Genomic DNA, 282,118 nt, shown 5'->3' with positions numbered 1-282,118 from the left:
AGTCCAGGTCCCTCAGGTGGGACCTTCCTGAGGCCACACAGTGGGTGCTCAGTAGGGTTAGACCCCAGGCTGCGTGTCCCGTTTTCTCTAAAATTGTTCCCGTCTCTGAGTTTATATAAAGCCCTTAGCTCCATTTTATTTTACCTTATTTCCAAATGGTCTTAACAGAGATCAACACAAGAATTGGTCTTATTACACCAACAAGACCCCAAACTTCTTAAGGGCGGGTTGCTGGCAGGGAAGGTACTGGTGCTGGGAAAGGTGGGTCACTTCCCCTGGGCATGTTCCCTCCCCCTCTCCTTCCCCCTCTCCCCCCTCCCCCTGTGCCTCCTGATAACCCAGACTGTTCTCCAACGAGGGGGGTCCATTAAATGAAGATCGCTTTGCTCTGTGAGCACCTGGCTGACTTGGATGTGCAGAGAAGGGTCTAGAACAGTGGTCGGCAAACTGTGGCTCACGAGCCACATGCGGCTCTTTGGCCCCTTGAGTGTGGCTCTTCCACAAAATACCGACTTCGGCGCATGGGCCACGAAGTTTCAATTGCACTGTACGTGCGCACCCGGACGTGGTATTTCGTGCGCACCCGGACGTGGTATTTTGTGGAAGAGCCACACTCAAGGGGCCAAAGAGCCGCATGTGGCTCGTGAGCCGCAGTTTGCCGACAACTGGGCTAGAAGAAGTCAGGCAGGCCCTAGCTCAGTGGAGAGAGAGTCGGCCTGCAGACTGAAGGGTTCCCTGTTTGATTCCGGTCAAAGGCACGTACCTCAGTTGCAGCCTCAATCCCTGCCCCAGTAGGGGTGCGTGCAGGAGGCAACCAATTGATGTGTCTCTCACATCGATGTTTCTCTCTCTGTCTCTCCCCCACCTACCACTCTGTCTAAAAATCAATGGAGAAAATATCCTTGGGTGAGGATTAACAACAAAAACAGGCAGGAGGATGTGGGAAGTTGAGTGGCCTCCTAACAGAAAGAGGGGCCTCTGGAGAAGTCCCTGGGGGTGGAGGGGAGAGAGCAGAGAGGGCAGGGTGTGGGGCCTGTGAGAGAGAGAGGCCTGGGACTTTGGGACCATCTCTGACAGTGGAGTGCCCCAAGGGCACTGGAGAGGGCTTCTGATGGAAACAAAAGGGACGAACTCCATGCCCAGGCCACCGGGGGTGGCGGGGAGAGGGACACAGAGGCTGAGGGGCCCCAGGACCTCAGCCCAACCCCAAGCAATGGTGGAAATCATGGGGGGGTGGCCTGGGTCCCTGGAGCCTGGGGCTGGCTTCACACCGATCTTGCTTAGACCTCGGGGCAGAGAGACCTGCTCACTCAGGTTGCACCTACAGTGGCTGGCTTGCCTTTTCCACATTTCTCTGTGAGAACGGGTCTGGTTTCCTCGCCTGTAGAATGAGGGTTCCCATTCAGGCACTTGCTCGGTGCTGAATGAGCATTAATAGTGTCATCATTATATGTATCTTAGCCAGAGCCCCAGCGTGGTCCTTCCTCCGGGAAGGGCCCGTCCCACTGAGGGAGCCACACCCCTCCCGCCCTTTCCTCTTCCTCCTGCCTCTGTGATAATGTGCTTTCAGGTTCACCTGGCTTTTCCTACACACCCTGTCCTTTGAGGAGTTAGGGTCCTACCCATGGGAGGGGCAGCCCTGGCAGGGACCCTGGGAAGGACCTGTGACCCCACAAGGATCCAGGAGGAGCCTTTGGGGTGAGGACCAGGCCAGAAATGGGCGGCTGGAGGCACGTGCTGGCGGCCGGCTGCTTGGTTTCCATGCTGAAATGGGGAACTGCAGAGACAGGCTGAGGACCTGGGCCTTGCTGTGCTCTGTTCCCGAGTTCCCAGCATCTGGATCGAGTTCTTGGATCTGAGGGTTGATGGATTCTGCCTGCGTGGACTGAGAAACCCACTCTGAGTCCCTTGTCCTTCCTGCCCTCTGTCTAGGCTGTGGGAATCCAGGCCCTGGCTCTTCCTTCTTCTACCCAGGGATCTGCTCTGAGCAGCCACCAGCCCTGCAGTGCCAGGTGGTCCTGGGCTCAGGGCTCCGGCAGGATTCTGGGGGCCTGTGGTTCCAACACAGATACCCTCTCCCCACTCCAGGAGGCATTGCTACCCATTTTACAAATGAGACTCAGGGTTGCCCAAACCCATGCGGCTTGTCGGTGGGGCTGCTGGGGTTGGAGCCAGGGACTGGCTGGTGCCAATGGCTGCCTGAAGGACCTGGGAATGAGAAAGCACCAAGGAGGAAGGGGGACGGAATATCCGGTTCTGCCCCAAGCAGACCGTGCCGACCACATTTCTTGGGCCGTGACCGTAAAGGCCTTTCAGCATCACTTGAAGAATATTAGTACAGCTGATAATAACAGTGCTCCTCCCGGGCTCACTCTGCACCAGGCACAGCTATTAACTCATGCAAGTTAGACACACTGCCCTCCCTCACGGCAGTTCTGCCCTCCCCTTCCCAGCATGCCCCAGTTCCCGTGTTGTCTCTACCCTCATCCTCAGCCCTTGTCTCTGCACGCTGCCCTGTGGCTCCCCTAACCCGTGGCAGCATGAGGATTCATGGAGGGCGAATTTTTTGGGGGGGGTTTGCATATCTGAAGATTTTGCATGTTGAGGTTCTATACATACTTTTTACCCTGATAGTGATCAGCTTGACTATCTGTAGGCTGATCATCTTCCTTTATAGTCAGAAAACATGGCCCCACTGTCCTCTTGCTTTTGACGTCGCCGTGGAGAAACCTGGCTTCATGCTAATTCCTGACCCCGTGCAGGTGACCAGCCTGCTTCCCACGCTGGGAGCTCTCAGGTTCCGTTACCTCCATCCCGAACTTCACGAAGGTGGCCTTGGAGTAGGTCTCTCCGAGTCATTGTGTCAGGCGCTTGGCGGGTTCTCTCACACTGTCACCGTGTCGTTAGCCCTGGGAAATCTTTCTTGTATTATTATTATTTTTTTTATGTCTCCATTGCCTTTTTTCTGGGATTATGTATAGGCAGATGTTAGAACTCTTGGATCCGTTCTCTAGTTTTCTTATCCTTTTATCTTCCTCTTTTTCAATTTTTGCCTTTTTATTTGATTTTCTGGGCAAGTTTCTCAACGTTGTCTTCCAACTTTTCTATTGGATTTTTAAAAAATTTTAGTCACATTAATGTCAAAGAGGTCTTTGTCTTTCAATGGCACCTTTTTTTTTATTATTATTATATCATCTTGTTCTATGTCATGGATGCAGTAGCATCTCTCATTTCTCTGAATATGATGGATCTCTTTAAAAAGTCTTCCTGGGCTCCCTGAATATTCTTTTTCTCTCTCTCTTGTTAGCAGGAGGCAGGGGCAGGCTCCCGGCCTGAGCCTCTCTCTTTGACAGTGACTGTGCCCCTTTATTCCCATCCCCTCATCAAAACCTACCCATCTTATGCCAAGTTCCTTAGCAACCTGCTGCCGCTTCTCCAGGAAACATCCAGGGAACACCCCCCGGGAGCAGGCCCTCGGCCCTTCGTCTCTGCATCCACGGCCGGGCTCTGTCGGAAACCAGGGTCTCACAGGACCCTCTGGTGACTGAGAAAGAGCAATAAAGACCTACCTGGGGTGAGAGGGACCTCCCAGTCCCCCCACCCTCCATGTGGTCCCAGGTAAGTCCTGCTTTCCTGGGGAGACAGGTCCCTGGAGAACGGTGTACAAGCAGGAGCTGGCTCGAACCAGCTTAAGAGAGCCACCTGTCCGAGCCTCAAGAAGTTGGGGAGCTGGTTGATGTCACATCGGTCGCCAGAAGTCAGCCATGTAAGAGTCTGTCCACCAGGAGAATGGGCAAAGGCTACACATTAGAGATGTTTTGTTTCGTTCTCAGAACCGCTTATTAGACACTTGCCAGCGCACACCGATGGCCACTGTCCCTCCTCCAGTGCCAAGGCCCCTGGAGAGTGAGGTGAGGCGGGGGCACATGCCGGGGTGGGGCATGATGGGATTCGTGCTGTGAGGCCGGGCCTGCTCCTGACCTCCTCTGCCCCTTGCTGCACCAATGAATCGATTCTATTTGTGTATTTGGGACCATGGCTTGTTCTGCAAATGAGTGCAGCCTATCTTCAAATGACTAGCTTTGGGACACTTTTAAAAAGTATATAAATATACTAGAGGCCCGGCACACGAAATTTGTGCATGGGTATGGCCCCTAGGCCTGGCCTGCGATCATAGCCATCTTCCCCAGTGCCTGCAGCCAGCCCTGCCCCCCGCTGCCAGTCACCCCGGTTCCCCGTTCGCCATCGGGCGATCAGAGACTGATGGCCAGGGGAAGGGACCGAGAGGTCAGCTGTTCCTGCATGCCCGCTGGTCCCACCCCCGCCACAGGTTGCCCTCTGTGTGTGGAGCGACTGGCAGGGCAGGGGCCTTGGCCTGGTGCCACCTGCATCTCCCGCCACCCACCCTCGGTTCTCCGTTTGCCACCGGGTGATCGGAGCCTGCCAGCCGGGGAAAGAGACCAAGAGGTGGTCAGTGAGCCTCATAGTGACTGGTCGAGCAGTCGTTCTGGTTGTTCTGCTGTTAGGGTCAATTTGCATATTACCCTTTTATTATATAGGATAGCAGCCCAGTGCATGGGTAGGGGCTGGCTGGCCTGCCCTGATGGGGGCCCTGGATCGGGGTGGGGGTCCCCGCTGGGGGGTGGGGCTGGCTGGGGCAAGGGGCTGTGGGCAGTTTGCAGACCGGCCATGCCCCCGATCAGCGTGGGGGTCTCTGCTGGGGGGGGAGGGAGCGGCCGGGCCAAGGGCCATGGTCGGTCTGGTCTCTGGTTGTTCCGCCGTTTCGGTTGCTAGGCTTTTATTACACAGGATACTCACTGTATCCACATAGCAGGATGCCAGGGGGCCAACCACAGGCACCAGGCTCCGGATTGTTTGCAGGAAGCAAATGGGACTCTTCCAGGAAAGGCCGACTGGGGACTCTAGTCCACTGAGCCCTGAAGGGGGCAGGCAGCCTGGCACCCTGCACCCTGGTCAGTCTTAGAGCCTTGTGCTTCTCTGTCCCTCTCTTGGATGCCCTGTAGAGAGCAGGGAAGGTTGGGCTGGTCTCGGTTCACCTGAGCCTGAACGGGTCTCCCCCGCCAAGGTGAAGGAGGAGTCTGCGGGCTGAGAGAAAAAGGGGGAGTCGTGCCACCTCCCCCTGCCCCTTCATGCCCTACGCTTCCATCTTCTGCTGCTGCCCTCCCTCCGGTCCCCTCAGTGCCAGCTTCTGCTGCCAGCCAGACTGGAGGGGGGGACAGTGCTAAGGGGAAGGAAGAATCAGGGAAGCAGGAGAAGGGTCTTGGCCTCTGAGTCCCTCACCAGCCTCTCGTGGACCCTGGCGGGTGGTCCAAAGGGAAATGCCCGCGTGTACCCTGGGTGCTGCGGTGACGAGGGCCAGGGTGGCGGTAGCTTCGAGGAATCATGGGCCCATCTGCCCTGTGCTGACCCAACCTCCCTCTGTGCTCGGTTTTCCCATATGTGACATGGAACTAATCACCCTCAAAACGCCCCTGCAAGGTACTAATTACTGTCTAGGAGACGTGGAGATCTTTGGGTGGAATATAACAGTACTAATAATGGATAATAACACTCTGTCCCTTTCCAGGGCCTTTCATCCGTGGATCTCAAAGCCTTTTACAAACCTTAATTAATTCTCACAACACCCAGTGCAGGAGGCTGGTGGTCATTAGCCCCACTTTACTGGTGGGGAAACTAAGAGAAGCTGGGAGGTTGGCTGGAGGCCACACAATAAGTTGGCAGCCCCTCGAGGGTGAGAACTCACAGCCCCCGGCCGCTGGGAGAGGCAGTGGGCAGGAAGCTGATGGGAGCCTGAGCCTCCCTGCCCCCGGGGGCCCCAGAGCTGCTGCAGGGGTGGGGGTGGGTGGGGGGGAGCCTGGGTTACTGAGCTCTGGGGAGACGGGAAAACAGGAGGAGACCCGCAGGCATGGGCTTTGCTGTCTTGGCCTAGCGATTGAGGAAGAAAAGTAACATTTGCAGGGCAGCCAGGGTGCCCCAGGTACTGGACAAGGCACCTTTGTGTTATCTGGTCTCATCCCACCTGTGGAGCAGGGCTCTCTGTTGCCAGGTGAGGAAACGGGCTTGTTGAAGAAGCCACCGTTTTTTCCTACCCCCTGCGGACCAAGCAACTCGCTTTTGCCTTCATCACTCTTCCATTGCACAAGTCACCCAGGTAGCACTAGGTGTTATTAAGCATCATTCCAGAGATGGGGAAACTGAGGCCACACAGGGAACAGCGACTTGCTCACGGGCGTGATCTTGGACGCGCTATACTCTTCAACAGCCTCTCTGTCCCCCACCCCTCAGGTCTTCAGAGCACCCCCACCTCTCCAGCCCTGCCTTCCTCCCAACCCCAGGGGGCAAGTGAGGCTGAATGAGGTCATGGCAGGAAGGACTCTGAAGTGCCGGAGGCAACAGCCCAGGTCGTCCCAGGGGAAGACGAAACGCCTCCGTCCTGGGCTCTGTGTCATCCCACAGGAAGTTCTCAGAAGAAGGGAGACAGCAGGGTCACGTGGGGGCCGTGGCCTGGCGAGCTTCCCTTCAGGCCTCAGGGGTGGCCTCCCATATCCTGCCTGGGGGTCTCTCTGGGGAGCACCGTGCTTCCACTTCCGGGGCCTAAGGGCAGAGCAGGGTGCCTTACCCTGGTCCAGGGCAGGGAGGGTTTGAGGCCCGGGCATGTGACTGGGCAGCTACGGCCTCGGTCCAGGCCCAGTTCTCCAAGAGGGTCACCTGGGACACCTCTGATGTCCCCTCCAGCTCTGACAGTGCCCAGTGCCCGCTACCCTGACCCAGAGTCACACTCCCCAGAATCCTGTGTGCCTTTAAGGATTGCCCCCCATGAGCGCAGGGGATCCGTTAGAAAGCAGGTCATCCCAACGACCGACCGCGGGAGGACCATGGGCTGAGCAAGGTGGCATGGCGAGAGACCTGGCTCCTGCCCCTGCCCCTCGCAAACATGCCCTGTGCCTCGGTTCCTCTTGATAAAAATGGCAGTCAAAGCCCGAGGAAAGAAATGCAGGGATGGACGACAAGACCAGCTCTCTCTCGGTGAGGAGGACAGTGTGCGGAGAACTCGGCGGGGGTGGATGCAGGGGTGACTTTGGGGGGAAATGCTAAAAGCTCTACTCGTGGTTTTGCTCACAGCCTCAATCCTGATAGAAATGGTGTCTAACATGTCATAGCCGTTTGCCTCAGTTAGCCAAGTGTCTCTCTCCTATGCTGTCTCTTGGGTGCCCTTCCACGCCGGTGGCAGAGGTGGATTAGCACCCCCAGTTTACAGATGAGAAAACTGAGGCTCAGAAAGATGAACTAATCGGCTCAAGGATACACAGGTAGTGAAGGGCATCCCAAGCCTCCAGCAGGTCCCAGTCCCCGGAGCCAGGGCAGGGCAGGCTGTGCCAGGGGCTGGGCTGTTCCCAGAGTCCTCTCACGGCAGCCTTTCCTCCTTTCCTCGGGTGGTGAGTCCAGGGTGTGGCCAGCAGTGGGCGGAGGTGCTGGAGGCTGCTGCCGGCTGGGCGGGCGGGGCAGGGCGGGCACCGGGAACAGTGTGACCTGGACCGCCTGACCTGCGATGATTGGGGAGGCACGCAGTGGCGGCGGCAGGGAGGCCCCTGGGTGCCTGGGGCTCCACGCAGAGTCTGGGGCCCCGCGCCGCCTGCCCTGCCCGCTGCCCTTCGGCCACCGCTGGGCAGCTTCCAGGAGGGCTGGGCTCCCGCCCTCCCAGCCGCTCTCCACCGGGGAGCCTGCTCAGACCTGTCTCCTCAAAAGCACAGTAGCAACTCCCTGGGGCAGAAAATGTCTCTTCTGAGAGCAAGACAAGATTTAATTAAGCCCTCAACGCGCACAGTTGAGCCTGAAATTAGGGTGGTGAAGGGAGGGGAGACGGCAATCGAGGACAGGGGGCCAGCAGCCCTGCAAGCAAACGGACAGGTCCCGGCTCGGTTACCAACCAGTTCTGACCTGGAAAGGGGACGATGCCGCGTTCCTGCCCCCTGAGCTCCTGGTTGGGTGGGTTTTGGGGTCCATGGAGAATTTGGGAAGCGGAGACGGGCCGCCTCTGAGACTATGCATGGTCTCTGGGGGTTGGGAGGGTGCTGGGGGTCTTGCTGTGAGTGGCGCTGGGCAGGTGGGAACCCTCCCGTCCCTGAGGGCCGCTGGGCTCCGGGGAAGCCAGTCAGACCTCAGCACAGGTGTGCCAGGGTCGGGGCTCCTGCCCAGTGCCCAGCTTGGCTTGCCCAGGTGGGCAAAGCTCACTCTGCACCCCAAGGAGGAAGGCAGCAGCCAGCTCTGATGTGCCCGCCGGTCGGGGCACCTGGCTTTAGGGACACGACAGCTGACACTTGCTGTGCGAATGGCCGCAGGCACCGGCAGGGGCAGCGTGAGGGGCACTGACTTCACCGCCTCCACCTGCCCCAGGTCTCCCCAGGTTGCTCTGAGTCAAACCACAGCCCCCGCCTCACAGCCTCCTTTGCCTTGCGCCTTAGGTTTGCCCGACTTTGCCAGGGACTGAGGCGAGGAGAGGCGGGCAGGCGGGCTTGTCATCGCTTGTCTCAGGGCAGAGAGGCTGTTGCGACAGAGCCCCTGAGTGCGTGTACAAGTGCACGCGTGTAGCTCCGAGGGAACAGGCGGGCCTGGCCCTGGGGCCAGAAGCTGCTGCAGGTTCTTGGACGGTAAGGGACAGCCCGCTAAAGAGGTCCAAGGAGGTGCCTGTGCTGGTGGCCATGGGAAGCTCACCCCGGGCCCGGGCGCTAAACTGACTTCCTTTGGGTCTGGCACCTCAATGGCTCCCTCCTGGGGCAGATGGGAAATCCTGGCACAGCTCTCCAATACTGAACCGGGGGCACCAGGGTGATGACTGGGAGTGGAGCTTAGGGGGGCCCCACCCAGTGGCGCTTGCCTCCTCCACAGCATCCCCACCTCTGTCAGTGTCCTGTGGCCGAGACAGATGGCCACAGACCTGGGGCTCTAACCCAGCAGAAATGGAGTATTGCACAGCCCTGGAGGCCTGGAGGCCACGGTCAGGTGTGTGTCGGCAGGGCCTCCTCCAATTTCTGGCAGCCACGGCGTTCCTTAGCCGCATGGCTCCAACCCCTGCCTGGGCCTTCGCCTCGCCCTCTCTGTGGGTCTGAGCTTCTTGGCCTCACTCTTATAAGGACCCTGGTCAGTGAACGTAGCATCCCCCCAGATAGCCGAGGAGGACCTCATGTCGAGATCCTGAACTTCACTGCATCTGCAAAGACCCTTTTTCCAAAAAAAGATCACATCCATCCACGGGGCCTGGGGGATTGGACGTGGACACATCTCTTCCAGGCCCACCTCTCAGCGGCCCAGGCCACCCAGTGGTCAGCCAGCCGTGGCTCAGACACCTCCGGGGTGGGGAGCTACTACGTCATGCGTTGGCCCAGTTCACGTCCAGACAGGTCTCATTATTTTAAAAGTCCGTACTGGGGTGGAGCTGAAATTCCACCTGGAAGGAACCTCTGCCCACTGGCCCTGGATCTGGCCGGCCTGAGGAGCACATGCAATACGTGCAAATAAATAAACAATCCCCACTACCCTCTGCCCTCGACTATAAAACCAGAAAAATGTTCGTCCCGACATCAGGATGGTGAACTGACCTTGGGGCCAGGAGACCTTAACTCTCTGGTGGCTCCATCCCCAGGACCTTGTGCCTCGGTTTCCCTACCTGAATGCCAGAGGGCCGGCTGAGTCACTGTTTCCATGGGATGCTTTTGGGACGCGCATCCTGAATATTCACAATTTGCGCTGGCTTATGGAACGCTCTGGGAGGTCCTGAGTAAAGGGACCTCCTTAAGGCAGTATTTTCCAAACAATGAACACACCATCCTTTCACTGACTACCACCTTCTTTCCTCAGCCCCCAGAACGTCGGTGCTGCCTTGGAGAGCGTGGTCTCTGTGGTGCTAGGGGTCTTTGCAGCTTTCACAATCTGCTGAGGTGGAGTGCAGAGTTGTGGGTGCTCAGCCCTGCTTGTTGCTAAGCATTGTGTTGGAGGTAACAAATGATCCATTACAGGATGGGAGTAAAAAATCTGGAACATGAGAAGGCCCTCCCGAAGCCGCAGACAGCCAGGGCGTGGCTGTGGGCCATGGCCTCCTCCCAGGAGCCTGGGGAGGAAGGAGCGTTTCCGCTGCTCTGCCCCGCCGTACCCACTGGGATCCAGACCTCACCTTGACCTCAGACTCTATCTGCTGAGCCCTCCTGCATCAGGCAACACTACCTCTGAGTCTGGCTCTTCCAGAAGTTTCTGCTGAAGGTTCCAACTAAATCTCCTATCTTTGCTGGGGGGAGGGCGTGTTGGATCTCATAGAGGTTGGATCTTAAGAAATGGGAGCAAGAAGAATACCTACCTGGACCTGCCAAGGGAAAGACCGTGCTGGTGGGAGAAGAAGAGATGAAGGGTGTGTCCCCCGGGCAAAGCCTGAGGGTGAGTCCAGGTGGGGATGGGGGTGGGAGCTCCATCCCTGGGATCAAGAGAAAGACTGGAACCTTGAAATGAACATTAAATAAAAAGAATAGAGTGAACTGAAGAGGCCACCAAGTTTATTGCCCCGTCCCCACGGGAGACGATGCCTGGGCTACTATCTTCCGTCTGTAAGAGCCCCCGAAGGGCAGCCCAGCTCAGGTCCACGCTCACAACACTCGTTACCTGGGCTTCGTGGGCAATGCAGGCTCACCGAGCTCTCAGATACGCGTCCAGGCTGTTTAGCACAGGGTGCCTGTTCACACTGGCATTATTTAACCCTCACAGCCTCGAACATCTTGCAGGCGCACGCACTGAGCGCAGGGAGGTGAAATGTCTTGCCAAACGTCAAGAAGCAAAGCGAGTTGCAGGACCAGCCCTGTCTGGCTCCCAATCCCACCCACAGCTTTCGTGGTCATTTAGTAACGCACGCGGCTCCTGATGGTGTGGGCAGTTCTCCCTGCATCTGACCCGAGTCTCTCCTCTCCTCGCCTGAGTTGGATCTGAAGGAAGGGCCATGTAAGTAGGTAGGATCAGCTCCCCTCCCAGCCTCAAGAGCCATCACCATCCTCTAGCACAGGCAGTGGCCTTCCAGGTATTGGGGTGGGGGAATGTTTGCTTTCTGTTAATGAAAAGAAATAGATGTGATAATAAGTCAATGCCCAACCCAGCGCAATAATCGGTGTCCCTAACAATAGAGTTCTGTGTTTGCTCTTGGCTGTGGGTTACAGTCATTGGCTGCAGTCACCGCTCAGGAGCCCCTGGGCACGTCACCCAGGGTGGGGCCCCAGGCACACTTACCTGGGGAAGGTCAAACCTTCCTGCCTGGAGCTCCCAGAACGCACCGTGGGAAGTGAGGTTCTTACAGCCCTGCTGCAGGGTGATCCAGCCCAGAGTGAGGGGACTGTGCCCGGCTCGGGGGTTCAGGGGGCCATGGCAATGGTGCCCTGCACTTGGCATCAGGAATCTGGCGTCTGGTCCAGCTCTGCCTCTGCACTGTGGTTGACCCGAGGCAAGCCGGTCTCCCTCTCTGAGCCTCAGTTTCCACATCTGCATAATGGGGGTTGAAACAAATGATCTCTCGTGTTCCTTCCAGCTCTGACAAGACAGGACGCTGTAGCCCCAGCTCTTCGTGGAGCTGCTTTATGCTTTAAGCATACGGGCCCTTGGCCAGTGGTGGCAGATCTCAGAGCTCCAGGAACCCCAGCTCTTCTTCTGGAAGGTGGCTGGCCGTCTGCTCCTGCCTCAGCTCCCCGAACCCGCCCTTTCTTCCCCACTTTCTCTAGCTCTCGTGTGCATGGAATTTCCTAGTTTGTGAGACATCTGCAGAAACATGATTCCACTGAGCCTCACCACAGCCTGGGAGGCAGCAAGGAGGGCGTGCAGGGCACCAGCAGGAGCCCAGGCCAGACCTTCCCACCTGTTTCACTGCACGCTGCCCACAACTACAGAGTGCTTTTGGGAACGGGGCAGACGATAGACAAATGGATGCTGCACAGACCTTTAGATAAGTGAGTGCCTACGTGCATAAGCCTCCCCGCGGCCTCACAGGGAACAGAGTGAGGCTCAGAGGGATCCAGTAACTGCTCAGGTCCCTGGGCGCTCAGCAGCAGAACCAGGATTGGACCTGGGCCTCTTTGAACTAAGCCCGTGGCCCTTTCTGGGCATCGCACTGTGCCCAGATCAGCATGCTCCACTCCTCTTTGCAAATGAATGAATCAAGTGTATAGAGATGAAGTAACTTAGTCAAGATTTTGCAGCTCTGAGTGGCAGACCCAGGAATCAAACCCTCCATCTTTTACCTACAAACTTAGGGCTATTTCTGGAAACATAGCTGCCTCAAAAGACAAGTGGAGTCCTTCCCTCCTCCTTTCCTTCCATCCTCCCTCCCTCCCTCCCTTCCTCCCTCCTTCCCTTCCCTTCCCTTCCCTTCCCTTCCCTTCCCTTCCCTTCCTTCTAAGAGCTTCTGTGTCCCAGGCAGCCACCACGCCCAGGCTCTCTGTGTCTCTAAAAGCATGGGGGTAGGGGGTACAAGTCCCATGTGGCAGCCCATGTGCCTAGTGACCCACAGCAGCTGATCCATGGGGTGCCAGGGTGGGGTGTGCTGACACCCAGAGGGTGCTCAGTTGGGATGCTGGTGGCACCTGGCCCCACTTGAGATGTCTCATACTTGGGGTGTCTGGCTGAGTCTGTGAGGTCTGTCCTTCCCATCTGAGCACACCCCAGACAGCTGGAGTGAGAGGAACTGCCTGAGTGTGAGCATTAAACTTGGGCTCTTCCCATCCCAACACCTGAGGTTTCCCCCCACCCCCAACCCCCAACTTCTCCTCTCAGTCTCCCATCCTCTACCTGCCATCAGGGTGATCAGCTTAAAGCTAGATTTTTCAGATTTAGGCTGCAGCCCATTATATGGGTGCGGGGCGGGGGGGTGGGGGGGGGGGCAGAGAGTCTTGCCCCAAGGACAGCATTCCAAGTCATTGGGAAAACTCAGGCTTATATGCATAGTTCAGATCATGTCCTCTCTTCTTAAGAAATTATCAATGGAGGAGTCATATTTGCTTTAGATTGCTCTCCCTCTCACCACTGCCTCTGTTTGGACTTTCCATGGTATTTTCAGGCAGCATTTCTTGCCTTCCTGGAGCTGAGGTCACTTCAGCCCCCTCGACACCAGCATCCAGACCACCTAAGCCTCTCTCTTCTTCCGAAGGGGATGCCTTCAGAGATTTGGAGGCAGCTCAGGGCCACCCCCCCTCCCCCTCCCGCCCCCACCCCCACTATAAATCTGAGACCATTCCCCTGCCCTCAGTCAATCCCATCAGTTTCTTCTGGCCCCGAATTTGTATATTTTCCTGAACTTGGACTCTTCCTTAATGCTGTCTGCTCTGCAACCTCCCCCACCTTCCCCTGTCAACATCCCATGGGACTCCCAAGGCCGATGTCACTGCCACCACATTTACGAGGCCTTTTCTGATGTGTCCCGTCTGGTATGTTCTTACCCTCTGCATCAACCGGGGAACCCTGGCAGCTGCCTTGTGGCGTTTATTGTGTTCTGACTTGTTTTAAAGTTACTGGAGAATTTTTTTTCCTCCTTCACCAGGTTCCAAATTTAAAGACAGACACTTCCGTACTGGTCTTTGTTGTTGCTGTTGAAAACTCTAGCAAATAGTCAGAGCCAAGAGTAGGTGCTCTTTATGTGCTCAGGGCGCATCAGTTAAGACTCTTTTAGGTGGAGGTGACTGATACTCAACTCCAACTGCCTTGAAAAGAAAAAGGAAGTTCTTGCCATATAGTGGAGCGTTCAGGAACAGAACCACTGTAGGCACCATGGGGTCCCAGGGATCAGGCAATGCCCTTAGAGACTTCTTGTTCTCCATCACTGGGCCCTGATTCCTTCTGGGATGGCTTTCCTCCTCGTAGCCTCTCCTCAAATAGTAGCTAAGAGGTGGTCTCTCATTTGAAAAGGAGAGTGTTCTTTCCCAAGGGTTTCAGCCAAAGCCTTAGGTCTGCCTCTCAGAGGCCAGGCTTGGGTCACCTGTACAATCCTGAACCAATCAGTAACAGCCGCCAGGGAAGTGGGTGTCCTGTCTGGCCAGCACCGGATCATGTGTTCCTGTGTCTATCCCTAGGGCTTAAGGGTAGGGTCAGCCCATGGCACATGGAATGGGAAAGCGGAGGTTCCCCAAAATAAAATCAGGGCGCTCTTACCGGAAGGGGAATGGCTGATGGGCCAGCCAAAAGACAGAGAATCCGCAGAGAAGAAAAGGGAAAGGACTGGCGAGTGGGAGTCAAGAGACCTGGGTACACCGTGCTCTGGATGCAAGGTTGGTTTGACCTTGAGCCCAGGACTTAACCCAACGTGAATCTCAGTTTCTTTATCTGGAAAATAGGGCCACTCATGGGAGCTCTGGCTACTGCATAGGCTGTTGGGAAGGTCAGATGAGCCCCTGTGCAGGTGATGGTCTGTGTGTGTAGACATGGTTTGTAATGGTTTGATGTCATGCTAATAGGAAGATTTGTTAACACCGTCTATACCAAGAGTCTGGGGCCTGAGTGCACGTTTGAATCCCAGCTCTATTTTTTTTTTTTTTTTTTTGCTGTGCTACCTTGGGTGAGTTTACCTCTCCTGACTCCAGTGTTCTTCATCTATTGAGTGGGGGTAATAATCGTAACAACCTCATAAAGTTGTTGTGAATATTAACTGAGTTAATGTGTATGACTCAATTAAAACACTGTCTGGTGCAAGGGAAGCCCTATAAAAGGTTTTTTTATGGGTGTCCTCATTGTTAATTGCTTCATGCCCCCACTATTTTGTGTGCTACCCTTTATTCTTCCCAGCAGGATTGTAAGCTGCCTGAGGGCAGGGCACGTTCAGACTTCAGGCTTCTCTTATGCTCTCCCTCCCCCCGTAAGTGCTCGGACAAATCCTGGGGCGAGGCTGATGGGTGGCTGTGACAGCCGGGCATGGTCCTGGTTGGCCAGATTAGAAGTGGGCAGAATCTACCTGGCGCCTCTGGCCTGGGCATGGAACAGGGGGGAGCTCACTCCAGGCCTGAATAGCCTTTCTGCCTGGACTGTCAGGTCCTCAGATCCTCAGGATAGGAGGGTGAGAGAGATGTGTTTCTGAGTGGGGCTTGAAGATGGCTGGCAGGAGACCCATCCTGAGTGGAGGACTAGTGGGAAAGAGTTTCCCCCTCTAGGACGTCTGTGCCTCCCTGGCCCCATGACAAGCCCTAGGTTCAGCCCATCCTCTTGGTGGCAGATGAGGAGGCCGAGTTCTGGAGATGTGAACAGACATCGCCTCACTCACGCAGACAGCCATAGCAGGGCCGCCCTGGGACCTGTTTCCAACTTGAAGCTCAACCCAGAGCTGAGCTGCCTCTTCTATGCAGATCTTAAACCCAGAGGGGAAGCAAGAAAGTTGTCTTCCTCCTCTATGGACCCAAAAAGCATTCCTGCCAGGGGTAACTTCTGTTCTGACTCATAAAGATATTTCTGAATAATAGCACTAGTCTCTTTATCTCTGAAATGTATCCGGCTTGACACACACACACACACACACACACACACACACAGGAACTACCCTGTTCCTGCCTGAGTCTTTCTAGGGCAGTGACTACTCAGAGTCTGCAGAGCTGTAAGCTGGTGGCCAGAAAGGCCTCATTTGCATATATGCTTTCTGAGAAGTGTTGCACAAACTCCAATATAATTCTGAATGTCATCTAAGGGAACTAAATGGCTTTCGTTGTTGTTTTCTAATGGAAGGTAACACACAGTAAAAGTAAATAAAGGGCCCTCATCTGAGGGGCGAGCTTGCTGGATTTTTAGAATTCATACCCGTGGAACCACCAGCGAGATGCGGATCACTCGGTTTAATATTGCCGTGACGACTGCCTCTAGAGCAATAGTGTCTTGACGGCCCGTTTTCATTTCTTCTCACTGGTGTATATCCCATACGAGAAATGGGAATCATGGTGGGCAGAGGGACATGCCACGTCTCAGAACACTTCAGCTGGGAGGGCCCCCCTTGGGATTTAGATGAGGCTGAGGAAGGCCACAGGGGAGGGAGGGAGCACTGCTTATTCCCCCAGCTGTGTTCCCCAGATGTGCATCTCTCTTGATCAGCATCTCTCTTTTTTCTGCTCCCCACACCGGAGGGATACAACCCATTGCCCCGGGATTAGTGGCTGGGTGTATCCGTGCCGTTTAAAGGGAGGGGAGGTGCAGTCTGAGAAAGCCGTGCAGGTTGTTTTGATGCCGCCCCCACTGCGATGAGGTGTGAGACTCACTGATTGACTGTATTTCCCCATCCCGAAATGCCTCCATGAGAAGATACATGAGGGTTTAATAGCATCTACGCTGGTTATCTCCCATTTGCTGAAGGTGTGCCTTCCCCACCCCCACCAGATCCACTGTCCACACCCTTCCTTGCCCTTCTCTGTGCCCTGAGAGGCTGACCTCCCTGAACTGCCTTTGACCAGAGATGGGAGAGGAGGTGGGAGGGATGGGCCTGGCATCCCTTCGCCAGCCCCTTCAGCTCTCTCTCTGCCAGTGGTTGCCTTTCCCTCCTGCTGCCTGGTCCTCGTTCATGGCCCCAGTGCACACAGGGCGCTAACATCACTGTGTTCTCCCCTGGGTTACAGTTTCCAGCTGCTGCTAGGCTCTGGGTGTCACAAGATCCTTGTGCTGTCTTAGTCCCGTCCGCGCCTCTGTCTGGAGTTTCTCCATCAAAGCCTCCCCCTTTGAACCACAGGGTTGAAGCCTGTTTCCTGATGGACTCCTGACGGATTCAGAGGTTTTCGGACAAAGAGAACCACTTCCATATTAAATAGTCATTGATTATCAGGGGCGCCCGGCTTTCAGAAATGTTAAAACATCATCAAAGTGTACGGCTTACTATAGAAAAAGGAGGGCAGGTTCGCTCAGTGTGGTGGGTAGAGGAGGGCTGTGGACCATTAAGAGTTTGCTTCTGACCCGTCCAGGCTGGGAACACGGGTAACCTGCACGTAAAGTCAGGGGCGTTGGGTCTGGGTTCAGGCTCTGACACCCACAGGCTGGGAAAGCTGGAGTAGGCTGCCTTGCCACTCTGCTCCTCGGCCTCCTCTTTGGCAATCCCGAGTCACCTCAACTGGTCAGGGTGTTGTGAGGACAAGTGAGGCCACATCCGTGAAAGGGCTTCATGAATTACCCAGCCCTCAGATGTGTGGGCCAGTCCAGTCCATGGGAGGCAGCCATCCTGGGATTCTAGTCGGGAGCCACACGTTGGGCTGGTGGGACAAAGGAGAAAGCTGGCAAATGCAGGCAGGGAGGCCCCAGAGATCCAGAGACAAAAATGAGAGGGCACTGTTCTCCCCACCCAGCTTGGGCTGAGTGAGGTGCGAGGCTATTCAGCAGAGAATTAGGTGTAGGACAAAGCCATGGACCAACCAGATGAGGTCCATGCATGCTGGGGACCAGTAAGAGAAACAAAGGCTGCAGTAGGAGGCGGGTCCTGCAGTGTCATAGAGGCCCAGCTGCTCTTCCAACCCGATCACTAGCCCACTAATCAATTCTCCTGGACAAATTCCTTCACCTCACTTTCTTGACCTTTGACCAGGAATAATACTCACCTCAAAGGTTTGTTGGGAGGACTGCGTGAGCCACTCCCGGTACAGTGTTCAGCCTGGTGCCTCTTGGTAAGCTCTCAGTAAGGCTGGCCTCTGCTCCCCTTAGTTATGTTACTCCCGGAAGCCAGAGCACCCTTTCGCACTGGGTGATCCTGCACTGATCCCCACGGAGGGAGCAGTGGGCTTGGAAGCTGAACTGGAGGTCTGGCCAGACCAGCGCCGGTCAGTGCCCTCCGCACCGGGGCTCGGCTCTGTGTGTCTGGCCCGCGGAGGCCTGAAAGGTGAGGGCAGGCTGCAGAAGGCAGCAGGAGCTCTGGATCAGGGGAAGGCCGGGATCAAAGCGCTCGGAGGCACGCCGGGGCGCAGCCAAGGGAGGCTAGCGACTTGCATCAGCACAGATTCCGTGATGCTCTGCAGACTTCTCGGGGCTGCTGGGCTTTACGGGAACCCACAAGAAAGGAAAGGGCCGGGGACCGGCAGGGCGGGGGCGGCGAGGGCGCGACGGTGCGCTCTCCCGCCCGCGCGCTCCCGGCGGCGCCTGCCCGGCTTGGGCGCGCCCGAGACGGCCGGGGCCGCTCCCGCTCCCCTCCTTCTTTCCCCCCGCGTTACTGGAAGGACTGAGTGGGAGAGACCCAGAAGCACCCGGATTTTCGAGTGCGGGGCCGGGGAGGGCCGGGCAGCCTCTGCAGGACAAAAGAAAACGAAAAGTGCATCTTGTTCGCGCCTCTTGGACAGGCTGCTGCTCTCTGGAGAGCCCTGGACGCCGGGATTGCGCCTCCCTTGGCCGCCCCGCCTGCCTTCCCCGCCACCCCCCACCCCCCCTACTTCTCTGAGGCGCGGGAAAGGGGAGAGAGAGAGAGGAATGAGAAAGTGTCACGATTTCTTCTGCAGCTCCCTCCCACACGGTCCCCACCCCCAGTTTTCTGGGTTTTGCCGCTGCCGCTGGGGAAAGGGCTGATTGGTTTTGCGTCAAAGGACTGCATTTACTCAGTCCTGCTGGGAGAGGCACGTAAACAGCTTGGCAGGCGGCGCTCGGAGATTTTAAGACACACACACACACCTAAGCCCCCGCGGCCGACGCGTGCACCGCCTGCCCCACGCCCCTCGCCCGGCCACAGAGGTGGGGACTCCGCCCCGGCCCTCTCGGCGGAGGTCGAGGAGTCTGCCTCGCCTCGCCTCGCCGCCCCGCGCGCGTCCTTGGGGATGGAGCTCGGGACAGAATGTGTTTTATAACTGTAAACAATGACCCCGAGTATTGTTTGGGATTACCGTATCTCGGGGCCATTGGGGCGGCCAGATGCCGCCAGCCGTCCCGGAAACGCCAGCGCTTTATATAGAGCCCCGGGAAGGCTTTGAGTTCCCGGCTCTATTTTCTTTCCTTGCAACACCCCCACTTTACAGATAAGGAAACTGAGGGGCCGGAACTGTGATGTGTTACAGTGCACAGCGCACCACAGTCTTCACGCATCTTCCCCTTGGGTCCTCACAAGGATCTAGGGGTGTAAAAATGGCGCCACTTAAGAGTTGGGTAAACTGAGGCTAAAGCAGAGCCGGGACCAGACCCGAGCTCCTTGACTCCTCGCACAGTGCTCCTCCGGACCGCCTCTGCAGAAAGGTTTCAGCTCCAGAGCTAACAAGGGCCTTGGAAGGTCACCTGCCTCCAGCCCTTCGTTTTATAGGGAGAAACTGAGGCCCAGAGACCTTGAGGGACTTGCCTGAAGTCCCACAGCTCGTGAACAGCACAGCCTGGCTCCGGGACCCAAGGCCTGTGCGCTTTACCCCAACCTCGCCCCGCCCGGCTCCACGAGGCGGGAAGACCTAGGGGTCCCACTACTTTGCTCCTTGAACTTCGCTCCAAAACAGCTGAAGACAATGTTCGCCCACACCTTCTCCCAGGCTTCCCTCCTTCCCTGGTTGTTGTTGTTGTGTGTGTGCGCGCGCGCGCGTGTTTCAATTTCTAACAGACTGGAGTTTGCTTTTAATGCCTGATTGCTCCTATTAGGTGCGTTCCAACTGCCCGGCATAGGGGGCGGTCGTGATGTCTTGACTTGATTAATTTCGTCTTCCAGGCTACTCCTATGAAATTAATGGGGGCGGGGGGGGGGGCAGAGGGAGCAGTGTACAGCCAGTCAGAGGGGAAAATTAGGCAGCCGGCCCCGCCCGGCGGCGCCGCGCCTCGCCCAGCCCGGCCGCAGGGCGGCGTGGTACCCTGCGTGCCCGGGGCGCCCGCTGCACCCCGCGGCGCCGCAGAGGGCGCCGACGACCACGCGCGGGCGCGCCCTCCCTGCGAGCGGCTCTCCGCGCCCGGCGCTCGGCCTGGCGTTGGCGCCGCACTGCACCGCCTGTCTCGCTCTTCAGAACTGTGATTATTCTCTAAAACCCGGCGCCGAGGCCCGCGCGGCCGCTCTCGGGGCCGCCCCCCGCCCCTCCCCAAGGCCGGGGAGGGGGGCGGGGGGGGGGCTTGCGGCGCGTTCAGGAGCCCGAGAGGGAATCCCTGTCCCTACACGTCACCCGAAAGCAAGGGAACCCGCACTCGCGTCCTCTAACGCAAATGACCATCTTTGGCAACCTGCGCCAATGGAACAGACCAAGGGCGCGGGGCCGGGGAGGGGTGTCCGGGGGCGGCCGAGAGCCCCTCGGCTCCCCCAAACCGCGGGGGCCAGCCGCTCCCACCCCCGCCACCACCTTCCTTCCTAGCACTGGGTGTGCTGCTGGCGTCAGCGCAGCCAGGAGAACAAGCAGGGAGGGGAGCGCTGCGCCCGCCCCCTCTCGCGCCTCTTCCTCCTCCTCCTCCTGGGCCTCCTTCCCCCGCCTCCCTGCGCGCTCCTCCCAGCAAGGTTGACGTGAGTGAATCCACATGGTACAGGGGCTGGAGAATAAAGAGTGTGGAGTTGAACTCGTGCCATTGTAGTGACTCATCTCGGGCAGAGCACAGGGGCTCCGAGCGAACCAGCGAGCGAGCGAGCGGTGCTCAGCGGGGACAGAGGGAGAGAGAGACGCGGACGGGCGAAGCGGGCCTGTCCAGGAGCGGGCGCCCGGGAAGGGGTGCAGGTCCAGTCGCCCGAGCCGCGGCACCGGCACCGGGAGCGGGGCCGCGTCCCTCTCAGCTTGAACCCCACGGGCTACGGGACGGTCGCGGGCTGCCTTCTCTTAATCAAGTGTCCGAGCCGCTCCGAAACTCCGGCGGCGCGTTGGCCACAGGAAGTTTATTTTCAGTGGCTTTTCTAAAAGGAGGAAATAGAAGTTTCTCCGAGCGGGCAGCCTTTCTTTTCGCCTTCTTTTGCCCTGCCCGAAATCGGGGGTCCGCAGACCCGGCTGGCGTGACTCGCCGGGCTCCCCTTCTTTTCTGATTTCCAGTTTTTGATAGAACCGGCGGTCCCGGCTGGGCTCCGACTGCGCGCGGGGGCGGGAGGGCGCGCGCAGGGGAGGGACCGAGGGACGCGCCGACTTGTTAGAGGGAGGGACCGGGTCCCGCGGCGCTGGTCGAGCAGGAAAGAAGTGCAGCGCTCGGCGCGCGGGGGCCACTGTTCCCGGGTGTCGCCGCCTCCCGGTTCGCGCGGCCGCCGTGGGGGAGAAGCCGGGGAGCGGAGACTGCAGACCAGGCGCAGCCCGCAGGGAGCGAGCGCGCAGCAGCCGGTGCGCGGCCGCGGCCAGGGCGGGGAGAGAAAAACACCCTGTTTCCTCTCGGGCCCCCACCGCGGATCATGTACCAGGATTATCCCGGGAACTTTGACACCTCGTCCCGGGGCAGCAGCGGCTCTCCTGCGCACGCCGAGTCCTACTCCAGCGGCGGCGGCAGCCAGCAGGTAGGTGCGGGGCCCGGGTGCACCTGGCGGCGCGGGCGGACCCCATGCCCTCAGCCGCCGCCACTGCCTCTTTTGCTTCCTTTTCCCTGTCTGGGCATGGCGAGAAATGTTCTATGGGCCACCGCTGTAAGTTCTGGGTTTTCGTCCTGTCCTGCCCATCCCCATCACTTTTCTCTGTTTAAAACTGGAGCGAGGAGTGGGTTGAAAGCCGGCAAACCATTTCCTTCACATTACATCTTACCCGGACTAGCTCCGTGAGCACCAAGCCGGTCACCTCGTTACCTCCTCTCCCAGGAATCCTGCGCCCCCTTTCCCTCTTTCTCCTTGGTAGACAAAAAACAAAACAAAACAAAAAACACCTTTGTACGCTCCCCTGTTCCTACGGGAACGCCGCCCCCTCTCTACTCCGCCAGCCTTAGTTAATTTCTCAAAGACGTTGGGCTCCTTCAAGTAATCCGGAGTGAGGGTGAGGCTGGCTGTTCTGGGAATCAGGTGCGAAGGTCTGGAAGGAGGTGGTCAGCCTGGATGGGCTCGGGGTGGCCCCTGTGTGCCCCGCGCCCATCCATAGGGTCACAGCAGGAGCCTGCACTGCTGTCAGAAGGGGTGCCTTGAAGGTCCGGAGGTACCTGGGACAAGGACGCCTACAGAGAGAAGTGGGGGAAAAGGCTCCTGGGTGGTTCTGGAAGCAGAAAAACAACTTGTTTCTAAAGCAGCCGGACTGGTTTGCACTGGAGGGATTCTGCGTGTGATCTGTGTGCCTATAAATACCAGAAAGGTGCTGGTGGGGTGGTGGTGCTGGTGAGGTGCCTGCAGCAGCCCCCCCCCCCCCACCCCCAGACTTGTGAGGGAACTGGCTTAAACGGCCACTACAACCTGAAGCCCACTGGTCAGGATGTAGCCAAGTTGACGGCAGCAAGAGTTGCTCTGGTAAGGCGGTGGCCTTGGCTTCTAGAAGCCCAGCCCGGAGGACCCTGCTGGAGTATAAAATGGAAACAGGGTCCTCTTTGGGATCTGAATCACCTTGTTCCAAAGTGATCCCCCTACCTGGTGAGTCCCCACAATGGCATTTCTGTGTCTTCCTTTACCTCCCCTGGTGCCCCCCTAAGTCCCCACTGTAGAGAGCCTGGTCTGTGGGTGGAGGGTGCAGTCAGCGCACCCTTCATGATGAGCACCAAGGGGATGAGTTTAAAATCTTATCGCAAAAGTGTTTGATGTTGTTTGCTTTCCAGCCCCACTAGTAGTTTGTGTTGAATCCAAACATCATTAGGCGGGGGGTTGGAGTCAGTTATGCCCACTCCCTCCCTCTCTGATCCAACAAATCCCCGAACGTCCCTCTCCTCCCCGAATCAGGAAGGGATCTTTGATTTCTTGTCTGTCCTTTGGCTGCTGCTGCTGTGGCAGTCGTCATTGAAATACGACAATCTTGCCGCCTGGCTTTGCTCAGACCCTGGGGCCTGGATGGGAAGTCAGACCGGACACCAGTGCCCCGATTGAATAATCTGTGTCACTAGGGCTTTGAGCCCAGGATGTGAGCAGAGGCAATTCCCTGTTTTGGAAGAAAATCAGACAGGAAACCGGTGCTAGGAAGAAGGAAGAGAACTCAGTCCAGCAGAGTGTAATGGGGCCTCATTACCGAAGCAAAAGGCAGCTGTTGGCTAATTCCTAGCATGCTGTAACACATGAGGATTTTGCAATTAGTAATAACTAGTGCATGGGGTTCTTGAATATACGCCTGCCCTTGGCCCAGCAGCTTGAGTGAGGTGCCTTTCAAAGCAGAGGGATTGGCAAGGTAATGACACTTTTCAGACAAGTTTCTCAGCCTGTCCACTCCTGGCTGGGTGAGGGGGGTGGGGATTTTTCCATCATTTCTCCACCTTTGGGTTCTATGGTCCTAAGGACTGACTTTGAAAGGCTTTTGTTACTTAACAAGTCGGTGCTAGGACCCCACCCAATCTCAAGGTAACTATATTACACACCAGATAAAACCTATAATCACTTTATTTCTCTCAGCTTCCTTTACGGGGAGACTGCCGGCAGTTAGAGACGGGCCGTCCTCCTCTGTGGCGTCTCAATGGACCAATCCCTGTAAACCACTGTTCTCTCGTTTTCCCTTGGGCAAGTGAACATTATTTTTTCCTGATCTCTTTGTTTGTGGGGTCTAATATTCCTGATGTTTGTTGCTGTTTACTCAACCCAGAACTTTCCTCTCCTCTCCAGCTTCCTAAAGCTTGATCTTAACACGGTCATGAGTCCCAGTGACTGGGGAGGGGGGGGGGGGGTGGGATGCAGGGTGGTGGGGGAGTGGGGAGATAACTTTTTGTTGAAACCTCTGTTCTTGTACATGGCAGGAACTCGAAGCATGAGAAATATTTCCTGTCCCAGTTATAGTTTTAATCTCCGAGGTTGGTCATTGGTGATTTTGTTCTGTCGGTGATCATTGCACACATCTCCCCCTCCTGGCTTTTTCTTTGTGTTGTTGTTGTGTTCGTTCTCTCTCTCTCTCTCTCTCTCTCTCTCTCTCTCTCTCTCTCTCTCTCTCCTGACTTTCCTAGGAAAACACCTCCCAGATAAATGCCCTGCCTGGCTGCTCCACTATTACGGTTTCAGGGCCTGAGTATTACGCAATCCCGCCGGTTACACAAACACAGGTCATTTCATAACTTGTTTTCATCAGCTGGGTCCCCTTTTAATGAAAAAAATAAAACCAAAACAAAAACAGACCTAGACCTTTTCCAAGGCTGCCATTTGTCTGCCCCTTAGATAACTTGTGAAAATAAATCAAGGGGGACAGTTCTTTTTCGGAATCAAGGAATCCCAGACTACCTCTCGTCTGCAGCAACCACCCTTTCCCAGGAGACAGACACACACACAAAATTTCCCGGAGTGAACTGTTGCCAACTGTACCAGGCTGGGACATTCCTCACATCAAAGAACTTTTACCAGAAATGACTGTGATTCCCAAGTCAGCCCTAATCGTGCCTCTCTAGTGCCCCCTACGGGACATGCTTAGAAGAACCATCTGGGGAATGTATTTTTCCAGCTCCAGAGAGTTAACTTCGTGAGTTTTTGAAATTCTTAGGATTTTTTTTTCTTTTTAGTTCAGGACAAATAAATGGCATACACTTAACAGCAGTAAACTGGGAACTGCTTGACTTTGAGATGCGGTTTTTTTTTAAAAAATTTTCTTTTGTTCTAAATAAAACCTTGTTGAAAAGAAGTGCTTTTTTTCCTTTCCCCATGTCTGTCTCTTCATTAGGGAGTCAGCACAATGGCTGCACATTCCACAGGCTTGTTTCCTTGATGTGTTGTGTTAGGAGATGGCATTGTTTGGGTGGGGGATGGTCTTCAGAATTGCGGGGAAGGAGGGAGGTATATATTAAGGGTCTGCTGCCTTGTTTTTTGTGGTTTTTTTTTGGCCTTGATCTTACAGACGTCATAGATTAGGATCAAACAAAATGTTACCCCAGGAATTTGTCTGTTCCGCTGATTCTTGATGGTGGAAGTCAGCGTCACTTTTTCATCCAAGTGAGTGGGGTGAAGCAGCAGTCATGTATTATCTGAGTGGCGGTTAAATTTTTCTTTCCAGCCCCCTGCGTGCATTTCCATTCCTTTATCTCTGCCTGCCTTCTTTTTCTAGGTGAGTGTAAAGTTAGGAGCCTCCTTGTGTTTCCTCTTTTCTATCTTAAGACCAGCACACCAGAGCTTATCCATCCAAATCACTGTTGTCCCTTCGTAATTGCTCCTGGAGGAGACGACACACATATGCGAATGTGGGGGCTTAGTCAGACTCAGAAAGGTCTTATCACACCCCTCTTTTGGAATTGCCTTCAGCAAGTTCCTTCCTGCTAACAAATCTCTGTCCTTTGAGGTGAGTTTGATATTTGGAAATGATCAAGAGATTTGACATCTAAGGAATCACATCTGACGTGTAAGGTCTGGGTAGTCCGGTTGGGTCCCCAGCGGAGTGTGACCCCGAGTCCTGTTGGTCTCAGGTCTGGAGGTTGCCTGGGTGAGCAGTTGCCAGGACAGGGCACCCCAAAGCAGGCACCTTGGCCATCTATCCCTCAAGGGGTATTTTTCCTCTCTGTTAAACAGGAATAAAAATACTGGCTTTGAGAATTCAGGAAACGAACTCTCTGCCTACTTGTTGAAAGAAAGAAAAAGGCGGCATCATTACTTTGTGGATTTGTATTATTCATGTTGTATATGGTATCTTTTGGTGGCCACATCATTTCAAAATGGTGACAGCTGCCCTGATTGAGGCAAATATATCTCTTCCAGCCCCCACCTAGTAACTCTATCCCTCTTCAACCCACTGGGCCGGAGAGGGAAGCTATTGGGGTTCTCTTGCCCAGCACTGGCTCATCCTGTCACGTGGCAGTGACTTGGCCGTGCTCACGCCGCTGTGGTTGTAGGGGAGGTGGCATGGCCTTCCCATTGAGAAGATGTGTCTGAGGGTTGGTGGCGGTACAAACGGGGCCCACGGAATAGTGGAGGAAATTCCCTGTGTTTTGGAGTGGGGTTTCTGGCCGAAGTGGCCCTGGGAGGAAAGAAATGGGAGCCCGAGGGAGTAAGTCTGCATCAGCCACTTCCTCCTGTTCGTGCTTTGGCCTTTCTCCCCTGATTTTCTCCATCCTGGCAGGCAGGCAGGCAGGCAGGCAGGCAGAGAAGGGCAGCGTGCTTCTCTAACCCGGGAACAGGAGGCCGTGGAGAGGAGGCAGGCTACCCGCCGTCGTGCTTGTATGCCGTAGAGTTTGGGGAAACCACGAGTTATTAGCAGCCATTTCCACTGTGGCCTACGTGGCTGCTCAGGTGGGAGTGAAAAGTCAGGGTAACGTTCCGTGGTGACCTGTGAAGATGGGCTGACTCCCATAGAGAAGGCTCTGGAGGGCTCCCCGAGTTCAATAAAAATACAGAACATCTGAATCAAACTGGGCCTCACCGGGGGGATTCTGGGTTATGAGAGAACGTTCGCACTTACCCTCTCTTCTTTCCCTGAGCCAGACTCCCAGGATGTGGGACTTTTCCTTTTCCTGTGCTGGGAATCTAAAAGAAAGGGGGGGGGGGGGGGGCGGCGGGTATTCTTAAGAGCCATACCTACCTGGCTGTGGAGACAGGTCACAGGCGTTCATGGGGTCATGGCTTCAGCGCTTGGTGGCTCAGTCTGAATCAGTTTGATGGAGAAATGTCCGGGCAAGGGGGTGGGCCAAGAATGCCAGCCCCAACTGCCATCTCGGCGCCATTTCTGCCCCGCTCAGCAGTGGCTGGGATGAGCCCCGGCCCATCCGTGTCTGCAGGGAACAGGAGCCCACACCCTCGTTCCAAGACCTTCTGTAGAAGGCCGTGGCTGTACCCTCATTTCTGCATCCAAGGCTGTTGTGTAAAGTTCAGGAAGGTCCTTTTCCAAAAGCAGCCACTGCTGGGCTGCGGACACCTCTCTGATCTGATGACGCTGAGGCGGCCATAGGCACCCTGTGTTCGGGGCTGTCTCTCGGGCAGTGGGAGAAGGACACGCGTACTTGGCAGCCCATGGCACCCTCACGTCCAGGTGCTGCAGAGTAACGGAGGTCCTGATGCCCAGGGACCCGCCGCAAGGCTGGTGAGGGCTCGGGCTGCAGCTCGGGGTCTGGAGATGCAGGCTGCGGGGTCAGAGCCCGTCCCTGCGACCGGCTGGGTTAGAGGGAGCCCTCGGGCCTGATGTTTTGCTTTCTCCTTTCCTCTCTTTGTCCTTTTCCCCCAAACCTGAGCACAGGAGATGAAAATGTCCCTCCAGAACAGGGGGCACCAAACTATGGCCCCAGTATTTTTATAAGGAAGGTTTAATGGAACCCAGGCCCGCCTGTTTGTTTACATATTGTCTGTGGCTGCCTTTCCGCTGCAATGGCAGACTTGAGTAGTTGCGACAGAGACGGTGCGGCCCACAAAGCCTGAAGTATTTACTACCCGGCCGTTTACAGCGAACGTTAGCCAAACGCTCCTCTCAGAGGTCAGCGGGGGCCAGTCTGTCCTTTTATGGGCATTCTTGCCCACCCAGCCATCGACAGGAGGCACAATTAACTACAGCACTTGGAGGGTTTGCCAGGTTGGAGTGCCACACAGACATCTAGCATCTTTGAACCTGTCCTTAGACGTGGAGCTTCTGGGGGAGCTGGGGGACCCCAGAGGAGCCAAGTGAGGTCCCAGGTCACCTCCTCTAGCCCCCCATCCCCAGCACACACCTGGTGCTGCAGCAGGAATCCAACTACCCTAATGCCCGCAACTGGGAACCTCATCTTAGTTTCTGTTCAGTGTAACCCGGTCTTAGAGAACCACGTTTTAACCCCAGCGATTTATCTTGGGCCTGTTGGCATAGAGGAATGCCAGGCCCGGACCACAAACTCCTCGCCTCACCTCTCCTCTGAATAACACCTTCAGAGGTGAGACAAGACATCTGCCAGATCTCTCTTAAACTTGTGTGTGTCTCGCAGAGGCTCCTCTGGGAGACAAAGCCTTCTTTATCAGCCCCAGTCCCCTCTGGGGATGGGACGGTGTTTACAGCCAGGGTGTTATCCAGATGGCTTTAGCTCCCTCTCAAACAAGGTGTACCTGCATTTAGAGGCAGTCATTACCTCTGTCTTGCTTTTATTGCTGTCTTGTTTTGTCTAGACCAAGCCATCGCTGCAAGGAATCTGGCTGGGGGCCGGGAGCACATTCCCTGCCATGGAGCCAGCAGACAGCAGGGACTGCAGGGCCCTGCGAGGGGCCGAATCCTCCACCTTCTCCTAAGGGATCGTAGTGTCCAAGCTTTGCTTCCGATTTTCTGCTCCCCCTGGACTGGAATGGGGGCTCTTTGGGTGCTTGGAATGAGGAGTGAATTTCTTGGGTGCTTTCTGGAAAGGAAAGCGGACAGTTCCCCACCTCACCCCATAGATGGAGGTCAAGGTCACATTAAACCCTGGATGCCTCAGGGGTCCTTCAGACCCACCGCCCTGACTTGGGAGAGAAATGGAGTGAAATGTTGGGTGCTCCCCAGGAGTGGGGCGCTGGCAGTTCTCCCCGGAGCCACCCGTGCAGAGCGCCCGATGACGACGATGATGATAACGTGATGGTGGTGGTGACAGCAGTGACGATGCCGCCTCCCATCTGTTTGCGGCATTTCTCAACTCTGGCTGCACATTAGAATCTCCCCAGGTGGTTTTTAAAAATACCTTATCAGAACCCCACCCCAAACCAGTTATTTTCGAACGCTAATGGCGAGGCTGGCTCCAGCCTTGGTGTTTTGAAAAAGCTCCTCAGACTGTTCTAATGTGCAGCCGGGGCTGAGAACCATGCGCATGCTTTCATAGCCTGTGATTACAAGTAGCTACTAATTTAACCCTCGGCACAGGGCAGGGAGTGTGGTGTTAGCATTCCCACTTTGGCAGGGAAACTGAGTCCTCAGATTTGCCAAGGCCTCAAATCCAGGCCTCACGACGACTCCAAGTGCAGTGCTGACTCCCTGCCGGCGGCACCCCTCCCCTCGCAGCCTGAGAAACAGCCGTCTGGGCCCAGTGCTCTGCACGCTCTCAGTGCTCTGCCTCCTCAAAGCCTCGCCCTGGTTGTCTGTTTTCTTCCTAAAGATCGTTTCCCCATGGAATCCTTCCTTGTTCACTGCACCCTTCCCTCCCTCACACCATACACACACGCACACGCACACGCACATGCACACACATATACACCTTCTTTGCAGTCAGCTCCTGATAAAAAGCCAAGCCCAGTTGTCTGCCTTCTGAGGCAACACAGAATCCCTTGCACTGGGCAGCTCTCCTCACGGAATCCCAGAATCCATTGCACGGGAAGCACCACACAATCCCTGAATTTATTGCAGTGGGTGGCGTGCTTCATGGAATCCCAGAATCCCTTGTGCTGGGTCCCTCTCTTCATTGAATGCTTTTGGCCTGGGGCCGTCTGGGAGGTGAGGCAGTGCATGCTGCCACCCGGACTAGGGTCAGGCCGTTGGAGGGGGAACAAGCCAGGAATGGTTCTCAGCTCCCTCAGGTCCAGTGAGGTGCTCTAAGCTCCCCTTCCTTTACACAACAGGAACCCAGGTGTAGCACCAGCGGCAGAGACAGTGGTGGGGGCAGTGGCCATTGCTGCTGATACCGCTGGTCCTGGTTGGTGTGATTGGGCCCGAGTGCGGGGAGGTGCTGTCGTGCCCATGCCAAAGATGGCATAATGACAGCGGGATTTCATTGGAGGTCTCAGAGCTGCGGGGCCTCCTGGGTGAGAGGCGAGGTCTGCGGGGACCTTGGCAGAGATGGCCTGATGCTCTGTCTGAGGGCAGTGGGGGGGGTCCAGCACCTGGGCTGTATTTTGTGTGAGAACTCTGGCCTCCTTGTCAGGTGACCTGGCTTCATTAGCAGCGTGGCCTGGGAGGAGGCAATCTCTTTAGCCTCCCTTTCTGCCTCTGAAATGGCGATCGTGGTAGTGCTTCCCTGGGGGGGAGAATGGGCGAGTAATCGAGGTACGACACCACCATGCCTGCCACTGAGTGCGTGCTCCGTACGTGCTGCTACTGCTGTCGTCCTCTGACCCACCAGAGTCGGGGAGAAAGGATTTGCAGGCTCTTTTTGTAGAAACAGGAAACTTCTGAGGATGAGGGTTCTGTGCGGGGAGCTCTTCCCCGAAAGCTGTGTGTTTGGGGGAGGGGGGTGTCCCTTCCTTTCTCCCTCCTTCTCTCACTTTCTAGTAGCTGCTCCGAGGAAAGGTCAAACCCAGCTTCCGGGGGGCATGGCCCAGTTTAGCTTTTGTTCTCTGTCGTCACCGTAACTTTAAGGAGAACGCCTCCCCCAGCGTGTTCAGAGGGCGCTGCAGCGTGGCCTGGGCGTGAATTACGAGAGAGAGAAAAGTCTGAGCTGGCAGCTCCAGTGTCCCACAGATGCATGGCTGAACACAGGTGATAGATACGTAGACAGGAGAGACACAGCATGTCTGTCCCATGTCCCAAGCAAGAGGGGGGAAGGGCAAGGTGGAGGTCAGGGGCAGGGGGGCGGGGGGGGGGCTGGCAGCTCATGTTACCACTTTCAGTCTCATGGGCGGGAGGACACCTTTTCATGGCCCTGACCTCACCCTGATGATGGGGTCACAGCTCCATTCCGATCCTGCTTGGAAAGTGACGAAAGCAGGCACAATAGGCTTCCTGACCCTGCGAATAATTGGCAGGTGACCCGGGGCCTCAGGAGGCTCAGGTGGGAGGCCAGCCCTCCTGCAGATGTGCACATAGCTGGCCCGGAGGGACCCAGAGAGGGCCTGCTGAGTGTGAGCGGCTAGGACCACATCTGTGCTAGAAGTCACTTGGGATATGACGACATTCTCACTGAGGGATGGAGTCCCCGGGACTTCGTTCAGGGAGCCGGTCTGACACGAGGCCCTAGGAATAGTTAGGATTCCCCTGATTCTTGGATGTGCGGGATTTGTCCAGGGAAGCCCACCCGTGTCCTTGGTCCCCCAAGCATTGACCCTGCTTTCAGCTGGCTTTCGCCTCTTGTCTCTGCGTGTCCTGTTCTGCTCAGCACTTCTCGGCTCAAGCCTGTTTTTCTCATTTCAGAAATTCCGGGTCGATATGCCTGGCTCCGGCAGCGCCTTCATCCCCACCATCAACGCCATCACGACCAGCCAGGACCTGCAGTGGATGGTGCAGCCCACAGTGATCACCTCCATGTCCAACCCGTACCCCCGCTCGCACCCGTACAGCCCCCTGCCGGGCCTGGCCTCTGTCCCTGGGCACATGGCCCTCCCGAGACCTGGCGTGATCAAGACCATCGGCACCACCGTGGGCCGCAGGAGGAGAGATGAGCAGGTACAGCTCGGATCTGCACAGAATGGCCATGTCGGTGGCTTTCGGGGCCTCGCGACACGGTGTTTTTGCAGCCTGGTGGGGAGCAGGGTCAGTGTTCTGGGGTCACTGGGAAGAGAGAAAACGAGGGGCCAGGAGCACGTGATTTCCATCCTTGGAGGCAGGGGTGGAGGCCTGAGGTCAGGTCTGGTTCTGTCGCCTCCCATGTCCCTTAGAAGCCCTGTCTCAGCTTCCTCAGCTGCAGAATAGGGATCAGGGTACCTGCCAGCCAAGACTTGTTGCCTCTTGAAGGCAGTCAGGCGTGGGAAACACCTTGTAAGCGGTGAGGTGTCAGCAAATGGGAAGGACTGTTAGGACCTGCCCACAGCAGTGTCCTGCTTGGTCCGTGGCAGCGTGGCCACAGGACAAGCAGCCAGCGAGCCCTGGCCAGCTTTCTGGGATTAGCCCTTCACCGTCTCCCAGTATCTGGTGCAGACAAGCGGCCCAGCAGACCCAAAGGGTCGCACTCTAGGCCGGTTCCGCCCACAGTACTTTACTTCCTCCCACTAAGGTGTCCTTGGCCTCCAGTGAAGCAGGGTGAGCGCCTGGGATGAGTGTTCCAGGGGGCTGGACGGGGGTCCTGGGGGCTGCCCAGCTGCTTCAGCTGACCCGGGGTGAGGGTGGGAGGTCAGGCGTCAGCCTTGTTTTCCTCAAGGGGCTCAGCTGGGAAGAATCGGCTGGCTGGGAGGGACCAGAAAACGGTGGGGCCTCTGCCCTCGAGGCAGCATCCACCCAAAGGCCCCTGGGTGCATCAACACGGAGCCCGGCAGCCCAGGCCCCCTGATTCCAGAAAGAGCCCGCAGAATCATGCGTAATTCCAGGAAGGAGGGTATGAGCTGTCCAAGTGCCCCATCTGTGCCCCTTCACAGATGACTCGACCAAAGCTCAGACATCCCTGCCTGGGGCCACTCGGCAATGCGAGAGGAGCCTGGACTAGAACCAGTGCCCGGGACTCCCTGTGCAGTGATCTGCAGGGCCATGCCTCCAGGAGTCCAGGGAAGGGCACATGCTGTAGCAGGGTAATCCCTTTTTCAAATCAGGTGTTGACCTGGAGAACCCCTCTGACGACAGCATGGGCCCTCCACTCAACAGTGTTCCGGTACGAGGACCTTTAAACACGGTCCTCTGGGTAATCGTGACCCAGGGCCGGCCGGCCCCAGGATACCTGGAATTACAAGGGTCGCTCTCCAAGGAGCCGGAAGCTTCTGCAGGGGCCCTGTATCCACTGCGTGCTGGCTTGTTCTGTTCGCAGCAGGACCCATGCAGGGTGGCATGGGAGGGGTGCGTGAGAGACGCTGTAAGCGATACAGCTCACAGTTGCTATTGGGCTTCTGCTAGGGTAGATGGGGGGGGGGGGGGCAAGTGGCCAGGATTCCCCTCACCATTGCTTCCATAACTGCAGTAGTGGATATTGCAGTAGCAGTGATCCTCGTGTCTTTTATAAGCCTGCTTCCTTCAGGGAGCCCACGGTGCCACGCTCTGCAGTCCCTGGGGAGCTGGATTCTCCCTGTGTGCGACTCCTGAGAGACAGCCAGGCTTGTGTGAGGGACTCTTTGGGGCTAGGAGAACAACAAAGCGAGATGCACTGAACACTCTTCGTCCTTTTCTGGGTTGAGCTCACACCAGATTTAGAGGCTTATATCTGGAAGGGATTTTGGAGACCAGGATTTAAAAAATGTTGCCTCTGCACCCATTTTACAGATGGGGAAACTGAGGCCCAGGAAGGAAAAGGGCCTTGGCCAGGGTCACACAGAAAGTTAGTGCAGAGCCAGGACTGGAATCCACCTCCCTTGACCTCCAGCCCTGTGGTTTTCCCACTGCACCATCTAGGCGTGCCCTAAGACAATCTGTCTGGAAAATTTCCTTCCTTTTTTGAGAGGGAGGGAGAGAGCCAGGAGCATTTTATTTCATGTCATTGTCAATTAGGAGTTCAGACAATCATCCGGCAGCTTGGAGGAAGCCAGGGCGAAAAGCCGGGGCGGTAGCATCCTCCACCTTGGCTCTCTGGTTCCTAGCCCTAGGGTCTTTTCCCTGAAGCTTGCTTCTGCCTTCCTGACCTCCCCCAGGGGAGGGGCCTGCTACAGGAGCCAGCCTGGTGCCTCCCTGCCCTCCTCCAGCCTGCCCATGGCTCCCTCTGAGCCCAGGGGCGGTGACTGAGGAGACAGGGAGGGGAGGGTGTGTGTGGCTTGTGGGTGGGTACATGGTAGTGCTGACACACTCAAGCGGTAACCATGTTGATGTCACCACCCCGGAACACTTCCTATGCCCACAGCTCCCACAAGTTGCCCGCCCCAGACCGTACCAGATAGGAAAGAGACTTCTAGGCCAATGGGGAGGCCGAAAGTTGTCCTGAAGCAGCCAAGGGGAAGGGAGGCCCAAGTGGACCATCCCCGCCGTCCATCCGTGTGGGGGAGGGGCTAGCAGAGCCTCACGGGGAGCCTGAGCCCAGGACTGCAGCAGGGCCACCAGGCTCTCTTGGTAACTGTGGGCTCAGGTTGAGACACGTTGAGGAGCAGCAAGTATTCAGGCACAGTGGCCTCATGACCTCAGCCAGGCGGCTGGCCCCGCATGGAGCAGGGTGTCCGGTCCACTTGGACTCTTCTGGGACTCAGAAAAAGCACGAGAGAGGAGACCTTGGGATCGCATCTCCTTCCTAGCGCTTTCTAGTTAGAGGATTCACACGCTGCATCTCATCTGATCATCACAGACAATTTGTGGGAGGCAGGGCAGGTCCTGCTGATCCCATTTTACAGATGGGAAGCCTGAGGCTCAGAAGGTTCGGTGATTCGTCCCAGGCCACACAGAAAGGTCATTGCTGGGTTCTGCTCCCCGCCAGCCTGATACCTCTCAGAAGAGAGGATGGGGAGCCCGTGGCTCTCTGGGGCTGAGGCCAGGACTGGAGGGACCTGGAGGTGGGACTTGGCTGTGGGATCAGGTTTTGGAAGGGGCCTGACGACTCCTAGGGATGCTACCTGCCGGACTGCTCGGTGCATCGCACCTGGCGGCCGCTGTTGGGGCTGAGGGACACAGAGAGGGAGGAGCTGGAGAGAGAGGAGCTGGCCTGGGTCTTCACCCCACAGGTGGGAGCGGCAGAGGAGGTGAAGGAGTGTGGTCTGACATCCTGGGAGTGAAGGGGTCCCAGGGCAGACACAGATGGGTGGGCGCTCGGCCCAGTGGAGCCCCGGGAGGCAGGGACTGACTGCTGGGAGGCCCTGGTGGTCTCCCCGGCGCCCCAGGCGTCCACCTCCCTCTGGGCCCTGTAAGGGGCCTGCTGGGGGAAGGATTTGAAAGCTGAGCAGGTGTGATGAGCTTGTCTGTGCCTGAGCAGTAGCTGGCACATTTTCATGCCAGTGTTTGGAGAATTTGGATACAGGGCTCGGGCAGCGTGGGGCCATGGGGTCACCTCAGTGTCGTCAGGGATGGGTGTGTCCTCTGAGGCTGTGCCCTGCTTTGCTGTTCCGGACAGCACAGCACAGCAACCGAGCTGAGGCTCAGGGAGCGTCCCAGGGACTCCGCGTGGGCCCAGCCAGGGGCCTGCCCGCCCCCCCCCCCCCAGGGTGGCCTGGAGCATCCCTCAGCGGGCAGCGTCTCTCCTCCCCTCCAAGAGTGGCTTTGGCTTTCTTGCCCAAGTGCCCCTAGAGTGTGAGACCCAGGTCTTAGCCGCTCAGAGTCTTCTAAGCCCCCAGGACTGCGCTTGGCACTTGGGTGTGCCGTCCGTGTCGGATAACCGCACGGGATGGTCTTGCCTTTGGAACTGCCCTCTGCCTTGGCCCGCAGCCATGTCCTGTGTCACCTCCGTCTGCGGGGCGTTGGGCCAGAGCCCTGGATGGGCTGTGTCAGCACTGCCGAGCGGAGCAGAGGTCTTGCCCTGTGGCATGAGTCACGGCCCCTCACCAGCCTCGTTGCAAGAAGCCGGGCTGAGCTCTGCGGGGAGCTTTGCTCACTCGGTCCTCGGATTAATCCCGAACCCCTCAAACCCTGCCTGGCGCATAGAAGGTGCTTGTTTGCTGAATGAGCGGATGTGGTGGGCAGCGGGAGTTGAGGTGCCTGAGGACTTCTCCTCCTTTGGCCCATCCTGTCCTGCCTCAAGGTGTGGGCCAGGCCACCACTGGGTCTCGGGTGGAACTGAGTGTCGCTGGCAGAGGAAGTCGGGAGTGGGGTGGCATCCTTGACCCTCCCTCTGGCAACAGACCATCCCCCCACCCCCACCTGCAGGGTGGTTCTTACTCGGGGCCCAGCCACTTAGCCAAATGGGGATAATGAGGCTTGCAGAGCAGGCAGGGATGGGAGGGTAATTAGCCCGGGTTTGGGAGAAGCTGCAGTCGCGGGTGGGGCCCGGCCTGGCTGGCACGAGGGGACTCCCTGGGGGAGGCAGCCCAGCTCCCTCTCGCTGGCCTTGGCACAGCCTCGGGCTGACATGACAGATGCTGCTGCCGTCACGCCTGGGCCACGTCCCTGACCCGTGGCTGCGCTGTCCTCCTTGTGCACGTGGGCGTCACCTGTGGGGTGGGCTCAGCCCTCGGTGTCCTCTGAGCCTGGCCGAGCTCCTCTTGCCTTCCTCCCCTCCCTCCCCGGTCCCAGAGGGGCTTCCCGCCCTACTTAAAATGCAGCTAAAAAACCCAAAAAGCTGGGGCACCATCCCCGAACCTAACCAGGACCCTCCGCCTTGGCCCCTAGCTGTCCCCTGAAGAGGAGGAGAAGCGTCGAATCCGGAGGGAAAGGAACAAGCTCGCCGCCGCCAAGTGCCGGAACCGCCGTCGGGAGCTGACGGAGAAGCTGCAGGCGGTGAGGAATCTGCGGGGGAGGCGGGGGTGCCTCCGGGTGGGCTGCGGGGTCCCCAGGCTCCTGGCCTGCCGCCTCCTCCTGCCCACTAGTGGCCTGCAGATGGGTTCGTGGCGATGCACGTTCCTTCCTTGGTGCATGTCGGGTAGCACTGGCCTGGTTGAAGGGAGAGGGAAGGAGGGAGCTGGCCTTTGGCACCAGCCTGGGCCCGAGAGAGAAGAGCTGGACCGCTCAGTGGGCCTGGTGCCCTTTCTCACTCGGTGTCTGAGTGTCCCCTGCCCTCAGACCTGCTGGGCTCCCGGGTGACGGATGGCAGACTGTGTGGGCATTGCCAGGCCCCGGGAGCCAAGGCAGGCCTAGACCTGCCCTCTCCAGGGCTGCCTCCCAAGTTCCCAGCCACCCTCATGCCCACTGCCAGCAGGAGTGGCCCAGCTCGCAGAGGTGACTGGATTGGGGCTGGGGGCACCTGCTGTCTGGTCTTGTGGCGACGGTCACGTGTCGGCAGAGTGGTGCTGTCTTGGGGCTTTCTCACACCTTCGTGGGCAGGAGGTTCTCCACCTCTGCTATGAGCCTGTGGCCTGGAACCTCATTCTGCCCTCGTTGTCGCTCTCCCCTGCCGCCTCGTTGCCCACACCTGGGGGCCCACGGCTCTGCCCCAAAGCTTGACCTGACCAATGTCACACAACTCACTCAGAGCCTGCTCTGCAGGGGGGGGCGTCCGCCCCGTGAAGGAAACCCACAGCTAGGACAGGCTCTCCTGTGTAGAGTGTTTCTAAGTGAGGAGATGAGGGAGACCCTGCCATGGTCCTTACAGAGACCAGCCAGGATGGGGCTTTGGAAATCACCGGTTACCTTGCGCATCCCATCCCCTTATGTAATCCTCCCCGGTATCACTCGCCTGCTTCAGCTCCTCTCGTCCACCCTGGGGCCCTCGCTCTTGGGTGTTGCATGTGCCCTGCGTGGATGCTGTGATGCCTGTACTAATGCCCCCTGGAGGTGTTCCTGAAAGTCGGGAGGGTGAGGGGGGTTTTCTGTTGCCACGTGAGGCGGGCCTATGAGTGGTCAGCACTCCTTGGGGAGACCTCCCCTCCCCAGAGAGCCCTCTTCGCTGCCAACCATTCAAGGAGCCAGGCCCTCTGGCTCTACCCTGGGCGCTCCTTACCACCAGCCCAGAAGCCTCACACCCCGCTCCCCGCCTCCCCACCCCCAGCCCAGCCACCCAGGCCCCTGAGCCACATCCTCCACAGGAAACCTCTCAGAGCTCATGACGTTCGTCAGACCCTTGAGACAGACGGAAACTTTTTTCACTCCGGAATATGCTCTACTCCACTCGGTGACGCTCTGGCCCGTTCGCCTCGTGCTTGAACGGGAACCCGTGCGAGGGGAAAAGTGGGAGGAGGCTGGTGACACACACCTTCTCGGCTGCCATGACTACCCCTCGTGTGCATGTGTGTGTGTGTGCGTGTGCTGCTGCTTTGGCTTTGTGTGGAAGGAGGAGCTGAGGTCCCTGCCGTCCTCAGGTGCCCGCCTGGCTGCCAGGCTCCTCATCCGCTAAGCAGGGGCCTGACCTGAATACCCGGCAGGGTTCTCTGAGTCCTGAAACACAGGCTTCTGAAATCAGAGTGGAAAGGGGAGGAGGGCCTGTGACGACCCGACCACAAGCCAGGCCGTGTCCTAGGCTCCAGTGCACAGACTGTCTCCACTGTCATCCTGCTTGGAGTTTAGTGCATCCCCCCCCAACCCCCTTCCTACCCCCCCCCCCCCCCTGCAGCAGGCTGTGGGCTCTGGAGGCAGATACATTGGGGTCAAGTCTGGGCTACCTACCTGTTGGCTCTGTGACTTCGGGCAAATTACTACACCTCTCTGAACCCAGCTCCTTACCTGCAGAATGAGTCAATGATAATACCTGCTTCAAAAACCTGCTAGAGGATGAGATGAGAAAAGGCCTATGAAATGCTTCCCTTGGTGCCTGGCACCACGTAAGCGCTCAGTCGTGGCCGCGCCAGGTGTCGTTTCACCTTTCCTCCAGGGCCAGCCGTGGGCAAACTACAGCCCGCGGGCCGGATCCGGCCCATTTGAAATGAATAAAACTAAAAAAAAAAAAAAAAGACCGTACCCTTTTATGTAATGATGTTTACTTTGAATTTATATTAGTTCACACAAACACTCCATCCATGCTTTTGTTCCGGCCCTCCGGTCCAGTTTAAGAACCCATTGTGGCCCTCGAGTCAAAAAGTTTGCCCACCCCTGCTCCAGGCCCTCTGCCTCCTCCTCGATCTGGTGCTTTGGGAATAGAGGGATCCTTGAGCCTCCAGTGACTCGGCAGCAGTGGGGTCTGCGGCCGGTGGGCGCCGGCTGCTCCCACAGTCGGTCCTCTGAGGACGTGACTGGGTTCGCTTTGGCGCCTGGATCTGAACTGCCTGCTCCAAGCAGGTCCCTGGCAGGTCGCGGTCCCTCATGTGACTCTCTTTCTCCCGCAGGAGACGGAGGAGCTGGAGGAGGAGAAGTCGGGCCTGCAGAAAGAGATCGCCGAGCTGCAGAAGGAGAAGGAGAAGCTGGAGTTCATGCTGGTGGCCCACGGGCCCGTGTGCAAGATCAGCCCCGAGGAGCGCCGGTCGCCCCCGGCCTCTGGGCTGCAGCCCCTGCGCGGAGGGGGCGCCGTGGTGGTGAAGCAGGAGCCGCTGGAAGAGGACAGCCCCTCGTCCTCCTCCGCGGGGCTGGACAAGGGCCAGCGCTCTGTCATCAAGCCCATCAGCATCGCCGGGGGCTTCTATGGGGAGGAGCCCCTGCACACCCCGATCGTGGTGACCTCCACGCCTGCCATCACTCCGGGCACCTCGAACCTCGTCTTCACCTACCCCAGCGTCCTGGAGCAGGAGTCGCCCGCCTCGCCCTCCGAGTCCTGCTCCAAGGCTCACCGCAGGAGCAGTAGCAGCGGGGACCAGTCCTCAGACTCCTTGAACTCCCCCACCCTGCTGGCCCTGTAACCCGCGGCCGGGGGTCCTCATCGCTGCCTCCTCCCCTGGGACCAGCACCTTCCAGCGCTCCGGGGCTGCGAGGGCACGAGGGGGCCCTGCCAGCGAGCTTCCTGGCTCTGGGACCGAGGCGGCGCGGGCATGAGGCGCTGGAGGACCGGCCTGGGTGAGATCTCTGAGAAGTCACGAAACCTCCTCCCTCGTCCCATCTTGCAAAGCGAATCCTGTTTCTTGAAACGCCTTGGAGAACTTGGTGGGCTCGGGCAGCTCCCTGGCTTCTGAAGCGCCCGAAGCTGGTGTGGACCATTCCTGTCCCTTGGTTACGAAACGTCTCTGGAGTGATGGTGCCCTGCCCTGCCCCACCGAGCATGCCCGTGGCCTGTTGGTTTCACCTTCCCCCTATTTGCCCCTTCGACCCCCCAGTGTCAGTTTCACTTCCTCTTGGTTTTTATCAAATTTGCCATGACATTTCATCTGGGTGGTCTGACTATTAAAACTTCGTGTCTGGAGATGGGGCAGCAGGTGGCTCTTCTGCTGGGGCGGACTTGTCCAGAGGGGACAATGTGCAATACGGAACCTTCCTCCCCGACACTCCCCGTCACCGCCATCTCCAGCGGTCCCGGCAGCGCTCCGTGGGCTCTGGAGCAGATGCACCGGCACGGGAGGCTCAGAGCACCTTCCTCCCCACCATCGGGGACGGCTCTCGCGGAGCGGCTTGGCCAGAAGACAGGGTGTGAGGGAGACAGCCAGGGCACAGGTTGTGTTTGCCAAACGCCTAATTAACAGGCCAGGAATAGTGCCAACAAGCCACACGGTGTTCTCGCGGCTTCCTTCACCTGCTGTCTTGAGCAGGACGTCTCCTGTAATTACTGCCTCGCCTCTCTGCCCCTGGACCCTTCTCTGCAGACCAGGGAGGTGTCCCTCCCTCGGAACCACACGTCAGTCCTTGTCCCAGCGGCTCTGCCCTCCCCACCCTGGCTCCTAGGGTGACGCCACCCACAGAGATTTAATGAGCTTGGGCCTGGACCCTCCCCGGGTGGCTGCAGGTGGCCCCTCCCCAAGCTTCAAAGGCACCTTCGCTGTGGATGGAAGGCAGGGGAGGGAGGAGGCGGCCAGCGGAGTGGGGTTTGCCTCACACCTGCCCTGGTACCTGGCTTGCCCTGTCCTGGCTGCTCATCTCTCTGAAGTGCCCATGGCCATTGGATGGGTCAAGTGCTTTCTCTTTAGACTCCCCATCCCCTCACCCCAGTGTGCTCTTTGGGTCCGACAGCTTGTGCACCGTTCCCAGGGGCTGCTGAGATGCGAGATGAGATGAGATGCTCTCACTGCCAGATGCAGCTGCCCCCTTCCCACAGGGGGAGGGGAGGGAAGCTCCTCTGGCCCTGAAGAGCAAAGCTCAGCGTGGCCCCTGCCTGCCGCCCTCCCAGCCTCTTTCTCAGAGCCTCCTTGGCCTCTGCTGGGCTGGCGCTCTGAGGGAGCCCCCACTGTCCTGACCCAGCTCTAGAGATTATTGTATGGTCATGTAAACTATTTCCTGTTATTTAAATCAAACCCTGTGAGGGGTCAAAGGAGAGAGCAGTGGCACTTAGAGCTCACCTGTTCCTTCACACACCTGGGCCTCTGTGCTGGTCAGTGTCATGTCTGTCGTCTACTAGACACAAGAGTGGGATGGTGTGTGCTTAGAATGCACAGCCCGCGGGGACTGGAAGCCGTGTGTGGAAGGAGATGTCAAGAGAAAAGGATGTTGTCTGAACATCCTTTACAGATGCCGTTTCCCACAATCCCTGGCTGCGATGCTGCCCTCGGCTTCCAGAGGCTCAGGGAGGGGTGTGCCTAATTAGAAGGGGCAGGAGGGTTTCCGGCTTCAGGTTAATCAATGAAGCAGTCGGCCGGGGGGAGCAGGAGTCAGCAAAGAAACAGGTGCCCAGCTCAGGGGAGCTTCATCATCTCAACTGGTGTTTGTGGCCAAGTGGGAGTCTCTCTCTCTCTCTCTCTCTCTCTCTCTCTCTCTCTCTCTCTCTCTCTCTCTCTCTCCTGCTTTCTGGTGTTTCATTTCTCAAAGCCCCTTCATGCCCTCGTTTGCACAGCACTAACCCCAAGGCAGGCCACAGTCTGTGACACGGGCCAAGCTGGACATTCCTGAGATGGAATTCGGCTTCCCTGCAGATTTCAAGCTGCGTTGGCTTTGGGACCAGCAGCAGGCAAAGCCCCAGCCCCTCCCGGGCCCTCGCTGTGTTCTAGGAGGCGGCTGGGAGGTTTGGGGAAGGCAGCTGCGGCACCTGTCGGGAGCCCATCCTCAGGTGCTTCCTCCGGCTTGTCCTCCGAGTTCATGCACACGCACCCCTGTGCTCCAGAACCACCAGACGGCAGGCCCGCTGCTTCCTCCTCAGGCTCCAGCTACAACAGCTGCAGTGGGGGCTTTGCACTGGGGCCGGGAACCGCTGTGCTGCCCCTGTGTCCCCAGCAGGGAGGCAGCTGGCAGGACTCCAGCTGGGCTGCTGGCAGCCCTGGGACAGCTCAGGGCAGGCCTCTGACAAGTGAGTGTGAAACACAGCCTTGGCCACCTGGCTGGCCTCGCTGGGAGCAGTCCTCCTGGCCGGTGGAGGGGACAGCTGCTGACACAGGAAGGAGAGGAGGTCCCAGGCGAGGCTTAGGAAATCGCTGGAGCCCGCTCTAAGCAGAGAACTCACTGGGGAGGTTTTCAGAAAGACACCATTGTTCTGCCTGTGTGAACGGCCAGGTGTGTCCACTGGCCAGTCATCCAGGGTCTCAAAGCCAAGAGCCATCCGAGGCGACTGCTGCCCTTCCTCGGGCTCTGGGGAAAGGAGTTTCCTCTCTGCTCCCACTTGGCTCCACGTGTCAGGTGGGCTCGACTCCACGCGCATGGGCACTTTTCTGCCCTGTCCTTGATGGACCAGCCGCGCTCCTTGCAACCTCCCCGTTTAACTTTCAGGTTGATTTCCTCCCTGACCAGACATCTGTGAGGTCCCTTTAAGAAGGAAAAGAATAAGCACCTACTATGTGTTAGGCACTTTTAAGTATATCCTCTCTCAGATGAGACTAAGGAACGGGGCGCCTTCGGAAAGGCCCCCAAGAAATGGATAAACAAAAAGTTGGAGAGGAGAAGGTCTTTCTTCAAAAAAGCCAAGGCAAGATTGTCTTCAGTCTGAGGTTTATTCTCGAAGACCCATCCCCTACAATATGCTTCCACCTCTAAATCTCTTCTTCTCTCTGCCTTGTGATGTGCTCCTTTGTACTCCTCAGATGGTTGGAGGGGTCACCTGAGTCCTTATAGAATTTGTGGACCAATAGGGTATGTATAACTTGCTTTTAAAAAATGTAAGTAAAGGGGTCTTGCTACTTTCTGCTTGTTGAGTCTTTTTGGCATTCATCTTCAAAGCCAGCATCTCACTATTTATTAACAGGTTGGTGTGTGTGTGTGTGTGTGTGTGTGTGTGCACACATGTGTATATGAGTGTGTGTGTGTGTGTGTGTGTGTGTGCATTTCCAGGGGTGCCCGTGTCCTCCTGCAGCTTTTGAAAAGGAAACCCAGTCACCCCACCACTCATTTGACATCTCCTCAGGCTTCTAGTGCTTTGGCCGGACATCAACAAAGGGTTTTAAATTTTCCAGTGCTGACATGTTCAGGAGGGGCGGGGTCAAATTTTGAGGAGGGTGTGGGGAGGGGAGGGGGAGAAGAAAAGGACGATTATTTTATTATTTATTTTAAATGTTTACATCTTCGTGCTGTACCAAGCCTGAATAGAAACAGAGAGCATTAAAGTACTCCTTTCCTCTCTCCCTCTCTTTCTTCCTTATTTTTTAAATTAGGCTAATGATGCTTTTTTGTTCCTGAAATGATTTGTGACGTGCGCTGTATAAACTGTATAAAAAGGTTCTGTTTTTTTTAAAGATGGATTGTCACTCCTCTGGGGACAGTGGTCCCCGAGAAGTCTACATCGTGAGAGAACACAACAAAACGTCCTGCCCTGTCCCCTAAAGACTGTTTCCTCTGTATGATTAAAGGTTTATTCCAGCTATTTTAGTTTGTGGTTACTTGCTGTCGAGGGAGAAAACATCCACCTTTGTACAAAGAGTGGGTAGCGGGGCGTCTTTCCTGCGATGGGAGATGTACATATGTATTTGGGTGTACAGTGGGAAGCGGGGAGCTTTGTGCGTCCGTATTTGAGATGTCGATGACGTGGCGTAAAGTCTGCCGTCAGGTCCCGGAGGCGAACAGCCTGTGCGAGATTCCTGTAGCCCCGTGGGAACTCAGCACCGTCCGGAGCGTCTTTTTTCTCTGTTGGTGAAACGGTCCCATAGGAACGGATCCAATCAGGCAGGACGGTGAGCGCCACAACCTCTGTATAGTTTTGAACCTTGAGGATTATCTCTGCTCCGAAGCATCCCTGGCGGTGTCTTTGTTCTCATTTCGTTACTTTACTGTCATACAAGCCTACAGTATTTGCACTAAAGAAAGCTTGTTAGGAAAAGCTTGCTGCTATGGAAGAAAGAACATATTGAGACTTTTTTTTCCCCTTTGCATTTTTTTTTTTTTTTTTTGGTTAGCTTTTCCACTTCCGATTGAGTAGCATTTTGTAGAATAAAATGAATTGAGATCAAAGAGCCTCTTCTGGTCGGTTTATTCCACCTTTTCTTCTCGCCTCTCCTGTCACTTCTCTTTTCCTTCCGGTCTTCTCTGCCTTTGGCTTTGTGGCTCCAGTTGGTGTCTCCGGGGGTGAGGGAAGCAGGGATGGTCTGCCCGGAACCTCTTTCTGCAGCACCGGGAGGTGGGCTGCTGGGCGGGGCTCGCAGCTCCGGGCCTCCTTCCTCAGGCTGCTCTCTCTGGACCCTCCCAGTCCTGTTTCCGGCTTCTTGGGGCCTGATTCTCAGCTCGCTGCCAACTACCATGGAGGTGTGAGCCAATAACAGTTCAAGGTGCTGTCCCTTCCTGGGGGTGTTTTGTTTGAACAGGTTGTGTCTGGAAACCCAAGAATCTTCAAAGAAGCAATTGAAGGGATCACTTGGATGGTCCAGGGGGTCAAATGGGATCCCACACAGGACAGGGCCCTGCGGACAACCAGGTCTCCCTTTTCAGTAGACGCGCAGTGTTGGGTGTGGCCACACAGAAGCATCAGCCAGGCCCACCCCCACCCCCACCCCGTGTCCTGTCGACCGGGAGACCTGGGCAGATGGGGACTGCTGCTCTGTGCCCTTCCTTGGGGCATGAATGGCGGGGAGACACACTTGTCCTTAGTTAATGCTCGCAGTGTCGGCAGCTGCTGAGAATTAGCCCAAATCTGCCGGGACAAGCTGGGCCTGCAGGCCTCATCCTCTGGGGGACCCGAGAGCACCAACCGTGAGTCGGGGCGGGCCCTGACTGCTAGGCTGCCCCCACTACTCTCTGGCTGTTGGGGTTGGGGGAAAGCCATGGAACCTCCCTGAGCCTTAGTGTGTGCGTCTGTAAGGGGGGAGGATAAGGATGGTATTAATGAGCTCCCTCGTCAGAAGGTTCACAGCGTCTCCTCTTTTCCCTTTTGAGAGGATCTGGGGTGCGAGGGGGTGGGGTACTCGCTAGTGACCTCTTGCCCCTGAGCAGACGACACAGCGCCTGGGGCGTCTCCGTGGACCTTTGCTTTGCTGAGCAGCCCACGTGTCTCCCCGTGGTGTGCGCGTCCGGGAGGCAGGTGCTTCCGAGAGCCTTGGGGAGTGTGCTGTCGGCAGAAGCCAGCGTACGTGAGCCTGTGCTCGCCTTCACGGCCAGGCGCTTCCGCGACATTTTATCTTCCAGTAACACTTCCAAGTCAGCTCTGCCTGTAAAACTTCCGCCTCTTCACCCCACGGCCACGGGAGAGGTGGGGTCACCGGGCACTTACATGGAGGCATTAGTAGGCCTGCTCTGTGCAAAGCATCCGGACAGCTTTCTGTCTTGTCTTAAGAAAACCAAGAAGGGGCCACCTCCGCCGGGGCCCCAAACCTAGCAGGGTCCAACAGGGGCCTTTTGCAGTCACTTCTCAGTTTGGGCTATCTTGGTCCCAACCTACTCAGGGACCTGGGTTGATTGCAAACTCTATTGATTACATTCCCAACAACGTTGGGCTTTTAGGGATGAGCAGAGGCCACTCCCTCGGGAACGGTGTCTGGGTGAGGGGCCCAGGGACTCTCCCTTTCTGCTGGGCCTGGGCTGCCCGGAGTGAGCACAATTCGTGGCCAGGCCGTCCTTGCCCACGGGACTGCCCCCACGTAAGGGAAAGGGGAATTTCTCCAGGAGCCGCTGCTTTCCAAGACGTCCAGCCCCGTCTGTCTCTCGGGCAACTGAATGAGATGATGTCTGTGAAGACCTGGGTGAGGTGCTAAAAAAAATAGGGAGGAAGCTGAAGTGGTTAAACCCCACAGCCCTCGGTTATAAAGTGGACAGATGCAACTTGATTATAGGACAGCCGCTGCGCTCTGGCTGCAGGGCAACGTTTGAAATGGTAGGGTGTGAGTTCCCTTTGGGCCTCTGTGTTTAAAGGATGGATGGGCTCCTTGGACGTGGGCGGCCCAGCCCCCGCTGGCCCCGGAGAGGAGGAGGGCTGAGGGCCTCCGCTCCAGGTCGGCCACGCACCCCATCTGGACGCTGCTCGTCCTCCTGCCCTGGCTCTCGTGACAGAGGCGGCTCCTCCCCTGACAAGGCAACAAAAGGACCGTCTGGGGAGCCGGGAGCTGCTGGGACAAGTCCACTCGCCTTCCTGCCGTGCAGCCGTGCAGCCGGCCTCGGCCTCTGCAGGACGTGCCTGGCGTGGGGAGGAACTCTGCCCACGGCTCTGCCCCGGGGGCGGGTCCTCCTGCTTCCTCTCCACTGGGCCCTGGTGGACAGACGCCCCAGGGAAACCATGGGGCTCTCCCCACCATCTGCGAGTTGTCTCTGGAAAGTTCCACTTGTTTGATGGAAAAATAATAAAACCCTGCCTCAGGCTCCACCTCGGGAACTAGAAAGTCCTCCGTCGAACTAAACCCCTTCCCAAGTGCCGTGCAGCCAAGGGAGAAACAAGCCCAGCGCGCTCGGCCCGTTTCCATGGGGCTCAGCTGAGTGTCTCTGAGGCCGAGGAGAACATGCCCCTGCTTATGCGGGGGCGGGGGGGGGGGCATTCCTGCCCGAGGGCGAAGTTTAGGGGGCCATGGGGCCTTCGATCAGGGCTCTTTTGGCACCTAGCTTTGCCTTATCCCATAGGGCCTTTCGAAAGGGTTCCGTGTTATTCAGGTGATACGTAACTTTTTTTATTGAGAAGTTCACATAAAAAGCAACCATTTTAAAGTGGAAAACGTAGTGACATTGAGTGCTATATTCACCATGTCGTACAACCACCACCTCGATCTAGTTCCCACACATTTTCCTCAGCCCAAAGGGAAACGCAGACCCGCTAGGCCAGGGGTGGGCAAACTTTTTGACTCGAGGGCCACAATGGGTTCTTAAACTGGACCGGAGGGCCGGAACAAAAGCATGGATGGAGTGTTTGTGTGAACTAATATAAATTCAAAGTAAACATCATTACATAAAAGGGTACGGTCTTTTTTTTTTTTTTTTTAGTTTTATTCATTTCAAACGGGCGGATCCGGCCCCAAGGGCCGTAGTTTGCCCACGGCTGTGCTAGGCAGTCCCTCCCGTTCCCTCCTCCCCTCCCCACGTCCCTGGCAACCGCCACTCCTCTCTGTCCCTGTGCACGCATACTTAGGCAGTTTCTGAGAATCCCAGTGACTCTACTTGCTGAACTAAATACAATCATGAAACATTAGCAGGAAAAAATAAACTAATGAATAGCAATATAGTTTGCTCCTTGTTTCAGTGCTTCACGGATTTCCTAGGCCTTCACATTTGTGGTCTTGTTCAGAAGCCCAAGAGACAAGCGTTGCTGAACGTGTTGGCAATTATCAGCTCCGGGAGAAATTCCTTTTCCCTTACGCACTGGTGTGTCTGGTCCACTGGCAAATATAGCCGCTACCTTGATCCGCTGCATAAGGCCTGCATTTGTTTCTCAAAGAAAGATGGAACAATCCTGAAAAGACAGACTTTGTTCCCTGATGAAAACAGACACTCTTTTCACGTAAACATAGGAGAACCGAATTAAATTCGCTTAAAAAATGAATATGTAGGCAGAGACCATCACCATCATATCCTCCGGGTCTGAGGCGGAAAACATCTCATTCATTCAAAAACTTGTTTGTGTCCCCACTAACTACGTGCACCATGGAAGGCCCACAGGAGACAGTCGTATAGGACACTGTCCGTGTGTGTTAGTTGTTTCGGTGTCTCTGCCTCTCCATCAGATGTTTTCATTTGAAATGTCCACAGAGTACCCACCACAAGCTCCCTCGAGGAGGTCACCTCTGGTCGGAGTGGAAGGACGGGGAAGACAGACATTTAGGGTGGAAGGCGCTGTGTGGTTTGGCCTGTGGCGGGTGGGGGTTTCAGAGCAGATTCCCCTGGAAGGGCCCTGGGCTGGAAGAGGCGTGGATGCCTGCACAGGATGGAGTGGGGGGCAGTGGGCCTGGCTGAGGGAACTGTCTGTGCAAAGACCCAGTGGGAAAAGGAAGTGGGCGGCAGCTTTGGGGCCGGGGAAGGAGTTCCCATCTGTGGAGCTTTGGGCTGATTGCAGGAGATGATGGAAATGTAATCTGAGATTTGAGGGCCCAGTGTAGTGCCTGTTCGTGCCACAGTGTCCTCCCTGCTGGGGAGGTAGAGATCTCACGCGCGCGCACACACACACCTGCCCTTGGCGAATGGGGGTAGCGTCAAGTAATTCCAAGTGCACTGAGCCTCTCACGGAAGATGTATACGGTGTTGTGGATGTGGATGAAAAACAGGCTTCTATGGAAAGTAAGCTCCCAGGTGATCTGATCATAAGTTCCTAACTCGGCAGGTCATGGTGGGTAGTCATGCCCCAGGCACATAACTTTTAGGGAAAGTTTTATCTCCGCCTTAAGCAAGCCCTGACCATTGTTCTGGTGCATCTTGGTTCGCACACCTTTAAAATACCAGAAGTCATGCCCTCACAGGGGGTGTTCACCCTCAAGCGAGCACATGACCTTGCTAACTATCCTACAATCGAACCCCTGCCGTGCTTTCTCCCACCCCCACGTGCATCCCTCCTTAATTTCAAATGCATAAAAGAAGCTGCAAAACTTACTCTCAGGAGCATTTGAGGCCTTGCTCCCGGCCACTGTCATCAGTTTGGCTGAAATAAACTCTTATCAAAATTCTCCACAGGTTTGGACGTTTCTTATGTCAACAGTGTGGTTCGTGCAGGTACCACTGAGACTTTTCCTAAAATAGGAGCTCGTTGAGGTCCTGGGAGCTGCAGAGGGGCTATGAATGGAGGGGGGTGGGGCGCCGTCACACTCTAGGTCAGTGGTTCTCAACCTTGGCTGCACATCAGAATCACTTGGGAATCTTTTTAAAATCCTGATTTCGGGGCCTCATCCTCCGGAAATTCTTTGTGTTTGTTATGGGGTGGGGCCACAAAACATTAGTAACAAAGAAACAGAATTTCTGGAGGATGAGGCCCAGAAATCAGGATTTTAAAAAGATAGCCAGGTGATTCTAATGTGCAGCCAAGGTTGAGAACCACTGCTCTAGGAGGACTCATGCAGGATGAGGTGAGGGGTGGGGAGGAAGGGGTCTGGGCAGGCAGTCTGTGAGGGTCTGGGGGAGGGGGGGCGGGAGGGCAGGAGGGGGCTCCTGGAAGTCCAAGCTGTCTGGTTCTAGGAATAGAAACTTGGAGGCCGAGGAAGAGCTGGGCGGGGCAGGGCGGCCCAGGCCCATGGCGAGGAGCTGGCTGGCTTTGCAGGTGCGGGCGTCCTGCTGCAGGGCCAGGGCCAGGGCAGGGCAGAGCAAGGGCAGGACGGGAGACCCAGCTAGGAATTTCCTTCTGGAGAAAATCCCAGGCCACCTCCCACTTCATAGAACAGGGGGGCCCTCAGAAGGGGGTGTCCTCACCCAGCCATGGCTAGGTCCTCAGGCCTGCCTTCCCCCCTGCACCAACTTGAACAGAGAAGGGACCCTCTGGGCCCCCCAAGGCTCCTGCCTCCCCCGGCTCTAGGTCCCACCGCCTTCCTTCTTCTCAGGGACCCTTGTCAATCATTTTCCTCCTCTTCTTCTGCCACTGGCCTCTGCCTCCCCAAGGCCCCTTCCCATCAGTGTTAAGTGAGGTCCGGTGTCACCATCTTAAAAAAGACAAGAACCCTCCCTTGACCCCACCCCCTCAGCCTCCCAGGCAAGAGTCTCAGAGGAGGCATTTTTCTTGCTGTACCACTTCCTCACCTCCCACTCTTCCCTCAACCCACTCCAGTCTGCTTCCACGCCCACTGCCCTGGGACTACTTCCCTGTGGCCGAATCCTGCAGACACACCCCAGCCGGCGTCTCCTTGACCTTGGCCCCACAGCCCGCAGGGCTCACCGCGCCTTCTTTGCTTGCCTCTTCCTGCCCGCGACTCCCCTCTCTCCCTCGCCATCACCACACCCTGCCTCACCTCCTCAGAGTGTTTCCAATCGGAATGTTCTATCCAGCCCTACTGTCACCAGCCTCACTCAAGCCCCCAGCATCCCTCACCCGGCAGTTCAGCCGCTGCCCGTCCTCACGCTGCAGCCCCCACGCCCAACTGGTTCTGTGTGTTCCCTGTTTATTTCCTGCCGCTGCAGGGCCTGGGCCCTGGGGTTGTGTTGGGAATGAACTGTGGAGACTAGACAGGCCCCAGTCAAGGCCTTTGGTTGTTGTCCGGTACATTTTCCTCCAAGCTTAGCAGGATTCCAGTCAAGACGCCGAGTAGGAAAAGGCTGCGTTCCCTCCTCCCATAACTACGTCAAAATTACAGCGAAATTATAGAACTAGCCTTGAGGCCTGCCTGAACACTAGCCAAGCAGAAGCCGCATAACTCAGGATGCAAAGAAAAGCCACGCCAAGACGGACCCTGTAACTTGTATCAGCAATGTTCGGAAAACAATGCCGCACACACTTGGCTGATACTAGAATAAAAGCCGAAATAATGGCCCAGCCGTGTTGGCTCAGTGGTTGAGCGTCGACCTATGAGCCAGGAGGTCATGGTTTGATGTCTTTCTCTCTTCCTCTCCCTTCCTCTCTGAAGTCAATAAAGATATACATTTTTTGAGTATTATCTTTATTTTATTTTTTTTTAAAAAAATTTAAATTATTGATTAAAGTATTACAAATAGAAGTACATATGTCTCCTTTCACCCCATTTACCTCTCCCACCCCCACCCCCCGGCACATGCTCTCACCCCCCTAAGTGTCTGTTTATATTTAATTTATTTTATTTTTTAAAATATATTTTATTGACTTTTTACAGAGAGGAAGGGAGAGAGATAGAGAGTTAGAAACATCGATGAGAGAGAAACATCGATGAGCTGCCTCCTGCACACCCCCTACTGGGGATGTGCCCACAACCACAGTACATGCCCTTGGCCGGAATCGAACCTGGGCCCCTTCAGTCTGCAGGCCGACGCTCTATCCACTGAGCCAAACCGGTCAGGGCTATATTTAATTTTTTTTAAAAAAAGTCAAAATAAATGAAAAAAGAGTTTAACGGACTTTCAATCTATCTGTTTCTGGTTCATTTCTTATAGGAAACCCACAGCTAAAGATCTAGTGCCACCGTGATTGGAACATGAACACCGCATGGGGACCTGGAGTGGCTGAGAAGGAGAAATCCAAACTGTCCCTGTGGCTGGCCCACCAACCACCACGTGTCCTTCGATGGGAAGACTTCTAGGTAGATATATGAGGGACTCCCCTGCCCCCCTGCCCATCGAAGACACCTCTGCCCTCTGGGCTTCAGCTGGAAGATGAACAATCAGGATGCACCCCCACCTCCTTCCACACCTGCTTCCCCTCTCGTGCCCCCCACTGCCCTGCAGACGGAAGATCGGGCTCTCTGGGTGGTCCTCCTCTTCGGGTAAAGCCCCACAGTCTCTCCTGCCAGGCTTGCTCCTGGGTATCTTAAAGAGGAAGTTAAAGGCGTCCAGAAAATCCTTTTAACAACTATTCTCTCAAGGCTGTTGTCTGGCTGAACAATCTTATTTTGGGGGTGTCAGGAGCCACATGTTACTAGCTCCTCCCCTGCATGTGCTTCTTGGCTAATCCTCACCCCACGTCCAAGGCAGGCAGATGACCGCGCTGACCAGGACGCAGGCCACATGCGCGGAAATGCAAAGGAGAAATGCAAGTGACCTTACTTTTCAAAACAGGATCTTATATCATCGAAGACTTCCTGCTTTGCTAAGGGCAAGTCCAGAATGTGCAAGAGGGTTCTTTGGGGTCTGGCCCCTGCTTATCTCCCCAGCCTCAGCTCATCGCACTCCCAGACTCACACTTCCACAGCGGCCGCACTGGGCTTTCTCAGTTCCTTCAGCACATTTCGCCCCGGACCTTCCTCAAAGCTTCAGGGTAGTCTGGAAAGCTCTTGGCCTTTCTCTGGAACTGACAAACTCCTACTCATTTCTCAGGTTCTCGTTGTGGTTGTTCGTCCTCAGCAGAGGATATTTTCCCATTGCCTTTCAGAGAGAGTGGAAGGGAGAGAGGGCGGGACACAGAGAGAAAGGAACATTGATGTGAGAGAGACACATCTACTGGTTGCCTCCCGCACCCACTCCAACGGGAATGGGGAGTGAACCCGCACTCCAGGCATGTGCCCTTGACCAGGAATCGAACCCGAGACCCTTTGGTGCTCCAGCCGACGCTCTAACCACTGAGCACATGGGCCAGGGCTCATTTCTCAGGTGTTGATTTAAATAAAGGCCCTTGTATCGGGGAGGACTTCCCTGGCCCACGGCATCCCTCGGAGCACCCGCACCCTTGTGATTCTGTATTGTTCTCAGGATGCGCTGAGCACCCCTGTTCCCCATTGGAACAGCCGCTGCAGGAGGGCGAGAACAACGCTGTCTCCCGGCACATCCTCGGCCATCAGAATCCCTCATCTAGATTAAAGCGATAACTTTCTAAAACGCAAATCCGCTTGAAACCCTTGGGTGGTTCCTCCGCCCGCTCAGGTTAAAGGCGAGCTCCTTTTCCTTTAGCTCCCAAGGCCCTGCAGGCCCTGGCCTCTTCCCTCCCGTCGCCCCCCTCCCCCACCTCCCACCCTTCAACCTTCACCTGGCCTCTCAGGTATTACAGGGCCCAACCTTTGCCTCCAAGTCTTCAGACAAGCTATTTCCGGTACAGACAACTCTCACTCATCCTTCAGCCTCAGCTGAGAACTGCACTGATTGGTTGATTGACTGATGGACTGATTGATTGAATTGAACAGTTCATTCATCTTGTTCTGGGCGCCAGGAAATGTGGTAAATGCCGAGGAAACAAAGCGAACAAGACAGACCACCCCCAGTTTCCTCTATGTTATCTCTCCTGACCCTTCTCACCCCCAGGCTGGGTTACGGGCCTCCCCCTGGGCTCCTGGCTCTGGAAGAAGCCCTAGCCGCTTGATCACACTGTCGTGATGATTGCGTTCCTGGTCTCTGCTCTCCCATTGGCTATTGTTAAATGGCGCTCTGACCCATCCAAGTCCTCTGCTCAGGGTGGTTATGAGAAACGAGAAATGGCACAGAGCAGAGGAGCTGAGGGCAGGGGCTCAGGGCAATGAGGGAAGGGGGGTCAGAGCCAGGGGTCAGCGTCCGAGACAAAAGAAGAGGCCCCTGTGTCTCCTTCCTCAGGGACGTGCAGAAAGTGTGGTCAAAAAGTGTGCTTGGAGCCCGACATGAAGGGTCATATGTGGCGCCGTCCTGTTTATTCCATTCCCGGAGCAGTAAGCCCAGAGACAGAAAGCAGCGTGGTGACTGCCCGAGGCTGGGAAAGGGAGGCAGGGGGCGTGACAGATTAATGGGAGTGGGGGTTTCTTCTGGGTGATAAAACGGTAGAGGTGGTGGTTGCACAACCCTGAATGGACTGAATGCCACTGAACTGTACACTTTAAAACGGTTGCTTTTATGTTATGTGAGTTTCACCTCAATAAGGAAGAGAAGGAAGGAGAGAGGGAGGGAGGGAAGAAAGCGAGGGGGGCGTGGGGGTCTTCCCTTTACCTCGGTCAGTCTTGAAGTCAGACTCATCAGACTCTGGGAGGACTGGGTCTGCTTTGACAGGAGAAAGGGCCTCCCAGAGCCACCTGGTTCTTCTCTGGGGACAGGTAAGCTGGGAAGGCCAGGACACCGGGCACCGTGCAGGGACGCCACTTCTCAGACACAGGGACTGGGTGGTGGGGCTAGTCAGCCATTCGAGGCTTGAAGTCCCGCTGAGTCACTCCTTAGCTAAGTTTCCTTGGACAAGTCGCTTAACTTCCCTGAACTTCCTGGTTGTCATCTGCGAAAGGAGGCTACAAATACCTACTCCACAGGGTTGTTGCAGGGATCATGTGAGATAAAGTGCTTGAGGTGACTCGAACACCCTCAGCCCTGCATAATGACGAATGGCATCATTCTGCAGCCATCCCTCCTCCTTGCAACACGAGGGAGGTGGGGCCCAGAGAGTGGAAGCAACTCATCCAAGGCCACACGGCAGGCTCCCTCGGCTTGCTCAGGGTCGGCCGAGCTTCCTCTGCAATCATTCCCACCCTGCTTGGTCAGGCCTTTTCTGAGAATCCCTAACCCAGTGGTTCTCAACCTTCTGTCCCTTTAAATACAGTTCCTCATGTTGTGACCCAACCATAAAATTATTTCCGTTGCTACTTCATCACTGTAATGTTGCTACTGTTGTGAATCATCATGTAAATATCTGATATGCAGGATGGTCTTAGGCGACCCCTGTGAAAGGGTCATTCAACCGCCAAAGGGGTCTCGACCCACAGGTTGAGAACCACTGCTAACGATCAGTTTGCCCTTCACACCCTAATCAGCTACCCCTCCCCCATTTGGCAATGGAGTTAGAAAGCCACAGGCTGCCACTATTTCTCAGCTCTGCCCCTACTGGCTGCAAACAGGCACAGAGAGGTTAAGGTACCTGTCCAAACTGACACAGCAAGTAAGCGGCCAAGCCGGGTCAGGGACCTGCCTAGATGCACCCTTTGCACGTTTTTACGAGGTGGTTACTTATCTTTTGTTCTTGTTTTTTGATTTGCAGGGTACATGAGCGCAGTCGGCACTTTGGATGGAAGGTACGAGTGAGAGTAGCTCCCGGACTCTGAGAAGAACATGGGCCAGGCTGGGCCACGCCCGAAGTGTGGCTGTGCCCCCTCCCCAGGTTGGCAGCGAATGCCTTGGGGGGGGGGGTGGCAAGGGACCGAATCCCAAAGAGCAGGTGATGGCCAGGAGGCTGTGGTTGGAGAGGGAAGGTGCCCTCTATTCATTAATGGAGCACAATCCTGGGGGGCTGATCTTATTTCTCCAGATCCTCAGGGAACTAGCAGGCCTTTTCTAGTTTGGGGTGCCCAGTGGACAGTGCGGGCATGCAATTAGCAAAGCCCTCCACCTGAAAATCTGGATCCCAGGTACCGAGAAGTCCCAAGAAAGATCCAGGCCAATTGCCAAGAGGCACGGCCAGGACTCAGCCGGCTAGCTGCTGGATGCAGGTGGCTGGCCGTCACCCATGGCCGACACGAGGCTTACCTTGACCCGGCCTGACAACCCACTTTGGTCACTGCGGCAAAGGGGACAGCTGCCAGGGAGGCCCAGGCAGGTGCCTGGCTGCCTGCCCAGGTCAGTGGGGACGCCCCAGTGACCTCTCAGGGAGGGCAGCTATGATGGCCTCAAAGCACGCAGACCTCAGGGCAGGGAGCTTCAGAACCTTCCCATGTCAAACCCTCAGCTTGCTGTGTCTGGGAGCCACCACCCCCAACCCTTCCCCCAACTCTATCCCAGTCCAGCGGTAGGAGGCAGAGAGACTCAGCAACAACCCATCCTGATCCGATATGGCGCTCAGGGGGGAACCCAGGCCTGAACAGAATCTGAGATAGTTCCCATTTCATCACAGGCTCTCGGTGTGAGGAAGTGCGAACATCACGCGGCCCACTCTTTCCCCATTCTGAGCATTCCAGGGGTTGCGTTTCCTCTGTAACATTCCAAGGGCAGAATGGTTACCCAATCTGCTTGCATTCCTCCAGTGACGGGGAGCTTGCCATCCTCCAAAGCAGTTCCGGGCAGTTGTCATGGCGCAGAGTTCATCCTCACACTGACCCGTCCCTACCCTGTCCCATCTGCGTCCTGCTCCCCCGATCCTGGTCCCCACAGAAGGTGGCCAGGCCCTGCTCCTCCTGGCTTTCGGAGATTTGAAGATAGTTATGGGTCCCTGTCTCTAAGGGGTTAGCAGGAGGAAAGAAACCCACACAGGGCCCAGGGCAGCAGGAGGGTGGCTCCCTAGGCCGTCTGGATGGCAGACACATAGCCTTGCTAGCTGGGGGCGCTGCACCCACCGTGGAGCCTTTCGGGGTCCCCGGGGCCTGGAGAGAGGGGCACGGCGTCCTAGAGAAAACACGGTCCCTGGAATTCAGCCACTTCTAATTTTATCACTTCCTGGTTGGGATCCTTTAAACAAGTTGCTTAAACTTTCTGAGCTTTAGTTTTCTGCTCTATTAAGTGAGAAAATATCTTATTGTTTTGTTTTGCGGTTCAAATGACATCACCTATGGAAAAACGCTTTGTCCACCAAAACCAGCGCTGCGAATCATTCACCAATGCCCACCTCCTCGGTGTGGGCCTTCCCGGTGGACTTGCGACGTGCGAGTAAGTGCGTGTCTGCGGCACGTTGTTCTAAGACAGTGGTGGTGAACCTGTGACACGCGAACTCATTTTTTTTGGTTGATTTTTCTTTGTTAAATGGCATTTAAATATATAAAATAAATATCAAAAATATAAATCTTTGTTTTCCTATGGTTGCAAATATCAAAAAAATTTCTCTATGTGACACGGCACCAGAGTGAAGTTAGGGTTTTTCAAAATGCTGACACGCCGAGCTCAAAAGGTTCGCCATCACTGCCCTAAGAGGTCTCCGCCTCTTCCTCGAGGCCTGTGGCTGGGCCTTGACACTGAGTGCCTCAGCTCGCCCACCCTGCCCAAGGGCCTCAGCTGGCTTCGGAGACCTGGAGAGAGTGGATCTGGGTGTGGAGTGGGAGCCACGTGGGAGGGGCCCAGTGGGGTCCCCCGCTGCCGCCCTCAGTGGGTCCTGCCCTCTCGGGAGGCCCCAGGCTGCCCGCCCAGAGCTGCACCTGCACAGAGTGCACAGCACAGCTGCCACCACTCCCTGCCCAGCCTTTCGTTTAGACAGAAGTTCACTCGAATCCCTCAATGGGAGTGGGTTTTATTGGGAGAAGCAGTGGAGGGCCGGGAGTCGGGAAACGCGGCCTAATGACCGCGGAGGACTTGTGAAGGGAGGCTCTCGGCCAGTCCAACCCGGCACTGGACCGGGGAGGCCCCGGAGAGGGAGGCGCCAGCCGGGTAGTGGCGGGGCTGCCTGCTGCATCGGGGTTCTGGGTCCCAGCAGGACTCTTTCCTGGCAGCATGGCGCCTCTCTGAAGCCTCCGTGCCACCAGCCCCCTGGCCTGTGACTCCATCCGGGCTCACCGGCAGGCCGATCCCGTGACTGGGCAGCGAGGCTGCTGCCCTCACCCTCCGGTGTCACGGGAGCACAAAGGCCAGGAGCCTCCACAAATAGCAGCCTGTCGCCACCCGCCTAACCCCGATCCGGTTTATCCGGAGTTAGCAGCAGTTCCCGTGGGATGCACTTCCCAGGTGGGGCCAAGCCGGCACCCCGTCCTTCCTCATGCCACGGGGTGCCCCGAGGGAGACAGCGCTGCGAACAAGGGGGGACCCTGGAGGAAGGGGAGCGAGACCAGGATTATCTTGGGGGTGGGGGTGGTGACCCCAGGTCGGGCTGGGGTCAGGCAGCCTGTCTCAGTGGGTGCATCCACACCTAGTGCAGCCCCCGTCCCTGGGCAGCAGCAGGGCTGGCAGGGACGTTACCCACTGTGCTCAGACCCAGCAGGCACTGGGCAGCACAGCCTCCTCTGCCCATCCGTCCTCTGGGCTCAGGCTACCCAGCCATAAAGCAGGAACAAGTCCCATCCCTTACCTGCCTGGGGGGACATTGAGCAGGAGTGAGATAATGTCTGCACGCTCAGCCCGAGCTGGCTGCTGGCTGCTGGCTGCGGGAGGCAGCCTCAACACATGTGGATTTTTACTGCCTCGAGTTCTGCCTGGCTCCCTCTGGGGGTCCCTGCTGCTCCCAGCCCCCACAGAGACAGCCTGCAGGCCCCACAGGCCGCCCTGGGCACGAGGAAGCTCACCGCCCAGCACCCAGCTCTCTGGGCCCTGAGGCCTGAGCCTGGATTAACTCCCCGCAGCCCATTGTTCAGGGTTCAAGGAGCCGCCACCCGCTCCTGGCATTCTGGTTGAACCAGGAGCCGGGGCGGCTGGGTGTGGCGGGGCCTAATGAGCAGGGTGTGCCCCCAGGAGTTGTTAGGAGGGGGTGGCAGCTGTGGGCAGGTCCCCACCCACGGCCGATGGGCGGGCCGGCTTACACAACACTCACCTATGCGAGGGGCGCAGCATCCCCGCCTTGTGTTTATTTTTAAAAAACAAACGCTCCACGTTGGTGGTGGGGGTGGGGAATATTTCCAAATATTTAAAAAGACATCATGCTAACCCTTTTTTTAAATCCCCAAATCTATTGGATGAGGAATGCGGACGCACGTTTGTAGGATTCTCACAGCCAGGGTAGCGTGCCCAGACGTTAACTGGCTCCTTGTCTCCCTCAGCTAACCCTGCCCCGTGATTTCCAAAAGGAAGAGACTTTTGCGATCACTGGGTGAGGGTGGCAGGTGGGCCTCACAGCCTGGCATTCTCCATGCCTCTGTCGGGACCTGCCTCCTGCCTCTGGCTCTGCGGGAACCAGAGCTGCCCGCAGCCTCCGTTGTCCTTTCCCGGGCAGGAGGATGGCGTGTCCGGGCCTGCCTGGTTTTCGGGCATCGGGCTCCGATCTCTGACAGCTCATGGAGTTTTGGACCCAATCAGTTTTCCGAGTGATGCCCAAGTGGACTCAAGGCGCTGCCCACTCACCAGTGTGTGCCTGGGAACCGTTTCCCTGTCTGCAAGAAGCCGGCCTCTGCCTTTCGGCGGAGCGTCTTTGGGTCGGACGTGAGGGTGGGTCTGTGGAGAGCATCGCTGAGGCACCTGTGTGTGCACTTGGGGCCTGGCGATCGGGTCCTGCTGTGGCTGGGAGGTTCCGGTTTGGAGATTGGATTGTGGAACCAGAGGCCGCGGAGGGAAAGCCGGGGAAACACGGGCAGGTGGGCCTGAGAAGAAAATTGTGATGGGGAGATGTGCCCCTGCTCCTCAGCTGGGTGCCTCCGGGTCCAGCAACCTGGAGTGAGATATGGAAACACCAGACGTCCGGGGGTGGGGCCCGGGACAGAGGCTGCTCCTCTAGAATCTTTTTTCAGTATCATAAGCGCCTTGGCCACAGCGAGGGCGTCTGCTAACACTCAGTCACTGCCTCCATCAAACGTTCTGCGTTTCACGGTGGCAGGCTCTGGGGACCATACGACCAGGTGATCCTGAGGGAGCTCTCGTCCATACAATTCCCGATCCAGCTCTAGCTCAGATCTCTCTTTCGAGCCGCAGGCCCAGTCCAGCTGCCCCGGGCACCACTCATGCAGTCTTTGAAGGGCTGCAGGGGACGCCAGCGCCTGTGCTGAAAACCCCGTCCCCGCCCCCAGCCCAGACGCAGCGCCCCCTTCAGACTCCAGGACACGCTAAGCTCCTTCCTCCATCTACCTTTGCAACACACTTAGAATCGCCATGCTCACCTCTACATTCCCAATGCATTTCAGAAAAATCAAAACCCCACCTTCCCTCTTCCAGGGGGTGTTTCTCGGCCACGCCCTTGGAATGTGTCTCCGTGGAAGGAGTGTCCATCTCCAGCAAGGGAAGGGGTTGTCGGGAAGAAGTTAATTGTTAGGGCAGGCACAGCCATCGGGAGGGGTCAGAGTAGAAAAGCTAGAAGCATCTTCAGTTATAGGCTGTGAAGAAGGGAGTAGGGGGGCAGAGGCTATGCCTAACTTAGTGGGGGAACTTGGGCAAGTCCACACCCCATCCTGAGCCCCAATCACCCATCTTCCACGAGGGCATTGTGAGGACCAGATGACATAACCCTTTTAACACAGACCCGGCCACAGGAGATGCTTAGTGAGTGCCACTTCTCTCTCCATTTCCCATAAGGCAGCGGTCCACTGCAGAGGCCGGAGAGCCTGTCTGTGCCCCAAACCATGTACTCCTCCAGGGCACTCTTGGGCCCGCGAGGAGGAGGCGCAGGGTCTAAGCAGCAAGGGTGACGGGGACTCTGCCCACTGCTTGCAGGGCACCACCACGGTGCCGCGATGGGCGGAGAAGGTGCCCTCGGAGAACATGGGGGTCGCAAGGCCTGAGGTGGAGAGCGAGGTCACCCTCTAGACCAGTGATGGCCAACCTTTTGAGCTCGGCGTGTCAGCATTTTGATAAACCCTAACTTAACTCTGGTGCCGTGTCGCATATAGAAATTTTTTGATATTTGCAGCCATAGTAAAACAAAGACTTATATTTTTGATATTTATTTTATATATTTAAATGCCATTTAACAAAGAAAAATCAACCCAAAAAATGAGTTCGCGTGTCACCTCTGACACGCGTGTCATAGTTTCGCCATCACTGCTCTAGACTCTAGAGCAGCGGTTCTCAACCTGTGGGTCTTGACCATTGGAAAACACATATAGCATATCAGATATTTACATTACGATTCATAACAGTAGCAACATTACAGTTATGAAGTAGCAACGAAAATAATTTTATGGTTGGGTCACAACATGAGGAACTGTATTTAAAGGGCCAGAAGGTCGAGAACCACTGGTCTGGAGAATTCAAGACCCTTTCCCCCAACTCCACCTTCTCTGAATGTCTGCAAAGAGAGCAGGATGTTGGGCATTGCCGCCACACATACAGAACAGCTCTGTCCTCTGCCTGGGACAAAGGCAAGGTGACCAGCCTGCATCCGTGTCAGGGAGGCTCACAGGGCGAGCACAGTCCAAAGGGCTTCAGGGCCCAGCGTCCCCATTGGCAGTCCTTCACTGAGCCGGCTGGCAGCGCCTGGAGAATGTGGGAGGGGCCCGTCGCCTTGAACAGCTGGGACTGTATAAGGCGGTACCGGGGTCCAGCGTATCTGGTGGGAGTGGGGGCAGACACGGGAAACCAGGCTCTTCAGGGTAGGATTCACCAGGAAGTCCTGCTGGAACTTTGTGCTTCCAGTAGCGCAAGCCATGTGAGCATTTGAGACCTTGTCCCCTTCCACACCCACTGTGGTGCCGTAAACAAGGGGTGATCCTGCCTTTAGGGGACACACTGCCTGCCAGAGCCAGCCAGAGCCAGGCTGGGTGCCCGTAGGGCGGAGCGTGGCCACACTCACAGGTTTTATTTTATTTGATAGTGGATTGTGCTGTGGTGAAATAGACATAACATACTATTGACCTGGACTCTTCTACTTCAAGAAATTATATTAAGAAATTAAGCTGTTTGTGTTTGCATCCTCATAAATAAGGTTTGTTAGGTTGTATGTGGTAGCATATTTGGTTTGTTTGTTAAATTGTGGTCCAGCCCTGACCGATTTGGCTCGTTGGATTGAGCGTCGGCCTGCAGACTAAAAGGTCCCAGGTTTGATTCTGGTCAAGGGCATGCACCTTGGTTGCAGGCACATCCCCAGTAGGGGGTGTGCAGAAGGCAGCTGATCAATGTTTCTCTCTCATCAATATTTCTAACTCTCTATCCCTCTCCCTTTTTCTCTGTAAAAAATCAATAAAATATAAAAAATTTTAAAAATAGCAAACATTTTAAAAAATTGTGGTCCAATATACATAACATACAAATTACCATTTTAACCGTTTCTAAGTGTTACATATATCTGCATTGTTTTGCAACCTATTTCCAGAACTTGTTCATCTTGCAAAACTAAAACTATACCAATTAAACACAGATCCCCAGTTCCCCCTCTCTCAGCCCCTGGGAACTGCTTTTGTTCTGTATTGAGGTATACTCCACATACAGTGCATTTTGACAGACGCATACACCAATGTAACTACGTCTCCATCTTTCCCCCCACTTTCTTCCTTTAAAAAAAAGTATTATTAATTATAATGATAATCAGCATGCTGCACATTAGATTCTCAGAACTTTTCTGTCGATCCCCACCCCCTACCCGGAGGCAACCAACGTTCTGATTTCTATCATCACAGATTAGTTTTGCCTGTTCTGGGACTCAATTTAAATAACATTGTACCGTATGTTCTCTTTTGTGCTGACTCTTTCAGCATAATGTTGCTGAGGTTCACCCATGTAGCATCTATCAGCGGTTAGTTCATTTCTATTATTGAGTAATAGTCTACTGTAAGAAGGAACCTCAGTTTGGTCATTTATTCACATCTAGATGGACATTTGGGTTGTTTCCAGGTTTTGCTACCCCCCTCCTCCTTGTGGATACTACTGCTGAGAACATTTTTGGACAAGGTTTTGTGGGGGTTTTTTTGGTGAATATGTTTTCATTTCTCTTGGGTACATAGTTGGGAATGGAATCGGTGAATCATAAAGTAGGTCTGTGTTTAACGTTATAAGAAACTGCCAAATAGTTTTCCACAATGGTTGTACCATTTTACACCCCCACCAACAGCGTCTGAGTTCCAGGTACTCCAGGTCTTTGCCAACATTTGGTGTTGTTGGTCTTTTAAGTTTAGCCATTCTAGTGGGTGTGAAATGTGTTTGCATTGTGGTTTCAATTTGCATCTTCTGATTAACACGATGATGTTGAGCAATTTCCATTTGTTTATTGGCCAGTTGTAATCTTCTTTTGTGACATGTCTGGTCAAGTCTTTTGCTCTCTTTCATTTCTTGTGTGGGTTTTTTTTTCCCTTTTATTATTGATCTATTGGTAGTCTTTATATATTCAATACCATATATCAGAACTTTATCAGATATATACAGGGTATCCCCCAAAAATGTATACACACTTCAATAGCTAATAGCTCAATTTTGAAAATGAAATGTATTTTAATAAACACTGTCTTTCTAATTATTCAAAGTGTGTGTATACATTTTTTGGGACAACCTATATTTCGTGAATATTTCTTTGTGGACTGGCTTGCCTATTTTCTTAATAATGTCTTTTGATTTAAAAAAACATTTGAAGCCCAATTTCGCAATTTAAAAAAAAAAAAAAAAATGGTTCCTGCTTTTGTGACCTGTTTAAGAAACCTGTGTGAGCTGCTTAAGAAACCTCTGCCTTTTGCAATGTTACGGAAATTTTCTCCTCTGATCTCTTTTAGAAGTTTTAGGTTGTATGTCTAGGTTTATAATCCATTCCCAAAATAATTTTTGAGTATGAGGTGAGGTAGGGGTCAATGATCATCTTTGTATCCATGAATGTCCAGTTGCTCTAGCACCACGTAAAATTAAAAAGACTCCTTCCGCCACTTAATTACCTTGGGGCCTTTGTTTGACATCAGTTCAGCACACATGCATCTCTGTTTCCTTGATCCCACTCCTATCCTTATGCCAAGACCACGCTGTCTGATTACTCTAGGTTTATAGGAAGTCCTAAGTCCAGTAGTGAAAATCCTCCAGGCGGAGCTTGCTTGTGAAATGCCAACTCCCTCCCCCAGGATTTATCCTTTGCCCCTGTGGCCTTCAATCAGTTCAGTTCTGAATGCCAAGGGGAAGTGAGCACAATCCCAAGATGCAGGGCATGGAAGAAGGAGGCCTCCCTGGCGTTGGTTTTGAAAGCCAAGTCCTTAGGGGAGCAGAGACATACAGCATGGTAGCTAGTAGCACGCCCTCCACTTCCAGTCAATAACCCTGCCAAGACTGTGAGGCTCAGAGCCATCGAAACCTCAGGGGACACGGGGCAGCAGCATGAATCCTGGACTCCACCGTGGCTCGTGGCCATGGCTCGGGAGAGCTGTGCCCTGAGGGGGTGTGGGGCTGGAACGATGTCCATCCCAGCAGAGGTATGGACAGGTGGCCCTGCAGAAAGTCACCCAGTGCTTCAGCTCCCTGTAGACCTCCCAGAAAGTCAATCCTGATGCTAAGAAAAGGGCAGGGGGGTCATGAATGGACTGTGATTAATATCCTCCCACTCCGGTGGCAGGGGTCTCAGCAGAGTTAGAGGAAAGGAAGAAAGTAATCTCTCTTCAACACCTGAGTTTATTGCTTAAGGTTTATTCTGGCTTTTTATGGAGTTTCTAGCAAATGACATTTAATATATATATTCTTTATTGATTTCAGAGAGGAACGGAGAGGGAGAGAGAGATAAATAGGTAAATATTTATCTTGGTAAATAGGGCTGAAGCATCAGTTTCCCCATACCTGAAATGGGGAATTGAGAGAGAATCAGTGATTGAGAGAGAATCATTGATCAGCTGCCTCCTGCACACCCCTCACGGGGGATTGAGCCTGCAACTGGACATATACCCTGACTAGGAATCGAACCATGACTTCTTGGTTCATAGGTAGATGCTTAACCACTGAACTACGCCAGCCAGGTGGCAAATGACATTTAAACGACTAAGGCTCATGTTAATAGAAGGGATGGTGGAGAGAGGGCCCATCCTTTCTGCTGGGGAGGAAGCAGGGGGCTCCCCATTGGTTGGTTCGTTTTGCTCACTTATGTTCCAGCCCCGCTGTCCAGGATTCATCCTCGCATGTTCCTCCAGGTCCTAGTTCCTTTCTAGCTAACGCACCACTCCTGTCTTGAGCAATCAAAGGCCATCACGGTGGGTCCCAGGTGACACCTCTGATATCCTCGTGGAGCCCCATTTTCAGGTGGGAGCGGCTGTGGGAGGGGCTGAGGCTCTGAGTGAGGACACGGGCTGTGGTGGTTGCAGAGAACATGAAGGCGGGGCGCCTCGTGCTTCGCAGTCCTGGCATTGTTTTCCGTGCCGTCCATGTGCTGGCTACACCCATTTCAGGTATGGGGAAACTGATGCTTCAGCCCTATTTACCAAGAGCCAGGCCTCTAGATTGCATGTTGTTTTGCTGATATTAGCAGGGTCAGCTTGCGCCTGAACTCCAAGAATGTAAATGAGACATTTCAAAACGCATCGAATTAATACATTCCTTTGCTGTGATCCCATTCCCACTAAACGTTCAGAAATGAGGCACATGGAAAGTGGAAAACAGGCCGAAAATATTTGCTTGACTGCACTCTGGATTAGGGTGTACAGGAGAGTGTGAACACACACACCCACTGCACACACACCCTGTCGATTGGGCCCTGGATTAGGGCTCTTTCAAAGCAGCCAAGGCTGAGCTGCCAAGTTCAGGGTTGCCTGAGGCCTGGCTGTGCTGGGGTGAGGCCAGGGGTGCCAGGGTCAGAGAACCACAGTGTTCTGGAGTTCCCTGAGGGCCTCCACCCTGCGCCCACTGCTCAGGCAGCCCAGAGGGTGGTGGGCTGCCACCACCCATGGGGAAGGCCAGCATCACTCAGGGGTTGGAAGCAGGGGACCTAGGGCACAGGACCCCAAACTCATGGCTAAATAAAGCTGCGCTCCTCCCCAGGGTCCTGTGACCCCTGCCCCTCGCAAGGACCCCTGGCACATGCCTCAGGGCCCTGCTCAGGGAGCACTGAACTCATTCACCCTCCCAGCAGTCGGGCCATGACGCGCATGGGCCTCTTACTCATCCTGAGGTCATCAGTCATGTTTCCAGGAGTGTGAGTCATTCGGGGAGGCAGGGTGGGGGTGGCGGGGGGGCAACTCCAGGGTAGGGGTGGGATGAAGTTGAAGAGGCACCGAGTCCCAGAACGAGCCCTCATCCCTCTTACTCCAAAGCTGGAAATGCTAATCTTTTTATTTTTTTTTAATATATTTTTATTGATTTCAGAGAGGAAGGAAGAGGGAGAGAGAGAGAGAAACATCACTGCTGAGAGAGAATAATTGATTGGCTGCCTCCTGCACGCCCCACACCGGGGATTGAGTCTGCAACCCGGGCATGTGTCCTTGACCAGAATCGAAGCTGGGACCCTTCAGTCTGCAGGCCAACGCTCTATCCACTGAGCCAAACCAGCTAGGGCAAAGCTACTCTTTTTGAGAAGGGATGTAACCTTAATCTGCTCCAAAGTAGGTGTGTATGTAGAATAGTGGCAGTTTAAGGAAACAAAGACACTTCCCCCTTCATTCCTGGGTAGCTGAGAAAGGGTGGCAGCCTGGAGGAGGGCGGCCGGCAGGATACCGTTTGGACTGATCAATAAAATATGAACTCACATTTGTCTAACGTGTTACCCCATTTACCTGCCAGGGGAACTGCTCAGCGTGGTCAGGTGAGTGGCTAATGCCCCACCTGGGAAACAGCAGAGCTGGGACTCGCACCCAGGCCCTTGGCTAGTCCAGCATCTACACCTCTGGACTGTGAGGCGTCCTCCGACCCGAGGGCTTGCCAACCGTGGGACTTGTTTTCTCTTCAAGGTCAGCCCTCCACAGCGGGGCCCACAGCGGGGCCCACGCTTTCCTACGCCGTGCCCTCGGGGGTCTCGGCAGTGGGCGCTCTGGGAGAGGTTCAGCTCCAGATCATCCCCCTCCTCCTTCCTGCTCTGGGACTTAGCTGCCTTCGGCGTAGCATCTTTTCCGAGGCCGTCACAGGTGGGAGAGCCAGGAGACCATGTAAAATGGAGAGCCGGTGAGCCGGTCAGCCAAGACTGTGAGAGGTGGCCGGAGGGCCTCCTGGCCCAAGCCCGAGGAGGTGAGCACAGCGGTCAGGCACGTCAGCTATGAATTGGCTGGGGAACCTGGCGGCTCACCCCCGGTGCCCGAGTTTCTGCTCTTTCCCGGCACATCCTCCCCAGAGAACAGTTGAAACGTATCCTTCATTTCCTGGAAGAGGAAACCCTGCAGGAAATGCTTGGGGAAAGGGAACTCCCATTTTGTGGGCACCTGCTCTGTTCCCAGACATTGTGCTGTGTTTTACATGGCTTATCTTTTTGGATCTTCACAAAAATCCCCCGTGGGGCCGATGGTAGAATCCTCATTATGCTGATGAGGAAACTGAGGCCTCAGAGGTTATGTAACGTGGGCTACATCACCAACGAGTAAGTGAAGGAGGCAACATTAGAATGTAGACCTGACAGCTCAGTGCTCATGCGACTGAATCATCCTGCCTTAGAAAGTGGACAACAATGCAGGAAATGTAGCTCAAACCGCCTCTCCTCAGATACTAACCTCAGATCAAGATCAAAGAGAAGGGCATTGTCACGGGAGATCAGAGCCTCTCACCCCCTGAGCTGTAGCCCCCACGCCTGAAGTTCCTGCTCAGTCCTCATGTGCTTGACTTGGGAGAGAGGGCCTTTAAAGAGGCCATTGAGTCCAAATGAGGTCATTAGGGTCCTAATTTGATGTGACTGGCGTCCTTTATAAGAAGAGGTTGTGGCTCAGCGGTTGAGTGTCAACCCAGGAACCGAGAGGTCACCGGTTCAAACAATAGGTCGCTGGTTCGATTCCTGGTCAGGCCACATGCCCGGTTATGGCCTCGATCCTCAGTAAGGGGTGTGTGGAAGGCAGCCCATCAATGATGTTTCTCTCTCTCTCCCTAATTCCCTCTCTCTCTCTAAAAATCAATAAAACGTTTTTCTTTAAGAAGAGATTAGAACAAAGATTCAGGGGGAAGATCATGGGAAGACGCTGGGAGAGGTGGCCTTTCGTAAGCCAAGGAGTGAGGCTTCAAAGGAAACCACCCCTGCAGACCCCTTGACCTTGGCCTTTGTGCCTCTAGAACTGTGAGAGAGTAACTTTCTGCGTGTGAGTCACCAGTCCTGGCTGTGGCAGGCCTACCAAGTGAATGTGGAGCCCGTTCGAAAAGTCACCCCTGCGCTCCTAGCCCCCGCACGTGGCAGGCACCGCATCCGTGTTGTTGAGCGGCCGACGGAAGTGCCAGCAACAGAGAGAATTCACATTTTGATTTTTGCAACCAGCCTCTGCCCTCCTGTCGAAACTTCCTGTTTCTGAGGAACAGAGATTTTTACAGATCCCAGAGGACATCCAGTAAGCCCAGCAGCTATTACCAAATAATTCTGGTTTTGATGAGCTCAGCGGTATGAATCAGAAGCGGGCAGAGCGGTGTTTCCCTGGAAATATACCTGAGGTTATATGTTAGGATGAGAAGCAAAGGTATGTTTGGGGCTTTATCTCCAGCAAGGAAATGTTGGCGATGCCGGAACCCTCAGCCACGGGGAAATGGTCTCTCCTCCGCGTGTGTGAGCAAGAGTCACCGAGGGCCTGGACAAGGCTTGTTGCTCGAACAGAAGCAACCTCTTGGTACCCAGGGCCCATCCTCGTGACTTTTTGTTTGCTTGTTTTGTTTAAATAGATTTTTATTGATTTCAGGGAGGGAGGGAGAGGGAGAGAGAGAAGCATCCGTGATGAGAGAGAATCACTGATTGGCTGCCTTCTGCATGCCCCACACTGGGATCGAGCCCGCAACCCGGGCCTGTGCCCTGACTGTGACCTCCTATTTCATAGGTTGATGCTCAACCACTGAGCCACACCAGCTGGACTAGATCTCATGGCTGTCAGAGAGGTCTCTTATTTGAAAAAAAAGAATTCTAGGGATGAGGGTGGCTCCTGGGAACCCTGGTCATCTGGGTGGGCTGCAGCCTAGAGGGGCCCTGGCTGCAGCTCCCCCACGAGGAGCCCTGGAAGCTTCCCTAGACATCTGGTGCTCTGAGACGCACAGAGCACACAGCGGGGAGCCCCCCCACCCCCCGGCCCGCGGACTCGGGGAGCCAGGGTCTCGATGCTGCGATGGGATCGACAGGGCATGGGAGGGAGGGTCGCCGGCTGTTTCTAAGGGCACCCGGTGGAGCTGGCCACGGCTGAGGGGGAGCTGTAAAATACCGTGGACAGCGAGTTCAACAGGAGGTCCTCGCAGGCCGGGTGGTGGCCGAGTTTGGAAGTGGCTCAGAGCTCAGCCGGCCCTGGCTTCTGATTCTGGCTCGGCCACTTGTTGGCTGAGAGGCCTGAGCAAGCTCCTTTTCATCCATCCCCTGGGGAGTGGCTGGACCTCCGAGGGTCCCTGGGGGGCGGCCTGGGTGGCGGTGTGCGCTAAAACCAGCACAGGCTGGACCTGTACGAGCGCCATGACTGAAGGCAGCCCTGCTCCTGAGTGAGCCAGCCGCCCCCTCTGGCTCGCTGTCCTGGGTGCACACCCTCAGAGCCCCCGCCTGGAGGACAGCAGCTCAGCTCCTTCCCGGCCTGGCCTCCTCCTCCTCCTCTCCCACCTCATTTTCACCACCTCCTGCTTCACCTTCTTAGGAACTGCTTACAGTTCCCCAAACGGCCGGCGTTCCTGCAAGCACGATGCTCCCTCCTCTGCCTGAAACTCCCCTCCCCTCCCTTGTCTGGCTCCTGCCTACTCCTCCCACACAACTTACCCCAAACATCCCCTCCCCTGCCCTCTTTCCCTCTCGGGGCATTTTTTTTCTGGCCACTCTCTCTGAGTGGAGGCTTGCTACTGGCCTCCAGTCACATCTGCGCTGGGCCCTGCACACCTGGCCCTGCACACCTGGCCCCTGCAGTGGAGCTTCCTTGTGCATCTAGGCCAGCCGTGGGCAAACTACAGCCCGCGGGCCAGATGCGGCCCCTTTGAAATGAATAAAACTAAAAAAAAAAAAAAAAAGACCGTACCCTTTTATGTAATGATGTTTACTTTGAATTTATATTAGTTCACACAAACACTCCATCCATGCTTTTGTTCCGGCCCTCCGGTCCAGTTTAAGAACCCATTGTGGCCCTCGAGTCAAAAAGTTTGCCCACCCCTGATCTAGGCCATTCCCTCCCAGGTCCTGTCAGTCCTCTGTCCCTCCCCAGGGCCTTGTCTAGAGTCTGAAGCATAACAGCTCAAACACTGTGTGTTGAAAGAACGAGTGACTTGCTAACTGAATGACTTCTGGATCTGGGGGCCGGTCTCACCAATGAGTCACAGGCCCCGAGTCACCGTGCCTTGCCCCCACCCACCGGCCGGGAAACACTCCCCACCATGACGTCCCCAGATACCCTGAATTCTCAGAACCACCGGGCCTTCTTTCTTCTCCTTTTGCTCCTATCTGCTTCTCATCCCCCTCCCCCTCCTTCCTTTTCTTCCCCTCTGGGGGCGGCACGTCCAAATAAGGCGATGTTCTCTCCCGCCCCCTTCACTGTGTACTGTCACGATGTTCACCCAGCGATGACCCCGGGGTGATGGTGAGATAGAATCACGAGCTGATCCCAGGTGGAAGATAAGATTCCAGCGCGCTGCCTGGAGCTGGACAGATATGGGGACTCTGTTGCTCAGCTTTAACTGAGTGGCCCCCATGCTCTGCGTGAACTGAGTGGAGACCTGGGAGGGTGTGGGTGGGGGCGGGGGGCGCTGTTTCACTGGGAGAGCCTGGGCCAAGGAGAATAGGCAGGAGGTGTGGGAACCTGGCAGAAAGGTTTGGCCTCTCAAAGCCTCCACATTCCAAGACAACTCCTGCCCCCAACCTGTGGTCCCTTGGGAAGGGCAGTCATCCTCCCCCCAACCCAACGCAGAGGGTCTGGCAAAGGCCCGGAGGGGACAGCCTCAAGCCCCAACCAACCCCAGAGGACATCACAGCCCCTTCCTCTAGTTTTCTCTCTTTGCGCCCCTTTCCTTTTCCCTAAAACATCTCACCAAGTGTGTGTGTGGGATGGGGGGTGGGCAGGCGGCGGTTCTGGCATACGTTACAAGGAGCCGGCCATTCAGAGCATGCCTCCAGTTCATTGTCATTTTCCTGTGGTGTACTTGTCACTGAGAATAGAAAGACACATTAGGACCCTGCTTCTGGAACATGTATATGTTTTGGGGATCATGAAGACAACAGAAGTGATAGTTGTGACTCTTAAAAAAACAACACACAAACATCTGGATAGAAAGCAGCTGCTGGGGCTGGAGAGAAACGGCACAATGAATAAAAGGATTGCTACCTCGTGTATCTGCCTGGTAGGAAATGTATGGCCTGCATTAACCCCAAAGGTGGTTTGTAAATAAGTAAAAGTAAATAAACCAAGGAAGGCAGATACATCAAAGGATGTTTCCTGGTTGGCTCTGAAGGGGCAGAGAGGGGCTAGCTGAACACAAAGCCGCTTCTCCGCCCCCACCTCCTCACTCCGCATCCCACTTGTCTCCTGGTCTGTGTCCCCCCCAGGCGGTGAGCCCTGGAGGCCAGGGGCTGTGCATATCATCTCTGGATCCCCAGGGCCTCGTACAGGCCCTGGCACAGTGGGTAGACTGATCATATAATTTATCTTCCCAATGGGAGAGTGAAAGGAGGCTATTAATAACGATGTCAGGACAATAGTTGTAGTCTAGGACGAATGAATGAATGAATGAGTCTTAAGAAGATCGAGGCTGTTGGCACTGAGGCACCCATGACTTCCTACATCTGCTGATGCCGCTGTCAAGTAGAAAATTCGCTTGTGTACATACTGCTTTTTAAAGTCCGTCTTTGGCCCCGAACAATGCGGATCCATGGGTTGGGCATCATCCTGGGCACCAAAAGGTTGCCTGTGGTCAGGGCACACACCTGGGTTGCAGGTACGGTCCCCGGTAGGGGGCCTGTGGGAGGCAGCTGATCGATATGTTCCTCTCTCTCTTAAAAAAAAAAAAAATCAATAAAGTCCATCTTTGTTCTCTTGCAAACAAGAACTCCCGTGACAGAGGGAAAACTGGGCTGAGGCGGAAGGGCCCTGTTGGAGCTGCTCAGCGCATCCCCCACCACGTGCATTCAATTGTTCTTTACTGCATTTCATCCTCACACCTGCCTTGCAAAATACTCTTGTTACTTTTTGCAAATGAGTCAACAGAGGCTTAGAGAAGTGAAATAATGTGCCCACCGGCACACAGCCACACAGCTACCAATATCAGAGCTGCACCCCAGGCCCAGGGCTGCCGGCCACCGAAATGTGTGGTTTTGATAGTGCCTAACACCGTCTTGTGTGCCTTCTCTCCCGGAGAGAACTTAGAACCGCGGCCTGGGGTGTCCCACTTAAAACAGCAGGCCCGCTTGGCCCTGCTCTGTGCCTCGGTAACCTCACGTCCTTGGGCTGGGACCAGGGCACTCTCCAGATGGGAACAGAGTTTGCCTCCGGGAGGCCAATCCTTCATCCGATTGCAGGTGGCCTCCCGGATGGCGCAGTGGCCAGGCAGGAAGGTGAGAAGTGGGCTCCTCATGGTGCCAGGCCCTCCAACCTCCCCACGGGTAAAGCTCTGAGACTTGAAGGCTGTGTCTGGGCCCTCACGGGTAGTGCGGGTGGGTTAAGGAAGAGAAGGCAAATCCAGACTCCTAATCAAATGCTCCACTCTGCCTCCTGCCCTCCCCACTCCCGCCTCCACCCCTAGGAGGGCCGTGGAATCTCCTTGATATGGGCCATTTCTCCAGAAGGGCCATCTGTGGCCAGTTCCTGTCCATCCGGAGAGCAGGCCTGGCGGTCTGTGGTCTCCAGCGCAGGGTGGACCATGCTGCCCCAAGCACCTGGCAGGGCCTGGCCAGGCTATATGGGGAGAGGGAAGCAATGCCAGGGCGCTCATTCCCTCGCAAGAGTCCCAGGAGCCTGCTGTCGCCCTGGGTGGGTGGGGAAGTGAGAGGAGGTGGGCCTCGGCCAGGCATGGGCACTGGGCTCAGCCAGGGCCCTGCTGGGCCCTCTCCCAGCTCACCCTCCACCTGTCTGCCCTCTGCCTGCAGCTCTCTGCAAACAGGCCTTGCCCCCTTGCTGCCAACCTCGCACGGCTAACTGGCACCCTCTAGTGGCTGCCTCTGGCCCAGTTGCCCCTCTGGGTACATCACACACAACTCCTGGAGGCAGGCCTGCAGACAGTCCCCCAAACCTACCGCTTCTCTTCCCACCAGGACACTTGATAATGATACGGGGACAACAGACATAGAAAGGACTGTCCCAGGCAGGTTGGGCACCTGGTCACCCTGCCTGGTTAGAAGCGCCCCTCCCCACAGCTGCTCCCAGAGACATACCTGGGAGCGGCCCCATTAAGTAAACGAGAGAACACTGTGAAGTCCTTAGCACGCGGCCGGGAGAGCAGGTGGTCGATGACCATCTATTAGCTACACTGGGCAGCAACCACCCAGGGCCCCTGCCAGCCCGGGGCCAGGTGACGCTGCTTGGGAAGCAAGGGCTCCAAGTCCGGAGCTGGCCCCTCGCAGAAGGGCGGGCGTGGGGCTCCCGTGTGGTGGCTGATGGAGGAGGGAACCCAAGGCATCCCTCCTCTTGCCCTTTTGGGTCTCGCTGGGGAGGCCAGAGGAAACCTGCTTCTCCCTCGGGAGAAGGGGTCCTGACAGGGCCCCTCTCCGCACTGGCTTTGCAGATGGGCCCGCCCCCCTCCCCTGTCCCCCTTGACCAACTTTAGAGATGACCTCTGCTCTGCTGGGCAGGTAAGTGTGTGGGTGGGCGCCTGCCCTGGCCTCCATTCCCCTCTCCCCCTCCATTTCCTCATCGCTGCCTTCTGGCTTCGGGGACAAGGCCTCGGGTGGTGTGATAGCTGCTGACTCCCGGGGCTCTCTGACCCGGGCTGAGGGTAGGAGGCAGGCACCTGTGACCCCAGCGCCAGGCACAGGTGGGGCCCAGCATGGGGGTTGGGTCTTTCCCTTGGCAGCAGGCAGGGAGGGAGCAGGCACACACACAGATAAGCTCATGGTTAAGCCCCAGGTCAGCGCCAGGTCAGGGGGACCACACAGGCTCTGGATGCAGAAGAGGGGGCCAGGGAAGACCCGTAGGATGGGAACAACAGGCTCAGTTTGGGGGCTCCCAGGGGAGGGATGGGGGGGCTGTGTGTGTGATTCAGCGAGGCCTGGAAGTGACTTTGGCAAAGTCGGGGAGATTTCGGTGCTGGGTGCTTCTTGGCTTGGGGATGATGGGGCAGGTCCGGTACCTTGTGTGGGAAAGGAAAGAGATTTGAGTTGGTTTTTGTGTTCCTCAAACCAGTTTGCCCACATCCTTGGCATCTGTGCCCCGGGCATGACCTGTTGGAGTCTGGCATGTCTGGGCCTGAGGGGCCACGGTGCCTACGTGAGGCCAGCGGTCTCTCTGGCGGCCATGGGGTCATGGGGCACTGGGAGTGGAGGGAGGCTTGGACTCTGCCTGCTTCAGTGCACTTAGAAGGCCCCTCCCTACACTTAAAAGGCAAAGGAATGTCCTCCTGCTCCTCACTCAGCCCCCGACCCCACCCCCACCCGCAGGGAGTCGCAGTCCACGGAGCTGGCTATGGGCTCAGCCCCATGTTGGCTCCGGAAATCTCTTCTCTGATCCACCTTTTCTCTCCTCAGGGCCCTTGCTCTAGCACAAGGCTCTCTTCTGCTCACACATAGCCTTGTATGACCAGCAAAACACACACACACACACACACACACACACACACACGCGCATTGAGTCTGGAGGGAAAAAAAAGACAAAACAAAACACCTGGGTTTGAGATCAGGCTCTGCCATTTACCAGCTATGTGGCCTTGGGCAGGTCAAACTCTTTGAGCCTCAGTTATCTCATCTGTAAACTGGGGTAATAACACTTAATGGTCCTTATCTCATGGGGTTGTCATGAGGCTCAAGTGAGATGATGCATGTGCAAACACTGCAAAGGCTTCACCCATGGAAGGGATTGTTATTGTGGCTGTCACACCACACAAACTCAAAGAGAACCCTCACCCAGAGTGGGAACGCAGGAGCGAGTGCTGCTTGCATGCCTGGCACTGCTTCTTTACTCATTCGGTAACTATCTATCGAGCCCACTGTCTGCCAGGCACTGTTCTAGGCACACAGGCTGTATGATTGACTAAAATGCAAGATTCACTGCCTTGGAGCTCACATTCTAGGGGAGGAACTCCCTGCACCCCGATCTACCCAGCACATACTCTGACCTCTCCCCGGCACCCACAAACCTAGCCTGAAAGGCCAGGCAACATTAGGCCACTAGGAATTCTCTTCTTAAGTACCCCATAGTCACCTGATGGTCTGGCAGAAGCCCTCAGTGGAAAAACAAGGCCATTCTGATGCTTGTTAGAACACTCAGAGCTTTGTGGCAAAAAGAGAACAGTCATTAAGTCTAATTGCCCATTTTCCAGATGAGGAAATTGGGGTCCAGAAAAGTTAACTGCCTTGCCCTAGGTTATGCAACTGGTCAGTAACCCAATTACTCATTCAGTCAACAAACATATACTGAGCTCCTATTCTGTGCCACCCAATGTTCCAGGCACTAGGGACAAGGCTCTGCCTTGGTGGGGCCTTCATTCTGTTAGCAGGTGACTGAAAGAAATAGGTAAGTGCCCTGGCTGGTTTGGCTCAGTGGGTAGAGTGTCGACCTGCTGACCAAAGGGCTCCGGGTTCGATTCCAGTCAAGGGCACGTACCTTGGTTGCAGATCCCTCCCTGGCTTGGGCCCTAGTCAGGTCTCATGCAGGAGGCCACCAATAGTGTTTCTCTCACATCAATGTTTCTCTTTTTCTTTCCCCTTCCACTCTCCCTAAAAAGCAATGGAGAAATATCCTCAGGGAAGGATTAACAACAGCAACAAATGCAATAGGGAAGCAAGTAAGCTAATTTCAGGTAGTGCTGAGTGCTGGGCAGAAAACCAGACAGGAAAGTGGGAGGGGGGGGGGCGTGCCTGAGGCTTAAGAGGAGGCCTCATGAAGAGGGGCATTTCAGTTGAGCAACCAAGGAGAGGACTGGAAGGACTGCAAAGAACCCCGCCCCTGCGCTTACAAGCAAAGCGCTGCCTCTCATCCCTGCCCGGAGGGAAAAAGAAGCATCAGAAGGGAACGGGCTGCGAGACCCTTGGGGAGAGCAAGGCTTTCTGAGCCTAGAGCTGGGCACCCGTGGAGTGGGGAGCAAGGTGGCCCTCCTTGTTGACAGAGCCGGGGTATCTGGGGCTGCTTTTTTAAATATATAGACTTTATTTTTTAGAGTAGCGGTCGCCAACCTTTTGGACCTCTCGGACCACCAGTGGTCCAACCACTGGTTGGCGACCACGGTTTTAGAGCAGTTTTAGGTTCACAGCAAAATTGAGCAGGAAGTACATAAAGTTCCCACATACCCCGTAGTCCCCCACATACACCCTGTCCCACTCATGTACAGCCCCCCGCCCCCAGCAACATCCCTCCCCAGAGTGGTTCATTTGTTTTAGTCCATGAGCCTACATTGACACGTCATGATAGGGTTCGCTCTTGGTGCTGTGTGTTCTGTGGGTTTGGACAAATGTACAATGACCTGTACCCACCATTGTAGCATCAGACAGAGTAGTTTCACTGCCTGGAAATGCCCCGTGCACACCTCTTCGATCATCCCTCTCTCCTAATCCCTGATCCTTTTACTGTAGTCATAGTTTTGCCTTTTCTAGAATATCATATCGTTAGAATCATACAGTATGTCGCCTTTTTAGATTGGCTTCTTTTGCTCAGTGCTTTGCAGTTAAGTTTCCTCCATGTCTTTTCATGGCTTGATAGCTCATCCCCCCATCCCCCGGCTCACTGATTTGAGAGAGAGAGAGAGAGAGAGAGAGAGAGAGAGAGAGAGAAACATTGGTGTGAGAGAAACATCCATCCATTGCCTCCCATACACACCCCGACCAGGGATCAAACCCACAACCTTTTGGTGAACGGGATGACGCTCCAACCAACTGACCCACCAGCCCAGGGCGATAGCTTAATTCTTTTTAGCACTGGATAAAACCCCATTGTCTGGATATGGCGGCTGCTTTTGTTTAGTTCTTGTATTTTTATTTGGACTTTTATCTAGCTTTTTGTTCAGCAATTTCAGCCTACAATTGCTTTTCATCCCCTGGTGATGGGGTGGAGCAGGGATGTGGCAGGTGCTTGCCATGGGCCTAGCTGGGAAAGATGTGGCCTTCCCTGACCCCAAAGCTGCACTACCCCCAGTGCCCAACAGGTGGCCACACCTCCCTGTTCTGGCCAACTTCGAGCTGCAATGACTGCGCAGGACCAGGAATTCTTGGGAGATCCTGGGAGGGTCCAAGGTAGAAACCCTGGCTCTTCCCCATGGACCACCACTCTCCCCCTCTCCATAGGCAGCCTAGGGAGCTGAGCTACATGGTTTGGGGAAGGGGGAGAACTTGGAGCTTTTTGCCATTTCTGTTCAAGGAAAGAGAAGTTCTAGTGCCTGGCCCTACACAGTACTGTCTTCTAGAAACTTCCAGAAAGTCTGGCCCTCACGATGGGATCTGATCCTAAGCAGGTACTTCCAGGTGCAAATAGCCCCATTTACATGCAGAAGGCTTCCCCAGGATAAGGGGAGAGGGTGCTGGGGCATTGCTCTTGGAACTAGCGGCCTAGAGGGGAAAATATTTCTGCGGAAGGAGGCAGAAACAGTGAATGGATACACAACATGTGGTATATTCATGCAGTGGAATATTATTCAGCCCTAAAAGGGAATGGAGTTCTGATACTTGCTACAAAATGGACGAACCTTGCAAACCTTTTGCCAAGTGAAATAAGCCAGGCACGAAAGGACAAATATTGTATGACTCCACATCTGTGAGGTACCTGGAATAGCTGAATTTATAAGACAAACGTAGAATGGTGATTGCCAGGGGCCAGGGGAGGGGGTTGGGGAAAGAGCTTCAGCTTGAGAAGATGAAAAAGTTTTGGATTTGGATGGTGGTAATAGTTGTACAACATGTGAAGTTGCACTTAATGCCACTGAACTGTACACTTAAAAAATTGTAAATTTTATGTTATATATATTTTACTATCATAAAAACTTTTTAAAAAATCAATTGATCCAAGACCATAAAGTCCACAGAGCCCATTTTGTTTCTTCCTGGCTGTCCACACAACCTCCCTCCACAACAATCTGACATGAGGAGACTCCCACCCAACACTTCAAGGATGGATCTTTCACTACTTTGAGAGAAAATTGAACTTCAAGTGGCAAAACCCATGTTAGTGCTTAATAGCTAAGCCCCAGCCTCCTCGTCGATCACATGGGGGAAGTAATACTCTCCCCATCCTCGTCACAGGGTGAGTGAGGTGGCATGTGAAAGTACGTTGTAAGCTCGAAAGCACTCTACACAGATAAGGAATCGTTAACGCTATCATCCTGATTGCCTCCTAGGTCATTGGCACCTCTGGGGACAGCTCTAATTGTTGGAAAGTTCAGGCAGGATTATGAATGAGCAAAGGTTGCCATTGGTTATCGCCTCACCTCTGACTACGTCTTGGAATGTCTCTCTCCTTTTAGCAACTTTATACTCCATCCCAACCCCTTATTACCGTGAGCGATGCTAACCTCCTGCCTACATCGTATGCCTTGAGAGCTGTGTTAGGGAAAACCCATTTCTCCTGTTGTCTCCCTTAACCCTCACGTGGCCATCACACGCACAACCAGGTGTATGGGGATTCCCCACCTCCGATCTACCTACCAAGCAATTCTGCGACACCAGCTGGGTATCCTACAAGTCAACTCAATTCTGACACTGTCTACCCGGAGGTGGTGTCAGATTCCAAGGTGAAGGCTCAGTCCCACAAGACTGTCCCTCTCCCCCACTTCAGATGCCAATTGCAAGTCTAGCTTGTCACCTGTGCTGCGGACCGATTGGCTATAAGCCAGAGGTTCCCATGACCCCCTCCTTGGGTTTGACTAATTTGCTAGAGCAGCTCACAGAACTCAGGAAAACAAGTTACTTGCTGTTCTTTTTGTTTGTTTTGTTTTTTAGAGAAGAAGAGAGAGGGAGAGAGAGATAGAAACATCAATGATGAGAGAGAATCATTGATCGGCTGCCTCCTGCACACCCCCTACTGGGGACTGAGCCCTCAATCCAGGCATGTGCCCTGACCAGGAATCGAACCGTGACCTCCTGGTTCATAGGTAGATGCTCAACCGCTGAGCCATGCCGGCCGGGTCAATTTACTTACTGTTTACCAGTTTATCATAAAAGGATATAACTCAGGAACAGCCAGATGAGAGAGAGGGGCAGGACAAGGATTGCGGGAAGGGGTGAGGAGTGTCCAGGTCCTCTCAAAACACCTCCACTAACCTGGAAGCCCTTCAAACCCCATATTTGGGGATTTTGTGCAGCCTAACCACATAGGTATGAGGGATCATTCATCCCATCCCCAGCCCGATTCCTCGCTGGCGGATGGGAGGTTGTTCTGAAAGTTCCAAGCTTCTGATCATGGCTTTATCTTTCTGGTGACCAGCACCCACCCAGGAACCCACCAGAGTCACCTCATCAGAACAAAAGACACTGCGGTCACCCGGGCAATCCCAGGGATTTAGGAACTCTGTGTCAGGAACGGGCGTCAAAGACCAAATATTAGACCAAAAGATGCTCCCTGGGCTCTTGTCACTTTAAAAATCGCAAGGGTTATGTTTTAGGAGCCCTGTGCCAGGAACCAGGTGCAGAGACCAATATGGTTCTTTTTTCTATTATCTCACGGGAACTACAGTGCCACCTCCTCCAGAAAGCCTCTCAGATACCTACTCCCTCTTTCTCACCTAGCCAGACAGGGTTTCTTTGCTGTGCGATGCAATGGGTACATAGGTGAAATTAGAAAAGACCTAGATTTGAATTCGCCATCATTTACAATGCAAACACTTAACCTCTTTGAGTCTCAACATCTCTGTGTAAATCAATGGCAATGAATTATTTAACAGGCTGATAATGAAGATTAAATGATATAACCAACAGTGCTAGACCACGGAGGATGCCCCATAAGTAATAGATGTCTTCCTTTGAGCTCTCACAGACCCTTATCTGAGCCTCAGCCTTGCATCATAGGTGTTTTTCTGTTCATTCATTCATCCAACAAATACTTAATTGAATATGAAGGCAATAAGTGTTATGAAGAAACTAAGCAAGATAAGGGAGGAAGAGAATGTGTGCTGCATTGCTAGTTTATTTAGGATGGTTAGGAAAGATCTCACTGATAAGGCATCACTTAGGTAGAGAACTGAGGGAGTGAGCCCTATAGATGCCAGATTTTACTGGGTCTAGAGCAGTGGTTCTCAACCTTCTGGCCCTTTAAATACAGTTCCTCATGTTGTGACCCAACCATAAAATTGTTTTCGTTGCTACTTCATAACTGTGAGATGCATCACAAAGAATCAAGATACTCACATTTGATTAATGTTGCCACTGTTATGAATTGTAATGTAAATATCTGATATGCAGGATGGTCTTAGGCGACCCCTGTGAAAGGGTCGTTCAACCGCCAAAGGGGTCGAAACCCACAGGTTGAGAACCGCTGAGCAAAGTCCCTGATGCAGGAACATGCTCATGTGTTTTAGGAACAGCAAGAAAGTCAAGATGGCCAGATTAGAGTGAGCAAAAGAGGGAGGGAGAAAGAGCGGAGACATGGGAGGGGTCCATCACATGAGCCCTTGCAAAGTGTCGTAAGGGTTCTCTTTTGTTTCTTGGTGAGGTGGGAGGCCAATGGGGAGTGCTGAGCAGAAGAGTGAAAGAACTGACATAGGTTTAAAAAGGATCCCTTTGGCTGCTGTGTCCTCTCATTGATGGTAGGGGAGCAAGGGTAGAAATACAGAGGTTGAATAGCAGGATATTGCAGTAATCCAGGCAAGAGATGATAGTGGCTTAGACCAGAAAGACAAATGGAGGTAAAAAGAACAGTCACATTCTGAATATACGATTTGAAGGAAGAGTCGAGAGCACATGCCAGGGAGTGAGAAAAGGCACTGATACCCAGATTTGTGCCTGGGGGACTGTGAAGATGGTTTCCATCACTGAGCCAACCAAAGTTATGGGAAAAGCATGCTTTGGTGAAGGATATTTTTGCTGGATATAGGATTGTAGGTTGAAAGTTTTGACTTTTGGTACTTTAGAGATGTTGGTCTACTGGTTTGGGCCTTTATTGTTTTTCTTCTTTTTTTCAGCTTTATGAAGGTAGAATGGAAAATCGTTGATATCTCAAGTGTACAGTATAGCCCGGCTGGTGTGGCTCAGTGGTTGAGTGTTGATCTAAGAACCAGGAGGTCACAGTTCAATTCCTGGTCAGGGCATGTGCCCAGGTTGTGGGCTTGATCCCCAGTGGGGGGCATGTAGGAGGCAGCAAATCAATGATTCTTTCTCATCATTGATGTTTCTCTCTCTCTCTCTCTCTCTCTCTCTCTCTCTCTCTCTCTCTCTCTCTTTCCTTCCCTCTCCCTTTCTCTCTGAAATCCATAGAAAATATATTTAAAAAAATAAAGTATACAATATGATGATTTGATATATGTATACATTATGAAAGGATTTCCCCCATCAAGTTAATTAGCACATCCATCATCTCACATATTTATCTTTTAGGGATGAGGGATGAGAACATTGAAGTTCTCCTCTCTTAGAAAATTTGAATCATACAACACTATAGTTATCAACTTTAGTCACCATGGTAAGCACTAGGTAAAGATGGCTCACTAGTGTTAGTAGTAGTGGCTATTCATAGTAGTGCTATTAACAATAGTCACTCATTCCAATCTTTTCTCACATGACTGCCCTTCATATGTGTAAAGGAAGGATCACATTGCCTGGCCCTTCTCTTTTCTCTGCTAAACATCCCCAGTTCCGTCGATCCTTCCTGGCACATAGTGTGTTTTCCTGCCCCTTCACACCCCACTCGCGCTCCTGAGGCAGGCACGTCTCTAACAGGTTAGTGCCTCTCCGAAAAGTCAAGCCTTCAGCATAGGACACTGGACCCCTCGTGCAGGCACCAGGGATGCAAACAGAGACTCTCACCGCCTGTGACCTGAGTGCTTGGTGGCTAATAATGCTGCCCGAGATCATTAATAACTAACATCAGAGCAGAGAGAGGACAGCAAGCCCACATAAAGGAGGAGTGGGAGGAATGCTGGGAAATTACCTAGCTGGCATCCTGGAAGGAGTCGGGCTGCAGGAGCGTGGGAGCCCACCCAGGAGGAGCCAAATGCCCAGTGGCTGCACCAGGCATCTCAGGTTCAGGCAGCTGCAGGGCGACAGAGGGAGTGGTGGGGCCGTGGTGAACTGGGCGGCACATGCTCCATGTGAGGGAGGAGGCAGCCACTCAGCTCAAGCCAGTTACTACCACGCAGGAACGTAGGTCCTCAAGTTGTAAGATCATCCACTTTTCAAAAGAAGCCAGAAATATGAAGTTTTACATATGGAATTCGCTCATTTGAAGATACCAACTAATTAAAAAATGTTTCAAAATATGGTGTGAAGCCACAGCACCCAGGCTGTACCAAACCCCTGTGACCCTCAGTTCTGCTTTGGGACCTCTGTCCTGGGGGCTGGAGCTGGGTGGAGCCTGGCCGTTGCCCACCAACCTTCTACTCCCGTCTCCAAACAGTTCTCAAGTCACTGCTGCCAGGGCCAAATTCAGGAACACGGCTGCTTTCTGAGCAGCCGGAGGGAGCCTGCCCGAGCCTCACACTCATGTTTCCTGGGCGGGAGAGAGCCCTGGGGGCTGCAGTACCGCTGCTGTGCATGGAATCCAGGCTCCACCCCCACCTCTTCTCAAGGGGCAGGAACATCCCCTGCTTGTTGGAGGAGGGAAAATCGGGCTTTGCTTGGCCTGTGGCTCCTTCCTGACTTCAAACTCTCCCTCCCAGGGACTGTTTGCTTATCTCTTTGCACAGCAGTGAACCTAAAAGCTTTGTGTGCTTTCGGATATAAAGCATGCAATGTTTATGCTAATAACATTTTAGACGCATTATGGATCCACAGAATCATAGACTTTTACAGCAATAGAGGGGCCTTTCAACCAGCAAGGTGGTCAAATCAGGTAAACTGAGGCAGAGAGTAATTTGCCTGAAGTCTTGCCATTGGGTTGCTGGCCCCTCCAGTCCACGTAATCCTCCCAGTACCTTGGGAAAACAAACCATAACTGTCCCTCCCCTCCCCACCCCCCACATACTTCACAGCTGCCTGAGCAACTCATCTTAGAGATAGCATCGTATTTTAAGCAAAACAGAAGATTTGCATAACATATTAGTAAAATTTTAAAGGTATTTTAAAATAGTAATAGCCCAGCCAGTGTGGCTCAGTGGCTGAGCATTGACCTGTGAACCCAGAGGTTGTGGTTTGATTCCCAGTCAGGGCATATGCCCGGGTTGTGGGCTCAGTCCTCAGTGTGGGGCATGCAGGGGGCAGCCGATCAATGATTCTCATCATTGATGTTTCTAACTCTCTCTCCCTCTCCCTTTCTCTCTCAAATCAACTAAAATTTTTAATCAAATATTTATTAAAATGTTAGTAAAGCCTCCATGAAATAATGCAAATCCCCCAAAGTTTTAAAAAAAAAATATATATATATATTTATTTATTTATTTTTTAATTAAATCTTTATTGTTCAGATTATTACATTTGTTCCTCTTTTTCCCCCCCATAACTCCCCTCCTCCCAGTTCCCGCCCCACCCTCCGCCCTCACTCCCCACCCACTGTCCTCATCCATAGGTGCACGATTTTTGTCCAGTCTCTTCCCGCATCTCCCACACCCCTTTCCCCCTCAAGAATAGTCAGTCCATTCCCTTTCTATGTCCCTGATTCTATTATAATCACCAGTTCATTCTGTTCATCAGATTATTTATTCACTTGATTCTTAGATTCACTTGTTGATAGATGCATATTTGTTGTTCATAATTTGTATCTTTACCTTTTTCTTCCTCTTCCTCTTCTTAAAGGATGCCTTTCAGCATTTCATATAATCCTGGTTTGGTGGTGATGAACTCCTTTAGCTTTTCCTTATCTATGAAGCTCTTTATCTGACCTTCAATTCTGAATGATAGCTTTGCTGGATAAAGTAATCTTGGTTGTAGTTTCTTGGCATTCATCACTTTGAATATTTCTTGCCAATCCCTTCTGGCCTGCAAAGTTTCTGTTGAGAAATCAGCTGACAGTCGTATGGGTATTCCCTTGTAGGTAACTGAGTTTCTTTCTCTTGCTGTTTTTAAGATTCTCTCTTTATCTTTTGCTCTTGGCATTTTAATTATGATGTGTCTTGGTGTGGTCCTCTTTGGATTCCTTTTGTTTGGGGTTCTCCGCGCTTCTTGGACCTGTAAGTCCATTTCTTTCACCAGGTGGGGGAAGTTTTCTGTCATTATTTCTTCAAATAGGTTTTCAATATCTTGGTCTCTCTCATCTTCTGGCACCCCTATAATTCTGATGTTGGTACGCTTGAAGCTGTCCCAGAGGCTCCTTACACTATTCTCGCATTTTTGGATTCTTTTTTCATTTTGCTTTTCCGGTTGGGTGTCTTTTGCTTCCTCGCATTTCAAATCATTGACTTGATTCTTGTGCTCCTCTGGTCTGCTGTCGGGAGTCTGTATAATATTCGTTATTTCAGTCTGTGTATGCTTAATTTCTAGTTGGTTCCCCAATATAATATCGAGGGTCTCATTAATTTTCTTGTAGATCTCATTAAGTTTATCGGCGGCTTCTAAACAGTTCTTGAGAGACCTTAAAAGTGTGGTTCTGAACTCTATATCTTCCATTGACAATTTTGTCCTGTTTCTTTGTCTCCGCATTTTGTTATGCTTCCTTGGTGCACCCCCTAGTGGTCTTTGTGCGCAGTCTTATAGTTAAACCTTGATTGTTGTAGCTAATACCAGGGAGGGTTTGACCTCCAGGCCAAGTGGCTATGAGAATCAGCTGTGTCAGCAGTGAGAGAACTTCTGTCCTCTAGGGAGGTGCTAATCTAGCCTTTGCCTGAGGCTATCTGGCAAATGCCTCTGTGCAGGGCTTGGGCAGGGCAGGTCGCACAGGATCAACAGGGTGGGCCAGAGAGAGCAGTTATGGCAGCTCTCAGTCCTGTCCCCAGGGGCTCTGCCTTTCTGAGTCCCAGCACCCGCTGCAAACCTCGGAGAGAAAGCTGCACTCGCTCTGACCGAAGCCAGACAGTCCCGCTTCTCCTGTTTGAGTCTGGGTCCCTAAAGACTCGCCTGTATCTGGAGCTCAGAGTCTGCGACTCCCTCCCGATTGAAAACGCCAACCGCGCCCTCCGCCGCCAGCCCGCTCCACGCACTCCGCACCTCAGAATTTGACTTCAGCACTGCGCCTCCTCTGAGTGTCCGTATGCGTTTCTCTTTCCTCCTAGTTGTAGGACTTCCACTCAGCCAGCGTTCCTGTGGTTCTGGGTGATGTCCGTTCCATTTTTTAGTTTCACTTTTGAAGTAGTTGTTCAAGGCAGCAAACTCAGGCGTTAACCTATGCCGCCATCTTGGTTCTCCTAAAAATATATTTTTATTGATTTTAGAGAGTCATTGATTGGCTGCCTCCTGCACGCCCCCTACTGGGGATCAAGCCCACAACCTGGGCATGTGCCCTTGACTGGAATTGAACCTGAGACCCTTCAGTCCACAAGCCAACTCTCTATCCACTGAGCAAACCAGCCAGGGCTCCCCAAAAGTTTTAAAAATTCTTCACAAATTGCACAGTTGAAACCCAGCAGGACAAGTGAATTATAAACTGTGTTTAGCTAGTAAACGGAAACTACTACCATACTTTGTTGGGACTGGTTTTCATTGATGTGAGCTTTAAAATGTGCAGGTTTTCAAAATGCACCTTTCACATAAAATGAATTGCCTGGCACTCCACTGAGCAGGGGCTATTGTTCTCCCTGTTGGATGAAGCCTGCTCTGGCCTGAGCTCTTGGTGTCGATGACTGGCTGCCTCGCCAACAGCCATTCCTCCTCTCCACCTGGAGAGTAGAATCCCAATTTCGTTTAGATATTGATCAATAATATGCTCAAGGACGGTGGTACCAGCCCTAGGAGGTGAGTCATGCTTGGTTTAGGCCACTCGTGGAAACCCCATCTCCTTTGCCAATGCTTGGTTTAGGAGTGGTGAGGAGGTGACCCAGTTCTCCTCATAGACATGAGGAGGAGTTGGCTGGAGACCTCTGGGAAAGATTTCCTCTGACAAAAAGCAGAAAGATACACACAAAAAGCTGCTCTTTCTTCCGATCTTTGGATATCATTGTGTACAAGTAGGACGCTTGGAGATGTGGCAGCTATTTTGCAAGCATGAGGGAAAGCAAAGAGGATCATAAAGAACACCTACTATAAGCCAGGCTCAAACCTGTGTTTCATGATGACAATCAAGGGAGGATGAAGAAAAAGATGTGGGCACAGAAAGGTGAAGCAGAGAGAGCCAGACCTCTCAGCAAGTCAGGACCAACACTGGGATGACATCGGCTCCCACTCCGTAGCCCTGAGGTCTTTCTACACTAGGGATGAGAAGGAAACATTAGTACTGGAGTGGGAGCAGGGGCACCCAGAGGGTGTGAGATGGGAGGGCCCAGAGTGTCCTATGCACACTGAAGGGCGTGGCTAGGACACACCCACATGTGCCACATGCCATAGCAAGTGTGCTCTGGGGAAGACATGAAAGGTTCACGGTGCCCACAGATGTGTATGGAGCTGTGTCATAATGTGGAATATCCCTTGGAAGTAAAGCCACTCAGCAGTTCACTCAGTCATTTTACTAATTTACGAAATGCTGACTTTAAGCCACACCCTATGCTGCTTCCAGGAAGAGGGAATCAAGCTCAAAAATAATTAGGAGCCAAAACAGGACAAATCACATACCAGGTGAAGGGACCCAGCAGCCAGAGCTTGGGGGTTCAGAGAGGAAAGTTGTCCCTGGCACCTGGGTCGTCAGGAAGGGTTTTGTGGGGTGAAGGGCAAGAAGAGGGAGTCAGATGGCGGAGGTTTGGAGCCTGGAAGACAGACAGAACGTGGAGACTCTCAGATAGAAAAAGGAGCCTTCGTCTTATTGCTTCCTTACTCCAATGGGAGGAGTTTAACTTCTAGGTTTTAATCCGCCTTTTAATTCATGGCTTCATTCTATTCAACACATTTTTATTGAGCAGCTACTATGTGCCAGTATGTACTGGCAATGGGGGCTATAGAGAGACAGATGCCTCAAGGAGCTCTGTGCCTGCATTGAGACAGACCTGTGGCCCGCCGAAGACTGGGGATAAGCGCTGTTACAGGAGAAGACACAGGGTGTCAACACGCCTCATTGGAGGAGGAACACCAAGGAGAGTAGGGGAAATGGCAAAGTGGTTTACCAGGGGCACAGATTAAAATTTACCTTGGGGTTCTAGAGAATTCTCCAGGCCGGGGAGGCTGCTGGCCTGGTGATGAACTCATCCCCCACTCACCTTGCTAGTCAAGTCCAGTCCCTTGGAGGAGCTCGCCCTTGTCTCTCTGCGTGGGTGACCCCCTAATTGCTGACAGATCTCTAATTCGCCCAAATGGTTTTGGTCTCCCACCCCAGAGGAAGGGGCTGAGTAAGGAGAGATGTGTCTTCACCACCCTGGACATATTCTCTTTGCTTTGAGTTGTATGGGCATCTGTAAATAGACACTTACTGTCCTGGGGTGAGGAAGGGTGTGACAGGATAGTGTAGGCTCGTCCTCCTTACATATTCCTTAGTCAGCAGAGCTTGACCTCGCAGTTTTTTGTTGGCCCTGAACTTCCTCCGGAGCTTGCCACCTGCTCACTGGGGACCATCAGTGCTAACATCTCTAATGGGTGGAGGTGCCTCCATCTGAGGTCAACCGATTGGAAAGAAAAGTGGGACTCGGGGAAGGAACTCCCTGAGTGTGGCATTCCATTTGCACAGTGCAAGGAGATGAGGCCATGCTGAGTGGCCAAGCTGGTGAGGCAGGATCCATCGGGGCCCAGCTGTTGGCCATTGTTGGGGATCATCTCTGCTCAGCCAGGCCCATTCCTGCCCAGCATCACTGTGCTGGACAGACAGGAGGAACCAGGAAGTGGCTAAAGTGGTCTGAGGCACTGAGATGAGGTGTGAGACCAGATGGTGAGCTGGTGGCGTCAGGAAGCAGCTGCTGGCTTCTGTTGGCCCTGGAGCATCTCAAGGCTCAGGGAGGTGTTTGTTCTCCCCGGGCTGGGTCATTACAGATCTGTCAACAATTTCTATTTCCATTCAACAAATACCTTTCCTGTAATACCCAAAGGGCTACAAAAGGAGCTCCTACATTAGAGGAGTCTGCTGCCCATAATAGATGGCCAGTTTGTGCCAACAGAGACCAGCAGTGTTCTAGAAACAGGCTCCCGTAGCAAGGATTCCTGAGTCGCTGCCAGGACCCAGGTGCCAGGCTGTGTACTGCGTACACCTAATTTCATTTAATCCTCACCTCCCTAAGGTATGGATCACCCCTTTCTTTTATAGATTGGGAAATAGGCTCAGAAGACGTGAAGTAACTTGCCCAGGGACACACAGCTGCCTGGTTACGGTCAGATGTCAGACTCCGAAGCGCATACTCATGCATTTGACTTGGCTGCCACATGAGACAGATGGGGTCTGAGATGAATCTGGAGGGTGGGAAGGAACTTGTCAGATGAAGACAACAGGAAGGCATTGGGGGCTGAAGGTACAGCCTGAGCAAAGATGGGAGGCAGTGTGGTGCCAGAAGCATGTGGTTAGCTCACAGGGAGTCTTAGGATGAGGCCAGAAGGAAGGCTTTGAGCCTATCATGAAAGGCCTCAAGGGCCCGGGCCAGGGCCTTGTGCCCCTTCCAGAGGCCACACCACTCACTGGTGGAGGGAAGAGGCCCAGTGATGAAAAGAAGATGTGATGACAGAAAAGGGAAGAACAAACCCAGAGGTGGGAAGGAGGACATGCTGGAGAGATGGGCTGGAGGCAGGAGGAAAAGGGGAGGAGTTGTCTCCCTTGTGTGGGCAGTGGAGTTTCTTAGAGACGAGCCACCCAGAGACACTTGTCCTGGGCTGAAGGTGCAGTGAGCAGACCTCAGGGAAGAGCCCAGCAGCACCCACGGCCCCGGGGTGGAGAGCGAGAGGAAGAAAGGAGCTTGTGGATGGACAAGGTGAGACACGACCCTCTGTTGATTTGGTTGTGGGGACGAAGGAGGGGTAGGTCTGGCGAGGGCCACCACACTGCCATACTCAGATCTTTTCCACAGACCCAGCTGGCTCTGCTGTGCTGTGAGTCTGTGTCTTGGTCAGGGGACGGGTTCCTACAGGATGACGCCTGCTTTTGCTTGTCCCATGTGGCCTTGGACCTGTGGCACTTGCTATGCGTTGGGCTAGGGTCAGACTGAAGCAGCCATGCCCCCTCCACAGCCAGACGTGCAGGCCAACCCCTCATCCGTCAGCTCATGGCTGACCTGACGCCTCTGATCAAGCTCCTCCAATCAGCATACGTCACCGTTTTTAGACCTGGCTCAAGGGTTGCCTGTTCCAAGCAGCTTTCCCCAGGGGCTTACCCTTCAGTGGCTTTCCTTTACTTACAGTCTCTCTAGATTTTATTTTTCAAAGAAATGCTAAGGCCTTTGATGGTAGGGATCGTATCTTATTTCTTTTCTGTCTCCCACACTAACACCTACAATTGGCGAACAGAAGGTTGAATGAGTGAGAATCCCCTTCCACCCACTCTAGGAGTGTGACCCCAAGACACACTCAGAGGATGTGGTGAGATATGCGCAGGAGGAAGGCCAGGGAGTTGCTAAAGCCTGCCTCCTCCATGATGGTTCTCTGGAATGATGCTCAACTGGGAGGGACCTTGGTGGTGATCCCATCCTCTTTCTCCTCTGAGGGGCAAGCAGAAGTCCCAGGTGGGCACAGGCGCCCAGGGCATGGAGCTGAGCCGAGGCTCTGAGACACACCACTAAGATCAGCGATGACCCGCCCCCCCCCCCCCCCCCTTTGCTAAAACCCAGTTTCCAGGCCTCAGATCCTTAACTTCTCAGCAGCACCCTCAGGTTGGAAATGTTCTTCTCTCCATGACACAAACCTGCAGCCACTGGCTTTTCCTCTTTCCACCCTCCACCCTCCCTCCCCAGGCAGACTCGCCCACCACCCCTGGAAAGGCCACATCGGACGCCCGCATAGCTCAGGCTCCGAATTCTCTTTTGAACTGATAGACGCCTTCTCTCTTTGGCATCTCTCGAGCACCTGTCCTAAAGGCACCTCATGATCCATATCTCCAAACCTGAATGTATGACTTCCCTCAACATTCTTCCAAGAAAAACTCAACCCTGCCCAGGGATCCCTACTCAGCACGTGAACTGCTCCCCTGCCTGTGCACAGGCCAGACATCAGGCATCTTCCTCCCTCCCCTCTCACACGTAGCCCATCTTCCTAAACATCTCTTTCCCACTTCTCTCCATCTCCACCCCGCCGGCCTGTGCTAGCCTCCTCCCCCTCCTGACGGGCTCCCAGCTTCCTTCCTTGCCTCTCCACCGGCCATTCCCCAACACACAGCCACCAGTCATCTTTTTAAAACAGTAAGCAGATCCTGTCACTTCCCCTCTTAAAACCCTTTATTGGCTTCTTGTCTTTCTTAGAATAAAGGCCCAGATGTCAGCAAGGCCTTGAGTGGCCTCTGCCTACCTCTCCCGCCGCAGCCACCCTTCACTCTGCATTGCGGGCGCCTTGGCCTCTCCCTTTACAGAATTCCCCCCAAGATGCCGCTGACTACAGAGCCTTGAAATGAGCCCCGGAGAGGCCCCCTGGCCGCATGCTTCCATACTGACATTTTACATTCATTTATGAAACTAATTAATGTTTCTCTCTCTGCCTGCCTGGGATATCAGTGCCATGAGGTCAGCGACCTCACCTGGCACATAAGAGTAGCTCAGGAAGTATGTGTCAATGCTTGGGCCTCTCTCGGGGAAGACGCTCCTGGCTTCTGGTCACCAAGCTCTGGGGCCAACGTGTGCTGTCCCTGTGCTAGGTAAGGTGTGAGCACCTGGGCCCAGCATCGGAGACAGTGGGCAGTGGGCAGGGGCCGAGAGGGCCTGGGGGTGATGGTCACAGGGAAGGAAAAAAGAGAATGACCAAGGGACTTGGCCTTGAATTGGGGGGAAAATTGCTTTGTTTCCTGGCAATATGAGAAAGGAGGAAGGAGAGTCCAGTTTGAGACTTGATCACTCAGTGGGTGGCCCTTATGTTCTCTTTAAGTCATTGTCACACATTGGAGACTCGGTCACACGCTGGGTCAAGACCCCTGCTTACTGGGGCGATTACAGGGAGCCTTCCAGCAGGTGGGGTCTTACCTGCAGAAGCTGTGAGGGGCCAGGGGAGAGAGGGCTCCCCCTTGGGGCTGTGCTCAGCATGGCTAGGGCAGGGTTTCTCGGAGCCCCCATTGGGGAAGCAGAATGTTAGCAGGTGCTGCTCTCGTAGGGGCCCTCGGGCTGGCTGGGCTCCTCCTAGCTGGGGCCCTGACGGCACACAGGGTCTGGAACCTGGAAGGTACCGGGGAAGAGCTTTCCTGACGCCTGAGTTTTGAAATCTTCAAATGGGGCAGGAAAAATGGCAGATGAGGAAGCCGGGCTGCAGCCTCAAACCAAATGAGACAGGGGAGCCCAGGCTTGACACCCAGAGGAGGCTCCGTCTGCCTGGAAGACAGCCTGGCTACCAACCCAAGTGAGGGGTCCAACACCAGGTAGCCGCTTTGCTGAATGTCCTGGACACAGGGCCCAAGCAGAAAGCACCTTTATTCTCTCTCAGCCCCTGCAAACCTTCCTTTGGATCCATTCTTCCCTGCAGACAGTGCACCCTTTCCTGGTCCCTCTCATGGAATAAAATATCTCGCTCCTTCGGATATTGAAGCTCTGTGCCATTGAACAGGTTTCCCCCACTCAGGCTGGGGAAGCGGTGGGGGCAGAGGAAAATAGCCCATCCTCTTCTCTCTCCACCTGCCTTTCCCATTCGGGAGAATAAGGCTGCCGTGGGTGGAAAGCTTGGGCAAGAAAGGGGAGGGAGAGCTTACCTTTTCACAGCCACGTGTGGCATTGTGCCCTCAGGTAGGTAGACTGCAAAGCTAGATTCTCTGATGGGGGATTGGGGTCCGGCTGGAGCCCCTCGGATCCCCGAGGTTCTTTGACCTGGGTTCTCTGACACAGGCCGGGCCTCCAGCCTCGCGGATCCCTCTGGCTCCACCCGTCCTCACTTGGTCCTTCAGCACCCTCTTCTCCAGGGGTCTGTATCTGCGCCCCCATCCCTGCTCCACCAAATCCTGAGTGATATTTGATTTCTAAAAAGAAATGTATAGTTGGTCTTTGTCCAGGTTCCAGGCACAGTGTTCTTCAAATCCTTGCAATTTCTGAGTGATCAGAAGGGTCACGTTGCCTTTTATTATGTTAATGAGGCAGGTTTTGGAAAGCCCATGAGTCTCCAAAGGCTGCACGGTAGGTTGCCAACCACATGACCAGAGGGTTGGAGCTTTCCATCCTAGACCCCATTCCTGTCTCACCCCCTCCACATCCGGGGAGGGAGAGGGGCTGGAGATTGAGTTCAATCGCCAATGGCCAATGGTTTAATCCAGTGGTCAGCAAACTCATTAGTCAACAGAGCCAAATAGCAACAGTACAACGATTGAAATTTCTTTTGAGAGCCAAATTTTTTTAACTTAAACTATATAGGTAGGTACATTGTTATTAACTTAATTAGGGTCCTCCTAGGGCTTAAGAAGAGCCACACTCAAGGGCCCAAAGAGCCGCATGTGGCTCGCGAGCCGCAGTTTGCCGACCATGGGTTTAATCAATCATGCCTGTGTAATAAAGCCTCCATAAACCCCCAAAGGATGGGTTTTGAAGCTGGGACGGGAACACGTGGTAGGAGAGCGGTGCGCCTGGAAAGAGGATGAAAGCTGTGTCCCTTCCCTCGTGCCTTGTCCTATACGTCTCTTCCATCTGGCTGTTGCGGAGCCATATACTTTTATAATGAACTGGTAAAAAGTAAGTGAGCTGTGTTCTTGAGTTCTGTGGGCCACGTTAGCAAACTAATCAAACCAGGATGGAGTCCTGAGAATCTCTGACTTAGAGCAGGTTGGTCAGAAGCACAAGTGACAGCCTGGACTTGCAATTGGTGTCTAAAGTCTATGTGTATGGGAGGGGGACAGTCTTGTGGGACTGAGCTGTTAACCTAGGGGACTGGACTCTATCTCCAGGTAGACCTCGTCAGAATTGAGTTGAATTGTAGTGTTACTGGACAGGGTGCATAGCCCTGAGTGGGTCTAACTAAGGCAGTAGTGTATAAGCTCTTGACTTCACGCAGGAAAGATTTCACAATACCAGTCCAGGTGTCTTTGAGGGCATGAGTATTACAACTGGGGATAGTGAAACAATAAGGGCTTAGCATAGAAGAGGCAACAGGAGAGACCTAGGCATGGCTGCTTTGGTTCCAATATTGTTATGGGAAAGAAATGAGCCAAGATGAGGCTGCTTTAGTTCACTGAGAAGTCAAAGGAAAGGAGGTCTTGGAGACAGGTTGGGGCGGGGGGGGGGGGGGAGGGGAGTGGGGGGGAGCCTGGGACGAGCTGCCGCTGCCCATTGCTCCCCTGGTTGCAAGTCTCATGGGGCCCCTTAGAGTTTAAGAGATGGGTGCCTGTAGGGCAAAGAAAGGAAAGGGAAGGCGCAGGAATAGTTCCAGGAGGGAGCATGCACAGGGTCCTTTGTCTTGGGGATTTTTTTCTCTCTCTTGCAGGTGGGAATCTTAGGGGAGCTCTCAGGGGAGGGTTTCAGCAAAATATTAGTTTTCCGGATGTGTCCTTTCAGGGTCATGCTCCACCGACTGCTCAGTGCCAGGGCAGAGAGTCATTGGTCATTGCAGCTGGTCCTGGCATCACCCACCTGGTTTTGCTGCTTTTCTGGGCCTGGAGCTGAAAGACGACTGAGGCCTAGATGTTATCTCTAGGGAGAGACCTTCTGTACGTGGCTGTAAATTGCTCGGACAGTTTGTTCAGCTGTCTGTCTCAGTTTTTCTATTCCCTTGTCCTGGCTTACTGGCCTGTCTCAGTAGGACACCCAGCTGGTGTTGCAGAATTGTTTGACCCCACACATCTGGTGTCAGAAGTGTTGCGTGACAGTAGTGGGAGCATAAAGGAGACACACAGGAAAAGTGAGATTTTCCAACACTGTGGAAGGTCAGGCCCTCCCAAGGTACCCTCTCACAAGGAGGCTTTTCAGGGGTCAGAGACCACCTCTTATGCTCCTCAAACTCCCGGGGACATCTGTCAAATTCTATGAGACCTCCTCCCTTCAGCAGCAGCAGCAGGGGCCCTACACAGCCCACGGATAACTTCCCTTCAGAGAGAGGCTGGCCATGTGCCTCTGCTGTTTCCTGAGGACTGATGGTGGCACAATTGATTTCTCAGACTCTTATTCAAAACAGCAGAAGTTGGCCAGCACCCCGATTTAGGGTACGGCATATTTGGCACCTACTGAATGGTTCTTGGCCTTTGGGGGCTCTGCCTAAATGCCAAGACAAAAGGAAGACTCACTTGTGTCCTCCAATTTCATGTGTTAAAAAGTTGGGTCAGGAGAGTAAGGCAAGTCCAGGGAGAGAAACCAGAGCAGGGGAGGCACAGACAGAGGTTGGGCAGGAAGAGACAAGGATGGAAGCCAAGGAGAGGACATTAACCTGATACTTACACAGCACGGGGTGGGGTGGGGGCCAAGGGTCTCATTTCATTTTGTTGATTCTTTCTTCAACCCTGGGGGGTATTATTCCCATTTTAGAGAAGAGATGGAAAAACTGAAGCTCCCAAATGCAAGGGACTCAGAGGGCAAGAAGCAGAATTTGGGTGTCAATATAAGTTAATCAAGAAAACATCTAGAAGGTCCCAGTTGTTTTCCCACTTAAGAATGATTTCAAGTTACACTGAGCAGTGTTAAAATACATTCTCCATGTGGAAAGATAAATAAAACTTTAATGATAAAACTAATGACCCCTTTGACCATCAGCCTTAAGTAATGGTAAGGTGTGTGACCCCCTACCAGGGTTGGGCAAACTTTTTGACTCGAGGGCCACAATGGGTTCTTAAACTGGACCGGAGGCCGGAACAAAAGCATGGATGGAGTGTTTGTGTGAACTAATATAAATTCAAAGTAAACATCATTACATAAAAGGGTACGGTCTTTTTTTTTTTTTTTAGTTTTATTCATTTCAAACGGGCCGGATCCGGCCTGCGGGCCATAGTTTGCCCATGGCTGCCCTACACACACACATACACACATGCAAATATATGTAGCTTTCCATAGAATACATGTGGTCTTTTATTAGTTGTGTGTGTGTGTGTGTGTGTGTGTGTGTGTGTGTGTGTGTGTTTGGGTTTTTTTGGTGTGTTTTGTTATTCTTTTTTATTTTTTTTTTAAGGGTCTCTCATCATTGGGCATCTTTGTTTCTTCACTCAACATTATACCCTGAAAAGGCATTGTTTCTGGGTGCGGATCCACCCCATTTTTCGTTACTATAGAGTATGGTATTCTACCACAGCTTACTTAGCCACTCCCCTGGTGAAGGGTAATTAAAGCGTTTCTAATATTTCAAATAACAGGTACGTTGTTTAAAAGAACTGCAACGTTGCAGGAATCTATGTTGGAAAGTCTCAGTACTCAAGAGGGACCCATGAGGCTCACTTGGTAACGAGAAGGGACATAGGTGGTGGAGGGGGAGAGGGAAAGGCCTGGGTCAGCCGTCAGGAGCCCAGGTTTGAGGCCTCTTCCCCTCTCTGGGCTTCCGTTTCCCCTTCTCTAAAACAAACAAGTCGGGAAGCCAGTGGCTCTCAAGCTTGGTTACTCATCTGAATCACCTGGGAAACGCTAACTTAAAAAACAAACAAAAAAGTAAACAAAAACAGTGCCCGCCCCCACCTCCTAGAGGTTCTGATTCTATTGGCCTATTTTTAAAGCTCCCTGGGCAGCTCTGATATGCAGCAAGGTTTGAGACCAGGGCTTCTCTAACTTTAAAGTGCCCACAAAACAGCCGGAACCTCCTTAAACTGCACTTCCTGACCCAGGAGGTCTGAGCTGAGCCTGCGATTCCACCTCTAACAAGCTCCCAGATGCCACCCATGTTGCTGTTCCCAGATGGTATTTTTGAGCAGAAGACTAGAGTCTCTAAGCCAGTGGTTCTCAACCTTGGCTGCACATTAGAATCCCCTGGGAATCTTTTTAAATCCTTATTTCTGGGCCTCATCCTCCGGAAATTCTGTTTCTTTGTTATGGGGTGGGGCCACACAACATTAGTAACAAAAAAACAGAATTTCCGGAGGATGAGGCCCAGAAATCAGGATTTTAAAAAGATTCCCAGGGGATTCTAATGTGCAGCCAAGGTTGAGAACGACTAAGCTCTCTCTAATTCTAATGTCCGTTTTGATCACCCTGTTTCCACACTGACCTTCAGCCACTAACACGGGCCGGAGGTGAGTGTGCAGAGTGTGCCTGAGAGTCCAGGTGCAAAACACAATGGCTCCCCGGGACGAGCAGGGCTGCTGGAGAGGCCCAGGGCACCGGGTTGGCAGGGCTTGCTCAGCTCCGAAGTAGGAGCTCCTGTCTCAGCCATGATTTAGGCAACAGTTGACCCAGGGACCTCCAAGAGGAGGCACAGTTTCCAATCAGGCCAGCTGAGCCACGCTGCAGGAATTCAGGGCAGATCCTGGGAGGAGGCCTGCTTCAAGGAACTGCATCAGATGTCAGGGAGGGGGTTCCCCTAACAAGACAGGGTAGCGTTAGCACAGTCTTTCGTTTTCCAGTGTCCCTTCTGTTTACCATATTGATAGGCGTGATCATCCACAGGGAACCAATTAGAATTAGGACCGCCGGTTGTTTTATCGGTGAAGTCATGTGGTTATTTTGAGTTTTATACCGTTTCTGTTTCGAGGTCCTTTCAAAGTATTCCACCAGATGTTACCTGATTTTAGGTTTAACCCACTTAGAAAGTGAGATGAGCGGACAGCTTTGAGACTGACTCCTGAATGTTCTGGGAAAGTAATCTCTAGTCTGTCCCTAAAATCTCCTTTTGATTCCTTTTTTCTCTGCTCACAAGACTGAATCAAGAGCCAATCAATTTTGCCTGGCCTGTGTGGCTCAGTGGTTGAGCATTGACCCATGTACCAAGGGGTCAATTCCCAGTCAGGGCACAGGCCTGGGTTATAGGCTTGATCCCAGTGGGGGCCATGCAGGAGGCAGCTGATCCAATCGCTGTTTCTCTCTCATCAATGTTTCTATCTCTCTCCCTTCCTCTCTTTCTAAAAAGTCAATAAAAACATATTTTTTAAAATGTCCACAGCACTTGTATGCATATATGCATAATCCATAAACAAGCAATAGGGTGGCAGAGGCCTGGGGTGGGGGGCAGGGGGAGGGCAGCAGCAAGCATAAGGGGTCATTGGGAGAAAAAAGGGACATATATAATACTTTCAACAATAAAGATTTTTTAAAAATACAGAGAAAATAATCAACAACAAAAATAAATACTAAAGATTCAATCAATTTTTTGTTATTTAGTTTTTTAATCGACTTTATTTTTAGAGCAGTTTTAGGTCCACAGTGAAATTGAGAGAATACACATATAGCTCAGGACCCCTCCCCAACGCCCCATCGTCAACATCCTGCACCGGAAGGTACATTTTTAAAATCAGTGAACCTGCCCAGTCGTCATGGCTCAGTGGTTGAGCATCAACCTATGAGCCAGGAGGTCACTGTTCAATTTCCCATCAGGGCACATGCCTGGGTTGTGGGCTCAATCCTTAGTGTGTGTGTGTGTGTCGGGGGGGGGGGGGGGGTTGCAGGAGGCAGCCGATCAATGATTCTCTCTCATCACTGATGTTTCTATCTCTCTATCTCTCTTCCTTCCTCTCTGAAATCAATAAAAAATATAAAATCAAATCAGTGAGCCTCCACTGACATGTCTTTATCACCCCATGTCCACAGTTTACATTAGGGTGTAGGTCTGGGAGTGTACATCCTGTGGGTTTTGACAAATGTCAAAATATAACACTAATGGCATGTATCCGCCACGATAGCATTATGCAGAATAGTTTCACTGCCCTAGAAATCCGCTGTGCTCTACCTGTTCATCGGTCCCTCCATCCTAACCCCTCATCTTTTTATTATATCCATAGTTTTGCCTGTTCTACAATGTCATAAAGTCAGAATAAAACAGTATATAACCTTTTCGGATTGGCTTCTTTCACTTAGCAATGTGCATTTTAGGTTCCTCCATGTCTTTTCAGGACTTGATCACTCATTTCTTTTTAGCATTGAGTATTTCATGGTCCGGATGTACCACAGTTTACCCGTCCACCGACTGAAGGACATCTTGGTTGCTTCCAAGTTTGGGTAATTATGAATGAAGCTGCTATACACATCTGTGTGCAGGTTTTTGTGTGGGCATGTTTTCAGCTCTTTTGGGTAAATACCAACAGGTGATGTGGGCTTGTATAGTACGAGCATGTTTAGTTCTATAAGGAACTGCCACCCTTTCTTCCACACTGGCTGTGCCATTTTTCATTCCTCCCGGCAAAGAACGGGAGCTCCTGTTGCCCCACAGCCTCACGAGCATTTGGTGCTGCCAGTGTCCGGGATGTTAGCCATCCTAATAGGTGTGTAGTGCGTCTTGTTTGAATGTGAAGTTCCCTAAGAGCACGTGCTGTGGAGCACCTTCTCGTATGCTTATCTGCCATGTGTACCTCTTCTTTGAGGAGGTGTCCGTTCAGGTCTTCTGCCCGTTTGTTAAAATCAGGTTGTGCATATTCTTCTTGTTGAGTTTTAAGAGTTCTTTGTTGTTTATTTTGGGTAACAGTCATATATCAGATATCACTTTTGAAAATATTTTCTCCCTCTTTGTGGCTTGTCTTCTCATTGTCTTGATTCCAATCACTTTTTACAGGGACGGTCCCAGAATTCACTGTTAGTAAATTCTGACCTGTTTTCTGGGCTCTCTTGAAGCCTGCTGGTCCGGCATGCTTATTGGGAGTCCCTGAAGTCTGACCCTGGGTTAGTCTGTTCTGCCTTTTTCATTGATAATTTAGGATTTGATCTTCCTACCAACGTGCGAATTAGTTGGCAGAGGTCTGGCAGGCCTGGATCATAGGCCCCTGGGAGAGTCTGGATTTTTCAATAAGGAGGTGTCTGTCTCGTCAGGGTTTGGGGAAATCGTGGACAACAGCTCTTAGTTGTGCTGAGAACAGGGTTTAAACCCTGTGGTACAACACACGTGTGATTCTCAAAAGAGGTGTCTTTGGAAAGGAAACTGATGATTTGGAGCAGGGGTGGGCAAACTTTTTGACTCGAGGGCCACAATGGGTTCTTAAACTGGACCGGAGGGCCGGAACAAAAGCATGGACGGAGTGTTTGTGTGAACTAATATAAATTCAAAGTAAACATCATTACATAAAAGGGTATGGTCTTTTTTTTTTTTTTTTTTTTTTTTTTAGTTTTATTCATTTCAAACAGGCCGGATCCGGCCCGCGGGGCGTAGTTTGCCCACGGCTGATTTGGAGTGTAGGGGCTTGTTAGGAAAAGGCCAGGGATCCGGGCAAGGGGAAGGAACTGGGGTCAGGTCCAAGCAGGAGTGGAAAAGAGGGTTTTGTGAAGAGGGGTGCTGGAGGGTGGGAGTTTAATGAGGGCGCCAGTTTTATCCCAGATCATTTTTACACTTTAAGCCATCGCATTCCTTGTTTAGCCTTGACCAAAAAATTCTTTGAAGAATTGGAATTCTGTTTAGAAACATCAGAGTTCCAATAAAAAAAAATTCTGCTCATGAGGCCTGAGGAATTGTATCCTGTTGTGTTCTAAGGCACCTCTCAAATGAGCAGTTCTAGGTAAGGGTCCCCAAAGTGTCCACTGAGGGCCCCAATCATCCTTGGTGCAGTTCTGCCACTTAAAGAAGGATAGGAGTTATCTTGGGTAATGGGACCCCAGAAAGGGCTGCTTTCCCAGAGGGGGACGCAAGTCAGACTGAGACGACTCCTGATTACACTCAGTGGAAAGTCGCAGTCAGTGGAAGGTGCTCTTGACCTTGTATCTTGGGTCCTTGGCATAATGGTCAGTGACCTCTGAGCACAGACCCAGATGGAACTTAGAGAGAGGGAATATGTTCTCTCTGAGCCGAAACACAGCTCTCAGGACAAACAGCCAGGATGGAAGGACACTCTCATCCAGTTTTATTGGTGACTCACAGCAAAGTTTGTCCTCAGGGTGCTGGTCTGGTGAGAACTGCCTGCTCTCTAGTCTGTGAGGTTGACTCAAACAGCCAGCTTACAGGACCCTCCTCCTCATGACAAAGCACTAAGGACACCGGACAAAACAAAGAGAATTACTGGTCCAGGTGGACAAGTTTCCTGGGCAGAGAGGCTGAAGGGGCCCTGGTGGACATCACACCTGGACAAGAAGGAAGGTCCACAGGGACAGGCAGGTCAGGCTGGATCTGAGTCATGGCACCAAAGATTACAGTCAAAAAATCAAACGAAACCTGAGACAAAATTAGCCAAGGCTGTTTATCTATAAACTTGCAGCCACAAGGGAACTGTATATCGTTGCTGTCATTTCAGCTGGGATTCAGAAGTATCTCATAAAAAGAGTACATTTTATAGAAGAAGAAAAAAAGAGGAAATATTGACAGTCTATGATTGGCAAGCATTCTATTAGGGAGGATTTTTAGAAACGGGAGACTCAGCTTGACCTTCAAGTACACTTGGCAGTCCTCGATGGGCTCACTAGCCATAATTCACAAGACTGGGAAAGTTTCAGGCTTCCCTGTTTCCTCCGGAGAACTATGTTAAGAGATGCCTTGACTCTGGGGGACGTAGGCGGATATCTGGGCCAGGCCGAGGCCCCGCAGGGCCCCCCCTTCCTTTGGGCAGTGATGTGTTGTTCTTGGTCCCAAGAGTGCAATTCTTGGGACACAGTTTCCTGCTGCTGCAAAGCCACTGTGGTAAAGAGTAACAAAGATGAATGAAGCACAGGCCATACCCTTTCCAACCAAGGAGACAGCTCCAACTGAACAGTGTTTTTGAGACCTGACAAGATGTGGTAAGTGATGTAATGGAGCTACAGTGAGGGCAGGAGACGTTAACCTTGATTCTGTTCACCAGGAGCCCCCGGGGAGTGACTGGAGTGAGGCTGGATATTTTCATCCAGGTAGTAGTTGCTGAGCACCTGCTCATGTCGGGCCCTGTGCTAAGTGCTGGGGACACAGCGGTGAGCCACTTGGTCCTTGCTCATGGTCCGACAGGCAGGACAGACTTTGAACAAGCCATTACAAGTGTGCTGAGTGTTGGAGGAGAAGCACAGAAGGCCAGGGGAGCCTGAGACAGGGCTGTGCAATGACTGGGCTAGAGCAAGCATTTCATAATTATGAAATATTTTAACTAAGTCTACCTGGAGAGTTAGTGAGGCCAAGAGATAGGAAGGGGGTTGCTGTGGCCTGAGAGTTCCAGACAGAGCGGATAGCATGTGTTAAGGCTCTGAGGCGGCAAAAAGGATGACATGTTCAAGGAAGTGAAAGGAGCTCAGTGGGCTGGGGTCAGAGAAGAAGGGGAGAAGGGGCTTGAGGCTGGAGGGGAGGACATGCAGAGCCTTATAAACCATACCTAGATGGCTGGACGTTGTCCGCAGGCAGTAGGAAGCTGTTGAAGGGTTTTATACAAAGATGTGATGTTGGGTTTTCACCCTGAAAAGATAATTTAAGCTGGCATGTAAAAAAAAAAAAAAAAAAAGGATTGGAACCAGCAGGAGTGGACAGGGGAGCAGTCATTTGGGAGCTGAGATAGCGGCCTGGGCCCAGGTGGGACGGTGAGGATGGAGAATGGAGAGTGGTTTCATGAGGTGGTTTAGAACATAGACTTGATGGGCCTCAGTAATTGAGGATATGTTTGGGCTGAGGAGAGGGAGTTTTCAAGAGTCATTCCTGGGTCTGTCTATAATCACTGTTGCCATTTCCTGTAGGGGTACAAGTGAGTGTGGGGGGAGGGGGGGATCCTACCTTCAGTTCTCAGCTCCTTGAGTGTGAGGTGCCTATGAAGCATCCAAGCAGAGATGTTGAGTTAATGATTGAGTTTATGGGGTTTGAGGGCTAGAAGGGAGGGCTGGCTGAAAATTGAAACGTAGGAACCATTGACGCACAGATTTTAAATGAAGCCATGGGGGTGTGAGAGCTCACCTTGAGAAATGGAGGGAAAGAAGGTCAGGCCAGAGTCCGGAGGAGCTCTAGCAGCAGAGGTGCAGCTGAGAAGGAACATGTGGAGAAGCCAGGGGACTGGCAGCGAGGAGGCAAGGACAGGGTGTTCCGAGAATAGGGTAGAGGTCACCTGTCAAATGCTGCTGAGATGTCAAATAAGATGAGGTCTGAGGACCTTCTTGTTCAGATGTTGCCCTGAAAGCATTCCTGGTACAGTGATGGGAGCAGAAGCCACACTGAGGGGGGTGGAGATGAGGAAGTAGGAGAATTTCACAAGATCACCCCCACCCCCAGATGGGTGTGGGATTGGGGCAGCCCACCTGTAGGGGTTGGTACAGGAAACCAGATAAGAGATAATAAAACTCATGAGCGTGGAGCCTCACTCTAGTTAAGAAAACATGATCTCAATGTCAACAGAGAGGGACGATGGCAAACTTGGCTCGAGGTAGCTCCCAGAAGCAAAGAGGAAAGTGAGTGGGAAGGGGAAGGAGCCATCAGGGATCCCGCAGAACCAGGCCCAGATGCCAGCCGCTCTCTGGAGCCTGCGATTAAGGTGCACGTCCCTGCATGTTCCTGGTCACGTGTGTCCTTGGGGGCCTCTGAGGGTCAATTAAGAAACAGACTGAAAGGAACAGAAGTAAAGGAAGTATCGTGTCTTGGGCTAAGACAGTTGTCGGCAAACTGCGGCTCGCGAGCCACATGCAGCTCTTTGGCCCCTTGAGTGTGGCTCTTCCACAAAATACCGACTTCTGCGCATGGGCCACGAAGTTTCAATCGCACTGTACGTGCACACCCGCATGTGGTATTTTGTGGAGCAGAAACCCCGGTGTTAAAAATTCGCCTTCGCCACCTGCTCTCTGTGTGATCTGGGGCAAGTTTCTAAACATTTCTGTGGATAATCAGACAGTCTGTCTCCAGGAATGTTGTAGTATGAGCTAATGTGCATGGGTCAGAATGGAGGGAGTGTGGAATCTGAGAAGTCCTTTTCCTCAGGCTTTCTCTTCTGGCAGCTAACCCTCCAGTTAGGAACAAGGCCCTTCCTGAGTCCAAGGAAGAAAGCAACAGTCGGCTGAGCCGCCTGAGCCAACAGTGCCAGGAGGCAGAGCACACAGGCTCACCTGGGCACCAGAACCCGAGTGACAAAACTCCTCAGCCCTGGCCGTTCTGGTGGCTGGAGCTCAGGTCCGATCTGCCCTCTTGACCTTGCCCGGCTCAGCAGGCCCATCTGCCTCAGGGCCTTGGGACAGAAGGCCAGCCCTCACCTCTCCCCACCCACCCCCACAGCCCTGGCCTTAGGTGGTGCCTTTAGAGATAAGTTGTCGGCCTGCCCAGGGAGCTGACAAAGCAAACACGTGTGTGCCTCATCCTCACTGCTAAAGCTAGTGACACTGTGTGTGGGGTGTGCTCAGGAATGTTACAGTATGAGTAAATGTGCATGGGTCAGCCCAGCTGGCGACACCACGTCACAACAGTCCCCTGCCCCACAGTGATGACCCAGGACCCATTCTGGAGCAGCAGCATGGATGGCGGGATGTCCCAGCTGCAGTAGGAAGCCTCTTCCTTCTCTGGACCCCTATTCCGGGAGAAGCCTTCCAGGGCAGGTGGTCTGCTCTGATGCAGCCAGGGCGCCCTGTGGGTTAGCACATGATGGTTGGGGCTGTGGGAGCCAGCAGCTTCCCAGCAAGGTCTGAAGCATGTGAGATTCCTGGGAAAGACCGGGAGGCTTTGGTTATTCCCTTTGGATTTGAAGAACAGGTCACAGCTCTCACAGACAGGACGCAAAGGGAATTGAGTTATGGGCAAGTTTAGCCACAGAGCAGAAGTTCCTCGGGATCCTCTGGAGGGCAGAATACTCTCACACCACTTGTCTGCACAGAGCACCCCGTGGGCCCTGCCACGTGGAATCTCGGGTCTGGAAGATCCAGGGAAGAGCTGCTCCCGTGTGCCAGCGCCTACTGGCCATGCCGGCTGGCCTGTCTCTCTGGGACACCCCCGCCTCCCTTCCCAGGATGGAGATGCAGGCCCTGGGCAGGCCTGGCTCCACTGGACCAGGGGCCCTCAGCCCTGGCTGCACATAAGGGTCCATCAGGGCACTTTCCAAAGGACCGGAGTCCAAGTTCCACCCAGACCTGCCCAGAATGTCTCAGGGTGCAGCCCAGGCACAGGCATTTGTCTTAAAAGCCTATCGAAATCGAGGCGATCCCAGTATGCGGTCGGGATTGAGGACCACTACATGGACGGATAATGGTGTTTTTCTGGCTACCTTTTTCTTGGGGAAGAGCCAGGAGCTGTGAACCGCAGTGCTGCTTCTCCAGTGTTCTCCCATTACTTCATGGTATTGGGCTAAATGCCTCTCCTCTTTCCTTAGTTTTCTATCATAAAACACGATTTGTATTCCTTTTGTCTTTGCTATTCTGTCTGTTGAGCTGATCTTTTCATGGTAGCTTTGGTCTCCTTCCTTTTATCCTGCCTTTCATATATTTATTAATTTACATTCCAATGTTGAATGAATTCCTGCTACGACAGGCAGTGGGCTAGCGGCTAGCAAGAACCAGAAGGCCACGTCTGGTGGAGTGTGTGCCTACAGCGATTTGCCCCGTTGTTCTTTCTTTTCTCTCTTTTTTTTCTGTGATATTTGAAATTTGTTTTTAATGTTTTTTAAATAGACATACATCACTGGTTCCTTCTTCATTTTGTCTCTTTTTCACTGGAAACAGCTTGGTTGGGCTGGAAGTTTGGGTGGGGCAGGGCCTCAGGGAATCACCAGGGTGGGGCAAATAGTGTGAGTCAGGTTGATGGAGTCTCAGATACGGTACTTGCCTGCTGGTTCTATGTGTGTGTGTGGGGGGAGGGGGGGGGCGGGAGGGGCGGTGAGAGGGGGTGAGGGAGGTCCTCAGAAAAGGAGCAATGGCTTCTGCCATCACTTCTGTCTGGGAGAAAGCTGCTCCCCCATCCTCAGATCTTACCCTGATGCTGGACAGTTCAGTTCCTCCCCATATGTCTTTGGTGCCTTTCAAACTGCTGCCCTCAAGCTGGAACCCAGAGCGAGTGAGTCCGAGTTGGTCTGTTCATGGGCCCTTTAAGAGGAATTGCTTGGGACTCCAGAAGCCTCTGTCTCCCTCAGTCTCAATCCCTGCTGGTTTTTACAGCCGGAAGTTATGGGAATTTCTCTTCCTGGCACTGGAACTCTGGGATGGGGAGCCTGGTGTGGGACTGGGACCCCTCACTCCTCAGGGGGGACCTCCTCATCCCAGATATCCCTCCCGATTTTTATCTGCCACATGAGGGGATGGAACCAGCTATCCCTGTCTCCACCCCTTCTGCAAGTCTCCATGTGGCTTCTTTAATTCCCTCGTTGTGGGGCTTTCATTGCAGCTTGACTTCAGGCAGTTCTGAATGATGGCTGTTGTGTGGTTTAGTTGTAATTTTGATGTGGTTGTGTGTACAAAGTTTGATTTGTACACTCTTCCCCAGGCCAGAACTACCTGCAAGCATTGTTTATAGCTCCTAACCCAAGGGAATTCGGTATAGCTGCATCTTTTAGCCAGAGGGAAACAAACCTGTTTTCTTTCTCTCAAAGTCTAGGGATTTCTTTGTGGATCTGATCTACTCTGAGGTAGGGGTTTTCTTTCTTACTTTTTATTTTTTATTTTTTTTTTTTACCATGATCAATATTAAGAAATACATATTGCATCACCACATACAGCTGAAACAAAATTTCCCAAAACATTATTTACCCTTACCAAAGGCAATGCCCTTGGATATTTTATATTCTATTTAATTTTTTTAAGTGGGCTGATCATTCACCAAATTAAATTCATGGGATAATAATGGGTTGTATGTAACCCCCAGTTTGAAAATACTCTTAAGGCCAGCTCCGCTTTAATCCACATGCTTGGTCTAGCACCCCCTTGTGGATTGTTGGACAACAGCACTCAGCCAAGGCATGGACTGCCATCCCTACATGATTTGAATTTATGGGCCTGTGCTTTTCCCAACAGGAACATGTGCTGATTGAGGCTAAAAACTGAAATGGAGTGTCTTCCCTTTTCTAGGAGATGTCCTTTTAGGACATTTCAGTAGCAAAAATCAGAAAACAAAAATTTACAAAAAAGTGGTGGAGCTTGTCTCTGGCTTTTGACCAGTGCTTTTCCCCCTCGTTTTCACAGCTGCTAAGAGATCACATAATAAGTAGGTGCTAACGAAGCTAACAGATGTAAAGAGCCCACTGCCGTGCCGCCTGGAGCGCCCAAGGAATGTTACTTCCCCACTGCCTCCCAGTTGAGGATTTCTCTTATTTATTTTTTATTTTAGAGAGAGGGGAAGTTAGCAATAGAAACATCAATGAGGGAGAAACATTGGTTGGCTGCCTCCTGCACGCCCCCTACTGGGGATCAAGCCTTCAATCCAGGCATGTGCCCTGACCCAGAATCGAACCGGCGACCTCTTGATTCATGGGTCGACGCTCAACCGTTGAGCCACCCTGGCTGGGCCCAGTTGAAGATTTCTTGATGTCTTGAGAAGACTCAAAGATTTCTAATATCTAAGAGGAAATTTCAAAATGCCTCAAAACGGTTAAAAATGTTCCGAAGTCATTGTTCTAAATGTAAAGGAGATTAGGTTGGCGTGTGTGCCAGCCCAGTGGGGCCTGGCGATCACACAGAAAAGTAGGAAGAGACAGAAGCAAATGCATGGCTTGTAGAGCCAAGCTATTGCTGCCTATTTCCCATCATGCCTCCCACCCCACCTCCAACTGGCCAAAGCATGAATGGAGACCTGTGAATGCTCATTCAGCCCAAGCAGATTCAGGGATGTCCTCAGAGCTGCTGGGGGCATAGAGCTGGACTCCTGACATTCTTACTAGCAGGACAGTAGCTCTGGGTCTCTTGTAGAGCTTGCGGGCAGTTTAGTGAAGATAAGTGTCAGATGTTCAGGAGCACCTATGCCCAACTGGCCCCTGCAGACCTCGAGTTGGGGATATTTTCTTCTTCCTTCTCTGTGCCCTGCTCTCTGCCAGGCTCTAGGACCAGCTGATGGCCTGTGGGCTCGTTGTATCAGGTGCCCACACACTCCTACTGTGTCCTGAGGCCTCTGTGCTGCTCTGAAGCTGAGCCTTTGTTGTGGCTCAGTCAGTGGTCACCCACAAGCCGCATGTTTCCGAGCAGATAAGAAAAGAAAACGACATCTTAATATCAGGAGTGAGGAACAAAGAGCCGCCCACTTAGTCTTCACTTTATATTCAAGATAACCAAGCCATAGCTGTGATTTTAAGCATATGAGAAACATGTCGGCAGATCAAGATCTGAGATGGGGTAATAGAAACCAGCTCTGGACTCCTAGCTAGATCTCAGGAGTCAGGCTCTGGGCCTGGCTGCTGTAAGGGTAGCCACGTGCATGGGTGATTTAAATATATTTGCTCAGGTTAACCAAAGGCATTTGCTCCTTGATATCTCACCCTCAAGGGTATTTTGTCGCCCAGGCTTTACATTTCAGCCCTGCCTGTCCAGTTGAGACCCAGGCCAGCATTCCCACTGAGTTTGCCCGCAGGAAACTGCTGATTCTGCCCGATGAGTTCCACGGCTCACCTCTGGCTTGTATCTCTCAATGGAACATGCAGGCAACAGATGTGTGGTGTGCACTTCAGACCAACACTCCCGGCCACCCCATGCTTATGGGATGAGAGACAACAGAAACCAACCTCTCTGCATGGTGGAGACCAATGCCAACAGTGGCAATTTCTGGGCACCCATCATCCTGGGAGCCCAGGCCCATCTTTGACCCATCCGCCCTGAGAAATCTTCTGCCTAAATGTTAATATTTATCATTTACAGCTGCCACTGCCCTCTTTCAAAGGTGAACACAGTAAAATTTATGACAGGCGCACTATCAGACAACAGGCGCATAAAAGGAGTGACAGCCCATCTGCGGAAACGATTCACCCCTGACCCGCGACACCTGGAGGATTCCGGCATGGCGCCGTGGCCACACGCTTTCCTGCTGGGGCTGCTCCTGCTTCTGGGGCCAGGTAAGTCTGCGATGGGTTGGCCCTGCTGGTGGCCCGCATTGCTGAGACATGGAGCTTAGGAGAGAAATGTGTCCTTTTCATTAGCACAAAATGCAGTTTGGGCCCAAGCAGGCTGGAGTGCTGCGGTGAGGTGCCCAGGGCTGGGGCCAGAGGCAGGTGAGAAGGGACATGGTGTAGGGCAGTGGTCGGCAAACTGTGGCTCATGAGCCACGTGCGGCTCTTTGGCCCCTTGAGTGTGGCTCTTCCATAAAATACTGACTTCTGCGCATGGGCCACGAAGTTTCAATCACACTGTACGTGCGCGCCCGCACATGGTATTTTGTGGAAGAGCCACACTCAAGGGGCCAAAGAGCCGCATGTGGCTCGCCAGCTGCCGTTTGCTGGCCACTGGTGTAGGGTCACAAAGACCTGGGTTCTCGTTCTCTGTGCTGCGTGGCCTAGGACAAGTGTTCCCTCTCTGAACCTTGATTTTTTTTCTTCTTCTCAGCCGTAACATGGAAATGCTACTGCTAATGATAAGCACATTTTGATGGTCCTATTTATGGCTTTCGTTTTGGCTGCAAGGACAGAGGAAGGCAGATTTCAGGTTGATGAATTCTAAAGGACTGCCCACATTCTTGAGTGCTGTTGGCCCTGATGGGAAGAGTGGGCTACCAGGCAGAGCTTCTCCCGACGCCAAGGGTTAGGAGAAGGTTGTGCCTCTGCCACAGTCCTTCTGTGCCCTTTGTCACCCGACCCCTGGCTCTCCCCTCCTCCCTTTGGTTAGAAAGGCAGAATCCTTTAAACTGAGGAGGGCTTTAAAGTGTCATGTCAGCCCTCCAGATGGGAGGCCTGGGCCCAGAGTGAAAGCACTTCCTTGGAGGCCACAGGGGAAAGGAGGAAGCTGGGTGCAAGTGCCGGTCCTGCTGCTCATCTTGGACTAGTCAGACACCCTTTGAGTCTGGAGCTGTGTGTGCAAGGTGGGGAGGATTGAGCTGGGGGGTGCAAGGTGGGGAGCATTGAAGTGGTGGTGCAAGGTGGGTGGGGTGTGAGGTAGGGGTGCAAGGTGGGTGGGGTGTGAGGTGGGAGGGCAATACCTGCCGTACTTATTGCACAGGTGATCGCATTCCCTAATTGCTAATGAGGCTGCAGTGCTTCTTTAAAAAAATGTTTGTTGACCATTTGAATTCTTCTTTCATAAAGTACCTGTTCAAGCATGTCTCCCATTTTTGTAGGGGTTTGTACTTTCTTCGTTGGTTTTTAGGAGTTTTTGTACATGCTGTGCACTTGCTCTTTGTTGTTGTAAGTATGGCAGATATCGTATACTCTGAAGTTCATCTTTCCACCCTCCTTACGGAACTGTAGACGAGCAAATTCCTTAATTCGGGGCAGGGGGGTGGGGAGTGTAAACCACCCAAATGAGAACAAATGGAGGCTATTTATTCAGAGGTGGCTATAGCAAGGGGTCCGCCACTGTCACGTGTGATGGGCAGACTCCAAGGCAGGCAGGGGCGTGGGAAAGCTTGACAGTGAGAAGGGGGAGGTGCAGGGGTGCTCTGGTTGGAGGCTGGAGGCCTCTGAGGTGATCCCTTTGGGGAACATATCTGGCTTCCTCAGGTTGGTCCTGAGTAGGAAGCAGGGACAAAAGTAGGGAAACTGTAGTCATGGGCCAAGTCCCGACCATCTGGCCAGTGATGGCGAACCTATGACACGTGTGTCAGAGGTGACACACGAACTCATTTTTTTTGGTGGATTTTTCTTTGTTAAATGGCATTGAAATATATAAAATAAATATCAAAAATATAAGTCTTTGTTTTACTATGGTTGCAAATATCAAAAAATTTCTCTATGTGACACGGCACCAGAGTTAAGTTAGGGTTTTTCAAAATGCTGACACGCCGAGCTCAAAAGGTTCGCCATCACTGGTCTAGGCTGAGGGTGGTGGTCAGGCTTCTGGGCTAGGCTGCTGCAGATGTGGGTGCTTGGAGTTCCATTGTCAGCTGTGGTCTGGCCTTTGTTTGTATATTCAGTCTCTCTATTTCCAAAGTATTTCATTTTTTCCTTTATGGTTTGTGCTCTCTGCTTCTTATTGGAGAATCCTCTTCTGCCTTGCAATCATGAGGACATCCTGTATTTCCTTCTGAAAACGTTAAGAATTGATTTTCTCTTTGGGGTCTTTAATGCATCCAAATTGACTTTTGTGACCCATGGAAGAGACAACCCCAATTATGTATCATATTTTGCATGCAGAGGCCTACTTGTCTCAGCTCCATTTACTGAGCAGTTGTTTCTGCACAGCTCTAACAAGCTGCCTCTGCCCATATCTAAAGGATTCCTATGTGCCTGCATCTGTTACAAACTCTGTTTTGCTTTATTAGGTCATTTGCTTTATTGGTCTGTCCCTGTGCCAACAGCATGTTGTCTTAATTCTATTGCTTTATAGAAGTTTTATTCGGAAAAACAAGTCTGTTTTTCCTTCTTTATTTGTTTTGTTGTTGTTGTTGTTAATCCTCACTGGAGGATATTTTCCCATTGATTTTTGGAGAGAGTGGAAGGAAGAGGGAGAGACTGAGAGAGACACACACATTGATTGGTTGCCTCCTGAATGCACCCCTACCAGGGCCAGGGAACCTGCAACCAAGCTACATGCCCTTGACCAGAATCGAACCTCAGACCCTTCAGTTCGCGGTCTGACACTCTATCCACTGAGCAAAACTGGCGAGGGCTATTTTTCCTTCTTTTTAAGGAGTGACTTGGCCCTAAACTTTCATACAAATTTTACTATCAATGTGTCAATTTCCACCAAACAAAGGAAAAACCTGTTTGGATTTTGATAGAAATTGCTTTGAAATCTATGAACCAAGTTGGGGGAAATAGAGATCTTCACAATATTGAGTCTTCCAAACCATGAGCATGTACTTATATCTTTAATGCCTCTCAAAATGTTATCGTTTTCTCTGTTCAGGCCTCGCATATGTGTCTCAGGCATATGACTTTTGTTGTATGGTAAACAAATTTTTAAATTTTTAATTTGAAAATGTTTGCTATTGGTGTCTAGAAATAAAATTGATTTTATATATTGATTTTGAACCCAATGAAACAAATTTTTAATGTTATCTGTATATTCTTTTGGATTTTCTATAGACACATCCTGCCAATAATAACAGGTTTTGTTGCTCTCTTTTTAATCTCTGTACCTTTTCTAGCTTTTGCCTTACTGTGCTGGCGGGTACCTCCATGACAATTTTTCACAAAAGTGGTGGTTGGAGGTATTCTTATCTTATTCCAAAGGTGTTTTTGTTTTTTTTGTTTTTTTTAAAAAAGTGTTTAATGTTTTGTCAGAAAGTATGGTGTTCACTTCTGACTGTTCTGTAGATAACTCTTTATGAAACCCAGACAAAAAAATAAAATAAAAATAAATAAAATAAAAATAAAACCCTATTTTATTCCTAATTTTCTAACAGTTTTTAAAAAATCACAAGAGGATGTTGAATTTTATTGAATATTTTTCTGCACTTATTAAGATGATTGTATGATTTATTTCTTTAATCTGCTACTGTGGTGAAATAAATTAGTTGACTTATCAGTCACTGATTATTAGATTCACCAAAGATCACACATTGCATTTACTTGTCCTGCCTCTTTAATCTCTTTCAATCTAGAACATTTCATTAGGCTTTTTGTTTGTTTTGTGTCATTGAAAATTTAGGCTGGCTTTTGTTGTGTGCACTTCAATTTGGATTTGCCAAATAATTTCTTTATTGATAGAATCAGATTAAACTCTAGGGCAGAAATGCAGTACAGATAATGTTGCCTCCTAGCTGTGTCACATTAGGGGATACACTTGATGTTGGTAAATACCCTAATTGGTGATGTTAAATTTCACCATTTGTTTAAGGTGGTGTCTGCCAGGTTTCTCCCTTGTACGGTCCCTTCCCCCGTGTGACTCATGTTATCTGCAGGGAGATGCTGTGATACCCTGTGACTGTTCTTATACCCAATGGTATTTAGCATCCACTGATGATTCTTGCCTGAATTGATTATTACCATGAGTGTAAATTGGTGACTTTAAAATGTCTATTACCTCTTCTAAAATTGTAAGTTGGGATTCCTCCATAAAAAAAGAGATTCTCTTCTCTTCCCCACTCGTTGTATGCTTCATCATTTTAATATAAAATGGACATGTAAATTCTTTTCTAAATCAGTGTGTTATAAGCCAGTCCTGTCATTATAAATTTTGATGCTCAAGTTATTACAGATTTGGCTGATGAGAGCTCCTGTAAATTGATTCCTGTGTCCCCAGAAGTTCTTTTTTTCTTTTGTTAATCCTCACCCGAGGATATTTTTTCCACTGATTTTTAGACAGAGTGGAAGGGAGGGGGAGAGACAGAGAGAGAGAGAAACATCGATGAAAGAGAGACATATTGATTGGGTTGGGGATGGAGCCTGCAACCTGCCCTTGACTCGAAACAAATCCGAGACCCTTCAGTCCATGGGCCAGTGCTCCAACCACTGAGCCAAACCAGCTAGGGCCCCATCAATTTTTTAAGCACTTTTTTTTTTTTTTTAACTTAATGGAACAAGCTATTTCAAGCTAATCTTGTATTTTTTCTATCTCAACCATGCAATTAGCCATTTCTTCAAGGTTCCAATTGGTAGGGGATTTTGTTTAGAAACCAAGATCTGGGTGCTAAGGGTGTTCATTGCTGCTGGAATGTCATTATGTCTCAGCCCACTCAGTGGAGAGAGCTAAGAAAAAATAGTTCATACAGTCATTTCTAATTTTAGTTAGAACTAGTCTTTTGTCTCCTTCCCCCATTCCAGATTTGTTGGTGTAGCCAGTGTTATAAATACCAATAAATTTACTCACTTGCCAAATCCTAAGATACATACATCATAATTTAGAATTATTACAGCAGTAACACCACCACCACCAAATGAAGTTCTTTGTCTTAGACTACATATATCCCACGCAGGGTGTCTAATCAAAACACTTGGTTCAAAATCACATGCATTAATTTTTTGTTTTCTTTGTGTGGTTATGTTCTCTGTTTGACATGTAGTCAAGTTTGTCTCTGTTTCTGTTCAGTTATAAGGCTTCTCCTGCTCGTGTTGATTTTTACTTTATTTTAAAAAATATATAACATATTAACATGGTTCAAAAATCAAAACTATGTGAACAGATAACCTCAGAGAAGTCCCCTCCCCTTCCCTCACCTTTCCATTCTATTCCCACCCACCCCTGTAGGTTGCCAATTTCAGTATTTTCTAATCAATGTTTCTTTTTACAAATATATTCTTTCTTTTTTCATTTTTGTACAAAGATAACCTACTATATATATTTTCTGCATCTTGATTTTTTTTTCACTTAGCAACGTATCCTGAAATGTTTGGTTGGTTTCCTAACTTTCTATGCCATGTCTTCTAGCTTCTCTTCTAACTTTAGCACCTTTTTGCCTTTCTATGCTGCATTCTGAGTAATTTATTGTTACATGTGTCCCTGTTTGTTTATTCTTTCAGTTGTGTCCAATTTGCTATTAAACCTGAAGCTCTCAAAACCATTGAAGATTTTGAAAATTGACTTTACTTTCCAAATTTAATTTACATTTAGTTACTTACTAAGTTCACGATATTATTTTTTAAAATGATTCTGTGTTCCTACAAATACCCTCAAGTATATCTTTTTCTAAACATAGTTTTAGAATACGTGTCTAATAATTTCAGTATCCAAAGTCTTTGATCTAATTCTGTTCTATTTTTCTTTTCTGCTAATTTTTGTTTTAGTCAATGTTCTTGGATACCTTGTTTCTTTCTGTGCTTGATTTTGTTTTGTTTAGTTGTGAGCTGTTCAAACTCCTTAAAAAATTATTTGTGAGATTCTTTGAGGCCTAGGATAAAAATTTCTGTGTTCAGGGACTATATATGTGTCATTCTGTCAGGCACTGAGGACATTACCATTTGAGGATCACTTCAAACTAAGCTCATGGTGTGATCTTTTGAACAGCCAAGCTCCACATTAAGCACAATGCCTATATAACAGCTTCCCTTTACGAGGGGTGTACAATTAATCTGCCCAAGGTCATCCAGCTAATAAGTACAGGAGTCAGAATTCAGTCCTGAGTCAGAGTCCAGAGCTGGGACCCTTGACCACCACCCTGCATTACAGTCCAGCCTCAGGGAAGAAAGAATCATAACTGGGCTTTATTGAAGCTTTAACATTGACAAGCAACACATAGGAAAAGCTCTGGAAGTTTGGGTTTATAAAACTGAAACATCATTATCTCAAAACTGCAATTGGCAAAAGCAAGTTAGCAAAAAATCACCGTTTCTAAGAAAAGACAACTTGCACCTGAATTTCGTTTTCCTGGAAATGGTCAGAAGCTCCCAGGAGGTTGTCATGCCTTGGCAATGCCCCTTGCCAGGCACATCACCGCAAGGCCAGAGGTGGGAGCAAAGAAGTGTCTCTTCTGTTATTAGAACAAGGAAGCTGGTCAATGTTCATTTTACAAGGGCCCAGCGTCCTTCCTCCTTCCCGGAGGTTGCTAGCCCAGCCTTCTGGAAACGTGGTCGTGCCACATAAGAGTTGGAAACAATCTTGGAGAACTTCCGGCGGCCTAAGTCCTTCCAGTTTTTGATAAGAGACAGGTGGGAACTTGTTTGGGTCATATACCTAGTTGGTGGCATCCCCACCCAGGTATGGAATTTTCTCTGGAGGCTCAGGAGTCCTGCCTGCCTGGGATGTCATCTGTACCTTGTAAATTTTTAGGACTTTATTGTCAATCATTTTCATCCACCTGCATTTTTGCTACTGTCAGTCAACTGTCTGAGCACCCTTCTAAGAACAGGAGTTAGGCTGAGCCCGGCTGGTAGATCATAAACCAAATGTAAGGAACCCTCTGGGGAGAGAGAACTGATCTGCATAAAATCACTGGAGCAGAATTAAGTACCAAAATAGGTGCAAGTAGCTGTAATGAAAACACCAGGATTCAGAGAACCGAGAGATGAATGTGGGCTGGGGAAGTCTCATGTGGGAGGTGAAACTCGACTGAGCGCTGAAGGCTGAGTGGAATTAAATAAACACAGAGGAACAAGGAGGACATGCAAGTGTAGGGAGCAGCACGGCCAAAGGCAAAGTGGGGGCCCAGCACATGGGTGTGAGGGGCAGGGAGCAGGCCTGCTCTGGAGTGCAGGGTTGGTCTGGGGAAGCAATGAGTTACATAAAGGGGAATTGTGAAATCCAAGACAAGGAGAACAATAGAGATAATCATGTCTTCCGGTTTGAAGAGACTTCTGAAACGATTTAATCCAAATCTTTTCTTTCACATTGACAAAAACGGAACCCTAAAGAGGTAAAGCGACCAGCCCACGGTCACCCAGCACTCTAGAATTTGAATTTGCTAGAGCGGAAGTCGGGAGCTAGGACAGGTTCCTCAGCAGGAAGTAGCCTAATTAGCAAGTGGTGTTCGGGCAAGATGTGTCTGTTAGCTTCAGACGTAAAAGCTCATGAGTCGGAAGACACAGCACACTGGTGAGTCAGTGTCCCAGCCCTGGAGAGGCCGGGCAGCGAGTGCGCGGGGCTCTGGGAAGGCCCAAGCATGGCAGTGAGAGACTGCTCCTTTCTTCCCACCAGAGAGGAGAGCTTCCTGAGGGGGCACACAGTTCCCCGAGAGTCCCTTCTGGTTGGAGCTCACCAATCATCATCCCTGCCCACTCCCCCCGCCCCCGGCTTTGAGGGTCTCTGGTCCTTCCCCTTTAACGTTTGGCCCTTGGTGGCTGCCTCTGGGAGGTGTCAGGGAGGATGTTACTGTAGGAGGAGTTGGGGCTCCAGGTGCTGCCCAGACACCACCTGTTCACTCTCACCCGGGACCCTCTTCTTCAGCGTGTTCCTTCCTGGTTCTGGGTCTGCCTCAATTGTCCCCAGGAGGAAGTTGGGGGAAAATACAGTCTAAAAGCAAAGCATTCCTGTCTGAGGTCATAAAACCAGTCAACAGCAAAACTCACGTCAACTTGGGGTATGTTCTTTCCTGTTAGGGTGCTCCCTAGAGCCTCCTTGCCGGTCTAGGGGCACAGGGTGTGGTTGTGGGATCTTGGGTGACATCAGTGAATGAAGACATGAGGGTGCACTGATCTCTGGTTGGAATGGGATCTCTAATGGGTGGTGGTGTCTCCCTGTGGTCATCAGCACAAGACGTGGAGTATTTAGAGAATGGTGGCTTGGCACTGTCCACATCGTCTCTAATGCTTCTTGTAATCTCATCAGACTAGAGCAGTGGTTGGCAAACTGCGGCTCACGAGCCACATGCGGCTCTTTGGCCGCTTGAGTGTGGCCACGAAGTTTCAATAGCACTGTACGTGCGTGCCCGCACGTGGTATTTTGTGGAAGAGTCACACTCAAGGGGCCACAGTTTGCCGACCACTGGACTAGAGGTTGTGTCTACCCAGGGGCTGTGACAGTGTAAGTCCTATTGGCCACAGAAGAAATTCCCATATGATGGGAACTGGGGTTATAGAACAACATCCATACTAATACGCCTTTTTATAACCTTGTAAAAAGGCCCTGGTGTCGGGGAAAGCATACCAGAGTCGGTTAAGGAGACTCGAGCTCCACACATGACCCTTTTATTAACTTGCTGAATGGTCTCTGGCAAGTTTACGAACCTCTCTGGGTTTTAGTGTCTAGAGCAGGGGTGGGCAAACTTTTTGACTCGAGGGCCACAATGGGTTCTTAAACTGGACCGGAGGGCCGGAAAAAAAAGCATGGATGGAGTGTTTGTGTGAACTAATATAAATTCAAAGTAAACATCATTACATAAAAGGGTACGATCTTTTTTTTTTTTAGTTTTATTCATTTCAAACGGGCTGGATCCGGCCCGCGGGCCGTAGTTTGCCCACGGCTTGTCTAGGGGTATTAAATGAGATGACCTCAAAGATCCGCCCACCTCAGCCATTCCAGAATTCTCAGACAAACATGCAGAGGTCAGACTAGCTGGCCCTCTGTGTCACCTTCCACTGACTATGGCATGTGACTCCCCAAGCTAACATCCCGTGTTCCTCGGAGACTGGGAATTCTCGTGTTGGAGCAGCAGCCAGGCGTGACTCATGGCTTCTGACTCGGCACTCACAGACAGTCATGTGCCTGCTCACAGGTGGCCAGCAGCAGCTTAAAGGCCCTGGGTGTGAGTGGGAATGACAGTGAAAGCCCAGCAGCACAGTCCAAAGGAGTACAGGGGACAATCACTGGCTGACTTGGACCCTCCCCTTCCCAGCTCACCAGGACAGCTCGCTGCTTAGTGGGTGCAGTGTGGGGTGCAAGGCCGGTCCTGCCTTCAGTCTGTGTGAGCTGGTGGAAGTCACCTCGCCTCTCTGAGCTCGTAAAACATGCCCACAGGATCCTATCTACCTACTCTTTGGGGCTGCTGTGAGGACATTATACACTTTCAAAGAGCCCAAGAATATAATGTACACTGAAGAGTGGACTGAAGGCCACATGTGTTGGCCTTGACTGTCCTCCCCACTGCCTGGGGCAAGCAGCTTCCTTTCATCCAGAGAGACCATTCACCCCTCCCATGTGTACGGCCCTCTCGTTCACAGCACTTTCTTCTTCTTCGATCTTCATGACAACCCCATGAGGAAGGAAGGGAAGCCAATCTCACCCCCACTTTATAGATGAGGAAGTCCAAGTTCAGTGAGAGGAACCCTTGATCAAGGTCACGAAATGGCAGGGCCAGTCCAATCTGCTTCTCTGTGTTGTGGGGCTATGCAGCAGGCGATGTGTTGAGAATCACAGCTCCAGAAGGTACTTCCCTGAGGGAGAACTGAGTGTGACTTCTGGGAGCCAGGGACCGAAGCTCTAAGTGCCCTTGGTCAGCTCCAGGCCCTCCGTGGTGGCTGTATCCACTGAGGGTGATTGATCTTCCGTGGTGGCTGTATCCACTGCGGGTGACTGATCTTCCGTGATGGCTGTATCCACTGAGGGTGATTGATCTTAGCCAAGCCCATCTCTTAGAGTGTGCGCCGATGTCTTTCTATCTCATGCCCATCAGGGTGGAAAAGTACACGTTTTTTTCCCTTACTGACCTTATGGAGGTGGGATTTTTTTGGAGAGCTCTAAGGTTTTCATAGATCCACAAGCTTGGGCTAAAACAGCCTTCCAAAAGGGAAAAATTCCCTTGGGATTCCTGGATTGGGTTCAGTCAGGTCACAGGTGCTTTGACAATTTTTCCCACAGTGCCTGAGGGTGCTGCAGGAATAGGCAAGAAACTTTCTTCCCATTTACCTGGTGGAAAGCAGAGAACTGGAGAGAGGGCCCATGCCATTCCAGGATTCAGTGGGGACAGGACCAAGGGGTCTGAAGTTTCCATGTGGGTCTTCAGGTCTGGACATTAACATTGATTCCAGGGGGAGCCTCTTTGTGACACCCCAGGGCAGTCAGTTAATCATGGATGATCGAGATCTTCAAGCTGAAAATGTGAACTATATAGTTCTATGAGGAAAACCCAGAATATGAGCTGGGAAGGGTCTGAAAAATGGTCTATGCCAGTGATGGCGAACCTATGACACGCGTGTCAAAGGTGACATGTGAACTCATTGTTTTGGTTGATTTTTCTTTGTTAAATGGCATTTAAATATATAAAATAAATATCAAAAATATAAGTCTTTGTTTACTATGGGTGCAAATATCAAAAAATTTCTATATGTGACACGGCACCAGCGTTAAGTTAGTGTTTTTCAAAATGCTAACACGCCGAGCTCAAAAGGTTCGCCACCACTGGTCTATGCTAACCATCTCTCTGACACTGAATTATAATAATCATAACTAGCAATTACTGCATCTTTACCATGTGTTAGATACTTCCCCTTAGCATCTCTTTTCTGATTTTCCCAAGTGATCTGACTAACACTTTCAGTGTATCCTACCTGTTCTATGATCTTTTCTCCTTTATTCTTTTTTTTTTTTTTTTTTTTTTGCTTCAATTCCACTACCCTACTCAACAATATTAGGTCACCGATTATAGATTTTTTTTTGTTATTTTGGCATTTAAGATTACAACATACATCCTTGAGTTATTAAAGTCTGATATCAGTGTAACTCCATTTACTCCAGCCAAATCTGCTCACACAGCAATGTTTCATATATTTTAAACTCCACACTATATTATTTTTATTATTTATATTGGTGTTGGCAAGCTTTTTCTGTAAAGGGCCAAATGGTAAATATTTTAGGTTTTGTGGATCGTATATGGTCTCTATCACATATTCTTCTTCTTTCCATCTTCTCCTCTCCTCCCCCCAAACCTTTTAAATATGTAAAAGCAACTTTTATCTAGAGAACCATACAAGAATAGGCTGTGGACAGAGTTGACCCTATGGGCCATAGTTTTCTGGCTTCTGTGGGTTTTTTTTACAGTCAATATTATTTTGGATTTCTCTTTACATTTATTCTTTCTGTACTTTATTCCATGCTTCCCTCTAGAACCATTTTCCTCTTAGCATTTTGAATGTGTCATTCCACTGTCATCTGGCCTCTATTGTTTCTGATGATGAGTCAGCCATTAATCATCATGTTGGTCTCATATATTCAAAAAGTTGCTTTTCTTCCGCTATTTTCAAGATTTTTTTTCCCCTTGACCTTAGAACTATGCCTAGACATAACATTTATTATAGTTGATGTGTCTTGGTAAAATTCTCTTTGTGATTTTCCTACCTACGGTTTTGTTTTTATACAGCTTCTTCTATGTATGGCTCAATATTTTTCATCAAATGTGAGAAGTTTTCAAGTCATTATTTCTTCAAATCTTTTTCTGCCTCTTTCTCTCTCTGATTCTTCTAGGAATCATTCCCTGTATGTTTGTATGCTTGACAGTAAGCACAGATCTCTGTTTATTTTCCCCTCTATCTTTTTCAGAAATGTGCTTTCTATTGGTCTCTCATTACATTTACAGATTCTTCTGCCATCTTAAGTTTGTTGCTGAGCCCATCTAGTAAATCCTTCAGTTATTGCACTTCTCAGCTCTGGAATTGATTATAAGTATATATTATAACTATGTAAATATATGTAAAAGAAGATATATATCTCTTCTATTTATTGAGTCTTTAGTCTACGTGTTTTTCTGTAGTTCTTTGAACATAATTTTTAAAATTCTTTTCAACCCATAGCTGCCTTGAAGACTTGGCTTGCAAAATCTAACCGTGAGCCCACTCAGAGCCAGTTTCCATTCATTGTTCTTTTTCCTGAGCACAAGCCTAACTTTTCAGGTTTGAGGCATTTCTAGAAACTTTCAGTTTATAACTAGACATATCCAATAAAATTTAGCAAGTCTGGATTCAGCTTTATTTTTCTGGGAGTCGTTGGAACTTGCCTGGACTTAAATTGTGGAATCAGTCTCCCTCACCTATCCTGCCACTGATGCCCAGTTTATTATTTCTCGTATTTATTTTTTTTAACCTGGAATCCTAGGGGCTCATGCCTGGGTCTGCATGGCTTCGTGATCAGCCAATGGTTGGATAGAGGTCATGCCCAGACGCCTAGCATTTGTAAGGTTCTGTTTATTGGTCTGTGAGTAGATTGGAAAATAAACACAAAGTTGCAGCCAATTCTCATTTCTCATTCCTTTACTTGTACGTGGGGCTCTTGCAGGTTTCTCCACCACATACATAGATTTCCAGTCAGCCTGGAATATGTGAGAACATATTTCAGTTCTCGTTGCCGGGGTTTCCCTGCTAAATATCCGATCCGTTCACCTCTATCCCAAACAGGGAACAAAACATCAGGCTCACAAGCTGCAGACATTACCCATTATTCCCACATTAGCCCGCCACTTCTCACTTTCTGTTGTTTGTTTTGTTTTTCTCTCTTGGTTTCTGTTGATTGTGTGTTGTCTCCTGGGAATTGTTTTTATTATTAAACGACAGGCATTGTATATGAAAAAGCAGAAAGATAATGTCATGTTCTGGGTGTTGCTATCTTTTTCCATCAAGGCTTTAGTTTGCTTTTGGCAGGTGTTTAGATAGAGACAGGTCACCTTAATCTAATCTGGAACCAGACGGTGACAAATATACGCAATGGAATCTTACCTGTTGCGAAAGCATGAATGGACCCAGAGGGTGTTATGCTAACGAAATAAGTCAGATAAAGGAAAATACCATATCATTTCACTTATATGTGGAATCTAAAGAACAAAACAAACAAACAAACAAAATAGAAACAGAGTCAGAGATACAGAGAACAAACAGACCGATGGTTGCCAGAGGGGTGGGGGCTTGGGGGCTGAGTAAAAAGGTGAAGGGATTAAGAAGTACAAATTGGTAGTAACAGAATTGTCACATTGAGATGTAAATGACAGAATAGGAAATATAGTCAATAATGTCATAGTAACTACGTATGGGGCCAGGTGGTACTTGAAATATTGGGGGGACCACTCCGTAAAGCACATCATTTTCTAACCACTATGCTGTACACCTGCGACTAATACAGAATAATATTGAATGTAAACTATAATTGAAAACTAAAACAACAACAACTGAAGCAAACAAGAAAGCCCGGCTTTAGTATTTTTGGAGGCTGGTCTGTTTCACGTGCATCCCTACTCCCAGGGTCTCTAGCTCTTTGAGTCCCAGCTGAAAGAAAGCCCAGGACATTTCCCGCAGCCCCTCCTCCTGACGGGCATGGAACTCCAGTATTTCCCCACCTCCGTGGAACTGCCTGAAGCTTCACAGCTCATCAGCCTCCTATCTGCTGATATCTGTGGCCTGTGATTTGGCAAATGCTTCAAGGGTAAAAACAGCATCAACTGTTGGGCTTACTCTCTTTACTTCTCTTTGGCTCTGGACCCCTCAAATTCTTGCTGCATTTATGACTCTCAACAGCTTCTCGCTCTCTACCTCTCCCTCTATCTCCCTCTACCCCCTCCCCTCCTTTCCTCCCTCACTCCCTCCCTGCTCCTCAATGTGGAAATGCAAAATAGACTGTCTGCAGAGGAAAGAAATAAGGCCCAGCATAATTCAGAATAGTTGCAGCAAAAAAATGTAAGGATCCATCAACTGTCTTCAAAAATAGCCTCTTTGAGCCCCTTTAAAACCTTTCAGAACTGGAGTCAGCAGATAGGATCTCTCAACCCAGCCCCGACTCTCTAAAATAATTTTTCCCTTTTGCTGTTATAAAAGTATACTAATAATCACAGCTGCCTCCCTGGATTGTTTTGATGGTGAAGCAATAGCACCGTTTACCAAAATTAACCTGTTTCAATATATACTTTGCGTAGGCAGTGGGCTAGATCTTCTGCTTGTATTATTTCTTTGTTTTTTCTGCTTGTATTATTTCATTTAAAATTTGTAAATTTTGAGTAAGCTCGCTATCATAAAAACCTTTTTTATAAGAAAATTACATACCTCAGGGGACCAGTGGCTTTCTTTGAGGGGCAGTCTTTTATTGCTCAGACCTGGAGCCTGGAGGATGAGAGGTGCTGAATGGGACGTGTCTCAGACCAGGGGACAGTTGGCTGCTGGCATCTGTGTTCCTCTGTCTGTGAAGGTACTGGCAAAGCCCAGGGAAGAAGTGTGGTGGCGGCAGCAGCCTGGTAATAGAGGCCAGTCCCAGGGTTCCCTGGGGCTCCCGGGGCTAAGGGCTACTGCCAATGAGATACCACCCTCCCATTCACCTGGATGACCGCTTTCTGTCGCAGCCAAGACCAGGCACTGGTTGGCAAACAAGGACCCGTGCACCCGAGTCAGCCTTCCGCCTGTTTCTGTAGGACCTGTGAGCCGAGAATGGTTTTGACATTTTTAGATTCATTTCTTTTTCCACGTGGATGTCTAGTTGTTCCAGCACCATTTGCTGAACAGACATCTTTTCTCCATTGCATTGATCTTGTTCTTTTGTCAAGGATCAGTTCACTCTATTCCTGTGGGTTTTCAGGGCTCTCCAGTCTGTTCCATGGGTCCAGTTGTCTACTCCTTTGCCAATATCACACTCTCTCGATTCCTGCGGCCGGAGACTACGTCTTGCGGTTTCGTGGTGCCAGTCCTCCGACCGTTCTTCTCCTTCCACTCTCTGTTGGCTATTAAACTTCAAAACCAGCTTGGTGACATTCACAAAGGCTTTTACTTTTCTGTAGCGGGGGACAATTTTAAAAAGAATATTTCGTGACACATGAAAATTTTATGAAATTCAAATTTTACTCTTCATAAATGAAGTTAATGTGTTTACATATTGCCTGTGGCTGCTTTTACATGGCAACAGCAGAGCTGAGTGATTGTGAAAGAGTCCGTATGATCTGCAAAACCTAAAATACTGACTATCTGGCTTTTTACGGGGAACGTTTGCTGGGCCCTGGTCTAGAGTTGGGCTGGGACTTGGCTCATTGGTTATGAGCATGGCCCATGAACCAGACTGCCCATTTCCAATCTTGCCATCATCATTTGCTAACTGTGTCACCTTTAAAATGCTGCTTAACCTTGTTGGGCCCTTATCACTAAAGTGGGATTATTGGTATTTAGCTCATAGGGTCGTTAGGTTCCATGAATTATTTCATGTAAGTGTTGGCTACCATACAGATTATTAACCTGGCTTAAAAAGAATGTTACCAAAATAGTCTCCAATCTCTGCCCAGCTAATTCATCTGCCTCACTACACCAAGTGGTGATCATGAAATACGCCTTAGCACTCATCTCTTCAAAGACCGCTCCTGGCTTGCTGTTGCATGGAGTGGCCTGGCATTTGCAGATCCACAGCCACTCTGCTGTCTGTCTGGGAAGCCTCATCCACCCGCCTCTCCTCCCCCTCCCCTCCAGTTACAAGCCCTGTGCTCAGCCTTTCCCAGGGCTCTGTGCTTGTCCACACCTCGGCGCCTTCCCATCATGTGGCTCTTTCTGCCCAGAAGCCTTCTTCTGGGAATTTCAAAAGGGTCACTGAAATCTGCGGGCAAGCAACAGCCACCACTCCTGTTATGAGCTCCAGCATAGAAATCAGTGCCCAACCTCCCAGTGGACACTCTTGCTCCTCATCAAACTCCAGATCACTTCTTTTCAGGGTCAACAAGTAAAGCTGCAGAAGAAGGCCGGGGTGGAAAGAAACTCAGCCCTGTTCCCCAAGTCAGACCATCCTCTGGCATTGCCCAATGCCCTTTGGGGTCTCACATGGTAGGGCCTTACATGGTAGGGCCTTGCATGGTGTCCAGAGCAGGGAACTGGGTGGGAGAAGTCAGAGGAAGCAAGGGACCAGATCTCTGATTCACATCAGTATCATAAATGCATCATGATTATGTAACAACATGAAAAATGCTTATTAAAGGGAGTCTGCAGGAACAAAATTACATCCACATTAACTACAACTGAATGAAAAGTGTGCCTGATCGGAGCCCGATGGTGAACTTGAGAGTGTCAGCACAGGACATCACTTTTGGTTGTAGGAGTAGTGGCACTGTGGGTGATTATTTTGTCCTATATTTAGAGTGCTGTACTATACTATTATTTGTATATTTAAAAGGTCAATGCTTTATGAGAAAACACATTAATTTGTACACTTAGAATAAGTCTATTTTTTAAAACTAAAAAAAAAAAAAAATGTTTTAAAAGACTGCCCCACAGTAAGGTGGGATGGATAGTATCTTTGCCATCTCCCTACCTGACTTTTCTGCCCCTTCACCTGCATTCAGCAAGACCCCTCAAGACAGCCCCTGCCCAGCCATTATGCATAGTCGTGGCTGCTGGGAATCCCTCGAGGAGCTCTTCTCCTAAGCTCACTTCACTGGTGGCACTGTTCCAGAATGGCCTTCACCTCCCTGCTTTGTCCTGGCTCCCCAAACAACACAGCTATTTGTCCAACATGACCTTCCTCGAGAGTTCTGCCTTTTGCTAAGGAGCCAAAAAGGAATCTGCCGTGATGTGCCTGTGCACGATATAGGGTCATTGCTGACCCCTCTCAGATAACACTTTTGCGGTTCAACCTGGGGATTCTGCTCTAATCGGCTGCCTTAACGGAAGTAGGGAGTTCCAAACAATGGAGGTGATAGTTGGAGGAATGGAATCCAGACTTTCCTAACACAAGGGATGTTACTAAGCTGGGCACACAGCTAGGGCTGGGAGGAAAGGCAGGCAATGTACAAATCTGGGTGGGAGTTAATTCCAGATAAATGACCTGAACTATTTTTGCTTTATTTTAGGGACCACCCAGGCCCATTCCTTCTCTGGAGAGAATACATTGGAAGAGCAGCTATGGCCAGAGGTAAGGGCTCTGTCCTCTTTGAGGGATGAAGGGGTCTCTTCCAGTAGGTAAATCCAAGTCTTTTTTTAAATAAATATTTTTATTGATTTCAGAGATGAAGGGAGAGGGAGAGAGATAAAGAAACATCAAAGATGAGAGAGAATCATTGATCGGCTGCCTCCTGCATGCCCGCTTCTGGGGATCGAGCCTGCAACACCGGCATGTGCCCTGATGGGAGTAGAACCATGACCTCCTGGTTCACAGGTCGATGCTCAACCACTGAGCCACACTGACCGGTCATAAATCCAAGTCTTGATGCAAGTTGGCAGGTCCCTGCCTTGAGGGAATGAGCTGCGTCAGCTGCTGCCCCCAGGGATAGCCTGGCTGCCAGGCAGGCCAAGGGCAGCATGACTGTATCTTCTGGAATTTGGGGCTCATCAGTCCTGCAGACCCAGTGGGTGGTTCCCAGAAGTGTCCAGAATGCGTTATAAATGGGCTGTTATCTCCATGAACCTTGAAGCAGATGCTGTGAGTTATCTGAAGGCATCTGGGTTAGGTCTTCCCAGAACATCCACAAGATAAGAGTTGAGAGTAAATGCTTTATCTCTTACTGCAATCAGTAATTCAAGAGGAATTAACTTGTGTCTTGTGATAGTGAGAGATGTGGCCAAGGAACTCATTTACTGCACGTTTTCCCCCTGTTGGAGTATAGTGAATCCTCACTTAACATTGTTGATAGGTTCTGCAGTGAAACGACCTGTAATGAAACCGGTCTTACCAGAGACTAATTGCTATAGACAAGAGTTAAGTTTCTATGGCATCTCATCCACGTTAGAAGTTGAGTGAAATAACTTTATTTAAGGACCTGCCGTATTTCCTCTGCCACTTTCAGTTCTGGGGAGAAAACATGTGATCTCCCTTCCCAAAGCCATTCATGTGATTCACAGAAGCAGATGCTCTGGACTCCTGGGAGCATCTGAGGAGGCCTGAGTGGCTTGAGGACCCGAGCACTGGCCACCCAGCCCCTCCTCTGCTCTCAGGAGCCCTCTGGGCTCAGGACACGCCAATCTGGAGACTTGAGTCTCCAGTTTCAAGTTTACCCAGTTTCCAGCAGCATATAAACATAGTGCTCCAACTACCTGCTTTTGTGTAAATCACCAAATTAAATGAGAGAAAATAGGTAATACAAATAAATATATCGTAAATGGATTTTCAAGTCTTTTAGTCTAGGCACAGTGGGTCTCTTCTTAATTAATTTTATTTTATTTCTTTTTTTATTGTGGTAAAAGGTACATAACATAAAATTTACCATTTTAATCATATTGAATGTATCATTCAGTGGCATTAGGTACATTCACATTGTTGCGCAACCATCATTACTGTCCACCTCCAGAACTTTGTCATCATCTCAAGAATTGATTTTTATGCTCCCTTTTTCTCCATCCCACTTTTTGGAGGCACCCTTACCTACCACCTGCTAAAATCATCAAAAAACACATGTCCCCTTGTACTAGGTCAGTGGTCGGCAAACTCATTAGTCAACAGAGCCAAATATCAACAGTACAACGATTGAAATTTCTTTTGAGAGCCAAATTTTTTAAACTTAAACTATACAGGTAGGTACATTGTTATTAATTTAATTAGGGTCCTCCTAAGGCTTAGGAAGAGCCACACTCAAGGGGCCAAAGAGCCGCATGTGGCTCGCAAGCTGCAGTTTGCCAACCACGGTTCTAGGTGAACAGTATGGGATTAGTAAGACCATGATTGTGGACAGTTGTTGCTTCTGGACTTTGACTCTAGATAGAACAAGTACATGCTCATTTCTACACCAGGCTTCAGGACCTGCAGTGTTTCCATTCAAGGCAGTTGATGTTTCTGATGTTTGATTTCAGTTGCAAAACCTGAAGAGTGTTCCATTTGTATGCAACCCAAAGAAGTCAGGACCCAACGTGCCTTCTGACTCAGGTATGTGACCCCTGAGCCATGACTCTGGTGTGGCCAACAGAGGCTCCAGCCCTACTTCTCTTGTACCTTGGTGATTCAAGTCTTTCCTCTTTCCCATCCCTAGTCCCTCAAACCTTCTCCTTTCCCCCTCATCTATTTCTACTGTGGGACACAGTCTGACACACCAGTCAGAGATAAAACCAACAGGACCCCACAGTGGCTTGGCTGATGAGGGCAGCCTCCAGGAGCGCCCACCAGACAGTGTTACGGGAACTGTTATACAAGGAGTATAGGCAGAAAAGAAATCAATGCATTTCTTAGGAAATGGCTTCTTTGGGAGCCCATTATATGAAAGGGGTTTCTAGGGAGACTGAATTCTAGAAATGCTGGTAGACCAGATGGTCAAGGAGGCTTCCTGGTATACCATTTACATACAGCCCGCATCCAATGTTTATGTCTGTTCATAGGCTTTGAGTGCTGTTCTCTGGCAGTCTTCAAGCCAGTATGATCCTTTGTGTACCCAAATGGTTTTCATTTTAATGTTTTGCCCTCTTAGTAATGGTGGTTCAGAAGTAGAGCCGTGGGATAGGTGAGAGGGAAAATGCGGCCCATAGTGACCTTCCATGGGACACCTTTTGGGGATCCTGAGTTCAGTTAACAGTGTGGCCTCCAGAGAGGAGTGAGCCTCTTTCAAGCAGGTTCCTAGGGCTCCCAGCTGCCGCCTCTCTTCAACTCTCCACTCTCGTGGCTCAGCTTTAACAGCTGTCCTCACACTGGAGGACAGGGGTCTGCCCCTTCCACTTAGCATCCTTGGCCCACCTTTTGGGGAATGTAGACCTGACCCTCCTCCCTGGGTTCTTGTCGTTGCAGTCCACTCTCTGAGACCTTCTGATATTAAATTCGTGGCAGCCATTGGCAATGTGGAAACTGTGAGTATTTTGAGGGGATGGAGGTGGGAGACAGGGATTGGGATTGTTATATAAGGAGTGTAGGTAGAAAAGAAATAAATGCATGATTTCAATGAACCCTCAGAATGAGTTCGTGGTAACCAGGTAGAGAGATTATTCTCTAAAACAGGGAAATCCTAAAACCTAGGAGGCTCTGAGTTCTTTTTCTTTAATTAAATGAGTGCCTCCCTTTATGTTCAGGTGAGGGAACTTTTGGAGTTTCTCATTGGTAAATGAAACCCATTGATAAATTAAGTTGAAGATTATACAGAATTTTTAAAAAATAATCTCTTAAGCTTTCTATTTGTGACATAAAAAAAAATCCTTATCTGTTTGGTAAATTAAAAAAAAAATACATCCATTCTTGCTAACACATTTTAATTGGTATATTTTCCGTGGTCAGAAGGAGAAAGATGGAGAGAGAGGAAGGAGCACAGACATCTGGAGAGAACCGGGTTGGAGGGCAGAGCAAATGCCAATGGGTTTCCCCACCCTGGCTTTCCACAATCCCCCTGCCCTTAGGAAAAGCCCACTGCCCTGCTGCCCACCTCCAATGCCAGTGACCCCCACATGGACAGACAGGCCACTTAGCAGGTGTTCTCTGCTCTGCCCCAGGGCCCTGCTATACTTCCCGCACCTGAACCAGGACATTCCTGTCCCTCCAGTGTCTTCTTCCCACCTCTGCCCACCATCTCTCTTCCAGCGTCCCTCCCCTGTCCCTGCTGCAGGCTGTGCTCCCTGCAGCCTCAGCCTCTCCCCCTCGCTGCAGGCCCCAGCCCACTGCTCCATGCACAGTGGCAGCTGTGTGCAAAGCGTGAGACTTCACTTAGAAACTGACCACAGACCCAGTGAAATCGGCAAACAGAGGCCCCGTCCTCATTTTCCTCTAGCTGTGCTGGTGGTGGCAAAGCTGCACGTGTGACGTGTGTGTGTGTGTGTGTGTGTGTGTGTGTGTGTGTGCGTGTGTGGACTGGGGTGAAGGTGGAGGTTTACTGCTGGGAGAGCTGGGAGAGGGAAGATGGTGAGAAAAGAGGTTTCGTGTCACGGGTAGTGCACTGACTTTGCTGAGCCGTGTGCCCTGCATGCTGATGCTTGCATTCCAGAGCCCGAATGTGTGACACTCGCTGGAGGACTCATAGTCTTCCACTTTGGGCAGGAAATTCACTGCAGGAAAATCACTCCGAGTCAGGCTTCCCAGTCAAGCCAATCAGCGACTTCAGTCTTTGGTCCCAGCTCTGAAAGGCTCCGTATTCATGAATTATTCAGACCCCCAGCTCCTGCCTGTCACTCAGCGCATCCTTTCTCCTTCTGTGAGCCCGAGGCCCAGATACAGCTTCAGTCCAGGAGGGTGTCCCAGCCCCAGAATCATTATCATCACACTGATGGGCGCCTCCACCTGCAGAATAAAACCTGTCTGCCGGAGAGCTGGCTGTTGTGAGCTGAGCCTGGTGTATAAAAAGTCAGGCCTGGGAAAATAAGGCAGGGAATTTAACGGGAAAAGTCCATCATGTGGACACTTTTGCTTTGAGTTCCCAGAGCTTTCTGTAACCAAGGCACAAACACTCACCTGTGACCGGAACCAGCACTTGTTTGTTTAATTGCTCTGGACTCCCTTTTCCTCATAGAACTTTAAATATCAGATTTGTAAATGTAAAAATTGTTTTCAAACTAACACTTGTGGTGCATGTTTCATATAAGTACAAATCAACCACAACACACGCATAGAGTGTAAAATATTGAAGACCCCATTCACAGCTCCTATTCCTCTGCCTCAGGAGAGGTGCACACACAGCACACACATGCACACACAGCATGCACACACATGCACATGCGCACACAGCACACACAAGTGCACATATGCACGCACATGCACACACATGCACACACAGTACACGCATGCACACACCTTCTATTTCTCTGGGTTCTGCCCCACGTGCTGTGGAGGGAGCCTGCCACTCCTCTCCCTGAAAAACTGGCCTGGGTGTGACCTTCCTCTGGATCATGGTTCCCTTTTAGTCAGTGGGAGAGGCTGACGGGCAGCTGGGGCCTCAGGAGGACAGGCTGGGCCGCCTTCCCGGCTGGAGTGACACCTGCTATCTTTTGCAGCTCCCAGGCCCGGGAATGGCCGGTGCGGAGAAGCAGCCATGGTAACTATGTTGGGATCACCGAGCAGTGGAGCTGGGCGAGCCTCAGAGGGCCTCGCTCCACCCCCTTTGTGGCAGGTGTCCCTTAGGAGACCCCAGTCTCCTGCCTCCCGGTCCACACTCCCCATGCCTGCGAATCCCCTGGGAGGAAAAGCAGGAAAGGCCACACGCGGGATTCTCGCTTCCCACCACCATCCAGGCTCCCTGCTCTCTCAGGGCAGCGTGCAGGGTGGGCCAGGGTCTGTCTCATTCTTCCCGGGGTCCGCAGCCCCTTCCAGCTGGGGGTGTGGGGAGAAGGGCCCAGACGGAGCTGTGGACCCCATTTGGGCAACTCCGTGGCCATCTGAGCTGTGTCTCCAACTCCAAGAAGGACAATCACAGAAGCGGAGCCAGGCTGAGCGGAAGCTTGTCAGGAGACAGACCCCAGAGGCCAAGGGGGTAGTTGGCAGGGGACCAATCCAGTCTGACACGTGCATGCTTGCTTCTGCTTGCAGGGTTAGGAGGAGGCCACAGCAGGCGTGCATGGGAGTGGTGACAGGTGAGTCCTGGGCATTCGGGGCCAGGTCCCAGCCCAGCGTGCCCTACCCCTCCCGACACAGCACATTTTGGTAAATGAAGAGAATGTGCCCTGTTGGCCACTTTGTTGTGGAGCCTGAGGAGAAAGGGGGAGGACAGTCGCAAACCCTGAAAGGAGGGCGTGAGAAGTGTGTCTGAGGGTCTCTGAGCGCAGAGACGCCAAGAGGCTTTGGTGGGTTAGAGGACATGGGAGAGGGGTCGGGTGGCTGGGCCAGAGTCCTGAGCCTCCTTCCCCCCCACTCACCGGCCCCCAGAGCTGGACCAGTAGCACTTCATCTGCAGGAACTGCCCACCCCCCACCGAAGGAGGGGGCCTGGTCTAATTTTCAGCCTATTTCATTTTGTAATAACTCCTGTAGCTATAGATATACCAATTGGATTCAGAAAAAAAAAATGAAAATCAACTATATCCCACCATCTGGAGATAATCGTTGTTAACATTTGGGCTCTTTTACATATGAATGTGCTTCTGATATGCTATCTGTAACCTGTTTTTTCATTTAACATCCGACACCCCTTGTGACTCTATTAAAAGTCATCCTGAAACCTCAAGTCCCTTAAGGCCAGCTGAGCTAGCTTGTGGGATGTTAGAATCAATGACAAGGAAACCGCCGTTCCCTCACAATTAGAGCTCGGAGCTCGGGCACAGTGCGTGCGTTCTGCTGAGCTGACCTCCTGAGAGCAGTGCAGTGAGGTGGCCGACGCCCTGCCAGGGCAGCCAGGAGATTCCCCACGGGCCTGGGTGGTACTAGGCTCCCTGCAAAGGATGGGGCTGAGAAGGGCACTGGGCCTGCCTTCAGCCTCGCCCTCCAACAGGGGAGGTGGAGACCTGGTGCTCAGCCTCCAGGATTGATTGACAGGTGAGGGGCTACTGGTGGCCAAAGTGGTGGGAGGGTCCCTTGGAAAGGGTCAGAGGTTCTGAAAGAGGAGGCCCCGGCAGACTGGGTGACTGTCACAGCTCTGCCTAGGTTTGGCCCTGTTTACCCTTAAATGGGGTGGTGGTATATTTGTGGTGTCTGGGGAAGACAGAGTGTAGTTTAGATCCTGAAACCGCAAACACCGGGGCTTTGCCTGGTTCCTCAGTTTGCCTCCGTTTTGTCCTTGCCCACCGGGTACCAAGTCCTGGTACCAGCAGAGGGGCCGGGAGTCTCCCCTGGCCGGAGGTGCCGCAGAAGGCAGGGCAGTGAGGACAGACCTGGCCTCTGAATGTCCTCAGAGGCAGGACTCCCCGGAGCTGCCAGTGAACCCAGCCCATGCGCAGGGCAGGGCGGGAGGAGTGGAGGGCAGGTCCTGGAGGCTCAACGGGTGGGGGGGGCCTGAGCCGGCACAGGGGCACCAGGTCTTCCAAGGAGGAAGTGCCGGGGATATCCAGCCCCATGCAGTGTGCAATGGCGCCGCCCAAGCTCAGCCCACCGACCTTCAACCCCCAGAGCGCAGAGCTCTTCAAGTCTAGCCGTGCCCTTGCCCACCACAGACAGTGTGCAGAGAGGGAAACTGAGTCAGGCGGGGCGGGGCTTTCTCCAGGTTACATAGTCAGTATGTGGCAGAGTCCCTGTGAACACAGGGGTCCAGTCCCGCAGCCTGTGACTTTGTTCTGCCCTCCTCCCTCCTCCCCCACCCTGAGAACCCAGAGAGAGGCAGAGGACAGAGAGGACAGACAGGGGCACAGCAGAAGTAAAGCACAATGACAGGCAGGTTTATGTGAAAAGAACCACGGAACTGTTTGACCACAAAGAAGCCACACAACACAAACACCTCTAGTTAGGAAGCAATTCTCTTTCAAAGACCCAGCGCCAGATAGGTCTCTCGCCCTCACAGCTGTCCTGACGCCCAGGAGGAAAAGTGCCCACCCTCACCCCCATCCCCGTACCACACACTCACATACACACTCTCTCACACACACATGCACACACATGTAGTCTTCCACTGGCCACAGAGCTTTCCATTTTCTCACCACATGTGAGAATGGATTCCTCCTGCAAGCTGCTCAGGGCTTGGAAAAGGATGCTCAGGCCTTGGGCTGAGGATGAAGAAGACTGAGTCACCCACGACCTTGGTGGCTGCGAGCCCACAGAGCCAGCTTCCCACCCCGTCCCCTTCCCTGTCTGTGGCCTGCACAGTGCGGCTCCTTCAGGGGGAGCCCTTCGGATTCTGCTCCCACGAAGCCCCCGGCACTTCTGGGCGGGGGCAGAAAGAGGGGAGGACTCGGGGGGAGTGTGTGGGGGCATCTCCCTCCCATGACACTCTCCCCGAAAGAGGGGAGGACTCGGGGGGAGTGTGTGGGGGCATCTCCCTCCCATGACACTCTCCCCGCTCTGCCCTCTCCTCTCTCGGGAGCAAGACAACGTAACTGCTCCTGGCAGCGCTATTTTTAGCGGTCCTCTGGCTGTCAGCTCTGGGACACGGTCTCCGATCTCCGATCTCCGTTCCCCAGAGCGTTCTCACCAGCTGTCACTCTCAGGAGAGAGGGGCTGGGAGACAGCGGCCCAGGTCTCTGTCCTGCACACTTTCCCCGCGGGTCCATGCCTCGCAGCCTCACTTAGCCTGGGGACCTTCGCTTCTCTCAGCCTGTTTCCCCGTCACTCACATAAGATGCTTAGTACGGAGCCTGGCCTAGCGCTGGACAGACATCCATCTTTAGCTCCATTTGCTTCCGCTTCTGGGGGCCTGCGATGAGGTTGACCTCACGGCCCCAGGCAGGTATGAAGGTCATGGTTTGGAAGAGGGTCAGCGACCCTGGGCACCTCACCCCAGAGGGGACAGTCCCTACAGGTGACCTGCAGCCGTCAGAGCCGCAGCCCTCAGACCAGCCCTCTCTTTCTTTAGTCCTTTCAGACATCATCAAACACTTCAATCCCTCTGTTCTGAGGCCCGTGTGCACCCCTGGGAAGAGAGTGATACCCCACATTGGTGCTGAGTAAGTTCCTTTCCTGGCTCTCTTCTGGGTAGGGGGATTGGGGAAGGGGGGGCCTGGCAAAGTCAAAGGGGCTTAAAAATAGAGGTCTGTGTTAAGTCAGAGCCAAAATGCATCTCCTGCGCCGATTTAAATCTGCCTGATGGGCCTAATTTTAAAAATCAGGACCCGGTCTGCCCTCCAGAACCAGGGCTGGTGCCATGTAGCCTTGGACTTGGAGACGGGCTCCTGGGTCGGGGCAAGGGGCCAGCTTCCAGCCCTGGACAAAGTGATATTGAACTGGTTTCCTCTCCGCTCGCCTCTCTCTGTGCAGAGACTTGTGGATTCAGGCAAAGGAACTGGTGAGGAGCATGAAAAAGAACCAGGTAAGAACCCACCTGGCTCTATGCCTGGGGCTGCCCGTGTCTGTGTGAGGCAGTCAGACCGAACATGCCAGGCAGCCAAGGCCCTGCGGCCACGGTGCCCTGAACCAGCCACCAGGGCAGCCTGGGCCCTCCGAACATGCCCTTCCTGGAGGCCGTCACAACACAGGGCCACTTGTCACCTGCACCATGGTGTTCTGTGTGGTCCTGCCATCCTGATGGGCTGCACGACTTCTCAGGGAGGTGGTTGAGAGCATGGGTTCCTGAGGGAGACCCGTTTAAGTGGGAATCCTGAATTCTCCACCTATTCGCTGTATAAAGTTGGTTAAGGCCCTCAACCTCTCTGAGCCTCCGTTTTCCCATTTATGAAATGGGCGTCATAAGAGACAGGAGCACAGGACTGAGGAAGATTCAATGAGGTGTTGGATGCGCCTGCAGCTGTCATTGTTGTGGGAGTGGCGATTGTTATTCTTGATAATTACCGTGTTTGTTTTAATTCTGAGGTGGAGGCCTCTGTAACACACCTGCCGGGGCCCTGGGACCCACCTGGCTCTACCCAAGCGCTGAGCCTGGACGGCTGGAGCCAAGGGCAGCCGCTGTCTCGGTCGGCAATGCGTTCACTAAAGAGCTCAGGCATGAGAGCCAGGCCATTGCAGGTTACAGGCTCAGGGCAGATGCCGGAGATATGCCGTAAAGAGCTGTTTCCCCTAACAAGGGAATCCCAGAATTTCTGGAGTAAACACAACATTCGGGAAAATAGCTGGGAGGTCTTGAATCCAACCCCGAAATTTTACAGATGAGGAAACTGAAGTCCGAGGAATTCACGTGACCTGTCCAAGTTCACACAGCTAACTGGGTCGAAAATCTGAAGTTGCTGAGTCACTGTCTTTCGCGCTTCAACGGCATCATGCCGCCTCTTAAAGGGCAAAGCAAATGTTTATTTTTTTTGTTATGCAAGTGACACATGTTTATTACAGAAAAAATCAGAAAACGCCGATAAACAAGAATAGTAACCAGAGATCACTGCTGTTAGCAACTCAGTGTACATCCTCTTCTGTATTTTTTCAAGGCACATTTATTCCAAGCACATGTGTATAGTTTATAAAACTAGGATGCTACTCGACGTAGATGCTTTTATAACTGCGTTTTTAAGTGTGGTACTTTCCGTGACCATAATTCCATTTCCCAACACCATTTTAGTAGCTACCCAGTGCTTCATCTTTTTTTAAATATATATTTTTATTGATTTCAGAGAGGAAGGGAGCGGGAGAGAGAGAAACATCAATGATGAGAGAGAATCATTGATAGGCTGCCTCCTGCACACCCCCTACTGGGGATTAAGCCCACAACCCAGGCATGTGCCCTTGACCAGAATTGAACCCGGGACCTCTCAGTCCTCAGGCCGACACTCTATCCACTGAGCCAAACCAGCTAGGGCAACACAGTGTTTCATCTTAGAAGTGTTTGACAATTTGTGCAGCAATCCTCTAAATTAGACATCTATGTTGTTTCCAGTTTTTTACTGTTATAAACAAGGCTTCATCGTTGCAGCTAAATCTTTCATGTATTCTTATTTCCTTAAAATATGTTTTGGGAAATGGAATTGTTGAATCAAAGGGTATATGCCCTTAAAAATCTTTCAACTATATTTTGCCAAATTGCCTTCTAAATCAGTTAGAGAGTTTGAGTTTCCCACCATATAATTATCTTTTTGAAAAAATGTATAATTATGATTTTATGGGGATGGGTGTGTGAAATTGAAAGATATGAAAAGAAAGCCCTTTTGGTATCAGGTCTTACTACTATCGCTTTTTCATGCTGTTGCCTTTTTCTTCAGGAACTTGACTTTCAAAATGACTGGAAGCTAATCAATGTGTTCTTCAGTAATGCAAACCAGTGTCACCTGTGTCCCTCCACCCACCAGGTAAACCACAGGCTGGGGGTCAGAGGGATTACAAATGCCAGGGTGGGGGCAGAGCGAATGAACTAAACCTGCCTGATCTACACCTGGGCTGGGCCTGATGGCACCTTTATCAGGGGATGGATGGATGGATGGATGGATGGATACCTGAGGATTCAAGAAACCATATATAGGGAAAGGTATTTTACCATCTTTGATATCAGGTAAAGGAAATGGAGGTATAGATAAGCTGAGTCAATATCATTCTACAATTGAGAAACATCAGCCCCCTAGTTAAAAACTGTTTTGCCTCTCTTAACTCTGATGTCATTTAAGTACTAAATTTAGGAAATAAAACAGGATGTGTACTCTTGTCATCACCTCTTGAACTGTAGTTCCCCATGAACTCTAGTGGTAATGGGAAGCCTACTGTTAATGCCTGTAGACCATCCTCCAGGCTCTTTAGCACTCCTGGATGCAGGACATGAAATATGTGACTTCATTTATTATTTCTGTAGGTGGCTATCTAGGACTTGGAGGTCATTCAGGCTAGCATCAGTGAAAGTGTAAGGGGTGACTGATGATATCAATGGCACACACTCTTCTCAGGGGCCTGAAGCCTGGTTGCCACCAAGCTGGCCTTGCTACGTATGGTAGACCAATCACCTGCCCCCGTCCTCTCAGCCACCCTCCAGAGCCCCTGCCAGGAGATGGCACAGGCCTGAGTGAAGTTTCCCGCGGTGCCCCCCTCTGTTCTGTGCCCTTCTTTCACAACTTATACTCTGGCTTTCTTCCAAACGCCATGTTCCCACTGACTCCTGGCCCACCACCAAAGCCCAGAAAATGCACCGAGCCCACCTTGCCTGGCCAGCTCTTGTTAACAGCAGTCCTTGTAGATCTCCTGGGTTTGTGGCATATAGACCTTGAAGGCTTATTGTTCTACTTCACCTTCTGCTTTCTCCCATGCCACGTGAAATTTACAACTCTGTTTCTTCCATGCCCTTCTTTTTGTTGATTATGCACAGCAAATTTCTTCACGAATTTACCTATTCGTGCATTAAAGTGCTCACACAAGCATTTAGGCATTGCTGCATTCCTCTGTATATCCACTCATTCGTTCATCCATCCATGAGTTGTCTGTTTATGCATAAATTCATTTTCTCTTTTTACATGTAGGCATAGGCTATTGTATGTATGATGAGTTACGTTCATGCTGGCTTTCGTTTGATTTTTCCAATGTTTGAATGCATTCATGGATGCTTAAACTCATTCATGATTTCTTCCAGACACTTTTCTCACACTCAATCATTCTTATGTGAATTCTTGAATTCTTTCCTGTATTTATGCTCAAAAGCATTCTTGGCTATGTGATGCATTCCTGTGTCTGCATGCATCCATTTATTTACTGTGAATAAGTTTGGTTAGATAAACAATGCACAAATGTTTTCTTCTTTTAAAAGACTAAAATGTTACAGTTAAATACCACATCTAATCCTCTCCCTTTTTATTTCCAAGCTTCTTATATATCTACAAATGCTAGTAGTATTTTGCATATGTGTGCGTGTGTGTGCATGCGATAAAAGGGAGAGAGATAGAGATTTAACACAAATAGTATTATATCATGAGCAGTTTTATTACTGACCAAGTATTTTTGACATCTAGTCATATGATGCACATAGATGAGTTTATTCCCGTCACTTGCTAGATATTATTCCACTGTGTAAATTTAATAAATTTTATTTCGCCATTTCCCTATTGATGGCCATTTAAGTTTTTCTAGTTTTTCACTATTATAAACTATCTGTCCATTTGCCTGAATAGGTGCATTTTTCTAAATAAATTCTGATTTTCAGATTGACGTATATTAGTGGGTCAACATTAAGTTTAAAGATAGCCACCAGGAGCTCCAGTGGCGCAATCGGTTAGCGTGCGGTACTTATAAAGATAGCCACCAAAATTATGAAAATAGAAATAGAATACACTATAAAATATTAGGTTGAGTGCAGGCTGTAAGGTAAGTGTTGGCTCTATTGATTTTTTACAGAGAGGAAGGGAGAGGGATAGAGAGTTAGAAACATCAATGAGAGAGAAACATCGATCAGCTGCCTCCTGCACACTCCCCACTGGGGATGTGCCCGCAACCAAGGTACATGCCCTTGACCGGAATCGAACCTGGGACCCTTGAGTCTGTAGGCTGACGCTCTATCCACTGAGCCAAACCGGTCAGGGCCTCTGGGGGATTCTTAAGACCAGAGTCATTGAGAGGAAGAGCAGGAGCCATCCATAGGCAGTGGCCATGCTGCTTCGGGGCTGCTGTGGTGGGTCAGCTGTTCAAAGGCAGGTGCTTCCCGTGTACCTGGTGGCCTGGCCCGTTGCAGTGAAACAGACGCTTACAGGGTCTGGACTCTTTACTGCTCTCTAGTTAAAGTCTAGTTTTGTTAATGAGTAAAATGGGGGGAAAATCAGTTAAAAGAAGGGAAAACATGAAGACGAAAAAACTCAAAGCCAATGACACTGCAAGAAATCTATCACTTATTTGTTGCAAATGCCTTTAGAAGCAGGAGTCAGCACTGGGAGGGTACGGTGGCAGGAGGCTTCAGGAAACCTGAAAGTGTTTGTACCTTTTGACCGGAGCATGCTTCTGACTGTGAAAGCAAAAGATACAAATAAAAATGTGTCCTTTCATTTGGAAAAATAAGCTTTTTCCTGACTTTGGGTTCAAGGAGGGGATTATTACGTGTGACCTTACAGACGAGGGACATTTCTATAAGAGTTTGCTGTGTTCCAAAAGGAACAGGAACAGTTGGTGCCCAAGGGACAAGCATCCCGTACCCGAGGGACTGGGTGGCCCCATTCACTCTGCAGCCGTGAATAAGCACCTTGGCAGAGAGCAGCCCACAGGGGCCCCCAGTTTCCCTGTGGAAGCTCGATGCCCTGAGTGTGGGCAGCGAGGGCCTTTCTACGCAGAGTCCCCAAGGCTCTTCAGAAGGCAAAGTGAGATGCTTAAGGTCATGTTCAGAGAGAGACACACGCCGCCTGAAGAAAATGAGACAGCAGGCTTCATCACTGGCTACGCCACAGAGCGGGCTCAACTGGCTTCCGGAGGCCAACCTCTCGCCTGCGCGGGGACTTGGGTGGGGAGAGAGTCCCGGTGCGGTCACAGCCGGGTGATTGGCAGCTGTCTCCAGCATCACCGCCTGTGTTCCCCCAGGAAACAGAACAGCTCCTGGGCCTTCCTTGTCTTCCTTCAGGGGACAGCTGATCTACAGGCAGCTTGGGAGTTTGTCTAGTAAAGTTTATTTTTGTTTGGTGTGTTTTATTTTTTTGTTTGTCTTGTGTTTTTTTACCCTGAAGAGGTAAACCAGGGTCTATGTTTGGCGTGCTCTCATTTGTTTATTTACTTTCATCACCTGCAGGGCATTAGTGGGAAAAGGGTGTCTTTAAATACCTGGTGACAGGAGCCCTTTTCTTATTCTTACTCCGGGCAGATGTGGCAGGGAGAGGTCTGATACAAGAATGCCTGGTGGAAGTTTTTTGGCCCATCTGGGTCCTTAAATTCAAGAGTAATTGTGTTCCCCCTTTGGGAGTAAGTCCTGTCTCCCATCTCCCATCCCACGATGTGAGCTGTAGCGTTTCCTTGGCCTTGAGCTTGCCCTTTCCTGAAGTGGAACTTCTCATTCGGGGGTGTTTGATTGTGTCCTAGAGCAGTGGTTCTCAACCTTGGCTGCACATTAGAATCACCTGGGAATCTTTTTAAAATCCTGATTTCTGGGCCTCATCCTCCAGAAATTCTGTTTCTTTGTTATGGGGTGGGGCCAGAACATTAGTAACAAAGAAACAGAATTTCCAGAGGATGAGGCCCAGAAATCAGGATTTTCAAAAGATTCCCAGGTGATTCTAATGTGCAGCCAAGGTTGAGAACCACTGTCCTAGAGGATGATGGGTTGGGGAAGTCAGAATGGACAGAAACCCTCAGGAGCTCTGGAAACTATTTGTTTGTGGGAAATGGGGGTCTAGTAGGGCCTTGGCCACTGTCATCTCAGCTGAGAGTGAAGGGTGAGCAGGGGAGGGCATCCTTGGCCCCATGCTCCCATCCCCACCCACTCTCAGCACGTTTCTCCCCTCCCAGCACAGGCACGTGACAGGCAGCATGAACAAGCTGACCAGGATGCTGGACTACCTGCTGCAGGAGGTGAGGCTCACGTGCCCCGACTCCACGGGCCACGCCCCCGAGCTGTCTGGTGTCTGCCTTCCCTAGAATAGAGGGTGCTGCCCTCCGGAGGGCTGAGGGCTGGCAGGGAAGGTTCTGGTTACTCAAACTGCCTCCAGGGTTTGAGAGAAAGCTAGTGGCAGGCCGCCCAGGAGGGAGAGCAAGACGAGGGAAAGGGTCCGGAGGAGCCTTTGAATAAAAGCCTGGGTCGGGTTTAGCGCCCTCCACTCTTGCAAAAGATATTTCCAACAGACTTCTGGGCAGGAAGCGGAGTGCACAGACCCTCCCTGGGGCTCAGAGACCCCGCTCTTCCCTGAACAGCGTGGGGCAGTGATGGCCGGGAGGGTCCCTGAGGGCCTCCAGGCTTCCCTCTGTGCAGGGAGCGTGCTGAGCGTGACTCCTGGGAGGCAGTTTCCCCATGGCGGAGGGTCCCAAGTCCTGTCACCAGCGGGGTCCTGCTTCCTCGCTGACACCTGGTGGACGGTGCCCTGCCCACCATGAGGGTGGTGAATGCCACGTCTCTGCATCACTAGCAGGGCTGGCAGCTTTGGACCTCCCCCAACCATACTTCTCCCAAAGAGGCCCACCAAGCTAGCCAGGCCCCAGAGGGGCTCACGCCAAGGGCTCCAGGGAAGACCTGGGCAGTGACCAGGGCCTGGCATCTTCCCCTGTTTCCTCCTAGGTCCCCAGAGCATTTGTGAACCTGGTGGACCTCTCTCTGCGGCACCAGGGGACCCAGCTCAGGTGAAGAGGGGAGCGGAATGGGACCAGCACCTGTGGGGGGCTGCCATGTGCCAGGAACTGGGCGGGGCACGTCACCACACACTAACCCCCTGCAGGAGATTTAAAGGCGGAGGGAGACCCAGAGAGGTTGAGCCGTGTGCGGGAACCAGTCAGTCTGGTTGAGGTAGTCAGATGGCCTGCCCCCACCAGAATGATCTGAGGGTTTAAAAAGCAGGTTTGGGAAAACATCCATAAGCCAAGAAGTGATACTTCTAGAAACTAGAAAGAAAAAAATTTACCCCAAATGTATTTTATCTTCACAGAATTTGATTGGCAGGTAGTTCTGAAATTTGTCATAGAATTTAAACTCCTTGACCCCAGATACCGATATTTCTGGCTTTGGACTCAGAAAAGAAGTTCACGTGGCAAGAGTCAGGGTAGGGACAGCTGGGGGTGGGGGCAATGGCAAGGAGAGGACGGTCCAAGCAAAAAGGGGGGTTGAAGAGAAGGGACACGGAGTCGGGGAGGGAGACATGGAGGTGGGTCTGTGGTGAGGAGGCAGGGAGGGCGGCGCATCTGGAGATGGAGTGCGAGGGGGCATGTCTCCACATCCCTTCCTCCCTTCCCCACCCCAGGAGGGACAGTGGGAGCCAGATCACAGTGCACCCTGAGGCCCCAGCTTCTCCTCCCCACTCCCCAGCCCTCTCACTCCTCCACAGGCAGCTGATGGCCCCGTATCCGAGCTCTCATTCTGGCTTATTTTCCCTGCAGCCTCGCAGCAGAGCCCTGCAGGTGCTCAGGGGACACCTCGAAGTTGTCCAGGGTTGTGACACAGTGGTCCTATCAGGTGAGCCCACTCCGGGAGGCTGGCAGCTCGCAGGGCAGGTCATGGAGGAGAACAGGGGTGGCAGGGACGATTAGGGTGTAAGTCCCCCCTTCTCCCACGGAGTCAGGAACCAGAGAGCTGCTCTCGGCTCACTCCCGGGTGATGACTTGATTTTTCTACCTGTAAAGTGGGGACAATACTGGCAGTGGCAGCTCTTTAGCTAGTGAAGGACTGGGCAGATTCATTCAGAAAGAGTTGGGGTCATGATCACCTAGTGTACCACTGCTCCTGTGGTTGCTGAGCTGAGTATGCCCAGGCTGGGCCCGTACCCCAGACCACAACCCCAGGGCGACTCAGAGACCCCGAAGATGTGCTTCTGGTTTAGAGAAAAGATCCCAAGAGGGTGAGGATGGCTCAGTGGAGGCCACCAACCCTGTCAGCAAACAGCTCAAACACAGTTCCTATTAACATGTTCACATGAGGACTTTTAAGCAGAAAGTTATGTATGAAGCCATACGGCCCTTTTCTCCAGAGGCGACATGTTTTGTACAGTTGATGGCACGTCCCTCTACGGAGCTGCCCTTGAGCAGAGCATGGCACCCTCACCGTGTGCCCGGCTGCCCCATCCTCCTGAGCTCCCAGGGAATATAGCTCGGATCTATCTCTGGGGTGAATTCAGACAGCACGCGGCGTGTGCTCATGGCGGAGGGCTGCTGAGAGCTCCTGGTGGGAGTGGAGGCGTGGCAGGCGGGGCCTCATACTCTCCCGGGCACACACTCTCTGCTCTCTCCTCCAGGAAAGTTGGGACAGTCTCCTGGCCGCCAGCAGGTACAACCAGCAGGAGTCCTTCTCGGTGGTGTTCCAGCCCTTCTTCTATGAGGCGGCCCTGTCACCACACTCGGTGAGTGACGGGAACTATGAGCAGCTGGCCCGCACTCCCTTCCTCTCCCTCTCCCTCTCCCTCTCCCGCCCAGATGGGACCCACTGAGCCCAGGGCCTGCGCTCTCAGGGGGAAGTGCTGCAATATTCCCTTATACTTGCTGACGACTTCCCCATGGGGTTGGAGAGCCCATGAGGCAGGCTCTTGGAGGCAGAGGCCCAGAGGCACAGACCATGGACTTGAGCTGATGGCTCCTGGCTCTGACACGGGCCAGCTGTGTGACCTGGGCACGTTGTCGGAACTCTGCCCGGCTCCCCCTCTGTGAAGTCGGGGCCATTCTTGGTGTTCCCGCCCTCTAGGGTGGTGCCAGGATGGCATGAGTATGCACGTGTGGGGAGCCCAGGGAGCCCTCAGTCGCTTGGCTATGTGACCCTAGGACAGAACTTTAGGGCACAGGGCACCCTCCTCCTGCAGGCTCTCTACCTCCACCCTGGAAGGAAGGGTAGTTTGAGTTGACCCTACTCCCCCAGGTCACTGGGCAAATACCCCTTGTCCCAGTGGGGCCCCAGACCATGAGCACAGGGGTGGGTCCACAGGTGTTCAGTAGGGTCTCTCTGACCTACTGTGTGTCTGGGACAGTCCCCCCTCCAGGCTTCTGGCTCCTGCCTGTTGGAGTTGTTGTGCCCCCTCCAGGACTTAAACCCAGACATGCAACCCAGGCATGTGCCCTGACTGGGAATCAAACCATGACCTCCTGGTTCATAGGTCGATGCTCAACCACTGAGCCACACCAGCCAGGCTTAACCGATGTTTAAATGATGGTTTAAAACAGTGGTTCTCAACCTTCCTAATGCCGCGACCCTTTAATACAGTTCCTCATGTTGTGGTGACCCCCAATTTCATGGTTACAAATTGAACATAATTAAAGCATAGTGATTAATCACAAAAACAATATGTAATTATATATGTGTTTTCCGATGGTCTTAGGCGACCCCTGTGAAAGGGTCATTTGACCCCCAAAGGGGTCGCGACCCACAGGTTGAGAACCACTGGTTTAAAAAAAGGAGGAGGAGAGCCTGGCTGGCATGGTGGGCTCGATCCCCAATGCGGGGCCTGCAGGAGGCAGCCGATCAGTGATTCTCTCTCATCATTGATGTTTCTATCTCTCCCTCTCCCTCTCTGCAATCAATAAAAATACATTTTTTTTAAAAAAAGAAGGAGGAGGTATGTTAGTTCCCATCCCCCCTCCCACTCAGACCACACAGGAATCCCTTCCTGTCCGCTGCTCCTGCTGTTTGGCTCAGGGGTGGGGAACCCCGTGATGGTGAGGGTTTGGCCTGCTCCTGCAGGCCCTCACCTCCATGCCTGACCCTGACAGCGGTCCCATGTGGCTGCCATTGCTGATATGGAGAAGTGAGAGGAGGAGTCTGGACAGAGCAGGGCCACCCCATCTCTGCTAGGGACAGCTTCAAGTGCGTGGCAGGCCCACCCATCCTTGGGGCACAGGGGTTCTCATCCAGTTCTCTTTCAGGGGGTGTGGCCACACCTGGACCCCACCACCCTCGCCTTGAATCTCTGGAACATCATGGTGAGTCGCAAGGGGTCCCGGGGGCTGCGGGGCCAGCCTGGGGATTGGCCTAAGGAGAGGCAGGGCCTCCACCCCCACACCCACCCTGCCCACTGCTCTGATGGAGGGGCTGCGGGATCCCAGCAAGTCCCAGGGCAATGATTCCAGGCCACCAGGGACCCTTCCCACATGTGGCCACAGCCAGCTCTGCCCACCCGGGAGTCTCACCGCCTCTTCCCAGAGCGGGGCGCAGCCCTGGCAGCCTGCAGGGCTCCCTGGGCACCTTCAGCCCTGCCCTTCCCAGAGGCCGGGGATGTCCTTGGGGTGTGTGGGAGATGCACGTGGAGTGGGGCCTAGGGAACATCTCACACAGCGATCCAGGCCAGCTCTCCATCACGTGACATGTAAGCACCATCACGTGATTTCAAGGCCCAGGGTGGTACCTGGGATGAGCATGGACTTTCGAGTGATGGAGACCTGGGTTCGCATCCTAATGCTGTCTCACAGGTCGCGTGAACTGAGGGTCTCCCTCCCTTTCTGCAAAACCCAGATCCTAACACTGGCCCAGGACCCGGCGAGTGTGTAGCTCGCTCCTGGCCCACGGTGCATATTCGACACGTGTTGGCGCTCCTCACGTAACTGCCTGGTTTCCCCACTCCAAGCCCCCCCTCTCCCCAGGGCTACCTGGGTTCGTCAGTGGGGGGGATGGAATGTCAAAACTTCGAGCCTTGGTACCAGACAGACACCTGATTTTGCCATTTATTTTTTTCCCATCCAAGCTGCCCTATTTTTAGAATTCCAGTGACAGGAACTTGGTTTTCTTCTTCTTGGGTTAGAAAATGTTTTCTCCATCTTTTCAACTAAGTGCTCTGCTGAGTACCACGAGCAGCTGTGCTTTAGCCAGCAGCGAGTGAGCTGGGCGGGACCGGCCCCTGCAGCCCTGGTCAATGGTCACGCTCGCCTTAAAGAAAGCGTTTGCTTTCTACGTCCGTGGGCCTGACCCTGGGGTGGATATCTCCGAGGGAACCACTTGCTGCCACCTCCTGTGGAGGCAGAGGAAGCGAACCTGCCCCCTCCTCCGGGCTGCCCTCCCACCGCCCTCTCTCTGGGCAGAAGGGCTGACTATTCCAGCTCAGCCCAAACGGCCTCCTTCCCCTCCCACGTCACCTGTCTCCCAGGCAACGAGAGAGAACCTACTGTGTGCCCTGTGCTGGGTCCAAGGCGAATACAAAAGACACACCAAACGGCCTTTGCCATCACCCAGCCCAGGGTGGAGTTGGGAGGGTCGGGCGACTCAGAGGAACAAGAGTAGGCTTGAACTCAGCCAGCAGTGACGCTTGGACGGGGCACCCCGCGGTGACAGGGCAGGAGAGCCCCCGGTGGTGGGACCGGAGTTGGCTTTGTGGGATGTGGCAGAGGAGGGCAGGTGGGATACTTGCATTTCTCATGTGTTTCCAGGTGACATGACCCTGCGTCCAGGGTCAACTCTGAGAAACACGACGAACGAGCCTTTCTCGGTGGCCCCTGGAATGCTGCCGCCGCCTGAGCTTCACTTTCTGTTCTAAAGATCGCCTTCTTTTCTAGATGGAGCCCACGGGACAGAAAGATGAGCCGTTCAGGGCAGATGAGAGCTGGCCCATGAAATGCCCCTCTCAGGTAGGCCAGGCCTGGGGAGAGAGGAAACCTCTCTCTGAATCAGGAGAGAGATGGGGCCACTGACCAGGCTTTGCTGTGAGATGGGGTCTCGCCTGGCTGAGGCATTGGCTGCTTTAGAGCTGTGGGCCTGTTCCGGGTCCAGTCACAGCTCTGCATACGTGGCACACATAAGGTTTACGGCATTCAGCCATTGTGGCAGAATCGAGCTGTTTTAGTAGCGTTATGGCCCCTTCCACACCTGGGGAGGGCAGGGGGACAAAGCCATATCTCACCTGGCCCCAAGCATCCCAAATGTGAAGATGGGTTTCTTAACTCTGTGCCAAATATGTAATAGGCATGTAGTTAATGTTGCTGAATGAATGGATGGGGAAATACCATAAATGAGTAGAATTCCTTTTGTCATTTACTGGTAGTGGAAGTTTTGGCTTTCTGGATGAAGTGGTAAGTTTTTGTTGCGAGGCTGTAAGAACCGTATAATTCACCCTGTTTCCCTCTTTGCTTTGGCTGCCAGGAAGCTTACAACTAAGTTCTTCTTTCATGGAAATATACGTACGTCGCTGGTAGAGAGCCAGAGATGCCAACAATGGCAAATGGGAAATTTTAAAGCATGAATGGGCTCCTTCAGGGAACTCACAGGCAGTGCAGAGAAGAAAAGCCAGAGAACGGCCTTCATTTAAGTGATGGTGTGAATGTTGCAAGTTGGCCAAAGGCATTGCTGGGTGATACAGCCTGATGATTAAAGGGTGCAGATTTCTGAATCCTGGTTACAACACATTATTTTTCTCTGCAGGAAAATCCATATCTGTTCACCTATAAAAACAGCAACTACCTCCCAAGGTCCCCTGAGAAGCTTGAGGTATGGAGATGGAGAGGTTTTCTGTGGTTGACACGCATGCAAATGAATCAGGGGCCGTATACCAGGCTGAACCTGTGGAAATGTCCACGTGGTGCTTTATGTCCTGGAACCCCAAGGGCAGGCTGGGTGGATGACGGATCAGGGGTGTGGCTGTCTCCTTGGTGCTTGAAGGAGGTCTCCCCTCACTTTATGAGTGTTTAGTATTTGAGCCAAAAACTGAGGACTAGCCTGGAAGCCCGATCTCTGAGGATTAAGAAAATGCAATTAAGAGAATAACAGTTCTGCAGTTTCATTTTTTGTTTGTTTGTTTTTTTGTTTATTGGAGTGGCATTGGTTCACAAAACCATACAGGTTTCAGCGTTCAAGTGTACAATGTAACAAAACACCATCTTCACACTGTATGGTGCGCCCATCACCCCTAGCAAAGTCTCTCTCCGGCCCCATTTCCCCCTCCCTGGCCACCTCCACCTGCCCCTACCTCCTTTCTCTCTGGCGATTCCCACACTGTTGTCTATGTCTGTGTGTTATGTGTGTATGTGTATGTTTTTTTGCTTAATCTCTTCACCTTCTTTCATCCAGTCCCCCAACCCCCTCCGTCTGACAGCTGTCAGTCTGTTCCCTGTATCCATGCCTGTTTCTATTTTGTTCATCAGTTTAAATTCATCTGAGGCCTTCGTCAGAAGAGAAAGTCAAGAGGAAAGGCCGAGAAATACAGCAAAATCTGCAACCAAACAGTGTGGCGACCAAGAGGCCTCTGACATTAGCTCCCACCTCAAGGGCCACCTCACACTTACTCACATCTTGCTTACTGCTTATCTCCTGACTCTCTGATACTCCGTCAGATTAGACAGGGCACCGGCACTGCTCTGAGGAGCCGAGGCACTTGCAGGCTGATGTCCTCCTCCTCTGGGGACTGATACAGGTTACATCAAATTCAGCCTCGCGCCATCCCTGCCTCCTTATTGTATAAAAGAGGGTGAGGGTTACTCCCGGTGGTGGAGGCAGTGCTGATGGCCGGGGCCTGCCCCACGAAGCCCGAGAAACACAGTGTGGAAGACTCTCTTGCTCATCAACTTGTCCCCGCACCTTCTAACTGTCACCGCAGCAATGAGGACAATCTGAGGGCAGAGAACTGGCTCTGGGTTCCAATCCAGGCTCTTCCACAGACAGGCTCTGTGTCACTGGACAAGGTAGTGAGCGCCTCTGTGCCTTGTTCATTGTGACATGGGAAGCGGTGAAAGTCATAGCCCTACCTCGTGGAGATGTTTTGAAATCGTAACAATAAGTGTAAAGCGTGTGCGGTAGGATAGGCAGGCTATGAGTCCTGTGTATTGCCATTGTTTTCATCTGGTGATAGGGAGTGATACGTTCCTGCAGGTTACAGCTATTGATGACCCACCTGCTCTATACCACTAGGACTCAAGGTCGGTGAGGGCAGGGACTCAGAGCAGGTACCTAGCCATTATTTGCTGAGTGACTAAATGGGTGGGGGGGGGGGGGAAGGATGGATACCAGGCATGGGAGGCAAAAACATCAATAAAATACTCGCTGGTCCTAAGGAACTCAGTCTGGTGGAGCCAAGCAGGAGGGGATACGTCTGTAATCAACGTTTCCGTGAAGCTTTCAGGGAGCAACTAACTGAGGCCGGGAGGATGGAAGGAGACTTCCGGAGACTACCCACCACCTCAGCCCTGAAGGGTGACTGAGGCTGAACCAGGTGGATGGGAATGTGGGGAAATGGAGGGCAGAAAAGGAAAAGGGAGAGTAGAGGTAAGAGCTTGGGCTAAGAGATGGAGGTATGGAGAGCCAAGAGCGTTGGGTCAATTCTTGTGATTTAGAATGACCGGGGACTGCTTAGGCCATGTGAAGAAGGATGGACTTTATGTTGATATGAATACAGAGTAGAAATGTATTTACTATTCAACCAACAAATATTTATGAGCATCTACTGTGTACTGTTCTCGGCTCTGGGGATATAGCAATACCCAAAACAGATTTTTTTAAAAAGCCCTACTTTCTCTGAGAATTTGGGCAGGGGAGTGGCCTGATTTTATTACAGAGAGAGAGAGAGAGAGAGAGAGAGAGAGAGAGAGAGAGAGAGACACACCCCCCCTCGATGCTGGGAAGGAAGCCAGAGGCCTGAGGTGGTGATGCTATGAATACTGGAATGGTCCAGGCAAGAAGAAACAGGCCTGGATGTAGGCTGAGGCAGAGGGACCAGGGAAGAGGGGACAGGTTTGGAAGCATTTGGAGAGGATGTTGTGGGCACCTGAATCTGAGTGTTGAATGAGAGGAAGAAATCTTAAAAGATGGTTGGATTGCTGTATTAAGTAATATTTTCCAATTTTAGATACCCCACTCCTCACCCAATGTCAACATGTCCCACTTCTCCTCTTTCTCTGTGTCTCATTTCAGGTGAGAGATGGAACGGAGATCAGGTGCCCTTCCATGGATCCCTCCGACAAGATTCCCACCTCAGGTACACACTTGAATCAGGTGATTTTTAAGCTCATGTGAGGCCTGGACTCCTCAGAGTAAGAGCAGCCGTAGGGTGACAAGGGCTTTGCACACAGCCTGAGGTGCACCCGAGAGGTTTTTCAAGGACAACAGAATCAGCTCTGCACGTGCAGGCACACCTTGTTTTATTGCGCTGCACAGATGTTGCATTTGTTGCAAATTGAAGGCAATACCTGCCACCAGCAAAAAAGACGATGACTCACTTTATTTCGACACTCGCTTTATTGTGGTGGTCTGGACCCAAACTCGCAATATCTCTGAAGTATGCCTATATATGTGTAAGTTCATGCCTGTGTTTGATTATCCTTTAACTGAAATAAGAGATGATATGATGTGATGTGATAAGATATGATATGTTCTGTTGTGATGTGATGTGATACGGTCAGAAAGCATTTATTAAGCATTAACCGCGTGCCGGGCCGTATTCTGCAGACAGAGAGCTCATGTCGTTGTCCCTGCCATCAAGCCTTGATGAGATGATTTGCTCTCCAAAAAGCAAATCTGTCTGGAAGCAGAAAGAGAAGTAACCAGTCTGCACCCGCTGTCGGGGCGATGTGCCGGACACACCCTCAAGCCCCGCACAGAACGGGAAAACTGTCTTAGAAATGTGCTATTTTTGCTGCTGCCATTTCCAAAATGTTGTTGGATATGAAAATGAGAGTCATGGAATGTTCTAGGCAGAGACCTTGCCACAGAGGGGCTGCCTGAGGTCTGAGCCTTCTCCTCCAGGCCGGCTAGGCTGGGAGTTATGGCTGTGCGTGTGACCATGGGAACTCACAGGTGGGGGGAGGGAGGGGGCCATATGGTGACCCAGGCAACTCCAAACACCAGCCCAGGAGCATTTCCGCAGCAGTGAGATGCGGTCCTGGAGGGTGACTCTGGTTCATTGACTTGTTCACCTGTTCATTCATCGATGAGATGCTTGTTGAGTGCCTCCTACGTGCCCTGCAGGGTAGACAATTAAGTCTGGAGAGGCCGCAGTGTCTAGCAGGAATCTTTCAGGGATGCAAATCTTTGTAGTCAGGTTGCCTCCTTTTGCTGAGTGTTAGTAGAACAAATAAATGCCCTGGCTGTTAGCCTACCTCCCACACATGTCTCAGCCCTGTGCACTCTAATTAAGCCAAATCTTCCCCAAACGTTGGTGTATAACTGGCTCTTGTTCTCTAATGCAGAATAAGGGAATGGATGGTTGAGTTCTCTCTCTCTCTCTCTCTCTCTCTCTCTCTCTCTCTCTCTCTCTCTCTCACACACACACACACACACACACACACACACACACACACTCTCTCACACTTGCTTTTAGTCTTTGACTTTTCCCCCCACACAGTTGGTGACAACCCACTCCTCTTGGTTAGCTTATTAGCAGGATTTTTAGCAGCAGAAATAAGTTACTAGCCTCATATGTAGGCCCTCCTATAGCAAAACCTCAAAGGTGCATGCATATATTCATGTGTCTATGTATAGAGAGAGAAAAGGAGAGGAAGAATGCCCATGTTTTGATAGCCACAGTGAAATGCTATCTTCCTCTCATTAATCTTATCACTCTGCAAGAATGAGCTACAAAGTGTTTTGCAATCTGCCTAGATTATGTTCCTGTCATGACAGTGATAACCAACCAATCCATGAGCGCATATCTCAGCATCTAAAAGCCACATAAAATCTGAACCTCTTCCTCATGCCCTGACCCTGGAGATTGGTGTTCATTGGCACTTGAACATGGAAGTGCCAGACATCTTATGACCTTGAGATCTGAGATACACTGGTGATAGGGGCTATTTGAATAAGCAGATGGGCAGATTTAGGCTGGCTTGCTCTAACCAAGCGGGCGTGGGACGGAAACACTCCCCAGGCGGGGCCTCATGTCTGAGTCCCACCTGGAAAGTGTTATTTAGGCAAATGACCACCACTAACTGGACCACAATGAAAACACACTTCATTGCTGTGCATGATCTATGACTGAACATTTTAAGCACACTTGTGACTTAAAATGGAGTAGGCAAATGGACTTAGCACAGGGCCACATTATTATTTTCCCTTGATAATGATCATCTTTCTGGTGAGGTTGTTCACTTTTCTAGAGATCACGTTTGCAATTTTTAATCAAGATGACGGCATCTGATACATACTTACAACAGGTTATCTTATCTTTATATCCCCAATGATTCAGCACCTGGTAAGAGCCCATACATGTTTGCTGAACTAATCTGAATTATTGAGTACTTCTAATTCAGCAAACCAACAACTTCTCAGAGTGGAAAAAGACATTCAAACCAACTAGACCAAAGTATTTCCTATTCAAACCATTTTTCTGATAAAATAACTGTTTTGCCTTCAGAGTTATTTTCAGAAACCTTTTTTAGTCCCTTTTCTGTTTTTCTTTCGACCCAACCCAGGGATAGCCTAGCTAGCCAAAAGTGATGGTTCAAACTAGGATACTGCCTTCATCAACAGGCCAGGCAGAGCTCCTGGCAGCCAGGATGCCTCACGCTCATTCCATGGGAGCCCACAGGTGATAAACCGCTTCCACTGATCTGTGGGGTTTTGGGTGAGATATATAGGGCTGATGTAATTTTTATAACCAATTGGAATTTGGTAGCCAATGGATGGATGGATGAATGAATGAATGCAAGTCTCTGATTTTTTTCCTCCAGTTTGTTCACATGTACAGTTTGCTAGGTACTATCTCCTGTGGGCTTCACAACTTCATAAACACTTGCATTATTTTACATTATTCCATGGCCCTGTCCCTAACATAGTTGGAATAACTGAGAGAAAAAATCTTGGGGCCTGGTAGATGACTTAAGGTTTTGCCAGTGAGAAAAGGAGTCGCATTTTGCAATGATAAGGAACCAGAGGGACATGGCTCATTGGCTATCTATTGAAGCTAAAGTCAAGCTGTGAATTCCATGCAGAGAGAAAACTTATAGTATTTGGCCCAGCCAGCATGGGTGAGTAGTTGAGTGACAACCTATGAACCAGGAGGTCACAGTTCGATTCCCAGTCAGGGCACATGCCCGGGTTGTGGGGCTTGATCCCCAGTGTGGGGTGTGCAGGAGGCAGCCCTTCAATGATTCTCTCTTATCTTTGAAGTTTCTGTCTCTCTCTCCCTCTCCCTTCTTCTCCGAAATCAATAGAAATAAAATCAATTTTAAAAAAACTGAGAGTATTTGCAAATGGGGATCCACAAAGCTCATTATATGCCACAGTCACCAACAGTATGATTCAGAACAGTTCATTCATTTAAGCCATTGATTCCTTTCTAAGTCCCTGATATTATGTATTTTACCCATTTGGCTAAAATGAGCTACTCAAAAGCTGATATGAAAAATGCCCCAGGGCACAGCACTGAGTGGCCCCTAAGGCTCTTACTTCATTGTGGACCAGCACTTTAATGTCCAGTAGAGACCCTGGAGTTGTCTGTTAGCCACCGCTGCTATGGGTCTTGCAACTTAACCCAGCCCGTGACCAGAAAGTCATGATGCCCCATAGGGAGTAACAGCCTGCTTGTGCCTAGGTGGGACCAGTCTGCTAAGCAAGTTCAAACTCACCCCAAGACATTGGGGTAAATAAGTGTTTCCCTTCCCTGTAGTTTCCATCCAATTAGGCTTGGAGAGCTGTCCGATCCCTGACACAGAGCCCCTTACTTAGCCTGTCTTTGCCCTTAACACTTTCCTTGAGCTCCTACTATGTGCAAGACACATGTTTTGTATAAACTCACACTAAAGCACTTCAAAGGCAGAAAACAAGGACCCCCTCTTGTTCCAGCAGTTTAGCACCATTGAAGAAGTCTTGACATACGTCCCTAAGATCAGAGAGCTTATGGGTTGGGCAGCCCTAGCTAATAATTAGGAGAAAGTGTGTTTCAGAATGGCCCCACTTGGCTAAGTTGTTGGGTTTCACAAAACAAAACTCCAAAGTTCCAAGTCTTTCTCCTGGGTGTAACTCTTCCTGTAAAGAAGGTAGTGTCCCCAATTCTCTACTCTTGCCTAGCCTTGCCTTGCTATGCATCATATTTCCTCATCATTAGGATGGCCTTCAGATAAGAGGTCCCCTGCGAAGAAATCTTGATGAGTTAATGATGTGTTTATCAATTCCTTTCAAGGTGCTGCACAATTTGTACCAGATAATGCTTAGCTAATCATCCCACACAAACATAATCTTATCTCTAAATAGTTCTTTTCCCAAGGAGAGCAATTGATAAGGTGCTTGCTGTGTTTCCAGGCTGTATCTTTGTCATACATGATGATAATAACAAAGCTCAAATCAAGGTCTACAGATATTAAACCAATGATAAGTGTTGGACTCTATCTTAATAAAATCCCAGATAAGTCAAACTCCTCTCACCTAGACTTGGCTCATCTGGTTTCTTATTTCTTACAGGAAATCCTTTATAATGACCAATAGGAGAAATCCCCTCCCCTATCACACATAAATTAATCTGTCTACGTGTGTGTGTGTGTGTGTGTGTATACACACATATATGTATACATGCATGTGTATTTTCTGTCTGCTATAAATTTTGGAGACAGGAATGGTCAGTTTCAGCTGCCTCTTTATCAAATTATAATCTGATTTGGATGCAAGTATATCCATTTCTTCCACATTTGTCACCCCAGAGGTTTCCCCTAACCTTTGCACTTCAGAGTGTTCACAAAATTCACTGCATTACACATTATGGCAACAAGAATATAGTGATTAACTCTCATCAACAGGAGTTAAAATCAACCTTCTAGACCAGCGGTTCTCAACCTGTGGGTCGCGACCCCTTTGGGGATCGAACGACCCATTTGCAGGGGTCGCCTAAGACCATCGGAAAACACATATATAATTACATATTGTTTTTGTGATTAATCACTATGCTTTAATTATGTTCAATTTATACATACATCCTCATATCAGATATTTACATTACGATTCATAACAGTAGCAAAATTACAGTTATGAAGTAGCAATGAAAATAATTTTGTGGTTGGGGGTCACCACAACATGAGGAACTGTATTAAAGGGCTGCGGCATTAGGAAGGTTGGGAACCACTGTTCTAGACTCTGTGGCCTTTTTTTTACCCACAGCCTGGTTTCTTTGAGCAGAGGTCGTTTTGAAGTTCTTAGGCTCAGCCCCTGTGGTGTGTGCTAATGTGTGCAGCTGGCTTTGTGATTTGATATTGTTCTTCTAACACATATCCTTGGGCACACCACAGACCGACTAAATCAGAGACTCAGGGTGGGGACCAACCATCTGCGCTTTAACAAGCTCTCCAGATGGTTGGTGCGTGCTCACATTTGAGGGCCACGAACATATATATTCTGCTTACGCACATTCACAACGATGTATGTGTTAGTGTGCATGCTGTTGTGGGAAGAGTCAGGGACTTGTACTTTTCCAAGGAGAGCAATTCCTCACGGGGGGTAGCAGTTCCCCATCTGCAGACAGCATGGAAGTCAGGTAGACAAGATGTCTCCATGGAAGGAAACAAGACATTGTTTCCACTGAGTGTTAATGCAGCTTCCTCCACAGGTATAATGACACAGCCACGATTTGGATGTTGATGAGTGAAGTGGGCTTTATGTAGTCCAGTTGCGTCAAAAGCCTCTCTTATCTGTGTGTCACTGTATGTTTATAAAGTGACCTGCCAAAGAAGAGCTGTCGAGAGAGCCTCCTTGCACACAAGTTTCTGTTTATCCATTTTAAGCAATGGCTGCTGTAATGATGGGCTTCTTCCCTCTGGGAGTGGGCCCCTCCCTGGTTCCAATGCTGTTAGACTTTCCCAAGGCCTGAGGCTATTTGACAATGTAGCTCAGCCTTGTACCACTAGAGACGAGGGAGGCACATCTAAGAGGAACGTGGAGCTATGGCAAAGTCAGCGTGACTGTGGCACAAGGCACTCTAGGGGAACGGGAGATATTGAGGGTAGTGGGAGGTGAGCTTGTGATTTGAGAGGACAGAGCTACATATGACATAAAGAATCTTAGGTGTGGTCCCCAAAATACACTTGGACTCAGATGCCTACGGGTATAAGGTGAAGGGGTAGATAAATATAGTGCAGGTACTCCCGTGCAAGTTATTCTGTATACAGGGTGGGGCAAAAGTAGGTCTACAGTTGTGAGTGTGCAAAACACAGAACTTATTCTTGTATTAGTATTTATTAATTATCATACTTTCCATAGGAACCCTGTATAGCAAAATTCATGTTTACCAGGCACAAAAGGCCTGTGGCCCTAATCTACTTTTCAACATTATTTTTGTTAGTCTTCTCTACCCATCACTTAACCAAACCGTACAACTATCTGTTCTTCATAGGCACCACATCCATCCTTTATGCTTTCCAGCACCTGCCTGGCTCTCTCTCAATCTCATCTCATAATGTCCCGAGGCTCAGTTCAAACACCACCTTCTCCATGAAGCCTGCTCAGAACCTCCCCTCCACCCCCATCACACCCCTAGGGCGTCAATCACCCCTCAGCTTCAGCACTTCATACCTCTCAGAGTGTTTACCAACCTATCGGTTATTATAACTATGGCTGTTCCCCGTCTCCTCCTTAGCCTGTGAGGGCCTTGAGGCCACCTAACTTTTCTGACCACTGTGTAGTCCCAGGGCACCCGGCCACGGCTTGGTGTTAAACATGTTTGTCATGTGAGTAGACAGCCGCTTAGCCAAGCACAGTACGTGCAACTCGAGAGGTAAAACATAGAGTCAGGCTGTAAAAACCAGTCTGGTGGTTCCTCCAAAAACTAAACATAGTATGATCATATGACCCAGCCATTCCACTCCTAGGTATATATCCGAAATAATGGAAAACAGGCTTTCAAATAAACACTTGTACAGGAATGTTCATAGCAGCGCTGTTCACAGTCACCAGGAGGTGAAAACAAACCCAAATGTCCTTCAAATGATGGACGGATGGACAAACAAAATATGGTATGTCCATACAATAGAACATTATTCAGCCATGAAAAGGAGTGTGGTACTGACACATGCTATAACACGGGCAAACCTGGAAAACATTACGCAAAGTGGAAGAACCAGACACAACTGGCCACATATTGTGCAATGCCATTTGTAGGAAATGCCCAGAAGAGGCAAACCCAGAGACAGGAAGCAGATTAGTGGTTGCCAGGAGCTGGGGGGAGGGAGAGATGGGGAGTGACTGCGAATGGGCACAGGTCTCCTTTGAGGGTAAAAGGTTTTGGAACTCGATAGAGGGGGCTGTTGAGCAACACTGTGAAAGTAGCACTAAATGCCACTGAATTGTTGACTCTAAAATGGTTGATTTTATGTTATATGAATTTCACCTTGATTTTAAAACATAGTGGTGTGAAAGCAGTTCCCCTCTTCACTGCAGAGAAACTGAGCTAATATTTTTAGCAGAATGATAGGAGACTTTACCCCGAATATGACCAGATCCTAGACTAGACTAAGTCAGTGGTTCTCAACCTTGGCTGCACATTAGAATCACCTGGGAATCTTTTTAAAATCCTGATTTCTGGGCCTCACTCGCCCAGAAATCAGGATTTTAAAAAGATTCTCAGCCCTAGCCGGTGTGGCTCACTGGATAGAGTGTTAGCCTGGGGACTGAAGCGTCCCAGGTTCGATTCCGGTCAATGGCATGTACCTTGGTTGCGGGTACATCCCCAGTAGGGGGTGTGCAGGAGGCAGCTGATCAATGCTTCTCTCTCATCGATGTTTCTAACTCTCTATCCCTCTCTCTTCCTCTCTGTAAAAATCAATAAAATAAATTTTTTAAAAAAGATTCCCAGATGATTCTAATGTGCAGCCAAGGTTGAGAACCATGGGATTAAGTGTTGGTCGTGAGCCCACCAGAGTTCCTTCCCTCATCCCCATGTCCGGGGCCACTACACGCCCTAAGGGTGATGCTCACCTGTGGCATCAGGTTTCCTCCAAAGCCAGCAGGCTCCCCTCCAGCAAGCTGGGCCACTCCAGCCCCGAGCCCTGAGCCCAGGTGCCCCGGGGAGGACCCGGCAGTCAGGCCCCCGCCTGCTGCTGCTGACCCTCATGGCAAGGACGGCTCTGAATACCTCTGTCCCAGCTGAACTGCTGTGAAAAACAGGCTTGCTCTCCGTGTTCCTGGGAGATCGTCATTTGTTTGCAGAGGAGACAGGAACCCCGATCTTCCATTCACTCCCACTTGGTTCTCAGTTCACAGGCTGAAGCCCGCGGACATCAAGGTGATCGCAGCCCTGGGCGACTCCATCACGGTGAGTTCCCCTGACTGGAAGGGCCTGCCCTGGGGTCATGGGGCGACCTGGAGAGAAAGCCTCACTCCTGGCTCTTAGGTGTTTCCATCTCAGGTCCTGATCGCCAGTCCCTCTGCATCCCCGCACGCCCTGGGGCCCCGCATTCCTTGCCCACCTGGTTTTCCCACCTGCACCCCACACTCATCCTTCTTCTCCCTACACTGGGACGAAGGAGAGAGCAGGAAGTGGGGGGGGGGGGGGTCCCGGAGGGAGCATCTGTGGCGGAAGTGACCCGGCCCAGGTCATGCAGTGGAGCTGGACCAGGTCCCCCACCTGCGGAGTAGCCGCCCCTCAGAGACCTGGGGCTTTGTCTGTCCATGTGGCAAAGCTAAGGGAGGGGCAGAGAGATGATGAGACTGGAGCAGTGCTGATGGGGGGCGTGGGGTCAGTGGGAGAGAGGCCCCTCTCTGCAGCCTCTCCCTGTGACACCCAGGCCCTACAAAGCGCTATCCCTGAAAAGCCAGCGCAGGTTCTCCCAGAGTCTGCGTGGGGGTCCCAGAGGTTCCCCGACAGAAGCTCCCATTCCACAGCGGCTCATTACCGCGCGGCCAGCTGCTGGTCCAGCTGAGTGTCCCCCTAAGGCCAGCGGGCACCTTCCCTGTCTGTGGCCCGTTCACAGTGCTATTATCTCACTCGTTCTCCTCCACAAAACCCCCTGAAGTCTGACTCTCCTTAAACTTAACCAATGAAGACAGCAACACTGGGAGAGGCCGTCAGTGTCCCCAGCCACTTGGCTTGTGAGTGGCAGGCCAGGACTGGACCCCATCCCGCTACTGCAGCCGCCGCCTCCTGACCCCTCAGTGGCCCTTCACCCCAGTGGCCTATGGCTAATACCCCCCAGGAAGGACGGGCAGGCTGGTTCTCAGCACTGCTTACCCCCCTCCACCGGCCAGGTGTGGCCTGATGTCACCTACCCCCCCCCCCCCCCTTGAAGATGCTCTGGGAACAAGGAGTCATCAGGAATCCCAGCGCTGTTCAGGATTCCCTGGGGAGGCCGCACTGAGTGTGACACACCTGCAGGGGCAGAGGAATTGGGCACCAGAGCAGGGACCCTGGGGGGGGGGGGGTAGGGAAGGGAAGGGGACGAGGGGAGGGGGGGCGCTCTCCAGGAGGCCCCTCCTCCCCAGGCTGCCTGGGAGGCCTTTGGCATGCCCTTGGGCATGGCCTTGCTCAGCAATGGCAGCTTTAGGCGAGGGATGGACACCTGCAGAGACGGTCCCATGAGACGTTCTCTTTTAAGAGACCTTGCTCTTTCGTCAGCCGAGGGGTAGGCACACGGCCTTGCATTTGATGGCTACCCTTTCAGCCGTCTGTGTGAGGCACAGTGATATAAAAGAGCTGTGATATGCTTCCTTTGTGCCAGACTTCACAACTTTTTTTAAATGAAGAAAACAGGCCCCGACATGTGTCCTCTTGGAAAATGGACGCTGCGGCCTCATCCTCAAGCAGCTGGCTTGGTCCGGGCAGGGCTGCTCAGGGTGCGCCGAGCAGTGGGCGACCAGGGGTCCCAGCAGGAGCCACCGCTCGGCTCTGAAACAGGAGCTGTGTGGACTCTGGGTCCGAGAGAGCGCCCCGGCGGTCCGGGCAGAGCAGGTGCGGGCCTCTGGCCGGTGGACAGGGAGACTCACCGCCCTGTTGCTCCCTTCAGGCAGGCAATGGGGCCGGATCCAAGCCTGCGGACGTCTTGGACGTCTTGACTCAGTATCGAGGCCTGTCCTGGAGGTGAGTGTGGGGGTGGCAGGCCTTGAAGACCCCTCCAGGCAGGGCCGGGAGGACCCCTGGGCATCGTAGAAAACCACCTCGTACTTTTCATGAGAAACTTCTGGGTTTGATTCGAGTAAGGTATTCATCAGCTTTCCCAAACCACTGCATTTCCCAAAGCGGGGCCTGGGACCAGGAGGAGTTTGGGGGAGACACTGCGTAAATGTTTGGGGTGGAAAAGCTTCTCTGGCTTCCATTTCTCCCTGTGGGAACTAATCCCAGAAGGAGGCAGTGGGTCTTTGGAACCAGAATGTGTCTGGAACCCTGGCTGCCCAGCTCTGTGCAACCTTGGGCAAGTTACTTGACCTCTCTGAGCTTGTCTCCTCCTCTTTAATGCGGGGATAATAACACTGCCTGAGCACTGTCGCGAGGATTAGAGAGAACTGAAGCTCCCCAGCACAGTGCCTGGCACAAAGTAGGTATAAATGGCAGCTGGCATCCTTATTAAAGGGCCTTCGGTGTACAGATGAGGAAGCAAAGCTCAGAGAAGACAAGTAACCTGTCCAAGGTCACACAGCCAGGTGGTAAAAGAGCGAGAAGTAGAGTAGATGCTCGTTGGCACCTAGCGTGGTGGCTTCCCCCATTGCTTCCCATTCAGCAGGCTTGTTCCTGCCCTGGCTGTTATCAAATCCAAGGAGCAGGGCCTGACGTCTGAGCCTTGAATGCAGGAGAGCACAGGTCTGAGGGTTCCTCAGCCTGGAATCTGGCCTCCCTGGCACCAGCAGGTGTTGAATCCCTGGCATTGTTGCTCATGATGCTGCACAGAGTTAAACCCCACCCACTTTGAGAGCCTTTTAAATGTTCCCAGGCGTACTTGGCAGAGAAAGAAGGAATATGGAGAGCAGGGAATCCAATAAACTCTGGAATGTTGCATGTTTTCATGCCTAGAAACTTTTATTTCCCCAGAATTTTAGAAGTGCTCGGAAGCTGGGTTGCTCTCTAGATTCAGACACCCTTGGAAAACGGGTTTGCCCAAGCCCAAGGGAAAGAGAACGATGAGGGCAACCCTTTTCACTGTATTTTCAGTAATAATAGCAGTGCCCCACCAGTGGCTAGTGGGGCAGGACTGGAGGAGAAGGGGGGAGAAGGGGGTCCACTTGGAACCCTGCCCCCATGCCCACATTCCAAGTTAAAATCGACAAAGTCAGCCATGACCGTTTCTTGTTTAGATGTTCAGGTTTGTGGGGAGAGGGGAGAGAGGAGAGGCATTGCTGTATTCTGGTTTGTTTTTCAAGGTTTTTTACGGAAATCATCAGTAAAAGACAGGCTCCAAGTCCCCAGGGTGTTTCTCAAAAGGTGAAAGGTCTGTCTTGGTAGCGTCTGGGGTGTTTTGGCGTCGCTGGCTTTTTCAACCTTCATTTTCTTTTTTATTCCCACAACAGCGTGGGCGGAGATGGGAACGTCAGCAGCATCACTACCCTGGCCAGTGAGTACTCGCTCCCCCTGGGGTTTCGGGCGGGTGTGCAGTCACCCTGCGCGTGTCTTTAGCGCCCCCTGGTGGCGGCCTCGGGCTTAGCAGAGGACTGGGCGGCAGGAAGCAGCCGCATTCGGCAGGGGGCGCTGCTTCCCCGATGTGGTCGCCTTGCTTTGCTTCTTGAGAGTGATAGAAGCTGGTAGTTTTTCTTTTCTTTTGAGAAATTGTACTATTTGTCCAAGGAAGAGAACACGAGAGAAAAAGAGCTCTCAGGCCAAATCTTAGTGCAAGTTATTGTTAAGAAATGATTCAAGAAAGAAGGAAAGGAAACCCATCTGTGCTATCTATCATTCTGAGCAGAGCAGCTTTCTCTCAGGCACTGATCTGGGCTTGGGCTGCATTAGGCACCACTGCATGCAGACATTGCCTTCCTGTGTGCCGCTTTAGGAAACGCGTATTGCAGCGGTAATAGAGAAGTTACCTCGCTCAGGCTATGCGAACACAGTCGCATTTGGAGCTTGAAGTTTTCTTTAAATTATTTCACCCACAACCTGCTTGTAATGATGTGTTAAAGCCTGACTAGATTCTCTGAAAACCTTGTCTTAGTCATCTTTTTATTCCCCTTTGTGTGTGCACATCACGGTGCTTGTTCTTAAAGACACATGCAATAAATGTTAAAAATGAATTTTTCCCCTTAAAACCTATAGCTAATAATTATACCTGAGGGGAATTTCATCGGTCCCGTTCTCACTTAATCTTCTTGTCATATAGCCCTTTGTAATCTATCTGTAGAAGCTAGGAAATTATTTGAGCTCTAGATCACTAAGAATCTGGTGATAGGGATTGCTTAATCTCCACATAGGCAGGGCTGATTGTGCTTCACATTTGTTATCTGTTTTTGCTATTTTTAAATCCTGTTGAATTTAAGTAGGTACAGTTCTATGGCACAGGGACTCCCTGTCTTCTTTATTTCTAGATCTATACACAAGAGCTATAAATAATCTCCCTATTGCTAGGAGATGGTTTGGGTTGCTTTTATAAGTGTGATTGACTGACTATGAGCTGACCCAGCCTATACAATAGTTTGCTGGGCTCTCTGATTACCATGGTATTATCATGGATCACATGATTGAAAATCAACAGGCTCAAGAGCTTTCACCAAAGTGACTTACAAAGGATTGAGACTATGTCACCCCTCTGGTGGACTCTCCTGACACAGTTAGCCTATGCGAAGGCCATTCAATGGGGGGGGGGGGGGGGGGAAATAGTCCTTTCAATATATGGTACCGGGACAATTGGACAGCTACATGCAAAGGATGATGTTAGACCCCTACCTCACACCATACACAAAAATCAACTCAAAATGAAATACAGACCTAAATGTAAACGCTAAAACTAACTCTTAGAAGAAGATAGAGGAGCAAATCTTCATGACTCTAGGTTAAACAAAACCTTTTTAGATATGGCACCAAAAGCACAAGTGACCAAAAAAAAGAAAAAATAAATATATTGGACAAAAATTAAACACGTTTGTGTTTCAAAGGGAAAAGACAGCCCAAAGAAAGTAAAAGACAACCCAACGAGTGGGAGAAAATATTTGCAAGTTATATATTTGATAAGAAACTGTATCTAGACAATATAAAGAACTCTTATAACTTGGCAATAAAAAGACAACCCAATTAAAGATGGGCAAAGGCAACACTATGGACGTTTTTAATACCATTGAACTGTACACTTAAAAATGGTTACAATGGTAAATTTTATGTTTATTTTACCACAATTTTAAAAAATGGGCAAAGGATTTTAATCCACATTTCTCAAAAAAAAGATATACAAGTGACTAATAAGCATCTGAAAAGATACTCGTTATCAGTGACTCTCAATACAAATCAAACCACACCATTTCACATCCACCAGAATGGCTATAATAAAAATACAGCAAATAATAATAAGTATTTGTGAGGATGTGCAGAAACTGAAACCCTCATATACTGGAACATAAGATGGTACAACATCATTGGAAAAAGATCTGTAAGTTTTTCAAAAGATTAAACAGATATCCAGCAATTCTACTCCTAAGTATATACCCAAGAAAATTCGAGGCAAAACTTGTACATAAATGTTTGTAGCTGCATTATTTGCAATAGCCAAAAAAGTGGAAATATCCAGGTGTTCTTCAGCTCATAAATGAACAAGTAAAATGTGGCCTGTCTGTACAATGGGATATTATTTGGTCATAGAAAGGAATGAAGTGTTGACACCTGCTATATCGTGGGTGAACATTGAAAACATTATACTAAATGAAAGAAGCCAGCCACAAAAGACCTATTGTATTGTATGATTCCTTTTATATGAAATGTCCAGAATAAGTACATTTGTATAGAGAGAAAATAGATTAATGGCTGCCGTAGGTTGGAGGAAATGGAGAGTGACTGGAGGGAGTGGAGGGTTTCAGTTTGGGGTGATGAAAATGGTCTAAGGTTGACTGTGGTCATGGATGCACAACTGTATGAATATACTAAAGCTATTGAACTGTATACTATAAATGGTGTGTGAATTATCTCCATAAAGTTATATATTGGCGGGGGAGGAAAATGCATAAGAGAAGCACTACTCAGACTCACATTTATTCAACAATAATTCATTAAGTAGCTGGGTGTGCTGCCCAGGCTCTGCTTGGCCCTGAATACCCACTGGCGCTTATTAGAGGAATTTGAACATTGCTTTGTGGTCTCCTGAGCATGTCTCTTCCTTGTATTTCCAGACATCCTCCGGGAATTCAACCCTTCCCTGACCGGCTTTTCTGTTGGCACTGGGAAACAAGACAGCCCTGGGGCCTTCCTAAACCAGGCTGTGGCCGGAGCCCGAGCCATGTGAGCAGGGGAGCCGGGAGTGAACGCACAGGTCCTCTGGGGACCTCGTTGGGGGCTTGGCCGAGACTGGGATATATGACAGCTGGGGAGGTTGGTCCAGGGGGAGGGCCTAAGGGTCAAAGCCTGGACGAGATGGGCTTTCTTGGGGTGTCCCTTGCTGTGGGACACAGAAAGCTGCTAGCCTACCTCCAACTCCACCCCAGGAACAAGTTACAGTTGACTCTGATGCCAGGTATATGCTTTGAGCAAATTCCTTTTCTCCTCTGTGAATCTCATGTCCACATAAGACAGTGACCAGAGGAGGGTTCTCTCTAAGGTTCCATTTTTCTTATTTTATTCATCTTTCCTGCCCTCTTCTCTGTCCCTTCCTCAGACATGTTTTTCAGACGTGCTTTCCGGGCTCTGGGCTTTGCAGGCCTATGTCAGGAAGGCGCCCTGGAAAGAAACCTTAGCCATCGGAGTAACCCAAACAGAGTATGATTTCTTCCCCACTTCCCCAGAGTTCTCGGGGCTCTTCCGTGCCAGGAATCCATTTGCCCGCGCACATCCTGAGTTGTAGGGAAGAGTTAGAGGTTGTTATTCCCGTATCACAGAAATGGGAGCACAAAGAGGCCAAGCGGCCTGGACAGATGCATCGTCTCGATGGCATGGCCTGGTGGCTTTGTGCGGTGCAGGGTTGTCCCGGGTTTGATAATCACCCCTTACACCCGTACAGCAGTGCACCAGTCACACGGTGCCTCTGTTTCTCTTATTCCTTGTGTTCCGTACGGTAACTGTGAGAGGGACAAAGCAGAGGGCCAGAAACCCATGTTTTCCTAATGATGACACTGAGACTCAGAGAGGTCAATGAATCACCCCCAAACTCTGGCCCCACATCTGATAACTTCGACGCACAAATGAGGAAATCGGGCCTCAAAGAGGTTACCTGGCTTACCCAGAATTCCTACCCAGGCTGACTGGTACCTAATCTATAGTGACTAAGACCAGGCCAGTTGGGCTAGTAGCTGGGTGAAGGAGGAAGACAGCTCATGTTTCCTGCTAGGCACTGTGCCAGGGACTTTATTGGTGATAATGGTGATGATGATGGTACAAATATTTCAGTGGATTCTGTATAATATGGATGCTCACCATGTGCTGTTCTGAGTTCTGAATGGGCACCGTATTTAGTCTGCCCAGCAATTCTGTGAAGAAGGTATGCTTACCACCCCTCTTACAAAGGAAGGAACTAAGGGTGGGCAAGGTAAGCATTAGCCAAGGTCCCAGAGCTGGCCAGTGGTGGGACCAGCACTCAAACGCATGCTGCCTGGCACTCGTGAGGGCTCTTCCTCCACGGGGCGGCTTTGACCATCTCGCTCACTGCTCCCAGTGACCCTCTAAGATTGGGGATTTGTCTCCATGTTTGCAGGTTTTTTGTTTTGTTGGTTTTTGTTTTGTTTTTAACTAGGAACATAAGTCACATCCCTACAGTTAGCAAGAGGTAACTCAATGTCAAACCCAGATGTGTCTGGCTCAGCTATGTCACCTTGAGGGTGAGGGCCCTTTGAGGCTGAGGTCACGGCAAGAGCCATGCATGACGCGAAACGCTCACATGCAGCCTCCGTTCGCCCTGAGTGAGCTTGGCTGTGGGGAGAGAGTGTGTAATCCAAGCCGCCAATCAGGAGATAAGTCCACCCGCAGACGCCACCTCATCCGTGGAGTGTTCCGCTCATCCATAGACAGGACGCCCCACCCCACCCCCAGCTCTGAGACGGGCATGACCTTCAGTCCAACTTTCCTGCTGTTTCTTTTATTCCTGTCCTCTGCCAAGTCCCCTCCCAGCCCAGCTTCACAGTCCCAGCTTCTTACATGACTTCTTCCTGGGTCTGCCCACAGAGATTTGCCTGATCAGGCCAGGAGGCTGGTGGGCCTGATGAAGAATAACACAGTAAGTCTCGGGGAGGAGCCACCTGGGGCCACCTGAGGTCAGACTTCCCAGAACAGGGCTTGGGCGGGGGAAATCCATGGAGACAGAGAGATTCGGCTTAGGGGGAGGACGTGGAAGTCCAGAAAGTCCACCTTTTGGGAAAAAAAACACACCAATGATTTAGCAGCTACGACCTGTGACCTATGACCTCAGGACCCCAAAACCAAAGAGCAGGAACCGTCAGTGTCCTCTAAACCCTGTGGTGTGTGAGGACCCATCCCTGACAGTGTTCAGCATTTGCGTTTTCCTTGATTTGACCCTGGGGTACGGCATTTACTGGTTTGTTTTCTCTTCATTTCAGAAGATAAATTTCCAGGAAGATTGGAAGGTTATAACCGTGTTTATAGGAGGCAATGACCTCTGTGATTTCTGCAATGATCCGGTAGGTCCCAGGCCCTTAACTCAATGCCTCCCTCGCCCCCCCCCCCCCCCCCCCCCAGGAACGGATTTCCATCCCAGGTGCCTGGAGCAGTGCCTTTGGGTTGGGACTTGGGGCTTGAGGTCTGGCATGGATCCAACCTGGGAATTACCCCCGACCGAGAGGGCATTTACTCCGGGACGAGATTTCAACAGGACGAGCAGCACCGCCGATGAGATAAATCCTGATCAGGTTTTCTGTCGAGGGAGGCTGATCCTGTCGTTCTAGAAATCAAGATAACATTCCAATGCTCCCAAAAAACCTGGCATCTCTTAACAGATCATTGTAAGTCAGCTCCTTTCTACAATGCTGAGCTGCCTCGCCATCTTCGCCTCAGTACTTCCACTTGTATGGGAAAGTTGATTTCCTAATGCAGGCACTTGGGCAAAGTTCAGAGCCCAGTCATTCTGGGATGATGGGAAACCCAGGGGCCAGGCGGCTACCTTGTGGGTGCGGTGCTTCTTCCTGGACTCCCAGATTCTCTGAGCTCCAAGAAACCCCACAAGCCATCCTGGCCAGTCTCCACCCACAACAAAAATGCCTTTCCCAGAATCCAGTTGTTGAACATTTCCAGTGATGGGCAGCTTTTTAACTTGTAAGGTAGCCCTAACTAGTATCCTGAGTCGGTGTAAATTGCTTTACGGTATTCCTTTGTGTTGAGCCCAAATCTACCTGGTGATGTCTGCCTATGCTGGGCAGGCCTCTTCTACACTCAATTCAGCTGACTTTATTTTAAGTAGGTTTTTTTTTGTTTGTTTGTTTTTTTGGTACAAATAATACACACAGAAAACATATCAAAGTACAGAGAAAATAATATTCTCTGTAACCTATTTACAACATCTAGAGACGCCATTGTTAACATTTTGATATGTGTCTAGCATTTTCTGTAAATATGGAGAAAATGCTTTCTTGTTTTCTAAAACTGGTATCAACCTGAAAATATTGTTTGGTAACCTGCTTTTTTTCAGCAGCAACACATTAGGAAGATATTCGCATATCAGCGTTTAATTCTTAGTTGCCATATAGTAGCCCATAATATAGATTGGCCATAATTGGGTACTTAGCTTACGTTACTTCTAATTAGGCCTATTATAAATAACACCAGGATAAACAACCATCTTTATCTCCATCCACAACTATTTCCTGGTGTATATTCTGAGTAGTAAGCTCTCTAAGCAAAAAGATATGTATATTTCCCCCCATGTTTTATTATGAAAATTTCCAAACATGCTGAGAAGCTGAAAGACTGGTGCAGCAATTGCCCATACACCCGCCACAGAGACTGTGCAGTTGTGAATATTGTGCCACGTTAACATATATCTATCCATCTCATTTTGGGGTGACTCTGCACATTTTTGAAGCTCTGTGTACATATTGCCAAATGGCTCCCAGAATGTTTATACCAATTATGCCTATTTCTCCCCATTCCAACCGGCAATGTATGTTATTTAATAACTGCTAATCTGATAAATGAAAAAATTGTATCATTTTCAAATTTTGCATTTATTTACTTTCTAGGTAGGCATATATTTTTATTTCCTTTGTTTGAATCTCTCCTTTTGATAAATTCTATATTATGCCTTTTGGCCATTTTCTGTTAAGGCGTTTATCTTTATTGATTTACAAAAACCCCTTATATCAAGTATACTAACCCTTTTTCAAATATGTTGCCTATTTGTTGTCTCCCAATTAGCTTTGTTTACAGTGTTTTCTGATAAACAGGACTTTTTTTTAATTTCTAGTATCGTTTGCCTGGCACGTATTATATGCCAGGCATGGTACTAGGAGCTAAGCAGACAAGTGAAAACACAGGCTCTGTCCTCAAGAAACTCACATCGTCAGGGGAGGGAGACACAGACAATTCACCATAACATGATGAGGAAACCCCGTGTGTGGTTCTGGTGATACACTGAAGGCAGAACTGCCCTCGGAATTTGGCATGGGGGTGGGAGGAGTGTCAGAGTTCATACAGAGTAGGAGATTTCCCAGCTGGCACTGAAGTCTAGGACATTTGTCAGGCAGAAAAGGGACCCGCTGAGCAAAATTTAGGAAGTGGTGAGTCTTGCGGGTGACCCTGCTCCCCAGGCCCCTCCTTTCCTGGCATCAAAGTCACCGGGGTTGGGGTTTTCAAGCTATGGTGTAAGGGGCCCACAGCGGAGCCCTGGGGCTCTGGGACCGGTGGGGAGGTAGAATCATGGGCCCCCCACCACTTCCCTGCAACTTTGATCTGTTTGGTAGAGCAAGGCTTTTGGTTAGACTTCATTCAGATAGGATGCCACTGCTTTAAAAAGGTTTAAGAACCACATCGAAATCAAGAGAAATAACCACTAAAGTGTGTTTATGCTTGGGAGAGGACTCCTCGGGACCCTCTTCCCCTCCATTGTCTCCTCGAGTGATTTGACTGGGCTGTGGGTTCCCCGGCACGTGAGGCCGGGTGGGGAACCTTTTCTCTGCCATGAGCCATTTGGATATTTATAACACCATTGGCAGGCCATACACAATTAGCAGCTTAAAAATTGGCCGGCTGTCTTTGGTCAAACATTTAATTAACTCACCCCTAATGCCCTGGCAGGGCCAGACCAAATGATTTCTTGGGCCTTATATGGCCCTCGGACCGGACCTTCCCCACCCCTGCCTAAGCAGAAGAGGTCAGGGCAGAGGACCAGAGGATGTGCAAGCTGCAGGGGCTCTTGGAGGTCCTCTGCTCCAACACCCCATTTTTAGGGACCCGGAGATGGGCTGGGCCTTAGCGAAGTGGACCCAGAGCTTTCCATCGCTCCACGCAGGAGAAAGGGTGCTTCCCGCGTAGAAGAACGGGGTCCCGGCCACGATCAGCCTGCGGGCTGTAGGGCTGGTATGGAGGCTGAGGGCCCCAAGGCAAACCTGTGTTCCCGTGTTGCCCATTCTGGCTGAAATATAGGAAGGAGGGGACCCGAGAGAAGGAGCCGCCCTGGTCTGCGTAGAGATTGGGTGACGAATGGTCTTAGATGTTTCCTCTTCCTGCAGGCCCACTATTCCCCCCAGAACTTCACGGACAACATTGGGAAGGCTCTGGACATCCTCCACGCTGAGGTACCGGGGCCGGGTCACGGGCCTCTGAGCAGCTCAACCACAGTTCCCCTTGGGCCTCAGACTAGCCGGGAGGCGGCTCTGGCTTCTGGCTGAGGTGCCTTTTCCAGGTGCCTTTAACCCAGTGGTTCTCAACCTTCCTAATGCCGCGACCCTTTAATACAGTTCTTCATGTTGTGGAGACCCCCAATTTCATTGTTACAAATTGAACATAATGAAAGCATAGTGATTAATCACAAAAACAATATGTAATTATATATGTGTTTTCTGATGGTTTTAGGCGACCCCTGTGAAAGGGTCGTTTGACCCCCAAAGGGGTCATGACCCACAGGTTGAGAACCACTGCTTTAATCGGAGACCAGCATGACCATGCTGTCAGTCCTGGTCCCAGCGGCCTGAACACATGGGTGTCGATGGGGAGGAGGAGGGAGAGGCGGGGATGAAGGAAGCGGATGGGGCCAGATGGAAGGCCGTGGACCTGACAGCCAACAGGGGGACTGCCCGGCCTCCAGCCTCTCAGGGACTGGTCTTGCCTTTGCTCAGGTGCCTCGGGCATTTGTGAACCTGGTGAAGGTGCTGCAGATCGTCAGCCTGAGGGACCTGTACAATGAGAAGAAAGTCTACTGCCCCAGGCTGATCCTCCGGTGAGCTCCTACTCCTGTGCCTGAAAGGGCCATAGCACCCCGAGCAGAAAGTGACTGATGAGTTAGGAAAGCCCAGGGCAGTGTGAGGAGTGCCAGGCCCGCCCCATTTTCTAACCTGACGAGGTCTAATGGAGGAGACTACTGACCCCAGTTTAGAGCTCAGCTCCCCTTGGAATATGCATTTGCAACCCAGCATGCTTCTGCTGTCATGGCAACTCAGGACACCCTCCACCCACCAAGGAGGGAAGAGTTGAGCGTGAGGCACAGAGGGGCCTGTGTGGGCCAGGCTCACTGGGCTCTGCGAGGGCCTACCTTTAAGTGTCTGCAGAGCTCCCCCCCCACCCCCCCACCCAGGGGCCCATCTCTAGGACAGAGGGAGCCTCTGTCTGGCATGGTGCTCCAGGCTGGGTGCTCACAAATGTAGGGTTGTTGTCCCTCAATGGAAGAGCGGGTGCTCCAATCAGAACCAAGAGGGTCCAGAGGACAGAGTCTTCCCCGGAGAGCAGACACCCTGGTCCTAGGAAGCCAAACAGAGGGGTTCCCTCTCTGGTGTCACACGTCTGCGTGACCCTCGGGAACAAGATGTCCTTCTAACCCAAGCACAAACATTTCACTCAGCAGTGCTTCCCACAAGGCCTCCTCCGGACCATCAGCTGAGGTCATGGTGGCTCTGCCCATCCCCCCACTGCCTCCAGCTCTGTACCCCCCTTCTCCCCCAAGCATATCACATGGTAATTATTCATGTGCCTCTCCCCCACAGCCCTGAACTCTGTGTCTGAGTCACTGCTAGCACAGCACAGGGGCTCAGCGGCTGCTGGCTGAATGAATAATTCACAAGGGCCAGGTTTGCTCGTTGAAATGAAAGGGGACTTGGCTGGTCCCCTGAAGATCCGTGCCAAACCTCACCTGGGGGCCCAGACTGCGCAGGTCCCCCAGGAGGCCTGAGGGTGCTGAGAGCAGGAGGGCGGCTGCTGGATGACACACGCCTATTAACACAGCTGGTGTCAGTCGTGCTATTTTCAGCTGCTGACGCATCCGCTGGCTCCCACTTTCTCCAGTCCCTGGGCCACGTGGGGTTCCGTGTTTTCATTCCATTTCAGAGCAGCTCACCCAAGAGTCTCTCTGCCAATCACTGCAGGGCTTTCAGACAGTCAAAGCTGAAGGTTCAGAGGAGGCATTTGCCACGTTTGTTTTCAAATCTGACGGCCAAGTCACCGTCTGTAGGTTAGACAGGCTCAAGGTCACCTTGTCCTGCCTCCTCTCCAGTGTGCTGCCTTCTCTGCTGTTCTGTCTCCGCGGTGGGGCTGAGTCTAGACCAGGGGTGGGCAAACTTTTTGACTCGAGGGCCACAATGGGTTCTTAAACTGGACCGGAGGGCTGGAACAAAAGCATGGATGGAGTGTTTGTGTGAACTAATATAAATTCAAAGTAAACATCATTACATAAAAGGGTACGGTCTTTTTTTTCAATAGTTTTATTCATTTCAAACGGGCCATAGTTTGCCCACGGCTGATCTAGACTGAGCTATCCACACTATTATCACCTTATCCCCCTGGACGAAAATCCCAGATCAGTGCTACAGACTGGACAGAAGCAGTTTAACTAGGAATTAAGGTTCAGACCAGACAGACTGGAGTTCAAGTCCTAGCTCCTACCCTTTACATCCATGTGACCTTGAGAAAATCACCACACTGAGCCTCAGTTTTTTCAACTGTAAAATGGGGACAATGATAATACAACTCCTAGAATAGCTCAAGAGAACTGAACAGGTTAATACCCAGAAGACTCTTAGCACCGGAGCTATTCAATATGCATTAGCCATTATTAGTATCGTTATCACTATTACTATTTAAAGGAGGTGTGCCTTACCTGCACGGCACTGTCCTCAGGCAGTCATGAGGCAACTCAGCTCCGTAAAAATCACTCCTGCAGATGTCAGAAGTGACTATTTCGTCTTCACGAGCAAATCCAGGTCTGGGAGATTTTCTGTTTCATCTGGTGCCGTGGGCAGGTTAGCCACCCAGGGCCCCGTGAGCGTTAGCACAGACCCCTGATACCTCCAAGTCAAACAGGTTCTGAATCTCAGGCCGCCATTTCTGCATCTCGCACTCAGACGGTGACTTGGTGGGGTGGGGCACCCCTTCTGTTTGATCCGCAGGAATTTGTGTCCCTGTGTCCTGAAGTATGAGGATAACTCAACAGAGCTTGCCTCCCTCGTCGAATTGAATAAGAAGTATCAGGTGAGGCGGGAAAGGGCTCTGAGCCGCACAGAGCTGCTGTGCGAGTGGTTGCTCAGGTTGGAAAGAGAATGTGCCAAAGTTATCGGGACCCCGACTGGGCGTGAGGTTACCTCTGACCAGTTTGCGTATTTAAGGACACCCTGCACGGCGGCGGGGACTGTGGTTCCATTTATCTTATCAGCCATAGAGCCAGGCCACCGAGCACACACCACCAAGTCTCAGTTACTTCCAGTTGTCCATGGGGAATGGGTAGGAGCCTCTGACTCCCGGTGGGAAACTCTTTCCACCCAACGGAGTCTGGAAGATTCCATGAGAGGGCATGCATTCCCTGTGTCCCGCCCCCCCTCCCCAGGGGAACAGGTGTTATTGGGGAGCACGAGGAGAAAGAGAGTCAGCAGGTGGTCTCCAGACATCCTGTGAGTTGTTCATTTTAGGCCTTTCCCCATCAAAGCTTTGACCAGAGCAGCTGACTCCCTTGACTCGATCCCGTCTTTCCCCCCAAATTAAGTGTCCAGTCACCCCCCGACCATGGAGAGTGGCTTGCAAACAGCATCCAGAGTGGGCTCGTCCTTCAAGTCCAAGGACTCCTTAGAGTAGAACCACTTCTCTGCAGACCCTTTCGGGAGAGCCACACCTGCCAGGGGTGTCAGGGCTCAGGAGAATGAATCCCTATCTGTCAGGCTCCAACGCCATCGCCCAGCCCTCTGGGTGACTGCCCACTGCACCTCCTCCTCCTCTGTGCACAGGCGCCTGCGTCTCCAAGGCCCGCAGCAGGAGAGGGAAGGCAGCGGAGATTATGGCCAGGAGGGCAAACCTGGTCCAGGTGGGGTTCTTGGGTTCAAGCAACAAAAGCTTGTGTCATTCTGGTTAATTTAATCAGATTTATTATTTCCTCCGAATATCGGAAAGATCTAGAAAGGTAGGGTCAGAGGCCAAGCCACCAGAATCGTGGAATTTTAGGGACCAAACCATAAGAATCAAAATAGGTCAAAGACACCACTGGATGCAGGTGCTACCCTCTGCAGAATGGAGCTTGTGTGCCTCCATCTTTCTGCCACTAGTTTCCAACCCCACGCCTGAGGCGGGAGCATCTATTGGGGACCCCCGGCACATGCTCTTGGCCTGGTTGTGAGGGGCATTGAGAAGCCAGCATCTGCCTTTCTCACCTTCTACAGTGAGCGGCAGGCTGCTGTCTAACAGAGGAGTTTCTCAAACATAGAAAGTGGGTTTAGCCCCACCAACGTGCTCAGTGGTTGAGCGTCACTCTATGAACCCGGAGGTCATGGTTCAATTCCTGGTCAGGGCACACGCCCAGGTTGCAGGCTCCATCCCCAGTAGGGAGCATGCGGGAGGTGGCTATCAATGATTCTCTCTCATCATTGATGTTTCTATCTCTCTCTCCCTCTCCCTTTCTCTCTGAAATCAATAAAAATATATTTTTTTTAAAAACTGGGTTCAGATGCCGGGTAGACAAAAAGAAGAACAATTCACCAAAATTGCCTGCACTGACTTTTCTAGATTGGCCAGCTGTTCCAGGCCTGATCTTGCTACCATTGAGACTCTAACTTAGTATCCTGGAGGAGCTCACAGCTGTGAGGGTCCTCTCTCAGGACCCTTTCCCTCCCTACTTCCAGCAAAAGCGATGGGTTCCCGACACTCTCCCTGGAGACGATCATTGCTATTAGTGCCACCAAGCACCAGGCACTCTAGACACGGTTTCTTTCCTTTCTCGAGATGCATGGTGCCACTGTGAGCCATCGTGGTTCATCCGTGGAGTAACCAGTAGCATTGGAAAGGACGTCAGTGATGGTCCAGGTCTTGCCAATCATCCTCCACTTACAGATGAGGAAATAGAGGTCTAGAGAAGGAAAGCATCTTGCTGAAATCCACCGGCTAGCTAGTGGCATCACACCCTCTGCCTTACTCGAGGCTCTGCTTGTAACCAGGAGACTCCCCTGGGAGGTCAGACTTGAGGCACTCCCAGTACAGGGCTCTCTTTCTGGCTGTCCCTGGGCAAAGAAAGTGCATAGTGTCTTCTGAAGTGACCACACGAATGTTCTCGGGTTTGCAAACCTGACCTCCCTCTGTAGCCAGGGTTTCGGCCCTGAATGGTGAGCACCTGGCAAGCAGTGAGACGGCAGTCTGGCAGGAGCGGGAGCCAGAACTGGGTTAATTGGTCCTCCTGGAACTAAGCCCAAGTGGAAGCTGTGAGAGGAACAGCTTCATTACCTTCCTGGACAGACCTGAGCGGCTCACAGGGGTGTGCAGGCACGGGAGCCCGCATGCTCACACACCACGCACATGTATATAAATAGGCATTAAATGGCCTTGTGGACTCACCTTGGATTTTCTGAACAAATGTAGGACAGAAATAAAGTAAATGTAAGGATTATCCCAACAAGTCATTTAATCAAATATGTACTCCTCCCCAGATTTTAAAATAAATATTTTTTATCGATTCCAGAGAGGAAGGGAAAAGGGGGCGGGAGAGAGAGAGAAAGAGAGAGAAACATCAATGATGAGAGAGAATCATTGACCAGCTGCCTCCTGCACACCCCACACTAGGAATCGAGCCCACAACCCGGGCATGTGCCCTGACCAGGAATTGAACCATGACCTCCTGTCTCATAAGTTGACACTCAACCACTGAGCCACACCAGCCGGGCCCTCTCCCCAAATTTTAATCAAGAGCTTTACAAGAGGATCAAGCTGATGGACTTAGGTTTTTCCCTACATTCCAAGGTCAAATGTATGCAATGGCAGCAGAGGCTGAGGACAGGGGTTGAGATAAAGGCTGGTCTAAAAAATACCAGCTGACTCCTGACCAGTTGAGCTTTGGCTGCAGATCGATTTTACTCAAAGTCCAGACTCCGCTTCGTTCCGTGGCAGAGAAGAGGGTGGCACAAAGACGGAGCAGATGCAGCGAGCCCTGACCCCGTCCCGTTTGCCTCCCGCAGGAGCGGACGCACCAGCTGGTCGAGGGCGGGCGATATGACACGAGGGAAGATTTTACGGTGGTTGTGCAGCCGTTCTTCGAAAAAGTGGACCTGCCCAAGACCCCGGTAAAGAAAGCACGCACCGTGGAGAAATGGGAGGCGCAGGTAGCGCCCAGCTGTGTCTGAGCATTATCTGTGTTCCCCGACGTGTCTTAACACAGCTCCTCTTCTCTGCCCTGTGCCCAGGAGGGGCTGCCAGACAGCTCTTTCTTCGCGCCGGACTGTTTCCACTTCAGCAAGAAGTCTCATGCGCACTCGGGCAGTGCTCTCTGGAACAACATGGTAAGATGACCGAGGTCGGGAAAAACGTCCTTCCTCTGCTAAGAAAAAGACTCCAGCAAGCTTTCGCGGGACCTCAGAGGCCCGTCCCTCAGGCTGTGTGAGTTCCGGCACAGCAACGATAGTAGATCCATGTCTTTGTCTCTCACTCCCTTCTCCAGCCCTCACCCACAGCCTGACTTTTCCATTCTTACCACCTCTTTTCTCACTCCCCGCCTTCCTGCTTCTTGGTTTAGCTGGAACCTGTTGGCCAGAAGGCAAGACGGCATGATTTTGAAAGCAAGATCAATATCACATGTCCGAACAAGGTACAGTATACGCACATTCTTGCAACGGCTCCATCTGAAGCATCTTTTCCAGCCTTTTCACGTCGCATTAAGGTTTCTCAGTTCATTGTATACCACAGCTCTGTTCGCCTACTCACACATCCCAGGCTCTGGGTAACCACCCACAGTGCCCTATCTGGTTGGACTGTGATGGATGACAGCCCTGTGGCCAGGAGGCCCTAGAGCAGTGATGGTGAACCTTTTGAGCTCGGCGTGTCAGCATTTTGAAAAACCCTAACTTAACTCTGGTGCCTTGTCACATATAGAAATTTTTTGATATTTGCAACCATAGTAAAACAAAGATTTATATTTTTGATATTTATTTTATATATTTAAATGCCATTTAACAAAGAAAAATCAACCAAAAAAATGAGTTCAAAATGAGTGTCATAGGTTCGCCATCACTGCCCTAGAGGGCTCCTCCATCTCTTCCTGGCACAGCGAGCCCTGGCACAGCCCTGGGCTACGAGCTGCTCTTTCCAGGCAGAAAGAGGAACACACATCACCACCCAGATCTCATTGGGAAGGCGAGGGGGCGGGGAGAAGGTCAAGGGCAGGATGGGACAGAAGGACACTCCATCGCCATGTGGCCACTGTCTCCACAGCACTATGGGAAGAGTGAGGAACTGAGACCAGAATAACATCTGCTGGGATGGGGGTGGGCTGGTCATTTGGAAGCTGGAGCTGGGAAGACAGACATTAGCCAGGAAGGCAACGCGGATCAAGCCCCCATGCTCACTCCCATATTGTTGGGAGATTCTTGGGCCTCTGCAGCTGCTCCCTCGCCTCTGTGAGCTCCTCTGTGTTCCCAGCGGGTCCCACTGAGCTGGGCTTGCGTGAGGCAGGACCTCAGAGAGCCTGGCTTGTCTTGCCTGGGCAGGAAGGAGATCAGGCTGTTGCAGGGTAGGAGTGGCAGGGGGTGGCAAGGGGGTCTAGGGCGTAGAGACAGGGCTTGTATTAGAAGAGAGTGGTGCTCTGTTGGGAGGGGCAGGGTTGAGAAAGAGGTGACACAGCCGCCCAGCCAGCTGGGTGGGAGGTGAAGAGCAGACCTGGTCTTCCCAGGAGCCAGGGTTTATTCTAATTGTTCCTGTGAGTTCGGGTTGGGTCAGGGCTGCAGAGAGGGCCCCAGTGCGTCCTGGGAAGGAGCTCCAGGGTCAGCCTGGCAGGGAGGGGCTCCCAGTGTGGAGCGGGGAGGCCACAGGTGTTTAAGTGTTTGTGCTCAGAGTGGGCGAGCAGGAAGCAAGCCGGATTCACCGTGGTTGCTCACCCCCCTCTTCTCACAGGACTCGCCGTTTCTGAGCACCTACAAGAACAGCGTGCAGGTATCTGCCTGTTGCTTTCTTTCATCTCCCCAGCCAATGCATGGGGCGGCCCCTGAGCTAGGACTGGCCCAACAGGGTGGGTGAGAACAAGGGATTCACACTCTTTATAAAGTCCGTCCACCTACACCTCAGGCGGGGTGCAGGGCGGGGTAAGCTCCATCAATAGCAACCCAGAATGGGCCCAGCCTGTCAAATCGCAGCGTCAGCAAAAACATAGGTGAAGACCCCATCCTCCCCATAAAGCTGCTTTAAAAGCGGGATGGGGGGTGGGGGTGGGGTCATTTTGCTGATGCCCCCATTCTTGCATTAGTTGGTGGAGGGGTCTGCACTAGGGGTCTGCACTAGCAGATCCCGGGAGTGGCTGATGTTCAGAATCACCTCGGGAGCCTTCTTCAATGCCTTCTAGGCTCCTCCTAGGCAGAGGGGGCAGGAGTCTGTGTTTGTTAAAGCTCTCTTCGGGTCTGGCGCTCAGGTCCTTCCACCCCTGAGATTCACTCTATGCCCTTAGGGCCATGGGAGCCAGCTGCTGTGCGGGGACACAACCCCTTCGGCCTCACCGCCCACCTCAGGTGAGCCCTCGGCGATACACCAGGACCCAGGGCTCTCCACAGATCGCAGGAGCCAATGAATGTTCTGACAGCATTTTCCATACGTAATTCAGTGCCTGCTTCCTGTCTGGGCGGTCGCCTGGGACAAGTCCCTGATTTGTCTCCCTCTGCCCTGTGAGATGTCTCACCTGGCAGGCCCCAGGTGGCCAGGCCAGGAATTGTTCGCTGCCCTTCCAAGTCAGCCCCTTAACGGGAGCACAGGGAGGAGCCCTGTGACCTCCCATCCAGTGGCCTAGCCCGGTGGCCTGACCTCACTGAGGCCCAGAGGAGGGGCGTGGGGGTGCCACGGGAGTCCCAGGAGCGACCCAACTCTATGAGTTGTCCTGGGGCTCCGGGCTCTGCGATCCCTGTCGCCTGCAGGGCTGTGAAGCTCCCTGGAGGCTCTAGAAGGCACTTGGGGGCACAGGAAGGCCTGATCTGATTATTTCTCAGTTGTTGTTGGAAATCCAGAATCAGCTCCAAATGGGCTGGTCATCAGGCCCTGAACTGCATCTCAGATGGCGCAGTGCCCATCTGGTTGTGCACTGGGGTCACAGCTGGTATTCCACATGAGAGCTGGCACCACGGTGGTGGGATCTCGCCATGCCTTCTCTCCCTCCTTCCCATCTTGCCTCCTTCCCCCGCTCCCTCCCATCCTGCTTCCCTTCCTTCCTCCCTCCCATCCTTCCTTCCATTCCCTTTTCTTCCTCTCTCCCTACACCTCTCCCTCCCATAGGTCCAGGATTCTTGATGGGGCAAGTCTGTCCTTATATAACCCCTGCCTCAGAGCGCATGGACCCTCAGTCCTGCGAGGCCCCAGTGCCCCTGCGCTGGCTTTCCTGATCTTTCTTAAAGAAGCACTAGACTCCGACTGCAGCTTCCTTCCCGCAGACTCAAGTGTGCCCACTTGTCTCTCCAGTGCACGCCCTGAGACCTGCAGATATCCGAGTTGTGGCCGCTCTGGGGGATTCTCTGACTGTAAGGACTCGGGCCCCGGGTGGTGTGGGGGTGGCTGCGTCAGCTCCCGGTGCCAGTGCCAACTCCGGGGCCTGCGCTTCTGACCCCTGCAGTGTCCCCCTCTCTGCTCTGGCCTTGTCCATCTAAGAACATGGCGAGGGCTTGTTTCGCAGCCCCTTTCTCACTCGGGTGTGCAAAGGGAGGTCTTTTTCAGGAGTGAACTGAATTCTCTCAGGTAGTGGAGGGTTTAAACACCTAACTACACTTTTTTAACCATTGCAAAAATGCCACTGTGACTCAAAAAATCTCCTGCACCTCCCCGTGTGGGTGCACTTCTCCTTTGGATGATGCTTTACAAGCAGCTCATAACCCTTTCCTCTTTGCATCGCACGGAGAGCAGCAGCGGCTCCAGAGTTCCGAGAAACAGGGCTCTACCATCCCAGAGGGCCGCGGTCAGGCAGCTCTTCTAAAGCCATGGGTTGCCTTACAGAAGGTCCCGGGCAGGAAGTGGGGTGCGGGGGCGGGGGGGGAGGAGGAGAGAAGCGTACTGTTCATGAGAAATCTGCCCACTGCAGCCCACCCGGATCTATGACCTCTTCTTCGTGCTTAGGGGGAACTCCAGAGCACGATGCCGATAGTAATACCATAACCGTGTCTCCCATTCGTAAAGCACTTCAGAGGCGTTCCAAACCGATTTTTACAACTCTGATGCCATTTGGTCATGAGCAGAGCCCTGTCAGATAAGCCAGCCAGCCCTCTGTGCGGTGAGGGGGCAGCTGTGGCTTGCAGGCCGCGAGCCCAGCTTTCCTGACTCCCGTCCAGCGTTCTGCTCACGCGCGATGCGTGGGCTGGGAACCACCTGCACACCCGCAGCCTCCGCGCTCTCTCAGTTGCTGATTTCCCTGGGTTTTTGTGTGTTTCCTAAGGCTGGCAATGGAATTGGCTCCAAACCAGATGACCTTCCTGATGTCACCACTCAGTACCGGGGGCTGTCATATAGGTAATGTTAACCCTGACCCCCTCCCATCCCATGTTCACTCCCAGAGATGGGGGGGGGGGGTGTCTGTCTCCTGTAAATGCATAAATACCAAAGAGCTGGGACCAGGTCTGGAAGGGGCTTTCAGAAGAAAAACCTCCATGTATGTCTGCCAAATGTGACCATGCGGTGAGAAGAGAGACCTTTGACTATTGGTGACCTTTCTTTTTCTTTTTCTTTTAAATTGCGCAGAAAAAGCAAACCAGGGTACTTATCCGACTCCTGGCTCAGCAAATCCAACATGAAATGCACCCGAAAAACACCAGCTCTCTGAGTCTTCACCCACCTGTTTGCGTGTATATGTGCACCACGTCTCTGTTTACTGTCTATATGTATCCATTCGTGTCGGTCTATAGTCTCACCTCTGCCTTTACGTGTATGTACACACCTATACAGAAAACTCCACAATGCACTACACTTCGGGAGGAAATGACCAAGACAAAATCACAACCAACACACGTGGAATGAGGGGGCTGTATGGGGAACACAGGCAAATGCGTACGCTCATTCGGCAAGTGCTCTGTAGGAATAGAAGGTGGCCAAGTGCTACAGGGATGCAGAAGGGGGAATACCAACCTGGCTTCCCAGAGAAGGTGGGACCCCAGTCGTGTCTTGACAGATTAGCAATTAGGTAGGCGGAAAGGGAGAGAGAGAACTTTCCAGCCACAGAAGTAGAAGAGCAGGGGAGCGGTTAGATGTGGGTATTCTTAAGCTTCTTTCCTAATAAAGTTCGCATTGAAGCATGCTGCACAGTCATTGGCCATTAGCTCAGGATTCAGAGCAACTAGAACAAAGCCAGCCACGAGGGGGCAGAGTGCTAACAAGAAGCTGGGTGGCCCCGTAATGCGTTGGCCTCCTCCTCCCTTTCCTTCACAGTGAATTCAAATGATTCACTTCTGAGAAAGGGAGAGGGAACACTGGGGTGATTAGGGTTGTGACAGTTCTCTGGTCAACCCTGAGGACAGTCTCAGAGAGACAGGTTTGCCAGGTGAGAGAGGTGTCCCCACTCAGCCTGTAGCCACCCACAGAGAGGATCCAGGGTGTGGGTAGCATGAGGACATCACCCCGAGAGCTGAGGGAATCGCCTCCCAGCCCTGATGTCCCCTAGTTCCCACATACCTCAGCCAGGTAAGTGGTCACTAGCAGCCTCCCCTCCGGACCCCTGTGCCCCGAACGTTACTGAGGCTGCGAGAAACAGAAACGCCCGAGGGAGAGGAAGGAAGCCGAGCTTATTCCAACCCGGAAAAAGTCGGAGGCTGTGGCGGCTGCATTTAGTCTTAGCCAACGGAGGCCATGGCCTCACATCCCAGCGTGGGAAACAGAAAATAGATGGGGCAGGCCCCGGGTAATGGAGACGCTGGGCCTGGCGTGCAGTCGGGAAAGGGAGGTGATCTGCCCAATTTTACAAACCGTTCGGCTGCACAGGTTCTGAGAGTCAGATACACACAGGCCATCTTCTGCTAAACGTTCCTCTCTGCAGCAAGAGGAACAAGTGGCCGTTGTGTCGATTCTTCCTACAAATGAGGTCCAGTAGGAACTCATGTTTGTCTTGGAGTTCTCATTCCAAGGCCTCATCTATTCAATGGCTGCTAGCCCTTTAAACCCTTTGCTTCTAAATGTTTCAAATACCTGCCCCAAGATCCCCATGTGTTAAAGATGAAGCTCTGGGTCAGAGTCTGAGAGACAGCTTGGCACATGGTGGAATATATAGACTGTTCCCCAAAGTGTGTTCCAGGGAACACTAGCCCCAGCCACATTCCTGAAGAGGGAAAAATTCTTTGTATTTTTGGGGAAACAATACCTACTATATCCTTCCTCTGGGGAATTCACATGCATGTTAGCATATTAAAGGCTCTGAGATTATCTACAATGAAGAAAAATTTTTAAAATTGTATCTATTTAATCCAATGCTTCCTTAACCCCCAAATGCTTTCTTTGTTTGTATACCTATTAGCATCCCCTGGAAACTGTCCACATACTAGCCCAGCGATTTTTACCTGGTTTGCCACAGAAATTTTAAAACATGCAATACCTGACTATTTCGTCAGGGGGACTGACTTCTTTTCCCTTAGATTGTCAGTCATCACTGTGAATGAATCAAATGTAAACTTATTTTTTGTCAGATCGGCCAAAATTATATTTTTTGGTATGCCGAAGAATTTTAGTAATTAGCTTATGTGCGCCATAAGGTGAATAAAAGTTAAAGATCTCTGTACTAGACTAATCTGAGAAAAGCAATTTCCTGAAGTCAATAATGCTCCCAGATTGGAAATACTGGACAGTGAATGATCCTAGGAAAATTTAAAATGCAACTCGACACTCTTCCTCCAAGGGAAGTGGACAGGGTGGGCCTCAGGGAGTTGGACAGGGGAGAAGCAGACTCAGAATTCTTGGGAGGTGGGTGGCCATGAGCAAGAAGTTTGGCTGAGAATATTTCTGAGGCCCCTTGACCTGTGAGAATCATAGCTTCACGGTGTGGCAGGCCAGAGGTCTTTAGAGCATTGCCTTTTCTTCTGTTGAATTCAGTTTGCTTGTTGGACACCATTCAAAGGACCAAAATAAAATTTACTTACCAGAAAATGCATTTCTTTGTCTTGTTAATGAGTTCAGCCTCACATTACTGAAACTCCCTCGGCCAGTGTTACTGAGCATCCACTCTGCGTTTCCCTGCACTGTGCTGGCAGCCGAGGAGCAAGCCCAGCCGCTGAGCTCATGGTGTAATATTGAGCTCATGGTGTAATACCCATTACATGAGTCTGCAGTTCTCCTGTAGACTAGCTGTTCATATGGATCCGTTTTCGTTCATGTTTCACATCGTTCTGATCAAAATGAGGGCTTAAACTTCCCGTTCCATATTTATTCGTATAATTCTCTTTCCTCCTGGAAATGTTTACTCTAAAATGGGCTCAGAGAGAGAGAGATTTCCGTAGCCTATTGGTCTTGATCAGCTACAACACTTACTTTAGAATAAAGATACCTTTTATAGTAGGAAGTACTTGACCTGTGTGTTTATGTATGTCTGTTTATGTTTCCATGTTTATTGAAGGAAAAAAAGAAGCAGAGTGAGAACACAGTGATTAGAGAAAGTGCATGATTTATCGTTTTCTTGGAAGTGTGGAGTATTCTGATTTAGCGCTTTTAGTTCAAAGAAAGAAGGACCAGAAGCAGCTAAAGCACAGCTTGGTGCAGAACTGGAAAAGAATCAGAAGCTCATACAAATGCCCAGCCACCGGCCATGTTAGGTTCAGACATTTTTTGGGAGGTGGGAGAGAAAAACCTGAGTGAGGTGGAAGGGCAGGGCTCACCTGGCTTCTCTCTCTCCACGACCAGGGACTGCTGAGCATTTGGCTTAAGTGAGCCCTTCACCACCCTGGTATGAAAGTCAACTTCATTCCAAGCGTTCCTTGAGTAAAAAACAGCCATGATTTTGACTCATGGCCTGTGCTCTGGAAGCCTCTCCTAGTGGGCTGGATGCTAAACACTGTGTTTTCATGATCTATTGGTCTAGACCCGTCGTCGGCAAACTCATTAGTCAACAGAGCCACATATCAATAGTACAGCGATTGAAATTTCTTTTGAGAGCCAAATTTTTTAAACTTAAACTATATAGGTAGGTACATTGTTATTAACTTAATTAGGGTACTCCTAAGGCTTAGGAAGAGCCACACTCAAGGGGCCAAAGAGCCGCATGTGGCTCGTGAGCTGCAGTTTGCTGACCACGGGTCGACTAAGGCTGGGATTGAGGAGGGAAGTGCAGGAAGAAACAACAACAGTAAATGCAGTACATCTGACCATTGGACTTTGTTAAAATAGGTATACTTCTCTCCATCCCACATATATTCAATTTTAATGCAGGAAAGGAAAGGAGATTTTGAGTGTGACTTAGGATTAGATTGAAGGCCAGGAAACTGTTAGATGAGATGAAATTAGACTAGTGTGAGATTGACCTCCACACTAGACAGAAAGTTTATCCATTTTCTGAAGGTTTCCAGCTCAAGCTGTTTTTTGTTACCTGTATGGGTTTTAGTAGCCGTTAGAAACGGAACCTTAGCTTTCTATTCTGTAAAATGGAAATCGTGGCATCTACCTCATAAGCTCGGGAAATGTGAGATAACTAATGCAGAGAGTCGAGTTCCTGGCTGGACACATAGTAGATATTCAGCTAAGTTCTCTCCCTCTTGATTTGTTGGAGAGAAGAAATAGCTCTCTTTTGCCTTCAAATCCTGGATTTGGGGGGAACCAACCCATTGGGGAATTCAGATTTGCTCAGAATCCCTCAAACACAAAGAGACAGGTGGGTCTGGCACATCTGATGGCATGGATGCTAAAAACAAAAAAAACATACCTATGTACTGATGTGATCTCACTGGCTTACTCCCTACAGTTCAGGAGGAGACGGCTCCCTGGAGACCGTGACCACCTTGCCGAGTAAGTAACCACCAGGGGCTTGAGTCTGTCCGCTCCTTGAATCTGACCCTCGGGTGTCTTGAGATGCTTCTCAGCTAAGAAAGGAGGAAGTGGCGTCTTCCTTTGACTGCTATTGACCTGGGAGGAGGGGCTTGCTGACAAGTAAATACACTGAGAGTCCCGTCTGGGTAAGGGTCATTCTCTGGTCAACATAAATGAATTATGATAGTTTTTAGACACATTATTTGGAACTCCACGAACCTGCCTGATCTAACAGAGCTCTCTGCGGAACAGCAATGACGCTGTTAACTTGTGCTGCCACTGCCTATATATATATAATTGATTTTTTACAGAGAGGAAGGGAGAGGGATAGAGAGTAACATCGATCAGCTGCCTCCTGCACACCTCCTACTGGGGATGTGCCCGCAACCAAGGCACATGCCCTTGACCGGAATCGAACCCGGGACCAATCAGTCCGCAGGCCGACACTCTATCCACTGAGCCACACCGGGTAGGGCGCCACTGCTCCTTTCTCAGCTCTGCCTTCTGCACTCCTAACGAATGCCTCTGTTGCTTCAAAGCACCTGGGACAGAAAAGGCTGTATAAGTGAGGCATGCATTAAATTTTAAATGGAGATAATCTATGCATAACCAAGCACTGAATTAATATTCTGTAAAAAATAAAGACATGAGAGGAGAGGCATGTGGACAGGCGGCTTGCGGGGGTGGAGTAAACACTGTCTTTGAAGCCCAGAGACGTGGGGTCAAGCCCTGTCCTTTCTATGTGTTTGCCAAGTGACCAAGGGCAAGTCACCAAACATTCTGAGCCTCCGTTTCTCCAACTGGCCCAGAGTGTGAGGAGACAAGCAAATGGGACAGTGAGGGTTCTCTGAGCAATTCTCTGGGAATTGTAAGGAAAATAAAAAGAGAGAGAGAGAGCCGGGAGGCCCTTGCTGTCTTGGCCCATCCTGTCCTCTCCCCGGGCTGTGTGAGAGTGGTAGCGCAGCCCACTTTGGCGGCCCTAGACCGGAGGAGACCCCGGCCTTCCATCCTAAGCTCCGTGCCCCATTCTCCCCCTCTTCTTGCAGATATCCTTCGGAAGTTCAACAGAGATCTCACAGGCTACGCACTGGGCACGGGCAATGCCAATGACACCAACGCATTCCTCAATCAGGCTGTTCCGGGCGCGAAGGCTGAGTACGCATTTGGGGGGGACGGGGGGGTGGGAGGCACCCCCTTTCAGTGTAATACTGCCCTGCGTGTGCAAAGGGGGCATTTACGCACATGCAGCAGAGATTTGGGAGGCTCTCAGCGCTCCCTTCCCTGGCCGCCCTGTGCCTCGTAGAGAGGCTGGCGCTGGGGCAGGTCCCATGCTCCGAGGGCTGACCCCCTGACTTCACTCCTGTGCAGCATTTTCTCGTCATTGGACTAACTGACCAGCCTTAGCCAACGTTTTAAACTCCCCGTGGCGTGATGGCACTAGAGAGGCTCACTCTCCCCAAAGCCTGACCAGTGGCAGTTCCCCCAGAGGGGGGCCTAGCAAAGGGATGGGCAAGCCGGAGCCTCCTTCCTCCGTGGCCGGAGGCTTCGGGGCAACATGTCACGGCCTGTCACTAGCCACTGCGGAGCTGACAGGAAACGCCGCCGAGAAGCCGGAGGCAGCAGAAGCAGAAGTGCTCAGCCTCCCAGGACCATCACCCAAGGAGGTCCCAGGGTCCCAGCAGCCTGGGTTCCCTTATTTCGGCCCCGGCGGCTGTGCTTTTGTCACACTGTCATCTTCTTACTGACGCCCATGCCCTCAGGTTGATGGGCACAGCCCCGGACCTGTTTCCTGAGCCTGGGTAATGGGAATAGGGGCAGACGGACCCACCGCCGGGTCCCAGATCACCGTGCTGTGGATCCATCCCATAGGGCCCTGAACTCGTGGGAGCTCGGGATGCCCGGGATCCAGTCCTTTCGTAAATTATAAACCTGCACCCGTGTGCAGTGTGATTTATTCTCCTTTTATTTCTGAAAGCATTTAGATAAGTTTATTTTTTAAAATAACGTATACTTAAGAGAAAAACCACAGCCACTGGGGGAGAGGAAACCACTCTGTCAGGAGGAGCATTTTATAGTTCCTGTGCCTGAGCATCACACTGTGAGCTTCCTGGCAGCCAGGGCAAAAAGAGGAAGCATGCCAAAGCTCCAAAGATCTAATTTCAGGAGCTCAACCAGTCCTTCAAAGGCAACACGTTGTTTCCTAGCATGGAATCCTAAAAGGTGCTTTGCATGCGTGGTTCTAGAAAGGTGATGATAACAATCAGAATTGGCAGTTCCTTTGACTACAGCTTTAGGACAAACACTCCATTGGCTTTTCAAAGGGTTATTGGTTGTGATAACTCTCCAGAACAGGCAAGGAGCTTCTGTCCCTGAGCCACGGAGCCTCTGCCAGCTCACACAGTGGGGCTTCTGCCCTGGGAACCTCCAGGACAGGCCCTTCAGGAGGGAAAACCCAGGCACTGTTCCTGAACAGGACCCATTTCCTCTCCTTTTCAGGGAACTTACAAGCCAAGTCCAGACTCTGGTGCAGCGGATGAAAGATGATCCCGTGAGTCCGATTTAGGGTTACTTTTAAACACTAATTTTCTAACCCACAAAAGTCCCCAAACGGACTAGTATGCTATGAAAACAGTGAGCCCCCTGCCACTAGACGCATTCAAGCAGCGGTAGGGAGGCCCTCATTGGACACCCTTCAGAGGAGATCGTGTCAATGCGGAGAGGTTTGTGGCTGATCACCATGACCTTGAATGTCCCTCCTAAGATTCCGTGACCTATAAATAAACCCCTAAAATCCCTTCAGCTCTGCGATTCTGGTTTTATTATTTCAAGCAGACAAGGAAGTCTTAGCGCTGTGGTGTTTTGCATTTGTTTGTTGGAAATCATCAAGCATTTTCCTCCCTCTGTGCAGAGAGTAAATTTCCATGAGGACTGGAAGGTCATCACGGTGCTGATTGGAGGCAGTGACTTATGTGACTACTGCACGGATTCGGTAACGGGGGCCGGGCCTGCTCATGTCTCCTGACTTCGACCTGTAGGCTTGGGAGCTCCTCTTGGAGGACAATCCTTACAATCAACCCTCGGATTGCACAACCACACCTATGTGTGTGTGCACGGGCACACTCCTTACCCCATGACCCTCAGGTTTCTGGCTGCACCTCCATGCCCCAGGTCGTGTGAGGGTAGCAGGTGGCAGATTGATGGTGCTTCTACCCCGCCCCCCTTTCAATTCCTAAGAATTCAGAAAGAAAAAGACTGGAACCCCCAAGAAGTTAGAAGGAGGACTCTCTATTTCTGCCCCTGAACGTAAGCTCCGACTGAAGGTTCCAGCCTTCTGCTGGCCCATCTTTGATAATAGAGATGAGCTGGTGACAGCTAGAGGCCAGAGGAAGAACAAGTCCTTCGGGCTGGAGCCGAGGGGGGCCTTCACCTCCCCCCCCCCACCCCGCCCTCTCCTCTTAACCAGCTCCTCCTCTCCCTCCTGTCTCTTCCCAGACTCTCTATTCTGCAGCCAACTTTTTTGACCGTCTCCGCAATGCCTTGGACACCCTGCATAGAGAGGTGGGTGGCACGGCTCAGGCACAAAGAGGGTGAAGGTGGATGCGGGAAAGAAGGTGCAGGCTCCTTCCCTTTCTAGAGGCTGGGGCCTGCACACAGGCAAGCCTCGTTGCATTTGGAATCAGCCCAGAAGGATCTCAGCTTGACAAGGGAAGGCAGTGTGGGTGCTAATTGTCCCCACAACCTGTACCTGGGACATTCCCTGGGGGCAGCAGCTGGGTGACTCCCAGGCTGGGCACTGAATTCTGGGCCACACAGTGTGTCCAGAACAGGCCCTTCCCTGGTCCAGTGCCCAGCAATGTGCTCTGTCCCCACCCCCGGCAGAGGCAAGCCACTCTGACCACCAGGCAGTTCTCAGGGTGGCTGAGTCCAGACCTGCTCAGCAGAGTTAGTCCAGGTTGGGCCAGAGCGGTGGTTCTCAACCTTGGCTGCACATTAGGATCACCTGGGAATCTTTTTAAAATCCTGATTTCTGGGTCTCATCCTCCAGAAATTCTGTTTCTTTGTTACTAATGTTGTGGCCCCACCCCATAACAAAGAAACAGAATTTCCGGAGGATGGGGCCCAGAAATCAGGATTTTAAAAAGGTTTCCAGGTGATTCTAATGTGCAGCCCAGAGAACCACTGGGCTAGAGAGAAATGGTCAAAGGTACCTATCCCACTAAAGCTGACAGATTTGGGTTCACTAACTGATGGCTGAGCGGAGCTGAACTCGCAGCATTTAGACTTGGGTCTGCCACCTCTTCCCATTGCAGGGGGCGCCCTTCACGCTGCAGCCATGTGGGCGCATGGCCAGCAGGATCCCAGGTGAAAGCCCAGTGTAGTGCTTCCCCAAACTCCACTCAGCAGCTGGAGGGAGGAGCCCCTGGAGCCCCTCTCTTACCCCCGGCCTTGTTCTCAGGTGCCCAGGGCCCTGGTCAACCTTGTGGACTTCATGAGCCCCAGTGTCATGCGGCAGGTGTTCCTGGGAAACCCAGACAAGTGCCCAGTGCAGCAGGCCAGGTAGGCAGGTGCTGGCTGCCCTCGGCTGCAGGCGCGCTCACCCCTGGTCTGGCTCATGCAGCGCTAACTCCTTTGGGTCTTTGTGACTTGGTCTGTTCATGTGCCCCAGTCTATAAAGGGGGCCTTGTGCCAGGGCCACCCCTTTTTGGGAGGTTGGAGCCATGACTCACCCCTTATCCAACCTCAGGGTGTCAGCAGGGTGTCTGTGATATGAGGGAACCCCAGGGGAGAGGCCAGCTGGGGCAAAGGCTAGTGCTTGAGGGACGGGGTGCCCCAGCCTGTGGGGGGACAGCATGGGATGGCGAAACTGAAGCAGAAGATGCCGTATATGTTCACTTATTTATGTAACAAGTACTTGTACAGAACTTACTGTGAACTAGGCACTGTCCTGAGTGTTTGAGAGATAGTATCTCTCTCTTTTTTAAAAATTGATTTCAGAAAGGAAGGGAGAGGGCGAGAGAGAGATAGAAACAGCAATGATGAGAGAGAATCATTGACCAGCTGCCTCCTGCATGACCCCCTCCCCCACCCACTGGGGATCGAGCCCACAGCCCAGGCATGTGCCCTGACCAGGAATCGAACCATGACGTCCTGGTTTATAGGTCAATACTCAACCACTGAGCCACGCCATCTGGGCTGATAACATGAAGTGCATTTTATGGGCATGAAATAATTCATAACAAAATAAACGACACACTGGGCACTAGCGCCAGCTAAGGAGGTGTCTGAGGGCCTGAGCATGGGAGGCCCAATATCAAAGGATGCGTATTTTATTTATAAAAATTAAACCTGGCACTGTCATTGCCTAAATTCATTTGCTTCTGGCCCAGCGCCTGCAGAGCACCACTTGTGCTCTATGCATACAAGAGGGTGCTCATCCATGTACCCTTGGGACCTTATCCAGTCTCTGGGTCAGGCCTGAAACCCGCCCCCTCAGCACGTGCGTCAGAGCCTCAGGCACAGGGGCTCCTAAGCCCGGGCTAAGTGAGCTGCTGGTGCAGCGGAACCCGCCCTGACCAGAGCCCCGGCTCCGGGCCCTCCTGCCTCCCTCTCTGTGCAGCGTTTTGTGTAACTGCGTGCTCACCCCTCGGGAGAATTCCCTGGAGCTGGCCAGGTTGGAAGCCATCACCAGAGCCTACCAGGTGAGACAAGAAGGCACCATTTGGTGTGTTGTCCCCACACTCACTGAACACACCAGCCCAGAGCCCCCGAGGGGAGGGAGGCACACAGGGGAGGGAAGAGCTGTTCAGGGTTTGAGGGGGGACTTCACCATCGAGGCCCCTTCCTCAGCCGCACCTGGCTGAGGCGTCTCAGGTACCTGGTTGGAGTGGGTCCAAAGGCGTCTAGGTGGCAAAGCCCCATGGCCCAACGCTGGGCCTGAGGAGGACAAAAGCCTTGGATGCCCCATGGGACCCCCTTCCCCTCCCCTGCACCTGGGGGCCCAGCTGCCCCCTCACCTCCTCAGCAGGTGGAGCGGCTGCAGGTCCCCAGCCTGGGGGCTCTTTGGAGACTCTCCCCAGGCTTCTATTCCTTGTGGGACTTTCTGCCTGTCCCTTCAGAGCTTGCAGTTCACTTAGAAGCAAAACAACAAGGTGGCCCAACCTGTTTCCAATTCTCTGGAAAGAGCTTTGCAATCAAATGTGTTTGCCTGCTCAGCTCAAGGGAAGGGCTGAGGCAGCACCACCACCCCCATTTCCCAGGGAGGTGGAGCTCTGCCCACCCTTGCCCCAGTGGGCTCTTGGACCACCTAGGGCCTGTGCTGAAGGCACCCATGGGTGTGTCCCCAGAGCAGCATGCTTGAGCTGGTGGAGTCAGGCCGCTACGACACGCGGGAGGACTTCTCCGTGGTGCTGCAGCCCTTCTTCCACAACACCAGGCTCCCCATCCTGGAGGTACGTCCCTGCCCTTCCCCATGGGGCTCCCGCAGGGAAGAGGAAAGTCAAGGCAGAAATGCCACGTGCTTCCGTGAGAGTGAATAAAATGGGAAAGACACAGGCAGCTCTCCAGGCGCAGGTCTGGTGAGAGCGGCCTCCCGCAACAGCTGAGCTGCATTCTCAGAACCAGCCTGATGTGGGAAAGCAGCCTCAGTTTTATTGAGCTCTACTATATGCCAGGCCCTGTGCTTGCCACAAGTACCTTTTGAGGTGAGTTTTATTATCCCCCTATAGCCGAGGCTCAGAGATATGAAGTAGCCTTCCTAAAATCATGTAGGAAATACAGGACACAGAGGCAAGTTTTGAACATGTCCGGCTCCAGAATACTCCCTTTCTGCCACATACACATGGCACTAAACTCATAAAGGAGGGCCCTGGGTATTCAGTGTCCACCCCTGGCTTGCTTTGCACCTGACACTCCCACTCTGAGCAGAAGAGCTGTGAGTGGACCCGGGTGAGGACTTGCTTCTCTCCACCTGGGTATCCAACCTAAGGGCCTCACCTAATTGGAGGGAGCTTTGAGCAACCTTGAATGCCTCAAGAAAGCAGAAGCTGGCACACTGCCCTGGTATTGGCTTTGCCCAGACCTGCCCTGAGGGTGGGCCCCATTCTCCCCACCAAGTCCACCGGGACCACCTGGTCAATGGCTGGGAAGTAGCTTTTCCCAGCTGGCTGGTCAAGACTCCCTTAAGGACTAGATCTCATTCCCCCAAGCATGGCATGGGCTAGGGCTGTGGTCGGCAAACTGCGGCTTGCGAGCCACATGCGGCTCTTTGGCTCCTTGAGTGTGGCTCTTCCTAAGCCTTAGGAGGACCCTAATTAAGTTAATAACAATGTACCTACCTATATAGTTTAAGTTTAAAAAATTTGGCTCTCCAAAGAAATTTCAATCGTTGTACTGTTGATATTTGGCTCTGTTGACTAATGAGTTTGCCGACCACTCAGCTAGGGCATCACACCAATTTGCCTAAAAACAAATATGATACTTTTTTTGTTAAATAAGGGAAATTGTGGGGCCAGAAGGATGGTGGGGTTTGGGGTCACCTAAGCCTATTGATCTGTGGGATTGCTCTGATGTCCCTCTTGAGGTGATCAGGCCCTGCCCAGTGGCTCAGAGCACCCCTAGGTGAGAAGGGTGTTGAGGGGTCAATCAGGGGTCAGACCAGTCCTCTGGGCCAGCAGGATCTTGAGGAAGTCTATTTCTCTCCTCCAGGATGGGCGCTTGGATATGTCTTTCTTCGCCCCCGACTGCATCCACCCAAGTCAGAAATTCCACTCCCAGCTCTCCAGAGCCCTTTGGGCCAATATGGTAAAGTGAGGTGTCCCCGTTTCTCTGGGGTTCTAGTCTAGATCAAAGCACGAGCCCCCCCTAGATTGGAGCTAGTTCGTGGCCTCCCTTGGCCAGCAAGGTATAGAGGAGCAGTGGCTGGCACAGCTGTACATGTCTATGGCCTTGAAAATACAGAGTCCTGAAGACCCCAGGATTAGCCACACCCTCTCCTCTGTGCCAATGAGGGACTCGTACATGATTGCAAAGCAGAACCCTCCCGTATATTCAACATCTTCTATGTGCCGGGCACTAGGCTGGGCAGTTTACGCCATGTTGCCTCATTGAGGCTTCTCAACAGCCCTGCTGTATCATGAATGTATGAGGAAGCTGAATCCTAGAGAAGCTAAGAGATGTGCCCAATATCACACCGCTGGCAAGAGGCAGAGCCAGGAGTGGAAGCCAGAGCTTTCCCACGCAGGGAGATGTTCATTTCCGTGTAAACAAATGAGTACACCTGTGTGTCTCTCTCCTTCCCCAAACAGCTCGAACCACTAGGAAGGAAAACGGATACCCTGGACTTGACAGCAGATATACCCCTCTCCTGCCCCACGCAGGTAATGAGGGGGGACCTGCCGCATTCCTCCCCAGCAGCCCAGAGCGCTGACCTCACCCTTCCCGCTTCATGCTCCTCCCCAGCTTCCTCCCTGCCCATCTGCCCATCAACTGGAAGCAGGTGGACTTTGGAGGACGGAAGGAAGGGGATGAGAATGGGAAGGGGAGAAGCACGTATTTCTTTGGGTTGAGGATGAGGGTGGGGAAGGTGGATTCTTGAGCAGGGGAGTCAGGAAGCCAGAAGGATGACAAGGTTCGTTGTAGCAGCGGCAGGTGGGGCAGAGAGGAAAGTCAGACTGCAGGGGGAGGCCAAGCGGGAAGCCAGCAGGTCAGAAGTTGTGGTTAGTGGTTGTAGAGCCTGAATTGGGGGTTCCTAGCAGAAAGGGGGTCAAGAGGACAGCCCGGGAGCTGTGTGGAGCAGGGCAAGTCGCAGTGGCCTCTGTGAGGGCTCAGGTGAGGACTTGGCTCCTTTTAAGGAGGAAATGTACGTGGTTGTTCAACTTGACCCTGGGGCTTGGGTAGAGGCAAGTTCATGTTCCCACTGCCTTCAGCTCTCCCTGCTAGGCCCTGTCTCATGACTTTTTAACCAAATAAGGCCGAGGCCCGAGAGTCCTCAGCGGCAATAGAAGCAGAGGGGCCTGACCCAATCTGGTCCCTGGGTTTCCCTCCTGGGTCGGCTGCATCACCAGCTCCCACCCTCCAGGCAGGACAGGGAATGGCCCTGCAGCTATCCCATGTGTCTGCCAGGGCTCCCGAGAGGGTGGCCCTGGGACCCCCGCTCCCTGTCTGCAGCCCAGGCTCAGCCTCTGTGCCATCAGCCTCGTCAGAACAAGAGTGGTGGGAAGAAGGAATGCGGAAGTGAGGGCAGTGGCAGCAGAGGGATCGGTTGCTGGGTCTGGTTCTTGGAGCAAAGGAGATAGTCCAATCATGTAACAACCAGTGCACCGTGGATGCCTCCACTCAAAGGCCAGCTGCTGGCCAAAAGGCTGGGAGGCCCAGAGGACCCTGCTGTGCCAGGTGTAAATGGTTTAATGCTAAGTCCTGAGCATGGCTCAGGAGTCCTAGGGGAGGAGCCAGGCCACCTGTGTAGTGGGGGTACTTGGGGACTCAGAGCAATGTTTCAATATTATTACCACCCCTATGGTCATACTGAGCATCAGCCACGGATGTTCACTCTGCCCATTCAACCTTCCATTAAATAGTAAAAGTAATAGCAGCCCATTCCAGGGGTCTGTCATGGCTCTTCCTCCCCACAAACATTTGTCAAGTACCAGGTTGGAGCCTCGGCACTGGGTCACCATGGCCTCAAGGGGACCTCTGCCACTCTCTGCCCCACCCAGGCCAGGCAAGGAGCCCCGACAGGGTGCCGCTCCACCAACACTCAAGCCACGGTGGGCTCTGCTCCTCCTCCTGGGCAGAGCCTGGCTAGGCCTGGGTGAGCAGAGGAGAGCAAATCCAACCTCCTGGAGCCCTAGAAGCCCAGCCTGGAAGAAGCGGTTGCCAGGCAACCCCAGGGCCCATTCCCAAAGGCTCCATCTGTCAGCTAGCCCCATCTCACCGCACCAGGCAATGTAGCATTCTGTGTTCCTCAGGTCCCATCTGCTCCCTCCCGTGTGCCTGGGAGCTATATAAAGTCCACCAGCATCTCGGTGTGAGCTGACGGGCCAGGCAGCACGTATTTTAGTCCTAGCTGTGTCTAAACATAGAGGCGACAGGCAGGACCCAGCCGGGAGGGATGCGAGCAATGGGGAGCTTTCTCGGACTCCTCCCTGCTCCTCCCCTGCCCCAGGCAACTGCAAGTGCATTCTGTCCGGCCAGGTCAGGCCCTTAACACTCCATGGATTTCTAATGGACTTTCGGGTTGGACAAATGATTTCACAGCCAGCTTTTCAATAGCCACTGTGTGGACTGTGACTATGGGCCCCTTCCGGCCTGCATCACCTCTCTGCCCACTCCTTCCCTAACTCAGGAAGCTGGTGGTGGCTCCTTGGACTTGGAAGAAAGCAGCTGAAGACCATCCCAGTCCTTTCTAAGCTCTTACTCATCGTGCTCTCTCTGAGCATTTGACGGTTAACTCTCTCCTCCATGAGTTTCCTGGATGCGGAAGCACCCCATTGTTCTGTTTTCTAGTTGTTGCCCTTTGCTGGGGTCCAACCCCAGCGGGTCCAGGGGTCCCCAAAGGTGTGGACGGAGTCGGCGAAGAAGAGATGACATGGAGACAGCGTTAAGTTGATCAGCAGCCTAGCCAGGATCTCTAGCCAGGATCTCCAGCCAAGTTCTGGTCTGGATCTCCAGCGAAGTTCTGGTTAGGATCTCCAGCCAGGTTCTGTGTCCATGTTCTCTTGCTAGGTTCTCCAGCCAGGTTCTGTCCAGGTTCTCCAGCCAGGTTCAGTCACCAGGTTCTAGTCAGGTTCTCTTGCCAATTTCTGTAGTCAGGTTCAGTCCAGGATCTTTTGCCATGTTCTCTCGCTAGGTTCTGTCTCTAGGTTCTGAGGCCAGTTTCTGTCCAGGAACTTTTGCCATGTTCTCTCCAGCGAAGTTCTTCTGTCTCTAGAGAATGTTCTGTGTAGGTTCTGTGCCTAGGTTCCGTCTCTCCTCGTTCTGTCTTCTTACATCTGTATTTATACCAGTTGATTCCAATCCTATCAATCTCTATTCCAAAGGTTAGGGCGTTTCTTATCTCCATTCCAGGGAGTAAAGATTATGTAGCTTAAGCATGATTGTTCGTAGTTAAAGTGATTAATTACCCACCTGGCACTTAGTTAAGAGGTTTTATTCCCTCCCTAACTTCAGGGGAAAATCCCTACCTGGGGAAACAACCTTTCTCAGAGAGGTGACCTTGGTTAAAACACATAGTGCCAAGAAGGTGAGCAAACATATTAAGAACAGTATGCCATATATGCCAGGTCCCTTGAAACAGCAAGCATGGACCGGCTCCCGGCAGCCCTTTCTTATCTCTTTTAAAATTTTTATTTATTGAATTTTTTTTAGAGAGAGAGGGGGGATATTGACTTGTTACCTTTATTTATGTATTCATTGGTTGACTCTTACATGTGCCCTGACCAGGGATCGAACCCGCAACCTTGGCTTTTGGGAACGACACACTAACCAACTGAGCCGTCCAGCCAAGGCACTTGTCTCTTTTAATGTCCCTCTTCTCTTCTTCCAGCCTTGAAAGTGTGGACATTCTCCAACTGTGTCTCAGCCCTGTTCTCTCATCTCTCTCTCCCCATCCCCTCACTCCGAGATTTGTCCATTTCCAGGGCTTCCCGTTAACTTTCTTTGCATGAGACGCCCCAGTCTGTGTCTTCATTTCTTTCTTTCCCAAACTCCCCTCTGTGTGTCTAACCCTTGAGAGCTGTTTCCCCTTGGATGCTCCATATGCTGTAAGGTTACTCAGACGGCAGCCTAAAGGGATGGTCAGGGTATCAGCTACGCAGGGAAACCAGACAGATGCACAGAGAGAGGCAGAGAAAGAGAAACCAAAATGATTTCCAGCGATATCACATCCAGTCTTTTATTTTTTAAAAAGCCGAGGTCTGTTGGATTCCATTATGCGTACTGTTTCATGGTGTTTCTATTTTGGATGACAGATGGGGGACACTGTTACCTTTTGAATGCTTTGGACTTCTAAACCTCCTGATCCTGCCCTGACCTCACCATCACCTCAAACTCAACAAGCTCTCATTCAAAAGCTAATTTTTGCGTATGAAGTGTTAAAATAGGAACTAAACATCTGTCTTCCCAAACCCTGTGCTCCCTAGGGCTTTCCTATGTCTGTCACTGTTGTGGTTTCCACCATTCTACAGGCACGGAACCTCATGCAGGAACCCTACCCTATAGCAGTCTTCCCTGCCCCTCCCACCTGCCCCTGCTTTCCATTCCCACCACCACCATCCTCCTACCCCCCTCCCGCCCCCCCCCCCCCCACACACACACACCCTGTTCAGATCCTTAGCACTTTGCATGTTAAAGGTCATCTGGTCCTACCTTCCCATCATAAAACAACAGGGAATTCTATAACCACAGGGTCTCAGCAGGAGGGCCGTGGAGTCCTGTTGATGTGATTCTCGTTGGATAAATGAATTCTTCTACCACATCCCTCCCAAGGCATCACCACAGCCTCCACTTACACATCTGTACTCTCCGGGCAGTGGCTACTCATGAACAGGTTGTGAAAGTAGCCTAGGAGGTCATGAACCAGCCCATTTGGGATGGGATGGGATGGGATGTCAGAGGTCATGGCTGCTATGTCCTCCTCCTCCTACCACCCTTCCCTGATCTTCTCCCTGAACCGTTTTTGGCAGAGCAGCCTCGCAATCCCTGCCTCACGTAGTAGGCATGCCTCATTGGAGCATGGCTCCTCTCCGGGGGGTGCCCAGACCTGCCTGTACACACTAGTTTGGTCTGAGCAGCACAGACAGAAAGCCAGAGGCACCACTCCTTCACGGTGGAACTTTAAACCTGGTGACACAGCCAAGACGAACGTGACCTTTTCCCGAAGCCTCTGACGCATGGTGCTGACTCACGTCAGGTGGCTGTCCTGGCTCTGCCCCCACCCCCAGGCAGGCCACACCATCTTTGCAAAGACTTCCTTGTGCTGGAATTTAATGGGCTTCACCTTCTGCTCACTGGTGTTCCCAACGGAGCCTAAGAGAGCCAATCAGATCAAACGAAGGCCTCTCTCTTCCGCGGCATCTGCTCAACCCCAGGCCTGTAAGCCACTCTGACTCATGCACGTACCAGCAGCCTCTGGTCAATAAAACAAGCCCTAGGCGCCCGGCCACCCGTCTGCCGCTGCCCTGGACCTGTTCTTATTGTTCCTGGTCTGGCCTCACTCCCTGCTGAATCCCAGTGTCTCCCTGACCTTTGACCCTTTGACTCAGTTGTCCCTCTCTGGCTCCTCTCCCAACCCTTGGAACGTATGACCAGACACACTCTCCAGTTTGATTTTCAGCACCTCCAGGAGAGCAGGGTGTGTCTCTGCCCTCTGGTTCTTCTGTACTTACCACTTGGACTAGCTCCAGGCCCACGATTCTTTGACGTTTCACCGCCGCCTGGCAGCTTCTCACGCGCTCTGTCCGGCTGGGTTGGACACCTCTTTCTATCCTCCCCTCATCCTAGCACTCGGCACAGTGCTCTGAATACAGGGGGGCTCAATGAAAATGGGCCAGTTATGTATAGAATGCTCCCAGGTTGCCCTCATGATGGTGAATGTTCGGGGGATGCTAAATAACATTAGCCGGAGACAAGCCTGGTTAGCCACGGTGACACGCCTGCGTAGGGCCTCTTTCCTCGCACTGTTGCAGGTGGTCCGGGGCGCACTTCCTGCCCTTGGCCCTGAGTACTCCTCCAGCCCATGTGTCAGCAGGAACGCTGACACTCAGGAGGAAGGAGAGACGTGTGTGGTGCCCAGGTAGCCAGGGCCCATGTGGGGCGCTGAGACTTTGGCACATGTAGATTCGATCCTTCAAGGTGTCTGCTGAGTCCCTGTCTTCCCCTTTCTCCATGTCTGACCACCCAGACCTGACAGTGTGAGGAATGGAACCAGGCCAGTCCCGGTCAGCGGGGCCTGCCCAGTCAGGTCAGGCCCTGTTCTCACTCACTATTTGCTCTGTGCCTGGAGCAGATCCCTTGCTCACTCTGGGCCTCAGTGGCTCCTCATCTGTAAAATGGGGGTTTCAGGGTCTGCAAACTCAGATCTGATACCCGGCAGGAACGTGATGGTGTGAATGGGGTCAGGATGCAAGAGAGGCAGTGGCAGGGCCAGAATGGAAGAGAGCATGTTTCTTCTGAAATGAAGGGGGAAGAAGACATTAAAAGCAAATTGATAATCATAACTCTTTTTATAAAAGAAAAAATTGCTACAATATGAATCTCTTGCCAGAGAAATTGCAAAGGAAAGAAAACAGATCAGTGTGATGATTAGGGAGATGTTCTTAGAACCCTGAATAAAACATTCATACATGACCCTTTTTTAGGCCTTTCCTTTATCCCTTGCCAAAGATGATATGAAAACCCCCCTAGGGAATGAACAAAGTGATGTTTACACAGTTCTTCCTATTTGAGTGCAGAAAACTCACGTTAAAAAAATCTAGAGGACAGGATTATTAGTTCTTATCTTTCCTGAGCAACCTCTGATGTTGTCAGATAACCTCTCCTTGTGGTTTCTTTCCTCTCCTAGAATGAGCCTTTCCTGAGAACGCTGCGGAACAGTAACTACACATACCCCACCAAGCCAGCCATCGAGGTAACTCCTGACGCATGCCCGCCTCTCTCAGGGACAAACCATTCTGCCTGCCAGTGACTCGGGTGGGATGCAGGTTTCCGAGTGTTAGCTTAAGCAGAAATGTGCCCTTCTTACATACTGAAACGGAAATGTAAAAAAAAAAAAAATCGCCTGAACCACAGAGTTCCAGGATTGTCCTAACACGTTCTCCGGTGCTTACCTGACAATAGCAGCCAACAGGAGGAAGTGCCCATTGACCTTTGTACAAACATCATTTCTGATTAGGCAACTCAGCTTCTCAAAGGACGAAGGGGAGGCAATAGGTATGATCTCCCATTGACTTCCTGAAAGGTGAAAGCCAAGCCGAGTAGAAAGAACTCCAATTCCAGGGGCCGGGCCCAACAGGAAGCTGATGCATATCTAGGTGGGTCCCGAGACTGGTTGGGTTCCAGGTAATCGTACTGGCTCTGAGGAACCCCAAGGACGCAGGGCCCATGGCTTTAAGGATTACTACTCCAAAGATGGCCTAGAGCCGTGGTCGGCAAACCGCGGCTCGCGAGTCACATGCGGCTCTTTGGCCCCTTGAGTGTGGCTCTTCCACAAAATACCACGTGCAGGCGCACACATACAGTGCGATTGAAACTTCATGGCCCATGCGCAGAAGTCGGTATTTTGTGGAAGAGCCACACTCAAGGGGCCAAAGAGCCGCATGTGGCTCGCAAGCCGCAGTTTGCTGACCACTGGCCTAGAGGATCCCGGACCACACCAGGCCTGTCCTCTGTCTTACGTGTCTTTGCTTCTGCTGCTAGAAGAGTTCGAAACCCAGGCCTAGCAGGTGCGGTTTTCTTCAATAGCTTGCTCTGTTAGCCACAGACAGGCAACATCAATATTACCTGGGAACTCATTGGAAATGCGAAGTCCTGGACACCACCCCAGTCCTACTGAATCAGCATGTGCATTTCACAGGACACCAGGGTACCCGGGCACATTGCAGTGTGTGGTTCTCCCCTGTGACAGACCCCAGCTGTGTCTCTGGCTCAGCAGCTGGCTGAGATAGTTCTGAAGTACTCACAGCTAAAGAACATTTTTTATAATGTCCCCCGATATTTGTCATAGGCACAACAAACACAGTCTTGACTTGAGTAGAGCATCCACACAGAAGAAGGAATCTGTGCATGTGATGAATTGAGAAGTTCCTTGGAATAAATTGAGTTATATCAAATTAAGCAAATAATTTTTAAAAGAAGCTTCAGTTTGCTCCCTGGTGAGAAGAGTGTTTTTAAGGAGGCTTGTCTTCGTCATCATCTGATTAAAACAGAAGAAATGAGCTTCCAAATCAGCCAACTAGTCAGTGCCTATTTGTGGAGTCCTACTATGCGCTCAGCACTGGGCTTGTCCCTCAGGCCATCTTGGAGATAGGCAGGTGTTTGCACCTCTGGGGAGGAGGTTCTGTTTCTCCCCCAGCTTGCTGATACTGGTCATTTCTATGCCCTCTGTTTCCCACCCATCCCTTCCTCCAGCACCTGGAAAAGGTGCTCTGTATTATTATTATTATTATTATTATTATTATTATTGATTTGAGAGGGGGCAGGGAAAGGAAGAGGGAGAGATTTGTTGTTCCACTTATTGATGCATTCATTGGTTGCTTCTGGTATGTGCCCTGACCAGAGATTGAACCCACGACTTTGGCATATCTGGACAATGCTCTAACAACTGAGCCACCCAGCCAAGGCAAGGTGCTCTGTATTTTAGAGACGAAGAAAGAAGGAATTTGACTAAAAGTACCCAGGTTATAGGCATTAATTTTTACACATACAAGGAAATGGTTGGCTATTAAGTTAAATATCCAAAAACATATACACATGTGCAAGAAAAATATATGCAGAAACCAGGGACTCTGCAATTGTAAAAATGTCATGTTCTTTTTCTAAATATATTCTAACTAATTATTGTTTCGGCTCTGGCATCCTAATTAGTGTCCATTAGCTTAATGTTAAGTAACAATACCAAAACCCAGCTGGAATCTCTTATTAGGCGTCCAGAAATGTGTTCTCTGGGAAACCCCATGTAGTGTGAATGACTGCACTGTTACTCCCCTGCTTCAGTAGGACTGCTGGCTCCACTTAAGAGCAGAGAGAGTGGAGATGGGAAAGACTGTTGTGTGTTCCCACCATTATGTGTTTTGTGCATAGGGATGGGCAGGCACCCATTTTCTCCTCCCTCATTTCTGTCGCAGACCATTTACAGCTAACAGATCCTTCCCTCACATGACCCCCTACAGTGACATAGTTCTAGCCGCCACCCAACGTTCCTTAGCTAGTTCTCGGCTGAAGCTAACTTCCCTGCACAATGAGTGCTGGGCGTTGTGTCTTTCCTCCTGTTGATTTAGAACTGGGGTAGTGACTTCCTGTGTATGGAGTGGACGCCGTCCAACAGTGTTCCCACCTCGGGTGAGTGAAACGTCATTTCCCACTTCACTCAAGGGCCTTGCTAAGTGTCCAGGTGGTGGGAGACCCTGCAAGCACATCCTGGAGCCTTGAGCTGGCCTCGCCGATTCCCACGATTCCCACGCAATGCGGTCCTAGATCTGGTGTAACCGGAGAATAGCTGGCCTGCAACCCCTGCTGGGCTCCCAGGCCTCTCCACAAATCACACTTCTCAGGTCCACTTAGTCCCAGTGGCAGGCCCTCGGGCCTCCCTGACCTGTGAGGTAGGGCCATTCAGGGATTGGGGTCCCCTCTGCCTACACTCATGACCCCCGCAGCTAGGACTTCCCTGGACCGCTCCACTGGGAATCCGGCTCCTCTCAGGATGGACAAGGCCATCAAGGTGGTTACCTTCAGTGCCTTGGTTGCTCTAACGGATGTAAGAGGCAAAGTTGCTAAGGCCCTAGGCTGGAAGTAGTGTAGTGGGGACCTGTGGGACTACAGTGGAATCTCAGACTTCTAGTCAAGTTTTAAAAGAAAGACCTCCTCCTGACCATCCATCTTTTTGCCTGTCTATCCTAGTCCATGAGCTCCGACCAGGAGACATCAAAGTGGTGGCCGCCCTGGGTGACTCGCTAACTGTGAGTACTGAGCTGTGCCAGGCACGGGCACCCGCCAAGCCCTGTGCGGAATCAACTCTTCCTCCGCACTGGCTTTGCGTTTAGCTGGCACTAGTGAGAACCTACCTGTGTCAGGCACCAAAACAGAGCCAGGCAGCCAGGAGACATCACCAGGCAATCTGTAATGCTCTGCCCTCTGCCCTTCCGCAGTCTCGCTCAAACACCGCCTCCCCAGAGAGAAGCCATATACCTACACATACCCCTTTCCCCATTGACCCCAAGCATTTTGTCTCTGCTAAGGTACTCAGCCAAACCTACCTGCCTGCCTGTATCAGGAATCTCACCTCCATCTACCTGACTCACAGAATGGTGGTCTTACCCACCCCTTCCCAGCGCCCCCTCACCCCGTTTGAAGATGTGTTCTTTGGGGCAGAGGGAGCCCAATTCCTGCACATAGCACAGTTTCACTAAGTGAATCCTATTAGCCAACTATTTAGCTACTGCAGTGTGCACTCTGCTAGCAATTCTGAGAGGAAAGAATGAGACATAGTCGTAGGCCTCATGAAATCTATTCAAATGGGAAAACAAGGAATGTACACAGAAGAAGCTACATAATCATATAGATGACATACAGGCCTTTTTTTTTTTAACCAGATATTTATTTCTGTAACAACAAACAATTTCCCCCCAGGTGTGTGAATGTGTTTTAACTCTGGTATGATTAGCTTTGGTGGCGTGTGTATGTGGGTCAGGGGTGAGGAGGGGATGGGGCAAGATTATAAGGTGGGGTAGATTATTAATTTTTAAAAACCTTTGCATCATTTCACTAGTTATGGTGACTATGCATTATTTTTATAAGTTTTGAAGAGGAATTCCTCTCTCTTTTTTGAGATAGGGCATTTTGAGAAAGTTTTATAAAGGAGACAAAAACTGGCAAAGGTCTTAGAGAATGAATTCAACACCAGTCCAAGGCCCTCCTGTTTCAGATCAGTTTTCTTAGGCCTGGAGATTTGTGTGGGCAGGAGAGGAGAAGGTGAGTGAAGGAAGGAAAGTGGAAACCAGGTTATGGTGAACTCAGGAAGCTGGTAAAGGGGTTTGGCTCTGACCCTGTGGGTAAGGGAGACCCACTGAAAGGTCAGGGTCAAGGGGAGGTGTGAAGACAAGGTGAGCTCAGAAGAGCAGCCGGACACCTGATGAGAAGGAGCAGGCGCTGGAGAGCATGGGGTCAGGTCCGAGGTTAGAGTGTTGTCCACAGCGAGAAGATGACCATCTCACCTCAGAATATGGCAAAGGGAACAGCAAGAAAGAGGTGGGAGCTAGAGAGTGTGGGAAGGAAGGATCTTGGTTCTTCTAGGACTTGGTTGCTGGTTGTATGTAGAGGATTGAGGAGTCAGGACAACTCAGAGGTTAAGTGGCCTGGAGAGGAGCTGGTACATTTTCAGAAAAGGTCAATCCAGGCCCCGGCTGCTACACAAGGGTACAGTCCCACCACCACCACCACCACCCCCCCCCCCCCCCCCAGGGCTGCAGCCTGCTTTCTCTTTGCCTTTTGCAGACCGCGGTGGGAGCCCGCCCCGGCAACTCCAGTGACCAGCTCGTGTCCTGGCGGGGACTGTCCTGGAGGTGAGGGTGTTCTCCACTTCATTTCTCTGGGTGACACTCCCCCAGAGGCCATGAGTGGTGTTTCCCTGTCAGCCCTGTGGAGACGGAGACGGGGCCAGGCTCCATGGCCCGGCGCCGAGATGCAAAGGCCCTGGTGCTCACGTTGGTCCCCAGGGTGACGGGAATCCCGTATCGGGGGCAGACTCTGGTTCTGGCTCAGAAATATGATGACATGTGGAGCAGCGGGTCGGGCGGTTTGAACAGATGTGTTTCTCTCCCCAGCGCTGGAGGGGATGGGGTCTTGGAGACCCACACCACACTGCCCAGTAAGTAGCAACACGCAGAAGCACCATCACGGTGGCCGCAACAACCCCTCGCTGGGGCCAGGGCCTCCCCTGAGCAGCAGCAGGGGAGTCATCTGCAAGGAGGGAAGTCCACCGGCCCCGAAAAGACCCCAAACCGCCCTGCCCCCACCTGTGCCCCAACACTGCACATCCACCTCCCACTCACCTGTGCTGTCTGCTTTCTTCCTCTTAAAAGACATTCTCAAGAAGTTCAATCCTCAAATCCTCGGATTCTCCACCGGCACCCAGGAGGAGACGGCAGGACTGAATGTGGCTGTGGAAGGCGCCAGCGCTCGGTGAGTGGACGTGGGTACAGGAGGGAGAGAGGAGGCCGGGACCTGGCAGCCTGGCCCCAGGTGAGCAGTAATCGCTGTGTGCCTGGCCCTGAGCTGGCCCTACGTGGGTGGTCTCCTGTGACCTCACACCCTTCAAGATGGGCACTAGCATGAGGACACTGAGGCTTAGAAAGTTTCCCAAATGCTCCAAGCTTATCAGCGAAAGTTATCAGAAGACCCAGGATCAGACCTGGCTGGCTCGGGGCCTTTCGCTCCCTGCCCGGCAGAGGTTCAGCGAACTTCTCAGGGACTCGGTGTGTGACCCCACGGACAGCCCGCATCCCCCCCGCCCCCCCCCCGCCCCCCCCCCCCCGCACCTCAGGTCCTCCCGTGTGGAATCTGAAAGGCTGTTATTTGGACATTAGGGAGTGAGGGGTGCGGCCCGGGAACAGCATGGTAGCTGTTTGTTTTCACTCAGGTTTCTGTTGTTGACAATAATTCAGATAATTAAAGCTGAAATGCCTGGCAGAGTTCATTGATTTTCTGCACGGAACGTGCTGGGTGTTTGCTTTTAGCAGGATTGCTGCGCTCAGATCACCAAGGAAACGACGCTGCCCTGACTCACGGTGTTTACAGGAGCCTTCCTTTCAGTCTAGTGAGGAGGGCCCCACGCTCGGTGCGGCCCCGAGACACAGGAAGCCATGTCAGTTCCTCAACGTCATAAGCAAGAGGAACTGATTTTTCTGGAAAAAACAAAACAAAACTGGGCTTCGTGGGGTCCTGATGTCAACATCTAACTGCTGTTATAACTATTATTATTATTACCATCATCATCGTCAACATTGTCGTTTCATTATAATTTACAGCCCAGGCTTCATTAACCTGGAGGTGATTCTTCAGTCTGTTGACATTTTAGCCCCTTTCTCGCTTCACTTCTCTCACTGCCTTTTCTATTTCACTGCTGCTCCAAGGCAGTTACCAAAAGATACAGAAAAGTCAAAAGGTGAACTCCCTCCCTGCAAAGGGCTTACTGTCCAGTGAAACAAACAAGTAACTTTTGGGGGGAAATGTTGCGTACGGCAACATTGCAGACTGAAATGATTTTGTACTTTGGAGTGCAACCAAGAGAATGGAAAAGTGTAGCATGAGGACTAGGCAGTCTCAACACAGATGGAGAAGGGACCCCAGAAATCATGCATCCAACCCCTTTGTGTAAAAGGTGAGCAAAATTCAGCCCTGGCAGGGTTGGGTAGCTTGAGTGAGCTCACGCAACAAGTTCGTAGCAGAGCTGCAAGGAGAACCCGGGTCCCGTAACCCCAAGAGATGGAAAAGGAAATGGAGGAGGAGTGGACGAATGAGCTCAGTGGAGAAAAGGCTCACAGGGAAGGTGGAACTTGCTCTGAGCCTGAAGAACATGGCTGGGGAGAGAGGAGGAAGTGGGCGTTCCTGACTTCCCCCAGTGCCCGTGTGAACTTATCGCCCATGAATTCCCCTCGTCACATCTTGAACCTATTAAAAGATTATGAGTACTTCTGTGGTCACCTTTAACCAGGTCAGGCTTTCTTTATAGCTTTCTGATGTGCCCACCAATAGCAGGACTGTATGGGTGTGGCCCTGGGTGTGTAAATGAGACACGAGGGCAGGGAAGGTGTCATGTTCGCTTGGCCACGTGCCCAGCTCATTGTGGGCATGCAGAGATTTTAAATGGCCATCCTGTACCAGCAACTGTTTCTAGGACTTCCTCCAAGGAGGCCTCTATTGGCTGTATCTCTTTGCTGACGTAATTTCTCATATACATACTTTAAAAAAAAAAAAAGGTTTAACTGACATACAATACACTGTCATTAAAAGTCTGCAATTTAATGTTTTGTACAAGCATATGCCTGTGAAACCATCACTGCAATCAAGATGATAAACACGCCCATCACCCCCAAAAGTTTCCCTGTGCCCCTTTGTAATCTCTCCCTCTTGCCCCTTCCTGTCCCCTACCACACTCCCGGCAACCACTGACCTGCTTTCTGTCGCTATAGATGAGTCTTAGTTTTTCTAGAATTGTATATAAATGAGATCATAGACTATGTATGCCTTCTTGTCTAACCTTTCAGCCAGCAAAATTATTTTGAGATGCATCCATGTTGTTGTTTGTATCGGTAGTCCATTCATCTTTATTGCTGAATAGCGTTCCATTGACACACAGGTCTCTTATCCTGAGTATTCATTGCCTTATTCGTGGCAGACATCCAGGAGGTGAAGGGAGAACGAACCCTGTTCGTTTATGTCTCCCCAGCCTGTCTTGCTGGGAGGGGAAACGTGAGGAGATGGAGAATGGTGTGGAAAGAGAAGAAAAACAAAAGGATTAAAGGGCAGAGAGCGGGGCTTAGAAGTGAAGGCTAACGGAGTCGGGAAGCCTGGAAGGGGAAAGCCGAGGGATAATTTAGGGCTGTGACTTTTTTAAAAATACACAAAAGGTTATTTTTAAAACAGGCAGCCAATTAAGAAGTGAACAGGCTCAGCTTGCAATGAAAGCACTGGATGAACTGTAAGGGCGCTTCCCTGCTGGGAGGCTGAGCAGATGCCACCTCACGTGGCCGGGAGGACGGGCCGACAGGAAGAGGTGGTGGGATCAGACGAGCCTCCAGCAGGGTCTGGGTCCATGTGACTCCGAGGTCATGGCAGACCTTTGATTATTACTCGGCTGAGATTTCCTGAGAATCAAGCCTTTCAATACATTCTGAAGGAATAAACTTAACATAATGCGAGTCTTTTGGAAACACATCCTTGCCAGGCCAAACTCCTGCAGCTTGAGCCCTTGCTCCTGGGCCCACTCTAACCATCCCTCTCTTCTCCTGCCTAGGGATATGCCAGCCCAGGCCCGGGACCTGGTGGCTCGAATGAAAAACAGCCCTGTGAGTACAGGACCCGGGTCTCTAGCTGGGGTGGGTCAGTGGCTCTAACAGACCCCCTACGTCCCACTGCAGCTTCTGCTCTGGGCATGTCCGTATGAGGGGCCAAAGGAGCCACAAGAAGCAGGCCTTGCCACAAAGGCACCCTCTTGGCTGTCCCCCTGGCCCTGCCCCCTACCCCTAGGGTGTGTAGCAGAAGGGAGAGATGGAGCAGAGAGTTGGAGATCCGTAGCACTGGCCTCCAGCAGCTCCCCCGTTTAGGGAGCTGGCTCTGCAGAGCCCTATTATGTAAATATTGGTTCTAAAAATAGGCTTCTCATTCCAGTCCTTCCTCGTTCCCAATCCCAGCCCCTCGCAACCTTCTCACTAGTAATTTCTTTTTTAATGCTCTGTGTTTATGCCTTGGAATCCAGCTCCTGGCGGGACTCCTATTATGGTGGCTGAGTGGAGAGCGGCTCCTTGGAGGGCCTCTCAGCCCCCACCCTACCTCTGAGTCCTCACATGGCCTCCTCTCCAGGCCCCACCTTGGTCTACCCCCTGCTCCCACATCTGAAGAGCCTTCCCAAGAGGCAGCTCTGGGTTTTTGCTTCCAGCTACATCTTTTGCCCTGGCTCCTCAGAAGGCCCTAATGCACTCCACTTCACACGGGACTGCAGCTTTCTAAGGAGGGTTTCAAAGGGACATAGTCTCCTGCAGTGTGTGAGCAGAAGATACATGTGTACACCTGTATGTTCTCTCTCTCTCTCTCTCTCTCTCTCTCTCTCTCCTCTCTCTCTCTCTCTCTCTCTCTCTCTCTCACGAGCTCCCTGCTCCAGCATCACGGTGAGGGTAGGGCATCGTCTCTCCACGGTGAGACAGAGAGAGTGAGGGACACTTGGGGGCAGTCTGGCCAGGGAAGTACCTCCTGAATGTGCCCCCCACAAAGCCCTAAACCTAGGAACTCTGTCCCCTCAGGAAATCAATCTGGAGAAAGACTGGAAGCTGATCACTCTCTTCATTGGGAGCAACGACTTGTGTCATTACTGCGAGAATCCGGTAGGCCCCTGACCCGCCCCTCGGGGACCAGGGGAGGGAGATGCTGACCAGTGGCGTTATTGTGCCCAGGGCCCTGAGCGCCCTCATGGGAGTCACCTTGCCTGCTCTCCAGGCACCTGAGTCCGCCCAGGCAGCCCTGGCTCATACATGCCCCATAAGGCCTGGCCTTTCCCACTGCGGGAGGCCCCTCGGAGACCAGCTTCATTGGTCTGATTCCAGAAGAGTCTAGAAGCACCCATGCTGGGCACTGCTGATGGGGTGGCCTCTGTAATGCACACACACTGATTTCTGGTAGCCAGTGGGTAACTTGTGAGACCCACCCCCCACCTGCTTGCAGTCTCTGCCCTGTTTGTTGGTGTTTTTCGTGGGGGTGGAGGGGGTGCAGGGGAGCTGAAACCATGTCATACCTGGGCTGGCTGAAACTGAACCCGTCCCGATAGGAAGGCTTGCTGCACTTCAGGGACATCATGAGTTAACCAACCTCAGCCTGCCGGCCTGGGAACCACCCCTGTGCCTAACGTTGTTTCTGTGCGGAAACGGGTCCAGACTTACAAACCTTGGGAAGTTGTAACTTTTGGAATACATCTTGTTCTAAGTTGAGGACATCCTGTATTTTATTTGGCCAGAAAAAGACAGCTGCCATTACTCAGAGGTCCTGGTAGAATGCTTGACAGGCACAGGCAGGGGGAGAAGGCATTCATCATTCCTTGTGGCTCAGAGACACCACCGGAGGCTGCATGAGAATTCCTACCCCACACGGGTCTCGCTCTTCCAGGCTCGCCCCCCCCCCCCCGCCCCCCTGTTCTCGGCCTGACTGCGCAGACCCTGGAGGCAGTGACACTGCCCCGGGGGGATTGAAATGTCACTGCATCTTGGACTCAACAGGGTCCAGAAAGCCAGAAGTGACCTCAGAGCCACCTGTGGGGACTTGGGACAGGAAAATGCCTCCACTAGCCCCAGAATGCCTGTCCCTTGTGTAAGCAGGTTTATACTGAGAGTATTTTTGTGAAAAGGACCTGACTGCCAGCCCACAAGACTAACTAGGAAGGGGCTTAACCAGCTTCAGTCGGAAGATGGGTCAGAGGAGCCCACAAAGGACCGTAGGAGTTAGGGGGAGCCCATGGGGCCAGCATGGCCATATGGTTGGAGAAGAACGAGGCCAGTGATGGAAAGGTCTGGAGGAGTGGCAGGCCCAGCACTGCCAGGGGCTGCCTGTGGGTTTGAGATGCCACGGAGTGGGGTGCAGTGGGGATGATTCATGGTGTCTAACAGAGACCCTGTCCACCAGCAATGAGAGCTGGGCTTCTAGTCGGTCCAGTGCCATCCAAGCCCCTGTGCAAATCCACTCTGCCACCATCCCGGGCGCCCAGGGCCTTCTCGGCTGGGAACAGACCACTCTCCTCCTCTGAGGAGCGCCCAGGGCTGAGGAGAGCCCTTCTTTCTTCACAGGAGGCCCATTCAGCCAGGGAATATGTTCGGCACATCCAACAGGCCCTGGACATCCTCTATGAGGTAGGACAGAGCAGCAGCACATTCTGGGTCCCCTTTCCTGCTGGTAACCTCCTGCCTGCTCGTTCCCTGGGGCCGCTCCCAGGGTGCATGTAGGCAAGTTTGTTCTGTTCGGGGAGATGCATGCTGAGCAGAGCCCCACTGCGAGCAGGCACCGGGACGCTGGGTGGCATGGGAGAGGCAGCCGCCGGCTCCTCTGCGGGGGCATTCTGACCGGATCAGGCTGCGTTGCTGGTGGCAAAGAGCTTGCCTCTGAAGCCCGTTGGCCTTGTTGCAGCCAGCGGGTGTGGCTTACCAGCAACGTGACTTCTCTGGATCTCAGTTTCTCAATGTAGAAAGTGGGGCCGATAGAGGAGGTTCACTGAGATGAATACGAGTCATATTTCCCCTCTGAGGCTGTTTCTTTATTGGTACAAGTGGGGAGAGAGAAGTTGGCTTGTAGATGAGCCCTTAGGCCAGCGGTTCTCAACCTGTGGGTTTCGACCCCTTTGGGGGTCGAACAACCCTTTCACAGGGGTCCTAAGACCATCAGAAAACACATATATAATTACATATTGTTTTTGTGATTAATCACTATGCTTTAATTATGTTCCATTTGTAACAATGAAAATACATCCTGCATATCAGATATTTACATGACGATTCATAACAGTAGCAAAATTACAGTTATGAAGTAGCAACGAAAATAATTTTATGGTTGGGGGTCACCACAACATGAGGAACTGTATTAAAGGGTCATGGCATTAGGAAGGTTGAGAACCACTGCCTTAGGCTCATTCCAGTAATCATCAGTGCCCTGCCCCTCCCACATCCCCCCACTCCCCCCCCCAACCAACTGCCTGGGGACTAATGAAACCCGCCCCTCTGCTCCCACAGCTTCCAAGGGCTTTTGTCAATGTGGTGGAGGTCATGGAGCTGAGCAGCCTACACCAGGGCCAAGGCGGGAAATGTGACATGCCACTGGCAGCTCAGTAAGTACACAGTCCCGGTCCCAGGGTGAGGGCACCCTGGGGAGCAGGGCTCACAAACGCCAACAGTGAGACCATTGCACAGAGAAGTCAGTCCTATCTAGCGGGCAACTAGCCAGGGACTTGCAAAATCACTTGGAAAGGCCTCTACATTATTGAATGCCGACTGTATACATGTCACTTCCTTTCTCAGGACCTCAGTGTGCTTTTCTGTGAAGTGAGACAGACAGACCAAATGGTCCTTAAAGCCTCCTGAATTGCCAACAATTCCAAACTCCAGCTCCAGCGAGTTGCTCTGTGTTTGAGAGGCAGCAGAGGGCCATGAGCTATACCTGGCCTCAGATCCTGGCTCTGCCATTTAGGACCTGTGGGAGCTTGCCCAAACCACCTCACCCTCTCTGTGCTTTCCACTTCTCACCTGTAAAATGTCCTTACAAAGTAGATGGGAAGTCTAGAGGCAGAGCATGACAAGTACTGCCCCAGTGGGGCAGGCACTCAGGAAACAGTAGGCTTTATAATGTCCTTCAGATGGCTGTCCTTGAGGCCACTGCAAGATGAGAACTTCTGTTGGGGGCTAGAATTTATTTAAAGCTCAGCGGTTACCCTGGCAGGGAGTTGCCATCTTCTGAGGCCAGAGGGTCTCCCGGAGTTTTGCTATGGGGAGGAGATTCTGTAGGGGGTTGAAGGATCCTATCTGGGGTCAAATGGATTTGGTGGGAAGATGACAAACTAGTTCCATTATTGATAGGAACCTAGCCCCCCGGGTGGAGTGGCCAATAGTTGGGGGTATGGCGGGCTCCTCCAGCAAGGCGGTCTTACATTCCACCTTGACCCGCCCTAGCTTCTCAAGAGACTCCCCACTCTGGAGCTCTGAGGGAGAGTCCCAAGCAGCTGGAGATAGAGAAGGGAGGCCTCAGGAACATAAAGGAGAGGGACTGGGCCATCATGGCCGTCCTCACCCAACTCCATCCCGCTCCCTATCTGGTCATTCTCTGGACAAACCACAGAAGCCACAAGCTTGGGAAGGAGCAGCCATGGGGAATGGGCGGCCTGTCCACACGGAGACCCAGGCATCAGGTGCCAACTCTTCCACCTTCTCTCTCAACAAATACCTGCTGGACCTTGAGGTTCCGTTCTGTGACCTGGGTCCATGAGTCAGCAAGGCTGTGTTGTGGAGGCACCTGTATGTCATCACCTTCTCATATGAGGCAGCACAGGGTCCAGGCCCCTGTGGGCAGCAGCTTCCTCTGGGTGGGGGTCAGCCTCCCAGGGGCCCAGAGCCAGGCTGCCCCCAGGGAGCTTCTCCATAGGACTCCTTGCCTTATAGGAGCAACTGCACTTGCTTCAGACGCTTCCAGGAGAACTCCCCAGAAATGCAAGAACTGAAGAAGGTGAACTGGAACTTTCAGGTAAATCTGCACTCCTTCTCTTCCTGCCCCAGGTGAGAGGCACCTTTACTCCAGAGCAAGGATCCAAAGTCATGTGTTCAGCAGGGCTTTCCTGAAAGCAAGTGCTGCTATAGGCAGGTCACAGCCCCTGAAATATTTATCCAGGGGGGAGAAGCTGGGGGGAGAGGGGGAATGAGAAATCTCAGAAGGGAAGCTGAGAGAACTCCCACCTCCCAGTCCTGGGTCAGCCCTGAGGGTGGAGCAGCACTGGGCTCCCAGAGTAGACGTCATGTGATGGCTGCCACCCCCCCCCCTGAGGAGGAGGAGAGCATTTACTGCCTGTTGGTCTTTCTCCCTTCCTAAGAACATAAGGCTTAGCCCCACCCAACTTACTGTCCCCTCCACTGACATAGCCACTCTGAGCTTTTCTGCAACTTACCCATCTCATGCACAGGGCATGTCATCTTACCTCTTCTAAGCTGCTTCCCATGAGCAACTTCACCCTCAGCTATCGCCCCTCATCAACTGCAACCTGTACTTCACTGGCCCTACCTGCTGCTCATGGTTTTTTTACATCTTGTCTCATTTTCCCAGTTGGATTATAAGCTCCTTAAGAATGAGAATATCAAGTCTCTTTTAGAGTCCATAGTTTTTAAATCCAAAAACTATGGACACTCATCCCCTAAGTTCACAAGCACTTGCTGGAGCAGGCATTGGACTGGAGCCCATGTTATAGTTCACCTCTTCATGCAGGGGAGGCCTTTGGCCCAAGCAGTCTGCCCAGCCTTGCAGAAACTTCAGGGTTGAATTGGGTGGTACTCCTGCCTGCACCCTAGAGCAGCCCCTTCAAGTCCCCTTTGCCTAAGGTGGGTTGGCCTCCATCATGACCAGCCCAAGGCTAGACCCTGTCTGTCCAGGTCAGGAGGGTTGAGCAGCCTCTCTCGTCCTCAGAGTGGTGTCTCCAGGTTCTCCTACTGGCACCAGTACCTGCAGCGTGAGGACTTCACGGTGGTCGTGCAGCCTTTCTTCCAAAACACCCTTGTCCCCCTGAACGAGGTAAGCTGCAGGCATTTCTAGGAGGCACATGTGTGGGGCCCTATCTTAGACCAGTGGTTCTCAACCTGTGGGTCGCGACCCCTTTGGCGGTCGAACGACCCTTTCACAGGGGTCGCCTAAGACCATCCTGCATATCAGATATTTCCATTGCAATTCATAACAGTAGCAACATTACAGTGATGAAGTAGCAATGAAAATAATGTTATGGTTGGGTCACAACATGAGGAACTGTATTTAAAGGGCCAGAAGGTTGAGAACCACTGTCTTAGACGGTATATTTTCTTCTCTACGTGGGTTTTTCTGTTTCCCCTTCACCTTTTTTTGAGTATGATTAGAACCTAGATTCATTTGGAAAGAAACGGATAAACTCAACATTGACCAAGCTCCTGAGGCCTGGCCCTGCTATTTGCTGGATTGGGATAGAATGGAAATCTTCCTAAATATGTTATTCTTTGTCAGCCATTAGGGCAGGGATGCTCAAGGAAAAGGATGGACTGTGGGTGGCTATCATGCATGTCTGTTTAAAAAAAATAAAAATTTAAAAATTGGGGAATTTCTTCATCAATATCTGAGCCAGTTATCAGCAGAGTTGAAAGAATAAAAGGAGATATGCCCCGGCTGCCTGCGAGGTGGGTGGGGGCGGGTAGTGGTGCCCTTGTCCCAGGAAGATAATGCCCTTGCCTTTGGTCACAGAGAGGAGGAGCTGACCTCACCTTCTTCTCCGAAGACTGTTTCCACTTCTCAGAACGCGGGCATGCCGAGATGGCCATTGCGCTCTGGAACAACATGGTGAGTGCCTGGGGCCTGGTGGGCTCCGTCAAAGAGGGCCACCCCAGGATGTCGACAACAAAAGCCTACTGGCTGCCATAGCACCTTTCTCCCCAAAGCTCATAGGGTAGCACACGTATTTGCCCTGACAGATCTGATTCTTTCAGTAATGCCCTAGTACTGTGGGGGGATAACTTTGTAATCAGGTAGACTAGATAAAAACAACGGTTTCAACCCCTTACCGTGTGACCTTGGGCAAATGATCTCTCTCTCTGGCCATCTGTATCATCATCTGTAAAAACAATGAAAATGAGACAGATCTCAGAAATTGGAGGTGATGTGAAAACAGCACTCAGCCCGATAATTAACATTCAACCAATGTCAGCCGCATCACTCCAGTCTCAACACATTCCCAACCCTTATTTCTTTAAACAGCAAAGAGAAAAGAGCCACCCAGTCTGTTTCCCCAGGTTGCCACCTATTCCCATCCTTTCTTTTTCTTTTTTTTTTTTATAAATGTTTTTTATTTTTTTATATATATTTTATTGATTTTTTACAGAGAGGAAGGTAGAGGGATAGAGAGTTGGAAACATCAGATGAGAGAGAAACATCGATCAGCTGCCTCCTGCACAACCCCCACTGGGAATGTGCCCGCAACCAAGGTACATGCCCTTGACCGGAATCGAACCCGGGACTCTTCAGTCCCCAGGCCGACGCTCTATCCACTGAGCCAAACCGGTCAGGGCTTCCCATCCTTTCTTAAGGTGGTAAAGGGGACCTTGTACAATGAGCATCCAGCCCAGGGGCCACAGGAACCCCTGGCCTGGCCCCTGCCCTGTATGGCTGGCTACTCACTACTGGACAAGCAGCTACATTTGCACAGAGCCACGAAATGCCTTTCCAGTCCTCTGGCTTCTTTTGCTCTAATCTCAGTGGGTAACCCAATCTCCACCCCCACATGCATGTTCCCTCATTCCTCCCATGGTGACTGAACAGACTGCACTCCTGCTCCTTTTACCGCCGTTTAGGCCCGCTGTGTCCCTGCCAACCACCACTGTGCAAACATTCCCACACCTGTCAACTCACCCAATAGGCCCAGTATCTCACTTGGCTGACTCACAATATTGACTTTTCCCTTAGCTACACCATCTCCTCTCCTCAGAACAGCACGTAAGCTGGTTTTATCCTTGGCCTACTTCACTGCAGACTCAGCCTTCCTCTACTTTTGTTTTCTATCTGCTGACATCACATTCTGCCCACTCCTAACTCTTTCATCATTCTCTCAGCCCAGGACTCTGAATTTCAGCCAGAACATCTTGTGGTTCCTTCCCACTCAGCCTCCACACGGTAACTGTTTTAATCCAAGTGTGTGCAGTCTAAAACAAAAATCTATGAAAGAAATGAATCGAAGTCCAGTTGTCCTTCAGTGGCTGAGTCATGTGACTTCATTCCTTTTAACATCCCCCCGCCCCCAAGAATGGGTTTCTATGCAGGATCCTATTTATCCCCCTGAGATCTCAGGGGATTCCAAGAAGGGCTCAGAATGCTAAGCCCTTAGCCTTTCCTTCCCAGCATTTCCTGGTGGCGTTCTGAGCCTGCCTAATGCCAGGAGTCTCCTAGGGCTTGATGACTCAAAAATGACAGGGCCCATTGGTCTCTTTCTGCATGAATTAAGGATGTAGTTCTGGCCTCTTCCAAAGCAGTTCTCCCCATTCACCCAGGTGAGAGGTTTTTATACATAAAGGCAACTGGGAGGGGTTTAGATCTGAAAACAAAAGGTACACACTGCCGTGGAGCCATATAGATAACAATACAAGACTGCCCTTGGCTCCCCTCCCATCATTGTCCCAGCCATACTTCGAATTTAAAAAACAACAAAGTAAAGCTGGACTAAAATCATCTAAGAATATCTTACCCTTTGCTATATAATTTTGGGAAATAATTATATAGTCCAGTGTTTTCATCCAAAGCCTTCTCAGATATAAAGCTATTGCATCACACCAACTTTTCAGAGTATTTTCTTACTGGAATTTCACCCCTAGAGTGACATAAAATAAATAACAGGCTCGTAGAGGTCATCTGGCCAGAATGCCCTATAATTAAAACACAGAGACGTGAAGCAATTTGCCCAGGATCACACAGCCAGTTAGTGGCAGAGCAGGGGTTGAAACCCAGGTCTAGTTGCCTAGCGTTCTGGACACAGCACCACTTGGCCTTCCCACGCCCAGCCAGATAAGCTCATATGTACCCGGTGAATTCATGTCTCATAATTAGAGTCCTATGACATAGTGTCTGCAGGCTTTGGCCGGTGATCCCAGGGTACCCTACTGTGCAGCAAACACACTTTAGACTCTTCATCTCCTGCCCCTCCTCTCTTAACAGTTAGGCTGCTTCCAGAGACGTTTGCAAAAACATTAGCAATAGCAGGACGTGTTCTTCTCCTCCTTTTTATTCTTTTGTCTTCTTATAAAGTTTCTCCTTATTTTTTTCTGATGCCTAGCCAGCAGTGTTGAAATGCCCCCTCCCCACCACCACCACCCCCCACCCCCTCACCAGCTACTGTGTGCATCTCCCCAGGCGCTGGGGGACAGCCTAGCCTCATGATGGCAGCCCTGTCTCCAGGCTTACAGCCCTTAAAACGGCAATTCTCAGCTCTGGCTGCAGAGTAGAATCATCTGGAGACTTTAAACACAATGTTTGCCTGCAACCACTTTGCACATATGGATTCCCTGTGACCCAACAGTTCCACCCCTGGGTATATGCCCATCAGAAAGGAACGCATGGTCCACCGCAGATGCACGCAGACTTTTCCCAGCAGCGCTAGTCAAACTTCAACAAGCAAATCAATATATGGCCTTATTGGGGGTGAATTATACCGGAAGAGGGTGGCAGAGGGACCCAGGGTTCTGGTGATAATTCTGTTCCTTAAGCTGGATGCTGTTTACGTGGGTATGTTCACTTCATCACAATTTATCAGCTGCTCGCTTATGGTTTGTACTTGTTTCTATATGTATGTTAGCCTCATTGAAAAATTTGCTTAAAATAAAACAAACGTTTCTGGGCCTCATCCCCAGAAATTTTGACTTAGTCTTGGATGGCACCTGGGTTTAGTATATTTTAAAAGCTCCCCAGGTGGCATTATTATACAGGGTTTGCAAACCACTGCCTGAGATGTATTCACCACAGAAGTCTGCAGAAATGAAATTCTGACCAAGCCACACACCCTGCTTTCAAATTCCCAAGGCCCACCCTCCCCAAAGGAGAGGCCAGGCCCCTTAGCACCAGACACCAGGCCTTCTGGGACCTGACCCCAGTCAACCTATCTGGCAGCTGCTCCACCCTCAGATTTGCACTTGGCACTCTAATAAGGAGTGAAGTTTCCTGCGCCGCCCATGCTGTCTCTGCCTCCGAGTGTGTGCTGTCACTCACCCCTTACCCCAGACTGTCCTTCCAACCTGCTTCTTACCCACCTCACCACTCAACTCCGGTGCCAGCTCCCACAGGAAGCCTCTCTGAGTCCCCAGAGCAGTCTAGAGGCCCACCCGACCCCACTGTACCCTGGCCCCGACCTGTCATTTGGCTCTTCATCGGTGCATATGGCTTCAGAAAGATGGGTTCTAGGAAAAACAGCCCCGTTTGTGTGGCTAGCCCCAGGCCTCCTGCCCCTGCACTTCTCCACTCCAATCTCTGCTCCACCCACCCACTCACTCAATCACCAGTTATTGGGCACCATATGTGGTGGGCACTGCTCCACGCGCTGGGCACGCAGCAATCAAAAAGAAAGAATGGCCCTCTTCTCATGGAGCCTACAGTCTAGTTGGGAACAGACAAATAACAAACAAACGAACGAACAAGGTAATTTCTGACCACATTCAGGGCTTAAAAAAAAAATTAAGCAGGGAACTATGAGAGAGAGTAATGGTGGGTGAGAAGCAGGCCTCACTGTAGAAGTGGCCTGTGAACTGAGAGAGGCTGCCAGGCATGCAGAGGGCTGGGCCAAACTGCTCCAGGCAGAGGGGGTAGGACCTGTGCAGGCCTGGAATCAGGGATGAGCTTGAAGCTTCTGAGAACATAAAGGCCAGTGTAACTGGAGGGAGGGAGCAGGGTCAGAGAGGTGAGCAGGGCCTGGTCCTTGGATGGCTCTCCAGCCGTATGAACCCATTTACCCTCTGGCTGTTGAGTAGCGATGGACTAGCAGGAAGCAAGCGTGGAATTGGAAAGACCATTAAGGGGCTGCTGGAGTCCAGGTGGGAGATGAAGCTGGCTGGAATCAGGGTGGTAGCATGGAGGAGGAGAGAGTGTTTTAGAGTGACTGATGGATGAGGAAAAAGAGGAATAAAGGATGACTCCTTAGTTTGAGGTTAAGGAAATTGAGTGGATGGTTGAGGTGGTAGAAGGAAGAAGGATTGGCGGGGAAAACTCCAAGTTCTTTGTTGGACGTGGTAAGTTAGTGATGCCTTCCAGATACTCACCTGGTGTTATCAGGTAAGCTATTAAATACCTGAGTCTGGCGCTCAGGGAGTCGGTCAGGGAGGGAGATTTAGGGGGGAAAATGTGGGTGTCATTAGCATAGAGGTGGTATTCAAAACCACAGGTTTAACTGAGAGCCCTAGAGAAATAATAGGTGGGAAAGAGTATAGGACCAACTGTTAAGCCCTAGGACATTCATTCCAACCTTTGATACCAGCAATAGAGGAAGATGAGGAGGGGGAGAGGGAAGGAAACAAGTAGAGCATGATCTCCAGGGAGCCAGATAAGTGAGTGGCTTGAAAGGGAGGCATCAACTTTGACAAATGCTGCTGAAAAGTCAAACAAGACAAGGACACACACAAAAAGGTGACCATTGGACCTGGCAATGCAGGGGCCATTGGTGACTCTGACAGAGCTTCAGCCAATGAGGAGACTGGAGACCCATTGGAATGGGTGTCAGAGAAAAGGGGAGACCAGGAAGTACAGCCAGTGATTACAAACAACTCTCCCTAGAGTTATGAGAAGTAATGGCAGAGGTCGCTGGAGGGGATGTGGGGTCAAGGGGAGGGCAGTTAAATGATGGGAGACAGAATAGTTTGTGCTCTGATAGCAGGGAACCAGTAAAAAGGGAGAAACTCAATCACCAAACCCAAATCGTCACTACCTTCCTCTGCACCACTTAGTTCCTGGGTCCCTGGGACATCATTGGGAATCATCCAACCTGGCCTTCAGCATTCGTCTCTCACCAGGTGGTTCCATTACAATAGCACTAAGTAGAAATAACACTCTCTTATACTGTATATGTAAGTTGCCTTCTGCTCACACGTGCTTTCATTTCATCTTTTCATCTGATGCTCACAACAACCCAATGTGGATTTGTCAGAACAGGGTTTAATGACCTGCCCCTAACCTTGGGACAGTTCAGGAGCCAGCCTAGCCTCCTACAGGCCGTTATCAGCAGAGCCAGGACCCCAGCGGATGACCCTGCTGTGCTCTGTCCAGTCACCATGCGGGCGCCAGGGCAGCCCTTCCTCCTCTAACTGTGTTGCTAAGGAACAGGTATAAAGGCTTTAAGTCAACAACAAAAATCAAGACCATGAGCCAGGTGTGGTCATTAGCTGGCACAGAGTACTTCCACTTACCTCATAGGCAATACCTGGAGTCAGGAGCTGCGCAGGTCAGGAACAGGCAGGGACAGATGATCAGATCGTGGAGGCCAGAAGTTCAGGACAGTTCGAATAGGTGTTCATCCTTGGGACTGGCTACATGTCAGGGGGCAGGCCACTGGCTGAAGGTGCTGGGAGGAAGAGGTCCAGCAGCTTGCAGCTCATCCTCAGAGGGTCCCAGGGTCAAAAGTATTCAGGAGAACCTCTCTGAACCACAGTTGCTCCCAGAAATGTTGTGAGTAAACCTTTTTATCTATGAAGAAAACATACAAAGATGCTCAAGTGAGAAAACCCAATTTCTTAAGGTTGACAAGCCGAGTATAGTAATGGTGTCATGGTAACCAATGTGTTTGCCAAGTTTTCCTGAAGTTGACTAGCCTCACACACTTAAAGAAGTTGGTAAATACGATGATCACCATTTTATAAACTGAAAATGCAGAATGTCTGTGATCACAGCCACCCGCAAGGGAAGCAGGAAATGGAGGTGCTGGGCCCTGACTTCCACTCAATGTGGCCTCTGGACCGGTCAGTCTCTCTTGGGCCTCAGTAAATCCAGGACACAGACTCGGGGGCCCACCCTGCTCTGGTGGGCCTGTCACTCTGTGAGGGAGAGTCAGGTCCAGCTCTGGCCCCTGGGCTGCTGGTATCTGCTGTGGGTCTTGCTTCTTAGCTGGTTTCAGTTTTGCAAAGAGAAAGAGTCTGGTGTGGGAGACCCCTCCCGACAGAGTAGTCTCCCAGCTTCAGAGGAATCAGAATTTCCTTTCTCTCATCAGCTGGAACCAGTGGGCCATAAGACGACTTCCAACAACTTCACCTACAGCCGAACCAAACTCAAGTGTCCCTCTCCTGTGAGTAAAGGTCCCACCTGCCCAGCGTGGGACAGGTGTCTGGGGTGGGGGTGGGGGCGATATAGCCACCGGGAGACACACAAATCCCCTGGGAGGCTTTGGCATCGTGCACTTCCTTCACTGCCACCATTCTCACATCTCGCCTCTCCGCATTGTCCCAGACACCTTGCAGCCCCTCAGAGTGCGGGCAGCCATGGGTGAGGGGCGGAGAAAGCAAGAGGCACTCAGGGGAGGCAGGCAGGACTGGCAGAAGCTTGAGTCACCCTCTACCCTGAGGGGTCTGAGTCATGCTCTGTCTTAAACCAGGCGGAGGAGCTCTCCCAAGCCAGGCATGCCACTAGGGCTGCGGGGGTTGGGCGGCAAAGAGGAATAAGACACCGTGTCTGTTCTGGGAGCCTGCAATCCACCTCTTCCCTTTCCACCACGGCCTTTTCCAGGCCCTTACTGCCTTTACCTGGACCACTGGCAAAGTCCCGAACTTGCTCCCCAGCTCTCCTCTCTCCCCTCTCCATCCATCCCATAATCACTGCCAGACACCAGCCTGCCAGTATTGTCAAGGCTACTTGAAACCCTTCCCTCCATGAAACCGTCCATGAAAGAAAGGCACCTTACACATTGTCTGTTCCGTCACTGCTCCTCTGGAGGCGCATCCGCCATCTCAGCCTCTGGAAAATCTCCACATCCTTCAGGCCCTGTCTGGGCTACTGTCCCTGCACCTGCCTTGGCCTCTCTTCTGTTTACACTGCTCCTAAGACACTGAAAGGCTCCTTCGTGATGTGATCGCTTCTCAACATGTCTTGTCTCCTACCTGGGCAATGAGAGAAGTCCCATCTTAGCCCTCGGGCACTCTCACAGCTCCCCTAGCACATGGCTCCCGCAACAGACACTCAGTTCGTGTTCGCTGAAAGGGAGGAGGGACCCAGGGAGGCAGGCCCAAGCACCTCCTCTCCCGTCCCTTCTCATTCTGGTTCTCCAATCGACTGCAGAACCAGCTGTCCTTCCACACTGACCTTCTCTGCTCCCCCAGCACCCCTGGAGGGGAGGATGGGAATAGTGGTCCAGTAGTGGCTTAATAGAAAGAGTTGGGGTCTCCCCCAAGACATTCATTGGTCACCTGTCGGTTCCCAATTTTTCACAATCGGGCGGACAGGAAAGGAGATGCTGGTGAGACACACAGAAGGTTGTAGCTGGGTGCTGCCCACTTTGGACACCCTCCTCCAGGAGACCTGGGCACAGTGAGATGGAGGAGCTTTGCAGACCATGAGCTGGGGACATGTGCAAGGCTGTGGTAGCCTCTCCAGCACGGGACCCAAAGAGCCCAAGGTGGGCAGCTGGATGGTTTTCAGAGGCCCCAACCCCTGACCCTCTCCTCCTCCGCAGGAGAGCCCTTACCTCCACACCCTGAGGAATAGTCAGCTACTCCAAAACCAGGCTGAAGAAGGCCCCAACGTGCTCCCCTGGGCCGTGCCAGTGGCGGCAGGAGGTGGCCTTGCAGTTGGCGTCGGCGTGGTGATGGCTTGGAGAGCCATGAGAAGCCGCCAAAAGGAAGATCCTCCAATAAGCCTGGACACTGTGAGATTGTAGACCCACCAGCCGCATGGATGCTCATCCTAGAAGCCCCAGCCACACGCTCTTCCCCAGCCCTCTACCTCAGCCACCACAGAGCGCACTTGCTTCCACACCTGGTGATGTAGGAAGCCAAAAGGACCTTCCTGACTGACTGAGCCCTGGGGCCGATGCTCCTCGAATTCGCAAATTTAAATGAAGGCCAAAGCCATTCTGTTCTTGGGTTAACCTGCTTGAAGCTCTTGCCTTCCATCTGTCATGTAATGCAGGTGTGGGAGCTAGGGCCTTTCCTGTCATCTCAGCCAGAGCTGCCCAAGTGATGGCCAACCCCAACCAGACCGACCCCTATCGGGCTCCAGCCAGCACTGGAGGAGCAGCTCCTCAGTCCCCAAACCCACTACTTAGAATGTGGGGAGGACATTGGTCACCGGGTGCTGGCTAGAATTCGGGAGCTGCCTGGCCACCGTCCATTACAGTCCAACACATACCTGCTGCGCACCAGTTTTGTACCCAGAACAACATAGAGCACTGTGGTACCTCCAAGGCTGTGAGGTTCCTGGCCAAGGAGACAAACTCCTTCAAGAGACAAGAAGCTCTGAGACAGTGCAATTCAACGCTGCGGTGTTGACGGGTAAACGCATCCCATTGCTCTCAAGACTAGGATAGTTCCTTGGGAAAAGTTTCCTGAAAAAGGGCAATTTTGAAAATGCCATTTAAAAAAATTAAAGGATTGGGACATGAATGCCTTACATATCCTCAACCTGGTTTACTCAAGGGACTAAATTTCGGAATGATGTCCTCTTTCTACATTACCAGGTTGCTGAGAGAGAGCTGGAGTGTCTGACAACACAGGCCCCTACCAGGGCAAGCCCTGAGCTGGATGTCTTTCTAAGATTATTCCTTTGATTTTGCACAAAAACCCAGGGAGGGGATGATGAAAAGTTTTGAAACTAGGAGGGGTGGTTGCGCAACATTGTGAATGCACTAAATGCTACTGACTTCTTCCCTTTAAAATGGTTAATTGTAAGTCCTGTGAATTTCACCTCATTAAAAAGCAAACAAAATGAATCCGTTATCATCTGCATTCTAAGTATATCTCCATATATCTCCGATCACATAGCATGGCATGACAGAGAATGTGAGTTAGAACCTCAGTTACACCATTTGAATGTGTGACCTATAGAGCACACCCCATCAGCAGCCTGAGCCCCAGTCTCTCAGATTCGTCTATAAAAGTGGACTCAGAGAACCCATTTTGCCTGCCTCACAGCACTGCTGGAAAACAAGAAACACATGTAAAAAATGCTCTAAAATACTGCACACCTGGAAATGAGTTCTTTTCTCCTCTGTGGGGAGTTGAGATAGTGTTCAGACTGCAGGGGAAGAGGAGAGGTCCGGAGACAGGTGTGGGGATGGAGCAATAATGGATGGATGAAGAATGCCTGCCTTCCTCTTGTGAAGGGTCATCATCTTATCACTTTTGCAAAACAGGTACAAAGAAAAATAATGCCAATAAGAGTTGACAGAGGGCTTACACTGTGATAGGCCCCATGGTGCACAATAATTAAAATTTCTACATCCCTATTGTCATCTCCTTTTTACAGAAAAGACAACCAAGACTCAGAGGAGAGGTAACTGGCCCCGAGTTATACTTTCATTACATAATGGGACATTCATCGAAATGGAAACTAGTATCCAGGGAAGGGGAAAATCCCAAAGCATAAAACAGACGATTCCAGCAGTGAATTGGGCCAAATTGCAGATAAACATGGTACAAAATAAAAGTCTATAAAAAAAGAGGACATTGTCTTCACAAGGCTAGGATGGCACCATGAGTTCCTCTGTTTCGATTGGTCTAAAGAACTCAGTCATCTCTAGTTAAAAGCTATTATTTTAAAAATTAATGGAAGGGACTACCATTTATTTTACTAGAATATATGTGGAGTTTCAACAGCAGGCAAATCTTTTAATTAGAAAAAAAATGAAGATACAATCCCTGTGAGAATCAGTAGACAAAACAAATGGCAAGATTAGACCCACATGTTACGTAACAGTCTTATAACAGGATTGAAGACAAACTATACGTTTGCTTAGAAAGATTAAAGATGAGGAATTTAAAACACGAGATAAGAATAAGGCATTATTTTTCCCCCAAAAAAGGGAAGATTTATGAAAGAACTAAGAATCAAATAGAACTTCTAAAAATCAAATATATTGGTATTAAAGAAAATTAAACTTCGGGAGATATAACAGAGTAAGTATTTAGTGAAGCAGTATTTCCTGTGTATTTACTGTACACCAGGCATTGTTTTTAGCGGTAAGTCTGCATTACTCATCGATTCCCACAAAGCCCAGGGAGGTACACCCTACTATTAGCTCAATCTTACAGACAGGGAAACTAAAGCAGATTCTGTGCCTTTTCAGTCTTTTTGTAAGAACTGAGATAAAAAACAACAGTTTAAAGGATGGGTATTCAGTACTTAACTTCCTTCCCACATCAGTGGTTATTGAAGGGGCTTTGTAAAACAGCCATAATAATGAAACAATATTTGGCACCTACAGTTTTACAAAGCATTCCAGCATATTCTCATTTGATCCTCACCATAAACTTGGAAACAAAGGACAGTGTTAAGAAAAAAAACATCCAAAACTTGGAAAGACAGGAAAGTGACCATTTGCCCTGTAGTGTCCTTGTTCCACAAGCTCATCTAAGAGCTATTTCGTTATCTAGAATATACTGTTAGACTTTGCTGTTTACTATTTGATTAGAACTCAGACATGTTGACCAGTGGATTTCTGACCAGTGGGAAAGATAACCTCAAGATTAGTTGTACCAGTTACAGTTAATGTCCTATGGGACATTCACCGGTTCTGTGTCCATAAGCAACATTATTTCAGCATTCCTTTGACCAACTACCTGCAAATCTCCACTCCTCAGATTCTTCGAACCAAACTTCACCATCTTAATCATTCCCTCATTAATTACTGAGTTAAAAAGTCTCTGACATGTGTTCTTTCTGTATTATATGAGAGTCATGCTTTTAACTTTTTAAAAATCAAGAAAATGATTTTTTAAATTATTTTTAAAATAACAAGAGAACATATCTTTTAAAATTTTAAGAAAATTTTTAAAATCTCAGGATATATATTTTTTTAACTGGTAAAATTGAAGTAGGAACCAACCATCCAGTAATTCTATTCCCAGGTAATAGTTCTCAAAGAAACATTTGCAAATATGTCTCTCTAGGGAGGCGGGTGCAAGCATATTCATGGCCATGTTCATAAAATCACAAAAGGTAGAAATGATGAAATCAATGTCCATCATGAGTGGATTGGGAAATACCTTAGGGTATATTAACACACCGATGCATCAGTGAAAAATGAATCACTACAGTTTCATTTATCAACTTGGGTGAATCTTACATCTAATGTTAAAAGAAGAAAGTTTGACAAAGGTTTCATGAAGTCTGATTCCATTTTAAAAAGGAGCTAGATAGTGAAGGTAGTAAAGGAAATTAATGTGACAATTACCATAAAAATCAGTAAAGTTAGACCTTTGAGAGAAGGAGGGCACTGCATTTGAGAGGGGGTGTGCGGAAGGCTTCTAAGATACTAGCGTTGCTATTTCTAACATGGATGTTGGATTCACAAGATCTTGCTTGGTAACTTCCTTTAAGTTGATGCATATATATTTTAGGCTTTTCCTATACATATATCTCATCATATTTTTAAAGTTCAAAGAATGAAGGAAGATGGTTTATACAAGAGCCAAGCTAAATTAGGTTGTTTATTTATTGAGTGGCCAGTTGCAAGGGGCTCTTTGAGGCCCTGAAGCCAGAGGACATCCCCAGGAAAATCCCCACTTCCCTGGCCCTGATAGAAAAGCTGTTCTCAAGGGCCACATACAAATCTTTGTAAGTGTTCATTACAAAGCCACCAAAGTGAAGTAAATATGAGTCAAAGTTGACCTGGGCAAGGAGACAGAGACACACTCTTCAGGGCAGGCCCCGAATCCAGTTGGCTCCGGACCCAGTGTCCTGGGAGCTGGCCAGGTGAGGCCCAGCTCCTTAGCAACAAGGAACTTGCGAGCAGCATCAAGAGCTCACTGGGCTTCCGCTGAAGCAGGCCGCGGAAGGGTGCACCCCCTGGATCTCTGTGTGATGGTCAGAAGACTTGTCACTGTAAGCGTGCTTCCACTGTCCTGGCAGCTGACACTGTGTGTCCTCCCAGAGAGGCCCAGAGTCCATCCCTCTTGGCCCTGGTGCAGCCTCCAGCCACAAGCATCTGCCATCAGCTTTCACACGGTACTGGGGGAGCAGAAGAGGGTGTGGGGGAGGCAAGAGGGAGGAGGGGAAATGGAGGCTGCCCTCAATATAGTCCACGTGGACATGTTCGGGATTTGAATTTCGTTATTTGTGATCAATTAAAGTCTCAAGCACCACCAGGTGCCACGCTTGGAGAATCCACACTGACCGGGGAGCTGGGGATCAGAAAGGAGCAAAAAGGGATCCTCATCTTAAATGACCCTATTCCTTCAACTGGAATGAAACAGGGATGATGTCTACCTTACAAAGCTGTTAGCGCATTAAATGGGAAAATGTTTGAACGGGGTCTGGCGGAGGAGGTGCTTGATGAGTGGGAGCTGTAATGATTGGAACCTCCTGTTGTGCAGCCCGGGCTGAGAGTGTGTCCAGGAGTCCTGCTCCCCGGCCCTGCAGTGCATGTCTACGCTGGTTCTCCAGCCATTCTCAACCTGAGCCTGGAGTAAGACTATTGGCCTTTTAGCAAAGGCTCAGCCTCGCACTAGTACCTAAGAGGAGACCCCTCCCTTGGTCCCAGCCTCAGAGGTGACCAGTGCAGTGACAGGACGTGCCTCTGACTGCTCCCTTCTGAGCATTATTCAATTCAACTCTGAATTGTCTGTCTTTACTGATATCCCAAAGGCTATGGAAAAGGCTGATGGAGCAGCCGCCTCTCAAGCGCTGTTTTCTCGGGTGGGCCCTGAACACAGGGAACATTTCAAGGCCCAGGACACGAGGGCAGGCTTTCACTACCTGACCCCCAAATCAGCTGGAAGGCGGCTGCTTTCTCTGTCCACTCTGCCAGGGGGCTGTAACAGAGCGGAGACTGGCTTTAAGTGTATTTCTAAACCTGATTTCAAAGGTGGAAATGGGCCTGGGTCCACAATTGTAGTTGGGATAAGTTCCCCAAGCCCGCCCTCCCCAGGACTACCCCAATCTGGCCTGGACACAGGACCGGCTCTCCCATTTGCGGGATCCAGTACAAAATTAAAATACAGGACCCTTTGCTGAAAAATTATTAAGAATTTTAAGACAGTGACAGAGAGCAGTAACCATGCGTAGGGCCCGTGTGAGCCCCTCACAGGACACACCCACAAAGCTGGCCGCCTAGCCAGTGGTCAGCAAACTCATTAGTTAACAGAGCCAAACATCAACAGTACAACGATTGAAATTTCTTTTGAGAGCCAAATTTTTTAAGCTTAAACTATATAGGTAGGTACATTATTATTAACTTAATTAGGGTACTCCTAAGGCTTAGGAAGAGCCACACTCAAGAGGCCAAAGAGCCGCATGTGGCTTGCGAGCCGCAGTTTGCCGACCACTGGTAGACCATTTAGTACTCTGCACTCTCCAGAGCTAAGTGACCAAACCCATGTCCCTTTCTGCGGGGAGAGGAAAGGAGTGGACCAAGGGGGTCAACCACCCCCCTACTCCCCCCAGAGGAAGGTGCCCTGGGCCCTGTGGCGGAGCCTCGGAGGCCATGCCCAAAGGGAGGTCTGCAGGGCAGCTTTGTTTTTTTCCACTTATTGGAAAAATAGCTCAGAGCGTATCTCCTCTGACCAGTAGATAATATCATTATGTGTGGAGGTTCGATTTCAACCTTTCTTCTCCGCTTCTATTTTTGTAACGCATTTTTCCCAGCAGGAGACGTGATCAGGATCTCTGAGGGTCTAAAGTCCCCTGGAGACAAGGAAACATGAGCAGTTTCCAGAGCTGCTCCCAGGGCAGCCCACCTTCTAGAAGGAGGCACAGGTGCCTGTGAAACAGCACAGGCGATGGTTTATGTCTCATCCCACAAGGCTGCTGTGAGAATGCGGGAGCGCCTGGGTGTGCCGCCCAGAGCACCGCCTGGCAGAGTGGACACTCAATACATTTAGCAACTATTGATGTTATCCAGACAAGCAATCAAATGAAATAAGAAAACCAAGGAGCCTTTTGTTACTCAGCCAAATGCTTACTTATTTATTCAGTCTTTCTCCCCCCTTCGCCCCCCTCCCCCTCCACCCTCCCCCCCCCCCCCCCGCCCGCTGAGTTTATATTTAGGTTGTTTCTATAACGGAACATTTTGATCAATAGGTGTCTTCATTCATTCAGTCCCTCAGTCAGCCAATCAGCCTACGGAGCTGAGCCTCATTACCACGTGTCCTGTGTAAGCCACCAGGAAACATCGCTGGGGGACACAGGTCACCCCAAAGGTTTTACAGTCTGCTGTGGTGCTCGCCATGCTTTTTTGATTATGCATCCATATCAGCAAATAGCTTTAGCATGTAGAGCCCAACATAGAGATATTTACTTATAAATTTATACATACAACTGTACCAATATATAAACCACAAAACACTACAAAAATAGAAGCTGTTAAAGAACCAAATAAGGCTGAAATGAAGTTTTGCTCTCGTTAAAATAGTAATAATATTTGAGGGGGAAGAGCGTTTTTATTGAATGTGTTTCATTGCCATTTAAAATCTTGATTTAAAGCTTTGTAACATAAGGATTCTGGTTTCATATTAATTTTGTTTGCACACTTGCTTTCAAAAGTTGTCATAGTTAAAAAAAAAAAAAAAAAAAAAAAGATTCCTTGCAAACATGGGTAGCTCCAAACAGAAGATACCTTGTTGGTTGTGTTAACTAAATCATGACTGTCATTCAGTTATACAAAGATTTCTGTTGAACACTAATAAAAGGCCCTTCTCCCTGGTTTCAATCTTTATTTTTTATTTTTTAGCAAACTCATTGGAAGATGTCCCATTTTGCACAAATGGGTTCAAACCCCACTGACACTCTTCCTTTTGAGATTTTAAAAACAGGTTTTAAAATTTACGTCTTAGGGTTTTCTTTTTATTTACAGATATGAGAGTTTTTACAGAATCACAGAACAGTGGCAACATTCCAAAGCATCTGTTTTCAACATCAATTCCCTCCCTAACCTTTGTTTTTAAAAAGCACCATTGAACATTGCTCTATACAACTTAGTTTCAAAAAGCAATTACTTCTTTTCCACGGAGTGAGGTTTTGTTTGTTTTTCCTCTCTAATATTTACTAGGTGACATAATACTGAAAAACAGCTGTCATACTAGAAAGGGTCAGCAAGTTTGAAACTGTTGTCTATTGATAAAAAATGCGTAATTCATCCTCAAGCTTAATGGCTGTTACAAGCACGTTGCTTGTATCTCATTACAAAAATGTTGTAAGGATTCCATTATACTCAGAAGTCTTGTGTGGTTTTTTTTGGTGTTTTTTTTGGTTTTTATTTATTTTTTATTTTATTGCTTAAAGTATTACAAAGGGATACTCAGAAGTCTTGTTTTTGTAACAATTACTGCGTTGATGATATCTTGTTGTATTTTGTGCACTCCTGGCTTTGAAGCAATAGCTCACCAACAAATGAAAGAATTTCATTGACGGTGCTAGGTTTGTATTCTTACCAAGGACTCTTTTTATTCAAATCCTCAATTGGTGAGTACACTTCCACAGTTTTTGCAAAGAATTAATTTTATTAAAGAAAGCATTTTCTGTTGAAACTATATCTTCACCGGTACATTTTTCTTTTAATGGTACACATTCACACAGCCACTGTATGTATATTTCATACCTGAAACAATCCAACCGATACCATAGGCTAAAAACATGCTGGGGTTTTTATCTATATTATAACCAGATGCCTGATGCTACATAATGTGTTCTAACCCATAGTAATGTTTTCTCTGCATCTTCCAACAGTGTGTACAAACAAGTAAGTACCCATTCTTTTTTATATTGTATGACTTCCCTGGTTTTATTTTAGTCATCGTGGTATGTGATTCTTTGCCTCTGCTACTAAGACAACTTTAAAAAGATAGAAAAAGCCTTTAAACACGTATCATTAAGTTTAGAGAATTTTGTGGGGTGATGATTTCAGAACCCTATGGTTTCAAACATTGCTTTTAAAAAGCATGGTGGTTTGTGGACACATAGCAAATGTCTTGCTAATCCATATAAGTTCATATCATTACCTTATATCTGGATGCAACATACGCCCTTAGGGAGGGGTTTATTATTACTAGGGAGAGGGCTATGTAAATCTATATTCAATACAGACCTCGATAATGTCAATGTTTGTCTTCTTGTCAGGCCTGACTAGATCATCATTGTTTTTATTTCATGATGTGGCTATGAAGAGCCCAACTGTCAGAGAACTGTCAGCGCTGCCATTTTCCTTGTTGCTCTGCCTGACCTCTGTCAGGCCGATTTCAGTTCCGGTTCTATTACTTGCTAACTCTATGACCTTGGAGGACAGTCGTCACAGCACGTTGAAAGTGAACGAGTGAGCAAAGGGCCACTTCCAACCCCTCTGTGTCGGGTCCACCCTGCCACTCTTGGGAATGTGACATGTGACACTTGAGTGAGAGTGCCAGGGTCAAGCCACCGATTTTTTAAAATTGATTATTAGAGAGAAAGGAAGGGAGAGGGAAAGAGAGAAACATCGATGTGAAAGCCGTACATGGATGGGATGCCCCCTACCAGGATCAAGCCTGCAATCTGGGCATGTCCCCCAACTGACTGGGAATCAAACCAGCAACCTTTTGGTGTACAAGACAGTGCCCAACCAACTGAGCCACACTGGCCAGGGCCCAGCACATTCTTGATGAGGAAAAAGACCAGGGCCCGGGTGCGGGAAGCAGAAGGTGGCCCGGGTACGGCTCTCGGCCCAGCTGAGGGAGAGTTGGACTGAGTTTCCCAAACTGTGCTCTAGGAGATGTTACTATGTGTGCCAAGGCAAAAAAAAAAAAAAAAAAAGGAAGAGTGGAATGGGGAAGGGAGGGGCTCAAAAAGTTTGGAAAACTTTGCTTTTAATTGCTCTCACCTGGAAATTAACATGGCATATTTACATCTTAAAGGAGCTGACAACCTCTGAAATAAAGGAACCTGTTTCACTCCATCTGATCTGCTATCTCCCATCTTTGTTGAACACACGGCATCCTTCCTGCCACACTCAGAAGCAAGGTAGGAACAGTGTTGTGAAGAATGCCAGCTTGGGAAACACAGCTGTGCAAAGCGCGTCTGCCAGGGACTCCCTTCTCTTCCCCTGCGGGCTCTCCCCCTGCTTGATGTCCCCCGTGGACTCAGACCAACCTGAACACTTCCACCTACTTCAGTCTTGGACAGGAAGTCCACAAACACCCTCTGCTTTACGTGACCTAAGTTAGTGACAGGCTCCATGCTTGGTATTCTTGGTATCTTGCCTGGACACTTTTTTCTGCCCAGATTGTTTGTTGCCAGACTTGAATCCTTAACAATTCTCCTCCAGAATTCAGGGTCTGGGTTCTTAAAATCAGACCCTGGACCTGACCGGTTGTCTCCTGCCCCCCTGGCTCTTCCAGGCCTGCCAGGGACGGGGAGCACACACCTGCCCGGTGCTCCCCACATCGCTGTGTCTGGGCGTGACCTTGGGCCTGCTGGTTTCTGGTACCTGTGCCCTTCCCTCTAGAAGCATTCCTGCCCCTCCCCTGGGTGTTCCATGTCCTGTCCTTGCTGGGATGCCAACTCGGCTCTCAGAGAACACTTTGTTGGTTAATCTTCAGATGTTTTTCCAAAGAGTTGCAATTTGGGGAAATAAGAAATGACAGTCGCCGGCAATAAATCTGCCAGGGCTCGGACAGAGTGCACCTGAAATCCCTACAGGATGGTGACCTTTGTGTCCAAGGCAGGGGACCATCGCAGCATGTGCATGTGACCAAAAGAAGAACAGAACTGGGGGCAGCCAGTTTGCTTTCTGGACCTAGATCTGTGACCTTGAGCAAGTCCCCCGGCCGCTTTGAACCTCAGTTTCCCGTCTACAAAATAAGAATAATAACACCTGACCTGTCGACCTTATTAGGAGGAATAAGATGAAATAAAATTCTGTGGACTCTTTGAAAGTGTGCATTGCTATAACAATGTAAGGCATTATTATCTGTATTTTATGGCTTAGCGTCTTTCTGCCCACATCACAGGCTCAGGATGGGGGCAGGGTGAGGGGGGGGGGTGTTGTTGTTGACTTTTAAAAGCAAATAATTATCTTTCAAAGGTTGACTCTACACACTTAAGTTACGAAGTGACAGTGAATCACTGACCACTTCCCCCATCCACCCCACTGAATTGAGAGTTGGAGTGAAGTGACCCATTCAACCTGCTGTGTTGGCACAGAGCACAACCATAACCCAATGGGCTTGGCCCCTGGGCCCAGGGAGATCTGAGTTCCCGCCCTCTCTGGGTATAAACACTGTGCCTAGGGTCGGATAACTCTACATCTCTCCACAGAGCAGGTCCTCCCTGCCAGGTGAGACCCACAGGCCTAATGCTGGGGCTGGAGGATCAAAGGAAACACTGAGCAGTGGGGACAATACTTGCTCTGGAATCAGGTGACATTTAGTCCCGGCCATGCCACTGACTAACACTGAGACCTCAGACACCGAACTTAATTTCTCTGTCCCCTATCCTTCTAAATGGAGAAAGGGTGCTTAAGCCCCAGGTTGATGTGACAACACTGTATGGGTGTGAGCTAGAGGCAGAGGAGGTAGAGATGATGGAGCAGCAGAAGTGAGAGAGGTGGCAGTAATTGGGGTGGAGATGGGGGTGATGGTAGCTGAATAGGGCTGGATTGGATTCCATAGAAGAGTATTTGGGTCTGTCCAAAATCACCAGAAACAGTATTCAAGTTAAAAAGAGAACCTTGAACCTCAAAGTGCTTAGCCAGCCGTGGGCAAACTACGACCCGTGGGCCGGATCCGGCCAGTTTGAAATGAATAGAACTAAAAAAAAAAAAAGACCGTACCCTTCTATGTAATGATGTTTACTTTGAATTTATATTAGTTCACACAAACACTCCATCCATGCTTTTGTTCTGGCCCTCCGGTCCAGTTTAAGAACCCATTGTGGCCCTCGAGTCAAAAAGTTTGCCCACCCCTGGCTTAGACCATAGCAAAACCCCTAAGAGAATGTTCCTTGGCCTCACCTGCCCATGGGATCCTAGTGACCACCTTCCTGGCATCTCAGAAGGCTTTGGTCACAAGGGTGCTCCGTGAGGCTGCAGGGCACAAGCCTCTCTGTGTGGGGATGTCCCAGGTGCCAGCAGAGGGAGGAGCAGAAATGCTTGCTTTCTCTCTCTGTCTGGTCCTGGGTCACTGGGCGACAGCGCTCAGCAGGTTGCAGACAAGGCTGGGAGTGAAATGCATTTCAGTTCCATCCTGCAAGCTTCCACTCTCTGGTGAAGTGGCCATCAGGCTTTCTAAGAACTGCTCAGTGAGGACGCATTACTTCTGACCTTGGAGGGATGCAGGGTCAAGTAGATGATGGCTGGCCAGCTCTTGGGCAAGATGAAGTCCTGCTGCTCAGAGTGGCCCAAGGCTCAGTGTCCTCTGGGAACTTTTCGAAGTGCAGAGCTTCAGGGTCCACCCCAGATCTATGAGTCAGAATCAGCATTTTACATCCTAGCAAGATTCCCGGGAGATTACTATGCACCGCGTGTGCGCGCGTGTGTGTGTGTGTGTGTGTGTGTATGTGTGTGTGTGTGTGTCCATTCCTTCTGGAGGCTCTAAAGCAGTGGTTCTCAACCTGTGGGTCGCGACCCCTTTGGGGGTTGAACGACCCTTCACAGGGGTCACCTAAGACCATCAGAAAACACATATATAATTACATATTGTTTTTGTGATTAATCACTATGCTTTAATTATGTTCAATTTGTAACAATGAAAATACATCCTGCATATCAGATATTTACATTACGATTCATAACAGTAGCAAAATTATAGTTATGAAGTAGCAACGAAAATAATTTTATGGTTGGGGGGTCACCACAACATGAGGAACTGTATTAAAGGGTCGCAGCATTAGGAAGGTTGAGAACCACTGCTCTAAAGGAAGAATCCAGTTCCTGACCTTCTCCAACTGGTGGAAGTCACCTGTATTCCTTGGCTCTAGGCCTCTTGCTCCCTCTTCAAAGACAACAGCACAACTTTTAAAATAAATTTAAGAGGCACTAGTGTAGTGAGCCATGTCTAGGCTAACAGTCGCCTGGTGCTGTTTTTCACAGTATTAAATTAAGTATTCATCCCTCTTCATTCAACAGACATTACTATGCACCTAGACCAGGGGTGGGCAAACTTTTTGACTCAAGGGCCACAATGGGTTCTTAAACTGGACCGGAGGGCCGGAACAAAAGCATGGATGGAGTGTTTGTGTGAACTAATATAAATTCAAAGTAAACATCATTACATAGAAGGGTACGGTCTTTTTTTTTTTAGTTCTATTCATTTCAAACTGGCCGGATTCGGCCCACGGGCCGTAGTTTGCCCACGGCTGACCTAGACCCTGGAGATCAGGCAGTAAATAATACCGGTCCTGTTTAGGTCCAGAAAGAGCTTACAGGGATGTCTTGCAAAGGAATGGGAAAGGCCATGTTCATGGCCAGCCTTCCTGGGCAGATGCCTCCCTGGCTGCATTTGGGGAGTTGCCCATAGCGCTGGACATTACCTGTGACTCCTTGCCCCTGCAGGCACCTCACCTTGCTGTTGACAGCGGAGTTCAGTGAGCTGTTCGGCTGCAGGTGCTTGCAATCGGTACCTGGTGTACAGTAGGGACGTACTGTGCCTACACAGAACTGAATTGCTCAACTGTGGCGAATTAACACTCCTTTCTCCTGCCCATCTTCCTCCTCCCTCTGCAACTTTTTCCTCCTTCAGAATTGTCCCAAAGAGGCCTCCCTTATTCTTTCCTACCATTTTCTTTTCCCTATGTCTTCTCAAAATTTCCATGTACATTTCAGCAGTCTGTGTAGCAAAAACAGCTGATAATCCAACAGCTCTCAAAAGTTACTCTTAAGCCAGGATGACATACACACATCACATAGCCCTGACCCACAGCACTTCGGAGCATCTACAGCTTTGTAACGTGACTCTCCCTTTTGAAGACTCTTGAGCTCAAAGGCATAGTTGGGGCAAGCCAATCCCCCGCCCACAGGCGCCAGGACACTGGGAGCGGCCAGCTCCAGGAAGATTAAATGCAGCTGTAAAGCTCTGACGTGCCAGGTGGCCCTGAAGCTGAATGACATTTTGAAGGTTCGAAGGACCACCCCCCTCGTATGCTAATAGCACCAAACATGGCTCAAACTCTAGCGGGGAGACAGGGGAACACAGAGCAAGCAGGGTTGCTTGCAGTGATATAACCCAAATTCACTTCCCGGCTCCGAGGCAGGAATTCTAGAATTTCGCTCCTACAGAGGGAAGAAAGCACAGGGTTGTTCCAACCTGGCAGCACAGAGCGGACAGCCTGTCCAAGCACCTGAGCCCACGCCCCACCCTGTTCTCCCCAACATGCAACCAGCCAGGCTCCTTGTGCACAAGCAGTGCTGTGGCGAGGCCCAGGCCCCAACCTTCCCTGTCACTGCGATGGATATTGTGTAACTCCATGCCCGGAGGACTGAACTTGATCTCTAGGATAGAATATCCAGCATAGATTCTCTCTTACTAAATGGAAAGAAAATTGCCTCTGGCTTTCCAAGTGAAAGAAATATAGACCAAGTCCCTTCTCCCCAAGGCCCTGTTACAACAGAGTTGACGTAGATAGGCTAATGTGTGTTTACCCAAAGCGCTTGGGTTTTCAAGTCATCTGTACAGTGTGTGGGCTGGGAGGGGGAGCGGGGAGGGGGAGACGAGAGGAAACCAGCGTTGACTCAGAGCCCGCTCCATGGTGAGGTAGTGCTGGGCCTCCTCCATCCTAGTGGCTGCAATAACATTTGTGAAGGCGGCACGACGAGGAAACGGAAGCTCAGCAAGATGAAGAGAAATAGCCAGATTCACAGAGCAAAACCAGAACTCGGAACCCCATTGCCTGATTCCAAGGTGCTTCCCTCTACAGCCCCCTGTGTTCAGGAAGCCAGCAAAGCTCCAGAAACTTCCACCAGGACGGCAGGGGCAGGGCCATACATGTGGAAAGGTAGACTTGTAATTAAAGCTCGGAAAATCCATGACATCCTTGGAAACTATCTAACCGATAACTCACGTGGTTTCCTGGCAGTGGAATCGGGCTCCAGCATTGACAGTCCTGCCTCCTGCAGGCCCGGATGCCTTTCGTCATCCGAAGCAAGTCCCGGCAGGTGTGCAGCCTCTCGCCCTTTCGGCCACGCATGTTGCAACAGACACCCAGGTATCCACCCGCCTCCCTGCAGGCGTTAGTCACCACCCTCGTTCATAGAGCGCCTGTTTCTAGCCTGGAGCCCCTGGCTATTGGCTAGTCCTTGATATGAGGCCCTGCCCTTGCCCCACCCAGCTCCAAACCTGATAGACGTTCAGGTGGCTACCCACCTATGCCAGAGACTCTCTTTCTCTGCCCCACACTTGGATCCCAGCAAACCCTCATCATTGTCAAACGCAGTCGCTGATGTGGACACAGAAAATTTTGGCCCCCTCCCTCAGAATCCAACTCCACAAGTGGGTAGCCCCTCCTCCCCCCAGGACCTCTCTCCTCCCCACCTCCACTGCTCAGTTCCCAGCATGGGGTCCAGCTCAGCCCGCCTGAGCCAGGACTGTCCACAGGCGCAGACCCGACAATGGTGCCGTGGCTGCGAGGACTGCTACATTAGGTCAGGGGAGCCGTGGAGGATTTCACCACAGCACGGGACAATGAAAAGTTTCTCACCAATAACTTTTCATAAAGTGATGTACGGGTGTTTACCATGACGCCTCTAACTCAGCATGCCAGTCCCTGGCCACATGTAATACTGATATCCCATCCATCTCCCCATCCCTGGAATGACAAAGCATGGCAAGGTAGAGACGGGAAACGAAACCCAAAACACCAATTGGGTTGACAGTGCCTGCAGGAGGTGATGTCCCCACATCACCACGGCAAGAAGCTGGTGGAAGATGGGTAACGAGAAGTAGCGTGAAATGTGGAGAATGCCAATTGCTCATTGGTAGTGTTTGCTCACGCAAGGCAGCCATGAAGGGCAGTACCATGAAGGGCAGGAATCCAGAGCTCACGGGCAGCTGCCAGCCGAGAATCTTTGGCCTGGAAACAAGAGCACAAGAGAAAGCTGGCTGAAAAAGCTGGCCTCCCATTAGCCACTGGCACGCCTCACCAGGCCTGCCTGTCCCAGCTGGCTGCTCCAGCCTCCTCCTCAGTTTCCTTACCTGTTGCCCCTCATGGCCATGGCTCCTCCTCCTGGATGGGCCTCCTTCTCCCAGGAAACAGCATGTACTGGAAAAATGCCTTGGTGCCTCCTCAAAGCCAACACCCCAGACAGGCCAGGACACACCCTACCAGGCTCCCCACGACTCTCATTATGGCCCAGAGAGACCACACACTCTTGCTTACTACCCTTTTCAACTTTCACCTGGGTGAGCCTGCCAGACAAGTGTTTTCCAGAGCTGTTAGGGAATCCACCTAGCACAGTGGGCCTGGAAGGAGTCTACTTCTAACACCAAGATGTGATGCTGCGGGCCCAGGACCTCTGGAGAGCCAGGGTGCTAGTGATCGCCTGAGGGAGCTTTGAGTCAGTGTAAGGCCCAACCAGCGCTTCTCCATCCTACAAAACGTGCTGTCCCAAGAACGAGACGGAACTAGACAGGAAAACACATACTCTCTCATCCAGTATAAGATATTGTTCACCCTGGCCAGTGTCCTTGAGTTCCTGTCTGGGGACAGTAGACAATTAAAGGAGACTTTTCTGGTACTTTAATAACACACCATGTGGGATGGGCCCCAAGACAGACTTCTTACTGAAATCTAGGCAGCTGCAGACTCTAGGTCCTTGGCCTCCTGTGTACTTACCAGGCTGGCAATTGCCAGGAGCCAGAGGGTCCGCCTGATGGGGCAGCACCTCGGGGAAAGGCATGGCCCTCAGGTTCCTCTTTGCTGCTTCCTCCTGAAACAGGACTCCAGGACTTCAGGACTTCATTTGTTTACAAAACAAGAGAATATGGGCTTCTTGCCCTGGGGGTGAGGCGATTCAGCAGTCTGCTCCCGCCCCCCACTTTCTAGCAGAGAGAACCCTGGGCTTGGAGTGAAGGAACGCAGGCTCCAGCCTGCTCATGACTGTCTGTCGAGGGGAGAGGGGTGTCTGTCATGTTTAATTCAGAGGGTTACACAGATGGCATAGGGATGCTGTATGACATTATTGATTTTTATTACTATTGTGGTTATTTTTTCTAGAACAGGACTATACGCCAAGGCAGCATCCCCCTGAGCTGGGACACTTTCCTGAGCCCCTCCCTCCTGTATTTTTCCCAATGGTATCTGTTCATTCATTAGACACTTGCTGAGCCCCTTCTCCTTGCCAGCACTTCACCAAGGCCCAGCGTCTGAAAATGAAACTGGCAAGATTCTCAGCCTGAAAGAGCTGAGAGCTGGTGTGAGTGTGATAACAAGTGCAATCCCAGTCCAGCGGGACGTGCTGATAGGAGGGTGTGCAGAGGGCACGTGGAAGCCCAGATGAGACCTGTAGCAGAGATGGCTAGTTTCTCCCTGATATCTATTCACTCTTCTTCCTTAGTAACAGAACTCCCGATTTTTAGTTTGATATCCGGGCAACCCAGAAAAAAAAGATTTTATTTTCCATCCATCCAGGCTGCTAGGTGTGACCATGTGATGACATTCTGGCCAATGAGATGTCCTTGGGAATGGTCTAGGGATACTTCTAGGAAACCTCCATAAATGGCATGGGCACCTGCCCTTTCCCCTGACTCCTTTCTCCCTCCTGTTGCCTGGAATGCAGATGTGGTGGCTGAAACTCCATCTTCATCTTTTTTTTTTTTTTTTTTTTTACTATTTTGAATGTTTGTTTGTTTTTTATTGTTTAAAGTATTACATGTGTCTCCTTTTTCCCCCCGATTGACCCCCCTTCCTCCCCTGCCACCATCTTCATCTTAAACCATAGTAATAGAGATGATCTTAAGATAATAGAGCATAAACTGGTAGGAATGGGTCATGATCCCTAACAGCTTTGTGTATCAGTCCTTGGTTGTCTATCCCTAGAATTCATTGACATGAAAGAAAGTACACTTTTATCTCACCTTTAAGTCACTATTACTTTGGGTTTTCCGACATATGTAACAGCCTAATCTCAACTAATTCAAGCCCAGATTACAAGTGACATGAGGACTTTGGACTTCATATAGGCAATAAAGGCAATAAAGAATTATAAACTCTTCAGACTCTAGGTCCTTGGCCTAGAGTTTATAAAGAATTATAAACTCTTCTTCTTCTTTTTTGTTGTTGTTGTTGTTACAAAAAGCTTTATTGTGTCCATGTGGTCCAAGCATGGGAGAGGGCTCAGCGTGGTTAAAAGGATAGCTAGTGGTTTCAGGGAGAGGCTCACACAAAAGCCAGACACCAGGGGATGCAGAGGGGCCCCTCACAGGCCTCTGGGCTCCAAAGGCTCCTAGCCGTGCTTGAGGGTGAGCCTGTAGAACAGATACTCACCCAGCCTGGGGGCCGGCGCCTGCAAGGTGAATCAGGTGTCACCCACTGATGAGTTTCACCTCCTCACCCAGGAAGTGATTCCCCAGGAAGTCACAGAGCTGAGGGTCTGCGTGAGGGTAGAACCGGGGCCTGCAGCTCCAGGAGGGCCTGGTTCAGGCTCCTCTCCAAGGCCAGGGCAGTTTCCCTGGCGTCCTGAGTTTTGCCCACTCATCTTGGGGAGGCTTCAGCGCATCCTGGAGAGAATGCGGCCACCGCGCTGGTTTTGCATCTTTAAGAGACGCTCAGCGCCCTGCCCTCCTCCGCCAACTCACCAAAGAAGTGGCCCACACCCTCCAGAGCCACATCATCGCGGTAGAAATAGAAGCCCCGAGAGAGGTAAGTGTAGAATACCCGCAGATACAGGTTGGCCAGGCGGTTGACCACAGCCTCCACCTCGGTGGAATAATTCTGAAAAATTTGGGAGCAATGGTTGTTTAGCAATGAGTTAAGGTTAAAACACACACACACACACACACACACACACACACACACACACACACACACAATGGTGTTGGTTGGTCTGGGAGGCTGAGGATGGCTGAGGTGGTTCTGAAGGTGGTGACTGGAAAAGAGGTGGTTGGAGGCTGGAAGAAGGGGCATCCCTGGGTCTGTTCCATCCAAACACTTGAAGCGAGAGACAGATCCGGGGATGCTGAGGGCACTGCCACTGTACTCTGTGTAAGCTGTAGAGTAACGTGATATGGAGAGATTCAGGAAGAAGGAATAGAGACTGTGGAAGCTTGTTTTGTTGACAGAAATGAGGAACTCTGATTTGGAGGGAAGGATGATGTACGTGGTTTTAAATTTGTGGACTTTAAGGTGAGTGCAATGATTCCATGCTAAAGAATCCAAAAGGGAGACCAGCCGGTATGGCTCAGTGGTTGAACATCAGCCTATGAACCAGGAGGTCATGGTTAGATTCCTGGTCAGGGCACATGCCCAGGTTGTGGGCTGGATCCTCAGGAAGGGGCATGCAGGAGGCTGCCAATCAATGATTCTCTCTCATCACTGATGTTTCTATCTCTCTCTCCCTCTCCTTTCCTCTCTGAAATCAATAAAAATGTATTAAAAAAGTAAAATAAAATGGTAAAGATGGTTATAAAATGCATACATTCATGAATACATAAATAAAGGAAATATCCAGTAACTTTTTAAAAAAGGAACAGCTGAAACCCCAAGAGTGGATGAGGTTTTCTGAGAAGAAGAAAAAGGGGACAGGCTCAGCTTTGCAGAACATAAGAAGGAAGCTAATCTAAAGAAAGAAAGACAGTTGGTCTCAGAGGAAGGAAAGACATTATGTCACTAAAGCCAAAGCATTTGTGACATAATTAGGAAACTTTTGGGAAGTAGCAATGAGAGAGAGGCCAATTGTTCAACAAAGTCTAGCCAAGTTGTTTTGATACCCGTGGAGTGTCTGCGTTAGCATTGGCTGCAGGTGGTGACCATCTAAATTAGATTTTCTAAGCTGGTCAAAGAAAATGTCATTACAGCAAGATTGGGCCTGCAGGAGGAACAACAAAGGCGCCCATTCCATTGTAATCGTTTTCAAAGTGGAACGCTGCCTGCATGAAGTACAATAGAGAACCCATCAAATCAAAAGTCCGTTTCTGAGCTGTGGGAGAAACTAAGAAATGCAGAATAAAAAGTGCCTGCAGCGTGCTGGGGGAAGTGCCAAGCAAGAGGGAAAGAGAAGGGATTCTGGGAAAGAATCTTCACTGTCTTAAAACTGCTCACTCCACTTGGAGTCAGTCTGGGGAGGTGACCTTTAACACGATCCATCTGCAGCCACTAAGTCACTAAGAACTAACCGAGGCATGTAAAAAAGCAAAAAGCAACCCTTTGCTTCATATCTGGAAACAGATTCCTCTTAGGGAAGAAACTGTTTTCGCTTAGGAAAGTAACCTTTATCAAACTTGAGACGGCAGATATGACTGGATGCCGGGAGCCGGTCCATCCTTGCTGTTTCAAAGGACCTGGCATATATGGCATACTGTTCTTAATATGTTTGCTCACCTTGGCACTGTGTGTTTTAACCAAGGTCTCCTCTCTGAGAAAGGTTGTTTCCCCAGGTAGGGATTTTCCCCTGAAGTTAGGGAGGGAATAAAACCTCTTAACTAAGTGCCAGGTGGGTAATTAATCACTTTAACTACGAACAATCATGCTTAAGCTACATAATCTTTACTCCCTGGAATGGAGATAAGAAACGCCCTAACCTTTGGAATAGAGATTGATAGGATTGGAATCAACTGGTATAAATACAGATGTAAGAAGACAGAACACACAGAACTAGAGACAGAAGAACTTCGCTGGAGAGAACATGGCAAAAGATCCTGGACTGAACCTGACTACAGAAATGGGCAAGAGAACCTGACTAGAACCTGGTGACTGAACCTGGCTGGAGAACCTAGCAAGAGAACATGGACACAGACCCTGGCAGGAGATCCTAAGCAGAACCTCTCTGGAGATCCAGACCAGAACTTGGCTAGAGATCCTGGCTGGAGATCCTGGCTAGGCTGCTGATCAACTGAACACTGTCTCCGTGTCCTTCCTTCTTCGCCGACTCCGTCCACACCTTTGGGGACCCCTGGACCTGCTGGGGTTGGACCCCGGCAACTGGAGGCATAGATTAGCAGGAGAGAAGCTAAGAGAAAGTTAAACAGTAGGGGTGAGAGAAGTGGGGGACTAGCAGGACTGCAGAGTCGCCAAAGAACTTGTAAAAACAGAGGGGTCTCACAGTCCATTGTGACTCTGAAATGAAAACGTGCTCCTTCTGTCTCCTCAGACTTTATTAGAGTGAGGGGTTTGGGTTAAAAGTAAGGAGCAAAGAATGAACTCCATGTTGGCAAATACCAGGGCAGCAGTGAAGGGAGAGGCCCAAGGCAAGAGCAGAGAATAAGAACTCTTTGGAGACAGGAAGCTGGAACCAGAGGTGACCTTGAGAATCAGAGTAGGAAGACCCCAGGCAACATCTGGGGGAGATTACAGTAAAGGACTGGCTTCATGCACAGCTGGGCTGAGCTGGGCTGAGGTTGTTGTAATAACCAATCCGTCTTTTTAGCAATGGACCACTTGTTTCCTTATTCTATCTCTGTCTGTTTCCTTCAGTCCTTCACAATGAGTTGTAAGGATGAGGGGGTGGCTCACAGCTTCAAGTAAAACAGAGAGAGCAAAGAAAAGGAGAACTGAGAAAAGGTTGTCAGATTTGCAAAATAGCAAGTCATTAATGATGTTGGCGGGAGAATTTTCTGCAGGAGTGGGGCCGGGGTCACTGCAGGCAGTGGTGTGGCTTGTCCATCGCACAAAAACAGCCATCGGCAAGGCATTGCTCCCATCCTCGTCATCACAGAGTGAATGTTCATGACAATTTTCCAGCCAAAGGAAGCAAAGTGTCTTGAGGAATGGTCCCTCTTCGCAATTGGCACAAGGGCATCTTATGGGCCAGCAGCAGCCTTGGTGGGGACGGAGGGCAGATGGCAAGGAGGTTATGAATAAGTGGCGAGGGAAGAAAGGAAAGCCGTGTGTCCGGGGCTCCTCTATAGGTCTCTATTGTTTATCTGTTGCTGCATTACAAATTGCTCCAAGATTTAGTCACTTAAAACAACAAATATCGATTGTCTCAGTTTTGTGCGTCAGGAACCAGGGGGCGTTAAGCTGAGTGGTTCTGGCTCAGGGGCTCTCAAAATGCTGCAGTTAAGCTGTCACTGGGCTGCAATCATTTCACCACTCAGCTGGGGCTGAGGGATCCACTGCTAAGCTCACTCATAGAGAAGTCGGCAGACTTCCGTTCCTCCGTGCCAGGTGGGGTCTCTCCACAGAGTTGCTCACAGATTGGCTGTTTGCTTCCCCCAATGTGACTGATGATGAGAGATAGAGAAAGAAAGAATAGGGAGGGAAGGGGAGGGGAGGGGAGGGAAGGGGATGGGAGGGGGGAGGGGAGGGGAAAGGAGGTGAGAGATAAGGGATGAGGGAGGGGAGGAAAGCAGAAAAGAGGAGAGACAAATGAAAGTTCAACACAGAAGCCGAAGTCCTTTTATAACCTAATCGATTACAAAAAAAAGTGAGTAGTGGGAGATGGGATCATTTGAGGCCACCTCAGATAGAAAAGCTCAATCACTCTTTCAAAAGCAAAATCTTTCCCTTGTCCCGGGGGCAAGATCATCAAGACAAACAGAATTTGGGGAAAGTTCTAAGCTCCCATTAAGTGGGGACCAGAGTGTGCTCGTTAGCGACTGGTGGCTGAGTTTGGCCAGATGGCAGAAATAATTGCCATTGGCTGCCCCTGAGCTGGGACATGCTCATCTGCTCACAGGGCTTTAGCTTTGTGGCTCAGGGGAGCTGCCTGCATCTTAACTTATGTGGGTATGAAGGAAAGTTCATGAAGCCAACAAAGGTTTCTAATCCCATTTAACAGCCCATGCAGAAATCTAAAGAGGCATTCAAGGAAAACAAAAGGTCTCCCAGGCCGGTTTTGTTTCTGCTTTCTGTGTGGAAAGACCTGTCATGCAGAAGTGTGGAGGGAGGAAAAAACTCACTAGACAGGTGGCATCTGTCTTCAGTAGCTCCACTATCTGGGCCTGTCCAGGCCTCCTAGATGGCTGGACCTGAGGCCAACTATCCCTACATGCACAAGTCCTGCATGGCAAGTTGCCCCTGGTCTCACCTGGACTCACACCCACCATAAGACTCACACCCACCATAAGACTCACTATGCCTTCTTTTGAACTCTGGAACATCAAGAAAGAGGCAGTCTCCATCAAACTGGATGTCACCACCTATTCTCATTCCATACCATTAGACTACAGCCAATTCTTCTAGATCAGTGGTTCTCAACCTTCCTAATGCCGCGACCCTTTAATACAGTTCCTCATGTTGTGGTGACCCCCAACCATAAAATTATTTTCATTGCTACTTCATAACTGTAATGTTGCTACTGTTATGAATCGTAATGGAAATGTCTGATATGCAGGATGTATTTTCATTGTTACAAATTGAACATAATTAAAGCACAGTGATTAATCACAAAAACAATATGTAATTATATATGTGTTTTCCGATGGTCTTAGGCAACCCCTGTGAAAGGGTCGTTCAACCCCCAAAGGGTCGCGACCCACAGGTTGCGAACCGCTGTTCTAGATTCTTTATGAGGTTCCTGAAAATTTGTATCCACTCAAGTTGATTCAATTTATAAATATTTATCGAGGGCCTGTTCAGATGATGGGTCAGCTCCAGGCCATGGATTGCCTGAGATGAAGTGGGCCCGTAAGGAACAGATCTAGGAGGTGGGTCATTCAAGTGGGCATGGCAGCAGGAAGTGGTTATGTCAGGTGTTGCATAGTTGGGGTCAGCTCATCGGGAAGGAGAGGTGCAGTTGCCATGAACCCAAACATCAGTCAAGGGCAGAGAGTGACATGCTAAGAGAATAGAATTTAAAACTTCTCAGCAAAAAATAATAATAATAAATTGATAAATAGTGAGCTGATGGATGAGTTAACGAACTCAATGGGGGAAATCCTTTCACAATGTATATATAGCAAATCATTATGTTGTATACTTTTAATATCTCACAATTTTATTGGTCCATTTACCTCAATAAAGCAGATAAAACAAACTAAAAAAACTATTTCCTCATATGTCAAAAGAAGGAATTAGACTAAATAGAGCATTCTGTGGTGTCCCTTTCTTTTCTGCTATTCTGAGATTCAGTAGTGTTGAAGAGGATACAGATTAGGGTTGACCCACCATGAAAATATGCAGTGGCTTATCAGCTTCTAATGGGAATCGGAGGGGGCCTGGAAGAAACACTATGTGCACATCCTCTCCGTTCTGTTTCCATGGAGTCTCTGTGTCTGTGGAGGAAGGTGAAGCATGTTTCCTGTGGGCAGTTGCTTATGTCTCCGGAGCCCTCTGGGGAAGAGGCAGCATGACAAGGCTGAAAGCTTGCTGGACTTAAAAACGAGCAGACCTGGATGCTGGTCCCAAACCAGGTGTGTGGGCTTGGCAACTCACCCAGCCTCTTTGGGTCTCCATTTGCGCATCTGTAATGAGAGGAATACCCTGCCAAGCTCACAAGATTGCTGGGAAAAGATCTCTCTAAACATTCAGTGCTAAACAGATGGTCATATTAGGAGAATCCAGTCAAAAAGGCTGGTAGGGCATGTCAGAATGTGTGGGCAAGTGGCCCATAGTTTGGAGCCACAAGAGACTTCTTAAAGATTTGTAGATTCCAGAAAATTAAGATAAAAGCTGGACCTTGTGAGTCTGTCTGGTAAGAGGCAGCATGGCATAGCTGTTGAACCAGTAAAACTGGAGGGTCAGAGTTCCAACTTTGCCATTTACTAGCTGGGTGGCTGTGTGCACAACATTCTCCTCTCTTGAGTCTCAGTTTTCTCATCTATAAAATGGGCATAATCTTCTTACCCTGCCTACATCCCAAAATTGTCACAGGGTCCAATGAGGTTATGTTTCTAAAAATGTGGCTGACTATAAAGGCATGCACACACATACACACACACACACGGCATCAGTGCTCCTGGAGTTTGAGGCTCCAAACAATCAACTCTGATGAGCCAGTAAGACACAGTACAACCTACAGCACCAGCTATCTGATGGACTAGACCAGCGGTCACCAACCTTTCGGATCCCACGGACCACCAGTGGTCCACGGACCAACGGTTGGTGACCACTGGACTAGACAGACATTTACAGGTGATTTGTGGGCCGCTACAGGCTTCATCCGCCACTTTTCCCTCCTCCCCAACCTGGAATTCTTCTCATTGGAATCACTCCTGGGGAGCATGTTCAGATGAGAGACTGCTCAGAGAACAAGGGTGTCCAGGCAAGGGGCAAGCAGGGGCTGGAGTCTAACCCAAACTCCACCCACCAGGGCCTGTGCCAGGCAGCTCCTCCAGCTTTCTAGATAGCAGAAGGCCACAGAAAAGGGCTTTCCTTCTGCTGAATGAAGGCTCTAACCTAACCCTTGCTCGTGGAATCCATCCCTTCACCTCTGGAGCCTGGGAAACTTACCCAGGGAGAAAAGGGAGGGGGAAAAAGACACAGGGCAAACTGCACCTCCAGTTTTGAAGAATGGGGAATAAAAGGCTACCTATTACAAAAGGTCTTTTTGGTCTGGATAAAGACCTAAAAGGGAACTCTTCAAAGCACTGGTGAAAGTTTCGTCAACTTTAATGCAAAATTGATCTGAAGGCCAGAGTCAACTCTTTTCAGAAATGGGTATTATGTTAGCACAACAGTGCAGTGGATTCTGGAGCCCTCATTTGCAGCCCATTCACATTTCTCGTACTATTGGCTCTGCTTTTTGAGATGTCTGAACATCCACCATTAGAAAAAAGAAACACTCACCCATGCTCTCCCAGTCATCTCAATGAGTGACTCTTTGTCTTTTTAATCAGGATTCCCCTGGGGTTTCCCATAAATGCAGGCCACCCCTAACATTTGTGGGGCCCAACACAAGAGTGCAAACAGAGCTCCATTCATGCAGGTCTACTATTTAAAAGTTATTGATCAAGCTAACAAACAAATATGTCCTACCATTCTAGCTTGATGAGCATATATTCACAATGGCCAGGTTGAAATTTAGAATTTTCACTCTCCTTGGAATTCTGCTACATAGAGAGAACCCTCCCCCAAATGCTCAGCCCTGGGCTCATGGCCTTCTCTTCTCATCCCCCACTCCATTTACCCACATGTCCAATCTCCATCCACACACCCCACTAACAGCACTCCTTTGCCTCCCTTTGCACAGACTGGCCATACTGGTTGTAACCTTTGCCCTTGATAGGATGGGTCTAGAAATAGACCTGAAGAGGTGGAAGCAGCCTTAGGGCCATTCACTCAGGAAATTCTAGGTACTTTAGAGATCCTCTAGGTACCCAGAGAATGTTCTGGAAGAGTTTCGCAGGCTCCAGACTCCTTACCCACAGGGAGAGGCATGGCTAGAGGAAGGTCAGAGTGGGAGTCCTTTAAATGGCCAGGGTAGGAGAGGGCATCTAAGGGCATCATCCTATGTAATAAAGAGCTAATATGCTAATTAGACTGGAAGGCAGAACAACCTTCCAGAATGACCATCTAGAATGACCAGTGGGCGGGGCTGCGGGGCCAGGAGGCAGCCGGGGCCGCGAGGGCCAAGCCCCTTGCATGAATTCCGTGCATCGGGCCTCTAGTTCTTATATAATATCTGAATGCAGGAACTCAGTGCTCACCCAGATCACTCCCACACAGTATGACTTGGGCAGCCTACTTCTCTCTGGGCCCAATTTACTGCTTCAACTGTAAAATGTGGGGTTTGAGTCAGAAATTTTTAAGCGCCTTTACAGAACTAAAATCCACCCTAAATTAAGTTCCAATAACATATATAGAGTACGTGCTGTGGGCCAGGCACTGTGGTGAGTGCTTTTGTAGACGCGGTCTTGTAAATCTGTGATTCCATCACTCCACACCCACTTCCCAGCCAAGCAAGCTTAGGGCACTGTGCCCAGGCTGGATGTCCCAAAGACTTCCAGGGATGGATGCTAAAAATGATGCAGTGCTAAGACCAAGGGCCTGCAAGAGGCAACATCCAAGATTCGATGGAACCCACAGCCACCTGCAGCAGCAATCAAGAGGTGCTGCAGAGAGGGGGACGCTTTGTAACAGACCCAGGGGAGAACAGGTGCCTCCTGCCTGGTCTGCCAGGTGGGGAGGGAGCTGTTTAGGGCTACAGTTCAGATATTATTTCAGACTCACACAAAAAAACAATTGTAAACCCCTGTTGCATTGTATTTGCTCTTAAAGGGCCAGAGCAGCTGTAGTGGGAAAAGGAAAGCTAAATTTGAAGGAGACATGAAGGCCGATGCCAGGATTCTTGTGCTACGGCGGAGGCAGGCCTGCAGGCTTTGGAGAACAAGGCTTCCCGTCCTTTTTCTGTTTCCCTAAGATTCTCTCTAGAGCTTCACAGTCCCCAGTCTTGAGGTCAGGCTGACTCATGTACCTCGTATCTTTGGTTCGTTGGCCTCTTCGGGTCATAGACTTACTATTTAACCTTGCACGAGTGTCTTCATTCTCCAGGCCGCAGTGTTCTCAACTGTAAAATGAACCTTCCGAGGACTGAAGGAGGTAACACCCGTTCAGCGCCTGGCACAGAACAAGTGGTGGTAATTGCCAGGGGTTAGCAGGAGAGTCCTCTCACCTGGGACAGCAAGAAAAGAGAACTGCCCAGGTAGAGCTGGATCAGCCCTGCTCTCTGCCCTAAAGGACAATGGGCCACTCCTTCCCTGAGGACATCGATCTTTGGCATGTCGCCGCAGGCACAGGACAGCCTGTAGTCCACACAGCCAACCACACCACACCCCGGCCCTCATCAAATATTGATACAGTGTACAATGTCTTCCGAACACCATACCCTGCTTCTCAGATGGGAGCCTGCCCTCTTCTGACCCCAGCGGGTGGGGAGGGTTTTTCCGGTCCCTTAAGTGGCTGCACACCTAGTAAACCTTGCCCTCCTCAGGGGCAAACCACACGTGCCACCCCTTTTATGGCAGGATGAGAACTCCAGCTGCCTGCCTTTAGATTTGTCCTACCAAGCCAGCTCCCCAAGAGGGAGGGAAGGAGATGACACTAATGCTGGCAGTGCCGCCTCTGTGCCGAGTGCAGACAGAGGGCTGTGCAGGCATGATCGACCTTAATCCCACAGGAAGCCCGAGAAGTGGGCGGTACTGGCTACAGGTTATAGATGATGGCACTGGGGTTTAAGGGGATGACCAGGTAACTCAAGCAAGGGCACTACATGTGTCCAGGGCAGGGGTGGGCAAACTTTTTGACTCAAGGGCCGCAATGGGTTCTTAAACTGGACCGGAGGGCCGGAACAAAAGTATGGATGGAGTGTTTGTGTGAACTAATATAAATTCAAAGTAAACATCATTACATAAAAGGGTACGGTCTTTTTTTTTTTTTTTTAGTTTTATTCATTTCAAACGGGCCGGATCCGGCCCGCAGGCCGTAGTTTGCCCACGGCTGGTCCAGGGTGAAGTTGAGATTTGGATGCACATGTAAAATCAGTGTGCTCCTGCTGGCGCTACCCGGGAAATGAGAACTGAGGATTGTGGGAGATTCCCCACGACCCCAGTAGATCTGTTCCTGGGACTGATGCCCGGGCTCAGGCCCACCTAGCTGTGCCCCTTTCCTTGCAGGCCAGTCACAGAAGTGGGCAAAATCGAAACTGTAAATTCTATTGGCCCCTGCTAAGCAATTCCTGACCAGATGACGTCTCCTGATCCCCAGGACCAAACCTTGTTTTCAGCTTATTTGTAAATCAAATTACACCTATTCCTTAAGCATGTCCATTAGTAATAGACATTTACTGAGCTGTCCCTGTGAAGGGGTCCTGAGCTTGGTCGGGGCAGGATAGGACATGGGTATGGCACATCCATTTCTTAGCACAGCTTAAAATCAGCATTACCCTCGAGTTATTTATAATCTTCTTACAAGTCACGTGAATAATAATAGTATTCAATGTTATTTATAAAATGCTTTAGAATTTAGAAAGTTAACCATCAAAGGACGTTCATGCCTCCCATGTGATCTTCATGACGACCCTATGGGGTCAAGTAAAGGTTATGATGAGGAATCTTGGTCACTAACTGGTTCCGTGACTGTCCCAGAGTCACACAGCTATTTAGTAGCTGAGCCAGGATTGGAACCCAGGTCTGTCTTACAAAGTATATAAACCGCCATTGTACAGTCAGCCATTTGAAACGTTAAAAAACAAAAAACCGAGGCGCAGAGAAATAAAGCAGAGAGGCTTGCCTAAGGTCACACAGCAAGCTGGGATTCGAACCCATGCAGACTCGGGTCGAGTGCTTACCCCATAATCTTCCTCTGTAAGAACTGCATTTCTATGCCACGTCCCCTCCACTGGGGAAGCAGAAACCCAGGTTCTGAAAACACATCTTGATTAAAAACCATGCGACTGTCTGCACATTCATGTTGAGGGAGATCTGAACAAGTGAATTTCGTAAGGCTCCACGGGATCAACGTATTCGAGGGAGGTCTTACAGCAAGAGCACACGCGTCAACCAAGAGGAGAAAGGATAAATATTTCCACCCAGCAAGCCAAAGGGTAACGATACCACCCCTCACAGAGCCAGAGAAATTGAGGGCAGATAGCAAGCTGTTTCCTTCATGCTCAAGCTGAAGGTGAGACAACTAATGTCGTTCAGTCTTGAGCACCTACTGTGTGCCTGGTAGTGGGGATTCAGCCAAGAACAAAACTCAAAGACGCACAGCAGGCCCATGACTGGTGAAAGGCCAAGAGGACCAGCGTTCCAGGTGGATGCCATGAGCAGGTGTCCTCAAGAGCCACAGTGAAGAGTGGACATGAGGTCTCATAGGGAGATCTCAGGGCCGAGGGCCTGCTCACAGTGGGCCTTCAGCAAACAGCAGCTGCTGGAATGATTACCCCACTCAGCAGCCACGTCACTGCTTGGACTCGCCTGGGCACTTCCTCTGTAGGCACAGGCCCGGCAGAGGAAGCTGGGGGCTCTACATCCCGCTCGGTGGCCCCAGGGGACCTGTGTCTCCCTGTGTCAGGGGGGCTGTGCAGCCCCAGACATTAGTCTTGGCTCAGGCCTAGAGAGAAACCTGCTTCCCAGCACGACTCCCACATTCCTTCTGGGTGGAATGCCTTTATATGGCCAAGTCCAAGTCCCGTGGGCAGGGACTAATTAACTCTTCACAAACCTTTACAAAACCCCGAATGGGAGAACAAGTCCTCCTCTATCCTGAAAGTGCTGACGCCTCGGGAATGTTTTTATTTGGTTGTTATCCCGTCTCCTCTCGATGAGATCCTGTAGCGCCAGTTAACCCAGGCCGGGATCTGTCTGAGCGCCTCGGTGAGCACGTCGGACGGGACTGAATAATTCCGGGGAAGGGAGAGCTTGTTGAGTGGGGTTTGAGTGAGGCGGGAACACTGCAAAGCATGGTGGGAGGTATACAACGTTGGAAAAGATGGGGTTCCTGATTTCAGGGTGGTCCCTAATACAAGAGAGTAAGCAAATGGTGGTGAATCGAAAGGAAGAGCAATCTGAAAGGAGGGTGGCCCTTAGACCATCCAGTGTTCATAAAAAGCCCCAGGTGAGAAGCAGAGGTCCGCCTGGAAAGGGAAGGGCCAGGTGCAGCTATTTGATCCTCTCCCGCCCCCACCCCAAGCGGCTGGATAAGGTCAGGACATGAGAGAGGATCCCTGCTTATCTGTGACACCCATGCAGCTGTGGTGGCCACCAGACTGGCCTGTGCAACCCAGCCGCCTTATCAGGAGCCCTGCCTGCACAGCGAGTGAGGGTCAGCACAGCCAGAAGGCCAGGAAGGTAGTTCCAGGTCCCCATTGGGAAAAACGCAAAGGCTCAGGCCCCCACTAGGCTGTAGCAAGGGCCTTCTAGGAGGCCTAGTGTTAGGCACGGCCTACTTCAACTCATGCCAGGGGGGACTTCCATCCTGATCTCTCTAAACGCCAGTTTGATTCATGTCACTGACAGTCTGTCCCCGCCCTAAATGTCAATGGTTGCTTCCCACTGCCAAGCTTCTGTTTAAACGCCTCTGCCCAGCGTCCAGTACCCTTTCCCCTCTGACTGCAGTTCACCCTTGCAGCTTCTCCCCGGTACCGTGCTGGTCTCCCACCCATAACACCAGAGTCTCTTTCAGGGCAGCCTCGGTGCCCTTTCCTTCCGAGTGGCTTCCTTGATCCACTCCCCCTCCCCCCTCCTGCCCACTCCATCCACCTCCTGAAACGACCCTGCAATGTATACCTGCCTGGTGTCAAGTGTCACATTCCACCTAGGAGTGGGCCTCCCTTATTCCATGAACTTGGAAGTTCCCTGAGGTACGATGTGAGGAGTCCAGGTGAGAAGCAGGTAGATTAGGCTCCAAGTACAGGACAGAATTCAATCGCTACATGTCTAGGAGCCACGACAGCATTTTGGCTCAAGCAATCAAGATTGTGATTTTGGAAAAGTCCCCTGCAGCAGGGTCAGAAAGACAAAGAAACCAGTGAGGAGGCTGTTGTCACAGGTGAGCTAGTCAGGAGCCCCGAGGCAGGGGGACAGCAGAGGGCATGGTGACAAAGGTCCTCCTGCTCTTTGCCAGTACTGCCCACGCTCCCCACCTCTTCTACTTCCTCTATTCTTTCATTCAGTCAACAAAGATCAGGTGAGCTTTACTATGTATAGACACTGTGCTAAACACGGATACACCCAGACCACTCTCCCTACCCATCTCTCCCCTCTCCTCTCCTCCCTTCTTCATGCCTCTCAGCCCTTGTTTCCCTGACATCCTCCTTTATGTTACTTTTCCAACAGGAACTCGGGGCTGAGGCCCAACCTTCAGAGGGCAGGGCCCTGAGGTGGGGGGCAGAGTCACTGAGGCCCAGAGACCATGGTGCCCCCGCAGGACTTGCACAGAGGCCCCCGGAGTGCAAACTCAGCAGCAATGTGGTCTGGCCGACCAAACAAATGCACCCCACTCTCCCCACCTGGTTTAAACTTCTACACCACACACCCTTACTCCATCATTAATAGAAAAAGACACAAGTACAATACCTCCTCCAATGTAAACACCAATGACCTTACCCCCTACTGTGAGGTCGCTAACCTGAACTGGTATATTAGTCAGGGTCCAACCAAGCAGACAGAAACCACTATGAATATTCACAACAAGGGGATTTAATGCAGGGAACTGGTCACATGAGTCACAGAGGAGCTGGAAAATCTACAGGGGATGATGAGGCAACTCAGAACTGCCCCCACCCTTTCCCCAAGGGCCGGAGGGACAAGGTGAGGGAGAGGCAGGGTTACCTGAGCCCAGGGGTCAGGAGCACCTGTCAAGAGCTGAACAGTAGCGGGCCTATCTGGCAGAAACCAGAAGGTAAAAGGATTCACTGCCAGAAATGCCACTAGAGGCTGAGAGAGGGGAGGAAATATCCTTGCTCTCCTGGCCTCACCCTCCCGTTTCCCACCGGGAGCCCTGATACAACAAAGCCGTGGTCAGCCTCCCTGAGCAGAGCAGGAAGCCGGCCAAGAACAGGTCTGTGAGCAGATGCGCTCAGGGCTCAGCTGCGCTGGCTTTGTCGTTGCTCTTACCACGTGCCTGTGCCCGGCCCCCAGAAGCCCACCTCGCTTTGCCTTTGATCCACAGGTTGGGGCCTGAGAATCAAAGACAAGCCCCTTTCATCCTGGTGGCCAGAGGCATTCAGGACTTCGTTCCCCACCCCCTGGGATGATGGCTTCTGAATGTTCAGACTCACTACATAGTCCTTTCTTCCTCCTCCTTCCTATCTTCCCTTCTTTCCTTCCTCCTTTGCTCTTCCTTCCTTCCTTCCTTCCTCCCCCCCTTCCTCCCTTCCTTTCTTCTTTTACTTCCCTCTAGTATTTCTCATGCACTCATTTGATCATGCATGGATCACCCTCGATGTGTCAGGCACTGTGCTGGGCACAGGGAACATGTTGGAAAATGAGACAACGTATGAGTTCAAGGTAGTTCCACATACACAGATACCTACAGGACAGGTCCACACGTGACCCACAGAAGTAGAGGAAGGGACGGTCAGTTCTCCCGGGAGGGTGGCAGGAAGCTCCCAGAGGCGCTGATTGTTTTAAAAATATATTTTTATTGATTTCAGAGAGGAAGGGAGAGGGAGAGACAGATAGAAACATCAATGATGAGAGAGAATCATTGATCAGCTGCCTCCTGCACACCCCGCACTGGGGATCGAGCCCGCAACCCAGGCATGTGCCCGAGACCCTTCAGTCCACAGGCCGACTGAGCCAAGCCAGCTAGGGCAAGGAGCTGATGTTGAAGCTGAATCTTGAAGAACATTTCAGCACTAAGCAAACAGAAGTCGGCTTCCCAGGCAGAGGGAGCCGCATAGAAAGACAGGGAGGCCACAAGGAGAGTTACTCCCGGGTGGGGCAGAGGGTATGGCAGAGGGTGAGGTGAAATGGTTCGGCAGGGCTGCTGCGGGAGGCCCGTGGGAGTGTTTCTCCTGGGACTGTGGACGGGCTTGGAGAGAGCGCTTATCAGCACTGTGCTTGAGGAAGACCACTCTGGCCGCAGCTGGAGGGGGACCAAGGCGGGAGGCCAGGCGGAAAGCTGGTGCCCATGCAGAAGTCCACACACGCAAAGGGAGGTGGAGTCAGCGGGAGGGACTCAGGGACCTCGAGGTACAGGCAGAACTCAGAGAGCTGGCGGGTTTGGTTCCAGCGAGTCTAATCTTTTTACTGGTGGAGGGTCTTGCCTTCATTTTGTAAAAAAATGCAACATCTGTGAAGCTCAATAAAGCAAAGCACAATAAAACAAGCCTGTAGTTGAGGTTTGATTACAAGGAAGGAAGGAAGGGAGGGAGGAAGGGAGGAAGGAGGGAGGAAAAGAAAGGGAGGAAAGAAGAGAGGAAGGAAGGGGGGAAAAGAAAACCTGTTTGGAGAAAGTCAAGCTTGTTTTCAGTACTAGTAAGTCAGTCGTCAGGGGCCCGGGTTGCTAGGCTACAGGGAAAGTGGAACAGCCCAGTGCTAAAAGGAGCTTTGGGGGAGGTGGGTGTAATGAGGCAGGTTGCTGCCTCCTCCAGGCCCAAACCTCCAAGCCTCACCCACCCACCCTTCCAGGGCTGATGCAGGGTGGGCAGGCTGCTCCACCTCCAGGAAGGGCGCACGGGTTCAAACGGTAGACAGGCTTCAGGGCCTTGGCTGCATCGGAGGTGCCCCGCTGGGCAGCACGCACTCCCAGGCCGGGCAGCACGGCCCTGTTCCACTGTGTAGGCCACAAGTTCCATCCACCCTTTTAACCTGTTTTTAGACCGTTGGAGGGTGGGCTTTTCTGGATCTCTCCTCTTCCTGGTTTGCCCTGTGTAACCAAGTAGCCTTTTTTTTTTAATGTCAGCATCAAATGACTTGACTAAGAACACCTGTAGCTTTTTTTTTTTTAGCAAATTCAGAGAATGGGGGTGGAGTTGCATTGCAGCAAGAATTGAGGCTTGACCCTGGAATTCAAACTTGAAGCCACATGGCCTAATAGGGTCTGGAGTCTGCGTGTGACCAGGATCTCCAGACATGCATTCCTTTGCCTGTTTCCCTGCACCAGGCCCAGCACAGGCCAGCTCTGTGTATTCTGGTGGGGGGCAGGGACAGACTGGGAGAGGACAACGGGGCGGGGAGAGGACATATGTAATACTTTCACCAATAAAGAATTAAAAAAAAAAAAGAGTTGCCCTGAGAAGAGGACTCTTACGGGTCAATCACATCAACCTCCCTCCTTCTGCTCTGATGTCCCTGCAGCCTCTGCCTCCTCCCACAGGGTCTAGTAACCGTGGAGCTCAAAGTTTAGGGAGCTGAGGCCAGAAACAGACTCTGAGAGGCAAGGATAGGGAAGTGATGGGGTGCCCGGGAATAGGGACACCAGAGGAGGAAAAGGTAGGAAACTGGTAATCACATGAGGGATGGAATTGATGAGGGATGATGGAGTCAAGATCTGATTAAGTCTCCTTCCGGGAGACCAACGAGAGAGGTGAACAGAGTCACAAGGGCAGTTGAAAAACAGCGAAGAGGAAATCACGACTGGACGTAGAGAAGCCCCCGGGGACCAAGGCAGGGAGGCTGTAGAAGAAGAAACGGATGGTTGTCAGCATTACCTGCTCATCTCCCACCTGGGCAGAGACCGTGCAAAACAGTGTTGGCACAAGGCCACCGCTTCCCCAGTCCCTACAGACCCCCACACCCCACTCCCAGGGGACTATCTGTGCCTCTCCTACTGAATGTAATGTTCCCGCTGACTACCTATGGGGCCTTGTGCAACTTCACCTCTCTGGGCATCGGTTTCTCATCTGTAAAATGGGATCATAATCATCTCAACCTAACAGAGTTGTCAGAATGAATAAGTTAATATATGAGAGGTGTTTGGGCCAGGGTCTGGCCCATAGGAATGACTCAGTAAGTGTGAACTATTATGGTTTTCATCATCACCATCCCCTGCATTTTACTTCAAGTATAAAATGAATGACTTCTATGAGACAGGAACTCTTACCCCTTCCATAACTAGGAAAAATGAGACTGAGGTCAAATACTTGCTGAGGCCACAGCAAATGAGTGTGGGAGCCGAGATTCAAACACAGACCTGCTGGCTCTTCAGCTCACATTCTTTTCACTGTGCTCATTCATCTCTCTTGGTTCCTTGGATCCTTGATCATATGAAAGTATTACATAGCCCCCCTCCCCTTGGAGAAGCCGCCGTGGGCCAGTGGGAAGATCACAGCCTGGAGTCAGAACACTGGGGTCCCGGGTCCCACCTGCTAACGGGGTGACCTGGGACATATCCCTTCTCTCCGGTCCTCAGCTTCCTCGTGTGCAATGGAAAACCATCCCCTCCTGATGGGTGTTGTGAAGCAAGTGAAGCTTCTCTCACGGTGGAAACACCCACACAGAGCCTTTCCTGTGTCTTGTCACAGACAAGCCAAAAACGAGATGGTCCTCCATCTTCCCCCCACTTCTGGTGGATTTCTCCTTGCGTTTTCTATGGCTTCCTGTTTGCACCCTCTGCCCTGGGCAATCACTTCAACCTCAGTTTCTGAAATACCCTTCTGCCCTTTGCTCTCTCTTCGTGCTTATGTTTTCTTTCCCTGGAAGTTTCCACCCACTTTTGAGGCTCCGGTTCCTGTTCCGTTAGTGCCCAAATCTGTGCCTGCACCGGGGCTTTTAGCTGGAGACTTAAAATACTGTCTGATTCCAAGAACCAACTCCAAGCAAAATGTGGACTTGGGTAGAGCTCCATTTTCTCTCCTCCCCCCCCCCCCCCCCCCTCCAGCCCTGGCAGCTGAGGTCCCTGGATTTTCTCTCCCTCAAATCAAAGCTGATCTCTGGCCAGAAGCTGAAATTCCTTTCCACTCTAGTGAAAGTAACAGATATTTGAATGCGGGTGAGAACCTCTGCAGAAATTCGTGTTGGTGCCTTCCCAAGGGAAAGATGCTGGATTCCAAGCACAGGAGATAAACCATGCAGACTATCGGGACCCACCGGCGTATCAACCAGGCCCCAGCATAGTCTCTGGGATGTTTCCTTGCTTTACGGGCAGTATTATTGTCATACTTGTCAGGCCTGTGACATCTCTTATCTCTGTATCTTAAAGAGCTCTGGGAATGTTAATGAATGCAAGACAGGCTAGAAAAGCAGACTTGTAGGCAGCAGCCTCCAACTACAACTGAAGTTCCTTTTATATTTATAAGCCTCCTTTAAGAAATTCAAGGTTTCTAAAGCCCATGTCAGCTCTTGTTCTAGCAAAGAGGTAATAAATAATGCCTCGAGTTGTTTTTGGACCACAAGTGTAGTTATGTTCCTAGCTGATTTCTAAAAAGCATTTCACTCTTATTAGTGCATGTATACTAGGCACATGTGGATTCAAGTTTCAGCTCCCAGGCCCACCTGCATGACCTTGGGCAAATCTTGTGAGCTTTCCTCTCAATTTCCTCACCTACAAAAGGAAATGACAGTACCTGACTCTGGGGATTGCTGTGAGTCTTAAATGAGATAATTTCTGCAAAGTATCTAAATCAGTGCCTGGTACGTAGCACTCATAAAAGTGAGTTCCCTTCTTCTCTCCTCCCCCACATGTCCACTCCTCTGCTACATAAGGAATAAATAGAAAGATACATTCAAGGCTCTCAGGACCATGTGTTCTAAAAGGAGATACATTTAACTATTAAAAAACCTCAGACACACATTCCTTTTGCTTAATGGCTTCCAATGTTCACGTTTACCCTTTTCTCCCTTCACTAGGGAAAAGAGTAAGAGATGAACAGGAAAGTTGTGTATGCCAGTCATTGTGTTCCAGCTGTGGGCAACCTATGGCCCGCGGGCCGGATCCAGCCCGTTTGAAATGAATAAAACTAAAAAAAAAAAAAAAAGACCGTACCCTTTTATGTAATGATGTTTACTTTGAATTTATATTAGTTCACACAAACACTCCATCCATGCTTTTGTTCCGGCCCTCTGGTCCAGTTTAAGAACCCATTGTGGTCCTCGAGTCAAAAAGTTTGCCCACCCCTGTGTTAGACCCACCAAAATAAGGAGATTGTTTTGAACTAAGAAATTATCTACAGTCTACAGAGTGAAATTATTAACCTGACCCTAACCTGTCATGTATAAGAAAGAAGCCAGCCAAGTGTTCCTCCCGATTTAACTGCCAGTTGGTGTGGCTGGCATTCATCTCAAGATCACAATAAGATAGAAATCTTGTCCAGTTCATTTGGCCTTCTTAAACCTGCTCTGGCTGCCCCAGATCCATGACCTGGCCCAGGTAGGAATTTATGATCAGATCACTCTGTGAGGTCACTGGATCTGTCCGTTTCATGATAGAACTCCTTTTTCATCCACAATATGAATGTGAAGCTACACGCAGGAGGCGAAGCCAGAAAGAATCTCCAGGCCGGAAAACAGAATCGCCAGTTGTGGATGGGTCCACGATGGGGTGCTGGCTGGATGGGGCAGTCGGCATCAGCTGATCCAAAAGTGCCAGGCAGGGCCAGGCATAGAGCCGGAGCCACGTGCCAGCCCTGGAAAGGGGAAGGAGCAGATGGGAGACTCCTGCTTGGTCCTTTGCCCATTAGTCTCTCTCAATGTTGCTGATCTGAGAATGCTCACTCCTAGAAAGAGTTGTTCTCTCAGCCATGGTGGCACTGATAAATACACGTGTCATAAAAATAAAATAAAATAAAAACAACTCCGCAAGATAGTAGCTATTATATCCCTTTTTACAGACAAGAAAACTGCTGCCAGTGGTTGAAACAGCCTTAGGCCTTGGGGCTCTGTGGGGTCCGGACCAGGGTCCTTTCCTCTGACCCTCTCTGCCCCACCCCCTCCCCACCCCCTTGCCCTGGCATGCTGGGCTGTAATTTGCCTTGGATGCGGTTCAGGCTTCTGAAACGCTTCTGTGTTGTCCAAAGCCTGGGGGGCTTCCATCAAGCGTATGTGTGGGGCTTGCTTGTGAGTTTCCAGAGAGTTCAAAACACCCACCATGCTGTAAAAATATTTTACTGCCCAGACAGTCACAAACACCCTGCCCACATTTTCAAAAATCTCTCTACTAACCCTAGCCACACTCTCCTCTTTCTCCTCCTCCTCATTAGAAAGCTTGAGAGAATTACAGTGCAAAATTCATACATTTTTAAAATCCACAAAGTTTAAATTATTATAACATTGGCCACTATAATGATAACACAAATATCGGAAAGGAAAAAGATGTTGAGCAATTCTCCAAACTATATATCCCAAGTAAATCTTTTTTTTTTTTAAGTATCTTAACAGAAGCAAATAGAGGAAAGAATGCCAGGGAAGACGGAGAGAATGAAAGGGAAAGCAAGATTGTCTGTATTCATAAACCCTAAATACCTAAACAGATTTAGAATCAGTGGTAACTGGCATGCTTTCATAGGAAATGTTGAAAATTTTAATTGAAATAGTAAGCCATACAGCATGGCCAACAGGCGGCAAACTGCCTTTGGAAGTAAATTAAGATTTCTTGGATCATCTTGGCTCATGTCAGGGTTTGGAAAGGAAGACGAGTCCAGTGAAAAGGAGAAAGAACTCTCCATGGTTGTCAACAGAAATAGAATAAGGAGAAAGAACAGGACCAGAAGCTGAAAACCTGGGTTTCAATCTTAGCTCTTCCACTTGTTTGCTGTGTGACCCTGGATAAGCCATTTCCCTTCCGGGGCTTCAGCTCTTCCCATCTGCAGATGATTCCACGGTGCCTTCAGATTCCATAAGGAGCCCTGGCCGGTGTGGCTCAGTTGCTTGGGCATCGTCCCCAGCACCAAAAGGTTGCTGGTTCAGTCTCTGGTAGGGGGCACGCAGGAGGCAGCCAATTGATGTTTCGCTGTCACGTCGATGTTTCTCTCTCTCTCTCTCCCTCTCCCTTCCTCTCTAAAAAAGTCCATAAGGATATTTTTAACCAATATAGAATCACAACCTTATTTTTTGTGTTGTTTTTGCTTTTCTTCCTCAAAGAGAATGAGGCAAGGAGGCATGGTTGCTGCCGAACACACGTTTACCCAGAGGGCACACCGCACGGACATTTGGTTATAAACCTGACAAGAGCATGTCTCACATCCCAATCCCAAGCTCAGTAGAACTGCCCACGTGACGCCGGGCTGGAGCAGCCTGGCGAGGGAGGAGGTCCGCGGAGGCCTCTGAAGCCTCTCCCATTGCAATGCTCCCAGAAACCAGCCCTGTCATTACGCCTGCAAAGTAAACATCACCCTCGGCAGAAGCCCAAGTGAGCAGTCACCTCAACGAGAGCTCGCTCTTTTGAAGGGAGCTCTTTCACCATTCATCACGCCACCAGTCCCTGTTTAAAACACGAACACAAACATGGGGCTCCCCTAAGAAATCACAGGCCTTTCACCCACTATCACCGCAGGCTGTGGGTGGGATTCAGAATTATGTTTCACTGGCTGGTCCAGACCAGTTTGGGGAGAAAAACATTCACAGGGGACAGAGAGGCAGGGTTCTGGGGGTGGGGGAAAGACAGGGGCCTCTGCTATGATTGCCACGGAGCTCTGGGTGGCATTAACACATTCGGAACATTTTGCCCAGAGTCCAGAACTTAGCCCTAAATATTTCTCATAAGTACACTGAATGTTTAGCATGTCATTTGGTTCTTGTTCACTGAGATGCTGCTTCACCTTGTTTAAGCTGCATCTGTGTGTGTGTGTGTGTGTGTGTGTGCCTTGAAGCCCCATCTAGCTAGTAAATTCTTCAAAGGCAGAGGGCGTTCCCATTGTTTGGTTTCCAGCCCCAAGGTGCCCAGTGCAGAACTGAGCCAAGACAGGCAGAGGCCTTCGCCAGGAAGTCAGCAGCAGCTCTTCAATGTGCCCCACAGCCCCTCTCCCACCCACTTCTGTGACCCACAAAGCACTCCCTCCTCCCTGGGTCTGAGAAGACAGGAGGGCATTGAGAAAAGTGTTATTGGCTATTTCTGCATAGCCCAAACTAGTCTATACCCCATCTTGTACTTTCTGAAGAGTGTATCTTGTAACACAATCTTCATATTCTATGACATAGCTGCTTTATCATTTCCATTTTACAGATGAAAACACTGAGACTCAGGTACATAGCTAAGAAATGGTAGACCTAGGATTCAGGTCAGGGCTGACTGACTTGAATCCTGTGTTTTAACATCTAAGACAGCAATTTTTAACCGGTGTGCCCCAAGAGGCACACTGGTATGCAGTAAGAATTTTTAAAACATGCAATACCTGTTTCCCTTAGATTGTCAAATAAAAAAAAATGACAACAGCCAACACAACAATAGCATAAATGAATTAAAATCATACCTACTTTTTTGTCAGATCGGCAAAAAAATATATTTTTCAGTGTGCTGCAGAATTTTAGTAATTAGTTTATGGGTGCCACGCCATGAAAAAGGTTGAAAATCGCTGATCTAAGACATATTACTTCCTGGAGTAGTTTGTGAATTCCTTAAGAGCAGAAATTCTGCTTTTTTCTTTTCTGCACTCCAGCAGAGCCTAGAAGAATCCTGAGCAACAGTGGGATCTTGGCATCTACCTGCTAACTGACTGATTGATGTGAGGTCCAGGCCCAGGGTGGTCGAACACCAGAGACAAGAGTGACAAATGCCTAGAGAGCGATCTTGCAGAGAGTTTAGAGAGCTGCTTAAAACCAGGCTGACTTGGGGGTGGGGTGGGGTGTAGGCACAGGCACCCCTTCTAGGCCCTGAGAGGGAAGGGGGCCTTTTCTCCTCTAAGGAAGATTCTTCGAGGAATAATGAGGCATCAGCAAGGGCACAGGGATGGCTGTGGGGCCAAGCCTGAGTCAATGTCCCCATCACTGGTGGTCACTAAGGAGCCAGTGTTGCTCTTTGCAAGAAACGGCTCATCTGTTGCCCTGGCTGACATCCGGTTTAGAAAAACGCTCAGCACTCAACTGTTCCTATACTCTGGGCAGCCTGAGGAATTTTCCTTCCTCCTCCTGCACCACAGACGTGAATGACTGCAGCCCCATTTCCCTAATGGCTTATGTTGCAATGTTTGATTTGTAAATCAGTTATTTGGAACTGAAGACACATTTCCCATGAGGAAACATGTTATTTTAAAAGGTTGTGATCTCATGTTAGTCCTAAAGGCCTTATTTTACCCATTGTTAATAACATTGAGTCTGATGCTACATGTCACCTACAAATAATCACATGTTTGTAGGGGGAAATGCATTCCCAATTCTAGTTCATGCTAGCCTTTCCAGGAGGTCACAGCTGCTGCAACGGAGCTGACCAACTCCCCTGATACCTATGGGCCCGGGGTGGTGCACGTGAGGGTATAAGTCACACTCCTGACCTCCATCTTAAAATTCACAGGGATTCCCACCATTCCCAGCCTGTTAACTCCCTGAAGCAAAGATCAATGCTAACCTAGTTCCAGCTCCATCTCAAGACCCTTTCCTCCGTCTACTCTGCTATGCTAAGGGTCAGGGATTGAACTAGTGCCGCCGAGAAGCTCCATAGACAGTATATGGTTAATCCTCACCTGAGGATATTTTTTTCACTGATTTTAGAGAGAGTGGAAGGGGCGGCGGGGAGATACAGAAAGAAACATCAATGTGAGAGAAACACATCAATTGGTTGCCTCCTGCACATGCCCGGATCAGGGGATGGAGCTTGCAACCAAGGCACTTGCCCTTGACTAGAATTAAGCCCAAGACCCTTCAGTCCATAGGCCAATGCTCTAACTGCTGAGCCAAACCAGCTAGGGCAGGGGTGGGCAAACTTTATGACTCAAGGGCCACAATGGGTTCTTAAACTGGACCGGAGAGCCGGAACAAAAGCATGGATGGAGTGTTTGTGTGAACTAATATAAATTCAAAGTAAACATCATTACATAAAAGGATACGGTCTTTTTTTTTTTTTTAGTTTTATTCATTTCAAACGGGCCGGATCCGGCCCGAGGGCCGTAGTTTGCCCACGGCTGAGCTAGGGCCTTATTTATATTTTTTAAACATTATAATAACTACTACTTTTATTTAGTACTAACTTTATGCCAAAGGCCTTTTAATTTAGTCTGTTTTAACTTATTAAATTTTCACAACAACCCTATTGTATATTTATCATACCCTTACACAGAATCTTTTTTTTTTCTTTTTAAGCATCAATAGACCTTTAAACCTCAGAGAAGGGGGGGGGGGGGTTGGGGGGGGTGACCCACCAAAGGACTTGTATCTATGCATATGAGCATGACCAATGGACACAGACTGCTGGGGTCCAGGGGTCCCCAAAGGTGTGGACGGAGTCGGCGAAGAAGGAATGACACGGAGACAGCGTTCAGTTGATCAGCAGCCTAGCCAGGATCTCTAGCCAAGTTCTGGTCAGGACCTCCAGCGAAGTTCTGGTTAGGATCTCCAGCGAAGTTCTGGTTAGGACCTCCAGCGAAGTTCTGGTTAGGATCTCCAGCCAGGTTCTGTGTCCATGTTCTCTTGCTAGGTTCTCCAGCCAGGTTCCCCAGGTTCCCCAGGTTCCCCAGCCAGGTTCGGTCACCAGATTCTGTAGCCAGGTTCTTCAGCCAGGTTCTGGCTAGGTTCTCCAACCAAGTTCTGTAGCCAGGTCCTGTCCAGGATCTTTTGCCAGGTTCAGTCACCAGGTTCTAGTCAGGTTCTCTTGCCATGTTCTATCCAGGTTCTGTAGCCAGGTTCTGTCTCTAGGTTCTTCAGCCAGGTTCTCTCGCTAGGTTCTGTCTCTAGGTTCTGTGGCCAGGTTCTGTCCAGGATCTTTTGCCATGTTCTCTCCAGCGAAGTTCTTCTGTCTCTAGGTTCTGTGTAGGTTCTGTGTCTAGGTTCTGTCCCTTACACAGAATCTTAGGAAACTGAAGTTTGGGATGATTAAATGACTTGCCTTCGATCACATGACTAGTGCAGGGGAGAATCAGGATTCAAACACCGTCTTTCTCAGACCTCAGATTCCAGGCTATTAACCACTTTGCTGTACTTGTTTCTATAGAAACAAAATTTTTAAAAATCACAAATATTACCTCCCCCCCAAAAAAGCTAATATGACTATTACTAATATCAGACAAATGAGTAAATGAGTTGGGATAAAGCCAGTCACTGCATTCTGATAAAAGTTTTAATTCATGCCTTGGCTGGTGTGACTCAGTTAGATGAGCGTCGTCCTGTGCGCTGAAAAGTTGCCGATTCAATTCCTGATCAGGGCACATGCCCAGTTGTGGGCTCAATCCCCAGTCAGGATGCGTGCAGGGAGCAGTCAATCAACGTTTCTCTCTCACATCAGTGTCTCTCTCCCTCTCCCTCTCCTTTCTTCTCTCTCTTCAAAAAAAAATCAATAAAAACATACTTTACAAAAGAAAAAAGTAAATCATGTCAGACTGAGGAAATGCCACATACCAAACACCAGAGAGGCAAGAAAACATAACATATACAGAGGTCTAAAGCATTGGTAATTACACTGAGAAAGAAAAATCAAAACACTATAAGTGTAGTGATTTCATATTTATGAAGACTTGGGTTTCTGTGATAGTTTCCTATACCAGAAAAAGAATCAAGTTCCTCGTCAACATAAAACCAAAGTCACTAGATATAGAATACCACTTTCTTGAGGGATGGGAGGAGCAAAAAGAGCCAATGCTTTCATTTTTCCTGGCAAATCCTGCATTGCAGAATTCAGAGTCCCAGAGTAATTCACTCTGGTGACGTCATTTCAGCCTTGGATGATTGCATGTCCTGAGCAATCATGTGACTGACACCCTTTGGCTATCACCAAAAGGTCCAAACAAGACCAACAGCATTACTCAGCCAAGCGAGCTGCCTTAGTTCCTCACTTTCATAATTACAGTCTGATTTGTTACATGTAATAAAAAGGGGGAAAGAAAGGAGAAAGAAAAACAAGTGTAAAAACTATTTCATATTCATGCCATGACCTAACACATTCATTTGATTTCAGTTGGCAAAGGAAGCAGTAGATCCAGTTTGACAAAAAAGATCAAGAATCATTACACAATGGGCTTCTGAGTCAGGAACACCTTTTATATATTGTCAGTTTCTACCATGACAGGTAATTTGCTCAGTCGTGAGCAAAACACTGAGAGAGTAGCCAGAAAGTCTTAGGAAATAACGTGCACTTTAGACATAAGGAACTGCTTTTTAAAGTTTCAGACAATTTAGACAATTTGTGTTCCTTGAATTTGGACTCACTTTTGTTGATATGGAAATTGACACTTATCCACTTTCTTTGTTTTGTTTTGTTTTTGGTTTTGTTTGGGGGGGTGGTGGTGAAAATTAGAAAATGAGAAAAGAGACTAGGGGGCTGGGGGAGGGTCTCCCTTCTGGTTTCTTCAAAACGTCCTTTTCTGAGAGTTAAGCTTGGCTTTTGCGTTAACCACAGCAGAAAGCGTTTTCCACCTCAGAGGAAGTAGAGAGCAGGCCTTGAACCCTGTGCCCTGTTTTCTCTCCAGGGGCCCACGTTTGCCTCTGCCCCTCTCCTCTTGTTTGCGCCTCCTTTCTTTGTTCTTCCCTCCGTTCCTTTCTTGCCCCCCAGAGAACAGCAGAACTTCTGCAGCCACGTACTCTTCGTAGAAGCTGCTTTATTCTAATAAACCTGCAGGTATTTAGCAAGGGCATGCCGTGCACCAGCACTGTTCTAGGTGCTGGGAACACAGCAGGAAACTAAGCAGACAGAAGGCCCTACAGTCGTTGGGCTGCATTTGAAGGTCGTCTGGGAGGGCAGCTCAGAGGCAGGGCTCACTGAGTTGAGATCCGACTGTGAAAAGGAGGCCCAGGGGAGAACGCCCGGAAGAGTGCTCCAACCAGAGGGAAGAGCCCAGCGCAGAGGCTCTGAGAAGAGCATCGCTCCATGCATTCCAGGAAAAGGAAGGGACTCAGTGAGTCACTCCTGTCCCGTCACCCACACATGAAGGCCACTCGTAGCTGCTAGGTCACTGGGCAGGAGCCAGGCCAAGAGAGAAAGGAATGTCCTCTGCCGAAGGTGAGAAGTTCAGAGAGCGAAGGGCCTCTAATTCTGGTCTGGGGTGTCTGTGGTTTCAGAAATTCAATGTGGCCGCCTCTGGCAATGGCACAGAGTAGAAAGACACTGGGACCTGAGGAGCAGAGAGGGGAGGCCAGGGCAGCAGTCCAGGCTCTAACGGTGGTGGCAGAGGGCAAGAGAAAGATGAGGTCTCTCTAAGAAAGGGAGAACGGGGCTCGGGGCCTTCGGGAGAAAATCCTCAGTTTGGGTGAAGAAGAATGGGAAACTGGAAATAGGGAATGAGAGAAATTAGTTTAGGGCATTTTGCCCACAGAGTTCCAGAGTTTGAGTAACACAGGAGAAAGAATCGCCTTTAGAGGTCTGAAAACTGGAGACAGGTGAATCAGGTTTATGGAGGGGATGGGGAAGATGGATGGGCAGACAGGTACACTCTCACACACACGCACGCAGCAATGCCAGGTGCCTCTTCACAATGTGCCAGGTTGAGGGAAATGAACTAAACGTATCTATTTTTTTATACTGGAAGCAAGATGGCCAAGCCTCTGTTTTTATAGGCTGCATTTTCAACACCTTTTTAACCTTTGTTCCCTTTTAGTAAACATAAAACTCACATGACCTTTTTATAAGTCATTTGACATTTTAAAATAGATATAGGACCTAATAACAAAGCAAGGTAATAGCAGAATATTTTTATGTTTTCTGTACATTGCTCTATGTTTTTGTCGTTAATGCCCTCCGCCCAGGTTTTTAATCTGTACCCTTCTGACCTCCTGGAATTTCCATGCGAATCCCCCCCTGGTGAGTTGCCTGCTGCCTGAAAGGGTGACCAGATCTGCACACCAGCCTCAGGCTACTGTTCATTAACTCCAAAGGGAAAGGAAAGAGGCAACATCTTAGTGGACGGCCAGAGCTTGTCTTTAAAAAAGGTAGATGGCTCTAGTCAAATGGAGGAGGAGGCTGCTGGGTGAAGAAAGAGCTCGCCTGTCAGAGAGCAAAGCTAGACCCAGTGACTAAGTGAATCTGGGCATAGAAGAAACGTTAGATTAAATCCCAGAGCACCGGAAATTGGAATTATAATTTCTTAATTGTTTTGTTGTTCCAAAGATATTTGCATGTATCATTAAATAACAGTTCATCTCTCTCCATTTAAAAGAAGCTATGCTATATAGAGATTTTAATTTTAAGATTTATAGTTCTTCTATGAGCCAATCTGTAAAACTAGAACCTTTATTAAACTAAGAGCATGTGTTATTATAAATAAAATATGTACATTTAAATTGCTATGAGATATATCAGAATAAAATTTCTAGATTCTTGTAATTTTTTAAAAGTTTTTTTTTTTTAAAAAAAGATCTCACTAGAGATGTCCCCTTTCTGACAGTGGGAGGAGTGAACAGCTAGCACTGCAGGTGCGCTATACCGTAAAGCAGGAGCCCGCCCCGCGTCTACGTTCCCTTCCAACACAACACTTCTGTTCTATGAATTGGTTTGTGTCTAAACATCATGAGCGCAACACTGAGTGAGGGCGTTCACAAAGATGTCGGCTCTCTCTCTCTCCAGAAATAGCCAGTTAAAAAGAAGCACGAGCATCATTAGTCATTAGAGAACTACGAAGCAATATCACCATGACATACCTCTTCTCACATCCTGGGATAGCTGTAGTAAAATAAAACGAAAGACACACAATAGCAAGTGCTGACAAGGATGTGGAGAAATCGAAACCTGCATAGTAGAACTGTAAAATGGTGCAGTATCTTTGGAAAACAGTCTGGCAATTCCTCAAAAGTTAAACATAGAGTTAACATAGGACCCAACAATTCCACTCCTGGCTTTATACCCAAGAGAAATGGAAACATATGTCTACACAAACACTTGTCCATGAATGTTCATGGCATCATTATTCATAGTAGTCAATAAGTGGAAGTAATCCAAATGTCTATCAACTGATGAGTAGTTAAATACAATGTGACATATCCATACAATAGAATATTATTCAGCAACAAAAAGGAATGAAGTCGTGATACATGCTACAGCATGGGTAAACTCTGTGAATATACCAAAAAATTGATGTGTACACTTAAAATGAATGAAGTGTACAGTATGTGAATTATATCTCAATTAGACTGTAGAAAGGAAGAAAGAAAGAAAGAAAGAAAGAAAGAAAGAAAGAAAGAAAGAAAGAAAGAAAGAAAGAAAGAAAAAACTTAGGTACCAAATTCAGAATGCAAATTGACTGATGGATTCCAGACCAGTGCTGGCAACACACGTGGGGGGTGAGGAAGAACCAGGAAGAAAGAAAAAGAAAAAAAGAATGACAGCAAAATAGGAATTAAAATTTTAGCATAGCTGTTATTTGTAATTTGCTAATTAAAGTGGGATTTCTATGGTATAAATATCTGCTTTTAAGTTCTGACACCAGAAGTTTTTTTTAAAGGATAATTTCTCCTAAATTTCCAGACATTAGCACCTTGAGACCCAGGCAGTCCAGATCCCTGACTTGTCCCCTATGTTTACCACACACACTAAACTGATTAAAGACCATATGGGTGCCTCTGGCCCAGTGCAACCCATGACCCGAAACATTTCTTCTTGAGATACCATCACCCAGGAGCCATGGAAACACTCCATACCTCTCTTGCCTTTTGACTTCAAAACAAAACAAGGTTTTGTGGGTTGTATTGCTGCTGATGTTAGAAACAAAAACTGCTTTGCCCTAGTCAGTTTGGCTCAGTGGATAGAGCATCGGCCTGAGTACTGAAGGGTCCTGGGTTTGATACCAGTCAAGGCACGTACCTCAGGGTGCATGCCGGAGGCATCCGATGGATGTGTTTTCTCACATTGATATTTCCCTGTCTTTCCCTCTCTCTTCCACTCTCTCTAAAAATCAATGGAAAAATATCCTTGGGTGAGGATTTTAAAAAAACAAAACTGCTTTGGAAAGATTTGAGTGGTGGAAACTCCTAAGTCAGCAAAGACAAACTAATTAAGCTGTCAAAGCCTTCCTCTCAAAGTGTACAAATGCAATAAATTCTTTTATAACACAGTATCATTATCCAGGAGTGCTGAGCATCCCTTTTCTGGCTTCTCATTGTTTTCCATCTCATAGTCCTGGAGGGACTTGAGAATTAGATGGTATTTGCAATACTTGCACAACATGACTGAGAATATTTTGCAATAGTAAACTTTTAAAATGTGAATATATAGATGCAGCTGTAGCATGCATGAACCATAATACTGATTTTTTTATACTGACAATTAGATGGATATTAAACACTAGGATTGCAATAATTTCATTTTTATAAATAGATTTAATAAAATTTAATCAAATATTCAGAGTTAAATTTAAAAGTTCAGCTATATTTAATTTTATTAAAAATGTTGGTGTACTCATGTATTATTTTTATTTTGCCTTTTATTTTTAAAACAATAACTTCTTAAAAATATACAAAGTAATTATAATTTAAAATTCATATGCACTCTTACATTTTGATTTTGATAAAATATACTCAAATATTAAGCACTTTGAATGCAATTGCATTTTATTTTTAATCTTTTTTGTTACTACTGTCAGTTGAACAGAAATTACATGAAAATATTTATTTGAACAACATAAGTAGTGTTTTTGCTGAAATCAAGAAAATAAAATATTGTGGAATAAAAGAATCAGGTTTGAATTATTTGTCTTTTGTTACTGAAGAATGTCACTAGCTCATCCAAACATGTGCAAAAATAATTAAATTCTTCCATCTTTGCTATTTTGTTAACATACATTAATGTTTTTGGATTTTGTTACTGATTTGTCAAGATAGAAGGAGAGAACATATTTTATTTCACATTTTAAAACTATTTTTGCAATTTTTAAATGTGTGCCCTGCTTGGCCTGCTTCCAGAGGGGTCCAGGCAAATCCAAAGGATGAGCTGGGGAGTTGGGAGGAAGGCCCAATCTTTGCCTTCTCCCAAAAAACAAAAATAAAAATTCCAGGAATTCCTTTGGCTAGCCATACTTCTCTGAGCACACCTAAAATTCACCTAAGAGACAAAATGAATTAAGCCTGTCTCCTCTGGAATGAAGGAGTGGGGTGGAGGGTGGAGGACTAGGAGAGGCAATAACAAGCCCCAGTCTCGGTCCCGTTCTGTCTGCAGAGCAGAGCAGACAGGGCCAGGCACTAACGCTTCCCAGGGTGGGTGCAGGGGGTGGTTCAGAGCTGAGAGATGGCCTCCCCGCAGGAATCAACCCAGAGAGACGGTGCTGTTTGTGATCCTCACCCCGGCTGAAGCGCTACAAGCCCCAGGGACATGCAGGCTAGGAAGGTGGGGACAGGAGTGGGGTCAGAAGCTCTCTCCGGAACATTCGAGCCTTGGGCCTGGGTCTTGCTAGCTCCTAAAGACTTTTATGCCAGTAAGAAAACCACATCCCCTTTAGACGAAGAAACATAAAAGTTTCCCTTTCCTCTTTGCAGAAGCAGCCCTGGGCCAGGAAGCTCGACTTGGCAAGGGGAGCCAGGTCTGGGTTTCAGTCCCCGGTAGCCCCTTGGCTGGGCACCAAGCACAGCACACAACCTGCACCACCAAATACTCTAGCCTGGGCAGTGGTGGCCACAGGAGAGCAGGAAAGGTGGCCCGACTTCTGGTGGTGGCACATGGGAGCAGAGATTTCAAAACTCCATTCCATGCACCTTTAAGTTCCATCGAGGTGCCTCTGACCCCAGCTCCAAATGACACATCAACTCCAGCAGCTCCGCGTCGCCTGACATGCAGCATAGTTTTGTTTTGGCCTGGAAAAAGGGATTGTACAACTTAAAAAAATTTTTTTAACCCTTGATCTAGACCAGCCACATCATGGCCTCTAGAGAGAAGGGACAGCCGGTGTGCTTTTCAGGGACAGCAATAGCCACTGACTTTTGTCCCTCTAGCAATAGGTGTACCTCTCCTTGACCCCACCAGGTACTGTCCTTTACAGTTACTTAGAACTGTTTCAGGACCTTAGATGGGGAGTCTCTGTAAATCTAAATTACTAGGCTTTATGAAACCTTTCACAAGCCAAAGCAGACAAACAATATATTTACATTTTAAACATCCACATTTGAAAAATCTTCTAGGTATAATCTACTGTAATATATAGCCAGCAAAGCAGCATGATATTATCTCATTGTCCTGACTAAGTTTAGCAGCAAACATTTTCAGAATATGAAATTAAACAACACAGGTCATAGGACAATGAATAATATGCTATGTGTAGTTAATTATTCCTGGCTCTAAAAAAAGTCATCCTAGCCTCTATATAAAAATTGTGTGTGTAGTTATTTCACTTTGAAACGTCATAAGGTTATTGGTTTCAAAAACACAAAGGATGCCCTAACCGGTTTGGCTCAGTGGATAGAGCGTCAGCCTGCGGACTGAAAGGTCCCAGGTTCGATTCCGGTCAAGGGCATGTACCTTGGTTGCGGGCACATCCCCAGTAGGAGGTGTGCAGGAGGCAGCTGATCGATGTTTCTCTCTCATCAATGTTTCTGACTCTCTATCCCTCTCCCTTCCTCTCTGTAAAAAATCAATAAAATATATTTTTTAAAAAACACACAAAGGAAATGAAAAATAACATTTCTTCAGAGAATGTAATGTTTAATTCTTTATTGCATCTCTTTGACCTGTGGCTTGCTTATAACTATGCAATGCACAATTCTTTGTGCCATTGAAATTAAGGGTTCAGAGTATTTTTAGTCTTTTCCAGGGCTTGGCGTGGGGGGAGAGGGGAAACCAAATAATTTAGATACAGAAAAGATATAATTTTTTCCCAATAGCTACTAAATCTGATGAGCCATTATAATCATAAGGTAGATAGAAGTACATTTTGTCATTTTCCATGAAGAGATAACCTCTACTTTTAAGGTTAACTTCAAACAATATGCTGTTGTTATCTACCCTTTAGACTTCAGACTTCAAAAATCAAGCATTTCTGTAATATCTAAATGAAAGTCATTTGTCTGCCTAATTTTTTAAAAATAAGCTCTAGAGATTTAACACACAGAATAGTGAATACAGACAACAATAATGTATTATAATCATCAAATGAGCTAAGAAACCAGAACTACATGATTCCAGCCACTAAAAAGAAAAGATAATTAGGGCATGTAATTGAGTGAGTTCATTCTAATACGCCAATAAGATCAAATAAGCAAGCCATGTTGTTAATAGCGATGATGGAAGTGATAGGCTGGCAGATGTTTCCCTGTGACTTGGGTGATCACCTAAAAAAAGATGCATGAGGTCAAGCCCACTTTTGCTTTTTGGGATAATGTTGCCTTCATGCCCTGGGAGGCCTGAGGATTTTTCCTCTACATTTTTTTTTTCTTGCTGCCCTAGGATTTACACTCTTGCTTCTTGATTAGTTTAACATCATTGAACGCTTACTAAGTGCCCAACAAACACTGTACTAGATGCTAGGAATGCAAAGATAAAGAATACAGTCTTTGCGGTCAAGGAGTTCAGTCTGGAGTTCAGACAATGGGCATTCTGTGTGATATGCACTAGTGGCCTGCATAAGGTCCAGTCCAGCCCACAGATTTTGAGTCCAGAGCAGGGATTCCGTTTCTTCATCTGGATAATTTTTCTAGGGTCCATTCAAACTCTAAAATGTATATGATTCTAGTTATAGACTCTAGGTTTCATATTATTCTGATAAGGTGTTTTACAGAGACACTGATATAGCTACGACACTTCTATAATGCGGATGCCAGAAGTAGTCTTAGTATCCCAGACACCTCTTAATGTTTTCCTGATGTTATTTAACCTACCCAAGGCCGCATTTACATTTTATCTGCTGGGGGGAAGGGGTGTTGGTGTGGGTATGTTTTGAGAGTGCAGGACCCCTTTAATGAACCCTCATTTAGGAAACAGTGGTTTTGTCACCTTTCTCAAGTTACTTGCCACAGATTCAAATTCTGGAAGAACTGACTTGTCTTTGACCCTTTTGAAATGAATACACATCTGAGACACACTCCTCTCTTCTATTTTAGAAAGAAAGGCCTTCAAATGGTTCCATTTTGTGATTTATTGGGTGGCTTCTTGCCAGTCTCTTGGTTTGCATCATCCAAGCTCGTGGGGTTTGCTGATTCAGACATCATTCTGCTCTTTATAGCTCTTCCGCTGGCCACCTCTAAATAAGTAGAACCATTCTCCAGCTTCAGTGGTAATACTCGTTTTTGTTTGTTTTGTTTAAGGAGGTTCAAGAAGACCCAGAGCAAAATTAGATGAATTGTAGACCAGTGAACATCAACTGGGGGTAAAGGGGCATATGAGCTTTTTCAAACTGCACAGTGTGCCCCCGCCCATCCCTGTCCGCTGCAGCATTTGAAAATCACTGCAGGCAGAGAAATAATACATTAGAACATGGAGCCCAAGCTCCACTTACATTTCTGTCACCAACTCCCCAACGGCTCTGTGATCCTGGTTCACCTTCTGGTCAATTATACTAATCAAAATTGCATATTTTGAGTTTAAATAAGTAAAATTTTTAAATGATTTAAATTCCAAAGAAGGAAACATTTAATGAAAAAGCTATCATGGAAAACATATATGTAGACTGTCTGCTATATACTTACCCCAAAAACCAACAGAAAAGTTTGTTAAATTGGGTTCTTTGAGTAAGTCTTGCTCCTCCCTCAAGGAAACAGACATTCAATTGTAGCTGGAGGATCAGTTTCAAAATGATGCCCATTCCTTCACTGGGGCATCATTTAGGTGTGCTGTCCTAGCTCCTGGGGAACATCCCCTTACCCAGATGAATGGTAGAGAGCTGACGGGGCCCAGCAGAGGCAGGCAGTCACAGACCCACAGAGAAGGGCGTGTGAAGCTTAGAGACACTTCATGTCTCAGAGAGCCCCGGGATTTGGTACTTCCACCAATTACCAGAGCTCATCTCATTCCTGGCCAAGGGCATTTTCTCCTTAGCTTTCTCTAGAAAGTCTCATCTTGCCTCCTTCCACCTTTGGTCTCCCAAGTGTTCTAGGAGGCCACAGCTCTTGTCCGGCTCTCTGGTCTCTGTTCCTTCTTGGGCCTTCCTGTCTCCTTTGCTATCAAAGCCTAATAATGTATTTATTTTCTGGTAATTTACAGAAACATTTTCTCATCCCATGAACTAGAGTGTCCATGGCTTTTTGGCTGGGACTTTGTGGATTCTTGAGGATGGGTCCAGCTAGAATATACTCCTAGACTCTTGTCTTTCTCTCACTCAATATCCTCTCAGGAAGTCATGTGAGTTATAGGATTGGTGAACTTCAGAGAAGAAACTGAGCTTAGATCAGCCCTTGTCTTCTCAGAGACAGCCTGTCACAAGCAGTATAAATTCTAGCCTACTCTCTGTCATGCAGTATGGGGCCAACACAAGTCACTCTACCCTGAAACTTTATCTTAGGGGTAGAAACACACTAACCCAAGCTCACAGAGACTGCGGTATAACCAGAATTCAAATTTATGCCATTTTAATGATAAATGCAGCCAGCTAGGAAGACAGGCCCTCACATCAGTAGATCAGGGCATTTGCTCCCTGTAGACACAGATCAAAGTGATTTAAATACTATATTTAAAGCATGAAATCTGAGTAAGGAGAGGTGGATAGTTGATTTATCAAAGGATACATTTGCCACAGGGACTTGAAAGCTCAAGTCCTGGGGCCAAGGCCCCTTCGCCTCTGAACAGTATTTGGAAGGTGCTACCAACTTCTGGCTTCTTCGGCTTAGGTCTCCCATGCTATCGGCTGACAGCCCCTCTGCCCACCTCCTCTGTTCACCTAGGCTTTCTCCAAACAATTGATTCATTTGGTGCTTGCCATTCTGAGATTACCTGCAAGTCACCTTGGTTAAAGTTATAGGTATTTCCAAAGTCTTCTCTATCATATTTATCAATTTATCAGTTGTCTATCAGTTTACTCCTTCTCTCAAGTGTGTGTGTGTGTGTGTGTGTGTGTGTGTGTGTGTGTGTGTGTGTGTTTTACTGACTTAACTCTTAGAAGACAACCTCATATTCTATTTCCAAGATACTTTACAGTTACCCCATTTACTGCCAACAAAGTACCTTTTAGCTCTTTGGAAAAAACCTTTAGTATAACTGTTTTTATCATACTTTGCAACTTAACTGCCTGAATTCAAGCACTTAAGCAGTTTTTCCCGATTTTATATTGTAATAACTTATGAGACTGAGCTAATGAAGATAAACATCTAGTAAGGACTCTCAGTTTAACTCATCTGTGGTTTTTTTTTTTAACCGCTGTTAAATAGTCTTATGCAATAAACTCAACACATCTCTAAGATCTCTGATATGTTTCCAGAGGCAGCGGATAAAAATACTTTACTTTTAAGCAAAGAAATACCCAGTTGGATGCCTCCAACAATAGAATCAGCCTCAGATCAGAAATGTCTTTCCCGACTGTCTTCCTTTATTTCCTCTCCCCAAATCCTCCTGTGTTCAGTTTTGTGCACTGTAGACATAACAGTGAAAATATGATGTCATAGAAGATTCTAGCCCTATGGAGCTTTCATCCTAGTTGAAAGAGACAGACTAGAAAAAAACACAAGTAAACAAGAAAACTATCAGCAATTGGTTAGTACTATACAGAGAATACAACTGAATAATGTAATAGTGACTATTTTAGATGGGGTCGTCAGTGAAGGCGTCCCTGAAGAGTGATGTTGAAGCTGAGACATGAATGATAAGAAGGAGCCAATCATGATTTAAAAAGAAAAAGGGCATTGCAAGGAGAGGACGGCAGGGACAAAGGCCCAAAACAGAGGAGCAGGCTTGGTGAAGTGCTCGAAGAGAAAGAAGGCTCGTGAAGTGGGGCTGGCCAGGAGGAGAGTGGCAGTAAGAAAAAGTCTTCCACCCAGAGCATAAGAATGTGGAATGTGTGCAGGCAAATGCCTTGATAATTTCCTCAGTTAGAGGGACAATGGAAACTGAACTGCTTTACCCTGACTCATGTTTTTGCTCTATTTTTAAAATATCTCATAAGCAAAGAGGGGTGTGTAATATGGTTTGGTTCCATTTCTATACCATTGTCTCTGGCCAAGTTCATTTGTGTGTCTTTTTCAGATTTGCCAGGTGATACCATGTTCTAAATCAGACAAATGACATTTGAAAAGAGCAAAAGGGCAAGGGTGTTAAAAAGGCATCACCCACCCCTCGGTAGCTCAGAGGTCACATGTGTTTAAAAGCCAAGCATGAAAGGGTAGGACCCAGGTGAATGACTTTTTATGAACTGTTTTATTAAACTTGACAAACGCTTTTTGAGGGATGGAGGTGTCAGGATTCTGGGTCTCAAAGGAAAGAATAAATCAGGCTTCAAAATGTATGTTGGCCCTAAAGTTTGCAGGTCCATAAACTCATTGTTCTCACTTTATTCAAGAGAGAGCTGACTCTGGGGAACTGATTCACATTAATCAGAGTTATGGTAGACCGATGAATAAAATGCAATGCCATTTTATTCATTACCTGTGAGAGTTGTAACTCCCAGCTGAAATTCATGTCTGTTGGTCAGCACATACATACTCTTCCTGGTAAGAAAATCTATTTAAGAAATCAAATTAAAGCCAGAAGGTTAAATGTGAAATATGGAAGCTGAACAAATCAAGTTGGATATTTTGAAAGACTATTTTCATTAAGCAATGGCAGTCTGCTACAGTCTTTTTTTCACTACAAGGACATACGATTCCATCTGGGAAAATAATCTACTTATTCAGCTGGACAGAGAAGGCCAGTCCTGGAGAAACACTGGCAAATTTTTACGCCCAGTCATTCCTATTTCTAGGCCTGGGCCACTGTTTCCCAAAGGGTGGTCTAAGGTCTACCTGCAGTAAATGTGCCTTGGATATTTATTAGAAATTTATTTTTCTAGGCCCCACCCCACACTTCTGAATTATAATCTCTGGTCTTCGGCTGGGAATATTAATTTTACCTCCTTTTCTGGAGAACTGTAAACACACTGTTTTGAAAAACCACTGCTAGCTACTAAGCTATAGAACTACAGGCAAGTTAGTGACTTAACTTGTGCAAGCCTCAATTTATTTGTCTGTAAAACAGGGATAATAATAGGATCAAATGAGTCAAGATGTTTAAAGCCCTTGGAACAGAGTCTGGCACCTACTAAGCCCACAATACATGCTGGTATTATATTATTACCATCATTAATGTCATTCATCATCTTCCTTGTCACCATTCAGCCCATCAGATTTGATTTTTATTTTTTATGAAACAAAGCCAAGTTTATTGGTTACTATAGTAAAGGAGACAACACCCTGGACAGTCTTAAAAGCATCTCCCAGATTGTTTTCAGGGTTTCTGCTTATTAAGGATAGAAAAGATAGTGTCTTGAACCACTTCCAAATCATGCAGCAGGACACATTTATTTTTAGGAGGGTTTCTAATGGCATCACAGTGTTTGACTCAAAGCTTACCCTTGATCTCAGCATTTGGCATGTCATTGCCCCGTAATGAAAGTTGGGCTGCGTCTTACTTTGGGATCTCAAAATTCTCTCTTTGCTGACAACAGCAACAAATGCATCACTCTAAGTGTTGTCACTTGTCATGAATTCCCCTCATATTTACACCTTCCTTTAAAAACTGAACAAAACGTAGAAAGAATCCTCTCCACTTAGTATTGGCTGAGTGACAGTGATTCTGATTAAACCTTGAAGGTACCATGCAAGTACATCTGGAAGTAGAGTACCACATGCCATACTTTGCAACTTGTCAGAGTCTGTAGGCACAGCAGAACTTAGTACAGCACATTCCTATTAACTCTCTTTTCATCTGAATTCTTCCGAGTGGGTTACAAACATTAATTAAGCCTCCAAACACCCCTGGGGCACAGATAATTACACTAGTCATTCCTGCATTGTAGATGGGCACATTAAAGGAGGAAGAGGTTAACTGAAGTTAACTCTTCAGGTTGGGCTGAATCAGCAGCAAAACCACTCAGGGAACTTTTCATCATTGCAGTAATGTAAATAGTTCTGCAACTGGTTTCCTTAAGCTTGACACTGAAAACTAAGTTGTTGAAAATGAATACATTTTTGCAAAAACCAGAATTAAGTCTAATCCGGTAAAGAAAAATGGAACTTATGTCCTGGGTTTAGCTACTCTGACTTCCTGTATGTCCAATCTGCTTCCCCAGTGCTGACCTCTCTATCTTCTAAAAAATATGGATTCCTGTTCCTTCCTCTCATTTCCACTTACCAGTAAACTGTGAGTCTACAGTGTGTTGTTGGCCTGCAGTTGGGGGAAATAGTTACTCATAAGTGTGGCTTCCACGGCCTGCTGAGAGCCATGCCTACCAGACCACCTGGCTCCACCCATTTCACTCACCTACTGGTTTCTGCTAATATAACCCAGCTCCCAGGTCATCATTTAGCTGGGTCCAGGACTCAGAGTACTAGCTCTAGATTGGTAGCTGAGATTCAGCTCTAGCTTTTAAAAATAATAACTTCTGGCCCTAGCTAGTTTGGCTTAGTGGATAGAGCATTGGTCTGTGGACTGAAGGGTCTTGGGTTTGATTCCAGTCAAGAGCATGTACCTTGGTTGCAGGCTCCATCCCTGGCCCTGGTTGGGGCCTGTTTGGGAGGCAACCAATTGATGTGTCTCTCTCACATCGATGTTTCGCTATCTCTGTCTCTCCTCCTACCTTCCACGCTCTCTAAAAATCAATGGAAAAATATCCTCTGGTGAGGATTGACCGAATAATAATAATGACAATAATAACTTCTATTTTTCTCTTGTTACAATTAATCCTGTCTTCATTTTAGACTTTTTGAAAAATATAACTGAGAAAAAGGTGAGAACATTTAAAACAGCAAAAAAAAGATCATTAAAATTTCCCGTAATACTTGTTATTGATGTATAGTATATATGTTTATATATTAAAGTGTACTAATCTTAAATATACATTTTAATAGATTATATAAGTGTAACTGTATACTTATTTAACCAAAACCTAGGTCAACATAAAGAAACATTCTAGCACTACAGAAAGCCCTCAATTGCCCCTTCCCAGTCAATATCCCTTTGCCCCAGAGGTAAAGTATATTTTGACTTTTATCACTTCTGATTAGATTTTTAATTTCATATAAATGGAATCATATAGTATATACTTTTTATATCTTCCTTTTTCCACTCATTATAATGTCTGTGAGATTCATCCCTGCCTTACTTGTAGGAGATTGGCTTTTGTTTGTTTTTATTGTGTAAAATTCCACCATGTAAATACACTATAATTTATTTATCAGTTCCCCTGTTGAGGGATATTTAGCTAGTTTCCAAATTTTGGTTATTAAAAATAAAATTGTCCATGTCCTTCAGTGGTCATATTCATTTTTGTTGGGTATATACCTAGGAGTGGAATTGCTAAGTCAGAGAGTAGTCTTAGAGCTGGCTTTTAGACATGTGCCAGTTCCCCAAACTGATTGCATCATTTTACATTCCTATCAGCAATGTGTGAAAGTGCCATTAACCAACACTTGATATTTTCAGTCTTTTTCATTTTTGACATTCTGTAGAGTGTAAGTTGGTATCTCATTGTGGTTTTTATTTGCATTTCCCTGGTGACTATTGATGTTGAGCACTTTTTCAAACACTTATTGAACACTGAACATTCTTTTGTGTGAAATGCTTGTTCAAATCTGCCCATTTTTTGATTGGGTTGTTTGCCTTTTTCTTATTGGTTTATAGGATTCCAGTTCTTTGTTAGATATATACATATTCTTCTCTGGGTCTGTGACTTACCCTTTCACAGAACTTCTTAATTTTATTAAAGTCCAATTTTTCAATTTTTCCTTTATGGTTAACTTTTTATGTCTACTTGTCTCTCTCTTGTTTTCCATCTTACCACTCTCAAACATTCATCAAATTACACACACACACACACACACACACACACCAATATGTAATTAGCACAAAGTGCTAAACAAATATTTCTTCTCATGCTTTGAGTAGTTTAAACATTACATTTACAGGTGAAACTGGTTTGGCTCAGTGGATAGAGTGTCGGCCTGCGGACTGAAGGGTCCCAGGTTCGATTCTGGTCAAGGGCATGTACCTTGGTTGCAGGCACATCCCCAGTGGGAGATGTGCAGGAGGCAGCTGATCGATGTTTCTAACTCTCTGTCCCTCTCCCTTCCTCTCTGTAAAAAATCAATAAAATATATATTTTTAAAAAAGATTAAACATTACATTTACATGTCTCATGGCTTCAGCAAATCCCATTCTACACAGGAATATCTGAGATATTTTTAAAAACTAGAAAACATTCTGCTCACCCCAGCTACAGGAGAAAAAAAAATATTTAGCTACTAAAAAATGACAATTTTGTGGCATTAAGTCAGATTCCTCATTTAGATCCTCAGATTCCTCATCTAAAAAATATAAGAGACTATGACACTAAAGTTCCTCCAATCTCTAACATTCTGCTATTTTACTTAATGGATGCCATTTGTAAAGAGAAAATAGATGAATTCAAATAAACATCAGAACATAAAAATATCTATATAAATAAAAGCCAAGCGACCGGAAAGCAGGAACAACCGGAATGACCAGTTGTTATGACGTGCACTGTGGCTGGCCAATGGTCCTGATGGGGGGGGGGCCTTGCCTCGACCGGCCGGGCCTAATTGGAGGTGGGGCTGGCCAGCAAACCTCCTGCGGCCCCTTCCCCCTGGCCAGCCCCACCCCCAATCAGCCCCCCACCTTAATCGGGGGCAGGGCCAGCTGGCCAATTGCTTGTGGCCCCTCCCCCCAGCTGGCCCAGCCAATCGGTCCCCATTAGGGGGCTGGCCAGACCCCACCAGTGCATGAATTCGTGCACCGGGCCTCTAGTATTTAAATACAAGCACAGAATGAAGAAAAATACATATGCGAAATATAAACAATAGGATCTTCCCCTCTAAAATATATTGATAGAAATTGATACAAATATATAATTCAAATATGTATGGTAATGTTCCATTATATGCCATAAATAATCAAGAAAAATGAACTGAAAGTTTGCACATCTGATTGTAAATGTAGTAAATCACCATCTGGAAAAAAATGGAGAGGCTCATTAAAAACATAAATTAAGGCCTGGCCGGCATGGCTCAGTGGTTGAGCATCAACCTATGAACCAGGAGGTTACAGTTCGAGTCCCAGTCAGGCCACATGAGATGCGGGCTCAATCCCCAGTGTGGGGCATGCAGGAGGCAGCTGATCAATGATTTTCTCTCATCATTGATGTTTCTGTCTCTCTCTTCCTCTCCCTTTCTCTCTGAAATCAGTAAAAATATACTTTAAAAAACACACAAATTAAAATGACATTAATGCAGCGATTTTCAAACTGCTGCAAGAATTTTTAAAACATGCAATACCTGACTAGTCAGGGGCGCTGACTTCTTTTCCCTTAGATTGTAAAATTTTTAAAAATGACAACAGCCAACACAACACTAATCATCCGGTGTGAATGAATCAAAATTATGCCTTTTTTTTTTTTTTTTGTCAGATCAGCAAAAGATATATTTTTTTTGGTATGCCGCAGAATTTTAGAAATTAGTTTATGTGTACCATGAGATGAAAAAGGTTAAAAACCGCTGCACTCATGTATCACTACCCACCTTCCTCTGGCTGTAGCCAAGAATGACCCCTCCTTCCCTCTCATTTCTGAAAACTCTGCCCCACTGAGAAATCACCCATATTCTACCCACCCCTGTGAGTTAACTGCTGTGAGCTAACTATCCCTACCATGAAAGCAGATTACAGCCATTGACCAATCCCACCATCTACTCACTTCTCACTTCCTCTCACAACAGTGTCCAGAGCTGGTCCACCTAACTAGCCCCAACCTAGCCAGGGCTGAAACTGGAATCAGACTGCCCTGGTGACTAGGGGCAAACCAGTGCCTCTGAGCCTTCATTCCTGTATCTATATAAGGGAAAACCTTTACGGCACAGGATTTTCAGGGGATTAAATGTGATGTCAGTAAAAATTCCCAGCACATGGTGCACTTAGGAAGCTCCAGCCAGAAGCCTTCTTTCTGACAAAGGAGCAACGCCCGGCACCTGGCATTGAAACATGGGCTCTCCCAGCCACTACTAGAAGTACCCCAATGTTACTAGAGTCTGGTATTCACTCTCATTCTCTGAGTGGTTTGTTCAAACATGCACTAAGGGACTAGGGGCCAGAGCAACCTTTTTATCAACTAGAACGTTGTTCTTTAAGCTGGTGGCACTGTTAAAACACATTGGAGCCAAACAGGAAACTGTTGTGCTCATGGCTGACCAGGCTGTCCTGGAAGACCAGAGGACAAAAAGTAGGACGAGGCTGGGCATGGGGATGCAGGGCTCTAAAGAATTCCTGCGCAGGAAGGAGAAAGGATGAAACAAGTAGATTCTTACACAGTGTGATAGCTTTCAAGTAAAAGTAAGAGCCCTGGCCGGTTTGGCTCAGGAGATAGAGCGTTGGCCTGCGAACTGAAAGGTCCCAGGTTCAATTCCGGTCAAGGGCACATGCCCGGGTTGTGGGCTCGATCCTCAGTGAGGAACTTGCAGGAGGCAGCCGATCCATGATTCTCTCTCATCATGGATGTTTCTATTTCTCTCTCCCTCTTCCTTCCTCTCTGAGATCAATAAAAATATATTTTTAAAAAATAAATAAAAAGGTATGTAACTTAAAAAAAAAATTAAAAGTAAGAAGGGGAGAGAGAGAGAGAATCCGGGCTTGTTACAGTTTCAAGTACTAGTTTTCCTATTAAGTCAATGCAATTTAACCTTCCTGGATCTCAATTTCCTCAACTGAAGAGTGAGATTAAAAGTAAATGTATCTCTCTCTCCCCCTCTTTTTTTTTAAAAGTTCCCAGCACATATGCTCACTCCATTTTCTCCTTCTGCCCTTGCATTCCCTATCTTTTGGGTTGGAGCCAAATCCTCCTTACTGGCACCGAACCACCAGACATCATGAACTGTCCTCAGCCCACCCCTCCCCCACTCTTAGATCAGAAATATCAGAGCTTCTCTCCCTCTCGCAGTTGCCA

The 282,118-nt window shown here is 50.4% G+C and overlaps 2 protein-coding genes and 1 long non-coding RNA gene across 6 annotated transcripts; 2 read left to right on the top strand and 1 right to left on the bottom strand.

The window, feature by feature from the left end:
• Positions 1-20,473: 20,473 nt before the first annotated feature.
• FOSL2 (FOS like 2, AP-1 transcription factor subunit) lies at positions 20,474-43,041 on the top strand. 3 transcript variants are annotated; one of them, XR_004971899.1, is made up of 6 exons: positions 20,474-21,391; positions 23,402-23,506; positions 30,957-31,208; positions 35,922-36,029; positions 38,507-42,314; positions 42,915-43,041. XR_004971899.1 is itself a non-coding variant. In XM_036335006.1 (5 exons), exons 1-5 carry the CDS (start codon positions 21,290-21,292, stop codon positions 39,011-39,013), a joined length of 1,074 nt encoding a protein of 357 aa, XP_036190899.1. In that variant the 5' UTR covers positions 20,474-21,289; the 3' UTR covers positions 39,014-43,041. The 3 variants fall into 3 exon arrangements, 2 of the variants coding, with proteins under 2 accessions (XP_036190899.1, XP_036190900.1); XM_036335006.1 differs by having other exon boundaries at positions 38,507-43,041; XM_036335007.1 differs by lacking the exon at positions 23,402-23,506 and having other exon boundaries at positions 20,479-21,391; positions 38,507-43,041.
• A 44,407-nt stretch (positions 43,042-87,448) lies between these two features.
• On the top strand, positions 87,449-221,338 carry PLB1 (phospholipase B1). Its single transcript, XM_036335004.1, has 59 exons — positions 87,449-87,812; positions 106,743-106,936; positions 124,075-124,136; positions 126,008-126,080; positions 126,930-126,988; positions 129,113-129,153; positions 129,645-129,688; positions 132,552-132,642; positions 132,953-133,004; positions 134,839-134,925; positions 139,031-139,093; positions 139,794-139,855; positions 140,606-140,681; positions 141,457-141,561; positions 143,072-143,128; positions 144,692-144,763; positions 145,554-145,619; positions 148,035-148,098; positions 156,293-156,351; positions 158,039-158,112; positions 159,534-159,577; positions 162,330-162,438; positions 164,311-164,362; positions 164,703-164,783; positions 167,826-167,891; positions 168,432-168,532; positions 170,691-170,772; positions 173,730-173,834; positions 173,955-174,050; positions 174,284-174,355; positions 175,657-175,695; positions 176,204-176,264; positions 177,202-177,260; positions 178,166-178,239; positions 182,660-182,703; positions 183,771-183,879; positions 185,221-185,272; positions 185,633-185,713; positions 186,217-186,282; positions 187,181-187,281; positions 188,342-188,423; positions 189,069-189,173; positions 190,429-190,524; positions 191,028-191,099; positions 197,282-197,347; positions 199,716-199,776; positions 200,335-200,393; positions 201,928-201,995; positions 202,257-202,300; positions 202,515-202,614; positions 205,448-205,499; positions 206,451-206,531; positions 207,981-208,043; positions 208,917-209,011; positions 210,336-210,417; positions 211,348-211,452; positions 212,146-212,241; positions 218,630-218,704; positions 220,085-221,338. The coding sequence occupies exons 2-59, from the start codon at positions 106,783-106,785 to the stop codon at positions 220,286-220,288; spliced, it is 4,461 nt and encodes a 1,486-aa protein (XP_036190897.1). The 5' UTR covers positions 87,449-87,812; positions 106,743-106,782; the 3' UTR covers positions 220,289-221,338.
• LOC118669150 lies at positions 208,871-219,670 on the bottom strand. Of its 2 annotated transcripts, none has more exons than XR_004971898.1 (4): positions 219,312-219,670; positions 217,833-218,109; positions 212,463-212,512; positions 208,871-210,571 (listed from the first exon to the last, which is right to left on the bottom strand). It is a non-coding gene; the product is annotated as an uncharacterized LOC118669150 (long non-coding RNA). The 2 variants fall into 2 exon arrangements; XR_004971897.1 differs by having other exon boundaries at positions 219,317-219,662.
• Positions 221,339-282,118: the final 60,780 nt, after the last annotated feature.

Source organism: Myotis myotis, unplaced genomic scaffold, assembly GCF_014108235.1.
Source record: "Myotis myotis isolate mMyoMyo1 unplaced genomic scaffold, mMyoMyo1.p scaffold_m19_p_14, whole genome shotgun sequence".
Taxonomy (NCBI): domain Eukaryota; kingdom Metazoa; phylum Chordata; class Mammalia; order Chiroptera; family Vespertilionidae; genus Myotis; species Myotis myotis.
This window is presented reverse-complemented; position numbering and strand designations above follow the sequence as displayed.

Coding starts and splice junctions, on each gene's coding strand:
- PLB1 (XM_036335004.1), top strand. CDS start 106,783: ATGACAGGCGCACTATCAGACAACAGGCGCATAAAAGGAGTGACAGCC. Junction 205,500..206,450: donor CTCGAATGAAAAACAGCCCT/GTGAGTACAGGA, acceptor CTGTCCCCTCAG/GAAATCAATCTGGAGAAAGA. Junction 218,705..220,084: donor AACTCAAGTGTCCCTCTCCT/GTGAGTAAAGGT, acceptor CCTCCTCCGCAG/GAGAGCCCTTACCTCCACAC.
- FOSL2 (XM_036335006.1), top strand. CDS start 21,290: ATGTACCAGGATTATCCCGGGAACTTTGACACCTCGTCCCGGGGCAGC. Junction 31,209..35,921: donor GCAGGAGGAGAGATGAGCAG/GTACAGCTCGGA, acceptor CTTGGCCCCTAG/CTGTCCCCTGAAGAGGAGGA. Junction 36,030..38,506: donor TGACGGAGAAGCTGCAGGCG/GTGAGGAATCTG, acceptor TTTCTCCCGCAG/GAGACGGAGGAGCTGGAGGA.